General features: G+C 38.0%; 14 protein-coding genes and 3 long non-coding RNA genes across 32 annotated transcripts; 8 read left to right on the plus strand and 9 right to left on the minus strand.

Moving 5' to 3' along the window:
* Window positions 1-324: 324 nt before the first annotated feature.
* Window positions 325-5,414, plus strand: LOC126373595 (uncharacterized). Its single transcript, XM_050019781.1, has 3 exons — window positions 325-691; window positions 4,255-4,464; window positions 4,927-5,414. Exons 1-3 carry the CDS (start codon window positions 649-651, stop codon window positions 5,136-5,138), a joined length of 465 nt encoding a protein of 154 aa, XP_049875738.1. The 5' UTR covers window positions 325-648; the 3' UTR covers window positions 5,139-5,414.
* LOC126373564 (polypeptide N-acetylgalactosaminyltransferase 3-like) lies at window positions 5,411-13,856 on the minus strand. The gene is made up of 7 exons (XM_050019726.1): window positions 13,680-13,856; window positions 12,876-13,021; window positions 12,532-12,629; window positions 11,409-11,589; window positions 8,661-8,799; window positions 7,902-8,087; window positions 5,411-7,437 (listed from the first exon to the last, which is right to left on the minus strand). The coding sequence occupies exons 1-7, from the start codon at window positions 13,692-13,694 to the stop codon at window positions 6,400-6,402; spliced, it is 1,803 nt and encodes a 600-aa protein (XP_049875683.1). The 5' UTR covers window positions 13,695-13,856; the 3' UTR covers window positions 5,411-6,399.
* A 1,403-nt stretch (window positions 13,857-15,259) lies between these two features.
* LOC126373546 (ATP-dependent DNA/RNA helicase DHX36-like) lies at window positions 15,260-29,877 on the plus strand. Of its 3 annotated transcripts, none has more exons than XM_050019666.1 (13): window positions 15,260-15,414; window positions 15,546-15,716; window positions 16,077-16,802; window positions 17,172-17,341; window positions 18,416-18,578; window positions 19,529-19,811; window positions 20,417-20,885; window positions 21,894-22,124; window positions 22,840-23,018; window positions 23,828-24,152; window positions 25,505-25,761; window positions 26,228-26,417; window positions 28,507-29,877. In XM_050019666.1, exons 2-13 carry the CDS (start codon window positions 15,555-15,557, stop codon window positions 28,601-28,603), a joined length of 3,252 nt encoding a protein of 1,083 aa, XP_049875623.1. In that variant the 5' UTR covers window positions 15,260-15,414; window positions 15,546-15,554; the 3' UTR covers window positions 28,604-29,877. The 3 variants fall into 3 exon arrangements, with proteins under 3 accessions (XP_049875623.1, XP_049875624.1, XP_049875626.1); XM_050019667.1 differs by having other exon boundaries at window positions 15,268-15,475; XM_050019669.1 differs by having other exon boundaries at window positions 15,268-15,450.
* An 80-nt stretch (window positions 29,878-29,957) lies between these two features.
* Window positions 29,958-39,600, plus strand: LOC126373585 (enoyl-CoA hydratase domain-containing protein 3, mitochondrial). Of its 2 annotated transcripts, XM_050019767.1 has the most exons (7): window positions 29,958-30,065; window positions 30,205-30,317; window positions 30,784-30,919; window positions 31,583-31,681; window positions 38,418-38,509; window positions 39,016-39,104; window positions 39,191-39,600. In XM_050019767.1, the coding sequence occupies exons 1-7, from the start codon at window positions 30,048-30,050 to the stop codon at window positions 39,478-39,480; spliced, it is 837 nt and encodes a 278-aa protein (XP_049875724.1). In that variant the 5' UTR covers window positions 29,958-30,047; the 3' UTR covers window positions 39,481-39,600. The 2 variants fall into 2 exon arrangements, with proteins under 2 accessions (XP_049875724.1, XP_049875725.1); XM_050019768.1 differs by lacking the exon at window positions 31,583-31,681 and having other exon boundaries at window positions 29,972-30,065.
* A 3,490-nt stretch (window positions 39,601-43,090) lies between these two features.
* Window positions 43,091-45,766, minus strand: LOC126373592 (ADP-ribosylation factor 2). The gene is made up of 4 exons (XM_050019776.1): window positions 45,557-45,766; window positions 45,171-45,433; window positions 44,706-44,831; window positions 43,091-44,341 (listed from the first exon to the last, which is right to left on the minus strand). The coding sequence occupies exons 1-4, from the start codon at window positions 45,621-45,623 to the stop codon at window positions 44,255-44,257; spliced, it is 543 nt and encodes a 180-aa protein (XP_049875733.1). The 5' UTR covers window positions 45,624-45,766; the 3' UTR covers window positions 43,091-44,254.
* Window positions 45,767-46,802: 1,036 nt separating this feature from the next.
* On the plus strand, window positions 46,803-83,634 carry LOC126373547 (probable cyclin-dependent serine/threonine-protein kinase DDB_G0292550). 11 transcript variants are annotated; one of them, XM_050019676.1, is made up of 12 exons: window positions 46,851-46,938; window positions 68,058-68,114; window positions 70,022-70,351; window positions 71,024-71,050; window positions 71,767-71,796; window positions 72,185-72,327; window positions 74,725-74,924; window positions 77,084-77,208; window positions 77,773-77,914; window positions 80,121-81,707; window positions 81,838-82,070; window positions 82,280-83,634. In XM_050019676.1, the coding sequence occupies exons 1-12, from the start codon at window positions 46,923-46,925 to the stop codon at window positions 82,510-82,512; spliced, it is 3,123 nt and encodes a 1,040-aa protein (XP_049875633.1). In that variant the 5' UTR covers window positions 46,851-46,922; the 3' UTR covers window positions 82,513-83,634. The 11 variants fall into 11 exon arrangements, with proteins under 11 accessions (XP_049875635.1, XP_049875633.1, XP_049875637.1 ...); XM_050019680.1 differs by lacking the exons at window positions 46,851-46,938; window positions 68,058-68,114 and adding exons at window positions 60,433-61,110; window positions 78,100-79,986 and having other exon boundaries at window positions 81,342-81,707; XM_050019670.1 differs by lacking the exon at window positions 46,851-46,938 and adding an exon at window positions 62,348-62,703.
* Window positions 83,635-83,754: 120 nt separating this feature from the next.
* On the minus strand, window positions 83,755-85,536 carry LOC126373584 (transcription initiation factor TFIID subunit 11). The gene is made up of 5 exons (XM_050019766.1): window positions 85,381-85,536; window positions 85,202-85,306; window positions 84,664-85,117; window positions 84,282-84,466; window positions 83,755-84,080 (listed from the first exon to the last, which is right to left on the minus strand). The coding sequence occupies exons 1-5, from the start codon at window positions 85,430-85,432 to the stop codon at window positions 83,947-83,949; spliced, it is 930 nt and encodes a 309-aa protein (XP_049875723.1). The 5' UTR covers window positions 85,433-85,536; the 3' UTR covers window positions 83,755-83,946.
* Window positions 85,537-85,762: 226 nt separating this feature from the next.
* LOC126373560 (succinate dehydrogenase [ubiquinone] flavoprotein subunit, mitochondrial) lies at window positions 85,763-106,245 on the plus strand. The gene is made up of 13 exons (XM_050019722.1): window positions 85,763-85,920; window positions 86,395-86,656; window positions 87,450-87,523; window positions 91,431-91,606; window positions 97,223-97,375; window positions 98,032-98,189; window positions 98,550-98,714; window positions 99,935-100,134; window positions 100,896-101,093; window positions 101,463-101,607; window positions 103,883-104,118; window positions 104,631-104,797; window positions 105,590-106,245. Exons 1-12 carry the CDS (start codon window positions 85,873-85,875, stop codon window positions 104,784-104,786), a joined length of 1,971 nt encoding a protein of 656 aa, XP_049875679.1. The 5' UTR covers window positions 85,763-85,872; the 3' UTR covers window positions 104,787-104,797; window positions 105,590-106,245.
* Window positions 106,246-107,257: 1,012 nt separating this feature from the next.
* Window positions 107,258-109,815, plus strand: LOC126373594 (uncharacterized). Of its 2 annotated transcripts, none has more exons than XM_050019778.1 (4): window positions 107,258-107,592; window positions 108,262-108,405; window positions 108,946-109,075; window positions 109,584-109,815. In XM_050019778.1, the coding sequence occupies exons 1-4, from the start codon at window positions 107,463-107,465 to the stop codon at window positions 109,684-109,686; spliced, it is 507 nt and encodes a 168-aa protein (XP_049875735.1). In that variant the 5' UTR covers window positions 107,258-107,462; the 3' UTR covers window positions 109,687-109,815. The 2 variants fall into 2 exon arrangements, with proteins under 2 accessions (XP_049875735.1, XP_049875736.1); XM_050019779.1 differs by lacking the exon at window positions 107,258-107,592 and adding an exon at window positions 107,891-108,014.
* A 58-nt stretch (window positions 109,816-109,873) lies between these two features.
* Window positions 109,874-111,760, minus strand: LOC126373596 (uncharacterized). Its single transcript, XM_050019782.1, has 2 exons — window positions 111,389-111,760; window positions 109,874-111,041 (listed from the first exon to the last, which is right to left on the minus strand). Exons 1-2 carry the CDS (start codon window positions 111,658-111,660, stop codon window positions 110,864-110,866), a joined length of 450 nt encoding a protein of 149 aa, XP_049875739.1. The 5' UTR covers window positions 111,661-111,760; the 3' UTR covers window positions 109,874-110,863.
* Window positions 111,761-113,748: 1,988 nt separating this feature from the next.
* LOC126373717 (protein split ends-like) lies at window positions 113,749-189,111 on the plus strand. The gene is made up of 19 exons (XM_050019952.1): window positions 113,749-114,106; window positions 136,070-136,396; window positions 166,831-167,016; window positions 168,655-168,931; window positions 169,156-169,482; window positions 169,560-169,850; window positions 170,260-170,460; window positions 170,734-170,852; window positions 170,927-171,049; window positions 171,138-171,276; window positions 171,421-180,757; window positions 180,859-181,323; window positions 181,455-181,519; window positions 182,085-182,191; window positions 182,642-182,781; window positions 183,143-183,288; window positions 184,647-184,847; window positions 185,483-185,641; window positions 186,043-189,111. Exons 1-19 carry the CDS (start codon window positions 114,024-114,026, stop codon window positions 186,169-186,171), a joined length of 12,822 nt encoding a protein of 4,273 aa, XP_049875909.1. The 5' UTR covers window positions 113,749-114,023; the 3' UTR covers window positions 186,172-189,111.
* A 50-nt stretch (window positions 189,112-189,161) lies between these two features.
* On the minus strand, window positions 189,162-198,505 carry LOC126373601 (uncharacterized). The gene is made up of 2 exons (XR_007567330.1): window positions 198,317-198,505; window positions 189,162-189,686 (listed from the first exon to the last, which is right to left on the minus strand). It is a non-coding gene; the product is annotated as an uncharacterized LOC126373601 (long non-coding RNA).
* A 12,512-nt stretch (window positions 198,506-211,017) lies between these two features.
* LOC126373602 (uncharacterized) lies at window positions 211,018-213,723 on the plus strand. Of its 2 annotated transcripts, XR_007567332.1 has the most exons (5): window positions 211,018-211,232; window positions 211,349-211,547; window positions 211,917-212,056; window positions 212,165-212,252; window positions 212,554-213,723. It is a non-coding gene; the product is annotated as an uncharacterized LOC126373602 (long non-coding RNA). The 2 variants fall into 2 exon arrangements; XR_007567331.1 differs by having other exon boundaries at window positions 211,023-211,547.
* LOC126373603 (uncharacterized) lies at window positions 213,303-214,319 on the minus strand. The gene is made up of 3 exons (XR_007567333.1): window positions 214,133-214,319; window positions 213,634-213,699; window positions 213,303-213,554 (listed from the first exon to the last, which is right to left on the minus strand). It is a non-coding gene; the product is annotated as an uncharacterized LOC126373603 (long non-coding RNA).
* Window positions 214,320-236,537: 22,218 nt separating this feature from the next.
* LOC126373718 (uncharacterized) lies at window positions 236,538-238,754 on the minus strand. The gene is made up of 5 exons (XM_050019953.1): window positions 238,721-238,754; window positions 238,246-238,642; window positions 238,104-238,163; window positions 237,192-237,353; window positions 236,538-236,577 (listed from the first exon to the last, which is right to left on the minus strand). The coding sequence occupies exons 1-5, from the start codon at window positions 238,752-238,754 to the stop codon at window positions 236,538-236,540; spliced, it is 693 nt and encodes a 230-aa protein (XP_049875910.1).
* Window positions 238,755-239,527: 773 nt separating this feature from the next.
* LOC126373719 (uncharacterized) lies at window positions 239,528-241,997 on the minus strand. The gene is made up of 3 exons (XM_050019954.1): window positions 241,919-241,997; window positions 240,510-240,693; window positions 239,528-239,873 (listed from the first exon to the last, which is right to left on the minus strand). Exons 1-3 carry the CDS (start codon window positions 241,995-241,997, stop codon window positions 239,528-239,530), a joined length of 609 nt encoding a protein of 202 aa, XP_049875911.1.
* A 7,680-nt stretch (window positions 241,998-249,677) lies between these two features.
* LOC126373720 (3-oxoacyl-[acyl-carrier-protein] reductase FabG-like) lies at window positions 249,678-250,460 on the minus strand. The gene has a single exon (XM_050019956.1). It carries the CDS (start codon window positions 250,458-250,460, stop codon window positions 249,678-249,680), a length of 783 nt encoding a protein of 260 aa, XP_049875913.1.
* Between the last annotated feature and the right edge of the window lie 6,881 nt (window positions 250,461-257,341).

Raw genomic sequence — 257,341 nt, forward strand, 5'->3', positions numbered from 1 at the left:
CAAAATTTATCGAATCGATCGACAATTTTATCACGATGCGCACGTTAGCTCTGCTGGTGACCAGCTCCCCCCACCAGTGACATAAACGCTAGATCCACTCCTGCCCGGCAGCAATATAGACTTCGAGTTCTATACTATCATTCACAACAAATTAATTACACAGACCGACATATACATACTTTACAAATGCTTTACAAACAGAACGTACTAATGACACATGTCTCCACTACTACAAACACACGATCAATCAATATGTTTACTTTGTCGTGATTGTCCAATAAACCATTCAGCAATAGATAGCTAACCTGTGCCAAGAGTTAATGGATTACTGAAAACAGTTCGCTCGGATTCGAACCTCGGAATTAATGGCAGATACGAATTTATTTTAGTCTCTAGCACGCACGCTTCACTCACACGTCTAAGAAAATTTATAGTCGTACACCTTATTTTAGGGATCCGCTCCGTTGGCCTTTGTTTTTCACGTGAAACGACACAATAATTTACAGCTAGATGATAACGGAGCGTTTTCAAAAGATAAAAACCATTCCATTGTGGATTAGTACGATAAAAACCGTGCTTGAAGCAAAACGGCTACAGTGTTATAACTAAGTACGTTCCTTTTCTCAGTTCTGTTTTGATGAAAGAAAAATGCTAATTTTTCTCGCGAGTGTTACAAGTTTGCTGTCATTTGGTAAGCGTCGTTTTTTATGTTGTTTACTAACTTTTTAACGAAAATTGGCCAATGAACTATTCTCAACACAGTACCGTTCATCATGCTTTTCTCATTAGCAATTTCTAGAGATATTCATAATCATAATCATATCATTTATTGCGTTCCACATGGTAGGAGGTTGGTAATATAAGGTGAGTAACATATATGGACCCAGATTGGGCACAGCAATCTAAAGGAGAGTAACAGCATATTTTTAGGCTTAAACATAATAAATGAGAACAAGAGTTCACAATTTTCATTAATAAAATAATTTACAGATTTCACAAAAAACACGCTCGGCATTATAAATAAAACAAACAGTGAAGTGACTTGTATTTAATCTATAAATCATCGATAAACGTTATCTCTCATATTTGAATGCAAGCAGTTGAAAAACAAACTATTGCTTACGTCACAGGTATTTAATTCAAATCGGCTGCTACGCCGCGCCCGCGCACACTTAACAATAGTTGCCCGACTCATCTTGCCTGTAGATAAATATTTATTTATTCTGTTGACAATTGTATTTACATTGTTGATGTAGAAACATGTCGCCAGTCGCCGCGACTAAACGCGCGTGGGCGAGTGATTGTGTAGTCCATCACTCGTTACGTATTTGGGTCACTGTTGCCAGATAAGTGGCGATATTATCGCTTTACTTTAGATAGAACCGTTTGTTCGCTGTTTACACATTTGTTAACTTTGTTGAAGTTATGATAGGTAAGTTATTGCGGTTGCTGGGATCTATTAACAGCCAAAAAATGCAAATGATTTTCGGACTTTCAGGTAGTTATTCTATTCTATTCATTACGAAATGGTTAGGTAAGTTTTCCGCGTTCCCTTGACTGTATGTAGACAGCGATAGTGGTGTTTATACTATGGGTTTCTATTCTATTTAATTTTTTAAAAGCAGGACTAGAGTATAAATTAAGGAACAGAGTATAATCATTTACTAAGTATATCCAAGCAATACCACTTCGAATAGAGATAGTATAGTAGCTACCGAGAGCGAATATTTTTTCATTCTGAAAAAGCTTGGTACTTATAAAGACTTTTTCTACCATAAGTACCTAATTAAATCGCATTATTCACACTAAAACTATGTTTTCATATCTTAAAAGGCTACATACATACATAAACTCACGCCCGTAATCCCTAATTGGGTGGGCAGAGCCACAAGTAATCAAAGACAACTAAAAAAAAGGCTACACTGAAGCAATTCATCTAAAAAGCAATAAGTAGATAATTATTGCAATTTGACATTTGCGCATCGGAAAGAAATTGCGTAATGGCAACTAATTTTTAAACATAGCAATGTTTTGTTTTTTAGAAAACCCCCTGGTCGCCTCCTAATAAACCAATAGTGCAAATATCCGCATTGCAGGCTTGATTTGTTCCACTATCGCAAGAGGTAGTGTTACAATAGAGACGCGTACGCAGCGGCGGCGGCCGGCGTGAGCAATTATGTCAGGCGCCTATCAACCACTTTCTCGCGCCAGATCTTTACGCACCGATAGCCAAACAACTATTGCCTTACACGAGCCTGAATTTGCAACTCTGTGACACTTCTCTCGATCAGATGAACTAGAAGACGTCACGTACATAATCGTGCCGACATGAAAAGCAAGACGTGCTTATTTTAAAGAAGCAGCTGGAAAATCGCATATGCAAAACGGTTAAAAAGCATCTTAAAAGCAATATGACACAGTGCATTTTGTTAACGCACGCCAAAACTTTTGCCTTTAAAAACACATTTAAAAGTACCGATATTATCTTTCTCGTATTATGTCTCGATCCGCTACCGGCTACATTCTTTCACTTTCCAGAAAAGATAAGACTATTAACCGATAAAAACCGTTTAAGTATAGGTTCGACATATTTATAGGGAGAGCGCAACAAGTAATATGATAAACGCTATCTTCGTTTAAAAGCGAAAGAAAACCCGATCCAGTTAAGTGGCCGTTGGACGCGGCGCGGCATACCGACGCATCGAGAGCGGATTCTCTCGCTTTCAATAATTACGTGCGTACGCGCCGAGTGGATCGGCACGACGTCTGATGGCCGGCAAAATGGCGCGAAACGCGAGAAAATGACATATGATTGCAGCGGTTAAAACAAACGTAAACTGCGCTCCGAAGCAGTCATTACACGGCGGACAAGTCGATCGGTTGCAATGAGGGAGGAAGGAAATTCAGGACTTATCAGAGCGCGGCAATGGATACGGTGGAGGCGTCTCCGGAGATGAACTTTCCTTTCGAACTTGTAATTTTGTTGTCCGACGCTAGGGACTGAATATTCCAGCATAGCATCAGGACATGAAGGCCTGTGTAATCAGAGGCATTTCTGACACCTGGTGTTGATCAGATCCAATACTGATGCGAGCTCCTTCAAAAGCGGTGTAATAATAGAGTACTAACAAAAAACCAATGAAGTTGTTTCTGTGAAAGGCTTTCTTTCATTCTTTCTCCCGTAATACAGTTCTTAACTCCACGATCAAGCGGCCGCTAACAATTCGATTGGACATGCATTGGACGCGCAAAATGCCATAAGTCAAGAATAACATGACAGGTTGATACCGTGTGCCTGCAACCGTAGGTTTTGCGATGCAATTGATAACCTGCAAGTCAATATAACCGCGCATAACCCGCTGCAAATGTCGACAGACATACTTTACTTATATCTATTACGAACGTATCAATCACCGGTTCAGATTATAGATATCTATGTACTTAAATGCGAGATCGATGTAATGATTCTTATTTAGTAATTTATAAGCGTCACAATAACAGTAGGTACTTGGGTATTTCATAAAAATAACTTGTACTTTATAGAAATAGGAGAAACGCAATCATTTTCGGTAATACTTCATTCTATGTCTGCGACATGCACAAGCTCGGTGAAGTGTGGATACTTAATATGCTGCCTACCCCAGTCAGTGTCGGCCCTAGGGCAGTGCGAGGTGTGCCACCGCACCGGGCGCCGAAATAGGGGGGGGGGGGGGGGGCAAAATCAGCCAAGACTGGTCCACCCGGAAACTAAAACTTCATCGGGTTAAGTTGCGGCCACATAAAACTCATACCGGATAGCCGTAAACAACATTTTTAAAATATTTAAATACATAGGTAAATTTCTGCTTCTATGCTGTTCTGGGAGCATATAAAAAACATAGAACACGTTCAGCTGCTTCTCTTCCCGGGCATGTCGTAAAAACCGACAGAGGGATTGTGTCCTCTAACATGATGGACTAATGTTATGGGCGATAGGCTGATCCCTTATCACCATAAGGTTCATCATATCCATCTTTGGAATTCGTATCAACAGTGGCTGCAAGTTGTCTTTGATTACTTGTGGCTCTGCCCACCCCATTAGGGATTACGGGCGTGAGTTTATGTATGTAAATTTCGGTGGCCGTAAACTAATCGAAAAATTAGTTAAAGGAAAGATTAGTTATTTCTAAATGGGTTCCATAATCATAACCTATACATATACGTACCTAAACCACATATCATTATAATCTAAACGTGTCAAATCGCGATTTCCAGTGGCATCAGAAAGCTGCCTCTACCAGAGATGTCTCGGCTGCCACCCAGAGGAGATCATCTGGACAGGTACAGTGAAGGATTGTCAACCGTCAAACTGGGTGACTCCGGAATGGGTGCACAACCTCGGGCACCCCCCACCACACACAGACTCCAGGATACCTATAGAATACCGGTGCTTGAAGATGGTCGCTACGCCAGATGACAAATCTTGTAAGTATTCCATCATCATATCTATCTTGGAGCAGTTGGAACGAATGTCAGGAATGGTTGCGGATTGCAAGAGCAGGACAGAAGTGGCGTGCGGCAGTTTCAATTTGAGTAAACGTTACAACCGCGTTTGTGGTCATACTTATTCCATACAATATTCTTCCATTCTACACATTCATTCATTCATACATTCTATTTTTTTATATATACAGGTATATGATTTCATGTCACTAGGCAAAAATACGATGTCACTAACACCCTGTTTTATATGATGATTCATTCACATTTCCCCTTCCTGAACCACGGTTTAATTGGTCAAAGTGATCATGACTAGATATAGTCAAGAATTGACTTCATGAACCATGTCTTACTGTCTTATCAAGTATGCTTCCCATTTCCACTAGCTTTAACAAACTACAGACGCAATTCTATCAAAAAAAACTAAAACGTCACTTATTTTTTCAGTTGGCAACACAGTGGACGTGATACGCGGCTGCGTGCCCAGAGCGCAGGTGGACTCAGTCTGTCTCGGTCTGGTAGCGGTGGAGCGAGCGAGAGGTCACAGCGACGCGCGGTGCTCCATCTGCAACCGCAACAACTGCAACTCTTCAGCGCGGGCGCATGTGCAAATCTTAGTGCTTTTATTTAGCGTTATACCATACTTTGTGCTTAGATGAGTGTGAAATTGTGTGGATGTTTTATACGTTTTTTTCTAGACTTGTTAAGGGTACAAATGTGTTTGATAATATATAGTTTGTAATGTCAGGCAGTTACTATACTAAGACTACTTTTAAAACGTTATGTGTGACATAACTCAGTAGATTATTTTGTGGGTAGAAGTTATGTATGATAAAAGATAACAATAATCAAATACTAGTTGTATGTACCTACTTTAAAGAGGATATTATGTACCTGTTATAGTAAGAAAATACAAACATTTTAATAGAAGCATATATGTTTATTCTCTTAAAATTTGAACTTCAGTGCTTTGTTACTACATATGGGAGATACACAACCTTTATGAATAAATTAGGCAAACATTTAATGCAAAACCAGAATAAAAAATAATCTGTTATAAAAAAGTGACCGACTAGTCTTTTTAGCAGAATAATTGTTAAAAAAACATAAAAAAGAAGTTACAATACAAAAATCCAATTAATATTAAAGAGTATTTTAATAAAATTTATTTAAAAAAGCTAAATTATTAGGCGCTTAAATATACTCTATAAAAATTGCATAATTTGAAATTATACTTTGAACCTAAAAATAATAATCACAAATAATAGTCTTTCCTATACATAAATCTAAATTATCTTATTTACTAAGTTACAATCACAGGTACTTCGTGTTATAAATGCGAATATGTACTAGATTTTGTACAGAACATTCCAGATCTTATTACATTCGAGGCGATTTTAACATTCTATATTTACTAAGACAAGTCAACAGAGATGTTTCTAATACTATCACATGTGATTGGAATATTATATTAAAAAATGTTGGTAAGAGGTTAATAGAAAATTAATTAAAATTCATGCTCTGCTGACCTCTTCATGTAATAAATTTACACATAATCAAAGTACAAACATCTTAATTACAAATATAAAAGTTATCTCACGGTAAGTTTATTAGGCAAGGTTATTATAAAATGTTATTTTAGGCCATCTTTCCAAATATTGATAAAAAAGTACAAAGTGATGCATCATTATGCTGTATATATTTAAAATTAAAATTTTGACTATAACAAAACAATCGAAATTCAAAAAATCAAATCAAATTCAATTCAATATCAAATTTGAATTCGCGATTCTAATTTTAAATTTTGTTTTCAAATAAACATACTTTGACGGCATTTTGCCGTAAATCTCCGATAACTTGCCTGTGTTAACAAGCCACTAATTTAACAATACTTGCAACTAAAATAACATTTATATCACATCAACGCCAAGGCACGCGTTCAAAATGCCAAATCTGTCCTGTATCCTTCTCCCTACACCTTTTAGCTGTCAAAGGATCCCCGACCCCGTGTTTATCATTGGCTACAACTAGTGTCAAACACTGACCACTAGAAGTCTTCAACCTTGGTCCTTTTTGCTGCCAAATTTGTTTCTTTTTATCACTACAACTTTTCCACACCGCTCGACCATTTCCTTGCTCCAAACATAAGCCTTCGTCCGCCATGATTCGGCCTTCTGGAGTGTACACCACTAACCTTTCAAGGTCGAGGTCACTGGCGCAGTGGACCCCTGCCGCCGGACCCCCCAACCCTGGGGTCCCAGCAGTTACACCTATGCAAGCTCCTTTATCGTTCTTAATCCGCCCGAACCACCTATCGTCAGTTGGAAAGAAGTGCTGAGGCCATACATTCTCTAAATACCATTTGAAGCTTTTGCATTTCAAGTTTTTCCTGAGCTGATCCCTATCTGCTACGGTTTGTAAATCTCTGATAGCTGCTATAGCCGGATTGAACTTGAAGAAGAAGTCCGCCCATTCGTCCATCCAAACGGATGCTGCCCGAGCTAAGTTCGCGTTCAATACTTTGGCGACTCCACCTGGGTACTTATAAGGACTGTGCCTTCTAAATATGTGCCCGACTCTCGAACACGATGTGATTTCGACCCTAGCGCCGCATTGCCACGCTCTCCAAGACAATTCTAAGTTTTCCGCCCCCCATATGAGCATACCTTCATCATAGCCACCCAATCGCCAGAACAAGCTTTTCCTTACGGCAAATAGTCCACCAGCCATCGCAGGAGTAGGATACGGCTTCGAAGGGTCTTCTGACTTCTTCAATAGCACTTCAGTACTGGGCATTAACCATCGGAAGTGTAACCGCCAACTGAATGCGCCCCAATGCGCGTCTATGCTTTTCGTGTAAGCTAAAGTGTCCTCTGATAGTAAGTCTATATGGGGACAGATGAACACATCGTCGCTCCCTGCCCGGTCCAATAGAGGCTCAATCCATCCCGGTGTCACCTGAAACGAGATATCATACTTTACGAGATAACCGAAACATTCTTTGCTAACTTGCCGATGCAAAAGAACGAGATTCGACACAATATGCTTATTTGGCTTTACATCTTTTTCTTCAAACGAGTTATACATACATACATACATACTTATAATCACGCCCGTATCTCTATAGAGGTGGTCAGAGCCAAAAATAATCAGAAGACAACTTTCGACCACTTTTAATACTTTTGAACCTTTCCTTCGGATACATAATGTATTAATACATACATAAACTCACACCTGAATTCCTTATTGTCATATCGATCTATACCGACAAGACCTTTCCTCAACATACATACACATACATAAACTCACGCTTATTTCCCATCGGGGTAAGCAGAGACTATAGAATTCCATTTGCTTCGAAACCCAAAACACCTTTCCTCAAAACATGCTTAATTTCATAATAATCATAAAATCATGTGTACCTCACAATGAGCGTCTAGAAACAGCAGCACATCCCCCAATGCAGTCCTCGCGCCCATAAGCCTAGCACCGACCAGCCCCTTGCGTTCCTTATTACGTAGCAATCGAACTTTGTCCAACTTAGCCACTGCATCTTCCAACTCTTTCCCTAGATACTTTCTTTCACTAGCGTCATCTACTAGAATAATCTGGAATAATGGTGATAAAAATATTAAATTTTAAAGTACCTATAAGTTAGTGACATAGTAACGAAAACTTTGAGGGATGATTGGGACTATGAATCTTAGTTCATATCAAATGGAATTTTCCGTCGCAAAATAAATTTAAAAAACCACTAAAATCCACTTTTCTTACAGGAAATTCCTTCATATGATATCAATTGAGAATCATGGTCTGAATCATCCCCCTCAGTATTCAATACGGTCTCACTTATACCCTAGTACTTATATGGCTACATGTACGTACTTGTACGGGGTGTAAGTTACATCGTAACGAATACTGAGAGGAATGATTCAGACCATGATTCTGAGTTATATTCACTTTTATAATATTCGAATATTCCGCTATAAATTGCAAAATTTGTAGAGGAAACAAAGAATTACTAATTTAGATCAAATACATCATGTTGGAATAGAATCGCCATTACAACATGGCCGGGAGCTCAAGGAGTAATAATACAACTAAGCATTTATTTTTACTTTCAGCAAAGTTTTTTTTTACTTGGCCGGAAAAGTCCAAAAGAGAAGTTTATAATTACTTACCTCTTTTAATAATGACTCCGGTGACCGCAGTAGAACAGACATGACTGTTCTCATGAGGGTTGACCAAGCTTCATTGTGAAACACAATGATGACGCTTGCTGTAGGCAGACTATCTATATTGTACTGTACTTGCTTACAACTGGAAACAGAGAGGAAAACCAGGTATTAGTATGTACCCACGTACAGTATTGAAGGCAGTACTTTTATACTGTTGGCATAACAACATAACATAGCATAACGGCAGCCGTTGTCATAATGATGATAATGACAATTTATTTGATAACATTCGTTGCAGGTCATATTAGTTCACAACCTATCATATGTATGTATGTGTGTTTATTACAATTATTCCATTATATTACTTATTCCAACAAAAATAAATTGTATAAGTAATTACATTAATAAATCTGTCTAAAATTACAAATTGTGTAATTCGGTTTTAAATACTAGTTCATTAAAATGAAGTCGATAGAGGCAAGTCTAGGAGTTCGGTAAAACAATAAAAGTTATGGTTTAGTAGCCAGGTTCTCATTTTGTATTTAAAACATTGCAATGATGGTGCATTTCGTATAGATAGGGGTAGGCGGTTGTATATTGATGGGCCTAGTACGTACACTGACTGCTCCGACCTAGCCAGCTTGTGGGCAGGAGCCACCAGCCGGTCGCGGTGGGCGTTGCTGCGAAGGTTGTGAGTGTCTATAGCACCCTTACGTTTAAACGCATCAGTATTAGTATAAGGGAACATGGCGACTTGTAGGGTCAAGATACTTGGCAAGGTCATAATACGTAATTCTTTAAAATGATTACGGGCTGACTCGTCGCTTGGGATACGAGCGATGCTACGCACCGCGCGTTTCTGCATTCTGAATGCGCGCTCCCAGTCCGCCCCTCGACCCCATACCTCAGTATCATAATGCTAGTATAGAATGCACCGTGGCAAAATAGCACGTTCTGACTATGTTCTTGGTCGCGGTGAAGGCTAGACAATGCAGTGCGTAGCAAGCCCGGCCGAGACGCGTACAAACGGACGCTCAGCATTTTTGGGGTCCGGCCATTTAAGTTAAACCGCATGTAACATGTTTTTTTCTTTATTTAGTGCATTATTTCCACGGAACGTTCAGTTTCTGCAGTGACCACTTCGGTTACGTCATCCGCATATATGAACACCTCTGCACCTTTTAAGGTATGGTAAATAAGATATTCGATAAACAGGAGCCTTGCGGGACTCCCATTATATTATTGAGTTCGGTTGACTTTATTCGCCCTCGATCACCTACCACGAGTTGTGTTCTATCTCTCATAAAGGACACCAACACACTGTAACGGAACCAACCCCAATAACCAACATAATATTCGGAGTAAGAATCGGAGAAGCAAAGGGTGGCTGGTACGATGAGTGAAGGGAGAGCCTACCCTGATAGGGAAAGAGGGCGTGAACATATTATTATGTTTGTTTTATTAAGTGTGTTACTTTTTTATACGCATTCCGAAGAACTTTACACCATGGGAATCCCATACTCTAGGGTAGGTACTTGAAAAGGTTTTTATAACCATTTCATAAGAAATACTAAAGCCAAAAACAAAACGTCAAATAAATTAAAATATTAGAAGTAACTTTTGTCTAAGTGGCTAGCAAAATGGGCATTCCAACCAAATACAAAGGACTCGATTGTTGGCAATAAAGTATAGGAATGATTGCACTTAACATATGCAATGCAGATGTAGAAAGCTTAATGGTTTTTGGGAAAAAAACAACTTGAGAACGGGTGGGAAAAATGTTAGAGAGAACGGAAGGATCGAGGACTTGCCCATCGGACGTCGTGGGAGCAGGTCGTGACCGACGAGAGTGTTGTGAGTGTAGTGAGTGGGAAAACTGTAGGGGTTGGAAAGACTGTAAGGGTTGACGCTGTAGTTGAGAAAGGCGAGCCGGGTAGCTAGAGGGTGGAGTCGTACGGTGTTGCTGAGAGGAACAAAGCGATCTGAAACATCGGTTTCACGTCTCAAGTAAGAATAGGTGTAAGATTAGGATTGGTTACGATCATTGGGGGAGTAACAAAAGAAGTATATTGGGTGTATATTGTGTTAAGTATAATGGTATAGGTTGGATAAGACAGTAGATTAACTCTAAAAATTATATTGCTTCTATTGTGATTGAGTTATAACTTTGACACTACAGCAAGGGTTAAACGTACATATTCAATATCTACTTATATTATTTATTCACAAAATTTCTCTTCAACAACCGTTCCAAAATTGACATATAGGTACAAATGAATCTGGATATTACTAGATGAATATTATAATATTTATGATTATTATTTTATTAAGTATATCAATTATGTTTTATATTATGACTATGTTGAAGATAACAATTTATATTATCTAAAAAATGATATGTGATGCAGTGTTTTATTTTGCCTGTGAATAATATGACCTATATAACAGAAGTCAAGAACTAAAGAAGATTAACATTCTAACAGACAGATTTATTAAATATTAGATTTAAAGCATGTTCCTTTAATTATAAATTATTTAATATTTGCATGCTATATGGTTGAATGATGGACTTTTTTGTTACAATGTATTATTTAAGCCCCCTCCGGTTGATTGAGGGGAGGCCTGTGCCCAGCATTGGGACGTATATAGGCTGTTGATGATGTATTATTTAAATAAAAATAAAATAAAATAAAATTATTTATTTAAGATCTTTTATACCACTCTAGAGCTAATAAATTTCAATTCAGTTACCTTTCACTCCTCATGTCAGGAAGACTGCGATTAATGGATATCTTATCACTAACGAGTATATTGTACGAGTGGAGGGCATACAGCTCTCTTGCCCTGATGAGCTCGCGTGGAGACAGCTGGACTGGTCTTCCACCCTCCCCCGCCCCGGGCACTGGCGAATAGTTGTTGGCGTTTATTTCTTCTGGAAAATTGAAAAGGACTGAATGAATTAAAAAAAGGACAATAACAGTTAATATACAACGAAAAACTTAAGTTAAAGTGAGCTAAAGCGGGCTTAAAGAATGTTTCTACCAACTACAGCACTCGCGGCATAGCAATCGCACCGCGCGCGCGTGAATTATATCGAGGGCTTTATAGCTGTACTGGGTTTTCTCTATTGGCAATAACCGTCGATAAAAATCGCGGCGCGCGCGTCGCCGTTGCCGTGCATAATATTATTATACTGACGTAGATTCAAAAATTTATCAGTTTTAAAAAGTTTATCTATAACAGTTACATTGATTAAATGATTCTGATTCTATATCAGATTCTACAGTATCAGGGACTTAATACTACTGCGGGTAAATTAGCAACTTAAAACACCTTACCCCCTATTTAAAGTAGCATGATCAAAATGACAGCAAAACAGACACAACAAAATAGAATATCGCCTAGTTGAAAAGATACGAGAGATGTCTTTTTCACACTAAAAACATACAGCTAAGTATGAAAGAGACGAAAGATATGTCACTCACGCTACGACAAATAGGGTAAATTTCCTAATATTTGTCATCATGTTAAAGAAGTTAAATGATGTACATACTGTATGATATCAAATCACCTTTCTCCTTCATTACATTAAATTGATACCATAACATAACAAATACTTTATTGCACAAAAAGGAAGATACAAAATAAAAGAAAAATAGAAAGAGTTTAATAGGCGGCCTTACTGCTAAGTATCAATATCTCTTCCAGGCAACCTTTAAGTATAGAAGATATTGCATTACCCATATACCTTAGTTAACTTCCACTCATTTCCATTGCCAGGGCAGGTTAAAATTATAAGAAACATTCGAATTCCTTCCCTTCCGTACTTTATGTCCTTAGCTATTTAAAATTAATTGGAATAAATTGGTACTACCTTCTGAGAGATTTCCTCCAGCGCTGCCACCAACATAGTGTCCAACTATGACCCTCATTCCGCTCTTATCTACATAAGAGTTTTCATCAAAGTGTAAACTGGAATATGATAAAAGAAGTTTGATCAATTGTACCTTTTACTCAATAATCCATTTCTAGATCTAAGATTAATCATCATTTTCCTATATTTCATGGGGGTCCGCTTACCTAACCAGTAGGATTTAACAGGTCTGGTTATTGAGTATTTTTTTTTTAAATCAAAGTTCAATTTTAATTTCAGCCTTTGTTGACAAAGGCCTCAGCTTAAACCCTTTTTATAATTTCCAGTTTTCCAATCATAGTTACCTTTTGAACCAAGGTTCTTTATTTTTCGTTTTCAATTTGTATAGTTCTAGACTCACATAAAACATGGCATTTATTAAAAATATTAACATTGCTATTAGAGTGACAATCTTTTTCTTCCTCCCTCTGCATAGTGACAGGCAAAAATCCTGAAAATAAATGTTATTTGAAATTGATTTATTTATTTAGGTACACATACAGCAATACATAATGAAACTTTTACAGACAACATTATAAATAGAAAGACTTGGTATATAATGCTTCCCAATTACAAATAAAAAAAATAATAAATATAGCAAAGGGTCATTAGACCTTACATGATCTAGGCTATAGTCCACAGCTGGGCAAAGGCTGTCCTACAGACAGCCTAAGACCATGATCCCTAGGTCAGTCATATAAGGATGGACCCCATTTGAAATTCTCAGATGGATTGGGGCTAGACTAGAAACCTCAATCCCAACACTCTTTTATGATCCCGGGATTTCTGAAGTATATTTCATTACCAACATTATAAAGTTTATAGAGTTGGTAGATGATTTATTAAGTCTATATCACTACTTATTTAAAATTTAATACCAAAAGAGAATAAGTAGGCCAAGAATCTTCAAAGTACATAGTTTGTCCAAAATGTTGTAATTATATCGACAACGATTAAAGCTTTACTCCAAATATTTACATGGACTAAAATTATTTAAAATACTGCCTTTTACATTATTTAAAACATAAGTATTTAGTTAGTTATAGCAATTATTTGAGTTACAGTAGCCACCTGTACAATCAAAAGTAAAGTTGTGAAATAAAACATACCTTTCTTAAAATCATTTCAAATTTAAACAGGATATGTAGATTATATTCTTTAATTTAGTTATAAAACTTTTATAAACCTTTTCCTTCACATTATTTTGCAAGTAAATAAAAAACGAATCACCGCAAATCACCTGCCTTTCTCCGTGTTGTACTCTCATACCTTTCATCCATCTGCCAAAACGCCAAAAGTGACATAAGTCAATGTCATCCTGCTGATAGAATACGTTTTGGAAACCCTAACCTCACTAACGTTAAATAACGTTAGTCGTTAAGCTGTTAAGTAAAGTTGGCGAGGGGCGGTGGACGTCTGGCTCAGTACCGAGTTATTTTTATAGATACTATGATAAAAACGGGGACGTACGACGCCCGCGGTGTGAGCCCTAGCATTGTCGTGCATGAATATGAAGCCGTTGCCAATAAAATGTGCAAAGGGCATCACATGAGGCTCGAGACACTCTTCGACGTACCGATGACAGTTTAGTGCAGGCAGACGTGGCCCAGACACGAAAGCAAGCTCTGTCTTACCGTCGGCGCTGATTCCTCCCCAAACCGTCCACGAACCGCCACCATAGCTGACCTTTTCTTCAATGCAGCATTGTGCATAGCGTTCTCCGTCTCTTCTGTAGACCTTGTTCCTTCCGTCGTTACCATACAGCATAATTTTACACTCATCAGAAAAGAGAACTTTGCTCCACTGTAGGTATGACCAATTTAGGTGCTCACGTGCAAAGTTAAGGCGCGCTCTTCGATGGTCTGCAGTTAATTTCGGCCCATTTGCTGGCTTATGCGGTACCAGTCCACGATCCTTCAAACTTCTTCTAATTGTAGAGTCACTTACAGCCACCCTTCGTACAACACGAAGCCGCTGCTGCAGTTGAAAAGCGTTAAGGCGTCGATTTCTTAAAGAAGTTGTTACAATAAATCGATCATCTTGCTCAGAAGTGACCCGATTCCTGCCAGATCCTGAACGGCGCGTGAACAAACCAGTCTCCCGATAACGTTTATAGACTCTATGAACAGATGACAGGCTTAGATGCAGTCTTGCAGCCACAACACGCTGACTAAGGCCAGAATCCAGCAATGCTACAACTTGGGCGGCTTCTGTGGGCGAAGTATCCATACGTTTTAGAAAAAAAACCTTTTTTCAGACGTCCCAAAGTCACAGTATTGAAATAAAAAACAAAAAGTTTAAGGATAGGCGCCAATTTTTAGTTTTTAAACGCTAAATGTACTCCAACCCTAAACACACATTTGTCTCAAAACAGTGATTCATTTCGTTTATAAGATAAACAAATGAAATTCTAATTTTGAATTTAGAATTTTCGCTTATTACTGTAATGGCCAAACTGCCAGCTATACATTTATGTATTTTTTTTTCATCGTATGAATTCTTTTTTGTGTTAAATTCGGACAGAAACAATGAAAACGGAAGTGTTTCGATTTTTTTGATGAGAAGTGTATTATCACAGATAAAATCAAATAAAGTTTGCTTATGAATCCTGCCGCCTTCCAGAGCGGTTCACTCACAGATATGGGCATAACGTTAACTATATACAAATGCACCACTAAAACATATTCACATACGTAGTATCTCTTACTCTTGTTTATGTTTATGTTTTGTTGATATTATAGGTTATAATTATGTCCGACACACGTCTGTCGGTATATAAATCAAAAATCAATAAATAAATTGCACCTGCGCTTTATTGATGCACCTTCGATAAGCCATAAAAAGGTACTCGAACAAATCTGCGTACAATGTCCGGTCCATGTACGCATACTATTGTAGATAATCAGTAAGTTAAGCCTGTAAATTTCTTTTGAATGTATAATTATTAATAAATCTTAGTAATCGTGGTTTTATAGGAACGCACAATGAATAGACGTAGGGGTAAGGATAACAGGCGCCCGCTAAATGCTTGGGACTCCCGCCTGCACAGAGGCCGCGGCAGCGGGGCTCCACCAGGGCTAAGAGGCAAAGCACTTGGCTTATACTACAGAGACAGACAGAAGAACTTAAACCTAGCGAGTTACAAGGTATATTGTTCAATAATATCTATTTAATACCTGTGTTTACCCTATTGGATAGTCAGCCTAGGATTTGTGTGCTCCCACTAATCCCATTTCACTTACATATCAAATAGATTAATATTGATTAGTAATAATAATAATCCTCACTTCATAGATCAGTGGGGTAGGTATGGAGAAAACTCCTCCTTGCTGTGTTGTTGCCTGCTGATGGAGAAACACCCTGACCAAAATAAATTTAAACCAGTATAATCTTAAAATTTATCGAACAACTTACCGGACCTGGGACATCTGCTTTGGGTGGTATTCGTGTCTAGTCATTACGCTGAATAATTATATTTTTAAATAAACTTATTTCTGTGTTTGTAGGTAAATTTTGGATTACCACCAGCAGTCGAAAATAGAGTGACCGTTAATTTGCAAAAAATAATCAAACTCGCCGCCAGATTAAATATACCGCTAGCACAAAGCACATTCCTAGATTTCCAAAATGAAGAATTGAATAAATCAAAAACTGGGACCAATGCTGTTGATGATGATGAGTTTGCTATGGATGTGGCAATAGAACCTAAACTTAGCTCAGCTGTAAAATCTAGTTCATTAAAAGATGAAAAGACTAGCTTAAATATGTCAGTAGAGAGTATTCATGAAACGGAAGTTTTCAAAGCACCAAATACTACTTCAAACACAACAGTAGAAAATCCTGGACCGAGTACCTCATCTACACCAGATTTCATCCCAATATCCAGTACTGAAGAGGATTACGGTTCTGGTGAACCTATACTCTCTTTGAGAGGTGGTGGGGACTATAAATATGGATATCAAGACATTATAACTGGATCTTTTGATGAAAAACTAGATGAATGCCTAGCCAAAGGTGTTAGTATTAACCTACAAACAGATGAAATTAAACAAATCAACGAAGAACTTCTTAATGAATATGATGAGATGATACAAAAGGACAAGTTTCGGAATTTGTTGAAGTTTCGGAAAACTCTACCCACATACAAAAAGTCAGAGGAACTCCTTGAAGTGGTAAAGAAAAACCAAGTTGTTGTAATCAGTGGGGAGACGGGCTGCGGGAAATCTACACAGGTATGGTAAGGTCCACAGATGGCATGTCTAACATCTGGGTAACGTCTCTGACTGTGGATACCTTAGCTGATGTAACTATAACATTTGGCATCATTTGCAAGCAAGCGATCCTTTCATTTTCCATTATCCCAACATTTAATATCATTTGCTGTGCGAAACATGTAACATCCACATTAACAGATTTCATTTTCATACTACTATACTATGAGCATAAGCGTTCATAATGAGCTAATATTTGTATGATGTTGCGTAGCGAATTTTCGTATTTATAATTCACAATTCGAATGCTCGCAATCGAATGTTGATTACGCGCGAATGCACTCAATGAGTACGTGTTATCAAATAATATCCAGCTATTCATTCTAACAGGTGCCGCAACTGATTTTAGACGAGGCTATATGCGACAGTAGAGGTGCCAATATCCATATAATAGTGACCCAACCGCGACGCATTGCAGCTTCGTCCTTAGCAACTAGAGTGGCTGAAGAGAGAGGAGAGCGACTTGGTAATTCGACAGGATATGCTGTTAGACTGGAAAAGTAAGTCCTAAAGTCCCACTTACTGCTTTTTCTACTAAAATTGTTTGAGGATTTGTAGGCGCAATCGAAAATTTAATAATGAATACAACATAATAGTAGCACTATAAACGTTCATCTTCATTTTTCGGACTATTTACACTTTCGTGGCGTGTACCTACTAGAACCTTGATAGTAATCTTCTTCTCTCGTGTGGGTTCAGAGGTGGATTACAAACCTCATCAACCCTGGTGTCAGGGTTGGTATTGAGCCGCCAAAGGCCCCTGACATGACTCACGTAACGACTACTTACTAACATCAGTAAGTAGTAACCGCGACCAACGGCTTTACGTGCCTTCCGAAGCACGGATCATCTTTTTTTCGGACGATCAGGTGATCAGCTTGATAGTAATGCTATCAATGTTCAATCAAAAGACTGCCAAATCTCAACTCAACAATATACCTGTCTGAGTTGTGTCTCTTTATTTAAAACAAGTATGTAGGGATACGCTCGCACTGTGTATGTTCAAAGCAAGCTTCAATTTATAAATTCGCAAAAATCGAGCTCCCTCTATATTTTTCCTCTCAGACGACGCCCTGAGCCGTGTTTCGCGCTCAACTGGGCACCCTCAGGCCTGTTGTCTTAACACGTTCGACGCCACGCGGCCCACAGGCAAAATCATGATTTCCGTATTTTTTTTACAATGTTCTAATAAAATCGTAATCGTTGAGACATATTTGCACTAATAATTAAAAACTACTTATGGTTAATTCGCGAGAAAATAAAATGCTAACGCGGCATGCGGGTTTCCTCCGTGGCTTAAATGAAACAACCAACATTTTTGCGTGGCGTTGAACGAGTTAAACGTTGTACCGGGTGAGAGCCTTCAGCACTCCCCATTTGTCCGGCCATGTATTTAATGCCATCTGCGGCAAATCTACAATAAGTCACGTCGAAAAAAAAGCAACGAAAATTCATGCACTAACAGACGTTATATGACCTATTTTTTCAAGCTAAACACAGGTTCGCCTGTATATCTCGTAAAGTTTTTTACGGTATGTATAGTATATCAATGATAAATATCATGTACATTTCAGGGTAGACGCCCGACCCCGCGGCAGTATCATGTACGTCACAACTGGGGTTCTCCTGACAGACCTGGAGATAAACCAAGGCTTGGTCAACTTCAGCCACGTGATTCTAGACGAGGTGCACGAACGGGACTGCCACATTGACTTTACTATGTGTATGTTGAAGAAGGTAAAATCAGTCTTCTTCTTAGTTCACCATGACAGTAGCCTTTGACGAATCTATAATAAGAAGAAATTACAGCCCACTGCTGGTCACAGGCGTAAAAGCATAGATAGAAAGGGATAGGTAGTATTTCGAATCGAACCGGCGGAGATATATCCAGACCAGAGACAAAAAATAAGTTAATTTCTCATGTCATTCACAAATAATTTAAAAGGAAAAAAGAAAATGTTTTTCGTTAGTTTTAGATCTGTCTTTATTTAGTAACAGAATTTCATAATTTATCTTGAACCTAGTACATACACGACCTAGCTCTTACCGTGTGCTGCCTTAACGCTTAAGTGCAAGTGAGACAGACAGTCCGCGCGCGCTCCCTTTCTCCGAAAGTGACACCCAGCGGAGGTGAGGTAAATGTAATTGGTGCGGGGCCAAGTGTTTTTTTATAGATAGTATTAGCTTAACCGAAAATCAGCCTCACACGTCAATCGTGTAATTTTGCTATGAGGATCTTTCCACGCGTTACGATCCTCAAAAACAATATAGATGACGCTGTAAAGATATTCCTTCGGTTAACCTTATTTTATGGATAACAGACATCTTTTATCTTTGTTTTTTGGTATAAATGATGACCGTTGTTATTACACCCAGGCACAATTACATCTTCCACTCATTATCATTCTGATCAAAATAAAGAGAAGCAATATAGGCAATATAATTCTATGCATAATGTGATCCAAATACCAAGCAACATTTATTTTTATATATGCTTCTGCCATTACATTGTATTTTTGAAAAATGATGTACCTGAGTAATGAGAAAATAGGTAATTATCCCGTTAAATCTCTACAACGCCATCTATATTGTTGTTGGGGAACAAGGCTTGGAAAGTCCCTCATTACAAGAGCTTTTCCAACAATTTTTACTTTTATTTTGCTCATCGAAAACTAATTTCTCTCCAGGTGCTCAAGAAGCGTAAAGACCTAAAATTAATCCTGATGAGCGCAACGCTTGACGCTGAGAAACTGTCAGAATACTTCGATGGTTGTCCCATGTTACATATTGAAGGCCTTGCATACCCAGTTGAGGATATATACTTGGAAGACATCCTGCTCGAAACGAATTACCAGCTGCCGCCCGTAGAAGACTCACGAAAGCGGTCCCAACCACACAGAGGTGGAAAGAGAGGTTTCGGAAATTCTTCAGCCAATATGGAGAAAGAAATACAATTCCACGCTCAAACAAGTAAGAGTTAAATTATAATACCAATACCGTGGACGGCGCATGCCTCTTCTCATCAACTCATCGTCATCTCCCTAGCATTATCCCGTTTTTCACAGGGTCCGCTTACCTAACCTGAAGATTTTGACAAGTTCGGTTTTTACAGAAGCGACTGCCTGTCAAATCCAGCCCAGTACAGGTTAGATCACATACCTCATAGAAAATGCATTTCTCGGGAATGATGAGTTTCCTCACGATATTTTCCTTTGCCGCTGAGCACGTAATCGTCGTCGTGGTGGTGATTTATGATCCAAACATGAATTCGACAACAAATTCGACAATCATTGGTTTAGGCCTATGCTGGATTCGAACATGAGACCTCAAAATGATAGGCAAGCATTCTACCAACTGGGCTACTACAGTTAATCAACTATGTAAGAAATTATAACACGGCAAGTTAGTGTAAACAATTTCAGACTAGGCGACATCCCATTTATCAGAGACTTTGGACAGATATTTCATTACTTGGGGTTTCATTAACTATGCACAGAGGAAAAACAGCGAATATTTCTTATTATTTTCATACAAACAATATTAGACTCGCTATTACATGGTTTTTTTTTTTCTAGACGAGCTGCTAAATCCTGTGCTGAAAAGCAGACCAGAATTGAATAAAATACGAAAAACACTAATAGACCCAAGAATTGAAGAATTAAACCCCGAATTAATCGTGGCCCTCCTCCAGCACATTTGCAAAGGTGCCCCGGGGGCCATCTTAGTGTTTCTACCAGGAATAGGCGATATTACAAAACTGATTTATATGATGCGGGATAGCCAAAGTTTCCCGTCTTCTCTGTATGAAATATACCCGTTGCATTCGAAGCTACCGTCCTTGGAACAGCACAAGATCTTCGAGAGGCCTCCAGAGCCCGTGAGGAAGATTATAATAGCCACAAATATTGCTGAGACTTCAATAACCATAGATGACATCGTGTATGTCATCGATTGCGCCAAGATTAAGGTCAGAGGGCTGAATGTGGAGGAGAATCTGTCCACCCTAAAGAATGAGTGGGTCGCGCAGGCTAATTTGCGTCAAAGGTAATTAATGTATTCTATATGATTTTTTTTGTGATCTGTGACGATCTGGAGGTCCGGGTTCGATTCCCGTAGGGACATTGTCGAAATCACTTTGTGAGACTGTCCTTTGTTTGCTAAGGACTTTTCAGGCTTGAATCACCTGATTGTCTGAAAAAAGTAAGATGATTAAATGCTTCGGAGCTATTAGCCGTAAAAGCACCTCCACCAACCCGCAGTGGAGCAGCGTGGTCGAGTATGCTCGGTACCCCATCCGTTTGATTGAGGGGAGGCCTGTGCCCAGCTGTGGGACGTATATAGGCTGTTTATGTGTGTGTTATGTGATAAGTATAAACGCCTTAAGGCTTCGTTAGCTCCTGTCTTTTTAACCAAGTAACACGGATATCCTAGGAGGTAAATCGGCAATAAAAAACTATTACTTTGTGGAAGAGGCTTCTACTAATAATTTGAACTGTTTGTCATAAATATAACATACATCGACCGAAAGGGGTATGGATATGGAGAATACTCCACACTGCTCCACTGCAGGTTGGGGGTGTGTATAATATATTTGTTTTCATGTTCTGTTTTATGTACTATAAATATTCAACATATCTATTTTGGCCACGTAACACAGACGTCTCAGGCAAATATGCAGAAACTTGCACTTCAAAGTCCAAATTTATAACATGACGCAATAACATAAGCTCACGACTATAACCCAATTGAGGTAGTCAGAGGTACATCCATTGCAAGATAAACTAAGCACCCACACCTCACCGAGCTGTCACACAAAACAAAAATAAACAATATATCGACTTTTAAAGCACATCTGCTCATCTGATCACATCTGCTCTTCTGATCTCTCTGATATTTTGTGTCCATTGTGCTCAATAAAGTATTTTATCTATCTATCTGCTGTATCTGTTTCGGTGCGCTGCAGTCGCGCTTCTGTCGCGCCGCAGCTGCACTATAAAAAAACAGGCGCTCGACAAAAACCCCTGTATGTGACAGCGGTCTTACAATTCCCAGACGAGGTCGCGCCGGTCGCTGCCAGGCCGGCATTTGCTACCACCTGGTGACGTCATACCGCGCCGCCACTTTCGCTGAGCGTCTCACGCCAGAAATACAAAGAAGTGACCTTCTAGAAGAAGTGCTGATGATTAAGAGGTTGAGGCTAGGCAAAGCTTTAGAGGCTATGACGACATTGGCTGAACCACCCGCTACTTCCACTGTTGAATGGGCCGTTAAACATTTGCAGCAGTAAGTATTTAAAATACTTGTTTTTTTTTGTAGTCTTCTAATTTAAGGGTTCCGAATTCCGATACTGGGCAAAGGCCTCGTAATCACTTTTTTCTTCGTCAACATGTTAGTTAATACATTCTCAATGTTCTCTGTACTTTCATAAAATATTATACACCAATGCTTGCACAGAAAGACAAGAAAACGTTATTAAATTCGTTAGCAGAAAAGTACATTTTCTAAATTATCTTTTTCCACTCTTTTTCGCTCTAGTTTTCTATATATAGTGGCCCCGATTCCTGCAAACACCTCCTAATTTTATTTTAAGTTATACCCGTCACTTTCTTATCCGCCGAAAAAGGTACGGATGATTGACAATTTTAAAATGAATGAATAACTGCATCTCGCTAGTATGCAACCCGTTTGACGTGTACTGTCAACTCAATTCTGTCGGGTTATTGGCAAATATAAAAATTTGGGAGGGTATTTAAAATTCGTGCCTAAAATTGACGTTTGTTCCATAAATTTTATGCCTGTCGATTACCCGTCCCTTTCTATTTCGGCGGATAAGAAAATGACAAAATAACTTAAAGTACAATTAGGATGGTGTCTACAGGAATCAGCACCATACCTGTATTTTTTTTAAATGAAATATATGTATCATTATTCTTTTTTATTCCTATAACAGAAGATCGTACAAAACATTCTTTTTTGACCGTTCTCAATAACTTCTCAGAGTGGGTGCTCTAGACGACAAAGAGACGCTGACCCCTCTTGGATGGCATCTGGCTCGTCTGCCTGTGCACCCTTCAGCGGGGAAACTGCTGTTATTAGGATCCCTGTTTGGATGCCTCGACCGAGCCGCGAGTGTCGCAGCCGTTTGGGGATTTAAAGACCCCTTCCAGCTTGTTATTGGTAAGTAACTTCCGCGGTCCAGTGGAGGAATATTGGGCTAGGTCACTAGTTCGAATCAAATATACTTTATTGCACAGAACTAAATTACAACAATCAGAGAGACGTGTGTTCTATAACAATCAGACATAACACATGAGTACAGTACAATTTACTTCATGATCCCAACTTTGACATTACAAGCTGATCAGCCGATTGTCCGAAAATAAGATGGTCCTTCGGAAGGCACTTTAAGCCGTTGGTCCCGATTACTACTTATAGACGTAAATACGGGACTAATATCCCTGCCAGGGTTATTATTGAGCCGCCATACCAGGGTTGCTGAGGTTGGTCATCCACTTCACAACATGATAGAAGACGATTGGTAAGTTCCTAGAAACCAGCGCTTCGCAACCCGTGTAAGCATATGCGCAATTTTAAGCTGTGGGTAGAAACCAGAAGACCTAGAAGGACGTATATTGACCAAATTTGTCCTTAGAAAAGGTTTAGTACGTTATACTCTGAACTGGCAAGTAAAAAAACTGAGAAGTAGCATGGAGAATGCTACACCGACAAGGGCGTGACTCTTAATTTAATGCAGTCTTTGAACTGGAAGCCAGACAGGATCGAAACAAATGGAATTTCATAGTCTCTGCTTACCCCGCTGGGAACTTATTTCCCAGTGATTTAATGTATGTATGTGGTAAGAAATTTGTATTTCCCGCAACACTGCAATTTCATAACAGTCTTCTTTCTAGGAAGGTTTTTTAAGAGTTTTATTTCGGTGCAATAAAGTATATTCGATTCTTTGTAAATGTAAAATTCTCTTCCAGGCAAAGAAAAGCAAGCGGAATACGCAAAACGCGCGCTAGCGGAAGGCGAGCCCAGCGACCATGTGGCCATATCCGAAGCCATACTCCAGTGGGAATCATGCCCAAGGGAAGACCGCCGGTCATTCGCCTACGACTACTTTCTATCCAGGAATACCATAGAATTACTGTCAGATATGAAGAGGCAATTCGGGGATAATCTCAAGCAAATGGGATTCTTACCCTCAGGCAACATTAAATCGTCGTGGGAGAACAGGAATAGTAATAACTTAAGTCTGTTTAAAGCGGTCATCGCAGCGTCGCTGTACCCTAAAGTGGCTTTTGTCAGGTGAGGAAATGGTTGTGATCTCTAACAGGTTTATTTTTATAGAGGTCCGTAATCAAATAGGCACCCCGAGCCAGCCCCATGAGGAATATGACGCGATGCAATTCGTGCGATATCCAAACAAATTATTCGAGTACAGGTTAGATGTACTTCTATGAAAGTTTTACGAAATGTTGAGTAAAAAAAAGCCAAACGTTTATTCCTGGTGTACCAACCCTAACATCGTGAGGAAACCCGCTGTATTTAACCTGTATTTCCCTTCATGAGTTGGAAGATCAGACAGGCAGTCGCTTGTGTAAAAAACCGGACCTGTCAAATCTTCAGGTTAGGTAAGCGGACCCTGTGAAAACGGGAAAAAGCTAAGGAGATGATGATACCCTAAAGTCTCACATCCATGCGATATCCGATCTCGTCATGAGGAAGCTACTTTACATTTTCGACATGTCGTTCACCACAGCCGTTTTTACTTGCTCAATAATGTATCAAAAATGAAAATATAAAAAAAACTTTTGTTTGTGATGAAATAAAATCATCAGAAATGTGTACTTGTATACTTTTCCGGTGATATACATAAACTGCCTATATACGTCCCACTGCTGGGCACAGGCCTCCCCTCAATCAACCGTAGGGGGTATGGAGCATACTCCACCACGCTGCTCCACTGCGGGTTGGTGGAGGTGTTTTTACGGCTAATAGCCGGGACCAACGGCTTAACGTGCCTTCCGAAGCACGGATGCCTTCCGAAGCACGGAATACTTTTCCGGTGATACTCATTTATTTTTCTACTAAAACCTATAGATACGGCTCACCTATCACGTTGGTCTAACAGAAAGCTCGATGCGGTGGTACTTAGTTCATCTAGCGTTGGATGTGCCCCTGACTACTACAATTGGGATATAGTCCTGAGCTTATGTGACGTTATGTAAAACCTATAAGAGTTTTTGTTTTGTATCCCAATATCTGGAGGTGTTTTTAGGGCTAATAGCCGGGACCAACGTCTTAACGTGCCCTCCGAAGCACGGAATCATCTTACTTTTCCGGACAATCGGTGATTCAAGCCTGAAAGTCCTTACCAAACAAAGGACAGTCTCACAAAGTGATTTCGCCAATGTCCCCATCGGGAATCGAACCCGGACCTCCAGATCGTGAGCCTAACGCTCTAACCACTAGACCACGGAGGCTGCACCTCCACCAATTGGAGCGGCGTGGTGGAGTATGCTCCATACCCCCTCCGGTTGATTGAGGGGAGGCCTGTGCCCAGGGACGTATGTACGCTGTTTATGTTATGTATCCCAATATCTGAACTATAGAAGGTCAGCAAAGAACGCTCCATGAAACACATTCTTCATTCACAGATGGACCAACTCCCGCAACCCTCGAAAACAAAAACGGGTTAGGGTCCAACTTCCTATAGAAAAACAAAAGATATCTGTGCACCCGAGTAGCGTGGTGGCTACGAATGGACCGCCGAGAGCTGAGCCAATATGTAACAACCCTGGCGGGAACTGGATGGTCTACTGGCTGAAGCAACGGTCTACCAGCCTGTTCCTGCTTGAAGTTACCATTGTCTTCACTCTCCCGATATTGTTCTTTGGAGAATTGATGATTAAAGGTAAGATTTACATACACAAGGTAGGCCTCCCATCAATCAACCGAATAGGATATGAAGTATATTCCACCACGCTGCACCACTGGGGGTTGGTGGAGGTGTTTGGGTAGCAGAAATGAAACTCGTAATATTTACACAAAATATCATGATTTGTCTTTTACTCTAAGAGACTTTCCATCATAAATAGTCGTTACATGAGTCATGTCAGGGGCCTTTGGTGGCTTAATATTAACCCTGACACCAGGGTTGGAGAGGTTGGTATTCCACCACTTGACCCACGCGATAAAAAGATGAAACAAAATTAAAACACATCATAACGGGTTCATAATAACCGCGTAAACTTAAAACAATGTATAAGATGAAACAAGTTTCTATAATGTTATCTCGCTTTGAGTGTAAAAGAGAGAACAAGATCATGTCTATTCCTTTCTTTGTCTACTACGTAATGTAATAAGAACTTATTTTACAGCTCGCGAAGTACCTGGGCAACAAGATATGTGCGTATTGACTGTATGCTCCGTCGATATTTTTTGCAAGAAGAAAACTGCCAATTTGATTTTCCAACTTAGGGCTCTGTTGGACCAGGTCCTAGAGTCCAAAGTTATGGTATCCGACGACCGTGGGACCAACCACAGTCAGTTTGAAGAAACCGTTTTGAAGTAAGCATATTATAATAATTATTACCTAATTCTTCTAAAAAGTACCGGTTTGAAGTCGTAGGACCGAATGCCCTTTTAAAATCCAAACCCCATTGTTTAACTATTGTGTCTGGAAATCTCGGCTGCAAAAGGATATATAACGAATAAGAGGCTGGTAAAACTTGATACCGGTGCTGATTCTACTTTATTTCATTTTATTTGGGTAGCTTGCAGTCTTTTTACAAAATAGATACTTGTAAATACAAACAAATGCCAATAAAAAGCTACCACAAGTGAACATAAAACATTTTAAATGTCCATACAGACTCGGATACAGCCAGAAATTAAATTACATTCCTTGGTCAGCAAGGTTTCTGCATTTCGAACGCCACTGAAAAATAGGTCCCGACAGTATTAAGTTGACAGCACACGTGAAACAAAAGTTGCATATCAGAGATGTTGAATAAATACCCGAAAAAAAAACGTAACGGCTAAAAATAAACAAGTATTGCTATTTACCACTGCCGTTTTTCCCTAAAATGTAGCATGGAGAATGCTACACCGACAACTCGAACAAGAGCGTGGCTCTTAAATTAGTGGCGGTGAATATTATAATCATGAAACGTAAACATTATTTTGTCACATTGTTCGAGCTGAAATCGTTATCAGTACAATTAACGGTTGCTTGTTAGCTGAGTGTTTGCAATAACAATTTCATGTTTTATTGGTAGTTAATCACCTGTAACGCTCGTTGCTACCTACTTAATTACATTTCTTGAATCATCATCTCCCTAGCATTGTCTCGTTTTTCACAGGGTCCGCTTACCTAACCTGAAGATTTGACGGGTCTAGTTTTTTACAGAAGCGACTGCCTGTCTAACCTTCCAACCAGGTTAGGGCCTGTGAAAAACGAGATAACGCTAGGGAGATGATGATGGATATACCTACAACCAAATTATAACGTAAGCTCATGACTATTTTTCCAATTAAGGAATTGATAAAACAATTCAAATTCTAAAATATCTTTATTCAGTAGGTAACATACTTACACTTTGAATCGTCAATTTTTACATAACGAACGTCTCATCCGCCTAAAACTACTGCAGCTTCTCACAACCTGTACGTATAGCCGGGGAAAAGAAGCTGCAAGAAAAACCTCGGCACAGGGCCCTAGACGTTCTTTAAAAAAATAAAAATAAACATAAAATATTGATATACAATTGAGTAATTTAGCTGCCTAATATCAGTTCTCAGACAGTTAATCCCATGCATTCATATCTTCTAAATAATCACTAACTTTATAATAACCTTTTTTGTAAAGTTTTTGTTTAACTACTGTCTTAAAGCAGTTGAAAGGCAAATTCTGAATGTCAATGGGAATCTTATTGTAAAAACGTATACATTCCCCCTTAAAAGATTTAGTAATCTTATGTAATCGAGTGACTTGTAAAGCAAGTTTATTTTTATTCCGGGTATTAACAATGTGCCGATCGCTATTTTTTGCAAATAATCCTATATGTTTTTTTACATATATTAAGTTTTCAATGAAACAAATCACCATTCTTCGCATTAACCTCGTAATGCCCAGATTTCCAGACACAATAGTTAAACGTGTTGTATACCAACGGGATGCCTATTTGATTCGCCCGGGTTATAGCTTCATTCGCTTAATCATTCTGAAATTAAAAGCTGTGAAGCATCCGTCCCTCTCCTTTTTGCCCGATGAGAAAAAACAGGTGTAACTTAAAATAAAATTAGGAAGTGTCTGCTGGAATCAACAAGAAGTATTTGTTATCCTTTGATATGGGATTCCATAAAAAAGGCAATTAATTGGTGGGTGTTTCTTTATATCAAAAGTTTAGGAACCTAAACTAGCTTAACTTAGCTGGTTAAACTAGGGATAATACTAATCATAACATAACAAAAACAAGCTCACGACTATATCACGATGGGGGTAGTCAGAGGTACATTAATCGCAGGATGAACTAGACTTCTTGTTAGACCAACGTAGTGAGCCGTGCCGTCTATAATGATCGAGCTAACTGTCTTAATGAATTAATAACTCATTGGTGCAAATCCGGTACCGGTACTAATCTTTCTTTTTTTCCAGCGCTGTGGTAGAGTTGATCACGGCAGAAGACGAACGCGTAGATTACTACGATGATGAAGACGATTCAGATCGGGACTCTTATTCACAAAGTTATTAAATGCACTTCTAGCTTGTAAACAAATAAGAGTGTAAATTAAAATTACTTTTAGGTAAATATTCAAGAACTGAATTAAAGCAGAAAATGTTTTCTTTTTTTAATTTCGGATCTTTAAAATGTTCTTAAGAGTTGTGAAATTCAAGTTTTAATGGTATAGAACCAAATAGAACCATAAATGTTACTACGATAGGGATTCTAACCGTATCTCCGTTGCCAAGGTAGGTAATTTATTTATTTTCTCGTGAAATTAATGTTATATCTACTTCTTTAGAATAGATCCGGGACGTTACCTAGAAGGTCCTTCCTTGTCCCGGATGGGTAAAATCATTAAAATACGTACGCATCACCAAAGAAATCCCGCGGATCCCGCGTCAATGACAACTCATAATGATTCTATGCAGATACCGCGCGGGAATTGGGTAGTTTCCTAGGTCGAAAATAAATTATAAAATTCTGATTACTAAATAAAGACAGATCTAAAGGTGACACAAACGTTTTCTTTGTATTATTTATCTTATTTATAAATTTTAATAAAGAAAAATGTAATAATATGTGCGACATTTTGTCACGTTTTTCTATCACGTCTCAGGTTGCTTTTCCATAAAAATTCCATAGTAATTTAGTAAAAAGTAACTGATTTGACTAGTTGGAAACTACCCTGTTCTATAGGATTAGATAAGTCTTATTGATCAGGGAAAAGTGTGACCCCAAGCAACTTTTAGTTGCCTGTATGTATTAAATATGTATGCTTACTTTATGAGCTAAGTATTTGATTATAGTAAAGGTTGTAGCTGGGTCAATTATACTAATGGAATAATGACCTTATGCATGTGTTCTATACCTACCATAATGTCTAAGAAATAATTATTCTTGGAAATATCTATGTATAAAATACAAATTTCAAAGATATATAAAATTAAGGAACATATTTATATTAAAATAACTTATAATCCATGGTTAACATTTTGATGTTGTATTTAGGTATAAGTTAAGCCGTTGGTCCCGGCTATTAGCCGTAAAAACACCTCCACCAACCCGCAGTGGAGCAGCGTGGTGGAGTATGCTCCATACCCCCTCCGGTTGATTGAGGGGAGGCCTGTGCCCGGCAGTGGGACGATAGTCTGTTTATGTTATGTATGTTAATTATAAGTTAACATAGTCCCTTCGGGTAAGTAAGCCAGAGAATGCGTGATTCGGTCACCTGTTCTGTGGGGTAGAAAGGGCGAAAAGAATTCTGAATAATCTCCACTGAAAAACGTAACAAAAAAAATATACATTAATACAAATAAATGTGATTTTCATAATTATTGTGTCTAATAACAGTAGTTTTTATTTTTCCCACATGGCATCCCCATAATGACAGTTCAATGATAATGATAACAGAGTTTCTTAAAAACTGTTTAGTTTTTTGATATTTTTAGGTAGTATCTCGCAATACTGAAATATGCTTACAGCAATTCAAGTAAGTATTCATCTTCTATAACAATTGTAGTGATAAATAGGACATGGAATGTTTCCATTTATGTAGAAAAGAAAGATCGGCGCTTGCGCCGGTTCATCGACTTATTTTCAATAGAAAATGTTTATGAATTTCATTTCAGAGAACTTTAAGAAGACCAGTTCTGGTATTCAGTCGCGGTGCGCACACGCAATATGTTCAAGTTGACGAAAACAATGGCGCTCGCGAAATCACATTGTCTCATGAAAAAACTAAGTACCTAACATACCCTTTCTAACATTGATTTACCACTACCACTATATAGCGCTTGATACAAAAATGCGGCAAAAACTTGGCGCTTGCTTTCTAAGTTCAAATTTTTAATACTGTTTAAAATATTGATAAACAAGTTCTGCAAATACTAAATAACAATACCCATTTTATAGAGATTGTCATAGTATTTTTTTTATTGATCAAGAAAGTAAGGGAGGGGGTATGGAGGTAGTAAGTGCTCTATACCCCTTCCAGTTAATTGAGGGGAGGCCTATGCCCAGTAGTGGGATGTGTATGCCTATACACGGTTATGTTATGGTTATGTTCTCAAAAAAGTAGTAGTAGGTACATAGAAAGTACCTAATCTCCTTCAATAGTATATCTACTGTGTTGATGGCCATAGATTCTATCTGCTACCTAATATTAATTAAACAACATAAACTGACTTGCATCATACCACTTTTACTAGGAACTCTCTATCATTAGAGATGATGGAACACCTCACAGAAGCAATCAATAAAAATAAGGATGATACATCATTAAGAGCAATAATTCTTTCTGCAAAAGGGAATGTGTTCTCTGCTGGACATAACCTGAAGGAATTAGTAAGTATATTGGTGCAGACTCCGGTAGACAAAACTTTATTTTATTTAAGTCTGACAGCTCTAAAATGTGGCCTTTCACTTACGACGAGTGCAAGAGAAAGATAAAGGTGCTGATTTCAGTATGCATCATCTAATTTGATTTTGTTATAGGTACCTGTCCTTTTCTTATCCTCCGACAGGTAATCTAGAGGCATAAAATTTATGAAACTCATCAATTTTAGGCAGATATCTAAATGACTCTTTATATTTAGTAGACAGCATAATGTATCAATTGGGTTGCTTATCAGCGATTTTATTTATTTTGTTATTCATTCATACACTCAATCATCCTCTTTCCTTTTCGGTGAATAAGAAAATGACAGGTATAAATTAAATTAAAATTAGTTGGTGTCTGCAGAACCATTATACAGGGTGTTAGTGACATCGTAACGAAAACTTTAGAGGTACTACTACTACTACTTGATATTAACCCAGAATCATGGTCTGAATCATCCCCCTGAGTATTCGTTACGATGTCACTAACACCCTGTATGAAAATGCTTATGGTTCAAAGTAATATAGTACTTTTCTCACTCAGTCAGTTAAAGACTTTAACAACTGTTAATATGAAAAAGTTCATAAATTTAACCTATCTGCAAATATTATTCTACATTTTAATTGCAGCAAGCAAGCACTGGAATAGATCACCACAAGTTAATTTTTAATAAAGCATCTGTACTAATGAAATCTATAGTTCAAAGCCCTGTACCAGTTATAGCTAAGGTAAGAATTTAAGTAAAGGAGAATGGGCGAATCTGGTCCAAGAACCTCCACTGATGAGACTTATATGTAATGAAAGCTTATGCTTTCTCTATGAATCTGGCAAAGTTCTATCAGATTCTGTCCCGGGGTTCTTTTTTTACGGCCATGTTTGTCCTGGCTAAAAATGTGATAAAATACAGTGGGAGCTAAAATCGACTCAAGATTTGTTGCTGGATAACTAAGTCTACATAAATAATTATGTATCATATTGTATATCATTTTAAAGAGGATCTTTTCCAGAATCCGAAACATAAAAAAAAACAAAAAAAAACTTTTTGTAAGCGAATTATAGTCAATTTATATCTGCAGCGCCATTGTTTCTCGGTAGCTAAGTTCAAGTTTCATGCCTTTTACCCCTTCCAAAAGTATCTTACCGATTTTTTTTATATTGCTTCCGGAATTTGATCTGAGTGATAATAACAAGAAAAATAAATAAACACCTCTCCGATAGAGACCGGCTAAGCTATTGCCTATTGCAAGAAATCGTCATCATTAGCAAGTCATTACGGTATTGCATATTATAAGCTTATCAGCAACTTGGAACTTGGTCCAAGAACCTCCACTGGTGAGACTTGCATGTAATGATAGCTTATACTTGTCCTATGATTCTGGCAAAGTTCTATCAAACTCTGTCCTAGGGTTTTTTACGGCCATGTTTGTCCTGAGTAGTGTTGGGTTCTTACCCGGAAAATTCCCGCGTTTTGGGAATTTTCCCAATTCTGAGGGAAAAAACCCGAAAAATTCCCATTTCAAGGGAAAATATTTTTTATCGCATATATTTGTATTAAAAGTAAGGATTTCCAACAAAGACCATTTAAATATAATGTATGCCTACTTATGCCCAATTTATTTTCTGTCGTAGTGTCGTATGAACTCTTAAAAAACTTATCTAAAGGAGATCATCGGATTTCGGCCCAGAAGTCAAAGTGCCGGCCAAAAAATAATTTTGCTATATTCCGTTAGATCTTATCCGTATGAGCATTTATTACTATGGCACCAAAGCTGTAGGGTCAATATCTTCGGTTTTATTCGATTTTAAAAAACTGTATTTTTCATACATTTTTGGTGAAAATGTAAAGTGCCGGCCAAGTAACAATAACGGTATTATTCTTAGAACTTATCTGTCTGAGCATTTATTACTATGGCACCAAAGCTGTAGGGTCAATATTTTCGGTTTTATTCGAATTAAAAAAAAACTGAATTTTCATACATTTTTGGTGAAAATGTGAAGTGCCGGCCATGAAACAATATTTGTATATCCCGTTAGAACTTATCCATTTGACCATTTATTATTAGGGCACCAAACGTCTATGACCATTATTTTGACTTTTGTTGGACTTTACGTTATAGTTTCTATGTGAAAAGTGCCGGTCAGCAAAAAACACATGTCAAAGCTATCGAGACATTATTAACTATGACAAAAACGTGTATGACCATTAATTAGTTTGGCTTTTGTGGGATTTAAAAAAAACTTGATTTTTGATTCATTTTGTATAAAAATAAAATACAACAGGCGCGTTATTTAAAGGATCGTCAGAATGTTTATTACTATGGCATTAAACGACTATGACCAATATTTTGAACTTAATTCGATTTTTCAAAAATCAAAAAAAAGTTTTATCTAGTGATAATGGAACTATCTTGCTAAAGGCGTAATATGGTGGTCGTCTTTTGAAAAATAGGTTTACGTTTGACCACTACCTTACCTGATGGTGATACACGCTTAAGAAGCTACTTTTTTAAAGAAAAGTGTATACAAGGAATAAACAGCGGGGTGATAGAGGTAAGTACTATGTTATCGGCCGAGTAGCACCAGGACATTGTGATAGGCATACTTGCAAAGTAGAATAGAATAGAAAAAGTTTATTATAAGTACAACTACCCGACTCCTGTTTTCCCTAACAGATACTTCAGGCGTCATGCCAAAATACGAGTTTCGTCACTAGATGGCAAGCTTATCTTTGGAGGGTGGTAACCATTTACGGTCAAGGTGAATCAATACCATAATTCAACCTAAACTTAGGCCGTAACGTTGAGTCGAATGCAAAAACTACAGTCAACGTCATATCTAAAATCAGATAGTATTAATATAGAAGTTCACCTAACAACACACAAAACAAAAACACAAAGTATTTATCTGACTAATAACTAGTCATTGGGAAAGCTCTGCTTGTTGTCATTGTTAAAATGTATAAAACAAGTTTTTTTTAAAGTCAAATAAAAGCCAAAGTCGACATTTGGTAGTATCGTAAAAATACGTTTCAAGTCGTTTACCAAAAGATTTGACTTATTTGTTTCGCTGGCTGACATTTTCCCATTTGAACCAAAACGGAAAGAGAGATGAATAAAAAGTCAACATAACGGTCAAAAATGTTTTGCGCCGGATTATTAAATGTTCTAAAGGTCCTTTGTAATCCGCCGTACCGCATTTTTTACCCAAAGCACTTTATTTTCATACAAAATAAATAAGAAATCAAGATTTTTAAAATACACTAAAAGCCAAACTAATGGTCATACAAGTTTGGCGCTATAGAAAAAAAATATAACAGGCATCTACTCGATACTCTCAACATGATATTTTTGCTGGTCAGCATTTTTCACATTCGAACTAAAACGTAAATTCCAATAAAAGTCAAAATAATGGTCATAGATGTTTGGTGTTATTAAAAAATATTGAGAAGCAACTATTAGACAGATTCGACATATTTTTTTCGATGGCCGGTATTTTAACATATTAACCAAAACTGAAAGTCCAATAATGGTCATAGAAGTTTGGCGCCATACTAATAAATGTTCTAACGGTCCTTTGTAATACGCTTGTATACCTCTTTTTCCCAACGGACATAATATTATTTTTTACAAAATGTATGAAAAATCGAGATTTTTAAAATCCAATTAAAGCCAAATTAATGGTCATACACCTCTGGTGTCATAGTAAAAAATGTTCAGATAATAACGATAACACATAATCTAAAGTGGGACGAACACATTATTGGAATCACTAATAAGGATAACTCCCTCTTATACATAATTAGAAAAGCTTTTTATCATTATAGATACGGAATTGTTTCTTAGGCTCTACAAAACTTACTTACGTCAGACCGCTGTTAGAACATGGGTTTCAAATATGGAGACTTTACTATCGGAAGGACTCTACTAGAGAGAGATCTCTCTTTACTCGAGAGAGTCCAAAGAAGAGCAACAAAGATGGTGACAGTACTGGCTGGCCGGAGTGGACCTTAGCGGGGGCCGCAGGACTCTCACCTCTGGCTTGCCTTCATTGGTCAGCCAGAGTGGGGCGTTAGAGCTATACGCTCGCAGGGTGGAAGTGAAAGATGCATAAGTCGCGAGTTGGTAAGGCGGGTAAACCGCCTCGCAGAAAGCGGTGTACACCTCTTGACATCCTGAGATGCTCACAACCATGTTGTTGCCTTGCCGTCCAGTCGCGTCGGCTAGATAGGTGACCCAACCAGTTAGTGACGAGTCACCGCCTGCCCAATGTGTCTCTGTTATTAAAATTGGTCGAGCAGGCGCCATAGTCCCCCATAGCCCCAGTATCCCGGTTCACTAACCCCCAACCCAATAGCCCCGTTCCTTTTGTTCCCATAATCTGCAATAGTCCTACACGAAGCAGGGATTGTCTTTGGGTGCACTCCCATAGTGCATACAGGGATAATCGCCGGTTGATGTCACAACACATTTAGAGTAAATTGTCTTAAGGGGACTCCACGTGTTGGCTTCGGCCCCACGCACGCCTTCCAAAAGTCCGGGACTCCATGACAGACCCGACCCGAGACATGGAAACGACATACAAATAATAATAAGATTAAAAATAATTAAATAAAAAATATTTTCCCATGATTCGGGAATTTTTCGGGTGTTTATTTTATTTTCCCATATTTTCCCGATATTTTTTCTTTCCCACCCAATTTTTTCTTTCCCTGCCCATCACTAGTCCTGAGTGTACAATAGTGGACTGCAAAATCACCTCAGGATTTGTTGTCGAAAAACTATTTAACTAAGTCTATATACATAATTATATATCATAATGTATATCAATTTTAAAGGGGAAGGTTATCAGAATCAGAAACACAAATAAAAAAATGCATTATGTAAACGACTTTTAGCCAACTCACGTCCGTAGCACCATTTTTCTCAGCAGCTACGTACGAGTTTCGCGCCTTCCAACCTTTCCAAAGGAGCCCAATCATTTTTTTCCTTCTTCTGATATTGCATTCTTAACCTGACAAGTGACAACAAAGAAAAAAAATAAAATAGATACCATTCCGATAGAGGCCGCGTAAGCTATGGACCTATTGCAAGATAACGTACTCAAAGGCTAGTCATTATAATCCAACAGACGTAACATGATTAGAATGCGGCGGGACGGAAATGTAGTACATCGCCTTATGCGAAAGAGACGAAATATGTGTCTCTTTAACACTAACAGTATACAGCTTAGTACGAGAGAAACAAGAAATAAGTCATTCTAATCAAGATGTAATACAATGACTCTATTGTATACAAAAGAAACACATTTATTAAACAAGTTCAGGCAATAACTGGTGCAAAAGGCGGCTTTATTGCCAAGGTAGCAATTACTACCAGGCAACCTTACGTTTACGATACGTTTGTTGTACCATTCGGCATTGTTTATAAGACAAGATATAAGCCTGGATTAATAAAACAAGATTGTGGTGAAAGAAAACATACTACATTTGCGTCCTCCCGCATTCTAATCATGTTACGTCTGTTGCATTATAATGACTAGCCTTTGAGTACGTTATCTTGCAATAGGTCCATAGCTTACGCGGCCTCTATCGGAATGGTATCTATTTTATTTCTTGTTGTTGTCACTTAGTCTTGTCAGGTTAAGAATGCAATATCAGAAGAAGGAAAAAATGATTGGGCTTCTTTGGAAAGGTTGGAAGGCGCGAAACTCGTACGTAGCTGCTGAGAAAAATGGTGCTACGGACGTGAGTTGGCTAAAAGTCGTTTACATACTTAATGCATTTTTTTATTTGTGTTTCAGATTCTGATAACCTTCCCCTTTAAAATTGATATACATTATGATATATAATTATGTATATAGACTTAGTTAAATAGTTTATCGACAACAAATCCTGAGGTGATTTTGCAGTCGACTACTGTACACTCAGGACAAACATGGCCGTAAAAAACCCTAGGACAGAGTTTGATAGAACTTTGCCAGAATCATAGGACAAGTATAAGCTATCATTACATGCAAGTCTCACCAGTGGAGGTTCTTGGACCAAGTTCCAAGTTGCTGATAAGCTTATAATATGCAATACCGTAATGACTTGCTAATGATGACGATTTCTTGCAATAGGCAATAGCTTAGCCGGTCTCTATCGGAGAGGTGTTTATTTATTTTTCTTGTTATTATCACTCAGATCAAATTCCGGAAGCAATATAAAAAAAAATCGGTAAGATACTTTTGGAAGGGGTAAAAGGCATGAAACTTGAACTTAGCTACCGAGAAACAATGGCGCTGCAGATATAAATTGACTATAATTCGCTTACAAAAAGTTTTTTTTTGTTTTTTTTTTATGTTTCGGATTCTGGAAAAGATCCTCTTTAAAATGATATACAATATGATACATAATTATTTATGTAGACTTAGTTATCCAGCAACAAATCTTGAGTCGATTTTAGCTCCCACTGTATTTTATCACATTTTTAGCCAGGACAAACATGGCCGTAAAAAAAGAACCCCGGGACAGAATCTGATAGGACTTTGCCAGAATCATAGGGAAAGCATAAGCTTTCATTACATATAAGTCTCATCAGTGGAGGTTCTTGGACCAAGTTTCATACAAAAGTGCCCATTGTCATTTGAATTAAAATACTAAATTAGTATTTCCATTAAATGGACTTAATGTATCTGAAATAGATACAAATCTTGTTTGTAACAATAAACAATTTAACAGAGAATGCTCATACAGCTGGTAAAGAAAATTATTGCTTAGCAGATTTACATACCTAATCCCTGAAAAAGTGTACACACCCAATGCCCGCCAGCTATATCTAGTCTAGTCCTGTAATAGGGGATGAATCTATCGCCATTAACCAGGCACAAATCCTGGAAATCACGCGATATCAATGACACTACACGTTCTCCGAACTGTACTATCACGGATTTTTTATAGCAGAATGAAATATTCGAAAACGACCACATTATTTTGAAATCTGATAATTCTCGAAGTAATATTCCGTGACGTTTTTAGTTAATACGCCGATAACAACTTTACTTTATCGACAGTATTTGTGTATTTGTTTTTTTTTTATTTTCATAATATAGGCTCGCGTTTGACCACAATCTCATGATGGTAAGTAACGATGTGGAATAGAGCAGGGGCAGCTTACAAAGGTGTAGAACTATTTTTTCACCACCCAACGACAGAAATTTAAACTCAGCTGGGTATAGCGTAGTGGAAACTGCGTCAGGTCACACAATGTGAACAATCTCACCCATACGTACTTGTACGGGGTCTATGCGACATCGTAACGAATACTAAAAGCGATTCCGCTCGTGATTCTGAGTTAATGTCAAGTGGAATTTGCCATCGTAAAAGTATGGAATTTAAAATAATTCTAAAAATATCAATGAGCTGAATCATTCGGTGCGGTGTCACTAACACCTGTATAGAATGTTATAAAAAATACGTTGTTTCAGGTAAATGGTTTCGCCACCGCCGCCGGTTGTCAACTAGTCGCTACATGCGACATAATTGTATGCTCTGAAACTAGCAAGTTCTCAACACCTGGGTAAATAGTAAAAAAATACATATTTCTCCTCCTTAAACCGAAAAATTGAGTTTGCTTAAGAAATAACTCGTAATTTACTATACTACGCGTTATTAATAACGGATTTTCTTAGAAGTAAACTAGGGTATAAGTAGCTATTTATATGCAATGGGCTGGTCTTCTATCGTGTGGGTTGTGAGGTGGATCAGGTGGATGACCAACCTCAACAATCCTGGTGTCAGTCGTACGTAGTCGTTACGTGCGTACATCAATAAGTAGTAATCGGAACCACCGGCTTATCGTGCCTTCCGAAGCAACGATCCTTACTACTTAATAATGAGCTGATAACGTGTTGTCACTATAATTATTTGGACATCCAACACCAACGTTGCTTACCTGGATATACTTAAAAACGAGAGCAAGACAGAGATATAGTTTATTGACTAGTTCGAAAGAGGCGAGACATACGTAATGCTACGTTATATAAGGTATACGAGTAAAAGAAATAACTAATGAAACATTTCCAGAGCTAACTTTGGAGTATTCTGCTCGACGCCCGGTATTGCTGTGGGAAGATCAATCCCAAAATCGAGAGCTATGTACATGCTTCTTACAGGTAAGAGTAACATCTGAATACGAACAATTAAAAGAATTGATTGTAAAAAAATGCGTTATTGACATGGTATACCGTTTTCCACACAGGAGAGCCTTTGAGCGCTCAAGAAGCGTACGAAAGCGGCCTCGTAACAAAAGTAGTACGCGCGGACCAATTGGACGAAGAAGTAAACCAAATTATCGACAAAATTAGACACAAAAGTCGCAGCGTTATCGCTTTAGGAAAACAGTTCTATTACAAGCAAATAGACTTGAGTTTGCTTGAAGCTTACAAATTAGGCGAGGAGATAATGGTCCAGAATATCAATGCTAACGACGGACAGGAAGGGATACGCAGCTTTGTCGAGAAACGGAAAGCCAAATGGAGCCATACATAGTTGAGTATCAAAAGTAAATATAATCTTCAAAAGCTTGTAATATATATACAAATGTAATATAATATGTAAATAATATATATTACTTCATCTAAAAGATCTTTTATACAGGTGTACCAAATGGGTTTATTTTATTTTATTTTATTTTATTTTATTCGGGTAGCTTACAGCCTCTTTTACAAAGTAGATATTTATATGTGTAAACAAACGCCAATTACAAAGCTACCACAGGTGAATCTAAAACATTTTACATGTCAAACGGGCTCAGTCACCTAACCTGAAATTAAATAAGGTTCCTTGTTCAGCAAGGTTTTTAAACTTTGAGTACTACTGCAGAACAGGTCAAAGCGAGAGTCAGTATTGAGCTTGTTAACTAATCTTAATGTTCTAGGAAAGAAGCTATTGTTTCTATAATTAGTGTGACTGAGAGGGGCGTGAAGCAAATTATTATGTCGCAAAATTCTATTAGGAACTCTAAGATGGATCATACTGAGGAGATCAGGACAGTCAGACTTACTTTGGGCTATTTTCAGCAGAAATGATAAATCAGCAATCGACCGACGCAGACTTAGTGGTAAGAGATGAAGTTTATGGCACAGATGATCATAGTCCAAGTCAGTGTTGATATGGAACTTATAGCACAAGAAACGTATAAACTTTTTTTGTATTTCTTCAATACTGTTTCGATATTTATCGTATCCCGGATTCCATACTTGGGAGGCGTATTCGAGGTGGCTCCGCACATATGCACAATAAATAATTTTGATTGTTTTCATTTTTTTGAACGATTTTGAGACACGTTTTATGAACCCAAGCGCTCTATAGGCTTTATCCACACACAAGTTTATATGTTGGTCATAATGTAATTTGGAGTCTAACAAAACACCTAGATCACGAGCAGTGTCTGAGCGCTTGATACATTTATCGTTTAGTTGGTAATTATTTATAAAAGTACATCTTTTTCTGGTAAAACTTATAGAAAAACATTTAGATATGTTTAGGTCTAATTTATTGTTATTGCAATATGTGTGTAGCCTATCGAGGTCGTCTTGTAAAAGTTGTGCATCGGATAGATTGTTAACTGTTCTATAAATTTTCATATCGTCAGCAAAAAGTAAAAAATAAGAATTTTGGAAACAAGATACGACGTCGTTTATAAAAATGGCAAACAGCAATGGACCTAACAAAGAACCTTGGGGAACTCCCGAGGGCACTGACACCCATGATGATGAATAGCCATTTAGTACAACTGACTGCGTTCTATTCCGTACGTAAGAGCTAAACCACCTGAACAAGTCACCCCTTATACCGAGACCAAGAAGTTTGGAGAGCAGTAAGTCGTGGTCGATGCGATCAAATGCTTTGCTATAGTCAGTGTATACAGCGTCTACTTGATTACCAGCGACCATATTTGAAGTGACAAACTCATCGAGAGTGACTAGGTTAGAGATTGTCGACCTACCCCTTAGAAACCCGTGTTGCTGCGATATGAATACATGCTTGATGCAGCTATAAAGTTGGTTAAAGACAATTCGCTCAAAGACCTTAGCTATCAGACACAGTTTAGAGATAGGTCGATAGTTTTCAACCATATTTTTAAGACCTTTCTTATGGATTGGACTAATAAACGCACTTTTCCATATCGATGGCATAGTGCCCTCCCGAATTGATCGCTGGAAAAGCACACTAACTGGTATAGAAATAGCTTCAGCACAGTTGACCAGGAACAAGGCTGGTAAAGTGTCAGGGCCGGCGGATTTACTCGTATCCAGTGACTTGAGGTATTTTATTACCTGTCGTTGGTCAATTTCGATGGTGGAAATGTCACAGGGAGTACAATGAATCAAAGTTTCTTCAGGCAAGTTAAAAGTGTTAGTGCTTTGGTTTAAAAAAGTAGACCTGAAATAAACAGAGAAAAAGTCACTAATCTCTTGACCAGAGTTGCTAGCTACGGATGAGTAAAACATTGTAGCTGGGTAAGAACTACTTCCACGTTTGCCTTTAATAAATGACCAAAATTGTTTGGGATTATTCGAAATAGCGTCCTCTATATTGTTCATATACTCCCTGTAGCACTTATCCTCCACTGATTTAATCCTATCACGCAGTAATTTAAATGTGATCTCGTCCGATTTGTTGCTATATATTTTATATTTAGATAAGAATTTAAATTTTTCCCTAATCATTTTAATGAGCGACGATTTGTACCACGGAGGATATGAACGCCTCCTAGTTGTACGTGTTGGTACAAACTGGTCCCGTATCTTATAGATAATTTCATAAAAAGTAGTAACTGCGTCATCAACCGAACCTTGACGAAGTATAGTCAACCAATCAGTACTTGTTAAGTTACAACATATTTGCTCATAATCAGCCCTGCGATATAGGTAATAGGTACGCTTTGGTACTTCCAGTGGGTTAAGATCGACAAAAGATGGCTGGATAACCAGGGACTTGTGATGAGGGTCTTCTTTAACCAGAGGGTCGAGGCAGTGGGTAACAGACACAGTGTTAGTGCAAAGAACTAAGTCTAGAATAACATTATTCTGATTAGTGTGGTAATTAAACTGTTTTAAACTACATTCATATATGGTCTCAATAAATAAAGTCACTATGTCATCCGTTAATATATTTGTCGGTATCAGGCCGATATCACTTGAACACCACGTAATTGAGGGTAAGTTGAAATCACCTATTATCAGTAATTCACCGGAGTTCAATGCGCTTATCTCCTTTAATTTATTTAAAAAGTTAGTCAATTGAATATTGAAGGAATTACCCATGTTTTGTTTAATCAGATATAGTACGCAAATATGAAGATTGACAGTAGACCTTGTTCGAGGATTTCGTAGTGAAACTGTTAACCACATATCCTCCGCACTTGAATTCCACTCCGAGTTAAATGAAGTAGCCAGATCACGGCGTACCGCTATGGCTACACCACCGCCCATTTTTTGCCGCGTAAGCGCATAATCACGGTCACGCCGATAAACAATGTACCTATCATCAAAAAGTTCCGCGTCCGATATGCCATCGAGAAGCCAGGTTTCAGTCAGAACTATAATATCATAACTGCTGGTATGCAAACTACGTAAAAAGGTGTCAGTTTTTGTCCTTAATCCCCTACAGTTTTGATAATAAACAAGAAGCTTAGAATACATTTTGAAGAAAGTCAACAGCCGTGTAAATAACATAATATACTTCACTTCCCTCCGCCATTACAGTGTAATAATACATTAAGGTTTGAACAAAGAAAACAGTAAACATGGATAAATAACATTCACAGTATTTAAATAATACAAAAAAATAATGTAGTTTATGTAGGTAGGTATAACATTCAAGCAAGCGCTCAACGCTGCGGTTCAAATAGTAGGCATTTGTGTGAGTGCAGTTGCTACGCACAGTAAGGCGCATAGAATACCACGCGGTGATTCTCAAACTGTTCGGGCAAAAAATACATAAATGATAATTCAAAACGTACATTGTTAATAAATTTTGTTTAATGAAATATTTCGAATGTAAGTAGTAGAATAGAATAGTTACGTAATGAAACTCATTATACCTATAGAACTAATACCATGTAAAGGAACAGAATGTTTATAAATAAAATCCCTTTTATTTACACCTAACTTTATTTGCCACTATTCATTAATAACCTTCAACGCATCTTCAAAGCATGAAATACAAGTTAGAAGCAATGACATCACATCATACAACATAGTTAAGACATTTTTGGCCAATACATTTTACATTATGTACATTATTAGATCAATGACACTTACGGGTACATATTACGCTGGTTTTAATTATCTGTTAAGTTACGGAATTGTGCTTATATTTTCATACCTTGGATTTCACAAGTAAAAATGCGTATTAATAAAACTTATACTTAATAATTTTTAAACATTTAAAGATAAATACATCTAGCTAGCGTTATAGCAATGGAATTATTTATCATAGACATATTTGGGGATCATTGAACTATCAATTTATTGTCACTATTGCATTGATCTAAAAAAGCATGCTATTTTGACAAGTTTACAGAAAATGTGTCTAAAAGTACAAAAGGAGAGAATGGTCGCAATTCCTCTCTATATAGGCACGTGAATGATTATTTATACTTTATTATAATTTAATAGTCTATAATTAATGAAAACACAGGACTGAAGTTATCCCTACTATTACCAGAAATCAACAGGACATAAATAATATTGATTAGATTAATAATATAAAATGTGCTAATAAAACAAATTACAACTGTGTGAATACAGAAATTAACGTTATGGAAAAAAAATCTTATTATAATTTAAAAGTTCACTGACCACTTCATTCAATGACTTTAATTACCCATAACTGCAAGACGTTATCGGAGGCCTTTGTCACAATCACTGAATATGTACTAGTCATCTAGAAAAACATTGAATTTGGGGCGAAGCTATTGTGAAAAAGGCCTGGTGTAATAAATATATTAAACACCGTAAGTAAGTTTGCTTCAAAACTGACAGCAAATTAGGTATAATCACAAACAGATAACTCAATTATCTTTATCAAATATTATTTTAATTCTTGGAAGAAAGATTTAATTTCATGCATGTTAATATTGAAAATTACAATTTTGAAGCAAGCTTACATTATTGACAATATAAAAAACAAATGTTTTATAGTCTTTTTGGATTCAATATAGATTGAATAACATTCACATTACGGAAGATTCAGTCATGTTGGGAATGTACCTAATTTGTTTTTGTTCCCTGTGACTGTAGTATTATGTTGTGTCTCACTTCTTAGCCAGTTCGTTTGAAAGCCAGTCTAAGCCTTCGTAGAGTCCCTGACCTTGCGTCGCACAGGTTGCTTGGATGTACCACTGTTGATGAAAGATTATGTGAGTCATGTTCTTGCAAAACCACAAATCAGTGAAGAGGATTTTAATTTATTTTCTATACTATACCTGTATACTATACCTGTATACTATATATGTATTTTTAAACTATACCATACAATATATAATTAGGTAACAATTATAATTAAAAAAAACAAAGACTGCCTAGTCTTTTGGTGGATGCCTATCAACCACAGACTGTCAAAAACAACACAATGGTGACTTTTTTGTTTAACTTTTTGTAATAAAATAAATGTGCAACTGGGCACACATCTCTTATAAATAAACAAAAACATATATAAATTAGTCAGGAAAGGCCTAGTTAAAGAATAAATTGAGCATTACTTACACGGCGGTTCCTCAGGTTATTCAAGTTGAGTGCATTTGTTAGCTCAGCTGCAGTCATAGCATTTGGCATGTCCTGTTTGTTTGCAAACACTAAGATCACCGCATCTCTCAGTTCATCTTCCTTTAACTGTAAACAAAGAAACAATGAGGTTGCTGAGAACTGATGCAACTTGTATGCAACATCTTTTGACCTTATTATGACTCATTTCTGGAAACGTTTTCCTGTCCAAGTTTAAGGGATAACATGATGCAAAACGGGGTTAAAATTATTCCACAAATTGGCAACAGTTTTAGGCTAGTACTAATTGCAATTAGAGTGTTTTCTTTTTGTTTTGTTAGTGGTGAACAATGAAAACAATATCTTTAAAATAAAAAAATATAACAAGTTGTTAAACATGCCAGTAAGATGCAATTAGTGGTTTACACGCTAGATCGTAAAAATACATTAATTATTTCGTTATCATACCATATTTGCGAGTTCATTTTCAGCCTCCGCTATTCTCTTTGTATCGCTAGAGTCCACAACGAAAATCAGTCCTTGGGTGTTCTGGTAGTAGTGGCGCCACAGCGGCCTGATCTTGTCCTGACCGCCGACGTCCCACACCGTGAAACTAATGTTTTTGTACTCTACGGTCTCCACGTTGAAACCAATCGTAGGAATTGTGGTCACTATCTCGCCCAACTTCAGCTTATAAAGTATGGTAGTTTTCCCGGCGGCGTCGAGCCCAACTGTAATAAAAAGACAATGCTATTGTAATAACAACACAGTAATACATAATACAAGCCAATGTACCGTAAAAGAAACAAATTCTACGCAATCTTCAAACGATGAGCTGTCACTATGTCACTCACCCATGAGAATACGCATTTGTTTCTTGCCGAAAAGCCTAGTAAATACACTGGATATCGTCAGCCCCATGTTTTACGCAATTGCACAAACTCAAAATTTAACAACAGGCACGGATACTTGAAGAAAATTAGCCAAAAACACAAAAATGTAATAAAATAAACTTCGATACAACCATACGTCGACGTTTCCGTTTTTTTTTAATAATGTTGGCTTTTAGTGTTGCACTGCAACTTATATACATACTAAACAGTGCATAATACCGGTTTTTTGAGACACGTAGTCAAATCCATGTAGTTCTTTAAGTATTTAAAACATTTGTAATTAATTTTATTTTTAGAAGTTTGAAGATATCATTTTAATTATATATTTAATAAAAACTGTCAAAAAATTGCTATAATTTTTTATTAAAAAAATATTTAATTAATAAACCGGTATTAGCACCGTTATCAAAGCAAGCTGCAAAGTTTTTCGAGTCATCATTAAGCTATAACCATAGACTAGATATTTTTTTTAAATCTACATTCCATAGAGAAATTATAAAGCAGTCTACATATGAGCGACTAGAATATCAGTATTTATTACATTTTATTTTCTGTGCTTTGATTTATCAGATAAACTAGATTTTAACGCTTTTGTGTATAAAATGAAATAAAAAAGTTATTTCATAAAATGAAACGATAAGTAATAATTGTATTATTTTCTAAAAAATATCAAAAAAGAATTATTGTACTTACTCTGTTGTACTTAGATTCCTCAAAGAAAATATAGATGGCGCTGTACAGATCTTTCTTCGTTTAAACTTCTAATTTCATGGATAACAGACATTATACATCTTTAATCTTTGTTTTTATGTATAAGAAGACCCATTTTTTATTACACCCAGGAACAATTACATTTTCCACACATAATTTTGCTCAAAATAAAGAGAAGCAACATAGGTAGCAACATAATTCTGTACATAATGTGATCCAAATATCAATCTACAATTATTTTTATATATGCTTCTGCCATTACATTTTTATTTGTAATAATTATGTACCCGAGTAATGAAAAAATAGGTAATTATCACGTTAAAGCAACGTTAAAGCTGTACAACGCCATCTGTATTGTTTTTGGTAGAAAGTAGAGTGGAAAGTCCCTCATTAGTTTATAAAAGTAAAATTAATGTGTCGGTGCCATGTCGGTGCTAACACTTTTCCAAAAGTTAAAAATAGCTCATGTAAAGGTAGCTTTATATCAACAAATTGACATGCGGGTCGAGAGCTTTTTGACAAACAGCCAATAAGAATCCGATTAGAGTTTGCTGTCATGCGTCGTCATAGAAACGATTTATTTTAGAAACTTTTCATTTTTTTGGCCGGAATCGACATGGAGATATACGAAGGTAAGTTTTTGTCAATATTATTATATTACTATGTAATTTTAGGTTACAGTAACACGATCGATAATACCGCCAATCTTTGAAAATCATCAAAGTTTATAACAGGTTTAGTTTGAAGGTCCTTTTTGGAGATCCTGTCATCGACTCTAGGAAACCCAAGACTAATAAACACTAATTAAAAATATAATTACTATTAATTCTTGGCGTGGGTATTAATTTTCTGTTGCAGGGTAATGTTTTGAACAACACATAGGTACCTATTTAATAATTCATAAAAAAATAAAAAATACCTTTAAAAATAGCTAGGTAACCTGAGTAGATAATTATCATGTAATAAAAATGCTTTCAATAACAATTTTATATTATTATTATTTAATTTGATACTACCATGTGTTTACATCTTTGTGAATGTATAAAATTGGTAAGTGTGTGATAAATTATGTAAATAATTATTATTTTAGGTTTAAACACTGATAATGAAAGAAAATACATACCTATAAATTTACATCATTATACATTTGCTAAATCAAGCTAAATACTAGACATAACTCTAAAAGTGCCTACCTACTTATGGACAAAACAGTGGGCAATAAAGTTTAGCACAATACCTACAACTATTAACATAGATACTACAGTACCCTCTGGAACTTGATTGTAGACATACATAGGTAGAACAACATGGCATACCAAGCAACATTGTTCAGTCAGTTGCCTTCCACAGAAGGTGACCCATTATGGGAGGCTGGTCTTATCGCCGTTTCTATGGGCAGTAAATATGCAACGCGCAATAGGCTAGGAGGTAACATTACGTCATGGTTCAGACCAGTCCGTGTACAAACAACAGAGTAATGAACTTACGACGTTCTGTACTTTCAGGTAAACATCTGTACTAAGCATAATTAAGAACTTCGGACCTTTTAAACTTGGTACCAAACTCGTTTGAAGTTAGAACGGTGCATACGACTTTATAGAACGAAGCTAGTTGTGAAAACAATGCTAGTGTTATAGCTCTAATTCGCACTCCGACTATTAAAGGATTCGTAAAGTGCGAATGCTTAAATGAGTCACACGGAATAATGAGATGTTCACAGGATTTTGACCACACCTGATGTTGAGGATCCACATCCTGTATCTACACTCCGTATGGATCGTATGTAGAATCTCGCCAACTCTTTACTGACCGAAGTTTTGACGACAATATCCCAAAATAAGGTCCATGTAGTATCGTACAAAATTTACCTAATACTTGGTGGAAATTTTGTTAGATTATTTTTATGTCATCGTAAATACCTATCGCCTAAATGAAGGACCGATTAGTCAATTAAATGTTTCCATAAACCTTCTCCGTGAGTACAGATTGAAACTGAAACATCATTATCTCCCTAGCGTTATCCGGTTTTCACGGGGTCCGCTTACCTAACCAGAACAGTTGAAAGGTCAGGTTTTTCACAGAAGCGGCTGCCTGTTTGACCTTTCAACCTGTAGGGAAAACCCACCCAATACAGGTTAGGTTCTCCCTAATTATAGACTACGAATCTGATGTATACTCAGAACCCTAATTGTCATCACAGACTATCTTATCACAAGTGATGTTAAAACTTTGCTCACATTTGTCATATTGGCGAGTAAAATCGAGACAACATTAATTAAATAAGTATGTTTTCCTATCATGACTCTAGTAGGTATTTTCTAAAGGATGTAATGTTGTCACTATCAACAGAAAACGATAATTACATACTGGTTTTACTACTTGATGAAATTCTACCTCATTTCTAATAAACGAAACTACCTATTCTCCCGCGAAATATCCTCACGAGCCTGCAAATATCCTGCGATATTGAAAGGCACCTTTGCCATTTGGCCCCAGTCCCAAAGGGCATCGCCCTTTCCATTGCCAATTTGCTACAAAAGTTTATTGAAACGACACACCTCGGGATTAGCAATAGTGTTATGCTAGTAATTGTTTGACCAAGTAACTTGGACGTGTCATAATGCTAGACAAGGCTAATTTTATTGACCATTCTGCTTTACAGTGATCACTGCGTAAAATTTTCTCAGAACGCAGACTTAGAATCGTTTTCTACAATGAAATAGCCCTGAGTATTTTACTGTTTTAGAATTACCAAAAGCACTAAACAAAAAGTTTACTTATCGACTTTCGTTACAGGGAATAAACCTTACGTGCCATTGCATATCATTGGATAAACTTACCTGCTATCAACTGAGCTTTATCTATTTTCATATCAAAGCAGTTTAGATTCAAATCCCGTGTATTTCTCCTTATCGCATCCCAAGGTTAGGTCTTACAAGTTCCATGGAGACTACAAATGAGCCATAGTAGGTCACAAGTAATTTACATTAAAGCCGAATATTACGTGATCTTAATATAGATAAACTTATTTTTTAAAAGCTGTTAATATATATAAGCATAGTTTCTCATAATCACGTGTTATAAATATCCCATCATCGTTTCCTCACCATCATCATTTTAGTTCATCTTTCGACGGAGGCACCTCTAACTACCCCAATTAGGATATAATCGTGAGCTTAGGTTATGTTGTATTGTTAGCAAAATGATAAGCAGCAAAGTAAATTTTAAGAAATTAAAAAAAAAACACATAGTTTCATAACAATTACAACTATTTATTTAAAAAAAAGTAAGGCTCGATTCAATTGTTACTAAAGAGACGTTATCGCTTCATCTGCTAAAATACCCAACAGCAAGGTGTTACGTAGTTTACGTAAACGAACTGTTAATAGATTATAATAGCCTTATCTCGGAAGCAAATATTCTCCCAATCGAACTTTACGCCGTTGCGAAACTGCAGCAGTTTTAAAAGTAACCTAACAATGAAACTTTCCAATTATTGTTTTTGGAATTCCGTAATCATTTGATTTGGGACATTTGCGGCGCTATTTTTTTACTTATATCTGATCTGATCATTTTCTTCCAAGCTCTTAGGGTGTTTTGGCGATACTTCGAACCGAGTCCGTCAGAAGACGGACAGTAGAAAATTACTATGAGTTATCGGATGGGTGCCGGATGCGTGTAGTGCGGAAGCTAAGCTACCGTACAAATAGTACTACGGCCACTTCAGATCCGTCATCCGTCCGTTATTCGTCCGGATCGGATAAGAATCGGAGTAGTGTGAAAACGCCCTTAACGACGTGACGTCTAAAATTTACTCAAGTACCCATTACTTCTTAGATCAACCTCATGAAGACTTAAGTATATGAAACAGTAACAATTTATAAAGTTAGTCAATTCGTACAACATAACTTTATAACTCCCATCTTTTTCAGATTTAGCATCAGAGTAGGCAATATTTTCTTACAGTTACCAATCTTCTTCACGGTTCAATCAATGCGGTCATCTTGTGATGGTTGTATTGAATTTAATTACAATATTTTAATCAATGTAGAATAGCATAAAATTATTAAATCCTGCTGCATAAAATCGGTTATAATCAAGTTTTTGCGCTCTAAATCATAAAGGAACTGTAATGACTTATGCAATAGTATCAGAGCCGCTAAGTTTTCTATCAGTGAATCTTTAAAGCTAATTATAAACACCTTATCTTCCATCGCCAAGTGTCTCTATTTATCAAAATTAGCTCCGTTTCTTCGCTTTGTATTCAGTGGGTATGAAAGCATGTTTTGTGATTCCGGTTCATTGTGGCGTGAAGCTTTTCGAACACGAATTGTAGGCACTAATGAGCTATGACGATGTCTAAGTGGTAAAAAGTTTCGTCCAGTCATCATTCGTATTTAAGTATTAATCTGTCAGTACATCTCATCAGTTAATATTGAGATATCTGTTGCATTGCCTTATAGCAGGACTTTCTGAATACATCATTGGCCTATTTATTCTTTATTTAGAATAGAAACTGCTATTAGCTGCTCAGTGTAAAGTATGCTAAGAATCCGTCTTATCATCACTTTACCATAATGTTCCATGGCTAATCTCAAACAGAATCAACCGTAATCTCCTCGCATCGCTAAACAATATAATTACTTTTGATTGTACACAACAATATTATGTCGGTGTCAATATTAGTCGCTATCTACGATCTTCAACAGTTTATTCTTCTAAATCTTGTCTAATACCATTTCTGCTTGTCATTGTATCGAATCAACTTTCAATTTGCTTTCCTATTTCGGATTGTTCCATAATGCCCCTCGTTCAGTTCATGTTGAATTTATGCTCACAATAGGTGTTAGAGATATCGTGTTGATCTTAAGTTCGTTGCACTCTGCAGTCTAGAATTTTGCCGTGATGTGGTTGGATATAGGTAGAGCCAGCGTAGCGGAAACATTCAATGCGCCGATACTTTTTGTAAAGGGTGTTGGCTTTCATTAAACTACCAACAAAAAAGTCGGGCAACGTCTACTTATAACACTACATCGACCGTCTGTATCATCTCTAATGTTGAAACAGTTAAAGATGAAATTTTTATCAATCATAAGGGAAAGTTTATCACGATAATCTTATTGTGTATCAGTTACACGATCAATTTTATTAATATCGTGATCGAAGTTTATTAAAATCCATTTAGCGTGCACGCATTTGAAATATTTTGTATGTGGGTTTGATCCGCCCACGTGGGGCCTTAGACCCCAAGTGTTGAGAACGGTCATCATCGTAAACATACCTACCGAAGGTCGGCAGCGCATCTTTTGTCATAACCATGTTCATGAATTGTGTTAAAACCAGCAATTCCAAGACATGTCAATTATAGCTTTCATTCCAACAAAGTACTTAACTTACCCATAATTAAAACATTACATTTGTAATTTGTTGAGTACTTTACCTACTTACTGCTAAAGAGGCACTTACTGCAGTATTTTCTGTGAAAGTGAACTTAAGAAAAATCTTGTAAGTAAAAGGTTCTCTCGAGCCTGAACTTTGAAAGTTCAAGTGGCCCAATGATTTGAACGACTTGTTTTCGCAGCTGCAGATTATCAATCATGTATTTGCTGAACGAATTATTATTGAGTCCTAATTTTATTGCGGTTTGCAATTACTATCGCGCTGTTCGCGTCTCTTCGCATATTAATGACATCTCGTTCGTCCTCGTTTTCTAATAGACAGTGCGTTGACTCTTACTCAATGGCTTTTGCGAATTACAATAGCGCCTATGTTTGACGTAGTCAATGAAGGGAACAATATATCAGACATGCCTGTTCTATCTTTTGAATTTGCCTGTATGCCAGTTGTGTTTATTAGATTGTGACTTGAAGCAGATACTAAAGAGTCAACCAAAATAAATCTTTCGAAATTGCACAATCAGTTGCTATTAAATCGACTTTTTATAAGAACCCAAATTGCATATAGGTAACTTGCGCAATTTTTGCCAACCACAGGCTCGATCTACTTAAGAAAATGAGTCTGCATGAAAGCATTAAATCGATCAATAGGAAATTGATCCCATCCATCAAATCGCTTCTTCTGACCTATATTTGCATACAAGTGAGCTTGCATTTTGTTGTGGCTATATTTATTTAGTATACTGCAGCAATGTTTCGCTTCGTGTTTTATCTGCATATTGATGAGGCAATGCGTGGGTAGTGTTATGGCCAACAAAACGTCATTATAAGCATAAGCTGTGTCATTTTAAACCTCTACTACTTGTTTCCATTCATAATAATGCCATTACCTGCCTACGTGCTTTAAATTCTTTTAATGTAGTATTAGGTATCTCAATGCCTTTTAATTTCAAAATTATTTGATGTGAAAGTTTCACTTACTATGAACTTTCAATTCGATGTTCAATTTCTATTTAAATAATAAATGCCTTCATTTAGACTGCATTATGAATTAACTAAGACGTTGACACAAATATCTAATGCTACTAATAAAAATACGTAAATAATACATCAGTTTTAATAGAACCTTTCACGTTCCCATAGTGATTCATGTTTGTTTGTCACTAATGCCTGTGCAAATTGAAGTCACGCTTGCCACCATTATCTAACTCTGCAAAGTCATCTTCTTTAGTAGTCGAATGATTATGCACTATTGCTGTATCTATATTTCCATCAGTAGCTTCATTCTCGACTTTGATACATACCCGTTCATTAGTTTGAATGCTGTCAAATACTTTCTTAACAAATAATACATCTCGACTGTCACGTACCTTACTCTTATTGCTGGACACTTTATGGGAATGTGATGCATATCTGTTGTTTCATGAAAGACGTTTTTTTACTAAGTAAACTTGTTCTAACTCGCGTAACTGAACAGCAGTGTCGTAAAAGTTGACCATTAGGAGACTTAATTTCGGTGGCGAGTTAGTAACCGATACTGACACTATAGTATACATCATGTCTTATCATCTTATTATTTCATCACATTTATAGCATAAAATTTGTTGAACATTCTGCCTATTTGTTTCTCTACTTCGCCAATAGGAATCGTAGAGTCTAATAGACAGTGATATATAAAATATATTGTGTCCAATAGTGGACTACAACTGATTAATGATGATGTAAATATTGACACTGCTTTGCAAGACTCAATGCAATGCAAGCCTTTTCGAGCTTTACAAAGCAATATCGATTCCACGCATTAATCTCCACGTCATATCATTACAATCGCGATGGGACATCGAATACAAATTAGAGTTTCTGATTGCAAATTCGCATATTTATCTTATCATGGCCTATCGTAGAAAGTACCGGTTAATCAGGACTAGCTTTTTATACATTCTCGGTTTGGAGTTTCCGATATTGTCACGTAGTTTAGGTTACATTCTCGACATGGTAATCCTTCGGAATGTCACCTACGCACGATCAGTCTGATTTCGGACACCTGTTGCCTTGCCTATCGTCACAACACTACGTCATCTGTGTAAACTTTGTCGTGATTCTAATAAACGTCTTCTCTTTTTGCAAACATATCGATCATTTTTTTTCTAATACGGTGTTGGTTCGCCTTTGTGGAAAATCTCATCAAATCGGGTGAGTGATGATGTGGCTTGAGATGAATCACGCTTGCCACGCAAATACGATCTCTCTATCGCTTTTTAGTATAAAAAAACGCTGCACGGTTCTTATTACTAAAATGTGTTCGTTCTCTCCTTCTTTTATTTAAATATTTACAAAATATAACAAATATTTGTAATGATAGTATCGTTTCATGCCTCCTAAATGAAAGTAATAGCCATGTCTCAAATGTTTTTTTGCAGAACTTAATATGCAACCAAGTGTGCACGTCCTTAAATAAATAAGAAAATAACACCTACTACTGCAATTTTTCTTTGATTTTTTTTTTTAATTTTTCTTTGCAAATGTGTACCAATGTACACATTTGCATCATTATTACTCATTTTAAATACAAATATAAAGCTCAAAGAGAGTCCAAACCAACAATTCAAGACAAGATTTTTTAACTACCAAAAAGCTTACGATTTCTATAAAAAGAGGACCAGCATTAATTAAGTAGGTTTTCTCAACCCGACCCGCGGTCCCTCGCTTTATTTTAGCGACAGTTGCGCAACAGTGATATGTAAACTTGATCTGCCTGCGACAGGCATTGTGAAACCGGAATGTATTGTCTGCTTGTCTGGACTTGGTTGTGTGACTCGGTTACGTCATACGTCAGTTCCTCGTTTCGGGTCCTCAATGTAAATAACGGGTCATGAATTGGATTTTGTTGAACTGTCGCCTATGACAATAATCGTGGTTCTGTCGAGGTTGATTGCTTGATTTGGAATTTGGATGGTCTCCAAACGATGCTTTTATATTGAAACTAGTTTTATGTGGAAGAAATAGAACATCGATTTTTTATTTTTATGGTATAATTTCTACAATGATTGCGATTGTGATGATGTCAAACTAGTCATATCTATTGGGTCATTTGTATTATAATATTTTGTAAAATTATCTATCTTTACATAATATTCTCTAGCATCCATTCGCTAGTATTTCTAAACTTTAAGGCTTGGGTCATTTGTATGAAGACATTACTTGGAATATTTATGTATTTTAGCTCCTAAAGATGTATAGGTAGTCAATTATCCTGTGCTCGGTAGGACACGTCATTTGTACATGCAACCATTGCTGATGCAATAGCTTGTATTGTATGCTTGTGTCTTGTAGTGTGGTTAGTAATCTTGAATATTCATCGGTCAGTTCTAAGTACTGCTAGTATAGTAAGTATAATCTCATAGATCGAATCTCTTATTGAAAAGCACTTGCTTCATAACATCACTGCAATTTTGTGAAAATTTTCGTAATGGTGTAGTTACAGCATCACACGCGTGATATGATATTCATGATACGTCGATGTGCCCTAAATAGGGAGTTACGATAACTTTTCTTCACCGTGTGGTCAAATATCTCCATCTTTGTCATTTCGTGTAACAAATCTACTCGCCTATTTCGGGCCTTAGAGTCGATGTAATTAAATCTGTTCTATCCTTGACTTATACCACTAACACTTATTAAAATAAATAAATAATAACAAAAATCTGGACTGAGCCTTTTGATTTTACGGTTATAAAGTGGCATATATATCTAAATAATTGTTAGCCGATAATTCAATATTTAAATATGTTTAGAATAATTCGATAGCCGAACCATAAACCGTCGAGAGACAACTTCCTCGGTGAAAGATAAATTATGAAATTCTGATTTCTAAATAAAGACAGATCTAAAGGTAACAAAAAACCTTTTCGTTTGTCTATTTAACCTATTTATGAATTTTAATAAAGAAAAATTTAATAATAAGTGCGACATTTTGTCACGTTCTTCTATGACGTCACAGGTTGCTTTTCATACAAATTCCATAGTCATTTCGTGTTTTGACGTTTAGTAAAAAGTAACTGATTTGGCTAGTCTTCTTATCGTGTGCGTTGTGTGTAAGGTGGAATACCAACCTCATCAACCCTGGTGTCAGGGCTATGATTGAGCCGCCAAAGGCCCCTGAAATGGCTCATATAACGATTACTCACTTACATCAGTAAATAGTAACCGGGACCAACGGCTTAACGTGCCTTCCGAAGCACGGATCATCTTACTTTCGGACAATCTGGTGATCAGCCTGTAATGTCCTAACCAAACTAGGGATCACAAAGTGATTTTTGCGATATGTTCCCACCGGGATTCTAACCCGGGGCCTCCGGATCGTGAGTCAAACGCTCAACCACTGGACCACAGAGGCCGTTTGACTAGTTGGAAACTATCATATTGGAAGTATTCATAGGCACTAACGCACTAAACACGAGTTCGTGTTTTGAACAATGGTCTAGCCAGCTTTTCAGGTGATAAAGAAAAAAAATATATAGGTAATATTTGAGTAAAACAAAACGTATTGTGTGTAAAAACAAATAAAACAAAAAGATACAGCTGCATTTGTAGTTTACGACCAAAGATATAACTTTGTCTAGGTTTACGAGATGTCCACTAATAGCCCCACCCACTGATCCCAGAGGAAATAAAGTTTTTACAATCAGTGGATTAATTCCACATTTATTTTTGTGGTCAAATATGCAATCTTTTATTTAACTTTCTTGTCTTTTATAGTCTTAATTAAAAACGTCATTTGGGTTTTCTACTTTATTGCACACACAGGAAATACTAAAATACGGCATTATTTCTAGATAGCAATCTCTTCCACGCAACCTTTGAGTATATGAGACATTTAATATTATATGATATAGCGGGATAATAGTTACATCAATTTAAGTCTACATTGGCGCGAATTCTGACAGACTTAATGTTAACGTGATATTTATAAAATAATCCCACCGGGATTAATCCCACCGGGGGGAGGGGGTATGGAGCATGTTCCAACACGTTGCTCCACTGCGGGTTGGTGGAGGTGTTTGAGCTAGCAGCCCTGGAGGCTTAATGTGCCTTCTGAAGTCCGGAATCTTTAGGACTTTTTAGGACAATCAGGGTAATTCAAAGTGATTTTGACAATGTCCCATCGGGAATCGAACCTGGACCTTCAGATTGTGTACCCAACGCTCTAACCACTAGACCATGGAAGCTGTTAAATATTGCATAGACACTGATAAATTCTAACAGCACACAATATTAAAAACTTCCTTCGTGTTTTGAAGCACGTCAATTTCCTACCGCCAGTCGCCATCTCCGCCTTGGTCAGTGTCTGTCTATAAACTAATCGGCTGACCCAATTAATTCAGCTCTCTCGTCTGCCTGTCGGTTCGCCACACGTCGGGATGCGCATGTGCAACAGGGATGCAGCTAGGGCGGGGCGGGTGTCACCCGCTCGGGGTGATACAGCGGGTTTTTCCCAGGGGAAAAAGTACAAATTTACACACACCCATAAATGGGTTATAGCGATAAATCACTACTGTTTGAGGTCATTTTAACACCTTCAAGGACAGAACGTATACGGACGTTCCGATTCTAAGGTGTCATACTACCTATTATGAACCATCAATGACCCATGGTCTCTGTCCGTGAAAGGGTTAAGTTAATCAAGTAATGATTTTGTAATGCGTATGATATCCCAATCAAATTATCAAAGATCAAATTGTATCGGTTATAGCATTCGTTGTTGGGGTGACACCATGATACCGTTATAACGCATTGGGTGTCACCCATCCTAGCTACGCAACTGATGCGCAATGTGCAACCGAGTGTGCGCAGGCGCACCGCCAGCGGTCCGTCGCGCGCCATTGCCTGCCCACATTACGATACGAAATCTGAGATCACTTGAATTGTAACCAACTCTCTCCTATCCACCCTTCTTGCGTTTCTAGACGGTTTAATTGTATGCCTGGTGGTTATGAAATGAAGATCATTTGCATGAGTAAGTTGTCTTTAGGAGGAGAAACAATCGGTAAATATGATACCGAAATGATTACACAAAACATGTACAGCACAAGTCACTAGTTTGGTTAGGACTTTACAGGCTGATCACCTGATTGTCCGAAAGCAACATGATCCGTGTTAGGGGCCTTTGGCGGTTCATTAATATCCCTGACACCAGGGTTGATAAGCTTGGTATTGCAACTTACAACCCATACGATAAGAATAAGATGACACACCCTAATAAAGTAATCGCCAAAGTAATTAGAAGACTTCCTATGGGATATAGATATATTTTATATTTTTGTTCTAATGTTCCTTTAATTAATTTTATTAAGTATACGCAACAGGTTAATGAAATAAATATCTTATAAGTAATACGTTTAAGGTTCATCAATAAAGGTAGGTAAGGTAAGGTTATTCATTAACCCTTTCACGGACAGAAAGCATGGGTCACTGATGGTTCATAATATCACCTTGGAATGAACATAACGACACCTTGGAATCGGAACGTCGTTAGACGTCCTGTCCTTGAAAGTGTTAATGGTAATGGTTCCTGCTATATCTCCCAAGCAACCTAGGTAATGTAGAGACCTAGATTTTACTGAGTGTTAACGGTGCTTTTGTATCTCCTATCACAAAGAGACAGACGCACAAAGCAATCAAACTTGAAATAAACATTTTACTGCGACGTTGCTTAAGACGGGAGTGTTATTAAACTTCTTCTCAAAACTTTGCTCTGTCTATTATACATGTTTTCTTTTTGTTTATGTTTTATTATTATACAATAATATGCATTCACCAATCAATGTTGGTGCTCTATGTGGCTTTCGGGCATGCAGTACTTAACAAGTTGCCAACATTGGAAACACAAACTTTTACTATTCGACATCGATCATTATTCCCCACTTCTTGCTATTCCCGATACAGACCCCGCCGGAGTGGTCGACGATTTCCCTCATTCAGCGCTTATCGCTATCGACCCACTAGGGTCGATAAATTCTTTCAAATATTGTTCCTCTCAGACGACGCCCTGAGCCGAGGTTCACGCCCAACTGCACCCTCAGGCCTGTTGTCATTTGTCCGGCCAAGTAGTTAATGCCATGTGCGGCAAATCTATAATAAATCAAAAAAACACTTTTTGCTATTTATTAGACACGTACGGTGCATATAAATTAATAATATTATCAACAACCTTGAAGTATAATTTAATATCAATATCACACTTGGAACTTGTCGTATGTCATAAGTAGCTGACGAATGTTTGCTAATACATTTCGAAACCGCCACCGCTCCCCAGAAAGCGTATGAAGCAAAATAAACATTGGACACAGCCCGTGACAAAACTGCTTGTATCATTTGTTCACAATTTAGCATGTCTCACACGCGACAAGTTGAAAGCTTTGTTGTTTTTGCGACATTCCAGTCCGTAGTAATTTGCAAATGCCACTGAAATAAGTTGGTAAATAACATACCTACGAAAGAAATTTCTACGCTTCTTGTAAAACGTTGAACTTTACAAAAGAACATAGAATCTGTTTTATATTTAATTTGAATCATGTCAAAACCATTGACACATCTAGTCAAGAACATTGTATTAAAACTTTAGTGGAATTTAGGTATTACGCATGGTTAGTTTATTTAATAATCTCTGCTGAGGTCGACACTAGACAACAAACAAACAAATTCGAAATTCAAAATGTCAGAAGAACTCGTTTTATAAAGATCGGTTCTTGCAAATTGATAGCCTGTCGACTAAGCACTTAAAGATTTATACAAACACAGTTAGCTATTAATACTTCACTCTTGACGCTTCGATAGTCGTGTTAAACCCTTTTCGAGGAACGAGGCATGAGGAAGTAATTTTCACCAGGACCAAATCTGTAGAGCTAAAGGATGTATAATTCCTGTTAACGACGTCGCGACTAAATTGGACGTAGGACATTATGGAGGTGGTCCCACAAAACTGTCTTCTCTGGTCACGTAGTTATTTAACTATACTTAGTTGTAATAAAGTTGATTGCGTGTGGTTTGCACGTCTTTTCCCACATTTAGTTATAGGGTTTTGTAAGGGAATAGGATACTGTATTATGAGAATTAGTAAACGTTAGATTTCAATCGATTATGTTTTTTTAAGATAATTTTTTTTTCTGTACTTACTCATAGACAAAAAAGAAAGACATTTTTAGGTAAATGTTTACTACCCAGTTCCATTCAACTACATTACTCATGCATTCAATTCACAACTCGCATGTGATTGCCGCAACTTTTTTCATGTGCCTCTCGAAATTCTTTTGAATTTTTTGCTCTTTTTTGTCTCGTTCGCCCTTCGGCCAAGTGTGTATTCTTATTTCTCTCACACCCTTGTGATTTATGCCCGGGGAGCCATTCTACCCATCGAGTCGGGTCTCTTCCCGAAAGTGCCATTCGTTAAATTCCATTTTTAAAAGAGCCAGCGGATACGTTGTCTCCGGTGTTGTCACCACTGCGCCATTGGAACGGTTCAAACGGGCAACTTAATGGTTCCAATTCCATTTCATTTCATTTCACCGCTTGATTGGGTTCGGACGGAAACGGGATTTTGTTAACGGAAGAGGACTCGTGGCTTTATAGTAATTTTTGTGTCAGCCCGGTACGCACCGGTCAGTTGTCTATTATGCTCGCGTGCTGCGCGTGCGCCACTGCGTGTTAGTTGCGTTCGTAGCACCACCAAGAATAGCCGCCGCAGCGGTTCCCGCCTGAAACATTTCAAATCGTTTCATTCAAATTATTCCTCATATATAAAAGGTCAATAGTGTGGAGTCGCGTCTTCGTTACGATTGGTTACGCCTATCGCGACGACACTTATCTATTTTATGTATCGAATTTTAAGGTCATTCAGTATTCTACTCGAACGTTTTCCGTAAACTCGTGCGCGTGTTGTGTTAAAATTATATTTTTTGGCACTTCTTTATCACTTGAAGTTTGTTTACTGCGATAATTGATAAGTGGAGGTAACAAGATAACGATGTAAATGGGTAACAAGGGCGGCGATGGTGTGTGTACTCGCCGGTGTTGTCTAACGTGCGGACGTAATTTTCTTTCATCTTTTTGTTCGTCCTTTTAGAACTCATTAAGTGTGGGGTGTTTAGGAACAGCGTACGTATGAGTGATGCGTCTGCGCCGATGCAAGTGTAACGTTGGACCTATTTTCGTGCACGGAAATAAGAGCGGCAAAAGGAGCAAAAAGCCGACAGCCTGAAAAACTTGAGGACGCAGTGCCGAGTGTATTTCTGTCTGAACTAATGTCTACAACAGTTGTGTGTGAATCTGGCGTGTCAGCGTGAGAACCACTTGCCAAAATGAAGAAGCGGACGTTATCCAAACTCAAGTCTTTATTCGGATCTAAGAAAGGTGAATATTTGTTTTCCATAATCCATCTGGTTATGTTTACAAAATGTGTCATCAGTCAATGCGATTTATTTTCCAAGCATTGGTTTGTTGAAGGATTTTGTCACGTGCCCTCTATTTGTCGATTGATTTATTCTTTTTAGATTCAAGTTAGGCCTTGTATGTAGGACCTACATGATTTAAATTTATAAACACCGTACTCCAGTTTAAATTTCATGACTCTTTTACTTGGATCTAACCCATAATTGGTATCGCTGGGGTATTGAAATTTCTCATGACTAAGTTTTGAGTATCCAGTGGAAGAAGTGCATGAAATGTGAGATTATGCCGCAATCTCCTGTAAGAAAATAAGATAAAACAAATCACGTCATGCCTTCATAATTTTACATAGTCAAAAATCTTATCTATCATACAATGATCTGCTAATTAACCGTACAATTATCTCATAATTAGCAGTAGCAAAAGACAAATTCTTTCCACGATCAGTATTAGTAGAAAATTGATTAGTCTTTAATTTTTACTACACCAGTAAAGTAGCAAATTGTCGCGTTGTGTGTCACTTGGCATTGCTGGGATATTTTATCGTTCACACAAGGAATGTTGTCCACAGTTGCGTTTCTTCACGCAAGCAGCTGGGCCGATTTTTTCCCCTGCATTTGTAGCCCTGATTGTTACAAACAGCTGCTCAGCTGCTCTTCCATAGTTAATAATAAATGCCGACGCGATAGAATAAAATTTAAAAAGGGCCATCAATTTTAAGGTGTGAGATGCACGTTATATATCATCGGCCCGTTCGTTTGTTCCTTCTATATTTATTAAGATTGCCTCGATGACGGAAGCCCATAACCACGGACTCTTTAATTATATAAATGACCAAACACCATAAAGAAAGATTAGACGTAATTCGTACCATAGAAACGAGTATACATAAATAAGAACCAAATTATACGGCCAGACATACCTAAAGTCGAATAGGTGGAACGTGAAAATTACAATAATATGGAATTAGTATCACACACAAATACACAATACCTACACTACAAATGTCAAATGAATACAAAATTACCTTGTAAAACCAGTTGAGTTATAAAATTCGTATTCATGAATATTGTTTACTCTAACTCAGCTCATTCATAATGACACTTGTTAGAACACCGTTTGATGGAAAATAAATATACAAAACTATTAACTACTCAATCATTTTATTTCTTGAAGTATTCTTGAGAACACGTTCTTAGCATTATCACTATAACTTCGTGCGTAGTGTAAATCGAACAAGAGAATTCAATTGTACATTTTGATCATTATTCTTCAGTTTAAATTGTTACCTATAGCGACTTATAAGAACAGTGTTATGCTAACAGAGTAAATAAATAGTTACTAGGTATAGATAGCTAGGTTACCGTAGGTTAGCGTAATGCCTGACTGATAAGCACGTGGTGTTAGCCAGCTATTGGATGCCTAGTGCTTACGCCATTGTTTTGTGTTCAGTTTACAAGATAACGCCAACAGCGTCACATGCAGTACAGTGGAATTGTGTGCATTTAAATTCTGAATCCAAAATGCCTTGCGGTATTCCCTTTTATCGCAGGAAAGGTGAGAAACCTCTTAATGTATTCTACTTTGTTAAAATACCTAAGGATATTGTATGTTTCAAAGTTGGCGTATTTATTTTACGTCTTCATTAGAGTATTTTGTTCTTGGTGTTTGTAATTTTACTGTGGATGTTTATTTCAATCAAATTGTCCCTGGGTTACTTCATCAGTAAAGTTAAATCGAATCATCAACGCTTATTATTTGATTGCTAACTTCATACACTAGTAAATTAAGACGTTATTACCGACGGTGGGTTAATAGAGTTTTTGTTTTTCTGAGTCTCAGTTGGCAGATCATTAATCATTTCCACCGGTCATATGACTCCACCTACCATTCATATCTCATTTTGCACAATCTCACCATTACAATGACATGTCATGACATTACATTCTATACACTTCTTCCACGGGGTACTGCAAACTTAGTCGTGAGAAATTACAAATTCGTGCTGTTGCGAATATGTTAAACGGAATGTTTTATATTTCTTATTTTTCTAAACTACTAGGTACGGAATACGGTTCTCAGTCAACAACATTTTTATTACTACCATGATAAGATTTTTTTGCTGATAAAGTTAAAGAGAAATCTTAGATCTAATAATCTGTTATTACTACTTGTAAACCCTGACATTGTCGTTTGTGGTAATAACATATTAAATTATTATCTGGTGGACGTGTATGTATGCGGGTTAAATGTCGTCTGTCTACGTCATTCCATTGTTTTATTATCGTCCTCACAAGAAAATATAAATGATCTTTTTTGTTCCATACTTCAAGAAATCGTTCATCATTATCACGCACGGTTTAAATAAATTGATGATCGTTGAAAGTAGTTCAATTTACATACTTTGTCTCCTCTGCCCATATACAAAACACTTGCGCAAAGATAACTCATTCGAAGAATTGAATTGCTAAAAATTATGATATTGTATCCATTGAACATGCGCATAAATTTGCCCCGCAAGTAATGAATCTGCTCGAAGAATCGAAACGGTCCTCGTAAAGGCGATTGTGAAATCGACAAACCAAATACACTTATCTCGATAACAAACCCGCCGTATTCGGATACTTCCGAGACATTTGAGATGCAATGCAATATTAGTTTTCATAGACGGGTTATGATACGAAATCGAGCGGTCGATGCCGAGGAACGTGAATATAGTGATTTCTATTTATTTATCAATGCAAGAAATATGATATTTTGCTTTCACTTAGTATTTATTTATTTTAGTAACAAAATTTTTAACCAGGTAACTGCTTATCTTAAATCTTAGAGCTGCTAATGTTGTAATCGTACTTGTATTTCTACTCTAAAGAATTTGTTAGTTTCCGAAAAACGGGTTTGTGGAATGTTTGCGCAACCTTTTTGCCATTTTAACTTGAATAGGAAATAATTTTAGCTGTAAACGTGGTGATAGTACAAAAAGCGTACATGTAACTTAAAACTTACTCGTTTGACCTTTATTTACGCAAGAGGCGTGAACCAACAATGCAAACTGGGAATAGAACTTGTTTGCATGCGTTAGTTCTCACGGACACATTTCGAGTGAGACTGAAGTCTGAACATTTCTTTGGAAAAATCCAGCATTGTCTAATGAAGATGCCTGTTGTTTTAAGAAAGATAATTCTTTGGGGTACTTTCTTTGAAACTATTTCTCAATTTCTCAGCTCGTTCTCACGTCAGTCGTGAGTGAAGAGTGGGATTGATCGACAAGGCGTGTCGGGCGACTGTCGAACTGGAGTTTTGGTGTTGTCACTAGTTCGTAATCAAGATTGGCAGGCACTTTGTTTTCACTACCTCTCACTAGTTTGTCACACGACTTGTGACCCGGATCTATGAATATAGCTTAAATTAATTAAATAACCTATCTATCTATCGTTAACGATGACGCCTGTGTGACGCAAGGATCCAGGCTAGCAATTTTTACGTTAAAATTAGTTTGCGTAAGATGCTTTATCAGCTGTGATTTAAAATTGATCATTTAAGTATAACAAATATGTCCTCTAATACATATAATGAGGGCAAGCCTCTGATAAGAACGATCATCTCTCTCTCAGTTATCGCTGTTACATCGTGTAACTAAGTTTTACCTAGATATATTTCTTATATGTTGTAGTTGATCAAAAGTTTTGTGACATTCTCTTTTCTTTTGACTTTTACGTTACTTTCATATTGTTCTAATACGAGCCCTTTCTAGACTGTTCTATTGACGGTTCAATTATTTTTATGTCACGTATTGAACCAAACGCCAGATATTTAGAGTTTTAGTCGACGTTTTTGCTTCCCTTATATTAATATTTACATAATTTACTATGTTTTATGCTGAATCTGAAGTTCATGGTTACAAAAAGCGGTCACTCCGAGTAATCTTCATCGAATGTTTACTCAGATAGGAAGTAATTTTGTGCTTTATTGCGTTCACGCGAATTGTAGGTCATAATTAAGTTCGTAATTCAGATACGCTTTCTTATTTGATCTAACACGTAAATATTTCTTCTTACACAAAACTATTATTATGACTTAAATTAGTAGTTAACTTTTCCAAATGTGCCATTTGGTAATTTTTCCACCGCTTTGACACAAAAATGGAAGCATGTTATTTCTGTCTAAATTTTTATATCACCTGTGATGGCTATACCAGTTGGGATAACTCTTTTTTTACCTTGGTTGCTATCCGGCTTTATAGGCCGCCAGAATATTAATAGAATAACCTTTTCCGCTAACATGTCGACCGTTTGATGTTATTAACTTTTTACTTAGCATAAAATGAAAAAAAAAGCGGCGTAGTAAACAACTGTACCTCGACCCGTATTTAAGTGTTCAATAAACGTATCGGTCGCCACATTATTATGCCATTTTAGTACATTGCCTTATCGGGTTGCATTCTTTATTAGGTTTATCTGGTGCATGCCTTATCCATCTCCATTAGCGCCGATGCAAGATTTTCCTTCTACAGTTCAATGTCAAGAATAGAATATACCAGTAAATGATTAAGATCGTATTATACAACGTGGCAGCCAACATCAGAGTAATGATGCTATTCATGCATACCATCTTCGCGATATTTTCCTTGTTTACTCACGTTTACTACTCGAGTTTGTTCAAGTTTTTGAAGTTGTGGTTCCAAGACGATTCTCCTCACAGAAACACCTCTAGAATGTTCCGTATTGTTCCGGTGCCAGGCACTAACGTATACGATGTCACCCCTCGACACATTTCGTTTGGCCTGTCCTCTTCACCCTCCTAACGCACCTGCAGTCTGTAAACTTTCCTAATTGATGCCTTAATTCCAATGTCTATCTATAACGTATCATATTTCTTCCTCATTTAGAGTTTCTTTCATTCTTTTGGATTTCGTTCTTTCTTTTGTCTTAGATTTCGATTTATATTGCGACAAAGTCGATGTTAGAATGTTTGAGTTTCAGCGACCTAAATATTCCCACCATTATCAGAAACTATTAATCTTGTTTCCTTTTCAGTATTTATCAATCTGATAACTGCGTTATTGACTCGCGTCATGTTATCTGTTTTTAATATTAATAGATGACTCAAACAATCGCTACTTATATCTGCCATCTTAATAATACCCTATCAATCTCCGCGACAGAGATGACACGATATCATAGGAGTTTAACTACTATATAGTTTTAAATCAGTCTCAATATTATTATTAATCCGGCTGGTTTCTTTTGAGATACGATCACAGGAAGAATTTTGTGTTACCCGCCAATTAAAACTTGTCTTCCGTGCAAGTCACAATGGACTAGCGTGACAAATCACTCACATTTTATGTAACTTTGAAACGAAACTCATAACAGTTATAACAATTACGCTAAACTTTGTGAACGTAAAAGCTATTCTTGCATCCATATTCAGAGTGCAGGGCATAGGTCGAGACCCCCTCTGCGCATAATTATGTTGGAAGTTAGCCTCCATCTTGCACCGCATATTTCCATATCTGTTATTAAGATCTGCGTTCCTTTGTTTATACTCATTCGAAAACGTTACGTGAAATCGTATTTGGAAAGTTCGAATTGCTTTGAACAACTGAATTTACTGGTAATGAGTCAGTGTTTTGCACTTCTCTCGTGTCTTAAACCGTATCCTTCGACGCCAGACTGTCGGCGTGGCCCAGACAGCGGTTCGCTTGTTAGGCTCCAACGTTAAATAAAACCTGTACCGATTCATGTTGTTGAACACGTGGGCAATGCACCGTGAATATCTAATTCCAACTCCTTTGCATTCAGGACGAGATCTTCGTGGAAAGGTTCAGGGAAGTCTTTATTGGGTATTTTTGTATCTGTGCTACGAAAATTGACTTAACACGGAGGTCTATTATTTGCTACTTCCCCGCATTAAACAATTTGGTGCTTGTCTACTGCACTGTTTAAAGTCATTACTGTTTAGTTCACATCCTGTTAGTTTAATGATTGGATGACTGGCTGGACTTAATCGTGCTCTGACATTTAACCATTACTGCCAATATACTCTGACATTTTCTTGATAACATTCAAGAGATGTTTTAACTGCTATTATAATGCGCTTTCTTTGACCGTTGCTCCAAAAACCTTTCTTAAGAAATCCGAGGAGATAACGCTGTCCAGTTTTAGAACAGAACAGTACCGGTTGGAGTAAAGTCAATTAGTAGTCGGGACGTGTGCGCCACTCGAACGCCCTCGATTGGGATGCGCCTGCGCCGGATCCGAGTTCAGCCACCTGGCTCACTTTATCGACACATTTATGAGGGGGTTTTAAACGTTATGGAAAAACCACGATCACCGACATTTAATTTAGGAACAATACCTACGCAGTAATGTTCACTGAATCCTGTTTATCTTCATCAATATTTTTTATGAATCCGTCTTCAAAGTAAAAACATCAATCTCTTGAAGCAAAGTTCACGACCTTCCAAAGGTAAAAACCAAATTAGTTTCGTTATTAGTATTTGATTTTTATCATTATAAACTTCGCACCAAAATAATATAGCTTAATTATAAATTCTTAATCGATAGGTAACTAAAACGTTTATATAAATTCTGTGCATAATTTTGTTCGTTTACACAGCAGAGTCAAGGTCACTATTCTGGTTTCGCATATCAATAATTATACGCGTAGATTATTACATAAACTATCTGTGTCAATACCGGACCGGAATATGCGATTGACTGACTGAGAAGGAAACAGCCACTCAGCGTTCAGTTAGAATTAATTATCACTAACCGACAAACTAACCTCCACTATACTCTCTTTATTTTACCAAACTGAGTATTTCATTATGAGCACCCATCTAATGAAGGCCTTTTAGAACTTAAAGGTCACTTCTTTAAAAAATGTGTTTGGTTCATATCTTTCAGGAGGCGAAAAGGGGACATCGCGGTCGATTTCATGGGATTGGGACCGTTTCAGGACAGGTTGAGTAACCCCAGTTTGAACTAACCACACGAGACTCTTCAAATATTTGCAAACTGCACACGGGTTGTTTGGGTTATTTTCTTCCCTTGTCAAAAATTTACTCTGCTTTATCTAGTTCATCATCTTTATATCTCAGGGTGAATCTTCGAATACTAGTGGCAAATATAATTATATTTTAACGGTAATTACCGTTAATGCATCTTCAGGTTAGGTAAACGTACCTTGTGAAAAACGGGAAGATGTTAATGCAAAAATATCCTACAATCTAAAGATTCTTTGTCCTACATATCCTACAATCTAAAAGTCTCTTTGCAAATATCCAGTTACAACTTACATAAGTGAGCTGCATAAGTTTTAGCTGAATATAAAAATACAAAGGATTCTAGAATATTTTTACGTTTATGGTAATGATATTGACGTTCGGTTTCGAAAGAACCACCCTTTAACGCAATCTTTTCATCATCATCTATTACATGTACACTCTTTATTATTTTGTCGTTTCCGTCAAGAAGTAATATGAACTGATCGTTTCATCCTGTTATTGTTGTTTTAGGACTGTCCCCTAAGTTGCGTTGACGCCCACACACGAGTTGCTCGTAAATCGGTAACCAAGTACTTAATTACCTGTTGCATCACTCAGTTTGGCTTAATTACATGGTGCAATAGCCAAGTTGTTTTTTAGTAGTTTCTGCAGTGTGTATTTAACGTTCTTGGAACTGACAGATTAGCATTTATCGCATCAGTTGATAGATTCTGAAAGTGGCTGATCTTATTAGGCTCTCACTTTTAAGCAGCGTAAAGGGGATTGGATTCAAATCCGGATTGCCTTGTGGGTCATCGTCCGCTAATCATGTCGAAGTTCAGCTTCAGATCTTTGCGCAAGGATTCTGTCCTGTGCTGGCTCTAAATAATTTTCTAAGTCCAAAGTTTTTTTTAATTTGTTTGGCCTTGACTTGGCCAACGTAATCTGTTTCAAATTACGACTTCGTTCATACAAATGAAAAATAACGCAAATGGAATTCCATAATCTGCTTACCCCGGTGGTAAATAGGCGTGAGTTTATGTATGTACGTATTTCGTTCATTAATACAAATGGAACTATTATCCATTTCCATCTCTACGCATACGACAACAACTTAAAACTTGTAAGTTTAGCAAACTAACCCTTTCCAGTTCTATCTTTTATAGCGATTTTGTGGAAACGACTTTGCTTTTATTATTGCGATTTTCACGAAAAAAGTCCTTGGGGTAGATCGCGTGACCTAGTCCGTAATGTAGGTACATAATCAATATGGAGGTTGTAACTACTTACGTCATATTTACCGCCACTTGCCCTTGCGTGAGCTCAACGCCCGTTACCACTTATTCTTTTATTTCTAGTTAGATTTTAAAATAGGCCATTTTATTAAAAAAAAACGATCTTTTACTTTATCGCGATAACTTATCTTGCCTTTCTATATATATTGCATTGTATATTTTACATAATTATTTGCTATTCTTGAAGGCACGAGCTTAGGTAATTGGATGGACTTTATTTATCGCGTGTTTACCCTCGCGCCGTCTGAAAATGGATGATAATTCTTAGTCTTCTGTATATTACTTTCTATAGAACAACTTTCTACTTTTCCCCTGTATTTTGCTATTCATTCGGCACAAATCCTTCCTGGAAAAAGCTGGGTTCTTTACACATGCACTGCACTGACTATTAAGTAGATACTCAAAAGTTGATGAAAGTGTATTGTAGACATTTAACGATTCTGGCAATTAAAACAATGACTCTTAAATTCGGAGATTTCCATTAGGAGATGATAACAACTGAATCCAACGTTCTCCGAAGAAGTTCTTAGAAGAGAGTACCTATCTAAGTTTTGGGCTCAAATTTTAAAAACTCCCCTCGTTATTTCAGGGAAGCGGCACCACCAAGAATCAGCGAAGTCTTCCCGCTCTGCGTCGCCGAGCCCCGGGCGCGAGGCGGCGCCGGCGCATGCGGACTCGTTCCGGCCCATCCTCCGCACGCCACCGCCGTCCCGCGCCGGCCCGCCGCCCAGCCCGCCTGTCCCCACACACCCTGTGGCCCCAGTGTCTCCTGAACCCTCGGCCCCACTCCCACTAATGCCATGCCCGGTCTGCAGCCGCACCTTCGTCCCCCAGTCGCTGGCCAAACACGTCAAAATATGCGAAAAGATGACCGTCAAAAAGAGGAAGACGTTCGACTCGTCCAGGCAACGGCGTGAAGGTAATTATAGACATTTTGGAGCTTTTACAAATACTTAAATGGCAAAGTTCAATAAGTGTCTAGAGAAGTGTCCATATTGCCTAGAGTTATAAAAGCCAACTTAATTACTGATCCATAACTGTGATAGTGCAAAGCATCCTTAGCAATAAGTGGACTTAGGGACTTCTTGAACTTGGCCATTCGCTTGGCAAGTTAATAGAGAGTGTCCAATATAGAGTGAAGAATAAGGAAACTAATAGGAATATTAATTCGTTCTAACGTATCATTTTATTCTCTATTGACTACCACAGACATAATTATGTGTAAAGTATTTTTTATATTTGTACTTTCGGTGGTGGGTATTTGTGGTGGTGGGTGACTAATACCTTTACGTTTTGGGTAAATGGTGTTCTTATTTATGTACAACTATTGGTTTCATTTTTTTAGACGGCATGGATCAATTATTATTTAGAAGTTGCAATCGTGTACATGCTTCAAAGTAGCATATTTTCAGAATATTTTTTATTAAGTATGTTTAATCAAACGAGTTTGAAAAAAATTGGCATGTCGTATTTATGTATAATTTTGGTACCTTTTATTTTTGTTCCAAGTGATTATTTTATTATTGTACACTATTAAGCATGTTTTAAATATGTTTTGTAAAAAGGAAAATTTTGTTTTGTGGGTAATAAGGGCTGGCCACTCCGAATGGTGAAACTGGTGAGTTGGTGGATCGTTTACATTTTCATTACCATCTCGATCTAACTGTGACATCTGATGTGAACGTTTTACTAACACTAGCCGGGTCATGGGCAAATACATGTGACAATCATGACATGTTGTCTTATGCTTCCATTGTGTATTGTCTATTTCACGTACATAATACACCTACTAAACGATGCTTTATAAATTGTCGCACTTACATATTGTACCTAGCACCTACGTGATTTCTGAAAACTATAAAAATAAAATACTATGTCGTTATAAGATTATAAATAAATACAACAGCTCTGAATATTAGTTTTAGTAAAAAAGATCTCAAATATTTATCAAGTAAATATTACCAGATAAAATGTATACGTGAATTGTGACTATTGCGTCTACAAACATCTATGTCTTAAGAATTTTAACGACATCATATTTACATATGTATCATATGTTTCCTACCTTTGGTTTCTACGTATATCGAGCATTTGGCAACATACACCCACTCTAACACATAGCAGCATGGTTCATTGTGCTTAATTAATTCAATAAATGCACGCTTGTCTTGTTACTTGCTTGCATCATATTTGTTAAGTTTGAATACTTGTATATTTGTTAATCGCAAGAACATGTTAAGTCACTTCCTTGCAGATTGGTTCTGTGAATAAGTTATGTTTACTAAGCAATGAAAAAATAAGTTTACCTATTCTTTTTTTTGTTATTGAAAATAGGTTCGCGTTTGACCGCAATCTCTTCTAATGGTAAGTGACGACTATGCGGCCTAAAGTGTGACAAACTTGTCTAGTATTTGCTTGAATAATACTAAATTTTAAAAATACTAGACGAAGAATAGGCAGATAGACAGCAGTAGAACGATCAAATATTAATATTACAATTTATTACCCTATTTCAGTATAGCTTATACACGCCACTAAATACTACGGAAGACTTTAATAACGTTGCCTAAAAACTTATTCAGAAAAGTAGTTAAGCATTTTCAAAAATACAATTCGCTTACCCCGTTTCGATCCCTAAGCAGAAATCATGTTACTACTTGACTAAAAAACATCACAGAGCTTTAAACTTATATCCCATTATCACCCATTTTACACGTAAAAACCATTCTAAACAACCATCCCCATGTTTCAGGAACAGACTTGGAACAGTACTTGCCAAAGAACTTCGGTCTGCCGGAGAACAGCCCCTTCCTAGAAAAGAGCCCCCCGAACACCGCTAAAGTGGCCCCCAAGCCTAAAGCCTCGTCGGTTAAGAACGTCATTAAAGGATCTAAGGTATGTTGAATAACATTAACTAGACTCGGCGGGAGCACTACCGTGCCCCCCGATTTCATAATTAACAATAGAGTTTTAATATTTTTTGCAAGATGCGTTCAGTAGCTCATCACAAACATGAATAAAAGAAGTAGGTAGTATAGCAGCCGAAGATGCCGTGGTTGGAAGAATATTTGGTGAGGTCGCAGATTCAAATCCAGCTCGGGCCCAAACCAATGATTTTCTAAATTGTTGTCGAATTCGTATTTGGATCGTATCGTAAATTATGAAGCAAAATATCGCGAGGAAACCGACATTCCCGAGAAATGCGTTTCGGAGGTGTATGACTTAACCTGTATTGGGCTGGTTTTCCCTTCGCGAGTTGGGACTATTGAAGAGAAAACATTGTTTGCATGTGCTCCTGATTCATCGATCAATGTGCAGATGCGGATAACGGATATAAATATGATATCCCAGACATGCATGTGTTTTACTGCGTTTTATTTGGTAGATAAGGGTTCATAATATAAAAATATTGTATTTCATATTATGTGGTTGTGAGGTGGATGACCAACCTTATCAACCTTGGTTTTATTGAGCCGCCAAAGGCCCCTGACGTGACTGATGTAACGACTAACCAACGTAACCGGGACCAACGGCTTAACTTGTCTACCGAAGCACGGATCGTCTTACTTTTGAACAATCAGGTGAACAGCCTGTGATGTCCTAACCAAATTAGGGATCACATAGTGATTTTTGTAATTTGTCCCCACCGGAATTCGAACCTGGGACCTCCTGACATCCACTGGACCACGAAGGCGGTTACAGAATACTTACTTAGGTACACATCTCGTCATGTTATTCTCCAAAGGATGAATATCTTATTCTAAAGAGCCTGCAAGTATACAAACTGTCATGTAAATCCTTAGTTATGTTAATTAGAAGCTAATTCGTTCGTATTGAAATCTCTAGTCGGAGTAAACTTCCTCGAATGTTATGCAAGTGTGACCTTTCTTAACAAAACCTCAGAATAGATAATCTACTTTCAATCCAGGAAAAAAAATGCCGTCTCAGTTTTCACCCGCATTATAATTAATGAGTCCTTCCCAGCTGCGTTCACCAAAAACAATATAGATGGCGTTTTACAGCTTTACCGCGATAATTACCTACTCTCATCACTCGGGTACATCATTATCATCTTCCTAGCGTTATTCCGTTTTACACGGAGTCCCTTTTTTTGGTAACGAAGGGGAAATCCTCATGGATACCTCGCCACCCGGGGGAGCGATGAGGTTATGTCGGACTCCTACCGACTAAAACCCCTCCGATGGCCCTCTGCTGTGCATGTCGGGGAGCTCCGGGATCTCTGTCGAACGCACCGGTGCTCCCCTCGCACTTGCTTTCACTAAAGCGCGTCCCGGGGTAGATCCCCACCCCTACGCCATCCCAGTTTTAAGGCGATGCGAGGCCATATCGCATTGCCGTCCATCCCGGAGATCGTGTGTTGAGTGGTTCGGGCCCCCGCCCTTATCACTCACGATCCCCAGTGTCCCCTTTCAGTCGCCTCTTACGACAAGCAGGGTACTAAACAGGGTACAAGGTACCGTAGCCCTATTCTTGCGCCCGGAACTACAGGGCGGACACGGAGTCCCCTAACCTAACCTGAAGATTTGTCAGAAGCATTGTTGCTTGATATTTGGACCATTATTATTTATAGAATTATTTTGCTACCTATATTACTCCTCTTTATTTTAGTGGAAGATGTGTTGTGCCTGGGTATAATAACAAGGGTCAACATTGATACCCAAAAACAAAGATAAAAGATGCATATTATGTCCGTTATTCATAAAACTGTACAGCACCATACGAAAAGGCACTTACGTGGTTTCTACAATAAGGCGATATTCACAGGGAAAATAACAAATTCCAAAAAATACCCAAATGGCGTGGAATATCGCATGATTTCCAATGACGTTCACAGTCGAGAATTTTAAGGTTGTTTCCAAGAAAAATGATCCAAGATCAAGATCTTGGATCATTTTTCTCGTTGTTAAAGATCGTTGTTCTTTCTAATTGTTTCTAATAGCAAACGATAAACGATAACAAATTTGTAAATATAAAATCAGGTGCTTAACAGTCTTCGTTTAAGAAAACATAATAGCTAAGTGGTACCTAGTTTGGTTAGGACATTACAGACTGATCACCCGATTGTCCGAAAGTAAGATGACCCGTGCTTTGGCAGGCACGTTAAGCTGTTTGTCCTGGTTACTACTTACTGATGTAAGTACGTAGTCGTTACATGAGCCATGCCAGGTGCCTTTGATGGCTCATAACCCTGACACCAGGGTTGCTGAGGTTAGTCTCAGGAAGAAAAAATATGAAGATAAATGATTCAGACTAGCACTTCCTTCCTTACAGCCAATGGCGGATCTTCAAAGATGTCCGCACTGCAATCGCGCGTTCGGCGTGCGCGCATTCGAACGCCACGTGGAGTGGTGCGCGGACAAGGCCAAGATATTACCAGCGGCACCCGCGCAGCCGCCGCCGCACATCGCCGACGCCAAACAACGATTGAATGCGCGCACGCAATACAAGGCGCCGCCTGTGCGGAATAGACGGTTAGTATACTTGATTGAAAGAGTTGTATCATAGTATTCATAACTTCCTAAATGGATCTCTTCCCAAAAGTTATAGTTATTTTGCGAGATTGAAAAGCCTATGATAATTCCCTTTGAATTAAACGCACGGGCGTTATGGTGCCAACTATCAGGTTTGTTTATGAAAGGTCCGCCTATGCTAGTCTCACCCTGAGGGTCCGCCTGATCAAATAAAGATGTGTATCCTCTATTTCCAAAAACTTAGTAGATAAGTTATAAGGCGCATTAAAAGACAAAGTCCTCTCATCAAAAAACATCAATTGCTTGTGAATATTACGTCTTCTTATCGCCCTTGCTAGATTATACCAACTGTAATCCACCAAGGAGTATTATTTTGATGGTTAAATAAAATAATTTCGTAAAAATAAATAACAGCTCAGCTCAGCTTAAATTATATCAGCACAGCACAGCTAAGCTTAGCATCGGCACAGCACACCACAGCTATACAGCCATCAGCGATCTCTGCACGGCAAAAGTAACACAGTGCTAATAAATCCTTGAAATAGGCTAGTTTCCAACTAGTCAAATCAGTTACTTTTTATTTTACTAAACGTCTAAACACGAAATTACTATGGAATTTGTATGAAAAAGCAACCTGTGACGTCATAAAAAAACGTGCTAAAATGTCGCACTTATTATTATTTTTTTCTTTATTAAAATTCATAAATAAGTTAAATGGAAAGGAAAAATGTTTTTGTCACCTTTAGATCTGACTTTAATTAGTAATCAGAATTTCATAATTTATCTTGGACCTAGGACAATACTCAATTGTAATAAACGTATGAGATTGACTCTGATCACATCGAATTTAGTGCGAACACTTTAAGAATCGCTACAAATATTCTTCTTCCAACTTATGGCTCTGTCATTAGGATAACATGGTCTTCGGCAATTATAATGATTTAGTATTACCTTCAACGTAATGTAATGCGCATGATTAGTGAATTAATGTCGTTGAGTTGACCTCGGCAATGACAAGTGTTATGTTCGCCTAACCTTAACGTATGCATACTCGTTTAGACTACGACTGCTTACATCATTATGTGCTACACTGCTGTAGCTGTGAAGTGTACACATCGCGAGCATGCGTCTATGCGTTGTTAGACCGAGACGGACCAGATTACTACAATTTTTTTTTTACAAATTTCTAAGATGAACTGTGTTGAGTCGTTGACATATTTCCCTTAAGGCCGGACCTCATCATGTCATAAAATATACTCAAGCGAACATGACAATTACGTCATCATGCAGATGACCAAATATTGGCCTTTTTATACTATTGAGATAGTTACTTCTTTACAGCTTCTTAGCTGAGAAGGGGCGGCTGGTATTTCACGGCTTAGGGTAAATCCGTCTCTGGGTTGGAACAGAAAAATTCATTTGGCAGCAGTTTTGCAAGAGGAATTGCAGGCTTCACTTTTGTGAATCAATATACTACTACTTGTAGATATCACTCACTGCCGATCGACTTCACGAAATTTCAGAAAATACAAGTGCTAGGAATCTCTAATTTGGTAGGGGTTTCTTTTAAGATGTAGGTGCTCACTAAGACGGAATTTTGTGAAATTCAACCGTATGAAACTTCTATAGATTTAATAGTAGGGTTTCACGCGGACGAAGTCGCGGGTAACAGCTAGTGGCATATAATTGGATAGTGCCTAGGTTTATGACGAAATTTTGATTGTTAAATAGACAGAACTGAAGGTGACAAAAAGGTTTTCTTTTTTCTATTTAACTTATGAATTTGAATATTTATTTTTTTATAAAAAGTGCGATATTTCGTCACGTTTTTCTATGACGTCACAAGTTGCTTTTTTACACAAATTCTATAGTAATTTCGTATTATGACGTTTAGTAAAAGACTGATAACTAACTAACTGATTTGACTAGCTGGAAACTAGCCTATTTTCTCAATTTATTAGATTATTATTATTGCGTATGACAGATAAAAATAAAATATCCTGCGTGGATCATATATCCAGCTGAAGCTTCCCTAACCAAGTCTCTGCCGCATCCATCACACAATGCAGCTCGGCTATAGGTACCACCTGGGAACCAGTGCAGAGGGCACTCGTTCACTACTAATTTATTAAATAAAACGTCATAATCAACACTTCCAGTTCGTCCCAGTCGCGCGAGAAGTCGTCGAACAGTCGGTCGGCGTCTGTGGACTCCTCGCGCGGAGTGTCGCCGCCGCCGCCGCGCGAGTACGAGGACTACAAACATGGACGCTCTCGGGCTTCAGGTACATTCATTTTTATTAATAAAAACATACAAAAGCTCACGTCTATATCCCAATTGGGGTAGTCAGAGGTCATCCACCTTGCAACCATTGCAAGATAAACTAAGTACCCACACCTCACTGAACTTTCTAACATAACATTATTTTAATAATAACATAACATAAACTACCATAATGTCCCACAGAGCAAAGGCGTCTAATCGATCAACTGTCGCTTGCAATCAGTACAGCTCTCAATTTTTAAGAAATGCATACTTGAAGTTATGTTTTGTGTCTAACCGACAAGAATCGAGACACCTCGAATGGTGGTATCAGTATGAAACGTTTCAACAGCGAGTTGTCGAGTTGTTAGGTACACGGGCTCACGATTCCCAATCACTAAATAACCAGCGTAAAAACATGTCTTAAATTGCAAAATACAGCAACATGAAAGTGTATTGCAAGAAGTGATACAGAAAAATATTTATAAAATTGTATATACGTTATACTTACCTACTACTTACTACCTTTCAAAAATGATAGTAGAAACTATACCGAAGATTCTCTACCAAAATTATTGTTTCACAGAATCTGTATCGAGCAATGACCACGAAGAAGCGTCACCTCACGTGCCTGTAATCAGAACTTCCCGCAATTCAAACAACTCGTGCGGCGACGCCAACGTCAAAGCTCGACAGGCCAGGTTGGCTAGGGATCTTAGCAGCTCCAGGTATGTACCCCATCGGTAACCTATATGATATGGTACTCACTTCCTTAGCAAATAAGGGGAAAGGAAGTATTCTAACGTTTATACATAAAAATAAATTTAGTTTCTTTCCGCGTATTCAGTCATTTCTCCTTGTTTGTTACCAAAGCCTTATCAAAACTAAACTTCCCTTCCTTTCCCCTTCCTAGAAAACCCCAAGACCCAACCTCTGTCCAACAAAGTACCACTGACCCAAATATAAAGAAAATTGCAAATAAACCAAAAAATAAGTTGAGTCTGAGAAAACAAGAGCAATTGAAAAAGTTGGAGGATATTGCAAGTAAATATAATGAAAGGCAGCAGAAACGACGAGAAGATAAAGCTAAACGGGAAGATGAAAGAGCGAGACGCGAGGAAGCGGAGAAACGGAAGCTAGAAGAAATTATTACAAACAATGCTAAGAAACAAAATATTGATAAAAACGTTGATAAAAGTCAAATACCAGTACGAAGGAAGATGCTAATAAACAAAAACAAACGTGAATATCAAGAAGCAATGGACAGCGCCAGAGTAGAAGTAAAGGAAATGGATTCACCAAAACCTAGCACAAGTAAGGGTAGGCATGTTGTAACGAAAACTCACATCTCTGCGATTAATAAGGAAAAGAAAACCGAAGACAAGAAACCTAGAGCGAAAGTCACTGTTAAAAAAGAAAGCACAATCAGCTTAGACAGCCTTGAGTGTACATCCAACTCAGCTCGAGATGGAAACCACCAATCTATAGGAATAAATACGGAACTACTTTGCCCGTGTGTTCCTTGCGTTATACATGAAAATGCAGATCAAAAAATAACCGGCAGAAAAAAGAGCGCACGTGACAAATTTGATAAAATCAACATTCAGATTTGCGAGGACAACTTACCTGAACCTAAAGTAGAACTCTTATTCAAAAATCTTTCAATGGTTAGTTCTTGCGATATACAAGCAAGGAACTATGATACTGGACCCGAATCGAAAGAGAATGTGTCTGTATTGACACAACAAACCTCAGCTGAAAGTCTATCAGGTTCCGATAAGTATATAAATGTTAAATCACAATCTGGCGAATCTCGAAGCGACACGTGCAAAATTAAGATTAACGATTGTGAAATTAAAGAAAACTCAAAGACCAGCGAAGGTAATTTTAGTTGCAAAACAAAGGAAGACGCAATAGAACGTACGCGAGAATTATCCAACGAAGAATTTGATGAGGACTATGAGCATGATATGAGTGGAGAACTAGATGATTCTATTGAAAACAAATATGATACTGCTAATGATGAAAACGATGCATTGCCTCGACATGGAAGCGGCGATACTTATACAAAATTCACTGAAAATCCCGACGACTTAGAAGAATTTATTAACTTAACCGACAAAATGATGAGTACTCATAATTTTAACGAAGTTATTTTTGATATAGATAAGGACGTAGAAGTTTTGCATACGCCAAAGACTAATTCCATTGAAGCAATAAATAAGACTATCTCGGATGATAATTTAGAATCTGAAACAAAGGTAAACTTTTCTGCTACGCTAGAAGAATTAAAGAGTGACTTGCAAGAATTGCTTACCGGTGCTGGAAACGATGCAGTAAATGAAAAATTAGGAATAGCTGAACAAAATTCCGAAGACGTCTCTGGAGAAGATAATAGAAATATTTCTGATATGGAGCATATTACTGTTTATGAACTTAAGTTTTACGAAAGACAGTTGCAAGTAAAGGAGGCAATAATAGAAGAGAATATTTCAGAGAACACATTTGTAAAGGATAAGAGTTCGGAGCCTGTTATAGAAGAAAATAATTATTTAGATGATATGTCTTTAGAATTTAAATTGCCATCAATAGCAGAAAACAATAAACCGACACGAAAAAGCGCGTGCTCTAAGAAGAAAGTGCAAAATATATTCAAGTCGAATCGGAAATTTAAGATGCTTGGAGAACAAAATAGAAATGACAAAGAAAATCAGACGTTCGTCAAGGATCAAGATAGTGATTCTCAGTCTATATCGGGTGAAGCACCGCCTCTCAAACTGCCACGTATTGACAACAAAAGGTTAGAGTACTTTGTTCCCTATACCTTCTTTCATATCTACTTATTGAACCTCAAATTTGAAGTGTACCATTTAGTAAATTAATTATTTCGTTATAATTGGTATATAGTTCTATTCCCCTGCTAATATGTTTCAGGATTGACGACAGCTACGACCCATTCGCATCAGCCGCTAGGCAAATGAAAGAACTCATGTCTTCAGACACAAATATTCCCAAATCGATACAAAATTCCTGTAAAAATCCCAATAGTACCCTCCCTATCTTACGTCCTGCGAAAGAAAAACCTTCTCTGTCCTACCTTAGTACAACCAACCCTAAAACGATGAAAGATTCTCTCAACAAAACCTATCAAAAAACTCCAACATTACAGAGAATGAAATCGTTTGGCAGCACAAACAATGAAAATACGACCAACACTTTTGGTGGAAGGTGTAGTTCATTCAGAATAAACAGAAATGATAAACAAAAGTCTAGTCAGAAACTCAACACAACATTTACAAAGTCTAGTAAAGAAAACATAAGTACAACAGAGAAAAACTATTTCAATCGCAGTAACACACTGAATAGGTCTTTCTCCACCTACACATCCGCATACAGCACACCCAAACCAAAAGAAAAGATTCCAAAGATAGCTACGTCCATGTATCACAGTTTTCAAAGAAGTACTATCAAACAGCCAGTTAAACTGGACAAGATAAAGAGAGATGATGAAAAGAAGGAATTCGTCAATCTTGATTCTATTCTTGCTGATGATAACTCCTCCATGACAGACAGCAACTATATTGATCCCAGACTTATAAATGAAAACGATAACTTGCCCATAAATGTGAACACCATTTTGAATAATCCCGACATTATCAGTAGTATGGAGTCGCTGCTTACTACTGAGAATTTGCCGGCTAAGTTTGAATCATTCAGTAGTAATTTAAAAAATAACAACATTCAATCTAACGGTGTCAAAGATTCACTAACGAAACTTGATAAAATCGAATCTAATAATAATATCCACAATAAAATTACTGCCCCAACAATAGTCGATGACCTAAGCGCACATTATGACAAAATAATGTCATCTCTAGAGCAGAGCATAGCTTCCAAAACCTCAATCAGGGACGACGATTCTCTGTGCGAAGACTTTGATCTTGAAGAGTTTATGACTTCGTTTGACGAAGAAATACATAAACACAAAGAAACCAAACGCACTTGTAGTTCCACTACTCGTGTAGTGAAACAGTCTGAACTTGTTGACAGCAACAGAACTTCAGAATTCAATAGCGTTAGCTCTTCCCCCAAAATAGTACATAGTAGTAGCAACGGTCTTTTACCGGTTAACAAATCAAATTCTCTCACTTTTAGCAGTAACAATATCGTGAGCGAGAGCCTTTTCCCATCCTCTGTGAAGCGTTCTTCCTCCCTCCTTGATTCCATTCAAAAGAAGACCGTTCAGAAAGCAGACAGTATGAAGAGTCGTCATAAAGCCGATCAACTAGAGCAAGACATAATGCAGTCTCTGAAAGAATTCGACAACTTGTACGAGCCCGAAAAGAAAGATAGTAACCAGTCGAACAAAGAGACGAGGTATAGCTCATCACACAACGGCACGACCAAACGAGAATCTCGCGTCAAGTCTGAGAAGAAGAACAAGAAGAGTGAACACGTTTCCAATGGCAACTACACGCCTAATGGAAAGAGCGCCGACTCGGCTTATAGCAGGTTAGTGAGGTAACTATTTATACAGCACATGATTGCTAGTGCAAATCAATCACTGAATTTGCGTTCAATATTAGCATTATTCATTAATTGAACTCATATTGATGCGTGTTTAAATTCTAAATAACCTTTTTCCTTGCAGTCTAAATAGAATATCGCCATCTAAACTATCAGTGTGCAATTCAAAAGAATCAAATGGTGTATCACCATTGGACCAAATTGCGGGATCAGATTCAAGCGGATGTCAGAAGGATGACATCAGATCTGTGTCCAGTGAAGAGTTTCTGGCGATGGAGCGCTCTGCCGAGTTGGACGAACCTCTACAAGACAATGTATTTACACCGAGCAAAGAAATTGAAAATCCTTTAATTAATGGTAAGTTGTATTTACGACTTCTAAAGTATCATCATATATTGTGTACTAGTTATTGCTATTATTAATTGTAGAGACTGAATGTAAAGAAAGATCCTGGTGTGCAATTTTTACTGGAGATTCGACTCGCGTGTAACTTGCTCGATAGTTGCCTAGGTCTTCAGTTAGAAGTATAATACTCTGTAATGATTCAAATACCTATTTGCGTACAGAAAAACGTATGAGTTCACGTCCATCGTCGCGACGCAGCTCAACGTGGCGACCGCGACAGGAGCTGAGCTCGAGCGAGTCGGAGGCGTCGCTGGCGCGGCGCGAGGGCCGCGAGAGTCGCGAGCCGGTGCCGCCGCCGCGTCTGTCGCGCTTCTGCCATGAATGCGGAAGCAAATTCCCAGTTGACACCGCCAAGTTCTGCATCGAGTGCGGCGTCAAACGACTCGTAGTATAGGACCCCGTGAGATCTCTAGTCTAGATTGTGCGACGTAAGCTTCGGTTAATTAGGTTTACGAGTGATTTGTGCACCACACGCGTTTCACGGCTGCCGCGACTTCTTTTAAAGATGATGCAACCTGTGTTGTGAGGTAGTATTCCTGCTCGCTTCATTTGAAACATTTGTAAGAGACGAAATATCGAACGATATTGAAAAGTTAGCTGCAAAATAAATGAAAGAGCTGACATGATTTTTAATATTTTATTGGTCTAAACATTATACTGCGAGATTTGAATAGAAGGAAATATTTTTGCATGAAATATGACCAACGAATAATACTTTTGTTTTGTCTATTTGGAAATGTTTGCATTTGATAAATATACTACAAATATCATAATCTGTAATAATCTATAACGTTGAATATAATAATGTAATTTAATGATGAAATACCTCGGATTTAAGTAGAAGTATCTACACAAATATTTGCACAAATTGACAATGTTGGACCATTGCTAAGTATGTTAGGGAAATTGATGAGCTTTCCTTTAAAGGAACAAAGATTACGTTTGTTTAGAACTACGAATATAGTAATGTATTGAATGATGCATCTTATTTTACAAAATGTTACCAAATTGCTATTTAAAACTAATTTGTGCCTTCCCATGTAGCTAGAGTTAATGTATGTATTCACTTGCTAAGCTACTGTTTTGTTTGCAAAGTTTTTATTTCTGTTACAACACAGCCAACACATTCGAGCCGCAACCTTGGAAATTGAATATCTGTGATATGAGGAAACAATTGGCGAATCAAAAATATAATTGAGTTTCGAAACGAAGTTTTAATATGGGATCTAAAATAATGTTAAGTGCCAATTCTTTATTCTGGGTTTTTAGGAGAATTTTGTGTACGTTTTTATTTTTGTTTAGCGATTGTTAGCGAAAACAATTTTATTTTTTATAATTATTAATCGCCCTTCCAAGGATTTTCACAATGTCTCTTGTCTGCAACATAGTTGGCCATTTTAACAAGACTGATTTTATTTTCAAAGTTTTTGAACTATGAATAATCCTTAGTTACTGTTGTATATTGTTTTTAATAAAATAACAATTTATCATGTAATAAATTAACATTTCGATAATATTTTTTGGGAGTTTTTATTAATTAATATACATTCTAAAATAACTGTCTTAAAAAACCATTACATATAAATTAACCTCCTTTTATGAAGTTGGTTAATAAATAATAATCACCAACATCAAATAATCTTCAACTTTGTATATTATGATAAGAAATACAACAATGATTAAAACATCACTTCCTACGACTAAAGACTTAAGAGTAGGTTTTTCTTACATTATTTTCTGTACATTATAAACACACTAGAACAAGAATACTAGGTAAATAGCTATAGATAAGGCAATAGTACGACGTAGGGCACTGTGGACACAACCGCTATAGTCTAAACATGCTCCTATGAGCTTTTCTTGTGGGGATGGTGCCACGCATTCTAAGTCGCCTCAAGGCCTCTCTCAGGTGTTTGGGCTGCAACGGACCTGCTTCACCAGACTTGTCCAGAACATCAAGAGCTGAAAAAAAAAATAAAGAAAAAATCAATTCAAAAGTAAAAGGGTACAAACCTTTTTGCCATTGCACTAGCTGCTAGTGCAATCAAACAGTGCTACTCACTGCATCTCAAGCCAATAAGAAATAAATAAAGAAATAGGTTTTAAAAATAACTGTAGTGTGTAAGGAACATGTATCATATTATTATATTATAATATACTTGCCTTCTTCAACAACCTCACCAACAAAAACTTTAGCAATACCAGACATGGCAATGACTACATTCTGTCCGACAGAGCACCCAGTGATTGTCTGCATTAGTCGTTTAACTGCTGCCTTAGGAAATGCAGCGCGACGATACATCTCATATCTGTTTAGCTGTTCCTCTGTAAAGTTTGATACTAGGACCCTGTGAACAAAACATTTAAATAAATACCTATAGGATATTTTCAAAGTCACTCAATATATGGTTTAGTTTTCAAATAAACATAACATAATTTCAAATAAACTATAAAAAAAGTTAGTCTATGTATACAAAGAACAAAAACAAAGAAAAGTTATCAGTACTCAAAGCTACACAAAAATTATACTAAAAAAAATTCTTACTGCATCTTTTCCCGTTCCTCTTCCTCTAGTTCCTTTTTACTCTTCTTTTCCCTTTCTCTCTCACTCATTAGCATTTCCTCTGTCATTTGAGATTCATAATTATTACCAGAGTCCATCTCACTTTGTTGAAACTCATTGACATCAGGCACAACAACAGAATCTGCATTTGTTTCTGAATTTACTTTGATACCATTAGTACTTGGTTCTGTTTGATCTAATTGTGTTGTGTCAAATGCATATTCATTCATATAAGGTTCATACTGGTCAGTGACATCAGTGAGGGTATCTGGTTGTGAGCTCAAAAAGTTGTCTGAACTTTCAGTATAAATGTTACCAAGTTCATCAGCTTTATGTACCATTTCTACATTCAATGAACTGTCCGAATATGTTTCAATTACCTCACTTTCTATGTTAGTTGTCTGCTCACTCTCACCATAGTTTGTCAATGTTGTATCTAAAAAATAGGCAGATATTATTAGAATTCATTTAAGGTTTATGTGCACAATAATGGCGATATTGTTGTCGAAAAGAGACTTACATTCAGGTTCATCTTTCAGCAATTTCTCTTCTATTTCAAGAGATATTTCTTGAGAGTCCTCTTCATTAGAGTCACTATGATCTAATTCTCGCGCCAATTCTTCTTCTGAAATTAAGAAACGAGTAATAAATACGGGAAATAGAAATGAAATATGGGGTTCTAGGTTTTGCGATATTTACCTCTCAATCTTTCTGCCTCGGAAAGGCCGTCGCTGCTCGGGTTATCAGCCATGGCAATATTATTATAAAATCCAAAAATCAAGCGGATTTTATGAAAAAATTAGAAAGATACGCCACCAAAAACATGCGAAATATACCATAATTCCATTCCATTTGGGTTTATTTATTTATAGAATGACAAATATGACAACAGGATAGCCTAATGCAATATCCTGAGAAAAGACAAAGACAAATATATATTCGTCGGCGTATTAAATGGAACGCGCTTGGTCCAGTTTTTTATTATCTATGAACAGGCAACTGTTCGTTTCATGGAAAACAAATTCGTTAAGTAGTTTTCGTTCATAAGTTAGTAGATTATTACTTGAAACGAATGTGACCATAAATGCCATTTCATTTGACAGCACAACAGCGAGTGGTGTGAATTCATGTGATTTTCTGGAACATTTTCAAAAAATATTTGTGCTCCAGGTGCGGACAGAGAGTTCCATCATGAGTGCATTAATGAAGGCCGCGGTTTCCCGAAGCCCTGCTTCTTTGGTAAGTCAAAATTTAAATTGTCCAAAATTAAAGAAAGTTATGTAATCGATAAACGACGAATGTTTTGGTCGGGCCTCCGTCCAAGGTATCTAAAAATTTCATGACTTTCCTGTACTAAAATACGGCTTTAATATACTTATAATGTAATTCATATTCAAGATATTTTTTAATTTGCCCAAGCCTTGTTTTTTTCTCAACCTACATCTACGTACTTTCACCCTATAACGTAGCACATGGAAATAATTGTAAAATATTAAATTAAGCAATTAGACTATATTTAATTGTCAAAAAATATTTACGACAAAGTTTTTGTACTATTTATCTCATATTATTTATGAAATAATAAAGCTTTTTGATACAATATTTCAATAAATATAATAAATTATTCTATTTGTATTTCAAAACTTTCATAAAGAGAAGGTAATCTAAGTTGTTATTCCAATAATTAAATCAACTTGGTTATCCTTGTTCCAGGCTTCATACCTCTATAGAAACCTCCATTTATCTGTTGGAGGTGCAACACCAGTTAAAGATGGGTCATCCAACACTAACATGACCAAGGCATATACAGTCATTGACCACAAACATGATGCCTTGGTCATTGGTGCTGGCGGAGCTGGACTTCGGGCAGCCTTCGGCCTTGTCCAGGAAGGCTTTAAAACCGCTGTTGTAACGAAACTATTTCCGACGAGATCTCACACTGTCGCCGCACAAGGTGGCATCAATGCAGCTCTAGGTAGTTATTGACAATTTTACCTGTTTATTTTTTCCTTTTATTTACTTCTAATGGTCAGTCATTACATGGATTGCCACTCTATTTAAAGTCATCAGTTAACTAAACTTCTACAACTGTAAGATTTAGGTACAAAAGTAGTAAAATAATGAAGGAGCTTCCATCAAATGTCTTTATTCCTTATAAAGCACATTTCAAGTTCTAAGTGTAATCATCAAAAGAACCTGTTTATTATAGACATTTCATTGCACAACCAAGTGAAACATAGATAAAATTACTGGCATTACTTGGTAATTGCTACCTCAATTTTGATTAGAAGTTTCCTAAATCACTAAACAAAACCAAAACAAGGCAAATATAAGTATTAAAGTTAATTTGATTTTGAAATCACTTTTATTGCCAGGATATTCCTATCAAAAAGTGTCCAAAAGATTGCAGTTTATCTAAAGTTATTGACTCACTTATCTCTTGGCATTATGTTGCATTTTAGATTATAGATTTTTTGACCAATTTTTATTATTGATTGATAAAGTGATATCACCATGTTTATTCTTTATTGTATACACAAATACATGAACACATACAATGACTATAGTTAGATAGGGTCTATTTAAAGATATTTTTAATCAACCTTGTTTGGTGTAAAAAAGATATACAGAGCTTGCTTATCTGATAGAAGTACTTCAATCTCTATCTGCCAGATAAGCTCTGAATAGGCTGTTTGGTAATCAGCAAGACAGTGGCGAAACAAGTAAGAAAGAGCTTATAAAGTTATTCAATGTTTTTGTTATTTTAGGTAATATGGAAGAAGATAGCTGGCTCTGGCACATGTATGACACAGTCAAAGGTTCAGACTGGCTTGGAGATCAGGTGAGTACTGCCGACCTTAGAATATTTGTCTTATATAAATACTTTTTATCACCAGTATAAAAGTAAATATTGTGATATTGTTGTTGATGTTGTTACATGGGAGTTTTGCCAGCTATGTCTACAGCTGGCGAAACTTCGCAGAAAGGCTAACTCGCTATTCTCAACTTATATATTATAAAATATTATTATTTTAATGAAATCATGCGAATAAATACATGAATGTTTGCCATAAACGTATAATAGTCGGCGTGTTGAACTTATATTTGCATATATTACGTAAACTTGTAATGCTAATTCATGCAATAAGGACAAGACGAGAGTAAAGATAGCATTATTACAAATTGAAAGACTAAATTATTCCATTCGTTTTCCGACAAGTAGACTATGAGCAAAAAACTACTTATATACATATAGGTATGTTGTATAATGTGTAATATACTTATATTATTACGATTTAATGGACTGTTTTGCTATGAGAAATGTTATCAATTTTCATTATAGACATAACATCTTTAGGAACAAGATGGAAAGATAAATATTGACACTGAACAAGATGTTCTTTAATAACTGTAGATGTAGATATTTTATACAAATATGAATATTATAAAAACTATAATAACGAAAAATAGTGTGCGCATTGACATTCTATGTACATATAGACACACATTTGCTAAGGAGTTTTTCTAAAAAAACCGACCGAGCCGTTGTGTAAATACTTATACATTGAGTAATGTAGATAGTATAAGTTCGTTCCCTAAAATGAAGATTTTATGACTCTTCCAAATAAAGTGCAATATCGGTTGTACAGTGTCGTTACACGCCGGCGCTTGTGATAGGATACGCCGCGGACACTTTTTTACAGAGATTGTTTGTCAATTTGTTACGAGGTATATAAGTTGGGACTCTATTTTATGTTTATAAACGAATGCCTATTATACCTAGTAGTGTTATGATAACTATAGACACAACATGTAATCACTTACGTACCTATAAGGAGGCCATCTAGTCTAACAATCAAATCAATAAAGTATTGCATTCACCAAATTTTACTTGGTATAGATATATTTTGCATGCTAGAGATTTTACACTAAACAGGTTATAAGCGACTCTAGTAATAACATAACATCTGTAAAACCCTATTTAATGCGAATAAAAAAAAATGAATTTGGTACTCGTTTGTCGGAACGTGAAAAATAAACGACGTGCATAATTTTGACCGAAATAAATTACGGTTGTCTTATAGAAGCTGGCGTGCCTACTATTATAGAAACGCGCGAAAACAATGTCTTGTTAAAGCGGTCAACAAATGTTATTCGTAATGCTTGTTTTAACCTTTTTCTGCGGTAATGTTGTCGCAAATGACCATACTCGCTTGTGTTTTTTAAACATACTCACTATCATCACATGTACTTGAAGATCACACGTTACCGTTGCTAACAAAGTACTTGGTGGTATACAATACAAGCTATGACCATGACTGACATACTATAAAGAAATAGACTCACAATCTCTAAGGTTTTTATCTTAAAAAGCGCCCGAACCCATATACATTATATATATAGTATATACATTAAGTTATGTAGGCAGTATAAGTTCGTTCCGTGAAATTAAGATGTTATGATTGTTAAAATAAAGAATAATATCGGTTGTACAGTATCGTCACTACGCCCATTGCGACTAAATTCGATCTTGACTTCGTCGCTTAGTGACAAGATGCGCCGCGACCACTTTTTTACAGAGACTGGTACTCTATTTGTTCATACATATACGTGGTCAATGACTATGACGGAACAAACTGCGGTTAAATGCTATATAATTGGTATCACCCAAGGGCAGAGGCGTAAAGGCGGATAGGTAATAAAGGTGCACTTCAGGTACAAGCATAACACATAGCATAGCATCACTGGTGTAACAAAGATGGGGTAGGCAGAGTGTATAGAATACACACCCACTCCTCGCCAGCTATGTCTCAGACGACCAGAATCAGATGTGTGACCTTAGGTACAGTCATGAGCAATATAATGTACCCACTTTAGGACTTTGTTGCACTAGCATATTTGACATTTAGTGAGACTGTTCAATTTGTCAAAAAAGTCAATGTGACATGGTACCAAAGTGTATACATATTAATGCTCGTAACCGTACATACCTAACTAAATCTAAACGAAATACGTTCGTTATAATTTAAAAAAAAAAGCATAATATAATAACCTGCCTTTTTTGTTGTACAGTCTCGGGTCAGATGGATACCTACTTGTATTAGCTAAGCGCCTATTTCAAAATATGAAATAATATTTTAAATTTGAAGTGACCTTTCTGTATTAAGCGAACTATGTATCGAAAAACATAATAGATCAACAACATTGGGAATGGTTTTAAATGTTCCCCGTGATGACGCATGTGACAAGAGCGCTGAGGTGAAAAAGTTGACGGTAGATTGGTATACGATAAAACCATATTATTGTAAGAAACCGCAAAACATAATTTATCATAATATAGTCGATTACAATTAACAACGAACAGAAGGGCTAACATGCGTAACGTGATAAAATGTTGTCACTGACATTTTATCGATTCTGACGATACAATTATGTCGTTTTGTCGATTGGTGCTAATATGCGAACCCAAATAAGTCATGTCGTTCTGTCAAAATACGAACAAAATCACGCGGCACGCATGTTAGGGAAGAAAAACAAACTTATCGATTTCGACAATTTTAATTTATTTTAATTGGTCGGTAATTTTATCACGTTGTACAGCCTCTATGGTCTAGTGGTTAGAGCGTTAGGCTCACGATCTGGAGGTCCGGGTTCGATTCCCGATGGGGACATTGTCGAAATCACTTTGTGAGACTGTCCTTTGTTTGGTAAGGACTATTCAGGCTTGAATCACCTGATTGTCCGAAAAAGTAAGATGATTCCGTGCTTCGGTGGGCACGTGAAGCCGTTGGTTCCGGCTATTAGCCGTAAAAACACCTCCACCAACCCGCATTGGAGCAGCGTGGTGGAGTATGCTCCATACCCCCTCCGGTTGATTGAGGGGAGGCCTGTGCCCAGCAGTGGGACGTATATAGGCTGTTTATGTTTATGTTATGTGCTGACATGCGCAGGTACGATGCGACGTAATTCGTTTAGTATCGCAACGCATTTTTACTCATGAGATTTTTGTACGCAGTATCCGGACTGTTACCTACGGGTTTATGTTTCATTAGCAGGCCATGGGTAGGTTACCACCTTATTACGGACCACGGGAAGAAGATTTTTGTTTACTAAACCTATATACACACAGTCACCGGGACTGTGAACCTGGAACCTGACAGGGGGCAGTAATTGTTAGTACTATTCAAAGGCGGAGGACTGGACCGCGACCGACGGCTTAACGTGCCTTCCGAAGCACGGATCATCTTACTCTCGAACAATCAGGTGATCAGCCTGTAATGTCCTAACCAAACTAGGGACCACAATGATTTTTGTGATATGTCCCCACCGGGATTCGAACCCGGGGCCTCCGGATTGTGAGCCCAACGCTGAAACACTGGACCACAGAGGCCGTTAGAGAGGCAATTAAAGATTATGTACCATCTCTGTTAAAGATTTTTTTTTTTTGTTTTAATGTATGTTTAAATCTCCAAGATTATAAGGTTTTAAAAACACAGGCTGGATGAGAAAAAGGAGCTAAAGCAGACGTTTATGTGATTTCATAAATCTGACTTCATATCTGAGGGATCAAAAAGGCCACATCGAAGCAATTCATCTAAGAAATCAATATTGAAATTTGACATTTGCGCATATAAAAGTAAGTGCGCAATGCAAACAAATGTCAAATAGCAATATTGCTTTCTTAGATGAATTCCTTCGATGTGGCCATTTTAACCCCTGATTTCATAAATCTGAATTATCTCCCCCAGGATGCGATCCACTACATGACCCGCGAGGCGCCTCATGCAGTAATCGAGCTGGACAACTACGGGATGCCGTTCTCTCGCACGCCGGAGGGCCGCATCTACCAGCGCGCGTTCGGAGGACAGTCCCTCAAGTTCGGCAAGGGGGGGCAGGCGCATCGCTGCTGCGCTGTTGCTGACAGGTATGTTATATATCAACGTCTAACCAGCTGAAATGAAACACATCTGCCCATTTAACTGATAGCGTATCTCTCTCTCTTTATTTAAGAGCTGCGCTCTTGTCGGTGGAGTAATCGCCATTCCTCTCTTCTTCCCGCCAAAACCTTCACGATACGACACGACCTGCACCTATTTTACCTATTTTATTTTATTTATTTATTTATTATTATTAAGGCCTTAAATAACATTTGTATAAATGCAATGTCCTGCAAAATTGCATAAGCAATTTGACTGCAGGATCAGAGTCTCACTATGACATGGTTAAATTTCAAAATCTAAGAAATAGGTACCTGCTAAATGACATGAGGAGCTCGGTGGCGCAGCGGTAAACGCGCTCGGTCTGCGATTGTTGAAGTTAAGCAACTTTCGCAAAGGCCGGTCATAGGATGGGTGACCACAAAAAAAATGTTTTCATCTCGAGCTCCTCCGTGCTTCGGAAGGCACGTTAAGCCGTTGGTCCCGGCTGCATTAGCAGTCGTTAATAACCACCAATCCTCATTGGGCCCGCGTGGTGGTTTAAGGCCCGATCTCCCTATCCATCCATAGGGCCCGTGCCCCAGCAGTGGGGACGTTAATGGGCTGGTGATAATGAAATGACATGTAATAAATATTTTTTAAACTTATACAGGTTAGGTCACTTACCTCCGAAACGGATTAGGTTCGCGGGAATGTGGGTTTCCTCGCGATGAGCACGTAATATTCATTTACGATCTAAATTTGAATTCGAAAACCGTTGGTTTAGGCCCCTCTGTTGGGATTCAAACCTACAACCACGCAGTGGCAGTAAAGTTTTCTTCCAACTGGGCAATTATACGCAATTTACACTCGCATTATTGTTAGAATTTTTGACTGATTTAGTCCCTTTAAGCCCGATTTGAGCAGTAATATTTGCCCAGTACAACCTAATCGTTAAAGCTAACTGCATACGTTCTAGACATGCCGTCTTGCAGCCAGCACAAAACCAGACGTATAAGATGATCGTTTCTAAACACTTTCCTACTGCAATCATAAACAACACAGAGCCATAGTTATCATGATAATGACACCCTATTAGTCTATAGAGTCTAGACACTCGACCTGCTATTACGATAATACATAAATGAATGGATAGTTGAACTAGATAGTACTTGTGTAAGTAACATCCGCGTATATGTAAAGTATTGGTTACATAACGATAAGAGTTTACAGTTGGTTTACAGGCGATAAAAGACGTAAGGTCATTGTGAAACACATTACCGGCACATTAACATACATATGCACTTTGCAGAGAGACGTATTTATCTCATTTTCGCTTTCATCGAATATGAAATATAGAAAGAATATACCAATCGTCGAATGACTACGAATACTAATGTATCGTAAATGATTCCTTTAAATTGTAACTTGTTATAACGATTCTTAATATTTTTTGTAAATATTTTTGTTTTCAGTATTTATAAAATTGATTTCGGGAGGCGAATCAACCCCTTCTAAGCCTTCTTCCGTCTTTTCAATCATTTACGGAATGATGATAGCTAAACGTGCTCCATCTTAGGCCCACAATACAATACAAATACACTATATTGCACCAAAATAAAAAGAAATAATTACAAAAAGACTCTCACACACTTGTGGTCTTCTTCTTCTTTTCGAGTCGATGACATACCCTTGCAGTATTTGGCTATGGAAATGGCCTGCATAAAGTCATCCCAGGGCAAGAAGGACAATATATATGAGGTGTCTCAACAGGTGAGATTGTGGTCAATTTTCAACCTGTTTTCAAGTGGAAACGACAGTGCGGTCCTGTCATGACTAATTTAAGAGCCACGTTCTTGTCGGTGTAGCATTCTCCATTCTTGTCTATCAAATGCCAATTTCTTCTTGATGTGGACTGTAGGTTTGTGGCACAGGTTATCCTGTTTTTCACCAGGTTAGGTTTCTAACCTGACCTGAAGATTCGACAGGTACGTATTTTTACAGAAGCGACTGACTGTCTGACCATCTAGCCCTCGAAAGGAAAACCAGCCCACTACAGGTTAAATCACGTACCTCCGAAACACACAGTGGCACAAAATACGTGGAATATAAAGACTTTGCTTTAAATCACTGTTTATTTATTATAAATATTAATTATTTTAAAATATGCACATTTACCTATCCATTCGTAGGATGATTAGAGAATTTTTTTTATAAAAATTATGGCCTGGAATCAAGTTCTTTGAGCCAAGTCTTCTTTTTGATAGAGAAGAAGGGGGCAACCTAATGTTGCCATATATTGAAATATTTTATCTTGGTGTTCCCAACAACGACAAACGCGTACGATACAAGCTGCAAGATCATATTCCTTCCTTCCGTTATCTCAATGAGGTTGATGGTCTTATGCAATAGCAATTGGCTATCTGGTTACAAGAGCAATGCTCTCGGCCCTACCGGCTCGTATGTCCAGTCAATTAACGGCGGTAGAATAGTTCATTGAATCGTAATCAGAGATGTGCTGTTCCGGGAAATGTTCCCAAAGTGGGAAAATTCGCGTTGTAAAAACTCTTTAACAGTAAGGACATTGACTGCCGTTCTTTTTTAAATTGTTATTTATTGTAATCTGGTTTTATCTCTCTAAAGGTTAGGTAATAAAGCTCTGGTTACTTAAGTTTTGCGCCCTTTTACTGTCGAGAATGTTCCCACTTTGGGGACGACACTATTATGGTTGCAGTTGACGATTTGATTCAAGTTAATAAGAGAATCTGATAATGGAAATTGGATGAAGCAACATTTTTTCTCACAAAACAAAAATATAGTTTCTTACTAATATTTTGAGTCTTTTCTGGGATTCAAATAATAAGTATTTAGCTCTTTACTTATTTAAATTAAAAAAATATAAAACCGAGAAAGTTTTCATACTAAGCAATGACTTTTCGTATTCAGAATAGAACTCCAAACTATTATCAGTTTCATATTGTCATGTACCATTCAAACAGTTGCATTTTTTTCTTCTATCGTATGAATTGTGACGTGGATTAACCAACCCCATCAACCCTGGTGTCAGGGTTAGTATTGAGCCGCCAAAGGCCCCTGACATGGCTCATGTAGCGACTACCAACTTGCATCAGTAAGTAGTAACCGGGAACAACGGCTTAACGTGCCTTCCGAAGCACGGATCATCTTACTTTCAGACAATCTGATGATCAGCCTGTAATATCCTAACTAAACTAGGGATCACAAAGTGATTTTCGTGATATGGCCCCACCGGGATTTGAACCCGGGACCTCCGGATCGTGAGCCGAACGCTCAAACCACTGGACCACGGAGGCAGTCGCACTTTAAAAACAGTCCTATTCAGAAACTAAAGTGCAACATAGATGTTTAGTCTATTAGGTACGCCATTGAGTCACATCACGCGATATGTCAACTAGACAAACGGTCACGAGCGACTCAAGTGTGGTTAATATTGTACCACCCATGTCCTTGGACATGGCAATGACAATGTAATCTATGTAATGGATGATTCTATATCGGTTTATGATTTTTTTTTCTTTGATTTATATCTGCAATCAGTAAGCGTCCGTTTGTGTTACTATGAGCAGATGAGCTGAAGGGGAACTTGACTTTATGAGAGACATATCCACTGACATATCCTCAGCAATTAGCAGGGGACCTGCTTCAATAATGAGGTGATTCAGAAACTTTAATCCATTTCCGTCTCCATGATAGGCCGTCTTTTAAGACGACGGATTTGGTTTATTTGCAGGAGCTCCTGAGCGAGGTGGTTGGGATGATGCTCAAGGCGAGTTCTGTAGATTTTGCTCAAGCTTATCAATCCCTTGTTTGACGGTGAGAACATTTAAATAGTGATGAATTTCATTATTGGTCACCAACCAAATGAACTTATTTGTAAACCGTAATTAAACAGAAACTTTGTAAAAAAGTTATCTACTATGTTAGTGAAGACTTAGAAGACATGAAGTCACATGGTCTCGAGCGACTCAATAAAATTATCGTTAATATTGTCCTCCACTCGCGTCCTTGAACATGGTAATGACAATGTAATATATCTAATGGATGATTCTATATCGATCGGTTTATGAAAATGAACTTATTTGTAAACCGTAATTAACATACATACATAAACTCACGCCTATTTCCCACCAGGGTAAGCAGAGCTATGGAATTCCATTTGCTTCGATCCTGACACTTCTCTTGTTTCCTCCACATTCATCAATCGTTTCATACACACACGCCGGTTCGGAGTAGATCGTATTCAACCTTTTCTAAAGACATCCAATTTGGTCAATGGTAAACCGTAATTAAACAGAAAGTAAAAAAAGGTTTCTACAATGAGTACTTAGAAGGCATGAATGCCTGGGAATAACTTTCTAAGAACTAATATTAGGAAGCAAAATTATTAAAATTGTTACTTTACTAATATATATACCTATATATGAATGACTACAATTTTCAGGTTCATGAAGAACGGACGTATGACTTATCAGTTTATCACTTAATATCGCGCAAACGCCACTATTAATAAGTCTTTAAAGATATCTTTGTTTGGCATGGTCGTGGCTTATCAATATTACTTGGAGGTATATTGATGTCAACATATCTTCTGCTGAACTAAAAGTAAATAAAAACATAGAATGTACACAGCTACTCGTAAAGGACTTCTAAGGGACTGTGCCCTTTGCTACGTGATGATTTAAAAGATGTGTTGCTATTGCAGTTTCTTGCCATTTCTTCTCCTCGGCCATAACACGTTGCGAAATGACGTAGATTCAAAAATGTTAAATTGACCTTCAACAATTTTATCTATGATAATTACGTTGAATAAATGATTCTGAATCACCGTTCGGTTCATCGTATCTATTTTAGAACACGAATACCAAGTAGAGCTAAAATTTATGTTACAATGGATTATGGGACCATGAATGAGCTTTGCCTGAAAATCATGTGATAATACGTAACGTGATTTTTTATGTTATCTACTTTGGATGAAAAACATTTATTCAACGTAATTATCATGGATAAAAATGTTGAAGGTCAATTCAACACTTTGGAATCTACGTCGTTTTGCAAGGTGTTATGGCTGAGGAGAAGAAATGATCCTTTAAATTTGCTTAATAACGGTCTCCGTGATCCGGTGATTGAGCGTTGGGCTCACGATCCGGAGGTCCCGGGTTCGAATTCCGGTGGGGACATATCACAAAAATCACATGTTTGGTTAGGACCCCTAGTTTGGTTAGGACATTACAGGCTGATCACCTGATTGTCCTGAAGTATGATGATCCATGCTTCAGAAGGCACGTTAAGCCGTTGGTCCCGGTTAATACTTACTGATATAAGTAAGAAGTCGTTACATGAGCCATGTCAGGGGCCTTTGGCGGCTCAATAATAACCCTGACACCAGGGTTGATGAGGTTGGTAATCCACCAAATAGAATTTGAAGTCAACCGTCAAGTTTGTTTCAGAACGGGTCACTCGCTGCTGCTGAAATTTGATATGCACTCCCACACACACAAAGATCTCTCTCTTATATAACACGCCACGCGGACGAAATATGGCACATAAAATATAGAATTTGAAGTCAACCGTCAAGTTTGTTTCAGAACGGGTCACTCGCTGCTCCACACCCTCTACGGACAATCTCTGCGCTACGACTGTGAATACTTCATCGAATACTTCGCCCTGGACCTGTTGATGGAAGACGGCGTCTGCAAGGGATGCATCGCGCTCAACCTTGAAGATGGTACACTGCACAGGTACAGTGAAACCCCTTTATTCTTCGTTGGGAGTAAACTGGCCAAGTCTCTTGTAATCATTCAGGCGAGTGGACTACAAACAATTATAAAAAGTGGAAACCGGCTGCAGGTCAGATATTAAGTGGACGAAAACAACAATATGACACTTGCCACTGCCAATGGCTGTCTTTGTTTAATTTCACTATTCTAAAGGAGGTAATTTACAGTCTGTCCCAATTACACGTAGAGGTAAACTGAGGTACCAATACGTAATAAACAGGTTTCTATGTCCCACTAGCAGAGGTAATTCGGTGCAAAAGTTTTTGGACCCTCATCATGAGTCCCAGCTACAGAAGTTACTTTCTTATCTAGGTTCCACTTATCAAGGTCTCAATTGTCAAGGTGTCACTTAACCAGGTCCCACTGATCCAGAGCCCACTGATCCAGAGCCCACTGATCCATAGCCTACTGATCCATAGCCCACTGATCCAGAGCCCACTGATCCAGAGCCCACTGATCCAGAGCCCACTCATCCATGTCCCACTCATCCATGTCCCACTTATCCAATTCCCACTTAACCAGGTCTTACTGATGCAGGTCCCACTCGTCCAGGTCCCACTTACCCAAAGTTCCACTTATCCAGGTTTCACAATATTACTCTTTATTCTATGCCGCAGGTTCCAAGCGGCGAACACGATCCTGGCGACGGGCGGCACGGGTCGCTCGTACTTCAGCTGCACGTCTGCACACACGTGCACGGGCGACGGCACGGCCATGGCGGCGCGCGCCGGCCTGCAGAACGAGGACATGGAGTTCGTGCAGTTCCACCCCACTGGTAAGTATTGGCTCTTTTATCTTTTTGGCTTTGTTATTTTTTACAAGGTTACCTCAGTCGTAGTAATAACGAAATTTTTTTATGCATTGTTTTAATAAGTAATCCATGGTAACATTTAATTAGTGTATTATTATCTTTTTATAAACCTTTTAGGAAAGAACATAAATGAAAAATAACAAAGAAATATTCAATAAACGCTTAATAGATGCAATAAAGAGTTTTTGTATTGTATTGTAGATGCATTGTTTTAGTTTTTCGAAACGTTACTAAATAGAACCAAATAAATGTAAAACCTTGGTAAGCTAATACCATAAATAGAATGGTACGTAAGTCAGCCCTTGAACTTCAATTCGGTTGCAGGTATCTACGGCGCTGGGTGCCTGATGACGGAGGGGTGTCGCGGGGAGGGCGGGTTCCTGGTGAACGCGAAGGGCGAGCGCTTCATGGAGAGATATGCGCCCGTCGCCAAGGACTTGGCCAGCCGTGACGTCGTCAGCCGCGCCATGACCGTCGAGATTATGGAGGGTGAGAAAGAACATAACATTGTGAACAATTCACATGAAGTACCACACGCAGTAGTATCATCGTCCCCTAGAATTATCCCCTTTTTCACAGGGTCCGCTTACTTAACCTGAAGATTGGATAGGTCCGGTTAATTACAGAAGCGACTGCCTGTCTGACCTTCCAACCCGCGAAGGGAAAACCAGCCCAATACAGGTTAGGTCATATACCTCCAAAAATACATTTCTCGGAAATGTGGGTTTCCTCACGATATTTTCCTTCACCGCACACACACGTATGTTATGACCTATACCTAGCACAATAAATATTATCAGTTGATTGACTGCACGCGCCAAAACATTAAAAAGTTCTAAAATGTTGAACTCGCAGCTCTTGTCAACTTGTGTTAACTCTTACCATAGAATAAGGAATATTACGTTTAAAACGGTCCCTATCCGCCTCTCACCGATTCGATTCGCTCACTCCCGCTGGGTCTCATTTTTGTTTAAATTGCTGTAAACTGTTAAAGAGTAAAGGAGTGCGCACGCGGACAGTCCGTCTCGCTTGCTCTTACGCGGTAAGGCGAGACACGGTAACAATGAGATATTTATATAGAGAGTTCCGGTACCGGTTCCTCATAATGTCGAAGCAAATTTTTGTTCGTCCCGGTTTAGCAAGTCCGTCAGAATTTTTCTTTTTCATCTTTCTGATTTTTCCCTAAACACTGTACATACGCATCATCACTAATTTAAGAACCACGTTCTTGTCGGTGTAGCATTCTCCATGTTACTTTTCTAGGGAAAAATAGACCAGTGGTTTCCCTCTTGCCTTCCGCCCCGCAGTACTCTGTCTGATGCGAGTGGAATGGCACCCAGAGTAGTCTATTTCAAAGTCGTACTAGGACTCCTGTCCTCCACCTACGCATAAATAACATACATACAACACAAGCATAAATATACATACTGATAAATGGTACGAAATAAATAAACACCATTCTTCTCTTCTATCAAGAGGGTTGTGAAGTGGATGACCGTCCTCATGAACCCTTAAAAAAACAGTAACCAAATATATTCTCCCGCACAGAATTCGACTGAATTCATTTTTAGATCATAGATAATTTATAGGCTCGCCCCAAATTACACGGGACTTAACATAGCTGGCGAGAAGTGGGGGGTATACTGTACATCTCATCTCTTTCCGGGATGAAAGTGTTGCTATGTTATGTTAAATATAATTCCCCTCAGGTCGCGGGTGCGGGCCTGAAAAGGACCACGTGCACCTGCAGCTGCACCACCTGCCCCCCGAGCAGCTGGGCGCGCGCCTGCCCGGCATCTCGGAGACCGCCATGATCTTCGCCGGCGTCGACGTCACCAAGGAGCCCATACCAGTGCTGCCCACCGTGCACTACAACATGGGCGGCACACCCACTAACTTCCGTGGAGAGGTGAGCGATCCAGGGTAGACAGCAATCTCGTGAAAATAGTCACATCATGGATCTTGAACCATGGGAGCTTAGTTGTGCAGAAGTCTTTTAACCAAAAAGATAATTAGTACCTACGTTATAAATAAAGTGGATTTAACTTATGTTTAAATAGGAAAAACAACACGATAAGATTGTTTCCTCGTAACTCTGGTAAAATTTAACAAGGCGTTTGTACTACTAGAAAAACGAAATTGCAATATAGATATCTTTTTAGAATTGAGTAGTTTCCTTCCTAGGTCAAAGATAAATTATGGCATTCTGATTACTAAATAATGACAAAAAACGTTTAACTCGTAAAGGTGTCAAAAACGTTATCTTTTTTCTATTTAACTTATTTATGAAAAATTTAAGTGCGACATTTTGTACGTTTTTCTATGACGCCACAGTGCTTTTTCATACAAATCCCATAGTAATTTCGTGTTTGACGTTTAGTAAAAAGTAACTGATTTGACTAGTTGGAAACGAGCCTATTGTAAGAGTACGAATATTGTTATTAAAAAATACTGTTTATATTCTCGCCAACGCTCTCTTATATATAACATAATCATAATGTTAAACAAAACGACAAATACAATTTTCTCGCAAGACACCCAAGGGAAATAAGAGGGTAGAGTAGAGGTGTGGTTAGCGTGTGGGGACTGTTGCGGTATATGGTTTCGGTGGGGGGAGGTGAGTGTCCTTTCTATATGTACTACATTATATTCTATGGTATTATTTCGCAGGTGATATCCCACCACAACGGCAAGGACGCGATAGTGCCGGGCCTGTACGCGGCGGGCGAGGCGTCGTGCGCGTCGGTGCACGGAGCCAACAGGCTGGGAGCCAACTCGCTGCTCGACATCGTGGTGTTCGGCCGCGCCTGCGCCATCACCATCGCCGAGAACAGCAAGCCCGGCGACGCGCAGGCGCCGCTTAAAGACGTGAGTTTGTAGCACTATATGGTCGCACTTTGGACGCGTTGGAATACGTCTCGTGCGTATACGTACGAAGACGCAGGAACAATCCCGACTTACTAAGCGCACTGGGCGTGAGTTGATCACCGGTGACAAGTATTCGTACGTTTACGTACTATACAAATTCATACGAAAGACAATGGTGTTGAAACCATACATTTAATTATTCTGTCTGATTACTACTCTATTTTATTTCTACTCTATCTATTTTAGATACTCCTCCTTCGATATAATAATCTCTATTCTGCTGTCATTCTAATTATACTACGTTATACATATAGAATACATAATATTGATAATATGTACATTCCCTATTATTTTATTACGCTCAAACAGTCGACCGGCGAGGCGAGTGTGGCGAACTTGGACCAAATACGGTACGCGAACGGCGCTATCCCCACCGCAGACCTGCGTCTGCGCATGCAGAAATGCATGCAGAAGAACGCTGCCGTCTTCCGGCAGAAGAACACTTTGGAAGAAGGTACTTGCATTCATATTTTATAATTATTTATTCGTTATAATTATTTCATTAATAAATCTTCTCTCGTGTGTGTTGTGAACTTGTGACCTCATCAACCCAGTACGGCTAACATGCGCAACGTGATACAATTATGTCGTTTTGTCGATTGGTGCTAATATGTGAACCCAAATAAGTCATGTTCTGTCAAAATACGAACAAAATCACGTGACACGCATGTTAGGAGAAGAAAAAGCTTATCGATTTCGACAAAATTTATTGAATCGATCGATAATTTTATTAAGTTTTGCATGTTACCCTGCTGGTGTCTACCATTGAGCTGACAGGCCCCTGACTACAGGCTTACTTAAGTCTAAGCCAACTACTTAACGTACCCTCCGATCCAAACGGAAGAATAAAGTCATTATCCAAGTGGACTAAAAGTGGGTTTCCATCAAAGCGGATAACTTCTGGAATCGACGAACTATAGCGAGCAGGAGAGAAGACGCTCTATCGCTCTCTCGTGCTGATTGGTTGTATCCTGGTTTCCGCTCACCACTTCTTCTCCCCGCGTTGTGGAAATCCACCGTATTCCCCTTTTAACGTAGCATGATTAGAGTGATATATCTCTCGTCTCTTTCGCGCTAGGCGATATACTATATCTCTGTCCTGCTGTCATTCTAATCATGCTATAACAGATGAGCGGAGTTTCGAATAGATTTCTTTGTGTTTTATTTGACTAAGAACCAATCGGTACTTTCAAATGATGCGATCGAAGGATTTGTAATTACAAATAATAATCGAATATACTTTATTGCACGCAAACAAAACATACGAACATTGTAACAACAAACAAATGTGGCAGGTGCCTTATTTGGCTCCATCCAATTTTTCTGGCGAGTTTCAATCTCTAACATAACATAAACAGTCTATACACGTCCCATTGCTGGGCACAGGCGTCCCCTCAATCAACCGCCGGGGGTGTGGAGCATACTCCACCACGCGGCTCCACTTCGAATTAGTGGATGTGTTTTTACGGCTAATACCCAGGACCAACGGCGTAACGTACCCTTCGAAACAGGGAATCATCTTACTTTTTCGGACAATCAGGTTACTCAAGCCAAAGGACAGTCTCATAAAGTGATTTCGACAATGTCCCCATCGGGAATCGAACCCGGACCTCCAGATCGTGAGCCGATATACGTACTTACTTGCATACATATTCCTACAACTATATATCTACTAGATCGTTCATTCTAATTATAACAAGTTATGTTTTTCCGCAAAATCTTTGGACTGCTTCCAAATCGAAACTCTCCACTCTTTATTAGTAAACACACAGTGGAATAACTTACCGCCGTCTGTTTTCTAAACACTATTAATTTGAAGTCTTCAAGGCTACAACATTATTTCTTCATCTCGTTAGTGAAGGATGGCATTTTTTTAGACCCGTCTGATTAAATAATAAAAAGCTTGTTCCGCCAGAATTTACTAGCTATTTCCTTCGGCACGGGTATTTGAATGAAATAACAATCATCATCATCATCATCAGCCGTACGACGCCCACTGTTGGGCATAGGCCTCCCCCAAGGATCTCCACGACGATCGGTCTTGCGCTGCCCGCATCCAGCGGCTTCCCGCGACCTTCACCAGATCGTCGGTCCACCTTGTAGCGGGCCTACCCACTGAGCGTCGTCCAACACGTGGTCGCCATTCTAGAACCTTTCCGCCCCATCGGCCATCGGTTCTCCTCGCTATGTGTCCTGCCCACTGCCACTTCTCCGGGTGAGAGCCTTCAGCGCTCCCCATTTGTCCGGCCAAGTAGTTAATGCCATCTGCGGCAAATCTACAATAAGTCACGTCAAAAAAAAAAAAAAAAAACTGCCACTTCAGCTTTGCAATTCTCCGAGCTATGTCGGTGACTTTAGTTCTTCTGCGGATCTCCTCATTTCTGATTCGATCGAGCAGGGAAATACCGAGCATAGCTCTCTCCATTGCCATCTGAGCGACACCGAGCTTCCTCACGAGACCCATAGCAAGCGGCCACGTCTCACTGCCGTAGGTCATCACTGGCAACACGCACTGGTCAAAGACTTTCGTCTTGAGACACTGAGGTATTTTGAAGGAAATAACAATATAATGAAGTAATAAGAAACTATGTGTATCGGCGTATTTCCATATGTCGATGAAAAAAGTATCTCGTGTGACTAGGTTGTCGTCTACTCTATCCACTAGTACATAGTATCGTTTACTATAGACGTTTTTCTTTTCGCGCTAAATCTATTGTATTTACTTACAGGTCAGCGCCAAATCCACGAGATCTACGGTCAGCTGAAGGACGTGAAAGTATCGGATCACTCGATGATTTGGAACTCGGACTTAGTTGAAACATTGGAGCTCCAGAACCTGATGATCAACTCGGTGCAGATCGTGGAGGGCGCATTAGCCAGGGAGGAGTCGCGCGGGGCGCATGCGCGCGAGGACTTCAAGACACGTCGTGATGAACTTGATTACTCCAAGCCTTTGGAAGGGCAGGTACGTGCCTGATTTCTATGTGTCAACTTCCACCTGCTGCTGTTAATGTTCAGTGCCGGATTTTCCTTTTACCAAAATACGTAATTTTTTTTCTTATTATTAATCAATAGAAAACTTAACAGTGAAAGCTCCACTTTTTTTCAAATATATTTTACAACTCGTACTCGCACGTAGTAGCGAGATGTTTGAGTCAAAAAGGCGCCACGTCGAAGCAATGTACACAACAAGCCGGCAACGTTGCTCTTCAACACAATTTGGACATTTATTTCATTGCCTTTTTAACGCCCTTGAGCATTTTTATATCTAGTTTACATGTGAAATTTCAAATAAAATGAATTATAATGGTGTCGATTCGAAATCGCATGACTAACTTATTTGATAGGACTAAACTTATTTGAGATTACGACCTTCCTACTAACCTAAAATAAGTTTAGCCCTGTCAAATAAGTTATATCTTACGTGTTCTAATTGACATCAATTTCACTGTTTCCATTATATCTCTTGTCTCTCAGACGAAGCTGCCATTTGAGAAGCACTGGAGGAAGCACACACTAGCGGAGACAGACCCGGCGACCGGCAAAACCAAGCTCACATACAGACCAGTTATCGACAACACACTAGACCAGCAGGAGTGCAAGACTGTGCCGCCCGTCATCAGAACGTATTAGACTGGACCTAGGTGAGTCTACTTATAGGAATAGAACATTCTAGAAGCACTGAGACAAGCTCACGCACCGACCCGACATCACAGATTATACAGTGTATAAATTATAAGGATTATACAGTGGTTGAGCGTTGGGCTCACAATCCAGAGGTCCCGGGTTCGAATCCCGGTGGAGACATAAAAATCACTGTGATCCTTAGATTGGTTAGGACAATACAGGCCGATCCGTGCTTCGGATGGCACGTCAATCCGATGGTTCCGGTTACTACTTTCTGATGTAAGTACGTAGTTGTTACATAAGCTATGCTAGGGGCCTTTGGCGGCTCAATTTTAAGCCTGACACCAGGGTTGATGTGGTTGGTCAGTCACCTCTGGAAAACGAAATAGTGATATCATAGTCTCCCATAATTTCGGTCTTCTCTCATCTTGGTTGTGAGATAGATGACCAACCTGGGGGTTAAAAAGGCCTCATGACGCAATTCACCTAAAAAACAATTTTGCTTTGTGACATTTTATATGCGCAAATGTATTTTTTTTTGTCAATGTCCAAGCTACTTTCACCAAAAACAATATAGATGGCGTTGTTCAGTTTAAATGTGTTAATTACCTGCTTTTTCATTACTCGGGTACATAATTATTCGTTTTTTTATTATTTATAATTATTATTTATTTTGAAAAAGTAAATAACAGTGAAGTATACTGCTTTTATTGATGACGTCGCACCACAGTATTTCCATACACATTCCCATTGATGTATAATAAATGTTTGTTGAAACCTACGAGCGAATATATTTTGCAACGTTTTAGGTAATCTCTCATCAAGGGTGCTGGCTGAGTAACACAGAGTCTGCACGCGACGCGCTGCCGCAGTCGCCCGAGCACCAAGCCACTCATCGAGCGCCATTATTTATTTCATTATTTATTATATAGCCTAGCCCGTTAAGCGTAACATACACATCGAGAATACTCTTACACTAACCACTAACGAGTCTATTCCTCGCCACAAATACGTATGTACAAATCACATTGTGCCACGATAGTTCCCGTTTTATTATTTTGTTGTCAATTTTGTTGTAATTGTAGTGTACGTGTGAAGCATTTATTATTGATTTTAAATGTGTTATAATGGCCTCAGCAGCACCGAGCGTACTTAAGCGTAACGATAAAATAAGAGGATTATACGCTTTGGAATCCCAAAAAAGCATAATTTTACTCTGAAATGATGTTAGTACTATAATATAGGTCTACCTCATAGTTTGTGTAAAAATGTAATATCCTATTGTAAAATTTTAATTATTTTTCAACATCGATAATTTCATACGCATTATTTAAATCATGTTTATGTAAATTTTGACTTTGTGTTCAGTATTATGCCGATGAAGTTAATTTGAATTATGGAGGTACAACCCTTTTATAGAACATAAATAAGGAAATAATATTTAATAAAATTATGTAAAGTTAAACATGTGTTGCGATTCATTTTTCTTTCGTTCCCTGACAATTTCATAACATATTTTCAAACTTGCTAAGCGTTGTTAACTCCTATCAAAACTCAGAATGTAAATTATTAGTCTTTCAATGTTTTCTTGTCTGACGCAACGCGCGGCAATTTCACAGGATCATCAGAGTTCAAATTACCAAGGCTGGATGTAGGACAATGTTGACGCGTGTTTTGTGCGGAAATTTTATGCTACCATTGACGTCAAGAAGCCTCCGATTACCAGTAACATTGACTAGAAATGTAGAAAGTCATAATCTATTGGAAATATTTTGAATGCGCATTTATTTGCTTCACTTATAAGATCTAATTGTCGTATCAAAATTAAACTTTATGCATTTTAATGATAAATCTTTAGCGAAAATGTACAAAGTCTGCACAGTACAGATGTAAGTAATATCATTTCTATTTGTGGAAGTAAATTAGGAGCTTAAAGGCCAAGTGTGTGACCGACCTCGAGATAGCCAGCCTACTTACTAGCCATAGGTAGGTGTCTGTCGACCTCAAACGAGTTCATCTAACCAGATGATTTAATTGTGTATCGTCTGCGACAAAAATAATAACTTGTCGGCTACCAATATGTGCTAATAATTATAACCCAATACCATGCATCATCCCTAACGTTTCAATTCACCTTAATTTATCTCGTCTATAAATATAGATTAAGTATTCATCGGAAAGTTTTGCTATGATTATTCTACAAGGAAAATACACGTTGTCTTTATGTCTATTCCTATATTATATAGTAGTGACGTATTTGCAGAATAAACATTTAAGTATAATCTTATTCAGCTAAGTGGTAAAGTATGATAAACAAGTGAAAGTCCATTCATCACTGAATGTTGTGCACTAAACTTTTTTTTTCTTCTATAAACAAATATCTACCTTCGAAGATGAGTTCTAAACAAAACTAAGTGAAGTAAATTGTTTGTACAAAATCAGTGTACAAAAGTTTGAGGAACGTTTGAAACGAGACACTATTCGGCGTGCATATTTTAAAGTGTTCGTTATCTTTAGGGACGTATAATGACATTACGTCGTCTTGCCGCTTGCGATAACTCCAGGAGGGGTCACGGGGTGTCGGCAGCCATTTCAACTAGTGACTACTTCGTCGCGGCTCCTCACACTCGTGTCTCTGGGTCCTCCCGGTTCTTCTCTCTGCTCTCTCCCCCGTGAGATTTCATGGTGCTACTTGGCACATACTACTTGGACAGCGCTTTCGGCCTCCTTCGGGGCGCGGCCAGAAGAGGCCTCCAGCTCGAAGCGCTCAACAACTTGACGCTACAGAACATATTCGTCAATCTGTGTAAAGGTAAACCTCGCCATTTTATTGTCAATTAACAAAACCCTTAATGGAAATTTCCTCGAAACTTCTACGAGCAATTTTAACGACTTTGTAGTAGGTATGTGCTGATAATTGTTCGTTAAATGTAAACATCTAAACATGTGTTGCATTTACTTTGTTAAAGAGGATAATGTGATAAAACTATTAAATATACTTAGTAAAGTAACATTTGTAGACACAAATAAGGGATCACGCATATTACGGCTGTATACTTAATAAGTCTAGCTACAGGTGACGGGCAGGTAACACGGCGGTACTTAAGCAGTTTATTATACTATAATCATGCTGCAAAATGTCTTCCGATGACTTGTAGTACTGCTCTCACCTATAAGTATTACTGGCGTGCGTTCATTTATGTTTCCTGTAGCTAATTAAGACCGTTCGACCAGGTATATATCTATACAATATAACCGAATATCGGAGTATAGTAATGAAGATAAATTTAGAATTCGAAAACGAGGTAGACCCTGAAAAAGATGGTGTGATGATAGACTGGTGACAATTCGCTGAAGACCGTAAAATGTGGAGAAATGAAGGGAAGGCTTAGCTTAGCTGGCCCAGTAGTGGGACAATAGTATTGGCTAGTAAGATAAGAACGCCTTGAGTTAATGAAATATTGATTGATTGTCTTCACAGCTTGTCAAGTACGGACGATGTCGTGCATCCCTCCGTCGGCGTTCTCCGCGGGCCGCATCCGGCAGACTCAGCGCGACAGCGACATGAAGCTCTCCAACACCAGCAAGGGGCCTGGCAGCGAGCCCAAGTACTTCAACACTGCCTGTAAGACGCTCAAATTCTAACATAGAGAGAATGTTCTGTATGATGGATGTTCTCTAATTCTAAAACTAACAAATTATGCTGTAATGCTATTCCGGGAGTGAACAAAAAACATAGTACCATAAAAACTGGCTGACAAACCTTCTAGACGAATGGTGTACTTCTAACATGATGGACTGTTATTTAGGAGATGAGCAGATCATATCAAAAGTGGCTACAACTTGTCTTCTGATCCACCCCATTAGGCATTATGAGCGTGAGTTTAATTCACGTACACATAGCAAAAGTAAGTAGTTCATAACTCGGTTTGGGTTGACCCGGCAACAACATTGATAATATTAAGTGACCTCTGTCCTGAAAAGTTTCTACAATCAAAAAGAACATTCAAACTAATTACGTAGATGTAAATATTTAAAATCTAGGAAAGGCTTAACAATTTGATGAATGAAGGAATCTATTCACTGCATCACATCACACAAGTTATAAAAATAGGTAACTACTGGGTACCTATTTAAACATTAACATTATTTTTATCTGTTTCAGTCACTGAACTAACACCGTTGAAATACAATAGCAAGTTGATGAACAGCATCTGGGGATTCTACAACCGGTACTCGCCACATAACGTGAAGAAAGTCAACGATGCTTTCTCTTTCAATGTGGAGTGCCAGCAGTAAGTATATTTTTAATATAGCAAGGAGAAATTTTAACAGGGTGTTACGATTGCTCGTAAAATTTTAGCAGGCGCCACGTAACACAGTAAAAAAACAAAGAATCTAACAATGTGTGCCGCACATGTCGGTTAGTTGCATAAACAACATGATATATCGCAATTGCAATGGAAGTACCAGATAAACATAATTCAGTGAAATATTAGAAATCAATATTCAGTGGAATCGCCCCATATAAAGGCCACGCATAAAATGAAATGACGTAGGCGTATGAGTTCACTGATAGCCAAGCATGACCCCGCCACCTCCTGAGGCATGTTGGATATCTACGGCCTAGAATATAATATAATCCAAAAAATATCGTGAAATTGTTAAGCCTATTTTTCCCTAAAGAATTAAGTTCTTTCGATAATTGTTTGTCAAGGCCCATACGCAATGTTTAAGCGACACTAGTTCAATATGTAAACATATTTTTATTCTTATTGATTCACAATTTATGTTTACTTCCAGATCTGCTGGTAACTCCACTAACAAGAGTGACTCTGTCATCACTCTGCCCTCTCCCAAACTAGAGAATGTCTGGGGAGCTATGAACGTCCCACAATCTCACTAACATTGTATACAATAGCAAGTAATAATAAGGGAGTACTCAATATATCTCTTAAAAAATATATAAAATGTAGAAAAAAATGGTTTACTTGACTTTATAATCTGGTTTGATTAAATGACATTTAGTTACTTAGATCAATGTTTTATTTTAAAGTTCCTAGAAAGCAAATAGAAAATGAAAAACTACATAATAAAAATCTTTTTGAATTTAACTTAATTTATTTTATATAAATAGTTCTATCACAGCAGTTACATTAACTATATTCAGCTACTTTTTACAATCTTATACAAGACAAAAATTGCAATCTCAACTAGACACTACAGTAATCAATATTTTTTTAACTTATGTCTCTTGGCATAATAAATGGGAAACCCACTAATTTCAAAAAAAGGTATACATTCAAGGCTACAAAGTTATCAAGACTTTTTATGTATGCATGTAAATTAAATACAGTCAGAAAAATACAAGAACTTTGAGAAGAAGGCTGCTGTAACTTAACGTGGCTCATGTAATCTTCACAATGCAATGACTTATTTTTCACTGGAGCTCCTTCAACACAGGAGAAATATAAAACAGTAGAAATATTTTTGTGTAGCAGCAGTTACCAAACCACCATTAGGATTCTATTACATGGTGAAAATTCAGTGTATTTGTCGTGGCCCGATCTTAGAATTGATCATTTCATGTGTTCAACAATTTCATGAAATAGTCAACTTAAGTCGACCATATTGTTGAAATATCAACGTTTAATGATATTTCAATCAATGTTTGGCCATACCATTAATGTGGGCGGTGTCCATGCTGTGGTGTACTTAATAAAAATGTGAATAATCAATGAATTTCTTAGGTTGAACATTATTTACCTAATCAATACTATCAATATTGAAAATAAATATAATCGACACCAGCGCCACTACTGTTGGATAAATTCACTAATTTTACAATATGATTGCCAATGTCCAGCAACATCATGAAGTAATCATGCATTGCTCAAGTCATTTTGTGTTCATTGATCTGGCCAAACTACATCATGATATCACCATTGGCCATATTGGCTAAGATCTGGACACAACATACACATTACTTTACTTTAAAAGGCTATTATACGTTAGTGGTTATCATTATCTCCATAAATGTTAGCATTCAGACATGGATTTAACAAGTTCTTTCTAACTACTAACTAATCCAGTTTGATTGAGAAGCTGGCTCCACATGAACACCCAACATCAGCATTAGGATTCTTAACAACTCGGAATGCGGATCTAATTAGTTCTGTGTGGTAGTCTATAGTTGATCCCTTGATAAGTTCCAATGAGGTCTCATCTGTAACCACTTTCACTCCATCTCTTTCGAAAACTCTGGAATAATAACAAGACATACTATGATACAATTTCTTGATCAATATTTTCTTAATGTAATTAATTTTCAAAGATAAACTTGTCGAAAATAAATGTTATAATATTAAATAACGTAAAATTCAATTTTTACAAGTTTATCAGTGGTAATTATGTTACAAATTGAATTTTATTTTGATCTTTGACAGGTCTCAGTTGTCCACCAAGTTAAACAAGACTCACTGACCCATTGACTATTTGTATGGACCTAATACTTTTATACATACAAAATAATATGTGTGACATTAAAATTCTGTGTAGTAAGGTTGACCTAAAACGTTACTAAATCCCAAAAATTCAGAAATACTAACCTATCATCTTCTGCCAACTTGTCGTCCAAATCAAACTTGTATTGGAAACCTGAACAGCCTCCACTCTCCACGCACAGTCTTAAAAAGGTTTTATTATCATCACACAACTCTTTCAACCTTTTCACACAGGTATCACTTAGAACAATTCCTTCAGAAGACGACGAAGTAGCAGGTTTTTCAGTCGAATACAAAAAAATCTGCCTCGCATATAACTTTGTAGTATTCCTTAACAATTGTCTTGACTTCTGAAACATTTCTAACGATTTGTACATTCTATTATGTTTAAATAAAATAATTCCACAAAGCGATGATAGTGTCACCAAGAATTTCGTTGCATGAATGAATTATGAAACTATTTATTTATATTTTTTGCAGCTAATTTCATGGTATGACTGTCAGTACTGTCACTGTCATCTTTTTTCTTTTGGCCCATTTATGGGACAGGCTAATATCGTAAGACCATGCTGCCTTATCATCAGTACTTCAAAGAGGATATAAATTCAAGTCTTCAGTAGAGGTGAGGAGAAATGTATACAGGGGGTCCCGTAATTGCAATATTACTTTTTGGCAATCAGAATATGACCCCTTTAGATGTTTGCATTTAGATTGTGATCACAGTCCGAATATGATCGTCAGAAAATATAGGTAAGGTAAGGTATTGGAAATAGTTTAAGTTTTTGGTATCGTTTTAAGGCAATTTTAAGGTAAAAAAGTAAGATGAAACTTCATGTATCCGACCGGAAGAATGTAACCTTTAGTTACATGCATGCTATTTAGATTCTTATTTAGTAGGTATATTGCGCAACATTAGCTAAAGTAGCAAACTTGGCTCCTTGCAGAAGCTCAAAAGCCTCCTGAGGCTCCACAACAGGCTTCGTGGGGAGTCCTTGTTTGCTTAAACATTTGTGGCCCTGGCTTCCGGCTTCCGAGCTAGATTCAAAGACCAGTGTTCAATGAATAAGTGCATTCTCTCATTATAAGTCAGATTTATTTATTCTGGTGATACAAGACCTCTTTCCGAAAAAATATGTGCCAATCGGTTACGTTCAGCCAGATTAGGTATATTCGGCAAGGTGAGATTTTGGCTTTTCGGTTACGAGACATACTGAATAACCGGTCTACTGAATAACAGCTATCCATTTCATTTGTATAAAAAACAGCACCTTTGTAATGAGGGAGTTTCCAGGCTACGGTCCTCTAAAATACCTCATAGTTGACACTGTGTTAATTACCTATTTTCTCATTGCTCGGGTCATTAAGTATCGAGTTGGCATCTATATTTTTTCGAGGAACGTAGCCTAGAAGTCCCTCATTAGGTACTTATATAACATTAACAATCTAGATAAAGCGCTTACTACACTGTCCAGTCCATCGGGCCCCATCCACCAAGGTTTGGATATCGAGATAGGGCAATGTAAAAGGTGGGCGCGGCCACGATTTCGCCATACATTTTATACCCGATGCCCGAAGGTCCTTAACACGTTGGGTACAATGGATTGGGTAGTGTAAAAATTTTACATCGGCCAATAACCCGACAGACTCAAGTAGACAGCACGTCAAAAGAATTGCATACCAGCGAGATGCCTATTTAAAATTAACTTGTTGACAATCATCCGTCTCTTTCCTTTTCGGCGGATAAGAAAATGACGGATATAACTGAAAATAAAATTAGGAGGTGTCTGCAGGAATGGGGGCCGTCTGGCCCCGAAAAAAAAAGAAAAAAGAAAAAAAAAGACAGATATAACTTAAAATAAAATTAGATGGTATTTACAGGAATTAGCGCCACCTTATCATAATATTATTCTTAACCTGAAACATGTAAGTTCTCTATAATGAGCAAAATTTTTTAGATAGCCACACTGCAATCGCATCAGCATAAGTTGGAGTGAGAGCGCAATACAACAAACAGAAAGAGACACGTGCTGTGCGGGGTAAGCTGGCCAGCGGAGCCGAATATCGACACTTCTTCATGGTTTTTTATTATGTTTTTCTTAACTTTTATGGTACAATTTACAGTTTATCATAATATTTTAAACTGTATGCTTTGTGTAAGTGCATTACGAAATGGTATAATGCCTCTTAAAAAAATTGTGTGATGCCTTGACATACCAATTTAAAAGAAATAGCATGTGCTATTTTGCATCTTATCATGTACAACACAATTTATAAAAAATATGTTATATTTTAAATTCATTAGCTGAATATTAAATATTTTAACATAAGAAATGGATTGTTCGATGTTATACTGTTATGAAATAGAGTGGGTAAATTCTGTTTATTGAAGCGGGTCACCCTACTCCACTTTGCGCGGCAGCGGTCAGAAGGCGGAGCTTATCGGCAAACTCGCGTCGAAGCTGGCCTCACTGTCAATTCGAGAGCTGCGAAGAGTACGCTCGCGTCTATTACGTGGTGTGTTTATAGTGAAGAGTGGATTTTGTGATGAGATTATCGAATATTGTGAAGTGAAAGATAGTGTTGTTTTGTTGAGGAGTGAAACTCATGTGGTCTAAACATTATCTAACGTGTATTAGAAGTGATTAATAAAAATGTCTAAAGCACCGTTGAGTGCAAAATTGTTTTTTGCCACGTAGTGACGCGAACGGGTAATGATTCCTAATGTGGAGTTCGAAGCAAGATGGTTAGAGAGACTCGGCATCTGTGGGTTGGCAATTTACCCGATAACATTCGCGAGGATCGAATAAGGGAGCACTTCAAACGGTAAACCCCCTTTATTTTGTTTTATTCCTCTACATTGCAGGTGCATATCAACGGAAACATGATGAATAAACTCTCCAATCAATTTCAGTCAGGACTGTATTCAGGGAGTCTTGTGGTATGTAAAAGTAGATTAGGCTCGGGATTGTTTACGTTATGGTTGTGTAGGTAGGTATATTCTGAGTAGGTAGGTAAAATAGCACATGTGTCTATACACAAGAAGCGTTGAATAGATCGTATACATAATGAGTTGTCTTGTCGAGTCGCTACTCAAATATGTAGGTACGTACCGACGTCGCCGGGCGAACCGGCACGTCAATGACGGCATGTTGCAATGCAACGTCGCAAGATTGAGCGCGCCGATCGAGCTGCTTTCCACTGGCTGTGCCTGTGTTGTGTTGTTCGTAGGTGGATACACAATTTGGCTGGGAATTATTTATACTCCTATAAGCTGCCCTGCAGTCGTCAATGAAATGCTGCTACTTTAGTAGGTGTACCTACTTCAATTTAACTCAATTTCATAATAGGTATGTAAACATGTTCTTTTTTAGCAAACTGGTTTCTACTTAATTACCTACTGTCCAAATAATTATAATTAGGACCCAAATGTACCTATTTCTCGTCCGTTTTGGTTTCCGGGGTTGATATTTATACTATAGGTTCTGGTTATGAGTAAATTGTCTAATGATTGAATGTTTCTTTTATCAGCATAGAAGGTATTTGTCATGGTTTGGCCGGCTAGTCAAAAATTAGTAGGTTTTTGTTTGGTTATAGGTAGGTATCTTTAAAGTTTAACAAAGACTAGGTGATGAGCCGTTCCCGGAAATGTTCCCAAAGTAAGAATGTTCCCGTTTATAAAAACTCTTTAATAGTAACCACATTGGCTAGTTTTCTTTAATTGTTCTTTCTTATAATGTGGTAATGAAACCCTTTATAAAAGTTTTACGCCTTTTTACTACTAGGAACGTTCATAAAGTGGGAACATTACAGGGAACGGCACATCACTGACGATAAGCAAATGCCTACCTACCTACCTACTAGGCGGTCAATCACTGTTTCGAAATAAACAACAATAATCTGTTCTATTTATCCAATGCTAGCTTTCCGCCCTCGCGACTGGACTCCGCCCGCGTGGACCGGTTATCTATTATGCAATTTTTTTCACTCTCTTTTCAACGCCTTAGGGGGATAAAACTATCTTGTCCTTCCCTCGGTCTTAAACTATCTCCATACTAAATTTAATTTTAAATTGATTCCAGAGATTGCCTATTTCCCATCTAAAAGTTACAAACTTACCTCTTTACCTATGAATATCTATTAGTGCTGCTCATTGGTTACGATTTATTTATTTAAAGATACTTTTTACTAAGTTTTCTCATCTAGGTATAATATTGAAATTATCAATATTTATCGTATTTTTGATTAGAGCACATACTTATTAAAATATGTCTACTTAAGTGAAGTAACATTATAACAATTGAAAAATTTGGTTTTAAACCAAATGTCAATGCTAAACAACAGTAGGTACAATATATTTAGCGAGCGACCTTATTCACACATGACGTGAGGCGATATAGGTACCTACAACTGCACCGATTAGATTGCCGATATCGATCGCATATCACAAATGTTTTCTGATAAATAGGTAAATCTGCTCGATATTGAGTTGCTTGTACCTACGTCCTGCTATTTACGACGCGACGCGAGACACAATTGAATTGACTACCTACCGATATCGCATAAGTAACATGCGGCCTAAGAAAAGGTATGGTCAATCGCAAGTTTACTTACAAAATCGAACGGTTTGACGATATCGCTGATCTGCTCGTTATCAAATTGTATTAGGTACTTATTACGGTATTACTTAAACTATCATTTTAATCTTAAAACATCATCCAGCCACTGGCTGTTTGAATTTAAAAGTAAAAAATATTTTTTCTACTCCTCTACTTTAATCTGGCATTTAAATAACCAAAAAGTCTAATATAAGTACATACATAATTAAACTCTTTGAAAAAGTGTACGCTCTATGGCCTATAAAAGCATTGTTTACAAAGTGTAACTGTACTATAATGTCGCCAAAAAAGCATTGTTGTTGTTTTTTTTTTTGACCTGGAAACTGGCACCTTTACTTTGTTTGGTGCCATATGGGTGCCATAGATATTTTTTTTGTTTTGGTTTTCCCCGAAGGGTAAGGCAAAGGGAACTATGCCCATACAGCCATTTCTGACGTATTTTTTTTCTTGATGATTAATGAAATGATGAAAGGTGATGATGATGAAACCTAAGCCCCCACCCTCGGAGTAGACTCCTACTCCGAACCCCAAACGAATTAACTCAAAAGTCCGCATAAACTTTTGAGTTATGAAGCGGCTTCCCGGCACGAAGCGAAAATAGGCAGATACACTTTGTTCCTTGAATACTCCAATATAATAACACTCGCGAATGTCTTCCGACTAACTTAATGCGATCATTAACCACAAAACACCACTTCGTATTAATTATTTAGATTACTCAATGAAGAAAGCAACTGTCCCGTTCCCGTTTCCCGCCGAAAAGCCGTGCCATAGATATACTATAAAAAAAAGTATACATTTGCCGCCATTTTCCCGCGCGTTGGAAAATAATTTTTATAAATAAAATTTTTCTTTGTATAATTTTTGTTTCATTTAAAATTACGTCGTCGTAGAAAAAGTATTGTATGCAACGTTGTATAACTAGGTCAAAAAATGCTCGTGGCGTCTCTTATTGCGATGTTCGCCAAGGCTCACATCGCAACTCACGCCACTCGCATTTTTTGACCCTTCTTATACAACTGTTGCATAAAATACTATATTAACCAAATAAAGTAAAATTAACTCGGAAAACATTCGCGACAGTGTTATTATATCGGAGTATTCGGTGGACAAAGTGTATCTACCTATTTTCGCTTCGTGCCAACAAGCCGCTTCATAACTCAAAAGTTTATGCGGACTTTTGAGTTAATTTGTTTGGGGTTCGGAGTAGGAGTCTGCTCCGAGGGCTTAGGTTTCATCATCATCACCCTTCATCATTTCATTAATTATCAACAAAAAAAATACGTAAGACATAGCTGTATGGGCATAGTTCCCTTTGTCTTACCCTTCGGGGAAAACCAAAACAAAAAAAAAGTAAAATTAACACAAGTTATTAGCGGGCCCTGCACGAGAGTTTCCCCTTTATCTCAGTAGCCGTATGGTATAACAATTTTTGCGTAAAGATTAAAAATACGAAGTCCGGTGGAGACTCAGGTATGTATATTGAATTAAAAGATAATAGGAACATAATGATACACAATCTTAGTTTGTTCAGTAATGTTAAATTCTGTTCTGTTACTCTGACTTAAAGAGACTTCTACAAACAAATTTTGAGACGTGTTTTCGATCTCATGTTGTCAAGATTTACGACTCTTATTTAATTTTTGGACCTGGTCCCTGTTCGTATGACTAGACTTGAAGTTTTAGGCTAATTAGCTCTGTATAATTGAGTCTAGTTTATAGACGTCCTCCGAATTTTATTTTAAATTATAGGTATGTAGGTGCCATTTTCTTATTAAAAAAGGAACGCTTAATAAACTGAATAAAAAATTACGGAACACACATCAATTTTAAGCAGTAATCTTAAACAACTCATTGAAAATTTTACGTTTAGGAATGTTGGCGTGTGACCCCACAGAATTGTCTGTGTTCACGTACTTACATAAAATACCATTTTTAGGGTTCCGAACTTGAAAAGGAAAAACTGAACCCTTATAGGATCACTTTGTTAGATGTCTGTAATCCAAAGATGTTTTTACCATTTTTATTAGCTTTTGTGATTAAAATCAACACGACTCTACGCCTGTGAGGAAATTCCTTAATGGTACGTACGTACTATTAGAAAAGGGAAACAATGTTATATTTACTGGGAAAGGTTTTTTAGTCTTTAATAACTCAAACCATTTTTTTTCTTAGATCAAAAATGATTCATTTACTTAAAGGTACCTACTACGTTATTTCTTCGATATTTTACGGTTTCAATTCTCCAACCTTTTGTTGAATTCGAATAAATTTTAGTTTCTTTTTTATTACCGTCTAAATCATAATTGCCATCTAGAAAACACTAATCCAACTTAAATACCTACTTGACGATATAGCAATCAAAATAAACATGATTAACAAATAAAATTTAAAAACAAAATGATTTAATAATGTGTAATAAATAGGCTAGTTTTCAACTAGTCAAATCAGTTACTTTTTTTTACTAAATGTCAAAACACGAAATTACTCTGGAATTTATTTATATACGTCATAGAAAAATGTGATAAGACGTAGGACTTGTTATTACGTTTTTCTTGATTAAAATTCTTAAATAAGTAAAATAAAAAATTAGAAAATGTTTTTCGTCAGTTTTAGAACTGTTCTTATTTAGTAATCAGAATTTCATATTTAGTAATCATTAAAATAAAAAAAAAGGTGAGTTAAGCGTGAAAACAATCATAGAACATACAAATCAATGTACGCGTAGGTACTTAGAGAATCAAGAGTTGTGTTGTGTGTCGGTGTCTAGCGGCCGTAGCAGCTAGCATCTTGAGCGACCGCCCCACCACGGTTTTGCAATGTCGCGCTCCAAAAGCAGCACGGTGCGCGGGCGGGGACCGTTGGGTCGACGAACTCGCCACGAGCGTAAATATACCGACAACTATCTCTTAATTTTGAATTGTCTATTTTATTACTCTTGAATTTTTAGAATTTTTAGTCTGATGGTCACGGTCTTTAGTTTTAGGTTTTTACGGATATGACCGAAATTTTATTATTTCAGTTGGTTTATTGGTGTTGTTAGTAATAGTATTTGGCCCTTTAACAATCGTGGTCTGAGGGCACAACCAGAATTATGAGTTTCTAGCGACCGTCAATGGCTTCTATTGGAACGTTTTCATATTGTTCACTTTTTATTGTTCTATCCTGATACAACTTTACCCTGTTTTTATAATATGCTTGCCTTATTTATTCTCGGGACAGAGCGACTACCTACTTGTGGAATCCCCCAGTGAAATTCATTTTGTGTGTGATACGTTTACAAAGACAAGACGAACAAAACGAAAGATCCCTCGATATTTTTTTGTCGAAATTTTTTGAATAAACTTCTCTGGTTTTGTTAGATTTCATTATCGAGCTAAGTTATTTGTCTTGGATATACTTACCTATTCATAGTTTAGTGGAAAGGTGGTGGTGGGGATCCGATCCTCAAAAGGAAAACCGGAAACCTTATAGAATCAGATCGTTCGTCATGAATCAGTCCGTTCATGTGATAGAACAACAAATGAACGATTTTCGGTATTTTTCTTTTTTGCCTTTCTCACATAGATTTAGATTCTCTTCTATCTTTGAGTTGCATTGATTTAGAAGCTTGTTTTTTTAGCTTCAAGGGCCCGCAGACGTAAGTATTAGATGTTAATTTAATTTCAACTTGATATCTCAACGCATTCCCAGGAAAAAGGGTCTTGTCAGACGGGCAACAAAGTGATCCTGTAAGGGTTCCGATTTGCTTTTGAGATTCGGAACCCTAAAAATGTATGTTTTTGCGATTACAAATATATTTATACTTATGACCTATTTCGATGTATGGAGACATAAATTTTTCAACAGCATGACAAAGCCAGAGTTCCGGAAAAATCGCTGCGCGAGTCCGACGCGCGCTTTACCGGCTTGGGATAACATATGTTTCGTGCGTAGAGTATTTTGATTGATAGATAAAGTGCAAAACAGGCAAAAAATATATTACCAGAAAACCAGAATAAATAGTTCTTGATATGACGCGTTTTAAATACCTGGCAAGTAAATTATATTAATTAAATACGCCTAATCAAATATGTGCTTGTTAAACTATAACACATCTGGCAAGTACGTATATGATCCAGGAAATTAAATATAAATTAAAATGTAAAACCTTGTGTGGAAAGTGTCAACCTAGCAAAATGTTTTCGATGAAACATACATAATACGTATTCCACGCGTAGACTAGTAAAATGTTTGTATTTTCGAAATTATCCGAACTCGATAATATATGATTTTATGGAATGTTAGAAAGCCTGAACGCGAAGAACGGTTACCAAAGGAGAATGGGCGAAACTGGTCCAAGAACCACCACTGATGAGACTTATATGTAATGAAAGCTTATACTTTCCCTATGATTCTGGCCCGGGATTCTTTTTCTACGGCCGTGTTTGTCCTGGCTATGTAGATTTAGTTACTGAGCAACAAATCTTGAGTCGATTTTAGTCCCCCACTGTATTTTATCACATTTTTAGCCATTTTTAAACATGGTCGTAAAAATAGAACCCCGGGACAGAATCTGATAGAACTTTGCCAGAATCATAGGGAAAGTATAAGCTTTCATTACATATAAGTCTCATCAGTGGAGGTTCTTGGACCAAGTTTCATACAAATGTGCCCATTGTCATTTGTACAGAATTTTATGCTCTACCACTCCCATCTCCAGTCAGTTGCATAAAAAAAATAGATATCGTCTATAAACTGTTTTAGGCGGAATTTATCCAATATGGTGGGCGGCAAGATGACGAGTGAACACGTCAAAATCTATAAAACCAGCAATTTTTAAAACTACCGGAAAGCTTCGCAGGTAAAACCAAATGACTGTACTGTTGTGTATCTCAACAGATCAGATGTTAAGGTTGTTTAAAACACCTACAAACTGATACCTATATCGAAATTCAATTCAATTCCACAAATCTCCTGTGTCGCAAAATCGAAATTTAACTTTCAAAACTACAGAACTGAGAGTCAGAATTCCATGCGTATATTAATATTGACACATTTATATTTTTTTGCCTAATAAAATCGGCTGTAAGCGACTCTCTCAGACTTGTTCAATTTCGGTGCGGTTTACTAAAAGTATCTTTGTAAAGATAGGCTGAATATTCGGCTGGTTTTCGGTATTCAGCAATAAAACCGAATATCTAATATTAAATTTTGTATACGATTACAATTAATTATAACAAAGACAACGTATTTCAGGGAATTAATATAATCTTGGAATATTCAAAACTAAAAAGTGAATAGAGATTTACTAGGAAAGCATGTACCAACTACATACATTAGGCCACATCGTTACCTACTATCAGGTGAATTTGTGGTCAACACAAACCTATTTTTGACTATAATAAATTCCGTGATCTATGAATAGATAGAGCTGGTTATTATGGTTACTTCCAGATGGTTTCAGCAAAAGTACGCGCTCTTTAAAGATTTACCATTGACGTAGCGCGAAGCCGAATGGTTTAGCCAAATATTCGGTTCGGACCGAATATCGAAATATCGAATAAAATATTCGGTTAAAACACTATTCGGCTCATCTCTACATTTTTGTTAGGCTTTAGAAGTCAAAAATTCTCCGGATTTCTTTTCATTTAGAATATAACATGTATTTGCAGTAAATTCTTGTCACTTGTGTAAAAGAAAATTTATTAATCAGATTAGTTAACGACGAACGTTCTTTCCACCAATATGGTTAAAGTAGGAAATAGGCTAGTCTTTCCAGTTCTCTGGGTCTTTCGAGGTCGATGGGCGGTTTTAACGTTGCGTAATTTGACGTATGGCTTCTTTATATCTAACGCCACAGCACTACTTTACAACACTGCCTACTAAGCTATTGAAATACAGTAAAGAAGCATAATGAGATTCAAATATTTAGGTAACATTTCTATGGTTTGCTATTCGTAAATGTTTACATTTACGTTTTTAAGTTTATTTATATGATTACTGCTACTAATTTTAGAAATGGCATTCACAATTTAAGAGTTTTGCCAAGTCCAAACATCAGAAACATTAATATCATGGATTTTACACATATGCTGAGCTCGCTTATAATCTATTAGGTATTGTGTATAATATGTATACATTTTGGATGCCATTAATTAATTATACCGTGTTTAATGTTGGAAACATTAGAACCCTTAACGAGTTTTGTTTGTGTGCAAAGGACGGCAGCTCCATTTGAAAAAAGACAACAGAGCTAGATATCTACATTGATTAGTCCGCAAATGGCTATAAATTGTTTAATGTGTAACTGTAATGTTGTCAATGATATCTATCATGTTTGTTAAACAAAACACCAGAATTTGTCAACTCAAATTTCGGTGTTTCGAATTTAGACGTGAAGTCGATCTCATACAATTAGTTTTATACCTACCTACCTATCATATGCAACTAGACTAATACCATTATCCATTACTACTCGAACTACGTTTGAAGTCTACGTTTGTAGTTATGTTCCCTGTTTATTTTTTACTTCTTGCCTCACTAACAAGGGTAATCCGTCTATAGATATTTCTCTGCCCATTCACTATGTTATTGTTTTAATATTTAATAAAACGAATCTCATAAACTCGCTGTATTGCTCACAATAAAGACTGAAATATTTAATACCAAGCCTGACAATTTTGTTAGTCCAGCTTCGAAATATGGTCTCAACAAGTCAAACTGGTTGAATCGGTCCGCTCACGTTCAACTGCCAGCCAACCGATGATCCACACGCCCCGCGCCATTCCGCTCTGTTCGCCTTGGTAAATGTAGTGGCGCCCGGCGAGAGAGCTGGCAACGTCGCTTGTTCATGTTTTGTACGTGTCGGACGGCCCGAACGGAGTGATTCGTACGCACCTACCTAGATAATAATTATGATCTATAGCTTGGTTGGTAGTTATATGACGCAGAATGTTCATTCCGTGGCGGCGACACTTCCATTAATTCGATAGATTCTAGATGTATTGAATGAATTTGAATGTGTACGACTTATGAACATTATGTAGGTACCTACATGAGTCATCTGAGTACTTTTAAAGTTGGAATATCTAAAATGCGTACCACTGGGTTGTTGTTATTTTGGCTGACTTCATGTTTCATGAAAGCACAGGTCGTATAAAGCGTAGAAATTGGAAGTGAAGGAGTTTAAAGTAAATTGGGATATTTACTATGCATATAGGTATAGGTACCTACCAACATTGTTTAGGTTGTTTTCAAACCATACGGGTTGTTTTCAACGTCATTACATTGTTGCCGTTATTTAAACCCAAATAATTTAGCACGTCAGTCTCATACATGAACATGAGTCATTGCTGCGACTGTAGTTCTCAATACCTAAACCCGCCAGGTGGAAACGTATTAGTAAACGCATAACAACTTGTAGAATACCTACCATGACTATATTTATTTAGTATTTTGTGTCATAGTTTAATTTTATGAAATGATATTGGACGTTTTGATTATGCATTGCGTTTATGTACCTACATTTATGATATTACCAGAACAGTCCTGGTCCTGCCTTACTATAATAGCTAGCATACTACGATGACACATGTCGTGTGCGTTTTACGGGATATAAATCGTATTAATGTATAAAACAAGAGCCTATAAGTGCGCTCGGTGGCGGGACGCAACTGTTACTGCGATCGATGTCGGGCGACCGTGCCAGCGCCGCGAGGGGTGAGAGGTGATGCGCACATCGGCACTGCGCCGAACCTCAGGCCACAGTTCTCGCACGATTCTGCCTGTTATAGGTATCAGTAGCTAGCGAATAACTGAGCACGAGAAATATTGCTCTCATGTGAAAATTATTTTGCTTAATAGTTTGCAATAAAAGTAATCTTTTCAAATTCAATATAAATCAGATAAATCCGTGCTCTAAACGAAACGTAAAAGGGTAACCAAACTGATTCATGGCGAAAACTCACGTGAACCGGTCCCCTCATCAGGTTTTTATGAGATGGTAAATGTGTGCGTCGTTTTATGTTTGGTGTCTAAACGCCACAGTGTTGTTGTAACTAACTACATTTGGTTGGATGTGAGCTACAGGCATCATTTGTGCAACAGATTCGTTTTATTTGGCATAAATTATGTCTGTTACATCACCAAAGCTAGTTCTTCGTATGTTTTATTATTATGTACCTATTTAATTATCTACGTGTCTGCTTTGATTGTACCAATAAATCTTGTTTACTCTACTTTCTGTGTATCTATAATTATTTTCTAAACATTGATGTTATATAACATTATTGATGCACGTGTATACCTACATAACATGACATAAACAGCCTATACACGTCCCACTGCTGGGCACAGGCTTCCCCTCAATCAACGGGATGGGGTATGGAGCACATCCCCACATCGACGAATACCTATAAACTTTAAATTTTATGTATCATTCAAACTTATTGAGACGTCACGCGCGTTCATGTATTACAGTGGAAGAATTGGGTCGTGTACTAGGTTCAAGATAAATTTTGAAATTCTGATTGCTAAAGATAGATATAGAACTAACGAAGAACATTGTATTTTTTCTATTTAACATTTATGAATTTTAATCAAGAAAAACGTAATAATGAGGCCGATATTTTATCACGTTTTTCTATGACGTCATTGTGCTTTTTCATACAAATTTCATAATAATTTTGTGTTTTGACGTTTAGTAAAAAGTAACTGATAAAACTGACTGACCGACTAAAAGAAAGAAAAACGTCAAATGGTTAATCAATTTATTTGTCTATAAATCTACTTATCTAGTCAGCTTACCTCATCCTACTGGTGGTCTGGGTCATATACCCAGGCCTATGCCTCCTCCATTTTGCGCCATAATTTCAGCCCTACACTCTTCCACAACTTTCCCGCCGATGCAACAATGTCATTTAACCACCGGGCCTCAACATTAACTTTTGTCTTACGACGAATTTTGAACGAAGGAGATGCCCAAAATAGAACGCTCCATGGTTCTTTGTGCATCATTTTTGTGTCATAAATTATTTGAATATGTTGGTCCTGCCTGAGGCATTGAGACTTTGAATATTGCCTTCTAGGGTGGTGACAACTGAATCCGTCTAACTATCTTTCCCTGAAACTTCTGACCAGAGGGGTGTATAATATACTCCTATGTATGAGGATACATGGGTGATGCTTATGTTATGATGTGTTTTTCCTATACGTTCTTTTTGCAACCAATATGTTTATCGCTGGTGTTAGCAACTCATATTCGTTTTTCGTTGCACTAAACGTTGCTCTCTGCATTATGTTATTCATATACAATGCAAGGAGAAACTTTTAGTGACTCCACGACCTGTTTCTCAACTTCTAACCCCTTACTCTGTAAAAATCAAATATCCTTAAGATATTTTTTTTTCGAAAATTTACATATTTACTTAAAACATAAACTAAACACAAACCATAAACTATCGCATTTGTCAACAATGAGAAATCCTGTTCTTGTTTGCATTTCAGAACGTTTGTTCCCAAAATACGAAAAGATGCTGTCGAATTTGCACATGCTAAATGCTCTCATTCAGCATCAGAGTGTGATCTGTTTGTGAGTGAACGTACATACTTTAATTTAATTAACTGTAATTTTAGGAATTGAAAATATTCAATCATACTTAACTCTTTTTAAATTCCAATAGCAAGGATATTATCTGCTTATATTTTGTGTGACATTAAGAAGGGAGAGGTCTGACATTTCGTTCACTTAAGTAAGGAGAGGCTTGACATTTTGTTCTATTGAACTTTGAATGTCGAGTCTGATAAAGTGTACGGTTCTTCGAGAAAAGGGAGTTGGCGCACGATTTGAACTCTACTCCTGTCTGTCTGTAATCTGTTTTTTATTTATTTCACGATAGTAGTAGCTGATTTTCCAGTAATAGCTGTTTTAATATCATTATAAAATATCTAAATTTTCGTTTGCATTGCATGGTACTTACTAATCGAATCATCGCCTACTAATACTAAAACACGGTTAACGATTCTCAATTTAAATAAATCGTTATAGGACATCTAAAAGTTTATTCACTTACAGTTACAATTATTAGAAAAAAAAAAATACTCATGATTTCTACTTAAAATTGCTCTTCAAGAATATTATTACCTGACTACCAAAATCTAAATAATGTCCCTCAAAGTTCTTCAAGTTATCAACAAACCCGCAGACGAGCGTAACATTTTACAAAGTTCTAGTCATTCCCACCCCAAGACACCTTCCTCAATAGCTCCCAAAAACTGCGCTGTAATCGCGGTCCCCAGATTCCTCCCAAAAAGAGACAGATAGATAAACGTCGTACTATCTGAATAACATTATGTTAGAACGAATACAACTTAAATCCCATACAAATTATAGTATTTTCAATACCTAAACATATTTTTTGAAGTTGTTTATTTTTTGTACGATTACACAATCATTAAATTCAATCAACTTACCTACGTACATTCTAGAAAGTCCCTTCGATTTTACTGTGTATCTAAATATATGTGCGTATACATACACGTATAGCGTTGTGCCGCAGCAAGCAGGAGAGGTGGGTTCGGGGTGTGAGGTGGTGGCGTGGACACTAGGTGTTGTAACATTATTATGCAACGCGAAAGTTGCCGGCTGGTGACGGGTCCTCGGGGTGAGAGCGAGGGCACCACCCCGTGCAATACAGCTCGGCCCCACCCACGCCGCGCGCTCTATCGACCTGCGCGGGCACCCGGGCCGCCGCCGCGGGCTGCCGACCGACTCGACCGAATTGAACCTATCCCCTCACCCCTACCACTCGTTGGCCCGTTTCATCCAATTCGACTCCTAGGCACCGCATTACCCCCTAGCTCGATACGGAAATAAAATTTTGCTCTACACAATTTGTTATTTCTTCTTCACTGGTAGTAAATCAAAAAATATCGTAGTATGTTGTTTTATAACATGAGTTGAATGAAGCTATTATTATTTAAATATTATTTAGGAATATGAATTAATTATAACTAACTTAAGTAAAAATAAATTTGAAACGTAGCCATCGCCAGCCCAAAGCGTTTTAGTTTAAAACGGGATATTTAGAAAGTCAAGTACTATGAACAATACGCTTTTCTTTAACAGTAGTTAAATTTGTATGGGCTGTAAACGTTATTTTAAAACAATGACTATTAAGACTTTTTCTTATAGGTTGAGAAAACAATAAATCAGCCATAACGCGGGACTGATCATGTGTAAGCGTGACTTCCAAAAAGTTGACTAATATTAAATTATTGAAATAATAAACTTGCATTCGTAGATGGAATGGCATTACGTTACAGCGTCGCTTGGCATCTGGGCGCAGAGGCGCGGACAGTTACGACGACCTCGCTTGCTGGAAACATGAACCGTGTCGCACATTATTTGTGCGAGAGTGGCTGTTTGTGACTCGAACACAACGCCGTGCCGATGGCAATGCGTATTGTTCGTTTCTCGAGAAACGACACGCTATGTGAACTGAAAGTATTGTCGGTTCTCTATTGTTAACTCCTCGTCTTAACGGGCTGACTTTAAAGCTAACAACAATACTGCCATTATACGGATGAGCGATGACTCGTGGAAATCTTAGTCAGAATCTCGTTGCTAACGTCGTAACTGAACTAGATTGACGGTTATAATAGGATATTCAATTTAATATCGATTTATTGTTACTATCTTTGTCAGTTGTTTCATGGTCATCTAGTCAACGGATAAATCAGACCTGATATTTGAATTTAAAAGAACCGGTTTCCGAAATAAAATGAATAATGTAACACATGTTGCGGATGTACGTACGTAGTAAATACCGCATGTATGTTAGAAGTTCTATTATTAGGCGTAAACAAGGGTTACTCTTTCTATTATAATCAACATTATAGATGTAAATTAATTATTATTAGTTCATCGGTCTATAAGGAACAATTGGGTATGTAAGGTATTTTTGAAGGTCTTTTTTATATTTTAAAATGAAACGTTAAGCTATTACAAAAAACGTATTTGAATATTTTTGCTTTTCATGCAGTTGTTTATTTTAATAAAAAAAATAATATCTCCTAAAGTAGGCTGAATGACGTTTATACCTTTGCCTTTGCTTAGTTTGTATAAAAATTTAAATATTGGCATTTAGTTAGTTTTAGATGTGCCCAAACTGTGGGCGGCCCCTAAGAGTACTCAGGCCCAACAAGTTTGTATAGTTCATGCTTATAATAAACATGATGGGGGTTAATGATCCTCATTATTATTGAAGTTATTTCATTAAGTTTGTTCACGTAACAGGGCACACTCGTGGAACACCTTACCCTATTGATGACCACAGATTATATTAAAAATTATTTATTATTAACGGCATTTGGCAACGACAACTTTGGTAAACAGACTACCTTTAAAGGTCACATGAAGGTCAAATAAATACACGATTATTCCTAAAATAAACACCATACGACTGATTTGAGAGCTCAAAGTAGAGAAATTAAGCTAATTAAGACGAAATCTCGAAATTGGTTTTAGAATTAGCGTAACTCTTTTTCCGTTACATACCGAATTGTCAATACAGTAAACTAAACGTAAGCGCTAGGTACATATTGAAAGGTGTTTACTTTAACATTCTGTTACGCCAGCTGCTGTAACCTTAATGTAAAAATAGCTTGATCGGAAATTTCCCTTTAAAATAGTAATTATTCGTGAATCTGACCTGGTACTACTGAGTACTGATGACAACATTTTCCTCAGTTACCTGAAAATAAATCATACGTAATTAATTATCGTTGGTGTTTGGTTCACTTCTTAGAAATAATGATAGCAGGCCCAGCGTCTACCACTTTGCTTTTGCATGAACGTGTAAATAAAACACATATCATCGTTCTTTTAATTTCATGACCTTATTTTTCCATTTAATTTGAAAATTACATAGTTGGCGACGAGTCGTTGTACAATACTACCTACTATACTATACTACTTTAAACTATGCTGTATATACTATACTACTATACTATACTACTTCGGGGATACAGGAGTGATGCTATTTTATTTTTCAAATATTTCAGAACTTGAAGTTTTCTGTGTAGGTGTTCATTTAGCTTGTGTTTGAAGTGTCTTGGATAAATAGGTTGGCTTAGATAACACAACGTTGGGTGTCCTTAATCAGCATGATGAGATCGCCCAGAAATAGCTCTGTGTATTTATTTAGTTGTAAATAGTAAATATCTATGTACACAAATTTAATGAATTTTCATTATAAATATCTCGCTAAATGAAGTTTAGAATTAGTGGATTAGTTGATGAGGTCAGTCATTGATCTCACAACCCACAAGAGAGAAGAAATAGAATACAGTTGTAGAAGGTTAAATAAAATGTTCCTATCCTATTAATTATCGTTGGTGTTTGGTTCACTTCTTAGAAATAATATATCTAGGTATTTATTTTAGTTTGCATATTTTTTAAGTCTTACTCATAAAAATTGCTTGTGTAATGACACGTACTAATTAGCATAGGTTCCTACCTACCTAATTGCTTGTTGAGGCGGACATAACTGACGCGACCCATTGCTGAATTTACGAAACAATTATGGCAAGACACTGCCCGGTGAAAGTTGAAATACTTGATACCTTTTTGGAACAGTAGGTAAGACCGACGTTCGACGGTGTTCGCGTTGACTACTGCTGTTGAGTTCATTGAACTTTCCCTTCATGTATCTGTTTTGCCGTACCACTGGCGGTACATTGTGTTTTTTAGCTTCCAACAAATACGTAGCTAACGCGTTTCGATGACGCTCGTGCACCACGTTCAGTGTTCAGAACCAACATTTCTGATCTGTTATTTCATTTGTGATATTTTATGTTGGTCCGATTTATTGAATAGTGAGTGTATTTTTGCAATTTTTTTGCGTTTATACATTTTCGTTTTAAATTCAGTATATTATAAATCATAACGAACATCAGCTTCTTGCAATATAAGAGCCATTTCTGATTCGTTTTCCCAGAATGGAGTGTTCCGTGGTACTTGTTCCTATTTTGCCACAAAAACATTGCCTCGGGAATTTTACAATAGTCGTAACAAAAAATTTCAATAAAAATAGCAAACTGGCAAAGATAAAATTAAATGTAGGTACCTACACGGTGTAACGGTTGGCCCGCTTAATGCAGCTGCAGACTCCACAGCCAACGGTACACTCGATGGTTTCAAACTAGAAACATCACTAACAATGATGTTTTCTACAGAGCTTTAGTTTAGGAAATGAAAATCTTCGTATTTTATTTAACCTTCTACAACTGTAATCTACTTCTTCTCTCTTGTGGGTAGTGAGATCAATGACTGACCTCATCAACTAATCCACTAATTCTAAACTTCATTTAGCGAGATATTTATAATGAAAATTCATTAAATTTGTGTACATAGACGGTTCAAAATATTTTTTTACAACCGAATCGAATTTATCTACCTCTGTATACATATTCAATACATGGGCCTTTCAGAAATGTTTAAATTGTTACAGATAACTGTGAAATTAAAAACTATTAAACAAACTCTCTGTAGCTTAACTAGGTATACATACCTACCTGTATTGCTTGCGGAATGCAATATTTACGAGAAATAATATAATGACTGTTTAAGTAGCTATTCAGAAAGTCGACTGACGTCACTGACTGAGCCGGTATCTCCCTCCCCCCACCCCTTCTTCGCATCCTGTGTTCGCCGCACCTCACCCTCCGCAACCCGCACCGCGCGCCGCGCCGCTGCTTGCCACCAGCCACCTCAAACACACAGACGCAGTTGTGAGTCGAGTTTCACACGGAAACGGGTACGGGCGGCGGCGAGCGCGGCCATGTTGTAAGAGTAAACGTGGCAACGTCGCACCAGACATCGACCAATTTAATCACTTGGTTTCTGATGATTAAATCTATTTCACTAAACCCTCAGAAGCTTAGCATATAATTTTAATCTTTTCCAAAACAGCTTTACCATATTACGTTGATAGGCATTGTAAATATTATAATCTATGTATATGGCTTATTTTACCACTTGCTGATGGATTGTCTTATAGCCTCTCTGCTGGAGTTAAGGATTATTCCATTACTTGCAGTACCCAATCCATCGGGCCCGATGCTTCGGAATCTGACAGTGTAATAGCTCATTATTTCGTCATACATTTTATACCTACACCCGATACATCGGGCCCGGTGGATTTGGTAGTGTAGTAAGCCTTTTAAGTGATAGGTATCAGTTAGATGACAGGTTCTGAACTGAATATTTCGTCAAACACTCATATAAGTAAACGGTAAAATCGGTCGATGAATGTACCTAGCTTTGACTAGCTCAATTGGCATTATAGTCGTGAGTTGATTAAGTTATGTTAAAATCAGTCCAAAGTCTCACAAGCACAGCATTGCTCTTGTTTTCATATGACTTCCCAAACAAACACTTGCAAGTATAATAAGCATAAGTAAAATCCATTTTTTTATAATTACCTAAACGTTGGATATAAAGAAAACCTGTGATGGAGAACACTACACTGGCTGGCACAGGCGTATGATGAACAATTTTGAGGGATCATAACGAAAAAGAGTTAACAATAACATGAACATCTTGTTATTGAACTCCACGTTTTGTTTTACCTATACATATACACACTTGAATAGTAGGTAGGTATGAAACGAAATTCTATTTGCGTCTTGTGATTTCTTTGGAACTACAGAATTATTGTATATTAAATTCAAGATGGTAACTATCTCCAAATGCTACTTTATCAATTATGATATGACGGTGTGTGAAGATAATAAATAATGCAACACAAAAAAGTCCGAATGTAGTAAACTGGTAAGGCGAGTCGGAGCGGCAACAGCGCAACTTTGTCCGATACCCCGATCAAAGCGGCAACTACGTTCTTTTTTTTGCAGCCTCGTTCGAGTCGTCATGCCGACGCGCGTCGTCCGCCCAGTTAGACGTGCTTGTGGTTGTGGTTTAAATAACACGTCTTTGTTCGTGGTGTTATAATGTTGTAGGCATGAGAACAATAAAAAAGTAAACAACAACAAAACTGTCTATTTATAATAACTTTCTCTTTGACAAACACCAAGGTTGGCTTACGAATAGCATGTACTGGCTTTCTCCATGACTCAATATCTCTTTAATATGAGCTTCTGCTTCTATTGCAACTAGTTCACCATTGTTGTATTGTAGCCGCTCGATATTGGTAGGCGTGTGTGTTAGTCTGATTTTAAGTTCTCTTTATTTTTTTATCGATGTATAAATTAATTATGTTAAATTAGAATGCAGAAGTCATACATTGCTGTAGAGTTCACATGCTACGAAACACGAGGGGATCGCCCTATTGAAATTGAAAAGTACCTATCTGAAAAAAATAAAGGTAAACAAAGGGCATGCATAAGATTTTAAAGACATTATTTATGGGGGTTCTGTGCTATTGTGTATTAGGTATACATATTATACGTTTAAAATTTTGAAAAAAAAGAAGAAAAAGAAATTAGCAAAACTTTTTGATAAACACGTTATGACCTCGCCATCAGTAAATGCAATGATCATTTGACCAAGGGATCAGGAAATTCAATTACCTGTAAAGGTGCTAAAAAGTTGTGTTACCAGAAAAATACTTCGGTTTTTAAATACTTAGATTAAATATTGCAAAATATTTATTCTGGGAATATGTATTCTACAATGATATCTTGTTTCTTTTTGAAATTTTTGACTTAGTAGATATTTCATGAAAACACTAATCTTGATTTTCATTTGGTCAGTCTATAACATAATGAGAATTGAGAATGTCATGTTCGAATACTTACCGGAGAATTCACACAATGCCATTGACAATTTGGCATATTATGTAACTAAAGCGTTCGATTGCGTGGAACACGACGCTCTTGCTGTTGATATTAAGGTAATATATTAAATGATGGAGTTTTTAGTCTGATAAATGTATATCTGGATGTTAGATACAAAACGTTGAAATAAATAATATAACTTATTATATTATTGGTCTTCTTCAAATGGGTGTTCTACAAGGAGCAATTTAGGGCCTTATGGTATAGAAGATTGTAGACATTAGGCTGTTCGCAGAACATCATTAATTTCAAAATTGATAAAACAATTAACAAAACAGCAGACTGAACTGTTTTACAATAAAACAATAATAAATTCGGTTTTGAATGCTTAAAAAGGTGTTTTATAGGTTTCTTGGGCAAAAAGGAAGATAATATTGACATAAACGACGAAAATAGAAAAGCATTCATTCCGAGAAAGTGAGAAAGACATACAGTGTTAAAAATAAAATTGACCGTTTTGACCACTTGCTGATTCATAGCCTATGTGCTAGATAAGTTATCAGACCTAGTAAACTTAATTCATCGTTGGAGATTACTAACGCTTCTGTAATAGGTTACAATAAAATTCCAGACGCTGTTTTGAGTTTGACAGTAAATAATAATCACGTAAAAGATACTCTCCCGTAAGAAGACATACCTACAAATAATATGTTATTATGGTTATAGTCGGTTCGTAATCCTTAACAGGGGCAGAGCCTACAAGTCTTCAAAGAACATTTATAACCAGCATCCACTTCTGAATTAATTCCAACATGGATATGATGAACCGCATGGTGACTGGTTAATAGGTACATATCATAGCTCAAATAGTAAGCATATTACATAATTAATGATTTTATTTGAACGATGAAAATGTTAGAATCCGTGTTAGCTCTGTTCGGAGAACGCATGACTTATATCGTAGTGTGGCGTGTTTGAATCCCAGCTCGGACTCTAAACCACTAAATTCGACTTTATGAGTTATTCATGTGTGAATCATAGATAATATCATGTGGTTTCCAGGATTTGTGCCCGGTTAATGACAATAGGTGGCGAAGAGGGGTTGCATATGCTGTACACCTCTGCCTACATCTTCAGGGATACAGGCGTGATGTTATGAAAATGTCTGCTATTATAAATAACATTTCTTCAGCTATCAATTGGCCTGTTATATTGTATAATATCACACAGTGCCTCAAATGTTATAGAGACTGAACAGCATTTTTAAGACTGGGTTTGAATTAAAGATTTAAATCCCGGGATCCATTTCGGGATTGAGAGTAGTATTAAAAAAACTGCAAATGGGAAACAAAAACATTTTTTATTCATATATTATAACATCAATTTACCTCTATCATAAACCGGAGCTGTAAATACCTACTGTTGCCGAAGTTCATGTGACGTCACGAATCGGGGATCGAAATCTTGGCTGCTTACGCAGTACGACAGAATCAAATCGATGTTCGATTTGCTCCAACCTCAATCAGCTTCCTCTTAGCCGGTAGGGCCCCTGGGCAGGTAAGCAGACCCCGTCAGATCAGGAAAATATATTATGCCCGTTTAACAAAGTCTAGATTTGAGCTTTGAGCGATTGTGAAACTATTATTATAATCTTAAAAAAGATTAACTATTTATAGATAGACCACTGGCTCTTGAAGGTATTCGATTTGATCACAAATCGAATCATTAAGTGAATAGAAATTAGTTTATAATATTGCTTCAAAATATGCATACAATTTTTAAAAATTCGTAATGTTGGATAATCCTGAAAATCTGAACTGAAAAAGGTCGGGATTCTGGGATATCTCTTATGTGAATCCTATTGAGATAGCAAAATCCACCGACTGCGGGTTAGTATGGGCTTCTACGGCACATACTGGGCTATATTGTATTTGTATGATCACATAGCGGACTTCTTAAATTATCACTAAGCTAAACAAGCAAAAACTGACAGATGTTAAATTATAATAATTCGCTATGTAAGGTATTTTTTAAATATTTTTAAATGTAAGATTATGCTATTAAAATAACTAATTTTAATAGTTTTACTGCATGAAAACATGCAGTATTTTTTTCTTTAAAAAAAAAAAGCTAAAATAGGCTGAATAATGTTTCTGCCTTTGCCTTTGTTTAGTTTGTATATTAAAATTTTAATACTGACGTTTTGTTAGGGTAATGTGCCCAAACTGTGGGTGCTTCCTAAGCGCACGCAGGTCCAAACAAGATAGATATAAATACGATTGTGTCATTTCTTAAATTAAGTTTCAATAGTTTATGCTTCTAATAAATATGACGAGGGTTAGTGATGATCATTATTATCGGAGTTATTTCATTTAACTTTGTTAACCACACACTCTTAGAACACTTTACCTTAGTGATAAACACAGATTATATTAAATTTTATTTATTATAAACGGCATTTGGCAATGACAATTTGGGTAAACAGACTACCTTTAGAGGTCACATAAAGGTCAACTATATTATACACGATTTTTGCTAAAATAAACACTATCCGACTGATTTAAAAGCTAAATCTAGAGAAATAATACTAAGTTTCAAAATTAAGAAGAAATCTCGAAATGGCTTTAGAATTAGTGTAAATTATATTTTTCTTACATACCGAAATGTGGTTTGCAATCGTCTTTGCATTTTGATAATTATTTAGGTATGCCTGAAGTCTGTCGTAGTCTTTGTGACAAATAGACAAACACTTTCAAATGTTATATGTAATTCCCGTACAATATTTTTTGGGGATTTAATATTTGTCTTTGAAGTCATATAACGAAATTGCGCTGCCACCGCTCATGCCCGCGCTGAAACTACCACCGTGCCGTGTTTATTTTGCAACTGCTTTTGGTGTGCTGAAGCCTTCAGAGTGGAATTCTCTGCCGTCTTCTGTATTTCCGAATGCATATAAGCCGGGTGCTTTCAAAGCCAGAGTGAACAGGCACCTTCTGAGCGAGCTCGCTCCATCTTAGGCTTCGTCAACGCCTTCGGGCAAGTCTGGGGCCAAGAGCAAACCCATCAAAGGTAAAAAAAAGACTGCAGTTTGGGAAACTTTCGTTTCCGCCACTACTTACCCTCCTCTGCTGTGTCTAAATATAACGTCGTCTGAGAAAGGAAGCTGTCAGATATACCGCTACGGTCTGTTTGCTTGTCTTAGTGCGCGTTTAATATATTTTCATCGGTGTGTATCATGCACGTATCACGATTATATTATTACGTAAAATACGCATTCAGCTAATACGATTTCCGTTAAATGATTGTAATTTGTATTGCATTAACCCTTAATATCGATAAAAAAAAATATTGTAGGTTCTTTACGTTAACACTAACAACACTTGTGTTTTTGCAGCTATGGCCGAGTCCAGAATGTCAAGTTGTTGGGTCGCACAGAGAACGCGACCACGGGACCTAACGGGGTCGCTGTTAGTGGTGTGTGTGCCACAGTTGCCTTCATGGATATCAAGTCGGCGTCGAAGGCACATAACGCGGAGCACGTGCTGGACGAACGTACTCTCACCACCGAGTACTACGAGCCGGCCGCGATACCGTCGGCGGCAGGAGCGCCGTCGGCCGGCTCGTCACCAGCAGGTTCTGGCTATTCGGGATCTTCGTCCTCCGTGAACTCTGCCACCGTGCCCGCGCCCAACCCTGCCACCGTTTCGCGCTACCACCTCTCGTAAGTCAACTTTTTATTACCGAAATTTCAGTGAAATAATTTGCTGTTTGTTTGCAACATTAAAAGCGCATTTGGCAATCGTAATATATGTTAATTACAATATGATAATTTATTACTACTTTACCTTGGCCGCGTATTTATGATATCATCAAACAACAGATATTCACTGATTGGACAACTACTTATACTGAATGTGACATGAGGGATGGTATTCACTCGTTCTTTATAATATTGACATGTGTTTATAAACCAGTACGGAACTTATAGTTAGATTGTAATTGCTATCCGGTCTCCTCGTGTTACATTCTTTCCATTCGCTTTCCAAAATCGCTTATAGTGACTTACCTATTGACGGTATAAGTCGCTACAGCGGGTGTGGTTGGCCACACCTGACGGTAGCAGCGTCAAGACAGCGGCTGCGAGATATTAGTGACTCCACTCTATGACTGTGTACACAAATCGCTTGTAACGCAATGTTGTGGTAATATTATTTGTGGAGCTGTAGCATGACCACCCTAGCACACCAGCACCACCACAAGTGTCGGTGCCGCCGCCGCCGTGACAGTGAACCGCGAACATCCTAATGGATTGCAGTGATTTACTCGGATTGCAGTGCGGAATGCGCCTAGACAAGTGACACAAAGTGCAGTGATTAATAGTGACAGTGCGTGTGTAACACGTTCTTTACCATGGAGTGCAGTGAACCTGGATTGAAGCTGAAATTGAATTTTTGTGGGAATTCTGCGATCGTTGAGTATTATCACTGGCTGGCGGCGGCCCCAATTTCGTTTTGTGATGCACCTTGTTATTAACGCTATGTGTGTCTTTGTGGAAGGTTTTGCGATTTAGACAATAATAAGATCATAGTATTACTAGACTTACCTACTCGCTGAATTATTTTCTACCTGAGTTAAAATAATATTATGTAATAGACGGTCTATTGATGATGTTAATTTGAAAAATCACATGTCGATTTTTTTATCACTAATATTATTTGTAGGACTTTCGTTTTTTTTCTACGTTTTGAATAATATGTTAGTTTCTTGTGAATTATATTACTTCAGGCGAATAAGATACAAATCCTATGATTATTGTTTTAAATTTTGTAAAAAATATCTGTAAGCTATAGATGCTGGCATATCCGTGAGCATGTGTATGTGGTTTATAGAGCGCCCGAATGAACATTTAGATACATGGATTCAAAGTTCAGACTGATATCGATGATAACCTAATAACTTGTGCTGAATGTCGCTTGTGACAGAATTAAAAATGTACTGAAATAGCTAGTTTTAAACTCACGGCGGAGGAATATATCTGTAAGAAACAAATATCATAAAATAACTCCAAGCTAGGGGTCCGAAATATATTGTTTTATTGAAAATTATTTACAAACACCAATACTTGTTTCTGATAATATACTGGTTACTTACGTTTATAAAGTAATGTTCTACATTACATCATTTACATTAGGTAAAATATAAACATAATATAGTAATTATAACGCATATAAATTTAGTTTTTGATGTGTCAAAGAGTGCGTCTTTTTATTTAAATAAGCCTGGGTACATCGAACGATACGCCGGGCCAGGCAAATCGCCAAATACTCAGACAGAAGGTCAAGGAAAGGTCCCTCAATGTGAGATAATTATGTTCACTAGTAAAATATTATGTTCCGTCTTATGATATATGCGAGTATCATAACAAGTTTATGGTTTTAACAATCGATTAAACCAGACGAAATAACCACAAACAATATGTCCTTCTCCATGGCCATATCTATTACGTCATTTTGTAGACATTTGACAAACATTTAAACAATACATATATTGGAGCCTTGTTAACATACCAATTCATTACTCAAACTGATTACGATTGTACTGTACATAGAATGATACAATTTTGTAATACAATTGGATTCGAATTGCGTGAAATATCGGGATTCATTGGAATAGGTAGTTTTTTTATGTAATACTAATAAATAATATTACGATATAAACTAAACACGCTTTAAACCAGAATCGTTGCTTTAATTGATCTTAGAAAGTGAATCTATGCTATATTCTTTGTTATATTGTTTAATATAATATTCCGAAATTGTCGCAATTTATAATCTTAATAAATATTTCTGTATAATATAAAAAGTACATCAGTAAAAACCACAATGCCGTGGTTTTCTTTATTCTATTACGATTCGCATTAATAATTTTAATGTGCTAATAATGGCAAGGTAAAAGAGTCAATCGTATTTGTTCCATTATTGCTTGTTATGGGTTTATCGCTGAAACTTAGTCATCCGGCGAAATGTGTTTAGTGATTTAGATAATAAAACTCAAGGGCATGATTTAAAACCACTTTATTGACAATTCACTTGAATTTACTATAGAGTACTTAACATAGTAATATAAGCAATATTTTACCCGTAAATGCCAATATTCTCGGGAACCTACATATTTTGCCATATGCGTACTTCAGGAGTTTTATTATTATCGTCACGTATTCTCTTCTCGTATTAATACAATAAAAAGTACCAAGTAAGTAGATTTATCTAGCTGAACGTTTTTTCTGTGTAATACCTATATTTTTTGAACTTTGTACCGTGTCATACTGGTTTTGCTACAATCGATTCAAATTAGAATAGAGAAGTTTTACAAGTTTAATATTATAACGATGTACTGCAGTTCAAGACCTTGAGTAATTTTGACAATAATAATCTTGCTATTATACTTTCGAAATTCTTAGTATGCCATCGCTTTTACAGCTGTGGACTGGATTGTTTTCGTTTATCATTGACATAACCATAGAAGTGTTCGATAAACATAATCGCCAAATGTAATTGATAAATCTTATATATAAACGAGTACCTTATGTAAACAGTTTTTGGTTATGTGAAGTACTCGTATTTAACTCTCCTGAATTCTCAAATTGCATAAAGGATACTAGAATGATAGCTCATCGTTCAAGAATTCAAGATATTATATTTTAAATAAAGAAAATATATTTAAAAAACTTACATAACTTTGTGTGGTTATAAGAAAACTTAATTGTTGTTTTTGAACACAAACAGGGTTTTAGAATCTTCTAGGGAGTAGGAAACTATAAATCAGCCTCTGTATATTCCTTGATTAGCTTTTATATAATGAAGTCGCCCTTAATTGTGAATCCATTTAATTTTACCTTGGACCGCAATAAGATTCTACTTTAATAAATTATTCGAATTAATATAAAGCTGTAACAGAAAAAACATGATGATTACGTAACATAAAGTAAGTAATACCTAATGATTTGATCGAGTCTCATTCAAACTAAGTCGTTGGTGTACATGTGGGCGGCTCGCTTACGCAACTTTTACGGAACAATAATTGGTCTTGGCGCCACAATATTACAAGTTTATCAATTTTGTACGAAATAAGCCAAGATTGATATGTGTTGTTCCTACCTGAAATTTAATGAGATAATCTTAGTTGTAATAATAACTCCCTACTCTATTATGTTGTAATAGTAATATTTTTGGTTTTCTCTCAATCAAGTTCGGGGAAGACGTTTCTCTTACAATAATGTATGAGAAACTATTGTATTAGAGTAGGGAGTTATTATTACAACTAAGATTATCTCATTAAATTTCAGGTAGGAACAACACATATCAATCTTTTTGTTTTTTGGAAAAACAATTTGTTTTTTGGAAAAATAAGCGTGAATTGGCTATGATTCATTTTTAACGCATTGTAGGTGCAGGTATGTATTTTCAACTGTTATCTAAGTTCGGTGCTATAGACATGTAATCGCATCAACTATTGAAATCAAACAAACATAGATAACATAATATTACTTATTCAGACATAAAACGAACATGATCATTTAAAAAGATTTTATAAAGAATATGAGAATACATGGAGCAAAACAGGTTTCTAAACGAAGTAAAACATAATTTACTAAATTAGCGGTATGTTATGATGGGCGCTAGACGTGTAGTTAAAATCGATAATTTATCAAACGTATAATTTTAGGACACAAACATAATTTATTCCGTTCAGACCCAATATTCAGGGCATTCAAAAGTATAGACTTTGTTTTTTTTATTTGATAATAACTTCACATTTCTCATCATTACAGTATTGTGTCAAAACGGCAATCATAGGGTGCTGCTAGTTTAGTCACATTTAGTAGTTTAAATATTAGTCACCTGAAACTGGCATAAGCGCCATGCGCCAATAGTGTTCAGCTACTTATATTGACGAATAAACCGATATCCAATTATACATATCTCACCGAAACCATTACTATTAAAAATGCGGCCCAGTTCCCGATAGCTTTAGTGAAAAAGTATTGAAATCGAATCGAATAACATACATAAACTCACGACAATGTCCCAACGGGGTAGTCAGGTATATCCATCGCAAGATGAACTATCTCACAATCGACTCTAATGCCATGTTTAAAGGCACTTTACAATACACCAAGTTTTTAATAGGCATGGTTAATGTTGTGAATAAAATAATGTTAAACGTCCGTTTCCAAAATTATAATATCTACATTTAAATTTAAACTTGTTTGTTTAAGATAGGAAGATAATCATTTATTTTAAATAATACTACTCCATACCTCTCCGGTTGATTGCCCAACAGTGTATTCTATATTTTATATCATCATCATCATCAGCCGTATGACGCCCACTGCTGGGCATAGGCCTCCCCCAAGGATCTCCACGACGATATTTTATATACCTACTATAAAATATATTTCAAACACACTAAGGGTTCCGAGGCTTTGCCTTTGTCGTTGGAAAACTATTGTCTCCATACATCGAATAGGTCGCGACTGGGTTACCAGCTGCAAATAATAATAGTAACTGTAAATAATAGCAAAAACATCGTTATTTTCTGATAGAAAAATAAATTTATGCTTTTCGGATTTTTTCCTTTACTTATGGTGAGACCTTCCATCTTGCCAAATTTCATGATTCTAGTTCTATCAAGACATATTTCTCCTGAACTCGTGAACTTATGAAGTTGAAATTAACATCCAATACTTATGTCTGCGATCCGTTGAAGCTGTAAAAAAACAAGCGTCTATGGCCATTTGAACCCTATTTTGTAACATTTTGCAGAGGAATCAAAACTAAAGTAAATATTGCACAACGACGTGTGTGCGATTGATATTGCAGGAACTTGGCCTGCGCACTGCTGTGCGCTTAGATTCTCAAATGTTTTACGTGGGTGTGACTATTAAAAACAAGTTTATACATAACAGATACAATTGTGCAGCGTCTAGTCTGCCGTTGAATGCCACTGCCGCGTCAGATTCGTGGTAATACATGAAATAAACAGGAAACAATGTTTTATCGGTTTGAATTTCTGTTTCACGGGTATCTTTTGTAGATAGAAAAGAAGGTCGTTGACTGTCTGTGATGGTCGTCGGTTCAAACCTTGCACTGAGCGTGGTTCGCAGGTGGTGATAAATTTAGAACAAACGTTGCGCTATTATTATTTGTGTTCATAAAATGTCTGAAACTCTGTTAGTTTAGTATCGATATAAATTATTATTTTTATAAAAAAATATTAATTCGTTTGTTGCGTTAGTTAAACACCTCCTGTCCTCTAACATGATGGACTAATGTTATGGGCGATAGGCTGATCCCTTATCACCATAAGGTTCATCATATCCATCTTTGGACTTCGTATCAACAGTGGCTGCAAGTTGTCTTTGATTACTTGTGGCTCTGCCCACCCCATTAGGGATTACGGGCGTGAGTTTATGTATGTATGTATGTTGCGTTAGTTAAATGAGTTATTGAAGTATCTTAACTAGGTAGCTAGTTAATTAGGTAATTAAAATCTGAAAACACTAACACTACAACTAACTCTTACAATACTACCATACCAAAACATAGGTTAAACACACAGGATACATGTTTTCCCAAGCGAACAAAAAACAATCAATCAATCAATAATTCTTTATTGCACAAAGTCAAAAGTAAAGGATGTGTATAAACGAATAAAATAAGCACATTAGGCAGCCTGGAGAAAAAAATTAACGAATGATGATGATGGAATGTAAGAAATGAATTACCTAAGCAATTTTAATTACTGAAATTACAATATTATATCATACTTCACTTATAATGGTACGATTGAATGAAAAAATAAATCGAAGTTATAGTAAAGTTATAGTAGTATAAATGTATCAAAATAATACCTAACTTGTTTTTTCTGCTTAACCTGAAAACCAAGTTTTTGTCAGATAAAATGTACATAATATATTGTTTTAGTAGGTTAGCATTTTCAAGTATTCAGTGTTCATGTAAGGTCTCTTAAAAAGTTTAAAGTAGATGGAATCCACTTTTAGTTTAGTTTTTTGTATGTTTATTTTTTTTAAATTACATGAAGTAATAAGTTTCTATGACGTTTTCGTCCTCTTAGTTGCTATTATTCCTTTGTCAGAGGTTTTTAAAGGCCTTTCATATTTTTCTTTTTGTGCCGTAGGGTTTCCTCCCTTTTTGTGTAGCATTTTTAGTCGCGGTGTTCATTTTTCTTTGCGTTGTCGTTTATAATGTGCGCAAATACTGAGAACCATTCCTATTGAATTTACGTTTTTAATTTGATGTAAAGACGAAAATGCTAACTCATTAACTTCTGATTTACATAATATACATACATAAGATCACGCCTATTTCCTTTTGGGAGAGGCAGAGACCAAGGAAATCTACTTACTATGATTTTGAATTTCTGACAGACCACATTCGCTTCTTCCACTCTCAACAATGCCATACACATACAATACACTTCTACAGCACACACACACACATACTACACTTCTTCTTTTATATGTTTTTTTATTTTATTAAGAATATTACAAAAACATCGTACAGTGCATTTGCTAGCACGCAAGCCACAGATACAATTGTGCAGCGCCTAGTCTGCCATTGAATGCCACTGCCGCGTCAGGTTTGTGGTAACACATGAAATAGACAGGAAACAATAGGCAAAAATAAACTATAATAACACTCTCTCTTTATTTAAGATCTGCGCTCTTGTCGGTGGAGTAATCGCCATAGTAACACTAATACTATAAAAAAATCAATATTTACATGTCGCTACTGGTCACAAACTCCTCTCAGCAACTTGTGGAGATAGCGTATTCCACCACGCTTTTCCACTGAGAATAATAATTAGTGCTTATTTTCGACACGATTATGAAGTTTTATCAGTGTCATACATGGTCGATTTTTCCTTCAGGCCTTGTACCGAATGCCTTTCATTTGTATTTGTTATTGAAACTTACCAATTACATCTAATAACATAGTGAATTATACATTATAGTAAGTATCTACCTAATCAGAACGTAGATCCTTGTTGGAGACTTCTGGCCAAAGGGGCGTGACGTATCGTCATAATGCTAATAATGGGTACGACCGAAGCAGGAAGCATTTAATAAAATAAATAATGAGGGACTTTCCAGGCTACGTTCACCAGAAACAATATAGATGGCGTTGTACAGCTTTAACGTGATAATTACCTATTTTCCATTACTCAGGTACATAATTTTTCTAAAATACAATGTAATGGCAGAAGCATAATATAAATAATTGTTGCTTGATATTAGGATCACATCATGTATAGACTTATGTTGCTATCGCCTATATTGCTTCTCTTTATATTGACAAGAATAATAATGGGCGGAAGATGTAATTGTGCCTGTGTAATAAAAAGGATCATTATTTATACCCAAAACAAAGATAAAAGTTGCATATTATGTCTGTTATCCATGTAATTAGAAGGTTAATCGAAGGTAAATCTGTACAGCGCCATCTATAATGTTTTTGACATACGTACCGGAAAGTCCCACATTATTATTTTTTTAGAACAAGCTGTTATTGGAGCTGTGTACTTAACTTCCCTAGAACAACGTGAATTTAAACGATTTTTGCATTTTTTTCGGGGTACAGATTGCAGCCTACAACAGTTAGGAGTGTTATTATGTTTATTAACGTAGGTACAATATTCAGTTACATCCTGTTTAACGTTTAGTAATAATTATAAGAGTATTTTTGAGTCTCTAATCGTCTTTAATTGTGAGATATACTTAGATAATAATTAAGTTGGCTTTGTTTGAATCTCCTAGGAGTTGGACACCATAACTTAATTAAAAAAAAAACTGTTCATATTGGGTGGCGTGCCAGGATAGAATACATTTCAAATCTGTCAGTTAAGGATTAGCACATCAGTTTCTTGTATTACAATATGAGCTGACTCGCACTTAAGCTGCGCTGCTTCTGACTTGCTATTGGTGTCCTCAAAAGCCTTCTTGATGTTTGATATAATTATATATTTCAACTGTAAACATATTTATTGATTGATAGGGGAGTTCAGAGAGTCGTAACTTGGAATCACGGCATAACCAGAGCGTAAAAGTAATAGATCTGTTGAATGTGTTAAAAAATATACTATAATTTATAAAATATTATGTATAATATTTTATACCTATATCTGCTCTTTTGAGAAAGAAACATCTATCTACCGGTGTAAATAAATACCGCATTACTAAAAAGCTCCACCTACTGTACAATATATTCGCACGATCGTTATGACGTAAAATTTTAAATTGAAAATTGTTAATTTTAAGAAACATTATTTTTATTTACAGGCTTCCCTACTGGTTATGGTGCGACTTTATTTAGAATCCGTGACATCCTAGTCGAGTTGAGAGTGCGACTTACAAATGTCATAAGTTACGAACAGGTTCGAAACTCAGGTCGGGCTCTAAACTTGAAATTAATGGTTGGATCAAGGCCCAACATCAATTTACTTTCTTATATTTATCTTCTTTTTAAATGGTAGAACGAGACAGATATATGCTTGTCTGAAAACAGAAACTTGGACGTGACGTAAAACGCGAGCCTGTTTAATGTAACTTTGGTTATAGTTACCTCTATTTATTTCCTTCTTTTGAGGATTGGATCATAAATCATCGAGGGGATACTCACATGCCCGAGAAATGTGTATTCGGAGGTATGTGGGTACTGTAATAGGACTGGTTTTTCTTTCAGGTTAGAATTAGAAGGTCAAATTGATAATCGCTTTTGAAAAACCGGACCTGTCAACGGTCCTTCGTGAAAACGGGATATTTATTTAATGAGGTACACTAACATTTATTTTAAAGAATTCTACCGCCTTAAATCGACTGAACTTTGCTTGGCTATCAAATACTCACACAAACTTTCATCGTTTGTTTATTTTCATTGGTAAGGTTATACTCTCCGATCAAAGTTAAAAGAATACTTTTCTGCAATTAAGCCGCGGCATTACCAATTAAATGTTTCATGCATCACGTCCAGCCCCTATTTATTCGTAATATTAAAATCGGAACTTTAATTCCACGTACATCCAATGTACACAAATTCATCCACTCGCATACACTTTATCAATGTATCTGTTAGAAATAGGTATTAATTGTGTTTTTTGTATATGTATATAATATTAGGTTCATATAGCGTAACTAATTAAACGTAGGAACAAATGTCCTTAGACTTAGGGCCCCAGTTTAGTTTTTTGTTAAATTGTTTTTGATGAAAAATTGGCTGCAGCTGAATATCAGCGCCATGACCTAGCTACAGTTAGGCTATGGCATTTGGTAAGCTGCAGTCGTTTAAGCTTTATTTATAACTCAATTGTTAATCACTGCCACGGGGGTGGGCGCCTCTTCAGTAGGCCGGAGTGAGGTGGTGGCTGAGTTCGGATAGGGACCCAGACTTACTGGGTATAACGTAGAACTCTTGCCCATCGACGAGCGTGGTTCTTAAATCAGTGATGATATGTATTTTAGTGATAACAGACTTCGATTATGGTTGTAGACGTGGTTAGGAAGTATCGTGGTGCTATATTTTTCTATCCTGTTGAATATTATCTACTATAGTATTCTTCCTTCTACTACGAGTATATTACCTATTTATTACTGCTATTAGTTTTTCTTGTGACTTTCTATGTCTACTAAACAAACACAATACAGATTCAGTTCTTGTATTGTGTGGGTTTTGAGGTGCATTTCCAACCTCATCAAACGTGGTGTCAAGGTTATTATTGAGCCGCCAAAAGCCCCTGACATGGCTCATGTAACGACTACATACATCAGTAAGTAGTAACCGGGACTAACGGCTTAACGTACCTTCTGAAGCACGAATCATCTTACTTCCGAACATGTGACCGCATGTGAGCAAGAGAGAGAATCCGCGCGCCATGCTTTACTTCTTAACGGTTTACTGCTTAAAAACTAGCGGCCCGCTATGATGGCCGTTTTGATATAATAAAGTATGTACATCAATTCACTTCGTCAATATAGTTATAAATTAATGCGAAACTTAGTGAACACGACAAAGTACGTACAGATATTTGCTTCTTTAACGTTGTTATTCTTGATGAGCGGGACGAACGTCATAACGGACATATCTGCCGCTAGTTTAAATAGATTTAAAGGCAAACACACATCAAAAAATGTCGCAGATACAATGCTTGATGTTGTAAAAAATCAAGCTTCTAAATCAATGCAATCCAAAGATACAGCCATCTTTACACGCTTACTTCACATAGACCTAGAATAAAGAAATTCGGCAAGAAGGAAGGTTTACACCGAAGTAAAATAAAAAAAACCTAAAACCGGAAATTTGTTGTTCCTTCATGAAAAAAACATGTTTTCACAATTTCAAATTTATTTGACTTTCCGTTGGTAAAACATGCGCGATGTATGGAGACAACATTTTTTCAAGGGAAAAAAAATGTTTTACTTGATATTTCTCGCTATATTTTAGCAATTTTACGTAATATTTTTTTAACTTATTGCCTATGTGTTACTCCGACGTATTTATTATTAGCAGTAATCGGGATAAGTAGTGCCATTTGCGACATTTTTCTTAACATGGATGTCCCTCTCAAATTTTGAATCTCGAAACACAATATTCGATTTTGTATTAAACATTTGTTTTTATTTTGCTATTGATTATTTTAGTAATTTGTATGTTACGTATTTGTATTGCTTTTTTTATTAATTATTATGTATTTATTTATGTATTTTTGTTTTAACTGTTTGTGTGGATCAAAAAACTTTCACATTTATAATGTTAGTAGGACTGTACTTATTATATCTCAAACAGTTTACTTTTACTTAATACAAGAAGACAATATTGTAAGCGACGCACCACTACAATTTAGATATATTTTAATTATAAGTAGGTACTTTGTAGTGTGAATGAAAATTTAATAGAAGTGTAAGAAAACGTCTCTGCCTGCCCTGATGGGAAATAGGCGTCATCTTGTGTATTTTGTCACCTTTATAGCTTCACATCATTATTTTCTTATAATAAAGTCTATGAGCACACACGGAAAGCAATTACACACATTAGGTTTTTTTGTATGAGTACCTATCTTGGGCCCTCGCGCCGCACGGCGGCGGCGCGGTAGTAGTAGCTGCATACACGCGCGTGCGCTCGGTTGCTTGTCGGATGTGCTCACATATCGCAAACATCTCATACTTTCATTTCCATCCCTTACAATAGCCTTTTTGATCCTTCGACCCAAATCTGAATCAGTGCGATGTTTAAAACACCACCTCGCGATAAACTATTACCACTTAACGAACGTTCTAAACTCAGTGAGAGGTTATTGTGCGCGTCCGAACATGTGCTCGCGAAAAGTACCGAAGACGTGGAATCTCCAACTAGACGTGCCATGAGTAATATTACTATTCGCAATGATCTTGAAAATAAGACAAATCCGTCACAAAAGTCGGTCAAAAACGAATCTGTAATGTCTTCGAGAAGAACTACGTCATCGGCGGCGGCAGCCAAACGCATGCAGTTAGAGTACGAAGCTGCTCAAGCGAAAGCGAGGATTGATAAGGAGCTTATAGATAAAAAGCTTCAATTGGACTTGGCTATTTGTCAAAGCGACGATGGCAAGTCTGAACGCCGTACAAAAGCTAGCAGGTCAACTTGTAGCGATGGTCGGCCACATGTAGAAGACTGGTTGGAGCGAAGTAATGTGCAGCCCTCAATAGTCCCGGAACTAGAACCGGTGGCAGCGACGGCGGCAGCGAATGCGACAGCGGCGGCGACATCCACGGTACCCCCATGCGCGCCTGTCGACAGCATACTCCAACTGGCTCACACTCTAAAGGATTTAATGGCCTCATCATCTTCTAAGCAAGAAGAACGTTTATTAAGTCGACTAGCTACACCTCGTGAGCTTCCGATATACCATGGCGATTGTATCGAATGGCTACATTTCCAGAGTGCATATAATGAGTCAAATATTATTTGCCAATTCAGTGACAGTGAAAATCTATGGAGGCTTCGCCGCGCATTAAAAGGTGAAGCTAAGGAGGCGGTAGCCGACTTGCTGATCGGCAACACGCCACCCGACGTCATCATGCAAGCTCTGGAACTCAGGTTCGGCCGTTCTGATATTATTATACACCATGTCACATCGCAGTTGAAAAGGCTTTCACCTTTACCTACAAACTATCAACAAGATATAGTTAATTTTTCTATTAAAGTCAACAACTGTGTGGCCACAATGCAGGCACTGAAGGAATATGATTATATTAGAAGTCCAGAACTTTCTGCTGCAGTTGTCTCTAAATTACCCTGCATACTAATTAGTAAATGGACCGATTACGCTTACAATAAGATGTTGACAGATAATGAGCCTAGACTGCAAATGCTGGCTACGTTTCTAACACGCGAAGCACAAATGATGTCAATCGTCGGCGTAACTCAACTAAAAGAAAAAAAACCTGATCCTGTTGTACCCTTTAAAAGGTCCGATGATAAACCTCGCTACACTAATAATCGACCTGTATTTACAACGTTATCAACTGAAGACATCAATACAAACGTTTGCAAGTTTTGTAAAAAGTTTGTGCATTTACTACAAGATTGTCGAATATTTAAGCGGGCAATGCGTAAAGATCGATGGGCATTTCTTAAAGCAAACGGCCTATGTTATAACTGTTTATCTCGTCACGAGAAGAATGCATGCCCTGCGTCTGTGTGCGATATCGATAATTGCGGAATGACACATCACCGTTTACTACATTATAAAAAACCTATAATGCACACACAAACATTAGAGGAACGGCAACGCGATCGACGGGCGACGGAGAGAGAGGGCGAGTCATCGTCAGCTGACGGCGGCGCGACTGTAGCGTGCGTCACGGCGGCGGCAGCGCCGAGCCCCTGCGAGCTGCGAGGTAGCGGGCGCGGCGCGACAGCCGGCCGGCCTGCTGGCGGCGCCGGGCCTGTACCGACTGGTGATGTGGTGCTTAAAGTGGTAAAAGTGAATCTGTACGGCCCTAATGGTACCGTAAGTACATATGCCTTATTAGACGATGGTGCATCAATATCGATGATAGACGCAGAATTGGTGAAAGAACTTGGACTGCAAAGTGTTCATTCTAGTTCTATAAAGTTTATTGACGCATTTGGTCTTGAAGTATTTCAACCAGATACACCAAAAATATTTGCAAAATTATCAGGTTACGATAACTTAAATTATGATGTGTGTTTACGTCAAGTTAATAAATTAAAATTGCCAATGCAAAATTTGTCTGTTATAAATAGAATTGAATGTGAACATTTACTACATGTAAAAGATTTTGTATGTAAAGATTGTGTGGTGCCTCGCTTACTAATCGGAGAAGATAACTATTTTCTTTTAGCTCCCTTAGAAATTTTACATGGGGACACATCCCAGCCTTATGCAACCAGGTGCCGCCTGGGGTGGACCATTCATGGGTGCTACAGACCTACTGCCTCCCCCGTAAGTAGCGGGCACGCATTCCACATCATTCACGCGGACAGCGAAGCACAACAGGTGAGTCACACTGATATTTCGCATTTAAACAATTTAATTAAAGAGTCGTTCGAGTTAGATTCCATTGGAGTTTCAACCTTACGCCGTGAACATACGGCACACCTGAGAGCTGTATCAATATTAGATGAGACAGCACGTCCAGTGGGGGATCAATGGGAGGTTGGCTTGCCCTTCGTTAAGGACGAGTTCACTATGCCCGACAGCTTTGACTATGCACGGTCACGGTTACATGGTTTAATGAAAAAAATTCAAACTGATGACAAGTACGCGGATAGGTATCGGAAGGAGATGCAAAAACTTTTCGACAACAAGTACGCTCGAGAACTAGATGATAATGAACTCTCAGCTGGACACATATGGTACTTGTCGCACTTTGGAGTACAGAACGTAAACAAACCAGGTAAACTTAGATTAGTATTTGACGGTGCAGGCAGGGTAGAAGGTGTATGCCTCAATGACTTCTTACTCACGGGGCCCGATTTATATAATTCATTACTTGGAATTATGTTACGATTCCGTGAACATAAATATGTTTTGATAGGAGACATAAAAGATATGTTTCTCCGCATTAAGATCCGACGTGAAGATCAACATGTTTTGAGATTCTTATGGCAAAGCAGTCGCGATGAACCAATAAAAGTTTGTGCCATGACTAGCTTGATATTCGGCGCGACCTGCTCACCCTTCATTGCGCAGTACATAAAAAATAAAAATGCTTTAAAGTATCAAGATTTGTATCCGGAGGCCGTTGACGTAATTATAAATGATCACTATATGGATGATTGTTTACATTCATGCGACAGCGAAGAAAAGGCCATACAATTAGCGCAACAAATAACATATGTACATAAAAAAGGCGGGTTTGAGATAACGCGCTGGTCGAGAAACAGTAAACAAGTGCTCCGATCCTTCCCGTCCGATCAGCTAGCGCAGACTGCATTGGAATTTAGACATGGAGCAAATAATACAACTGAGCGCACTCTCGGATTGATATGGCATCCGAGCGATGATTCATTTGGTTTTAAAATATCGATTAATGGTATACCGGAAAGTGTTTTAAATGGAATTGAGCCACCTACAAAAGCGCAAATGTTGAGTATAATAATGTCGGTATACGATTTACATGGCTTCTTGTCTCCTTTTATAATAAAAGGAAAAATATGTTTTCAAAATGTACATCGAAGCGGAGTTGAATGGAATTGCCGCATCCAAACAGATGAGTATGCTCAATGGAAAACATGGCTAAGCGATTTAAAACAGCTGAGTTCCCTACGTATACCACGCTGTTACCTTGACACTGGTGAGTGGACACAATGCTATGTTGAGGTAGCGGGGTGGGCAGATGAACACAGTTCACGCCTGTATTCCCTATCGGAGCAGCCAGCAACTACTGAGTTACCCATTATCGAGCGGCAAATGCATATTTTTTGCGATGCGTCTGTTAAGGCGTACTCAGCCGTAATCTATTGGCGTTTTACGCGGTCGGACGGCCGTGTACTCATTGCTTTTGTTGTCAGTAAAAGTCGAGTAACTCCGCTACGACCTGTCTCCATTCCTCGGTTAGAACTACAGGCGGCTGTATTAGCAACGCGTCTGGCAAAGACTATTCAGGACGATCACAAAAATGTAACATTGAGCAAACGATATTTTTGGTCAGATTCCAGTACAGTGTTGCAATGGATACGAAGTGACCCTCGCAATTATAAACCGTATGTCGCACATCGTCTGGGTGAAATAGATCAGCTCAGCAAATCGTGTGAGTGGCGATATATTCCCACTAAATTGAACGCGGCGGATACAGCCACACGAGAAGACGCTCCAGCACTTACCTACTCTGACATTTGGTTTCAAGGTCCAGCATTTTTACGTCGCCCGGAGAATGAGTGGCCAAAAGATCGCAAATTTTCAAAGTCAGAGGAGGTAAAGTGTGAAGAGAGGTCAGTTCACATGGTGACCACTAACAGCTCAATATTATCTTTACCGGCTGAAGATAATATATCGAACTGGATCACCCTCGTGCGCGCTACAGCTAGGATGTTACTTTTCATTAGAAGATGTCAGCGTAAACCTTCGCAGCTTGACGTTCTTCTAATGAAGGAAGCGGAAGAGCTGCTGATCAGGAAATGCCAAGAGGATTCATTTGCTGCCGATTTGTCTAGTTTAAAACAAAACAAGCGTGTTCCGACCAACAGTCGCTTGCTTACACTGACTCCCTTTGTTGACAAGTCGGGTATAATGCGTGTTGGCGGTCGCATTAACAAGGTCATAGGTGTGGATATATCTATGGTCAGGCCCGCTATTCTAGATGGTAAACACCGTATCGCGCGCTTGTTGGTAGAACACTATCATAGGCAAGCATTTCACGGAGCTAATGAGCTCGTTGTTAATGAGCTACGTCAAAAATATTGGGTATTAAAACTCAGGCCCACTGTTCGCACAGTGGCATCCAAGTGTTTGTTGTGTCGTTTCAGACGGGCGGTGCCACAACCCCAACGCATGGCTGACTTACCAGAGGCGCGACTACAACATAGTCGACGGCCTTTTAGCTATGCGGGTGTCGATTTCTTTGGACCACTAGAGGTCACTGTTGGCCGTAGAAGGCAGAAGCGTTATGGAATGATTTTCACCTGCCTTACTATCAGAGCCATTCATATTGAATTAACTGAAGACTTGAGTACTGACTCGACTATTATGGCTTTGAGAAGAATGTCTGCCCGCCGTGGTCTTCCTACAGTAATCTACTCAGACAACGGTACAAATTTGAGAGGAGCAGATACCGATTTAAAGCGAAGTCTAGCGGAATTAAATACTACTTTGTTACAGGAAGACGGGACAGTTCGAGGTTTGGAATGGCGATTTATTCCACCCGGAGCACCCGAGATGGGAGGTGCATGGGAAAGGATGATCCGCACAGTCAAAACCGCTCTCAAAATAATTTTGAAGGAGCGCGCACCTCATCAGGATACTCTGATAACCTTGCTAGCTGAAGTGGAGGCATTAGTTAATAGCCGCCCCATCACACATGTTTCTACGGACCCGAACTATCCAGAAGCTTTAACTCCAAATCATTTTTTAATAGGTACGTCTTCTACCAGTCATGAATTTGGTAAGTACACAAATTCAGATCTCTGCTTGAGGAAACGCTGGCGAGTAGCACAACGACTTACAGATATGTTTTGGGCTCGCTGGACTAAAGAATATTTGCCGACCCTATTACCGCGGCAAAAGTGGACGCAGGAGTCGCGATCATTTCAGGTGGGTGATTACGTTATATTGGTCGAACCTAACTTGGAACGTAACCGATGGCGTCACGGCGTGGTGAGTGCGACACATGCGGGCAGCGACGGGCGCGTGCGCGTGGTGGACGTGCGCACCCGCACGGGCACGCTTCGGCGTCCTGCAACACGCATCGCTCTATTGTCTCCACGAGAGGATAGCGCTAACTAGTTAGCACTAAGGGGGCAGATATTGTAAGCGACGCACCACTACAATTTAGATATATTTTAATTATAAGTAGGTACTTTGTAGTGTGAATGAAAATTTAATAGAAGTGTAAGAAAACGTCTCTGCCTGCCCTGATGGGAAATAGGCGTCATCTTGTGTATTTTGTCACCTTTATAGCTTCACATCATTATTTTCTTATAATAAAGTCTATGAGCACACACGGAAAGCAATTACACACATTAGGTTTTTTTGTATGAGTACCTATCTTGGGCCCTCGCGCCGCACGGCGGCGGCGCGGTAGTAGTAGCTGCATACACGCGCGTGCGCTCGGTTGCTTGTCGGATGTGCTCACATATCGCAAACATCTCATACTTTCATTTCCATCCCTTACAAATATTATAACGTAATGTAACGCAATCGCAAAAATCTCGTGGTCATATCCACAATAATTATAACATTCAGGGTTACTGACCTTAAATGGCACTATCTATCCCGATCACTGATTATAAGTATATTATTGTATAGTAAACAAAGCGTCTTCAACTCTTGGTACGCGTGCGAAACTTATATTTCTGATTGCAGCTAATGGCTAGGATTATTATTAAAAATTTGTATGCTTTTATTGCGTAGGTATTCTCGCTTTTATATGGGGGTACTATTACTTAATCTGTGGTACGGCCTTCAGGAGCGATCGGCGTAGTGACGGATGACGACTGGAGTAGACTTTGCTTATACGTACCCCTTGATTATTGTAATTTATCCTCGTAAAGCCGAGGTTTCCAGACACAATAGTAAAACAATGGAGTTTGTATTTTAAAAGGACTGTCGGCGTTACGTCCTTATAATAAATACACGCATGTTGCTCGTCGGGGTAGGTAGAGACCACGGAATTCCACTTACTGCGATCTTGACACACCGCATCTTTTATTTACTCTCGTCAAAACCACCGACGATTTTCCGACGTGTTTCACATTTATTGTCATATGAAAACCAATTTATACAAAACAATAATGAATTAAGTACACTAAAAGCATCCTCCACTATCCATTAGTGAAAACCGTATGAAAATCCGTTCGGTAATTTATGTATTATAAGTTAGCCGCGAACAGACAGCCAGACGCGGCGGGGAACTTTGTTTTATAATATTACTGAAATCCTTTTAATTACGAAAAAAGGGTTGAATGAAAATATTTCCATCTTTTTCAATGTTTTTCAATTGTTATAATGTGAAACTTGGGACTTAGGCAGTTTTCTTTTTGAGCCGGTGCAAGGCGTGGCTCGCGTTTTGTATTGCACACGGATATCGTAGGTATAATGTATGATAAGTAGTTTATTAAAGGCCTAAGACCATTAAACACTTTATTAGGCCTAGTCCTATAGAATAGGCTATAGTGGGCCTCAGGTTGAGTAAGGCTGGTTTAGTTCATATGCCCAGAAATAAACGTACTTGTGCGTTCAGATATCCGATAATAATATTATTGTCGATTTGTAGGTATCTAGAAGTATATAGATATAGATTTTTACCAAATATTAAAATGGAGATCCGCCGAATACCGAATATTATTCGGTTTGACTTACCGAATCGAATATTCGGCAGAATTATCCGGTTTCGCGCCATATCTATGGTAAATCCGAGTCTAGTTTTACTGAAAGCATCTGAGAAAATAACCAAAACCATTTCTTGAACTATCAATCGCTCGGACTATTTATATTAACAATGATGAGGGTGAAGTTACAAGAAGTTTAACGGTTTATCTTATTTCAAAAGAATATTTTTCTGGTTAGTTAATAACTTCCAATTACTTAAAAGCTTTATTTGAATTCTATTCTTACATGAAAAAAATATACCGAGTATCGAAACGTTACGGTACTCCGTATATTTTTTGACCGAATACGAATATTCAGTTTTGGGGCCTAATATATCGAATACCAAACGAATATTCGGCGTATCTCTAAAACTAATCTGTCCCGGGGTTGTAAAAAAGAGTGAAGATTTTAAGAAAATCTACGGTGTTTTTTATGTGAAACCTTGGGATAAAATCGATTAAGACCAGTTTAGGCAACATTTTCCCTCTTTCAGCTCTTATAACGGATTGGTTAGCTCAGACAACCTTATAGACGCCGCCCTGAATGACACTAGTAATTTAATTGGTTTAGACGCCATACGTTTAACGATTACAAACATTCAGTCTTGTATGACATGCGCCCAGGCCACAATCAAAGTTACCTCTTCAAATTACGAAATATTTTATTGTATTGATTGAGAGTAGTGATGTAACGAATGTCGACTTTTTGACATAGGGAACGCTAATACGAAGCCGCCAATTTTACATGTCGTTAATTTATTGCTCCATTTTGAAGCAAATACGCCACTACACCACACATTTAAAACACAAGTTCGATTTAGGGTGGCATAAAATACACTGCACCTGATAAGTTTTTTCAGTGTTGTGATGATTGATAGATATTTGATACTAGAGATATAGGATGTTCGGTAACTATCCGACATCCGGCTTGTCCGAGCGAAATTATCCGGCCGAAATAAAGTCGGACAGCGGATTTAGAACAGTATTTTTAACCTTTTCAGGTACTTTATAGTATGATAAGTATGGCATTGGACTATTTAGATTCCTAGGTGATCTATCATACGTGAATTTTAAAACATTATTAGCTATACTAGCAAACTTAGCTTCCGAGGCGTTCACAAGCTTCGCGGAGAGTCCTCGTTTGCTTGGGTATTTGTGCCCGTTGTGCTGAAACTTCCATGCACTCCAGGATTACGTAGAAGGCAATTTCTTCTGCCTCCATATAGCGTTTACGTACTGGGCCCCATTATGTGAGCAATCGTCGCTTTAGCGTCTTGGATGTTGAACGAATCCTTGACGTATTCATTTCGCCTTTTTTAAATTGCGTTTGTGTGTTTTCTTGATGGTCCAGCAGTCAGCTCGGTACGTCACGGCTGGTCGTATTGCCGTTTTTGTTCGGATAGGCATTTTGATCGTATACAAGGCCAGCTTCCGAAAAAAGTCCCTAGTGGCAATTGGCCAGAAATCCGGCTGCCGGTCATCAGAGTATACGGTAACAAGCCTGACCGGATATACGCTAACCTTTTCATTTTTTAATTGATACCAATAGTGAAAAATCATCCGTGCTTTGAAAAGCCTACGCTAATTGTGTAGTGATCGAATATTTGTAAGGTTTTGGCTTCTAACTTTAAAAAGTGCATTAATACGGAAAATAATATTATGTGTGTATACTCTTAAACTAAAGCGAAATTAGTACCAGTTGCCTAGGTATTTATTATCAATAAGTAATAAGCCTATGATAATTATTATCAATAAGTATCTTTGTACCCGTTCACAGTACAGGTTTAGTCCTGCCCTAATCAAAATCTGTCAACGCGAGTTAATTAAAAAACTGTTGCATTATTCTAATAAAACAGTGACTTTTTGACGTACCTTCTTGAATTTATAAGTCAAAATCAGAAAGATGTCGAAAATATCACGCATTTAGCACTTGTCTTTCGAAGCTGCTATACTAACTTTAACCTAAAAATCTATATAAGATTTTAATCTACGATATTTTCAATGACTACCTACTTTATTTACTACGATATTTTCTTACCTTAAAAACGAAAGGTTTATGCGCTAAAACCTTGTTTGGCTAAACCGTGTACATACCTATTTTTTATTGTGTTCATATTCACAAAATATTCGTTGATTTATGCAATACGATTATCTTAGGATTGAATGCGAATACAAATATTCGTTACATCACTTGATAGCGTAGGTCAATATAGTACAGGATCGATTATTGACGTACCTTCTTGAATTTATAAGTCAAAATCAGAAAGATGTCGAAAATATCACGCTTTTAGCACTTGTCTTTCGAAGCTGCTATACTAACTTTAACCTAAAAATCTGTATAAGTTTTTAATCTACGATATTTTCAATGACTACCTACTTTATTTACTACGATATTTTCTTACCTTAAAAACGAAAGGTTTATGCGCTAAAACCTTGTTTGGCTAAACCGTGTTCGTACCTATTTTTTATTGTGTTCATATTCACAAAATATTCTGTTTGTTTCCTTTTCACGCTCAAACCTTAGACTGTTTATGACCTTCCAAAAGAGGGGAGGAAAAAACGTCTTAAGGAAAAGAGTAACGATAAATAGAAATATGATAAGAGCAACCTCAAAGGTATTTTATGCAGTCTCATGATATGACATAAGTACAATCGTCTTTAAAAATATTTGTTACAGGACTTACGTTCTTTGTTCTTTAATAAACGTTCTCAAAAACTCACGCTATTGTAAATGAGAAAGTTGGTTTATTATACTACAATTACTATGATGATGCAATTGTACTGCTCAGTTATAAATAACTTTAGCTCTACAGGTAAAGACGCTTTTCAGACGCTCAAATCAGACATAAATGGAAAAAGAAAAAGCCTTTGTTCAGTAACAGTGGGGCAAACTAAAGGTAGGCTAAGATTATAAAACTGTAGGTATCACCTTTGTGTTAAAACTTGCAATGCAACGTTATCTTTGTGAAAATTCTTAAGTATTAGTGCCACGCGTCATATCGACAACATGTAGGGTACAATGCTCAGGTACTTTCAATTTTAAAAAAAATGAGATACAGTATTATAGACAAGACCGCAGAATAGGACGGTCCCGGCTACTATCTACTTAAGTAAGTATGTAGTTGTTACATGAGCCATAGAACCCTATATTATTATATAACCCGGACACCAGGGTTGATGAGGTTGGTCATTGATCTTACAACCCACACGAATGATGAATACATAATACGAGTAGTAACTAGTACAAGACGTCGAGTCGTCAATAATAAAAAGTATTGCGCGCGACAATTACAATGTTATCAGTTGTTTACTTCTCGATAAGTAGGTGATTACAACTAGAGTTGCCACGAACAGTGATTTGGCCGAATACCAAATATTTGGCAATGCTGTCGGCGGAAACGTCGAATGTTCGGCACAAAATATATCCTTGTTGAGCGCGTAAACAAGAATAAGACAAGTTGCAATCTGTCTTCTTCGTTGCGTTTGTTTCAATGAGGGATCTTCCAGGCTACGTTCCTAAAATAATATAATGGTACAACATACGGTCATTGTCCGTTGAATTTTATTCATGTAATTTTTATGTAGGAGTATGTGAGGAGCTCGGTGGCGCAGCGGTAAACGCGCTCGGTATGCGATTGTTGAAGTTAAGCAACTTTCGCAAAGGCCAGTCCTAGGATGGGTGACCACAAAAAAAAAGTTTTCATCTCGAGCTCCTCCGTGCTTCGGAAGGCACGTTAAGCCGTTGGTCCCGGCTGCATTAGCAGTCGTTAATAACCATCAATCCGCACTGGGCCCGCGTGATGGTTTAAGGCCCGATCTCCCTATCCATCCATAGGGAAGGCCCGTGCTCCAGCAGTGGGGACGTTAATGGGCTGATGATGATGAATTTTTATGTAATACCGATGGTGTATCTTAAATAAATAAATAATATAGATGTCGCTATACAGAGTTGCCTTCTTTTTTAACCTTCTAATTTCATGGGTAACAGATTACACCCAAGCACAACACATCTTCCACCCACTGTTATTCTGATCAAACGTAGTCTGAAAAGTCCCTCATTGCGAGTAAATCACGTCACAGCACGCTTAATCGGATTACTATAAATAATAATAATTAAAATATGACTTTATTACAGAGTTCGTTATTTTTAAAAATATACAAGATAAATATAATGTTTGTCAAAAGATTTATAAAATGACATCATAAAAAAAAACGCCCATATGGGTATTTTATGAGAAACTAATAAACTGGAAATCAATTATTCGCCTATATCGGGATGATCCTTATAAGGTAGTCAGCAAACGAAAATTAGTACCTCTACCACTCGTCTAAAGTTTATCTATCATGGGAGTAGCGTGTCTGTTTAATACACATGAGAGGATTTTATTTTATTTTTATTTTTTAGGATTTGAGGATATTTTCTGAAGCTGGTATAATTCATGACGAAAAGCGTAATAGTATGCTACCAACAAATGCTAAAAAGCTTGTTTATTATCCATTACAACTTTCAAATATTATAATTTGGTAATAAAAAACAATAATTTGGTCAAAAAGAATGTACAATATATTACCTCGATTTACATGACGTGCCTTTTTTTCATATATTCAAAAAACAATTTCATGTCTTCCGAATAGGCCGAAGACCGAATAGTATCATCATAATACCGTTATGTACCGAATGGCATCTCTAATTACAATGCATGAATAACATGTAATAATTCCTGGAGTGAATGATGTAGAATTCATTTCAGAAAAAGACAAAATAGCTTCTCATAGCAAACATTGTTATTTGTTGACAAAATCAATAAATATGCTCTTAGATTAATTGGAAGGAAACAGATATTATATTTTATTTTTTAGAAAATTTTTGCTTTATAATTGAATACATTTTCGCAACAAGTTCGGTATTGGGGTAGGCACAGACACGAGCTGTCGGAAGATAATTTATTCATAAGTTAAGGTCCCCTATAGCCGCTAATGACCTTGAGCATTCTGTGAAAATCGGAGAATTTCCAAAAAAATTGGTTTCCAACGCGAGCGACGATAGAGAATAGAGACATCACGGAGTCGCTTTACTATTTATTTCTTATAGAAAATATTATAATAACTTTATTGACAATTCGCAAAAAAATCAATCAAAATGGTATGTTAACTAATACTAACTACTAAAACCATGGTATAACTAAATTCGTAAGTACCTACGGATAAACCAAAACTAAGTAAAAATACCTGCTTCAAGACAACAATTAATATTTGAATAATCCGACTTAGCAAAATCATCAGCATTTATTTTCTTGGATTTATTAAAAAAACTAGCCCAAATATTTCATGACTATATTAGTTTTTAAAAAGATACACTAAATTATAGTTTTTTTTAAGTACATTTTTTGTGACAACAAAAACAATTTCAAATGTCCCTCACCGTTGCGGCGATAAGAGTTTTGGTGGCAGTTCTTCACTACGATGAATTGTTACAAGTGACGAGTAGGGAAATGAAAGTTGAAAACAGCATCATTTTTAATTTTTTAATATTTCTTTTTAATATGCCCCAAACTTTTCAAACGTTCCGATTGTAGGGAAGATATGAAAGGGTAACATATATACCTATGTTTTGTGGAATTATGGCTGGATAATTTAGGAAGAGTAGAGACTAAATATTTTACATGTGAGAAACTATGGAGCTGATTCCAATACACACCATCGAATTTTAAGTTAGTATACCTGTCAATTTCTTATCCGCCGAAATGGAAAGGGACTGATAATCGATAGGCATAAAATTTATGGAACACACGTCACTTTTAGGCAGAAATTTATTTGTATTTATGAAACCCCCCCGAAATTGTATATTATATGTACCAATAAACTGACAGAATTGAGTTAATTAACAGCACACGTCAAATGGGTTGCATATCAGCGAGATGCCTATTTTATTCGCCCGGGATAAAATTATCAGTTGTCAATCACCCGCCTCTTCGGCGGATAAGGAAATGTCAGGTATAACTTAAAGTAAAATTAGGTGTCTGCAGGAATCAGGGCCAGCATTATTATAATGCTTGAACAAAAGTTATCGAACCTTTTAAATTCCTAGTCGGTTTCCTAATTTACTACGAACCTTCTAAAAGTGGAAAAAACTGTTTCACCTAATGCTGGAACACAAGTTTTCCAGCCTTTTAAATTCCTAGTCGGTTTCCTAATTTACAATGAACCTTCTAAAAGTAGAAAAAACTGTTTCACCAGCAGCTGAAAACGCTATCGCCCCTAACAATTAATTGCTTAACTACTGAAAATATCTTTGACTGTTCTTCATCACTAAATACATTTTTCTGTGACATCCACCACTCTACTAATGGTGTCACATTTTTTACTATTCTGCGAAAATAAAACTGATAATTAACGCTTGTTACACCGCGCGCCCAATTTACAAAGTTATAGTAAACTAAAACGGCAAAATAAAAAATGGTGATTAATTAGGACTTCTTCAAAAAATCTTGCTTTGTTCGATTTCAAAATAACATGTTTTTTCAACCCTGATTAGTAGCGATATCGTTGTTATTTAAATACCAGAGACGTGCCGATTACGGGTGTAGCCGACTGGTTAAATAATCGCATTACCCACCTATCCAGCAAGAGCTGCGTAGAGAGCTGTTTCTGATGTTGGAAATACACATAAAAAACATAGTATGCAACCTGAGCAATTATTATTCTCATTGATTATTTGTGTAAGATTTGATTGGGGCATTTCATGTACCGAGGCCTTTATAAATCAATAAAATATTAGTCATCGGACGTAGTTATCAACCGTCAATCTCTGCATTTTTATTTATGGTAATGTAATACATTATGTATGTATTCATGAATGCGTTTCTCACCTGTACTCAGCGCAGAGCAGCGGTATATTCGTTTGTGGCAGTTTATTCATTCGCTTTACGTGTAGGTATAACATATACGAAGGTGTCACTAACACCCGTACGTTCTTGTATGGCTACCTGTACGTTCTTGTATGGGGTGTGACATCGTAACGAATACTGAGGGGGATGATTCAGCTGATTATTCTGAGTTTATATCAAGTTAAAATTTCCATCGCAACAGTATAGAATTGTAAAACACAAATCAATGTTTTTTTTTGTCTGAATCATCCCCTTCAGAATTCGGTAAAATGTTACCTACGCCCTGTATATAGCCGCGTTTACGTCAATAAGTAATAGATACGTGTGGCTCGCTACGTTTGCAGTACGCTGCAGATTTTTGTGAATATGAATGTTTATAACGTAGGTTTTGTACTGAGCTAACAGATTGTTGCGTTATCTGTTCTTTCGCACGACAGACGTCAAAGGAACTTTCGTGGGGTAAATTTTCAGTACATACTTTACGACTTACTTGCTTATACGAGCCTACTTATTTGTCTGGCCAAGTACTACTACAATAATTCGCGTCAAAAAAAACCACATTGAGTAAAAAGTGATGAATGTTGTACGTTGGCTAAAAAATCTCACAAATGACGTGTCCGCAGGTCCAACATTGCAAGGTTAAAGGACCGAAAACTGTATTTTGTTTTCAAAATATCTAATTTCTTTTAAATCAAGCTGACTCCAAGCTTGTATTGGTGCAGGGCTGGGCGGAAATTGTCCTTTTTACGTAGTATTATTATTTATTCGATGGCAGAGGTGCGGTTGAGGCGTAGACGTTCCACCTCCTCTAGATATTGCTTGTCTGCAAAGAGCTGGTAAGGGAAAGTCTAACTTGATCAACTTAAAAATAATTATCGATAGAATGGTTAATTCGGGAGCCGTGGTAGCCCTGTTGGTTGGTAGAACGCTTGCCTCCCATTTTGAGGTCGCAGGGAGCACGGGCCTAAACCAATGATTGTCGAATTTGTTTTCGAATTCATGATTGGATTATAAACGATTATTACGTGGTCAGCGGTGAAGGAAACCATGGCGAGGAAACCCACATTCCCGAGAAATGAATTTTCGGAGGTATGTGACCTAACCTGTATTGGGTTGGTATTCCCTTCGCGGGTTGAAAGGTCAGACAGGCAGTCGCTTCTGTAAAAATCGGACCTGGCAAATCTTCAGGTTAGGTAAGCGGACCCTGTGAGAAACGGGAAAATGCTAGGGGGATGATGAGAGGTTAATTCGTTAGACTGGACTCGTAGATGCTAGCGGTCAATGGCGCGCGGGGCCCTGATCAATCGTCATGCATGAGCTAGGACCCGTGTGTACACTGTTAATATTGCCGAGAAAATTAGGGTCAGCAAATTTTGTTATTCTGTTTTTGTTACTCACAAAAATGTTTCGCCTGTCACTAATAAACCCACATCAACAGAGCGATTATATCTCATCTAGACTGCGGTGTCCCAATGATGGCTCCTTCTCTCCCATCCTTTCATGACACTGTTCTGTGTGCTTCTACCGCGCAGCCGTGCAGGAAGATGTCGATCTCAAGACGTCGAATACGTTACGTACCTACTACAGAACGTTACCCTTCCAAAAGTCTCTAGGAATAGTGTTCATGTTTAGATAAAGTAAAACGAATGTTCCGTCATTTCAGCACAGATTGTCTCACTACAAAATACGAGGTAAACTGATAAAAATGAGACAAATATAAAAAAATAATAATAAGAAACATACATAAATCGGTCTAGTATATTTTAGATTACGCGTTTTCAGTATATTTTATAAATGTAACAATAACGTAGTTTTTTTGTAAATATATAAAGAAAGGTCAGTTGCCTTGTTTAATCCACTTTTCTTTTACCCTGAAACACAATCGAGCTGAATAATATCGTTCATTAACATCTATGAGGTCAGAGAGCCGTTCTACCGCGAGCCAGTTATTTAGTCACATCCGTTTTACGTTTATTTTCGTATGCCTTTTACTTCTTAGTCATACAAGTACAAGGATTATTAGGTTAGCTAGACTAGACTGATTAGCTCTAAGGCTTGCTTTGTACATGATAAGAGTACAATGGTTATTTGTAATAAAGTATGTAGCAGCGACTGTCGTCACCACGGAATGATTGACGGTGCAACGCGGCCGAAACTTCGGGAAAAACAAATTAATATGATAATTATTTTTCACATCACAACATTTAATCACGTATCGACTCGTTAAAAGTAGGTTACTATATAAAGTAAAAAAAAAATACCAGGAATTGAAATAGTAAATTTCTATAGATAACATACAATAACCGCCTATTAAGCCCCGAGTTTACCACCCACTGTAGGTCAGGGCTGTGTGGTTGGGTATATTCCATTGCCATCTCCCGTGGATATATTCCGGGTATAAAATTTTAGTGAATAAAATTCGCTTTTCCTCACGAGGAAAAACACCCTTTTTGTGCTAGAGCTGTGAAAATGATTATTATGTGCGTGCTCTCATTTTGAAAGGCTTACTAATCTAACCCGGGTGAGAGCCTTCAGCGCTCCCCATTTGTCCGGCCAAGTAGTTAATGCCATCTGCGGCAAATCTACAATAAGTCACGTCAAAAAAAAAAAAAACTAATCTACCTTACGTTATAATTTCAAGTCATAAATCCGTTAAAGAGTCAATGTTTTTATTAAAATAGGTAGGAGTAAGCCCGAGCCGTATGTCTGAGTGCTATGTATAACCACACAAGAAATTCTAAGACATCTGAATTGAAAGACCTGATTTTATCGTTTATACCGATCGATTTTATACCGATAAGAAATTGTAGACCTCTGTAATTCTGTATAGGTTGTTTGGAGGCTTTGGGCATTGATGTATAATAATATGATACCATGCGGGGTGGGGGGGCGGGGGTCTATTCTATTAATAGATAGTATAAGAGGAAGTCTGACTGTCCTATGTACACCTATGTTAGGATTAATCTTAGACATCTGAAGGAATTCCCAAGCATTACTGTTTTGATTTGCATTTATCTAAATAATAAGATATGCACCCAGGTGAAACCGGGTCCAGTCGTTAAGAGGATCATTAAATAGTTTACGTGTTTGGTTACTCAGTGAGAGTTAGTCATGAGACCTGGTAAATACAGAACACTGCCTATTTCACATCATAAAATAATACCTACCATCATAGAATCTGCTAATGCAAAATGGGTATTTATTGTGTTGTTTGGGTATTTCTTTTTCTTATCGTTACCTACTTTCATTTCGTAACCTTTGAAAGCAAAATAAATATTTTGAACTACTAACACGTTAACCTTAGTAATAGGTTAAATGAAGTGGAATCAACTGTTTGTGAACGTTAGTAAGAAAGGGAGTGGAAAGGGCAGAGGACAGGTGTGTGGTCAGCTGCCGTGCGCGTGCGCCCGTTACTGTTACTGCGCGCTTTGTATCCGTTATCTTCAATTATGGGGGGGTCGTGCTGTCTAACTACAATTTTAATGTTATTCCTTTTTTTTGTCTTGTCTTACGATACTTTTACAAAGTGTATAATTTACAATATGCGTAATATTCGAAGCCAAAAGCCTGGTATGCTTCGGCACACCAAAAGCCTGTCAGAAGCAGCGTAATTTCAGTGCGGTTCCGCAATTTGGCACACCAAAAGTAACCCACACGTGTTACTTTTGGTGTGCCAAAGCCTTTACTTTTTATTTGGATTCTATAGAACGGTTTTCTGTAGGATACGTTGAAATACAATAATACATCGTGTTATCTATCATGATAAATACTTTATTACACCTACTATAATAACTATAAAAAATATATGTTTATACAACGTTATGCGGGGCATGATGTTATGATACTTAGAATTCGATATTTAAGGGAAAAAGTTAACGCTTATTAAAACCATTTCGAGATTTCGTCTTAATTAGCTTTATTTCTCTATTTTGAGCTCTCACATCAGCCTGATGGTGTTTATTTTAGCGATAATCATGTATTTATTTGGCGTTCATGTCACCTGTAAAGGAAGTCTGTTTACCCAAATTGCCGTTTATAATAAATAAAATTTAATATAATCTGTGGTCATCACTAGGGTAAGGTGTCCTACGAGTGTGCGGTTAACAAACACAATGAAACAATTTTCATAATAATGAGGATCACTAACCCCCATCTTGTTTATTAGAAGCATAAACTATACAAACCTATTTAAAGAAATGAAAAAAATAACAATTGTTATTTGTATCTATCTTATTGGACCTGAGGAATCCTTGGGACCGCCCACAGTTTGGACACATTATCTTAACAAAATGTCAAGGTATAAACGTCATTCGCGTACTTTAGGACACTTTTTTTAATTTAAAAATGAACAACTGCATGTAAAGCAAAAATATTCAAATTAGTTTTTTATAATAGCAAAACGTTACATTTAATAATATAAAAAAATACCTTCAAAAATACCTTACATACCCAATTACTTAGGTTACATACGATAAGATATAGAATTTGTGACAGAGACTTGGTAAAGAACGATATGTTTTGTTTAATGGTACGCCAGAAAATACTTAGTTTAAGATTGGAAAGCGATTTGAATAGGAGGTTTCAATAATTTCAATGTTATTCATGAATGAATATGTATTGCGCGCATGGGTGTTGAGTGTCGTTGTTAACGTTTCCAGAGGCGGGGAGGAGGGTGCGGGTACGTGCGCGCTGGCGGCGACGGCGGCTGCGCCCGCCAACTGGCGCGGCACCAACGACAGCGCCTCCGAGTACTGCCGCCGCGGGAACACGCCCGCCGCCTATGGCCGCTACCAGCGGAACAACTCCAACGCGCCCTACTCCACGCCGCCTTCTAATGTGGAAAGGTAAATAACTTCTATACTTTATTAAATTAAGCACGATATGGCGTTCCCAATACTAACCTAATACACCTCCACCAACCCGCACTGGGGCAGCGTGGTGGAGTATGCTCCTTTTGGTTGATTGAGAGTCGTCTGTGCTTAGCGGTGGAATATAATATATATTTAAGGCCCATTTATGTTACAAAATTTTAACGTAATCGATCAAGTTATTTTTATAGAATAAGGAATAATACTATATGATATAGAACGCTAACTCCCAGCGTCTGAGCTAGGTTTACCCCCCTCGAACATAGTTTAGCTTTGAATCGTATGGTGTCAGACGTCACACACAAATGCGCGTGTACGGTAATGTAAATGTGTAGTGTCTGTGTAAAACGAGGTGGTTTGTATGAAGTGTTGTTATTTCTATATTGTGCCACACAGTTGGATTCCTTGCCACACGCATTGATTCCCGTTTATTGCCTCCACATTGTCATCGACATCGGGCTATTTTAGTCATTACTTCGTTATCAGTTTCTTCCGCTCTCCATCGTCCATCTTATCAAATAATGTTGCGATTATCATCGTTTTCTTCATAAATGTCTAATATCATAAGTGATGATCAAGTTGGTCAATTATGATCCCAAATTGACATGAATGCTAATGAGCAAAAAAAGCCCACGATAATTATTATTTTCGGTTTTACGTCTCGGGTCACGTTTGATAATTTCCGTACCTTTCTCACTTTAAGTTACATTTCGCCTGTGTATTATGCATTTTCTACTGCATATATCAGAACGAATACAAAAACATGAATACTTGAGACATCCTCACCCCATGCAATATTCACATCATAATATTCAGATTCAGTGAGCGAAGCATAGGCGCCAGGCGATGACGCAGCGATTCATAGCAGCCAGTATTTATACAATGTTAATGATTCAAGCCGATAATAATATTTTTATCGTTAACGTGGAATGAGTAAACCTTAACGCCGCCGATACTCTACAGAGTAGGATCGACCGATCGATATGGCTAAAGGTGCGATTCCGCAGCACGCGACGACACGACCGATGTAGTCTGACTTCATTGGCCGTCGTATAGATTCAGAAGCCGGCAGCCACGGCAGTTACGTCGCAACTTTACAGACTAGCGAGAAGTAAAAGTGATGCGTCTGTGTCAGGATCGTAGCAAATGAAATTCCATGGGTATTTGCGTATTCCATGGTAGGTACATTATATTTCTGTAGGATATGGGTAATGAAAATATGAATACAAATGCAAAGCTAAAGAAAATATTTATACATTTATCTTTAACTTTGCAAATAGGCATGTCGCTGGTTAGCAACCCGTTTAACGTTTGTTTTTAACTTGACTTTGTCGAGTTATACGCCAAGTTTCTAAACGTAAAATATAGAAAGGGTTGTTTAAGATTTCTGTCTTAAATTGACATGTGTTCCAATTTATAGCCTATCGATTATCCGTTTACTTTTTGGCGGATAAGGAAATTACATGTATAACTTAAAATAAAATTAGGTGTGTGCTAGAACCAGCACAATTGATAATTTGATAAGGTCGATAGGATCGATTGGGTGTGTTTTCCATGAAGCAGCGACTGCGATGCTCCGAGGGTCATAATAAATATAATATGTGCGTTCAGCAGGACGACGCCTCACCACCGCTGGTACGGCAGCGGCGAGCGCAGCGAGCGGGCGGAGCGCGGCGCGGGCGGGTGCTCGACGCCGAGCACGCCGGGCGGCGGCACGGAGGCGGGCGCGGCGCCGCGGCGGCGCAGGCGCTCCGGCTCGGGCTCGTCGCGCTCCGACTCCAGCTCGGCCGAGCCCAGCGACGCCAGCCGCGCCAGCACGCCCGCCGCCGCGCCGCCGCACCCGCCGCCCCTGCCGCACGCCGCGCGCACGCCGCCCACCAACCACCATCAGGTACGCATCCAACGAACCACTGACGCACAATATGGGCATTTAAGGTCTGAAATAAATATATTTTATTTCTTTATTTTAATATTGATTAGACCCCGGTCTTACTTACGACGTTATTGTAATACTTTAGCTTAAACCATGGTTTTAGAATGGACCTTGGGAAAATCCCTTAGACTAAAATGTGGAATTAATTTGATTTATGCTCAACGTGTACTTGTCCATTGCAGTGGTCGTCGACGACGAGCGGCAGGCCGTTGGCCATCTGCGTTCGGAACCTTCCGACTCGATCCACTGATAGCTCCCTCAAAGATGGCCTCTATCACGAGTACAAGAAGCACGGGAAGGTGGTGTGGGTCAAGGTAGTCGGGCAGAACGCCGACCGGTACGCGGTGGTCCGTTTCAAGAAGCCGTCCGACGTAGAAAAGGCACTTGAAGTGTCGCAAGATAAACTTTTTTTTGGATGCAAGATCTCAGTGGCACCTCACCAAAGTTGTGATGAAGATGCGGAATCAGCCAAACCTTACGAGACTGATATCGATGAGTACCATCCAAAGGTCAGTTCCTAATTTTATGAATTTTCCATTCCGTAATTTGTGCATCGCGGTGTACTCATTTATCGATTTTTTTATAGGCTACTAGAACGTTATTCATCGGCAACCTAGAGAAAGATGTGACGCAACAACAGCTAAGGGAGAAGTTCAAGCATTTCGGAAGAATAATCGAGATAGACATCAAGAAGGGGAGCGGTGGAGGTTCAGGATACGCGTTTTGCCAGTACGCTTCGATATCGAGCGTGGTGGAAGCCATCCGGGCGATGGACGGCGAGTACGTCGGCGGGTCGCGCGTCAAGCTCGGCTTCGGGAAGCCTGTAGCCACCACCTGCGTCTGGGTCGACGGCCTCACCGAACACACCGAGAAACAGGTACCTTTTACATAAATTTTACATGTACAATACATACCATAATACACATAATAAAAACGTTTTGAGACTTTAGTCACATTTGTTTCGATTGAATCGTGTTAACCGTTTTGTCTCGTTAAAGAGGATCATTATAAATGAAGTGCCGTTCAATCAAAAAACTGGGCAGTCCAATTCAGACACCTGTGATAATCATAAATCTTACACGTTTATTTGTATTTTTTGGGTTTAAAGTAGAAACTAGATTTTCAAATTGGACAGCCTTAACCGTTCGACAACACTTGAAGCCGAGTATGTATACATATAGTAACCGCGGAAGGGCGCGGTTCGGGGTTAGGTTCCGGCCGGGGGATGTGTATGGGGGCGGGGCACGTCGTGAGTCGGTATGGTGACGTGGTATGTGTGGCGGCAGGTGCTGAGCTGCATCTCGCGGTGCGGCGCGGCGACGTCGGTGTGCGTGGACCGCGCGGCGGGCGCGGCGCTGATCCACTTCGAGCAGGCGGGCGCGGCCGGCGCCGCCGTGCGCGAGCTGCGCCGCGTGGCCGCGCACGCCTCCGCCAACGACCCCGAGCGCCCGCGCCTCGCCGTCGACTACGCCAGCCGCGAGTGCCAGGTACACATCCCCCACCCCACGTACACTACCTACAAACTGTTCATTTCAAATACTTTAGACATGCATGTAATCATAGATACGTATTTTGGTTTAATGTCGCGCTTTGAAGATCTGTGCTGATTGTTGTGTCGGTATCGATCCCGGTGATGTATTCCTTAGGAAATGTGCCGGACCTTAGCTTATAAATGGTCATTGATTATTGTGGCATGGTTATAATTATAAAGTTCAATTTATTCTTTAGACACGTGTTGAATTTCTCGGTGTATTTTACAGGATGCCTTCTATGAACAACTAGAGAAACACGGAGGCTCGGCGGCATTGAGCGGCTCGGAGAGGTTGACTGGAGAAATTACCCCACGTTACATCCCGTCTACTAGGCACGATACGATTAGGTTTGTCCTAAATACAATTAACCTTATTTACTTAATTTATTTTTATTATTTATTAATTATGATTCCCTTAACAGGTTTGACAGTTGTAGTTCACGGTCGAGAGCTTCCAGTTACGGTCGAGGTTCGTCACGAACACCCAGATATTCTTCACTTGAACATTTCGATCCAGCGGATTATGCGGCGGAGCGACGATACAGGTACTAAAAAAAATTTTCATTGTATACCTGTGTTGTATACCTATCTGCGATGTACGTGAGATATTGAACATGTGATATTATGTCGTAGGGTATATGAAGAATTGGGTTCCAGTCCGCAAACCGAAGAAACACCTTACGAAGATAGGCTCCAATCTGTTGTGGTATCACCGCATCGCGCTCGACGACATCGCCGCGATTCGAGTCCCGAGGATAGGAAGCATTCAAAGGTAAATACAATCAATAGTTACGCCCTTATTACGTTATGGTCGGGTCTGTGTGGTGTGCTTCTTTTGCCAGTGTCACAGTCCATTGCGTCGGAGCTAGCACAAATTGTTCACTAACTAGTCGTTAACTAGTTTCTTTTCCCTCAGGAACGCCACAGAGGCACGGCCGCGGCTCTGTTGCGAAGGTCCCGCTCGGGGTCGCGCGGCGCGACGGTGACGACGGGCGTGGAGCGGCACGGCTCGCGGCGGAGGCACCGGCGGCGGCGCGACGGGTCGGGCTCGCGTGGCTCCCGCGCCGGCACGCCGCTGCGGGACGAGCCCGACGCGCCTCCCAGCGAGCCCCGCCGCGCGCCGCCGCCGCGCCCGCCGTTGCCCATGAGCCTGCCGTTGCCCAAGTTCGCCGCGCAACTGCTGCGAGCGGCACCCGCCGCGCCCCGCCCTGCCCCTGCGCCCGCGCCCGACTCGCCGCCGCGCCCGCCCTCCGCCTCTTCCTCCAGCGCCGGCTCCGCGCCGCACTCACCCTCGCTCGAAGAGCGCATTCGGAGCCTCGACGAGAAGTACGAGAAGTGGAGCGGCTCTCGTGTCGCACCCGAGGCGCCGGACCGCACGCGCCTCCGGCACCGCCTGCTCGAGGTCGACATCAACGAGGTGAAGCCGTCGGAGGTGGTGCGCTCCCTGCTCGCCAAGCGCTCCGTGTTCGACGAGGACTCGGAGCGGCTGGAGGGCGCGACGCGCGCGCCGAGCCCCGGAGGCAGCCCGCGGGCCCGTGCACCGGCCTGCGTGCCGCGTGCGCTGCGCTACCCCTTCCCGGCACACCCCTCCCCTGGCGCGCCGCACACGCCGCCCACGCCGCCGACGCCGCACACGCCGTCGTCGTCGCAGCCGCCTCCACCGCCGGAACCGGATTCGGACGCGTCCGACCGTCCTTCGGATCCTCGCCTTAACCGTCCGGAGAAGCCGTTCCAGCTCGAGAGGCTCGGCAAATTCCACGAGAGTGACTACAGGCTGGAATCGAGAATTCGCCTTCGAACTCCCTCGACTGACAAACCGCAGATGGATGTGAACGATCGAAGACAGTCTCCGAAGACGGAACGCGAGAAATCTGAATTCGACCGTGATCCCAGAAGAGAGAACGAGAGGAGGAGAAGGGATTCTTTTTACAGCGGGCGGGAGGGTGAGCGTAGACTGTCGTTGGACACAAGCGAAAAAGATATCAAAGAAGCCATAGAAAAAATTGACCCGGACTTTCAAAAGAGAGAAAGAAGAAGCTCACTAGCTCAAGAGAAGATCCATTGTGGAGATAGTTCTCCTCAGTTTGGCAATTCTAATGAAAAGTCATTCTCTTCGATTAACATCAGTAGCAGCAAGTCTGAATTGAGCGACATCAAGAAAGAAACAACGGAAAGCTCTCTTGGTAGTGGAAGTGATGAAAATGACAGTCGCAGTGAAGATATGCTATCACTTCAAAGTGACAAAAAACCGGAGCCTGTGAAAGAGCAATCTATTGAAAAAGAACCCAGTTCCAGTGACGAAAGTTCTGTAAAAAGCGACATCTCAAAACCGGATCTACCGAAAGCTAATGATTTATCTCATTTTCACATAGACAATAAATTAGATCACACATCTTTTCATAATAAGAGTGATAGTGACAATTGCAAAGAAATTTTAATTCAAAATCACATCAACAAGGAACTGCATGATTTTGAAGTTCAACACATTCACTTGAACGCTATTAATTCAATAAAGACCTGCAAAGAAGTTTCCGAACTAGGGCAAGAATTGTTGAAAAGTCATGATAAAAATGGAAAAGAAAGGTTTAACCAAAGTATTATCTTGGAAGCTTTTCATAACACCAAATTAGAAAAAGAAAACATTGAATTCGATAAGGCTTGTGATAAAGAAAGATATGGCAATAATGCAATGTTTTTAACAGAAAAGAAGCCCGAAATTGACAAAACTGCAGAAGATCGTTCTAAACATGACCGTGAAAAACTAAAACACGGTAAAGATCGCTCAGAAAGACATGACCATGATAGAGATAAATCAAAAAGCAACAAGACTGAGCGGTTATTAGAGAAACTCGAAAAAGAGAAAAGACCGAGAGATGAAATCTGCGATAAAATCAAAATTGAGAAGGATTCTGACAAAAGTCATAAAGAAAAAAGTGACAGGGAGGCAGACAAAATTAAGCATACTGATGAAAAATCGTCTCGTCATGAACATCACAGGAAAGACAAAAATGAAAAGGACAAAAGGAAAGATAACGATGACAAGGACTCTTCAAAGGCAAAGAAAGAGGATAAACATAAACATGATAAATCAAAGAAAGACGGAGAGTCTAAACGGGAAGGAAAAAACGATTCCACCAAAATTCGGAAGTCGTCTAGAGATGAATCGACCAAAGATTTGTGTCGGAAAGATTCTACAGACTCTACTACATCAAGAGCATCACACGATTCAGTGAAACTCAAAGATTTTGATCAAGTCGAAATAAAAGAAGAAAAATCTAAGGTTAATAAATACTACAATGACTTATTTATCAAACAAGAAACGGAAAAAGATATATCGACAAAAGACCATGTCAAACCAGAAGGCACTATTAAAATGACTGAAGGTGCTTTAAAAATCAAAACAGAAATCAAAGAAGAAAAAGATCTTTCGGATCAAGTTACGAAGAGTAAAACTATAACTTCTTTGGACCACACACCGAAGTGCAAACCGGAAGTCTTAGAAAAACAAAGGCATTATTCCGTTGATTCGCCAAACCTTGAATGCAAAAGAAAAGAGCGCCTAAACTCATCATCCAGTTTGCCTTCTAATATTGGGCACAAAAGGAGAATGTCGTCGCAAGATAGTCTCGATTCTTTCAATGAAGATCTTAAGAAATGTAGAAATGAACCAAAGATTCCAGAACGTAGAGATTCTAAAGACTCTCGCAACACAGACAGACACAAAACCACAAAGTTCAATAAGGGTCATTTTGCAAAAATAATTGAAAGTAAAACAAAAGACGATAAGAAGAACCAGGTGAAACCACCTGATGATTTCCCAGTGTTGAAAGACGTAGATTCGAAAGATCAAAGAAAGTCGAAAAAGGGTGTTCATGGGGATACTGAGGAGCGTGGTAATTCCAGTAACGAACATCACCCAGAAGGTTTGCAAAACGATTTGGATTTCCTTGCCACGTTGGAGCTTCGTTCAAGTGAAGAAGATGAAAGACAGAAAGCTCTTAGAAAAGAAATGAAAGAAAAGAAACGCATTCAACAATTGCAACAAATACAAGAATTACAGATGCAACAAGATGCTTTACAGCATGCAGAGCTTATGGGAAAATTAAAGGATGACAAGAAAAACAAAATGGATGATAAAAAGAAGGAAGCGGTTCGTGAAAAACGCATGTCAACAGACCGTAAGAGCAGAGACGAAAAAAGTGACAACAGCAGACGTAAGAGTCGGAAACAGCTTCAGAGTACAGATACTTCAGACTCGGATGAGCCTAAGAAACACTCCATTTTTGATATAGTAGACGATGAACCGACTTATATATCTATGTATGATAAAGTCAAGGCAAGGTCATGTAAAAATATGCAGAAGCAAGAAGAAGAAAAACGCCAAGAAAAGATTAAAGCAAAATTCAGTCAATTGAAGCAAAGTCGCGCTAAACGAGAAGAAAAGAAAAGATCCAGCTGGGACGAGGACAGCGACTCTGATCCGGATAGGAGCAAGCCACAGAAAATATCTATGGATAGTTCTTCTGATGATGAGCAGATCGTGATTCACAATAAGAAACGAGAAAAGTCGCATGGTTCGAGCCTTGACTATGACATGAAATCTAATGACTATTACAACATAACAAGCAACGAAGAAGATTCACGCAATAAATTGTCACGAAAAAATTCTAGGACTCGTATTATATCTGATACTTCTGATGATGACGGTTCCAAGAGAAGCATAAGCAAGAGCCCTAACTTTATCAACGAAATTAGAAAGGAATTTATGTCTAATTTCGACTCTTTGCAAAAGGGTAAAGATGACGACGTTGCTTCTAAACTCGATTCATCAGATAAGGTCAAGAAAAATTCATTATTAAATCTGTTTGGCAAAAGTGACAGTGAAGACAGTAAAACGAAAGCGAGTTCCGAAAATAATGACACTAAGCCAGGTTTCATGAAAACTATATCTAACGATTTTTCTTCGGAAAGTGAGTCGACAATGCCGAATCGAATTCCCGGAGAAATTCGTAAAAAACACAAAAAGAAGCAAAAGAAACATAAACTGTCAATATCTGATGACGAATCAAAAGTCGAGAGTAGCGATGCTGTGCCTCCAGAAGGCGATTCAAAACATAAAAATTCTGAAAAGTTTCGTCGTCATAGTAATAAAAAAGATAAACGAAAGGACAAAATTCGAGACAGCATCGATTTGGAGGACAGTCGTGACGATAAAATTAGAATGAAAAAGGATAAAAAGTTCGGAAGTAATAGTTTTGATTCGCTTGTAGAACAGAGTAACAACAACAAAAAAGAAGGAAAAATGGAGGACATTTTTGGCCCGTTGTCGGATGAATCCGACAGAGAGTTAGAACATCGGAATAACAAGTCAGAGTTTGCGGCTCATGACTACGATTCCACATTTAGCGATCAGATGCGTACAAATAACGAGGACAGTAAAATAAAAGAAAAGGATGAGAACAGACGCAGGAGGGATAAAAAACGAAAAGAGAGACGGCCATTAATCAAGGATGATGATAATAGTCTAGATGTTGATGCTGTCAGCAAGGCTATAGAAGCACGACTTTTTGCTGATAGCATGAACGATGATGACAGTCGGTCAAAGATAGAGACTCCTTCAGAATCACTTTCAAAACCCCAGCTCTATACCGATAGCGACTTAAACATTGATTCTGCAAAAGATAAGCTCGCCGAGAAAGTTAGAAGAGACAACAAAGAAAAAAAGAAGAAAAAGAAAAAGAATAGAGAAGAACGACAAAACCGCAAAGACCATCACCAATCCAGTCATAGTGACAGATTTGATTATCTTTCATGTGGGAGGAATTCTGAAGAAATGTCTCCTAAAACTATGCTTTTAGATATTCCACTACCGACTGAAGCGCCGGCTATAAACTTGTCTGAAAAGTCCGACGACAGCAAGTCACTCTCGGAATCTCCTAGCTTGCCTCGTTTGACTGATAGTCCTCCTGTACAGGGAAGCCATAACCTCGATGATAAGCGAAAAGATTCGGATGCTTCAGATCGTCACGGGAGTGATCACGATATGGATGTTGAATACGTTACTGAAAGTACAATAGAAGTAACTGACATACCAATGCCACCACCAATTGTTGATAACATTATTCAAGACCTCAGCGAAGTGCCACTGCCTTCAGATCCAGTACCTATTAAATCTGAAAATATAAAATCAGAAAAATTCTTGACGTCATTTGGTAGAGATATCGATGTTAGCGAAGACGCTGTTCGAAGCATTTCTAATTCGGAGAAAGAGATAAAAATTGAACCCGTTGATAAAATTGATGCTCAACCTGGAAAGGATAAGAAAGTAGAAGAAAAACCTCGAGCTATCATTTCACAAGAAGAAACAGAGGATGCTGTGGCTGCTCTTTTAGGAGAAAGTTTTGGAGGAAAGGAAAGCACCTTTCCTAATTGTTACGAGGAAGTTGAAACTAGCACTACACATGAAATCGAAACTGAAAGTTCTACCATAGAACCTGAAGTTATTCCTGAAGAGGATGCCGAAGAAATGAGACAAGCTGTTCAAAATTTAAATGCAAGTGAAATGGAGATGAAACCTGATACGCCTTTGTCAGATAATGACCTTCTGTTGATTGATACGGATTCCGAAGCAGAAACATCACAAGATGCTATTGAAAGGTTGCCTGTCAATGTTATAGCAACTAATCAATCACGCAATGGCAACGCTGAGCAAAGTAAACCCGAAGCACCGTCTAATATTATTACAAAACCTGTCACATCCCAGGCTCCGACGATTACAGAAACAACAGAACCCATTGTGAAGACAATTGAACCGGAAATAAAATCACCTCCACCAAAACGGGACATTCTTCAGCAAGTAACATCAACTGCAACTCCTGTTATAACATCCTGGACACTTTCAAACAACAAGATATTAGAGCCTCATGTAGTAAATGTGCAATCTAATCAACTTCAGAACAGAGAGACGAATGATAACAAACCTACGCACATAACGGCTAATATTGTACAGATAAAGGCACCTCAAAATCAAACAATTGCCACACCTTTAAGACCGATTATTGCACCAAACAGAGTGAGCGCTCCCTATCAAGTAATAAATCATATGATACGCCCTCAAGCTTCCAACATGCAACCGCCTACAATTAAAATACCAGAACCGCACATTATATACCAAAAACCGCCAAGTATAGTCATATCGCCGAGAATGGCCAGTGACCCACGCCAGCAAAGCCCGAAAACTAGTCCTCAAGGAGAAGGTATGACGTCACCCAGATTAACAAATATGATTTTGAGTACTTCACCACAAAATATGAACTCTGTTGGAATAGTGTCACCAAATGCGATACAACAAAGATCTCCTGGACAAGTGACCGTCGTGCGCATGCAACAACCACCCTTAAGCCCGATCCAGTCTATGCACATTCCTCCAGGCACAAGGACTATGGTATCACCAAGTAGACCCAATTCTGTGCTAGTGCAAACGCAAGGAGGTCCAATACATTTCAATCGATTACCTGTTACTCCAGTACTGGCACCCATTTCTAAACAAATCGGTGTTAACAACATAGTTCAACAAAATAAAACTATTGCAGTTAGTGCCTCTCCAATAATACACCAGCAAAAAGTTATAACAGGGGACTCTAGGAAACCTGATCAGAGAAATATACCCGACAACTTAAATGAAAATTCAAAAATTATCTTGTCTCCTACTAGTCTGCAACACAGCACGAATCCCACAGTATTGGCACAAAACCGTCTCATATCAATGCAAAACGTGCTACACAGCGGGAATGCAAATTCTCCGTTACATTTGACCAATAAAGTGTTGATCAACAACATGTCTCACTTGGGCGAGAAAAGAGAAAATTTGATTCCTAAATCCGAGCAACACAATCATTTACCATTTAACACGGCTCCGATTATACATGTAGCAAATGTGAATCATTCCACTCCTTCTATAATGCAGACAACTTCAAAACCTGTGGTGTGTACACTGCAAGAAGCAAGTACCATCAGCAGAGGACAAAACACGAATGTGATACATTCCTTGAACTCACAGAGGCTACTTACAACAGCTCCCATATCCAGCGTCATTCAGTTAGATGCAAGCAAGAGTTCACCGTCTGTGCTGTCAATGGCGGCAATAAGATCACCGACGGTGCTTACCAAATTAGAATCGTCGACCTCGGTCGCAGTTACTACAACTAGCCTAACGAATGTAGTAATGACGCCATTGTTATTAAAAACCAGCAACACTCCTGGTACTATCAGGTTAAGTACTAAAAGTGAAACTGAAAAGATCGATGCGACAGCTAAACTACAGAATAGTATCCCGCCACACGATAACAAGTTTGATGCCATAGTTAATTCTGCAAAAACGCCAGTCAGTTTAATATCCGACAAACAAAAAGACATTTTAATGACTTCGTCAGACAGCGTAGCAAAATGTGAAACTGATTTTGAAGAATTGTTAAAAGACAATACCAATGAAATAAAAGTAACTAATGATCCCGAAAAGAAACTCGAAGTGAATGTAGGAAAAACAGTCACACTAATTTCTGCTGCAACTCAAAGAAAAAAGAGCGTCGAAATTTTCAAAGAAGAATTGCCATCTGTTATAAATCAAATTCCGAAAGAAACAGTCAAAGAAAACAAAGAACTCGTTTCTAATAATAAAGTAGATCATGAAACAAAAGCAATAAAAGACGAAAGCATTAATGTAAAACCAGAACCAGAAGTTGCAAAGAAGGAAGACAACTCTGCAACTAATAAAGAAGTGACACCTGATACTGTGTTTAATAAAGTTGCAGCCGAGGAACAAAAACCGGCAGAATTTAAAGACACTGAAAACGTAAACACCTTCTTCAAACTTACACCAAAACAGGGTGATTCAAATGATAGCCAATTAAAAGGCCTTGATGAAAATGATTCTTGGAGTGCTAAAGATGTTAATATAGAATCAGTAATTAAAAAAGTTGATTCACTTTGCAACGATAGTTTGGAAACCGACAAGAAAGAGGACGACAATTTAGTGTCATCAAAAGCTAATGAATCAGTACCAACTTCAGAACCTATGGATATTTCACATGAAGCAAGCAAATCTTCGGAAGTTCAATCGGAAAGTGATAATTTTATGGATGATAGCCATAGCGAAGAGTCATCTTTAGAGAAAACAACACCTACGAGCAAACGCGGTGGTCGAGGCATGAGAGGCAAAAAAATTGAAAAGAATCAAGACCGAGTACAAACGCGACAAATCTCTAAGCCAGCCAGAGGAGCTACTTCAGCAAGACGAGGTAGAGGAAGAGCTAAAGTTGACAAAAAGATAAAAAGTTTAGTCAATCACACTGCTAATAATATGCCCGGGGATGTTTACGATTTCCATGAAGATTCTGGTGATGAAACATCTACTTCACCCAACAAGAACGAAACTCGTCCGAGATTGATTTTGACTATAAAAAGTCCTTTGTCCGGGCAGTCGAACGCTGTAGCAACGTCTACACTTAGTATTACGCCCAAGGAACAACAGCTGAAAAACGCCGAAAAGGTGAATAAAGAAGAGAAAGTTGAGGACTTTATATCTCCATCGGCTAATACTCGCAAATCCAGAAGACTACAAGAAAAAGACGTGCAGCGTAGTACTGTCGACGATGTTATAGAGGACGTAGTGAAAGGAAACGCCGTTCAAACTAAAGTCGGTAATAAAGAGCTAAATAAGAAAAGACAGACTAGACAAACTGGCGCAAACAAAGTAAATCCTGACAAAACTGCCGGTAACGATACACGGAAATCGCCCCGAGGCGTTAAGCGGACAAGGGATAGAAGCTTGTCAGATGCATCGGTGGACAGCAGCGACGAGAAAGTTGTGAAGCGAGACGAGGCACCTAAAGAAAGCAAAGTGCCGAAGATAGTGGAACCACCGCCCGTGTCTAAGCCCGAGCTGGAGTCTCCCCAGCCCGCGAAGAACACCGCGCCGGTCGTTTCCGTCGCAGCTCCGAGTATTCCAACTCCAAGCATTCCAACTCCCACACCTACCCCGATTATGAAACCACCGAAGAAAATGATATCGGAGATCAGCGCCAAGCTCGCGAGTGCGTTCGAAGCGGCCGCGGCCGCGCCTCCCGTGCGTCCACAGCCGCCCGTCGAGCGCTTGCCGCTCGAAGCCGAGAAGAGACCCAATCCGATTCGAGAACCGGTGACCGTCACACCCGTCGTCTCCGATCATCCGGCCGCCGCCACCGGGGACGTCCGAGGTAAGAGATCACATCATCTTCATTCATTCTTTAATCTCAAAATTTCAATTCAAAGTAAAAATCAAACGTGTTTTTAATTGTGTATATTATATCGCGTGCAGGGAGCGTGCCGGCAGGTCGCATCGCCGAGTCGGCAGTCGGCGGTGGCGAGGCGGCCGGAGTGCGGCGGCCGGAGGCGGCGGCTGGCGGCGTGGCGAGCGGCGCGGGCGACGCGCGCGGGCACTCGCCCGCGCTGCCGCACCGCCTGCCCGAGCGCGCCGCGCCGCTGCTGCTGCGCGCCGCCGCCGACGAGTACGGCGCGCGGCCGCGGGACCTGGCGTCGCTGCCGCCCGCGGCGGGCGCGGCGGGTGCGGTCGGTGCGGTGGGCGCGGTGGGCGCGGCGGGCGCGGCGCATGCGGCGCGCGGCTACGCGGGCGCCGCCAGCCTGCCGCGCGGCGCGCACCAGCCCCCCGCGCACGCGCACTCGTTGCCGCCGCCCGCCGCGCCGCACGCGCTGCACCCGCAACACCCACAACACCCGCACGCCAAGCAGGTCGCAGTCGTCGGCCCGCACCATCACCACCAAGGTACGACGCCGTGTCCTTTGTTCGGAATACGATATTGAACAGATTTTACCTTAGGCATCCAAAGATAGAAATAAGAAGTTTGGTCGTTATTAAAATGTTGTATGAGATCATTATCTGTTCTTTCTTTGCAGTTCCCGGTTCTCGAGTTACCATCACGAGTGTACCCACGATCAGTCCTCAGGGTCAGATGACTTTGGTGAGTTGCTTTTTGAAATATTTTCGAATGTATAACTAGAATGATATTTCAAACAAAATACTATCTAATACGTTCTGATGACACTGATATAAACATTAGACCCCCGGTTAAGAAGATATCTATTAGGTTTGTAAATGTGATACTTTTACTTTCGAGTAGGCTCATTATTGTAATTTTGTTCATGCTACCCGGATAGTCGGCCGATTTAGTTAGAAGTCCACCGCCTGCACATCAACAGACTTCTCCTGTGTCCTCGGTATACCACAATGTAATTACATAATTTTATTTATAATCACGTTTTCATACTTGTTAATATTGATGCTGATTCTGCCAAATATAAAACTAGTTTTACTTTGTTTTGACAGTGGTAATACAGAGAATCGGCATCATTTTGTGTATTATCTTGTTTTCTTATTGTATATATTTTTTTTCTTCAATGAAGTATTTGACATTATTAGGTACTTTTCTTTTATTGTAGATGTAGTTTTATTAGTTTTTTTTTTGTATTATATGCTATGGGTTATATCGAAAGGCCGTTGTAATACATGGCGTGTATCTGTTTCAGGGCGACGGAATGTATCCACACTTTTCTCATCAACATTACCAGATGTACCAGCAACACTTTCGAGCAACTCAGCACGAGAGTCGCGCTACACCATCTCCTTATACTCGGTAAGATAAGATAATATACTATATTGAGCACAAAGGTCACAAGACACAGAATTAAGGTCAAACAAATACAGAAAGCCACAACGGGCGGCCTTATTGCTTATGCAGCAATTAAGTAAATTTTAGTTTTGTTCAATGTTTTTATTCAGGTTTGATATGGTTTTGGTTTTCTAGAGTTTACTTGTCATGTAGGTATTTCAAATTATTGAATATAGTGACTTTGAAGCACCTGATTGTATTTATGACTGTTTACATAATTTTCAAATGATTCAAATCAGGTTATCGATCGAAATTTAAGGACATTGTTATCCCAAAGATCTAACTTTAAGCACTGTCATGTTCCGGGATAGAACGTTGACTGGCAATCAATGGGGCGAGATGTTCCGATTCCAAAAGTAGGAAAGGTCAACGACCGTTGTGTGTATCGGGGTGCTAAGGCAGTGTCCGTTGCAGGTCGCTGGAGGCGGAGGGCTGCGAGGCGCCCACGCCGCCGCTGGAGCTGCGGCGGCCGCCCTCGGCGCGCGTGCCGCGGCCCGCGCACTCGCCCGCGCCGGCGCCCGCGCCCGCGCCCGGCCCCGCCGACAGGCTCATCAGTCAGTATAACACTTATGGCTTGTTCACACAGAAAGCGGCCACGCTTTGGGGCGTTTCGGGGTCTTTGTGGTATTACGTTACATTAACAGCTGTCTGGAGAGTGTCTATGTAACGTAGTTGTACAACATGGGAACGTAGAATACGGAAGGATCGAACGCGTGATCGGTCTCTGTCTGATAGCACTCTTATACTATCGTAATAAGTGTGAGATTTTATTGATATTAGTAATTATGATTTAAAGTTGTTAATATGTAATTGGTAGCTGTTGTTCATCCGATCATTAAATAAATAAATAAAGTGATAAAAACTAAGCAGATTTGGCAGAAGAAAAATTTAACTGAGTGGCCCCTCTCCCGGCAGTGTATGCAGCGGGCTGCGGGCGCTCGCCGCCGCCGGCGCACGGCACGTCGCGACTGCCGTCGGCGCTGCCGCCCACGGCCGCGCCCGGCCCGCCGCACGCCAGCCAGGTGCCGCGCGAGGCCGACTCGCTGCAGATGCTGCTACGGGTAAATACAGACTTTATATTCTGCTTTCTACACTTTATTTTACAACTATAACTATACAATGAATTCTTACAAATTCAATTAAAACAAAGCCATTTAAAGGTATTCGCAAATGAATCGCTTTTGCATTAATTACTCTTTTTGCAGGCCAGATAGAAAAGCCTCAGACGTGCTTTTTTTTTTGACATAAATTATTGTAGATTTGCCGCAAATAGCGGACATATGGAAAGCACTGAGAGCTCTCACCCGGTAAAACATTTAAGACAACTGGCCTGAGGGGGGGGGTTGTTTAGGGCGTATTCTGAGAGGATAATATTTGAAAGAACGAATCGACCCTAATGGGTTGATAGCAATAAGCGCTGAATGAGAATCGTTGACCACGTCGGCATCGGGGTTCTGAAGTGTTTATTGTCGCGAGCTGATTGGCCGCCTCTATGGCTAGAGTAATCGAGTCGGGATCGTATATTATGTACTTCGGGCGCCGGTACTTTTCAGTACCTCCCTAAGCGGGTTGTTTTCGGAAGCCGCAACTACCAGGGGATTTGGGTGGTGTGGAGCAGAATCTAAAAAAACGTTTTGACGCTAATTTAGGCAATTGGACAATGGTTGGGAGACTTAGGTCAATGTGCAGATTGTCGTTACGAAGGAACTACGGGGCACCCGTGGCTTTTAGCATGAACCGATTGCGTATATCACCTGTAAGCGATGGATTTGAGAGGGACTCGTCTAAGCAAAAACGAACCCTGCATAGGTCATGGTCGGTCGGATGCAGGTCGTGTAGATTTTCACCTTATTCCTAAGGGATAATTTACTATACTTGTTAAGGAGACAGTGAAGACGGTCAATTACAAACACGGCGCGAATCCGCACACGTTTGATATGGACCTTGAACGTTAGACGTCAATCTAAGACTACAGAGATATTTGACTTGCTCCTCACAATGGATCGGCTTACCAAACATCTTAATGACTTTGAGTTGACGACGTGACCGTGGTGTGTTTCTCCAGGTTTACCTCAATTATGCATTAGCGAAACCACTTGCTTGGCTGCGCGTTGGAGAATTCCGGTCATCATAGCTCCACTGCGGCACGAACAGTAAATGGTTGTGTCATCCGCGAATAAAGCTAGTTCGGTATTTGGGGATTTGGAAATGTCACTGGTGTACAACGAAAACAGTAAAGGGCAGAGGACGGAGCCTTGTGGGACTCCGGCATGTCGGGTGCGGTGATGAGAGCGTCCCTTCCACGCGGTAGCAAAAGGTTCGATTTGAGGAATTGTCGGTGTATTTTCCCCGAAGCCCTCCGGTATTTTGTCGTGAGATTTCTTACAGTAAGTGATTTGTATACATTTGTTTACAACAGCGGTACCCGGTGATGTGGCAAGGGCTGCTGGCTCTCAAGAACGACAGCGCGGCGGTGCAGATGCACTTCGTAGGCGGCAACCCGGGCGTGGCGGGCGACACGTTGCCGCGCCTCACGGACGGCTCCACGCCGCCGCTGCGCATCGCACAGCGCATGCGCCTCGAGCCGCAGCAGCTCGACCAGGTGCACCGCAAGATGAAAGTAAGCACGCAGCACTCTACTCTAGCTCTAGCTTGAGCTCTAGTCTGGTTATGCATACGAAAACTCACTCCCGTAACCTCTAATCTTCTTCTATCGTGTGGGTTATGATGTCAATAACGACACGTTTACTATTATACTGCCAAAGGCATCTTGATGTGGCTCATGTAACAACTCATACTTACTCAAGTAAATAGTAGCGGGACTGACTGCTTAACGTGCCTTCGAAGCGTGGATCATCTTGCTTTTGGACAATCAGGTGATCAGCCTGCGATATCCTAACCAAATTAGGGGTCACAAAGTTAATTTTATCATATGCTCCCACCGGGATTCCAACCTGAGACCCCCGGATCGTGAGTCCAATGCTCAACCACTGCACCACGGAGTGTTATCTCTAATATGGTGGTCTGATCCACAAAATAACGTACGACTGGCCACCACTTTTGATACGAAGCCGATGGATATTATGGTTGAATTTCGCAAAACCCCGTCTTAGAGAGCACCTAAGTCCTAAGAGAAACCTCCATGTAAAATTTGGAAGTCCTAGCACTTGTTGTTCCTGAGATTTCGTGATGAGTGAGTCAATGACCTTTCGCTCTTATATATATATAGATTTGACTGACTTGATTGTGTTGTAGCTGGAGAACGAGCATTGCATGCTGCTGGCGCTGCCCTGCGGGCGCGACCACATGGACGTGCTGCAGCAGTCCACCAACCTCACTGCAGGCTTCATCACCTATCTACAGCGCAAGCAGGCCGCCGGCATCGTCAACGTGGCGCCGCCGGGACACCATCAGGTAACATACCATATCCAACTATATCATCTAAACACCGTTAGCTAAAACGCCAGTGGTGCGGCCCCTACTGCCGCACTCGCATCGGACTCTACATCCATTTTAAAAGCTGCTACAATAACGTTGTATAAATCATCAAATATAGATGGAAAGGCCTGAGATGATAAATATAGCTACAAATACAGATAGCGGGGTAACAGTGGTGGCCATAAGTTGATTTACAAACTGTTAAAAATGTTTTTTCTTTTCCTGGCGAGAATATCAACATAAAATCACAAGATTTGGCACCCTCGGGCATTATTTTCACTAATCTGTCACCGGGCAAGGTATGTGCCCATTTGACGGGCCATTTTGAAAGCTATTGATATATGGATTATTATTTGACGTGTGGTATTTGTTCACAGGCCATGTACACGGTGCATATCTTCCCGTCGTGCGACTTCGCCAACGAGAACCTGAACCGCATCGCGCCCGACCTCATGCACCGCGTGGCCGACATCGCGCACCTGCTCATCGTCATCGCCACCGTGTGAGCCGCGGCTGCCGCCGCACTGGACTTTACACTCCTCACCCGGACACGACGCATACACACCCTACTGTGACAACTCTATACCCTAAAGTGAAACTATATCGCCGGTACGGACTCTTAGGTGATTATAATAACGCATTGTAAATACGGCCAGGTTGTGAAATTACCTTATTTTTTTAATTTCTACCTTAGCTATCAGTCGACCTGGTAGAATCACTTTTATTCACGGCAGACGATAAATCGTTTGTAGGAATTGAGACGGATTACCTCTGCGAAACTGAACTGTCGTTGTAATGACGTAACGTTAGTGTATTAATGTAGACGCGGCGCGGCGGCGCTCGCTGGGCTCGGCCGCGCCGCGCCGCGCGCTTGTAAACTCGTATAAGTAGATAAGGCCGCCGGTCACTTATTTAAGTGCTAGATGTAAGTTATAGCTTATTTGTAAAATACTTTTGTTATTGTCGACTGGGTTCGACGTTATTCGGAGTTTAAATTTATAAAAAAGTATGATAATAAATGGCAAAGTCAGTTGATAAAAATATATTTAATTTTGGGTTCCGATTAGATGTGTGGCAATCTATCGAGCATTTTTTATTGTTAGTGTAAATTGTTATTTTGTTTTAAGCGTCTAGGTCTAAAGTAATTTAAATTCTGTAAATACGATTCTATCCGTACTAAAATTCGCATAGGACATTACGGTAGGTAATGGAAAACTCATGACTACTGGGTCGAACGGTCGTTTAATTGTAAAGAAATAGTCGACGATTATGTAAAATAGTAAGAGATAAATACACATGGAAAATAATCTGTGATTCTGACTTTTAAATATAGACTATAGGTAGTCTTATACGGATCATAAACAGTGTGTGAGCGGGCTGTGGCACGCGGAGTCGCGCGGCCCGCGGGGAGTGTCCGAGTGTCGCCAGCATGAGTATGAGTGAGTGAGCCCGGGCGGGGCGCTTGAAGCAATAAATCATTATCATGCATGTGCTTGTTACACCTAGGTAAACCACCGTTACATTCGATTACTTCCCTTTATCTTTACTATTATTTGATTATGAGTAATATTTTGACTTCTTAGACTTTACACACTAACCCAGCGACCAGCATTTTGCTTTTTGTGTTTTCATGTATTTCGAAGCTTGTAATAGTACAATAATATCATCTCTAATTTGAAGAAAATTATTTAGAGGGGATAATTGTAACTGTTAGAAGTTTTGAAATTCAACATAGGCGTAGCGTGACGACTGACTACTTGTAATGTTTACAAGACACGGTCGTCGGCGCTGCCGCCTCGTAGATAAATCTTGTATTTGAATCCGGAGTGAACCACTGGTTTGGTCACGCCAATGCATGCTTGGAAGCGGCCCACTCATACTCATGACCCTCATTGTCGCTGTTGCGCCTATTCAGTTCACCCACCACATCATCACTTCTAAGTTCACTCGAAAGAGTTGCCTACACCGTTGAGTTAGACCGCTTTGTAAGTTTTTATTTCCACTAAATTGTAACAAGTAACAATATTGTACTTCTCATAACGTGTAACTGTCTGCAGCCCTTAATGCAATGTGTTGCACCTGTTTGGTTCGCTACTTCACCGGCATTTCGCATAAATAACATGTTAGTTAAGTAAAGGTGCGACTGTGTTGTCGTACGTAAAAACAAAGTACAAAATATTTTATGTATTGTAATTTTATATGTACGATAAACTAGAAAATAATAGCACAGGTAATATTATGTATATTCTTTTTAAGGTTTAAAGATGTAGAATGTGTAAATTGTTTGTCATGTTTCCGTCGCAAACAGTTCTCGACTTAGCTAGGAGGAACACTAACGAACTCGTCACTTCGTCCATTAATTTTAAAATATAATTTTATTAGCGAACAGATGCCCAATGATGTATGTACACACTATATTTATTCTTATTTGGATTCCTTATAAAGGAAATGTAAATAAAACTTCATAAAAATAGCGGTACAGTACAGTATTTAGACTCGATATTGAAAAATTTATGAGATAGGTAACAAATGAGAATTAAAAAGTATTTATTGTGGTAATACCCGTATTTACTCATTTCCTGCTCAGTTTGTAACTGGGATGCAGTTATTTGCTCTGGTGTAGTGTCATCCAAGTATATCAACTCGTACCGTGTCAGGCTCAGCTTCCTACAATAAATAGCTGCGTCCTTGAAATATATTGCTATTGAAATGTCAATTACTAATATGTAATATATTTTTTTCAACATTTATTTCAAAATCATTTTTAATGTTTTGTTTCCTCAAGGGTGTTAAGTCGTCACGCAGACTTCAGATTTCTAACTTATTTTAAATTAATGTGAGAAGTATAATATAGTTTTTACTTATAAGTTGATTTCGACCCAAATATTGTTAAGAGGCGCATGGCAGAGCCCACGTGGTGCCCGTTCCGACCGGCTCGGGGCGGGCGCGACGTCGGCTTGCGAGCGTGCGACTCGTGCCACGCGGCACGTGGCACGTGGAACGCGGCACGCGGCACGCTGTGGCCGCTCGTGACGCGGACGGCGACAGTGACGCGGGCGGCGGGTGGGGCGGCTCGGGCGCCTCCGGGGGCTGCTGTTGCTGGTGTGCGAGATGATAGAGTTTAAATATATGTAAAATTAACATTTGATCTCAAGTGTGCAGCAAAAGTGATGAGGGTTAACTGTTGTATAGCAACAGCTGCGTCCTGACGCGACTCGTAGCCAGCCAGCACCCGATGTTGGTTTCGATTAGAGAAAAGCGTAAGGATATAAAGATATTGTGATCATAATTATATTATAGTTTAACGTGCTAGGACATAGATGTAATTGTATATTTTGTAAATATTGAAAATAGTATTGTATCTTCCCTTTATCCAACCCAGACTCCTGCGTGTTATGTAAGTACCTCCTACCTACCAATACTATTAAAAAAAATATTACATTATATTTTGAGGCTTTTTATTTTAACCTGTTCCCGGACATAAATAAAAACACTGTTTAGTTCATAACTTATTTATTAAAATTTATTGAATAAAGTTATACCTATAGAAAAAGTAACAAGTTTTTAAAGATGAGAGGAAATTTAATATTTTCAACACTAATTGAATAGTATAGGTACTTACTAATAAAACCGAAACAACCTAATCACAATTCTATAATGATGTTAACCTACAAACGACAGCTACAGGAATGTACGACTTCACATTCCGCCAAGACATGATAAACCATTATTAACCTAAGTAATTGAATTATTGCTATTATAATTATTCAACTTGAATACTCTGAACATAATTGTTGTCTATGGCAATGGCGTTTAGCATCCTTGCTTCATCATGAGGTCTGCGAGTTTGAAGATCCGCAGCCAGCTGAAGGGCTCGGGCTGCGGCGCGGGGGCGGCGGCCTGGGACTCTGCCCTTGAGGGCGCGCGCTCCACCGCCGCCGCGCTACCCGCCGAGTGCGTCGGCGACTTCTTGTCTGTCTTCTGGTTATCCGGCGACTTGGTAATAGCTGGCGACGTCATTCTGTTGGCAAACATTATTTCAGAATTAAAATTTCGCTCTATTACAAGATCAGTAAGTATAGGGTGTCTGGCCTGATAGCACGGACTTTATGTACTTATTGATTATGTTGGCAAACAATTGTATTTGTATTAATATAGCTGAAGTGAATTACAGACATGCATAAGCAATCGGATCGCGTTCAGAGGGATCTCTTTGTATTTCCTCCGTGATCGATCATAGATGATATAGTTTAGTGAATAGTTAATTTCGAATTAAGTTTGAACTTTAGTAGAACTGTACTAGGTAGGTATTCCAGTCACGGACAATGAACCGTAATCATGAATTGAGAGCAATTTTTGATTTTCAGATGACCAACAATAGCTTTGGAATTAAATGGTTCATTCAGTCGATGCAATGGTAAGTTCGCCGTGGTCTGATGACCATCAATCACGAGATTGTCTGCCATTGTTAAAGGTACCTGTATAAAAAGGATTAAAAAATGAACAGCATTTTAACAGTACCTACGTTAGGTTGCATTATAAGATTACCTGCATTAAATGGTTTCCTATGCAGACATAGTCTATAGGTACCGTTATCCTAAATGGAGTGAGCACGGCCACAATCAATCACAGATAACCTGCAGCCACTGTTGATGCGAAGTCGTCAGAACTAAACGATCTAATATTTAATTGAATGTGAAGTATAATACTAAAATTTCGGGATTAAATATTTGAGAGAATAGATCAGACAAATTATGGCTATCAGTACCGGATAGCGGTTTAAAACGAATTTTAATAACTTACGTATAACATTGCATGCACGCAGGTAAGTAATATAAAGAACCAGTCAGCGATTTAGAAGTAGGAAGGCCACGAAACAAAGCGAAGGATCGGGTTGCAACGAGAACGTTTCCGCGGCACGTGAGCGAAACAATAGTCGGCGCGGGTTGACGAACCAGGACCGCAGTAACGGAGGTAAACAATATCATTATATCACACAACCTACCTACTGCACTAGGATATATTTACCGCTGAAATACTTTATTTGTTAGCTCGCTATGTACTTACATGAATAAAAGACCCTCGTTTTTTAGTTTAAAATTTCCACGGCAGAAGCATAGGTTTTGCTTTTGTAATGAAAACTAGCTTTCCGCGTGGACTTTGGATATATCTCAGTAGGTAAGCAGTCTAAGTCCATTTCTGGATCGTTTGTTGTACGAATCTACTCTAACCAAATCATAAATAAAATATAATTTTAGTACCTACTAACATTTACAATATCGTGTATTATTCTTATAAGTACTTACGTCGGTTTCTTTTCTGGACACAGAACTAAGTACTTGATCGTAAGAAACTATGAGACATAAGATAAATAATCCTAACACCTGAAAACCATAAAATTACATCACTCACAAACTTGAAGTCCCGATTTCAAGATAAGTGACAAGTGGTAATGAAATATGTTTTTGAACTGACTTTTTTATAGTCAATAGTAAAGAGAGGTTTTATCATTTATACTTTATATGGAAATGTAAAGCGCAGGAGTTGTCTATATAATCGCATTTAGGTTTTCCTTAAAAGACAATTTAAACAGTTTTCACTATACGCCGAGACATACCTAAAAGAGCCCCTGTATACTATGGAAGTAAACGACTGAGAGGTGTGAAAATGCTGAAAACTGAGCTGGAAAATAGCTTTGAAGTGTCTCTAACATGCAGTGAAATATTTTTCCCTCCCCACGCATCTATTGGTGGTAGGTATTATACGCTTGTTAAGCGACAGGCAGAGGCTATTTTTACGCAACTCTACATGTCCAAATCAACCGTCCTGGTGCGTTTATCACAATCAACGCGATAAAAGAGCAGATTATTACAACACGCACCATCCTGTAATCTAAGTAGATATACATAGTGTCCCTGTTGCGGTTGACCCGAATTAAAATGGAACACGACGCGTAACGGCTGGAAACCGTAAAATTTTGTAAAACTCTAATAAACTTCAGAGATGTTTTCATTAGTTTGAATTTGAAGCTCTGCTGTCCGCTTGTGAAGATTGGTAAGTTGAAAATATACAAAATATCATTAACTTTCATTAAAGCGTTTGTTTTGTCAAGAAACATCTCTCTTACTTTTCGAGACGACGTTGTTTCAAAATTAATATAAAACAAACGATATTTAAACAAAGGTGACTCGCACGTGGGTGGTTATGACCCAGTTTCAGAAGCATTTTTGTTTGTACTCAGAAGTGGGCGAGTGTATTTCATAAGGTTTCTTATAAACTTGACTTTCACTGAAATCTCTTGAAATAATCATTGTTATATTGGAACTAGAAAGAGGCTAGAGAGTTTTTATATACGTCCCTTTATGCCTAGTGTATATTCAGTACCAAGTAAGTATTAAGTATCATATCCGATTACTCAAAAGCAAACTCAAGTTTGCCAATAGCAAAAATAAGACTAGTTCATCATATTTTAGTAACGAGTGTGAGAATAGGTGCCATGAAGGATAAAAGCACTAGAACTTCACTTAATTATATTATATTAGTAATGTGTGTTATATTAGTATTTTGCGTGTGTGTGTGTTGTCAGGCGGATCACCTGATGGTCCAAAAAGTAAGATGATCCGTGCTTCGGAAGGCACGTTAAGCCGTTGGTCCCGGTTACTACTTACTGGTGTAAGTAGTCGTTACATGAGCCATGTCAGGGGCCTTTGGCGGCTCAATAGTAACCTTGATTCCATGTTTGATGAGGTTGGTAATGCATTCACACGATAGAAGAAGAGAAGATTATATTAGTATGCAGGAGAGCATGAAGGTTTTATGTCAGGGGGAGTCACCAGGTTGCAGACAACCAAAATTGCAGTGGCGACTCACGACCCATCCTGTCACACGGGGGGGGAGGGGGTCCATATCCCCCCCCCCCCCAAAGGACTGCGCATGTTCGTATGCCCTTTCTTCTCTTCGAATACAAAAGTAGGTATCTCCAGTTATTTTATATAAATCCCCAGATGTATTACTAATATCTACTTGGCAACAGATTGTGGTCATACTCGACCTGATGCATCCTATTAGCCCACTTACGTCTGCTGTTCGTATGACCTTCAATGATATTCGACTTGAGGCAGTCGTATCTAGGTCTGACTAGATGTTGATAACAGACGTACGTCGTTTGAAGTGATTTGTTGTAATGTGTTAGAAAAAAACGAATGTACCTACTGATACCTATGTAGACCTGCTGGTGTTACCTTGTAAGCAGTCTCCAATCTTTTTTTAAAAAACAAAGCTTCTATTTACAATCATACATGGTATTAAGCAAGTAATTTCATTTTGATTTTTATGCTATTTTTAGGGTTCCGAAGCTCAAAACGAAAAAGGAACCCTTATAGGATTGTTCCGGTTGGTAAGTAGAGACGTGACGCTTTTTGCTGTAGAGATGTACTTGAACTGAAGAATAACACTGGGTAATCTTCCACAAACTATTAATTAACACTTGGCAAGAACCTCAGCGGTTCCTAGCAGATTTTCCAATGAATATGCATAACGCAATTTCGATGTGTGTGAATAACTAGTGATGAAAATTGCATCGAACGGTGCTTATGGAGACGGCAGATGTGGCTGGCCAGTTGCCAACCAAATGTATTGAATGGCGCATGCGACGACGGCGGCATAAGGCGCAAGCGCACCGGCCGGCCGTGACACGGATCCCGTGTTTAGTCAATCTAACTGTTTTGGACATTTTGTTAGAGTGTATTAGCTTATGTTATATAACAAAGGACGGTTGGAAGAAATAACAACTTTTTATAACCATTTGAAATTATACTTAGATGTTCAAGGGTGAAGATGAAGTGACTTACGTGACAAATTTTATCTTAAACAGCCTATATACGTCTCACTGTTGGGCACAGGCCTCCCCTCAATCACCCGGAGGTATGGAGCATACTTCACCACGCAAATAATAATAAACATAAAATATATTTATACAGAGGACGAGCGGACCATCAATAAGCAAAAATATATATCTTATATAAATATAATATTTTTTAAATTATTTTTGTTCTCTTGAAGTCTGACGATTCTAGGACCTATTATTACTGGTCTCATAAATGGTGATCCTTTTAGCAAATGTTGACGTACGTGTGCGTCATACATCAAAACCAATGCCCTAAAGTATTAAGTTAAGAGAAACAATGCTGTTTTTTTATGCTAAACAGTAACTATGTCTATTAGTATCCATTGTCACCTTGATACGACTATTTTACCAAGTTCTAACGACTTTGTTTATGTTTATGTAATTTCCTACATGCAAACTAGCGCTAATACAACGTGTAAGCACTTATATAATGAACATAATTTTCAATATTTACGATATCGCGATATGTATGTGATGATAATGTGTTTATTTTGGTATCGGTACTTTTAGTTAAGTTTATATTTGGTTTCTGTTTCTTCTTCTCCTCTTTTGTTCTCATAATAATTATATCTAGCTCCAATTAGTTACTCTGTTGTAGTTTTTAGAATGTAATTCCTCTTTAAGTACCTATGTATGCGTACCTACATTGCTTCAATCATACAAAATGTAAACCGTGGATAGTTGTAATTGGCTTGCAACATGCTTTTTACAATTTGTAAATCTCATATTGAATAAGCTGTTACTATCCATTTTAAATAAATAAATAAACAGTTGTTATTCTTGCCTAATGTCAGGGAAAACGGTCAAGAATAATATAATAGTTATCTACAAGCTTCTATAACCGAGGATTTTTGTTTTGGTCCGGTCAATCGGTGACGCAATGTATCTAGTAGCAACTAAGAAGAGTCAAGGCTGTCGCCTATACCGTAAGTTTATATCTTTGGAAATCATTATAGCAATAACAACATAACATGACGCCTATATCCCCGTGGAGGTAGGCAGAGGTGTATAGTATTACACCCACTACTCAAAGTCCCATGTAATATGTGTCAAGCTTATTGCCATTAACTGGGCACTAACCCTGGAAACCACGTGGTAGCAATGATCTATAATCCAAACATGAATCCTTATAAAATCGAATTCAATGGTTTAGAGCCTCGAGTCGGGACTAGAACCCGGGCTACTATAAAAGCAATCTAACTTTGTATCTCAAATTCCAATAAGTATTGTTAGGTGGAGAGTGATAACTATTTTGACATAGCTGTTTGTTTGTGTCCTCTAACATGATGGACTAATCTTCTCTTCTATCGTGTGGATTGTGAGGTGAATTACCAACCCCATCAACCCTGGTGGACTAATGTTACGGGCGATAGGCTGATCCCTTATAACCATAAGGATCATATCCGGCTTACGTGTCAACAGTGGCTGCAAGTTGCCTTTTATTACTTGTGGCTCTGCCCACCCGTTAGGGATTACGGGCGTGAGTTTGTGTATGTATGTTTGTTTGTTTTGTTGACATTATAAATACAGTAATAAGTACTTATTTATGTAAAAGATAATTTATGTAGAAGTATTCCCATGCTGCACTATCCCGCTATATTACTTAATATTCAATATCTCCTATACTTAAAGGTTGCCTGGAAGAGATTGCTACTTAGCAATAAGGCCGCCTATTGTACTAATTCTATTTCTCTTTTGTTTTGTATTTTGTTTTTTCCTGTTTGTGCAATAAAGTATTTGTTATGTTATGTTAAGAAAATTGATAATATAAGATAGGTAAATAAACAGTAGCGCACGCATTGACACAAACTAAACCTCCTTGAGCTGTGGGTTTAAAGATCACTACTCAATATCCCGCAGTGGGTTGGTACTGTACAACTAGGCATGTACTTAACAGTTGTCTGACATTTTCCATGTTCGGCTCAAGTGATGAAGTCACCAAAAGCTTGTTATGTGGAACGCACGGATGTGGAATACCAATTCGCTTCTATGGAGATTCGCTTCGCCTTTGCAGCCATTGTGAACAGTTAGATCTGACGCCACCGTTGCTTATGCATGCGCTGTCGACCTTCAAATAACTGCCATTTGTTGTAGATATTAGGATAACAATATTGTTATGATACAAATGGGTAAGTACGTCTAGAAACTTATTAGTAAGTATTCGTATATAACACATAAGCTTACGACTATGTCCCAATTGGGGTAGTCAGAGGTACATCCATCCACCATTAAGTACCCACGCCTCACCGAGCTTTCTGTTAGTATGTGATAGGTGAGCCGTATCGCCGTGTATGATGGTCGAGCCAACTGTGTTAGTGAAAATTGCACTTACGATGAATTAGCTCATTGGTGCAAGTATTGGTGGTATTCATATATAATAATAAGACACTTTATTGGACACAATTTTACGAGACATTTACAGGATAATCTTATTCTAAGGTGGGCAAAGGCGGCTTTATCGCTAAGAGCGATCTATTTCAGACGTCCTTTGGCAGAGGATATAGTACACTTGTACTGCTGTAGTGTAACGCGCAAAAAAGTAAAATAAAAAAAAATTATGTATGTGTATAATTGCCAATTTAAAAGCTCTTATGTGTCACCCGCACCAAATTTATTTTTTGTCAGGATCGAATAGTATTTTGCTCCTAAAACATTCAGTACAAACTCTTATGTACGTATATATCATTTTTCTTTTATTATTTTCAACACGCAGTCATAAAAAAATAAATCAGGCGGAAGTTTTTTTTTCTGTAAACTTGACCCGATTGCACAGAATAGATTTTTAATTGGCAACGACGATATTGTATATTGAGTTTGAGGTATTGACAACAGTGAGTTGTAGATTGGCCGCAGATGGCATTAACTACTTGGCTGGACACATCGGGGACACTGAGGACTCTTACCCGGCTCTTTCCACCACCAAACTCTACAATCAGGATGTAGGGTTACAAAGTTATATGCAGTTTTTCCTTTCTAAAAATCTAAAAGACGTTTTTGGCTTTAAATACATAGCCTGACACATGGGGAGCGTTGAGGGCTCCATTCCAAAAGGGCAAAGACTTAAGTATTCAGACAAACTTGTACGGAGATGGTATACATTCTCATCTAAGTACTTAATATAGTTCCGGGAGATAGCATCGGTCTGTTTTATGACAATGTTTCGTTAGATTGAGTTAGATTGTAATCTGCGTCTATTCAAGATGTAGCGGGCAGGGACAGCTGTGGGAGTGAGGTAATACTTCCTTATATTTGTCCAGTTTTTTTATTAAGTAAGTAAATAAATTGTTTTTTGTGGCTGTTTAAAAATATCTTCATGATTGACGTACAAAATAGGCTTTATCACTGATTGGAGCGTTTGGTCTTTTTTGCGGTGCACTCGAAATTAGACTCACCGGATACGTTTTATATATTGATTGCAAGTAATAATCATCTGGAATCACTTTCAGAAGTTTTAGTATAGGTAACCTGTGTCAAAAATATACAAACCTAACAGTACTTTTTTATTTTTTAAATACTGGCCCCAATTCTTGCAGACACCTCTTAATTTTATTTTAAGATATGCCCGTCATTTTCTTATCCGCCGAAAAGGAAATGGACGGATGATTGACAACTGTTAATTTTAAAACGAATAAGATAATGAATGAATTACCCGAGCTTCGTCTTCTCGATCGAAGAAGAAGAATAACCCGAGCGAATCAAATAGGTATACCCATTTGACGTGTGCTGTCAACTTAATTATGTAGGGTTATTGGCTGATGTAAAATTTTTAGAGGGTTGTTTTAGTATTTTGTCTAAAATTGAGTGTGTTCTATAAGTTTTATACCTGTCGATTACCCGTTCCTTTATTTTTCAGCGGATAAGAAAATGACAGGTATAACTTAAAATAAAATTAGATGGTGTATGAAGAAACTGCGAAATAAACTTAAGTACTTATATTAATATTACTACTACTAATATTACTATTAATATTACTATTACTATTATTACTATTAATATTACTATTATTACTATTATTATTATTAATATTACTTATTGCTGCTTAGCAATAAGGCCGCCAGATTGTACTGTATCTATCTTCATCTGTGTGAATCTGTTTTGTATGTTGTGTGCAATAAAGTATATTTGATTTGATTTGATTTAATATTATGTAAAAAAATAAAAACATTATAAAGATATTAAAATAGGCTACTTGCATATTTTCTTCGATTTGTGACTGTGCCTACACTACACTATGAGATTAAAAGCGTGCAAGTACGAGTATCTATAGTTATAGTAGTTGTACATAATGTCCCCAAGTGCGCAATGCGTCGAATTGTCTTCCAACCATGTAACGGAGTTAGGTATACTATACCTATTGCTGCGTTTATGTAAACATAGATTTTGGTAAGTAGGTCAATGACCCGCCGCGCGGACGAAATCTCTGACCCATTTAATCTTTCCACACATATTATCGTTTTCATAAAAGTTATTTTATAAAATGAACTTCTTTGTTTTACAGTATTTATTATAAAATAAGAAATACATGCATAATTATCATTCGAAACATTACTAAAGTTGTTTTTCGTAATGCCGTTAACTTTTCAAGGTAAGTTCATGAATAATATTATATTTAGAAATCGCTTGATTTTGTTTTGAGATATTAATGTAGGTAAGTACCAAAGTAACTTTTACTTACACAAAGGGATAATGTACTAAAACTATAATAAAAAGTTGTCGTAAAATAAAATAAATTACTTTTTACTTACATCACTAGTTACCTATTACAGTACTGCAATAAATATATTGGAACAAAACACACTAATGCTTAATATTCACAATTCACAGTGTTTTTGTGAAATACAAATACAATATTTTTTATCACTCGCGAAACTATATCGGTTTGCGTGTGCGCAGTGTGCGTACGCGCAGCTCTGCAGTTCAATTTCGTTTGAGACTTCAGCCGGGGAACTGTGAGTGACGCCATCCTAGTAGAGTCATTACTGTATGAAAAGTATCTACAGTTATAGAAGAATTAATATAGAATAATATTTTTGGTGTAGATTTCGCATTTATATTTATTGTACTGTTGTCCGGAAGAAATAGCTACTTTAGCAATTAGGCCGCTTAAATTTACCTATTAATCATTTTGTCTAAGTATATGGTGTCAGATCCACTATTTAACAACATAGACACTGCTGATTATTATTGGTAAAAGTACGAATAGGTCATCTAAGTAACTTAGTAGTGTAGTTTAAGTCAATTCAAATTCAAATTCAAAAATATCTTTATTCAGTAGGTAACATAGTTACACTTTGAATCGTCATTTTTTACATAACGAACGTCTGGCCTGCAAGAAAAACCTCGGCACAGGGCCCTAGACGTTCTTTAAAAAAGTAGTTCATCTAAGTAGTAGTTAGTAGTGATGTTGTACCGTCCCGCACCAAATTGTGATAAATGTTTTCTTGGTTGCCTGGTTGCCTGGAAGAAATTGCTGCTTAGCAATAAGGCCGCCATATTGTACTGTATCTTTCGTCTATGTTTGCAAAACTTGTTTTGTATGTTGTGTGCAATAAAATATATTATATTTGTATTTGAAGTTGTAGTAATGCGTAGGCATGTACGTAGCTACATGTAGGCTTCATATTATAGCTTATATCAATATTTTTGTTAAATTATGATATCATTCGGCGATTTATTTGACCGTCTGAGGCGATAATAGTCTTCTGTTTGAAAACTATAGCATTGTAAGTAATGTAAATATGTAGCCTTAATAGTAGTGCCATTGTCCAAAGCAAATTATAAACTGACTTATGTTTAAAAGTAAAATTACTCTGGAGATTTTAGTTCTAACTGAGTTTGGTTAAAATATGAGGAATTGAGGAACCTTCTGTCATGTTAGAGTGGTCCACGTTGATCTATTAAATACCACTATTGCGAATTTGTGGTATTTTTTCGACCGACTCATCGTAGATTTGCGACATGGCATTAACTACTTGGCAACAGGCCTGAGGGTGTCCGTGGGATGTTCAATTGGGCAGAATTTGGGGAAGTAGAGCATAGATAATATATCTTTTTAAATATAAACTTCACAGTTTTTTAATATTTCCAGACATAATTTTGTAAGTTATTGCCTATTGTCCGTTATGTCAGGATTGCTAGACACGTTGTATAAATCATATTTAAAGCGCGTCATAAAATGACAATGGGCCTTCGTTTGAAAGTAATTGCACCAGAGCGTCTCTCAGATTATGCAGCAACCCGCCCCGGGCGACCTGGATTCTGTGTACCCGAAGGACTCTGTTGAGTGCTTTTTCCTAAATTTATACAACACTAGCTTTTGCCCGCAACTTCGTCCGCGTGACGACTTATAAAAGAGAGATATTTGTGTGTGTGGGAGTGCATGTCAAATTTCAAGCATCTAACTTATGCAGTTTAGATTTTTTCATACAAATTTTTTTCCTGCTAACTCCCTTTTCAAAATAAAGCCATAACTAAACTTTATATATTAGGTATGCATGCATGCTAGATTGAACATATCTACTCGTATCTTATGCGATTTAGGTTTTTTCATACAAATGTTTTTTCCCGCTAACTCCCGTTCCCGTGGGAATTTCGGGAATTCCTTTCTTAGTGCACCTCTAAGGTACCTAAGCTACGTCCCTTCCAAATTTCAAGTGCCTACGTTTAGCCGTTTAGGCTGTGTGTTGATATGTCAGTCAGTGAGTCAGTCAGTTTCTCCTTTTATATATTTAGGTTAAACACGCGCTCGCGATTCCTAGTGGGCGAGACACAATCACAAGTAACTAGAAGATAACTTGCACATTTTTTATACGAAGTTCTAAGATGAAGAAATGACACAAGTAATGGTGTTGATTCATATAGACACCATCTAATTTTATTTTAAGTTATATCTGTCATTTTCTTATCCGCCGAAAAGGAACAAGACGGGTAATGGACTTGACAAGCATAAAATTTATGTAACACACGTCAATTTTAAGCACAAATCTAAAACAGCCCTATAAAAAAATTACATTGGCTAATAACCCGACAGAATTCAGTTGAGGGCATACGTCAAACGGCTTGCATGCTAGCGAGATACCTTTTGATTCGCCCGAGTTATTTATTAACATACTCATTCTTTCTAAAATAAAGAGCTGTCAATTATCCGTCCCTTTCCTTTTCGTCGGATAAAAAATTATACCTTAAAGTAAAATTAGGAGTGTCTGCAGGAATCGGGGCCAATGTCTCCCTAGTCGAGAGAGAAGAGCTGGTTCAGATTTTCCCCGTCCAATCAGATTTTTTCGATTTAATTTTCTCTGTGGCAGTATTACCTTAAGTACATTTATAAATAGAAAAAAAAAGTGTCACATGTCACCTAGTATAGGTTGCGAAGTGAGAGAACAGTTACTGTTACCCACAGCATGATACAAACATCGTCGTGGGAACGTCACTGTAAGTACAGAAGCATTGTTACATCACTCATGAATAATTAATACTGTGGCGGTGAGACTCGAGTCAATTTCTTAATACATAATTTAGATCCCTGTGCTCACGTGTCTGTTATTAAAGGTTTAGCGCGAGTGAGGTATTCCAAGTTTGTAACGCACATGTTAAGATACGGTCATGACTAAAAAGCAAGTGTACTTATCATCATCCCCCTAGCATTTTCCCGTTTTTCACAGGGTCTGCTTACCTAGCCTGAAGATTTGACAGGTCAGTTTTGCCTGCATGACCCTCTAACCCGCAAAGGGAAAACCAGCCAAATACAGGTTAGGTCACATACCTCCGAAAATGCATTTCTCGGGAATGTGGGTTTCCTATGTTTTCCTTCACCACTGAGCACGTGATAATCATTTATGATCCAAATGTGAGTTCGAAAACAAATTCGACAATCATTGGTTTAGGCCTGTGCTGGATTCGAATCTGCAACCTCAAAGTGAGAGGCAAGCGTTTTACCAATTGGGCTACCACGGCTCAGCTTTTGTACTTACTCATAATTAATTTAATTTAGAATCCTGTCAGTTTAACATATTTGACATTTAGTAAGACTTGGTTTTAATTTGTCAAATAAATTAATACGATATAGTTCTAAAGTATATTATTAACATATAAAATTAGTATTAGACAAAGCTGGCAAGGAATGAGTGTATGTTACATTACATCTCTGCCTACCCCACCATCACGCTAGGCATCACGCTATGCAGTATTAGTATGTCCCTTCTCTATAGAAGGGGCTGAGGGTCTATCACGTTGGACTATGGAATTAATTGCTTCTACACCATCATGAGGAAACGTTGCGCCTCCTTGCTGCGCCGAGTGCGCGCCAGCTCGAGCAGTATCCTGAGTGTGTTAGCAGACCGGTGGGACTCCCCGCTGCTGAAGCGCTGGATGCAGCTGCACGCTACTGTGCCAAGGGTCGCGCGTGTGTATTAGCTTAAGTTGTATAAGTTGTTACTAACATTAGAATATAAGTTGTTTGTTACTAACATATATGGATACAGTCCGAATTAAATAATTTGAATTTGAATTTTGAATTTGAATTTATAGAGTCAAACACATCCTACGCATATTGGCAAATCCTTTAACAACAATGGCAGATTCAAATTGAAAATGAACAAGAAGACTAAATGTGAAAATTATAAGTTTAGACCAAGTTAGACTGAGATTTGTACATAGCCGGATTGGTTGTTATTATAGATCATAATCACACTGTATAGAGCAACACGGACCTCCGCGATGTCACACTGTTACCGATATAAAAAATTATTTGCTTTACATATTAAGTTTAGACTAGTGAAATATGAGAATAGGCGCTTTTCCTACAGGCATAACTTGGAAGTGGTTTTCTTATTCTCCTTATATGTATTATGTTGTATAGGCTATTTGTATATATGTTTATGTATGTGTGTATGTTTATTTATATGTATGTAAATATGTGGTCCAATGCATAATCTTCTTTCACCCTAAGGTTGCCTGACAGAAATTGCTGTTTAGCAATGAGGTCGCCTATTGTGGTTATGTTTTATTCGTATGTTTATGTCCTTTGTATATGTTGTTGTGCAATAAAGTATTATTGATTGATTGATTGAGAATATTAAGATTATGAAGTAAGTGTGTAAGTGTGTGTGTTGTTAGTGTGTGTCTGTCGAATCATCTACCTGCTCTTATCCCACTCTAAGTGGGGTCAGCATAAAATTTCTACTTCCATTTCCTTCCTCGTCATCTCGGTACTTCATACTCTTCATATACGAATAAAATGAAAAATATAAAGTTAGATTTTTTTATAACTCTATTGACATGCCTACATACATGACTTGACCAATCTACAAGGCTATTTTTAACGGTGAAGGTTCCTACGTATGTTTAATGAAACCATCAAAAAGGTCACGAGGTAATTTTGTTAAAATCCCACGTAATATTCGAGTGTCGGGTAAATATACAAGGGACGTGAAATTTGGGCGCGCATCGCATCGACCAAACTGGGGGTCATTGACCTCTATCCTTCATCCCGCGAAGCCTTCGCTCTCGATTACACAACAAATCCTTTGTGATTTTATTTCGTAGACACTTGACAGTTTGTGTTGGAAATATTGATTCCATCGGAGCTTATAGGTAAATAATATATGTGGGCATTTAACGCGTTGTGCATCGACATTATCTATACCTAAACGAACGAAAACGAACAATAAATAGATAATATTTAAAGAAGTTAGTGCACAAATTGTGTTAAATATTTCAATATAATAATTTATAGACATACAGAAATTTTGTCAATGAAAGAAACAAATAAAAAATTCAATATTCGTAACTGTAACTCACTATTGAAGTAAAGCTTATTAAAGCGCATTTTATAACCTTCGCATCTTCACTTCACTCCAGACCAAAAACTCAACACAACGATAAAATAGTTATCTAAATATCTACATACCTGTAGTGTTGAAGAGGTTGAAGAGGGGTGTACGAAGAGGGATGCGTCAAAACAAACTGGCAGAGAGAGGGACGCGACTGGCTTGGGCGGGCGGGGAAGCGGGTGTGCCCGCCGCGCTGCCCTACTGCGCACCTACTACCGATCACATTCAACACATCTCACCTATTCGTCATATCTGCACCGCAATCACTACATTGACAATCAACAACCTGAATTAAGTGAAAGTACACAAGCTGTTTATAAACATTTCGAATTTTGAACTTAGAGTTTGAAATAATCGCGATCTATATTGAATTTAAATTGTCCGGTATTTTATGAATCTACTAACGCATCCATAATAATATCCTATACTCAGATTAAGTCTTAGATATTAAGGATACAACTTTTGGCTTGAATAAAATGGGATAGTTTTTTTAATCTAACCAGATAAGTACTTAATTAAATATCTATCACAAAAATTTTATCTGCTTAAAGTTCAACAGTGTACGGTCACGCGAACTAATATGAAAAAAGTTAATGTGCATACTTTGAAACTATGTCACATTAACTTTTTTGACAAATTAAACCGTAAGTCTCATTAAATGTCAATGCGACAGGGTTCTAAAGTGGTTACATAATATTGCTCATGACTGTACGCTTCAAAATGATTATGTTAGTTATACATGGCATACAACGGTATATTTTTCTCTACATCTTAGTAATGCTCAATGGTCAAATGAGCGAAGAACAATAGAAATTGCAGCAAGCCAGCAAGGCTAGGGAAGTAATTACTAATTATGTATAAAAGATTATATACGCTATACTATAAGACATGGATTTGTACAATAAACTGAAGGAAGTATGCTATGGAGCATTAACTATAATTTATCAGCTATGCAACACCCGCCGTTGGTCCCGGCTATTAGCCGTAAAAACACCTCCACCAACCCGCAATGGAGCAGTGTGGTGGAGTATGCTCCATACCCCCTCCCGTTGATTGAGGGGAGGCTTGTGCCCAGCAGTGGGACGTATTAGGCTGTTTATGTTACGTTATGCAACACAAGGGTGAAAATTCTTTGTATTTACTTCTAGTAATCCGATTTACAATGATATTTAACTACATACCATATTAATATAAAATTATTCTGTATTATACTCATCCATATTCTATAAAGTTTAGATTTTCGATTTTAACTTTTGTTTGTTAGTACATCAGCTTTGACACGATTCTGTCAAGTCAACCTAGTCGACATCTCCATAACAATGGAAGCTCGGAACTAGAGCATCTTTTACGTAATGAATGTCCATAGTAATAATCGATATTACATCTCATGTTATATAATTGTCCCAATTCGACTTTACAGACTCCCTTAGACGGGAGTAAAACTGTACCACGCATGCGCTGACGACGCTACTGTTGTATAATGTTATACCTATCTAAATGTTGAGGTGTACGTTGCTAATCTGCTGGGAGAGTAGTATTTTTGAGGAGAAATCCAAACAAGATAAAACATCAATGTTTGCGCTTCTTCTCAAGGACCTGATTCCTGTCATGCGTAGAATGTAAACACGTTTTTTGTACAAGCGTGTATTGTCACGCGTGCTTAAACTGGACAGTAAACACGTGTGTCTGGAGTGGGTCCACAGTGGACACAAAATAAACATACATACATACATACATAAACTCACGCCCGTAATCCCTAATGGGGTGGGCAGAGCCACAAGTAATCAAAGACAACTTGCAGCCACTGTTGATACGATGTCGTAAGCTGGATATGATGAACCTTATGGTGATAAACACGTATGAAAATATGTATTTGCGTGTGACAAACCGAATTCGAAAGGAGTTCGTGTCAGACAGAGTACTGCGGGGCGGAAGGCCAGAGGGAAACCACTGTCCTATTTTTCCCTAAAAAGTAGTGATAAATCGGAATTAAGTGTCCAACCATCTTGCGTCTGTCCTCTTTAACTCTCAGTATTTGTCTTCTTTCTCTTAATAGCACTTCTACCATTATTACACTACTTTGGTAGACAAGAATGGAGAATGCTACATAGATAAGAGCGTCGCACTCAAATTAATGATGAAGGTCTGTGCCCACTACACCGTATTATACTAGGACCTTGTCAGGCAGGGACCGGCGCGTACCGGACGCTACTATGTCCACTGCAACGGAGCAACCCCGTTCTATCACCGTATGTACATTTTTTTTGACGTGACTTATTCTAGATTTGTAGCACATGGCATTAACTACGTGGCCGGACAAATTTAATGGGGAGCGCTGAAGGCAACGGTATAACGTTTAAGACAACAGGCCTGAGGGTGCCCAGTTGGGCGCGAACCTTGGCTCATGGCGTCGTCTGAGAGGAAGAATATTTGAAAGGATTAATCAACCTTAGAGGGTCGATAGCGATAAGCGCTGAATGAGGGAAATCGTCGACCACGCCGGCGGGGTCGGTATCGGGGTTCTAAAGTGTTTGGTGTCGCGAGCTGATTGGCCGCCTCTATGCCTAGAGTAATCGGGTCGTCGGGATCGTATATTACGTCCTTCGGACGCCGATACTTTTCAGTAGGTACCGTCCCTAAGCGGGATGTATTCGGAAGCCGCAACTACCGTATGTACCGAGGTGCATGGTACGATATGTTCAGATTTGACGGAACGCTCTAGTAGGCGTTGCACCATAGAAATTCATACAAAGAATATTTTTGTGCCTGTGCCGGGACGGATACGGTCCTGGTATGACACGGTGTAGTGGGCACGGACCTTTATACGAGATTAAATTCGCGTGGTAACTGAAAGTTTGTTTTGAATATGACATTTAAAAGGGTTGGTATTCTCCACCTTCAACTTGTGTATCAGAAGGATGAAAAGTTGAGTAATTCGTCTGTAAGGTTTTAATTTCTTTGCGTTGTTCTTTATAATCATCATCAGCCGTACGACGCCCACTGCTGGGAATAGGCCTCCCCCAAGGATCTCCACGACGATCGGTCCTGCGCTGCCCGCATCCAGATAAGCTATTATTAAGCTGATAGATGTCAGTATGGGCGCGTGGGTGCTGGGTGTACGTTTCAGGCGCCATTAACCTTGGCTGACCTCTTTACCCAGTTTATCTATAGGTACAGGTGCTTACCTTAATGGATCTTGAACATTACGACTCATGTATAAAGTGTTTTTTTTTATAATATAGGGGGCAAACGCGCAGACGGATCGCCTGATGATAAGCAATTACAACACACGGGCTTTCAATTTTTTTTACATTTTTCCTCACCTTATGGTTGTCTGGAAGAAATCGCTTTAAGCGATAAGGCCGCCATTTGCTTTGTACTTAGTTAAGAGACTTTTTGTAATTATTTCTTTTTATTTTGGTGCAGTAAAGTGTATTTGTATTGTATTGTATTGTGGGGGGGGGGACATTGTTGACGGATTATAATTAGTCTAAAAGAATTCTTCTTATCTTCTCTATTGAGAAATCAAACACAAACTGTTTAGTACATACAAATTATGATATTCGAAAGTAAACGAATATTACAAAAACAACCGTGTCTAATATAACACAGGGGTGGATCATACGCGTCTAGTCACCTCGTCAGCGCATATCCGTAAACCACGGGAGGTATATCAATTCAAATTCAATGGTTTAGTGCCCAAACCGGGATTCGAACATTACAATGTAAGTCACGTGTTCTTTGAATAGGGCTGCCTAAGAAGATCGTCTTAAATAAGTAGACCCATTCTTCTAATTGGGTAGTTACATAGGTCAAAGATAAATTATTAAATTCTGATAACTAGATAAAGACAGCTCTATAGGTAACAAAAAAGTTTTCTATTTAACTTATTTATGAATTTTAATAAAGAAAAATTAAATAAGGCGAAATTTTGTCACGTTTTTCTATAACGAAGGTTGCTTTTAATATAAATTCTATAGTCATTTTGTGTTTTGACGTTTAGTAAAAAGTAACTAATCTGACTAGTTGGAAACTATCTTATTATATGTTTTTTGAAGTGCCTTAGTTGGGTGATTATTCGTCATTATATAAAAATATTATAATTATTTTTAAATTAATAGAAGTGCTTAAATAGAACCATATAAAAGGCTGAAGTGTGCATTGATCTAAACGCGCATCTAATTCAATTTTCCTATTACAAATAATGCTAGTCATTAGATATAATTGTAAGCTCAATTGAATCAAGTGTGTTCTGTTTAGATGATTGGGCTAAATAGCTGTTTAACTGTTGTTTATGTCCAACAATGTATGCAAGCAATAGAAAGCTGCGATTGAGAAATATTGACGTCATTTGTTGTTCTATTGTTTCGAATGCCTAGTTAAAAGGATTTAGGGCTGGTTTACATTGAGCAGGAGACTTGAAAATATGAATAAAAAGGTTAGGTTCGTTAGAAAATGATCCCCGAACGAGTGTGAGAGTGTATCCGTGGTTCAGGCATCATCAGAAAAGGTCACAGCGGTGTCTTAGTCGATGCGAGTCCGACATATGCCCTCGCTGCCCTCGCGTCGCTGCGAGAAACCAGATAGCCAGTTTTTAAGTAATTTATATAACATAAACAGCCTATATACGTCCCACTGCTGGGTACAGGCCTCCACTCCACTACGGTTTATAGAGGTATTTGGGCTAGCAGCCCGGGACCGACGACTTAATGTGCCTTCCTAAGCACGGAATCACCTTTCTTTATCGGACAACCAGGTGATTTAGCCTGCAATGACCCAGCCAAACGAAGGACAGTCTCACAAAGTGATTTGCGAGTTTTGCGACAGTGTTCCCATCGAGAATCGGAATCGGGAAACCTCCAGATCGTGAGCCCAATGCTCTAAGTACTAGACCACGGAGGCTGTCAATAAAGTTAAGTAGGTCAATAAAGGTTAGATTAGATAAAAAAGTGTTGGGTTAGGATACGTCAAAAACGCGGAAGAATGCGAAAGCGTATCCTCAGGTTTGATATTACGGTGGTGATACGAACACCGGGGGGGTTTTAGCCGGGTTGAGCCCGACATAACCCTCACGCTGCCCCCGCGGCGGAAGGGTATGCCGTATGCGGTACGGATTTCCCCTCGAAAAAAAGGTTAGGTCAAAAAAGGTAAGGTTAGATCCAATTAATATTAGATTAGATCTAAATATTAAAAAAATATAAAAATATAAAATAAAAGAAGGATAAAATATAATAAAATAAAAGAAATATAAAATATAAGATAAAAGGGATTGTAAATAAAAATAAAAATACTAGAGGAGTTTTCACTAAAATGATTAAGTCGCTTAACCTCATTAATCAGAATATAGGCGTGTGGTGTGGCGGAGTGTCCGTCCCTTTCAGGGCCACAAATAGCCCGGGGACGGACGAGTGACTTGACGAACAACATCATTAGGAAGACACCAGCTCGCTATATTTAGTACGTATACGTATACTTCCTGATTTTTCCTTGTTTTTCAAGCTGAGGTGCGGTCGTCGATGTTTGTTTAGCTATTTTTATATTACGTTACTGCTCAAACAGAAATTTCCTTTTCTTTGTGATCACTAAGACTACTGAGACAGATCCAGGTCCCAGAGCCCTCAAAATTTCCCCCTTTTTCCGGTCAAGTAAAAATCCAGTATTTGGAAACTTTACTGTAAAGGCGTGTTTTGACCACATAAATAGTAGTACTTATCGTTTTTGTAAGTAGGTTACGAGCGCAATGATTACATACGTAGGTACGTATATAGATATGTAACTAGCTTTCGTTTTTGAAGACTCATTTATAAGTAAACTATTTTACATTTCAAACAGTTTGGTTCAGTCAAAATGTTTTTGACAATAATATACCGGCACAATTTTCAATTAGGACGTAACATATCTATACCTACATGCTAAAATATATCATTTCTTGTTCGACATTACACTGTTTTGTTTTGACTTGTAAGTAATGAGAATTTGTGCGAATGTTACAATACGGGAACATTCTATCGAGCGTTCTTGCTCATGAAAACGTTCATAGCAATGTTTGGCTCTATGCTTGACTCGGCTCGTTGTTCAGTTCGACAAATATAAAACGGCGAATGCTCGATGTTCTGTTACAAGTGAATGCTCAAGTCTATTAGCACCTTATGGGAGTATTTGAATTCAGAGAGAGGGCAACTTGATAGTCAGCGCCCTCTTACGCAAGGAGCTCTTACCGCGTTCATTCGCATGCCTCGGCACCAGTCACCACCGACACGGCTCTCGTCTCTTCGTGTGCTCGTAGAGCTTAACGAGTCTGTGTGGAACGCTACGTAGTTCCAGTCAGTCACACTAGATGGCAAAATATTGTTGAAAATAGTTTGCTTCAAGAAAAAGTGCTCGAACTCGTCCATTATTTCTCTGTAACGATTAGGAGACTCAAATGTTTCTGTAATAACCTTTTAGTGTTAGATTGAATTAGGTACTCTTATTATTAAGAAATTAAACCGAGTTACAAAATAGTATACCATTCGATATGTTGCTTAGTAAAACAATAATGGCAGTTGAACGATCGAAAAGTTTTAAGTTTGGAAGTTGAAAGGGAAGTCGGAGCGAATAGGGTGTCTTAATGTCTGAAGCACCCTGAAGTCTAAAAGTACAAGTACAAAACTTTAAATAGGTTTTCAACACAAGTACTTGCGTAATTCTGAAAGGTATTAAAATATCCCTGCGAAACATATTAAAATATTATTCATAAACTTTCTCACACTTTACTTGCCTGAGATGAAAGTTATGAGGGCGTTGAAAGACGTAAGCTGCTATAATACCTACAAAGGTAGTGAATAAGCAAGGTATTACCCAATAGTCGTATTGTACGAAGAATATGTAAAATCAAGTACTTAGTGAATAAAATAAAATAACTAGACCTAACCCAACATAAATATAATCTCACACCCGCTATAGTAATTGGTCTATAGTGTATTCTCAAGATCGTAAATAAGGACATTGTAAATTTTGTTTTATCGTCTTTGATCGATAGTACACAAAGAAATTGTTTACAAATTGTACTTTTATGCGGTAAGTACAATAATTAAGTTCTGTGTCTATTTTTGAAATACAAATACCTTAAGTACTTCTAATTTAAATAAAGCATGTAATACATATGAATGTTCGAAGTTGTAATTTAAATTTTAAAGTGTGCGGCGAACCGATCTAGGAGAGCTTACGGCGACTTTACACTTGATTTATAGGCGCAGGTAACGGCTGAAAAATTCAAATTCCCCGCCACTAGGTAGTTCCTATTAACTTGTGGGCGGGAAACTGAACACTGCCACAGTGTATATATGTGGTTATGTAGCTTATGATTTTATAATAGGTTAGCTTTTCATCATGTTGTCACCGGGTTGGTCTAAGATGACATCCTAGATAGATATAGACGGAGCCAAAAGTAGATGCAGTTCTTTTTTATTTATATTAGCATACAGTTCAAACCAGCAGTGCAATTCTGTAAGGTAATTTTTGAAACTCGCATCTGAATCCGCGGTGAGTTTTTGTTTTGGCATTCTGTAAGACATGTACTTAAGTTGAATGCACACTAGCGACACAGTTGCGAGTACGGCACCGAGTCGAACTAAAGTTGATGCGAGATTTTGACGTTTTTAGTATGAGATGACAGATGTATCCGCATTCTGTAAGGGTGATTCCCCGTTCACTTCGCTATTCACTTCACTTACGAACTCGATTTGATCTGTCAAATAAAAAGTTGATGTTCGTCGAGTGAAATCTATACGTTTCTTAGTTATTTGCTGGTGATATCGTATCTAATAAGACTCAATAAGTTTCAATTAAGGTAATTTAACAGATTAATGTTTAAAAAACTTTAGTGTAGTATTTTATCTGGTGCTAGTGTACATGTTTCTTCTGATGAAAATCGCTCAAATGTTTTTATTAAAGTGTTTATTAGAGGAAGCTCATACTTTGGACAATTTTGAGTTGCGTCGACAAGCCTATGAAATTCGTAGTTTGTCTCTATTGACCCGAGATGATAACTATGTCAGCGTATAAAGTCTTTCGAAGCAATTAATCGACCAACTCGAGCTTGAGTTGCTCCCTATAATAAAAAAGTACGAAACGTCGAAGAAAAGGACTTACAACTCGTATTAAGGTGAGAAAATTACCTATCTTCTAATACCTACTACCTATCAAATAAATTATCGTTATTTTGTTAAAATAGATTGATAGCATACTATTCCACACATATTGTGTACCTTCTCATTTTTGGCTAGTGGCAGCTACTAATAAAAGAAAATGTTCGGACCTATTTGTCCCAAACATCTGCATCCTGCTGCATAAACAAAGTGGTTAAGGTACTCAACAATCCGAACATGTTGAAAAAGTATATAAGGTTTCCCCAAAATATACAAGAAAGACAAATATTAAAGAGGAGATTTATATTTGAAGATTTTTGTGATAAAACATGCGATGAAACCCTAATACGAGTACCCACTATCTACTTTCTTGTATTGAATTACAGGTTTCATGAAAAATTCATCATTGGCAGCATTGATGGCACTATCATAACTTAAAAAGACTGGCTGAGCATGAAGAGCGCTTCTTCTGTCGTAAGAATTATCATGCTAGGATGTGCAATTGAAAAAATATCATGTGCAATTGGTAAGTGAATTAGAATCTCTTGTCCCGCTTGATCAAACATCTTAGAGGTACTCAAATTATTATTTGATGATCATCTCCCTAATCTTAGATTAAGTACCTATTTTTTAGATTACAGATGACAGTTTTATTTTTAATGAAGATGTAAGAGATCACTTAGAGCCTTTGACAAATGCTGGTGAAGAAATTGTTTTCTTTGGTAAGTTTTTCTTTAGTGAAGATATAATATATTTATAAAAGTGATAAAAATAATTATAAGTTGGCCCTTAACAAATCTATTAAAAAAGTTTTTAGATTTATTTAATAGGATACAGAGTATCTAACTGAAATTCTTTTCTAGACCATTCATCAACTATCTAAATGCAACATTTCTCGTGGTCTATTGTATAATTCTGTAAAAGCAGCAACAAACTTACGTTTCAGTTTTATTTGTAAGAAATTCCTTACTAACAATTGGTTTAAATATTTAGTAATAAAGTTGTATTCTTCATATATTTCAGGTGGTTCTGGATATGCTGAGCGGGCTAACCTTATGACACCTATAAATAATGCCCCAGACAATACACCTGAAACATATTATAACATGCTTGCGCAACTCCGTAGAACGCCAAATGGTTTGTTGAAAAGACGCTTCAGGTGTTTGTTAGTACACAGGGTCCTAGACTATCATCCTGATAAAGTTGCAATGCATGTTGTATTCTGCATAACGTGTTCAACCGGGCTGGAATGGAGGTAGTTAATTTGACTGAAGATGAAAACCTAAAGGAAGCTCAGGTGGCAGCCGAGACACAGAGAAGGCAACGTGCCAAATCATGATGATTTAAATGTTGGACGGTCGCAAAGGCCTCAAAGGACATAGAAAAAAAAAGTCAAAGATCTTGTGAATAGATTGTGGTGATCGCGTCGACCTTAACTCCACCTCAGTGTGAGAAGAGTAACAGAAGCTTAGGACTAAATATTTTAATTATCTATGTAGATCTAGTTATAGTACATACTAAGGAATAACAGGTAATTTAGAGGTATAGGTATTATAGTGAGTGTGTTGTTATCATATAGAATTACCTACTTTGTGTAATGTTATACAATAAAATTGTATATAATAGGCTATTATTACTTTAGGGTCTGCTATTAACTTCAAAATTGTATTTTATGAATAAATAACGGTTTTATATTATTATTTATATTTAGTACATAAGAACATTGAAAAAAAAGATTGTAATATAAGCAAAACCAGAAAAGAAACAACGAATAATAATAATATGTATAACGTATAATAAAATCTACTTTAAAACTTGAAAATATAAAATTACAATTTAAATACTTATTTATTTGACCCCAGTTCAACCTAATAGATTCTGCTAGCGCATTTAATTCTTCCTCCACTGCCGCCACAGCGTTAGCGGCAATTCCGTCTCTCTCAATGCTGTGCTTCATCATGCTCGCCTTGACCGGTGCATTGGGCCGCCGAATTTCTAACTGCTGCTCTTCAACTCACTGAAATCTGTAAGAGTAATAGTAGTTTATTTCAGCACATAAATGTAGTCAAAATAACATTAGATCAAATAAACTGAAATACGTACTTCTGAATGTCCACTGCTTTGTATTAAAGAGGGAGGCTGGGGAACCAATTGTATTGGGTCTGATTGCTGAAAATAAAATCATGTACTTTATTATTATTATTTTAGTATAATAACGACGAACACACCTAATTTAATAAAACTCTGACTAAAAATAGCTGGATTCCCAGTGGGCATCTCCAGTACCAAACCCTGAACCCCTATACCCATAGCCACTATCCGTTCCTCCAATGCAAGTTCAGCTACATCCTCCACCCCACCACCAGTCCTACGTCTAGCTGCAGCCTGTGCTGCTACTTTTTTAACGGCACGTTTTTACTCAGACCGAAGTATATAAGTTTAAGTGTTTAGAATGCGTTAGTAGGTACATTGTTAATGAATAAATTGCAGAGAGATTGACAAACTCAATAAACAAGCTAGGTTGAAATTCAATTTTTTTTTACATTTGAAATGCTTCAAGAACAGTATTTCGGACAAGAAATATTAATATTAACATACTCACTTTGGTCCACTGCTTGTATGTTTTAATCGTCCCACCCATATTATTGAGCCGCTATGACAAAACTTCCTAGTGCTCCACTCTCTGGCATATTGAGTTTTTGAAAAACCCTTTGCCAGATCTGGGTTCCTCTCCAGGAAGTCAATCATTGCTTCTATTAGGGCAAAGGACAGATGGGATGAGCGCTTGCTTACACTGAAAAGATTTTTGTTTTTGTTACAAAACAAAATAATTCCAGTCAGTAAGAGATTAATTTTAAGTAAAGGAATAAACTTACTTCATTATCCCGTTTCAAATATGTCCACACGCAGCCAAAACACCACAATCTATGCACCAAACCACTTAAAACATATAAATGCACTTGAAATTCCTCAACTTTGTTTTCAAACATTCTTACAAAACTTTTTTTTAGCTTTGAGTTATAAAAATGTAAGCATAGACTCAATGCTCATTCATCCAAAAGAATTAAGTTTATGATTAAAAATATTATAATTTAACTTATTAAGGCTTGAGTAATTTAAATTCGAGTACAGAAACGTGAATAAAATCATCCAAATTATAGTTCTTTGGCAGAATTTCATTATTTTAGCTAAAAACAATAAATCGGTAATTACCGATTGGTATCTTCTCATTAAGCGCCAATCACTAGTAACTCGAAAGATATATCGAAGCTCACTTCACTTCGCAAGTGAGCTAGTGATGTTTACAGAATACCAAATCAAGGTCAGGTGAGATCGAATGCGAAGTGTAAGTGAGCGTCGAAGTGATAAGCGAGTTATTGTTCGAGATCTACAGAATCGACATACAGTTGAAGTGGCATTTAATTATCCAGATTTAAAGCACTAATTCGAACTTCACTCCATTAAACGGACTAACGAATCGAAAAAAAGCTAAACTGCTCGAGTACACCAACAATTTTTTTTAATGTTGTATGTTGTTGTTTATGATATCGACTTGGGATTGAATCGTATAATGATACCATTTATTGTATAATGTAAATGTGAATAAATAAATTTAATAAATAAATTAATTGACCGGGGTAATAATTGTTACAAATTTTATTTACACCCAATATTTTGCACATTAAAATATACAAATATGTTGCTTAAGGCAGTATATAAACAGAAATCATTCAATCAAATAAAAAAAAGAAAATACAATTACACTACCATTCTATTACTACTATTATACTATTTTATTTTTTAGAGGTAGATGAATAAATAAATTTCGCCATGACAGCCTACCAACTCTTTGCTGGCACACTGTTTGTATATATTTATTGTGGCGCTGCACCACACCGCACTAACGGTCGGAGGTGCATAAAAACTCTGGTAATTACGACTTCAGCGACGGTGAATGGAAACTGTAGCCATCTTATACTGAGCTCCAGGTGGTGAGCAGGTTTAAAACGCAGACCAAAGCTAATTTCAGCTCGGTCTTAATTTCCGGACACCACCCCTTGTTAAGTTTTTCACAATTTAAAAAGTTTAAAGCGCTTCATAGTTTTGTGAAAATGTATTTTGTTTCTTTACTAAAGGAGTCTACTTTATCTATTTTGTGTGTGTGTAGTAAATATAACTACTTGAAAACTCAAATAAGTATTCAATTTAGAAAATGATTTTTTAGATTTTCAAACGTACTTATAGATTTAAATAAACGCGTTGAAAACTTACCAAGAAAAAACCTAAAGATCAAGAAATACAATTACTTAATAAAAAAAACGATGAAGCTTGACGAAGCTTTTGTGTGAATTTCATTGAAAATTACATTTTTGACGAAGGCTGTGGTGGAGAGCCAAGTGTTTTCTTTCTTTTTTAAATTCAGTGTGTTTTTACGCAGAATAAATAATAATTACAGCAAATAATTTAAGTAAGTAAGTAAGTATATATACTTCGTGTACAGTGTTTCTATTTTCAAATTATCGCATTTCCACGAAATTATACGATTTTTCGTGAAAAAAAAAACTACAATAAAAATTCATAAAAATGGCTGCACTTCTGACCCAATGCGTACTTATTTCTTTTTAGAGTCATTTTTCTTATGGTCCTGCGGAAGACAGAAGCGATGATAGAATATAGAGGCCGTGACCTAGTTATAAACTCCATTTATTTCTATTGTTGGGCTATTGATCAAAGGCGACAGCTTTTAGTTATCGATTGAATAATTACTTATTAGAAATTCATTTCTCACTGTATAACGTTAATGACCGAAAGGAAGCGTGACTCATATTATTAATATTCTAACTTCATCATCATATCCCTAGCATTATCCAGTTTTCCACGGGGTCCGCTTACCTAACCTGAAGATTTCACAGGTCTAGTTTTTTACAGAAGCGACTGCCAATCTGACCTTCCAACCCGCGAAGGGAAAACCAGCCCAAAACCTGTATTGGGCTGGTTTTCCCTTCGCGGAAAGCACGTCACATCCGAAAATGCATTTCTCAGGAATGTGGGTTTTCTCACGATCCCTCACCGCTATTGATATTCAAACGTGTATAACGTGTATTAGGGGTAAACATACGATCAGCTCCTAAAGCGTGCTCTTAATAATGAGCAGGACGGAACATTTTGGTTGTCACGCGTTGCCGCCACAAATGTAACACTGGCAGACTGATGTGGCGGAAGTGTGCGATATTAACCGGTGTTGACAAGCCGCTTCATTTTAATAAATAAAGAGTTTCAACAAAATGTAACAAAAATCGTGTCAACTGCTTGATTCTGCTATTTTCTTGCCTTAGGCGATTATCACACGATACCACGCACCGACGTGGTTGGCGGCGAAGCGGTTCTAATGTCGCTGTCGTCGCATTGACTTGTTTATAATCCGCTGATGATTATAATTAATATCATCCGCGCAGCGACGCGGCTTTCGTGATAATCGCTTTATACTAAGAAGAAAAAAAAGATAACGAAAAACTTAATATCAATGCATGCAGAGGCGCTACTGGGAGCGTCATGATACCATCTTATATTAGAGGTATATCACTATAGTATATTTGTGATTAGGTAGTATAAGTAATATGAGTGGGCCCAGATTGCAGTGTGCAGTAATTTATGTGTGGCAGCTCACACGGGCTGTCTGCATGCTGAGGCTGTATCGCCAACTTTGTTGCCGACAAGCCTGAGACGATGTCTTAGAGGCCCTAGATGTGGCTTCCTAGTACAGTTCAAGCACTAACTTAAGTAGACAGACTTTAGGACAAGTGGATGCTTAGGTGGCACTAGCTATTCCTTGCTGGTTTATTAAGCTTTGAATCCGAATATGGCGTACTTCGCAGTCGAACTTTATTAACTCCAGAAGTTAACTGACACTTGAACATTTTGTTCATTATTCACCGCTTCATAGTTCACACATCGCCAGCATTATACGGTTTAACATGTCATGGAAAGTAGATCTACTCAGATCTTCGTATGCAAAAATCAAACAATTTATCATCCCCGCGTCAATTCTGATGTAAGATACTAATATAAGTATTCCGAAAATGTCCTTAAATGTCGTCGTCGATCTAATTGAAACCTTAAAACAAATCTTAATAAAATTTAAATTATTTTTAATTAATTACTCTATTTGTAACTGGATAATTTAAACCTAAGTAACAATGGAAACGGGCCGCGTGGATAAAAATGAAACGAGGTGCATCGTTGATGTTTCTTTTTTCCATTTATCCAAAGTGACAATTTAAGCGGCAACAACGACCTCCGTGGTCCAGTAGTTGAGCGTTGAGCTTACGATCTGGAGGTCCCGGGTTCGATTCCCAGTGGGGACATATCAAAAAAATTACTTTGTGGTCCCTAGTTTGGTTAGGAAATTACAGGCTGATCACCTGATTGTCCGAAAGTAACATGATTCATGCTTCGGAAAGCACATTAAGCTGCTGGTCCCGGTTACTACTTACTGATGTAAGTAAGTAGTCGTTACATAAGCCATGTTAGGGGCCTTTAGCGGCTCAATAGTAACCCTGACACCAGGGTTGATGAGGGTGGTACTCCTTACAACTCACACGATAGAAGAAGAAGCGGCAACAGTGCATCTAATAAATATGATCGTAGATTACCAGATGTTAAAATCAATCTGATTCTCAATCGTGACAAGTGTTGGTTGCATTTCTCCTTGCCACTTCCATTGCATCCAGTTATATCTTTGTATTTCTTAGCTTACTGTTATGCAGCGGGCTACTTATTAACTTATACATTCATATTACGTAACCAACAGGTGCCTCGTGTCACAGAACAACTTCCACTTCCTACAGGATAACTTGTATGGGGATGTCGGCTTTTCATTAGTTTGAACCCATAATGTTGTTTTCTAGAGCAATACAACAGAATAGATACCTATTGGCTATATAATTTATTCTCGGTTCCCTTTAATCAAACCTCGTTAGACAATCCTGATCGAAGAATGGTGCATTTATTATTTTATGCATTTCGTTATACGGACAAACAGTTGTTTTTTTTTTGACGTGACTTATTGTAGATTTGCCGCAGATGGCATTAACTACTTGGCCGAAACAAACAGATGCAGCACGGAATGATTAATATGGGTTACACCATTATTGACATAGGCCCGAGATATGACAAAGACATACAAATAATAATAAACAGCCTATACATACGACACACTGCTGGGCACCGGCCTCCCCTCAATCAACTCACGCTTCTCCAATGCGGGTTGGTGGAGGTGTTTTTACGGCTAATAGCCGGGACCAACGGTTTAACGTGCACTCCGAAACACGGAATCATCTTACTTTTTCGGACAATCAGGTGATTCAAGCATGAAAAGTACTTACCAAACAAAGGACAGTCTCACGAAGTGATTTCGACAATGTCCCCATCGGGAATCGAGCTCGGACCACTGGACCACGGAGGCTGTATTTTCTTACTGTATTGACATAAATATAAGATATAAAATGATTTAATACGACAAACAGATACCTGCTCTAGAATGATGTATAAAAATAAACTATTCTCTCTGTTCAAAAACGGGCGGTGTAAAAACTAGTAAAAAATCCGAATAGCATCGCTTCTCTCGACACAAAGCTGGCTAGATTTTCACTTCCGATACTCTCAGGTTTAAGTTTAAAACTGCACACAAAGAGAAGCTTTCGTTCCTGATTACTTAGGTAGAACCTTATTTGTCTTTTAGATTCGTTTAGCGAGGTAGTCACAAGTAATTGTGATTTTATATTCAGATTCATGTGCTGTCCAGGATTTGTGCCCGGTTAGTAGCAGTAGGCTCGCCCTTTACATGTGGGTTAGTGTACTAAGGTCATAGTGAAAAAAGGTCACACGTAAAATGAGTGTATTTTGGTCACAACCGAATAATTAATTAATTTTTGAACCAAATTAAATAGTGAAATTTGGTCATAAGCCTATTTGGTTATTATTTTAAAGTGCAAATTGGTCACAAGTCGTAATATGTAAGAAAAAAGATCTGTGATTATTATTCCCTTATTATATTTTTGTTATCATCATCATCAGCCGTACATTTTTGTTATATGTTGTAAAAATATCTATAAATAAAATAAATGAATGACATAAACCTGTGATTGACTTAAACATAGTTTACGAGAAGTGGGTGTAGTAGGTATATATCTCTGCCTACTTCTTTGTGGATATAGGCATGATGGTATGTTATATTATATCTGGTTGGGTAAAAAACTCTGTTATTTGTTTAAGTTAGAATAGTAGAGAGTAGAAAGGCGTCTAGAGAATTGACACGTTTTATTGCAATACATTGGAGGAAAAACACGTTTCATAGTGAGATATAGGATGAGCCAGCGGATCCTGTAATAGTATAACATGGAAGCGTGCCCCCGGGAGACCGGACGAACATGACTTGTCCTTTACGTGAGACGTATCCTGGATATGGATTATGACGTCACATGTATTTTCTACGATACGTTTTTAAACTTAAACTGACATCAAATAGTTTTATTATCATAAAGTAACAGTAGAGCATATGGTTAAATAAACAGCAAGTCTCAAGTTTAGATCAAGAGACTACATCTCTTGTTACAATCAGAAACTGTCGATCGTGTAAACCTATGTTAATGGAACATAAAAACCTTAATGAAGACAGTGCAGTATAGTTACTTAGATTGCTGATTCAAGTCCAGATACCCACATGAAGTCTAAACTGAGTGTCTAGTAGCTTCAGACTACAGCTAATTAAGATTGTCACCTACCGTCGGTTTAATGTAAGGGGAGCTAATCCTGGAGTCTCAAGAGACAGTCGCACTCGATTTTCTCCAAAGCAAACTAGCCCGGGAATACGAAGCGACAGATAAAACGTAGAATCGGAAAAACTGCTTATTTTATTACCAGGGTGAGCTGCGGATAGGTTGCCCGGGGCGGATGGCCCAACCTCAATTAGGGGCCGACTATATCTAGGAACTCATTGGAACAATGGGACACTTTGTTTTGTTCCCACGGTACACTTTCTTCTACGCCTTTTCCACGCATTTTCTATGCTAGTTACGTTGGTACGTAGTTAGGACTAGTAATATAGTAGATCTCGGGAACGCTGAGAACCAAAATCGGTCGCATGCATAATATACTTACACGTTAACACTATTTGCAAGTTTATCTCTAGGTAACTTACCTACAATACCGAAAGAATACCCTACTCAGTTTATAGGTTTTTTCTCAAGTAATCAAGCTTCAGTAACCTTTCATGGATTGCGTCGACATCTCGGGAGGCAGTAGACTAAGCCGACTGTTGGATTCTAGTTCGTAATCACTGCTAATTATATTATCTTTCTGCTGTTACTAATAGTTGGGTCGTCTGTAGTTGATAAGTAGGTATTCTCGTAAAGGTAAAAAAAGTTATAGCTTACTTACCTACTTATCCTCAAGCGGAGAATTTGGCGAAAACTGCCAACATTTGTCTCCGACTGACTAAATACTACATTTACTTAAACAAAAGATGATGACGATTTCTTGTTTCCTGGCTTATTATATACTGAGAAGATGTCTGAATTTTCATATTCTCACATAAAATACGGGAGAAAAGAAAATGATTTTTATATTTTTGTATTTGAATAGTATTTTCCAGGTAATTGAGGTCGTTTGTACCCTTTCGCGGGCTGTGGGCGCCTCGGGAGGCGGCGCTTGATTATCAGATTGTGGCTCGTTACGACCACAACACTTGCTTTTGTTTTTCTTATCTCCTTCGTTACTGCCAATGCCCAAAGCGGATTTGCTGCTGAAGTTTTGTTGACGCTGTAGTTAGGCGTTATCTTATTGGGTGTTCTAGCGAAGTTTGCGAGAGAAGAATCGGCGGCAAGCACAGCAGTGGGACCTCACAGAATAGGTAAGATAAATCTATGCTTAATGCTGTTTGTTTCATTAACACAGTTGGCTCGACCACTCTGACGGCGATACGTCTCACCATTTAACACGTTGATCTAACAGAAAGCTCGGTGAGGTGTGGGTACTTAGTTCATTTTGCGATGAATGTACCTCTAACTTCCCCAATTGGGACGTAGTCGTGAGAATTTAACATTCCCTGCAGACATTCATTGCAGAAAACATAAATGTCTAAATACCTAAGGATAAGACTACATATAATACGGTGCTTTCTAATAGGTTTACAAAATGCAAGTACGATAAGGTGCAAAAGTCCAATCAGTTCCATGCAAAGTAATAAATTAACTGGTTGCACTTGAGACCGCCTGGTTACATGTCGTTTCTGTAATATACCAAAAACCCCTATAAAAACATACATTTTATAATTATCACAACTAATAGTTTATAATTTCACCACTGTTTACAAATAATTCGGTGGGCCCAGTGACTGCACTTGTACTCTTTGATTGTACCTAATTATGCTGACAAAGTGATTATGCTAATGTTCATTTTTATTTTTACATTTAAGTATATTAAACTTTTCTCTTGGTAAGTTTTTTTTAACTGTAATAAAACCAATTTAATAAGTATTTTAAAAAACGGCCTCCGTGGTCCAGTGGTTGAGCGTTGGGCTCACGATCCGGAGGTCCTGGGTTAGAATCCCGGTAGGGACATACCACAAAAATCACTTTGTGATCCCTAGTTTGGTTAGGACATTACAGGCTGATCACCTGATTGTCCGAAAGTAAGACGATGTGTGCTTCGGAAGGCACGTTGAGCCGTTGGTCCCGGTTACTACTTACTAATTATGTACGTAGTCGTTACATGAGTCATGTCAGGCCTTTGGCGGCTCAATAGTAACCCTGACACCAGGGTTGATGAGGTTGGTAATTCACCTCACAACCCACATGATAGAAGAAGAAGAAGTATTTAGAATAGGTATAAATAAAAAATGTATGAGTAGGTATCCTGTACACGATTGGAGCAATATTGCGCGTGGGTATGATAAGTGGGGATATTTCACGGTGTGGGAGGCCGGCAAATAGGATGTCCAATGCAGGCGGATGGAGAGCTCGTCACGGTAACAGCACCGGCTTTACATTTGCCGGCACGATATCGTTATCGGACGAGAGCATTATTATAGTAAGCAAATAAATAAATACATACGAAAATTAAGTGTAAACAATATAAAAACATATTTAATTTTCACACATTCATCATCTCACAGAACCTCAGACACTCGCGACACACATACGTCCACTCAGTTACAAACAAATCACACTCTGGCGTTGTATTATCCCGTTGATCACAGGGTCCGCTTACCTAACCTAAAGATTTGTCAGGTAAGGTATTTTACAGAAGCGAATGCCTGTCTGACCAGCCTAGTACAGGTTAGGTCACATACCTCAAAAAAATAATTTCTCGGGAATGTGAATGGAATAGGAATTCGAAAACAAATTCGACAATCATTGGTTTAGGCCTGTGCTGGATTCCGACCTGCGACCTAAGAGAGAGGATACCAAAGAGAGATAACAAAGCGAGAGGCAAGCGTTGTACCAACTGTGCTACCACAAATCTATGGGACCTTGAATATTATATATAGTTATCGGACGATATGAGCGAGAATCTTCTTCTAGTGCGTCCTATTTGTCTAGTCACACATTGAATTCCGATTTCCGGCGAAGTAGTTAATGCCATCGGCGGCAAATCTACATAGGTAATAAATCGCGTCAAAAATAAATGAATGCCTGTTTGGTGCAAATCTATATTGGAAATGGATATCGAATTGCGATGTGTGATTAAAAATCACCTAATAAGTACTGCGTGTTCATCTAGACACGCGGGAGTGTGTCAAGCCAAGTTCAAGTGACAAATACCTTGTTTACTTATTACGTATTGCAAAACATTGTACTTGCTCCGTCATATTATGGGAGCGTCATAATATCGGTCCGATATCGTATCCGGAAACGTGAAAGCGCTCTAAGATGGTGAGACGTGTCGGGGATTTATTGTACAATCGTCTTTTTCTGCTCTATGGTCTCTACAATGATTATTAAATCTGCTGGTTGTTTCGTTTTATTGATAACTTGCCATAAGTCAACCACCACCATGATAATTTAGGTACGAGGGTTTTCTTTTTGGATTCCGAAGTGTCAATTGGTTAATATAATTTTATTGCATATTCACTTTTGAACCATCACAGTTAGAATCTTTTTTTGCGAATTCAAATTTTAAACTTGTCTACCTAAAATATTTTATGAAATTAAATTATTATTCTAGGCAGCCAAACACGCAACGACTAAAATACAATGAATTAATTTCATAACGTAAACCTAATTTCTTAATTAGGCTGTCTGAATAAATAAGGGACACACACAATTCGTTTTACCTTTATAATGAAGAGGTTAAATTTAATTTTCTATTGAAATTACATCTCAACATAAGCGTTTTACTGAAATAATACACCTTTACCTTTACACGATTGTGTAATCGTGATATCATATCGCTCTATTTTATTTACTCGGTCACTTAGTGACTAGTAATATAATAATCGAGTGCAATAGGAAAGTTATAATTATGATAAGCACACACTAAAAGTCGATTAAATCTAATCTCGCTAAAATGGCCTAAGTCACTAAAATACAAAATATGAAGACAGGAATCAAATGTTGTTGCAAATCTACGTAATTTATTAACTGATTTTCAGCGCTATGGAAACGATTCTGTGGTACAGTCATGAGCAAAATCATGTACCCACTTTAGAACCCTGTCGCACTATTATATTTGACATTTAATGAGACTTACGGTTTAATTTGTAAAAAAAGTTAATGTGACATGGTTTCAGAGTGTATACATATTAGTACTCGTGACCGTACGATGTGGCGTTAGATCTGAGTTTAGTACTTATTTATTTTATCTAAAGGACTTGAATTAAGTAATCAGGTACTTTAGTACCCGGGGATTTCGGTACTCGTGACACTCTGTGGGCGTCGAGTGGAGGGTCGCCACTTGAAACTTAGTTCGCATAGACATGCAAATCACATCGCATTAACCTATATAAGGTTCTCGTATATACGAGTCCAAACTTAATGTTAAGTGTCTTCACGGAATTGTGGAGTTGGTTATAGACTCGTCAATGTGTCCTAACATAATCCTTACTTATTTGGAGAAAACTTGCTTTTTTGACGTTACTTATTGCAGATTTGTGACTTACTGTAAGATTAAAATTTGATTCCAGAAATGCAAATTTCAGTTAGATAGTTAATAAAACTCCCAAAAGCGAACGAACTGAACAGTTGATTCTCTATTACAATTGGAAAGTATTTCTGAATAAGACGTAAAGTTATCTTCTCACTGTACAAAAAAATGCCATCCAGTATTAAGTAAACTTTTACAACTCCCGCAATAATTTCTGAATATCTTCCTTGGTGCTCTAACTCCTTTAATGATGCAAAATTCGTCACGTCGTCGCCGAGTCTCTTAAGGAAATTGTCTAACTTCGCTGCTACCTGGAGTTGCTAACTTGGAGATTTGGGGAGATTTCTTTACGTTTGTTATTGTTGTGAATAATTTGCGAGGCTATGATGCCGAGGTGTAGATTGGCCGGGGTAAACACGCCTGAGGGAAATTTCCCCGGGCGGGCCTCGCCGCTGAGCTAGCGACTTCAGCCCATTCTCATCGCCATATTCGCCTACTTTACTTTGCCAGCTTTCTTTTCGAGTTCCCCACTTTTTGTATTTCAAATGAACTCGTCGGAGGAAACTTTCAGGCGTAGGTAATAATAGCTGTCTGTGGGACTGTAGCTACGTAAGACAAGTGTACCTTGTATTTGAACGTTACATTCTTGTGGAATACTAAATTAGATATTTCCTCTTTGTTTAACGTTTGACGAACATGACTTGAATTTATAGATCAAATATAAGAATATGTTGAGCAGGATACGCGCCATATAATGCGCGCAACATAGTATTTCTAATGTCGGTTTCAAACGTCGTAGTTGACAGGACGTGAGAATTCAGAACAAGACAAAACGTACTCCAGAACATGGTTCATCTTGTAGCAAACTACGCCCAAAAAAGCATGCTGCGGTGGATGTTCGAGGACTCGGTCTACCAACGATGCGTGTACGATGACCTGGTGGTCCCCGTCCTGACAAATATAATATAATATATATATATATATATATATATATATAATCACTAATTTAAGAGCCACGCTCTTGTCGGTGTAGCATTCCTCTCCATGCTATTTTTTAGGGAAAATTACTTCAGTGGTTTCCCTCTTGCCTTCTATCCGCAGTACTCTTTCTGACGCGAGTGGGATGGCGCCCAGAAAAAATATACTACAAAAAATAAAAATAAACTTAAAAATAGAATAAAACAAACTATCAAAATACATGTTATTAATATTCGTTCTCCGTTAAATCTAATTTATTGTCAATTTTCGCAAAAACCATTTACAGGAGCTTATATGAAATTGTACCCACATTTTCTGGTATCAAGTGTTGTAAATCAATTTCGATTCATAAAAATATCAGGAGGCGATTTAGTAGATATCTTGGCGGGCCCTTGCCGTGGGAAATATGAAAATTGGAAATGCGCTGGGTTGCCAATAAATTCCATTCCTATTTGCGAACCTCAATATCCGATGTACTGGCTCTGCCGACGTGTTTGATTGAAACAACAAAGGATTGAGGAAACAATTTTGTTTCACTTTCTGTCTCGTCAATAAAACCCGCCGGCTTAAAAACTTTTGTCTGCTACAGATAGGTTTTTATTGCAACTGTCAAAACTCTTACTATTCTTGAAAATACACATTTTTGCAAATAAATTACACCTCTTACATAAAAGTAAAATAATTCATTAAATTGCTTCGAAAATCAATTAAATACCTAATTTATTTTAAGCGGGTTAAATTAAGGTGTCCCTAATTCGTGGAAAAACCTTGTTATTTTGATTGTGGAACGGGATTAAAATAAAACAGAAGACCTTGAGTAAGAGCTCTCTGTGGCGAGGGTAAACTGGGTAAATGGTAAGGGGTTAGGGTCGAGTGGGGTCAACCAGTCCAATGTTTTGCCGCGCCTAGTTTAATGTGTTCTGACCCGGGTTGCCATCGAAATTCAACAAATTACGATCTTAAACCTATTTACTCTTTGTACTTAATTCGCAAATCATTGTTAGTTATATTTATAGGGGTTAGTAGGGCGGTGTTTAAATTTAATACTCTTAACTTTAAGAATATGTAATAAAACATATAAGTAACTAATTAAATACGTGAATAAATTCAGAAAGTTTACAGCTAAGCTAAAGTTTGCAGCTATAATTTTACCAACGAATATGTGAACTATAATACGTACTTCACTGTCCCAGTTTGAAATAGAGGTCTCTGAGAAAAAAGCAGTGTCTATTTGGTATTCCACAGCCATCCGCCGCTTGGTCGCGGAATGACAGCTGTCTGCAATGGCCACACTTTTATTTACACCACATATATACATGTGGATATAACAGAGAGATTTTATAGTTCGAGGTCTACTTCTTCATCATGTCGATGGAATATTATCAAGATCTGTAGAGTTGCATGTGCCATTGCCTTGCCTTGGGCATAGGTACTTAGTGTGCCGCTTGTAATAGATATGTATTTTCTCAGAACAGAATATAAAGTGTATTTTAGTCATTCCATTTCGTAATCCATATCAAAAGTGCTTGTATAAGTACTTAAGTTGCTTAGAAGTGAAGTATGCACATAGACACACACACATACACAAACATCTACACCTTCCCCCCCCCCCACACACACACACATACACAAAGACACGCGCGCGCGCACACACACACACACACACACAAACGTATATAAACGTAGGTACCTACTTTAGGTGAAAGTGAAGTGTTTTGTTTTTGGGTGTTAAAAGCAAACATGACCTAGGAATTACTTATAAAGAAATAAAAAAATATGAATATTATAATTATTATCTTTTTCAGGATGGGACTTGTCAAATCTTCCGATTATGTAAGTGAACCCTGCGAAACTAAGATAACGCTAGAGAGATGATTAGGGAAGGATATTTTGCTTTCAAAATATTATCAGAGTAGCTAGCATGGCAATAACTAAGTACAGCAGTGCCGTTAATTATAGTATAAACGGAAATTCCTGTTCCGAAAAAACAGGTGACCTCGAAACCAGGAAACCTCGTTGATACGCAACTCCCTGTTTTTCACCGGGTAAGAAGTCACGTCAAAAAAAAAGCAACTCCCTGTCAATAGATGTTAATACGCACGGGTTATTTAACAGCGCCGATACGCTGAGAGGTGGGACTGCTTTTAAAAAGCACTGGGCTCATCAGCGTCTAAGCATGTATTATCATTACGTTGTATTGTGCCTTTTAAGTATTTTTCTTTTTTTTCCTAGCTGATGTGTACGTAAAATTGTCAGAAATAAAGTATTTTTCATTTTTTTATTTTTATATTTTTATAGGTACTACTTCTTTATCATAATTCGTAGCGTGGCGTAAAACTCCAATTTGTCATCATTGGATGAATAGCAGTCTTAATTAGAAGAAAAAACTGTACATGTTAATTGGGAGAGCGCTCTAATATTCAGAACTTCTGAAACAAGTGTCGGGTTCCAAAAAATAAAAAAAATAGTAATTTAATTTAAAAATTTCGCACGCCTGAACTTTTACGTGAGGAAACTTTTTTATTTTGTCATGTAGATGAGTACGTGTAAAAACTTGTTTCTGTTTATGGTTCAACATAGTTTTTCATAAACGTTTTAAATAAATAATATAGTATGAGATTTCTGTATGAAGTGTCCGGTGTGAGACGGTAGTCTAAAATTCGAACTCTTGAAATAAAACGCAACTTTTGCTACACATTGACCTAAATAGAATAGAACAGACTTTATTCCCAAAACAGTGAAGGTTACAAAAGTACTTACATAAATTAAGATTAATAATTTATGAGTAGTAGCTTACGTTGCCCAGGGGAATGGGATTGACTCAGCATATTGTTGCTAAGAGTATGGTAGGTACAAGTACCAACTTTTAGCAACATTGATATTGTGTCAGTACCCAAGCTACGCTTATTAATTGGTAATAAGTGTAGAATTAAATGTGCCAACAAAAACTGTGTCGTGACTTGTTTAAAAAAGAAAAAAAAAGTTTACAAAGTATAATATGAGCCGTGGTAGCCCAGTTGGTAGAACCCTTGCCTCTCACTTTGAGGTCGCAGGTTCGAATCCAATTATTGTCGAATTTGTTTTCGAATTCATGTTTGGATCATAAATGATTATCACGTGCTCAGCGGTGAAGGAAAACATCGTGACAAAACTCACATTCCCGAGAAATGCATTTCGGAGGTATGTGACCTTACCTGTATTGGGCTGGTTTTCCCTTCGCGGGTTGGAAGGTCAGACAGGCAGTCGCTTCTGTAAAAAACCGGACCTGTCAAATCTTTAGGTTAGGTAAGGGGACCCTGTGAAAATGGGATAATGCTGGTGATGATGATGAACAAAGTATAATGTGAAAATCGGTAGTATGCCAAGGGTATCATAACTGATACGATAAATAGAAATAGAGTCAATCGTCTGGGGAGGCATCGCTATAAGTGAGTACTTCCCTACAGTTTGAGGGGATCACAAGTAAGAACAGTTCTGAAGTAAATTGACTGTAGGTCGCTGCCTGAATGACAACACGCCACTTGTTCGACACGGCAAGGTAAATCAAATCATTGTCACTGATGCAACTTTTACGGAATTTGCCTTGCTAAGTTGCTAGAATGATTGAATCGAAATTCAAGGCACGTGTGCTTACACGCCTATATTTGGGTGTACGTCTTTTTTTACTATATTTTATAGAAGCGACTGCCTTCTGACTTTCCAACCCGAAAGGAAAACCACACCAATTACACGTTACTTTAGGTCACATACCTCCGAAAACAATTTTCTCTGTGATTTCCTTTATCGCTCCAAACATTAAATAAAAAACAAATATTTTCGAAAATCTTTAGTTTTGAACTTGAAACCTCACAATGAGAATCAAAAGTTCTACCAATTAGGTTACGGTTTTAGTATATTTTACGGACTGATTTTTTTATATTTGTCACGTTAATTGGAATACTGAATGGCACTGCTAAAAACATTTACGTGCCATAATTTACTGTCCGATTCGACTTATACATGTAAGTAATTCAATATATTTTTAAAATTTGTTTTTCTTCGTTACTTTAGGGATTATCGACTACTCTAAGTGATTTGGCGGTCTATTATTTCAATATAAACGGTTCTGTTATTTGGATGTAAACGTTACATGCAGTCAACATTATTTATTTCACGTAAGTAGCTCTAATTACAAGGACTAAAGTGAGTCCATAAATTAAACGCGTGGCAAAGCGGCGGCGTAGCTCAGGTGCGGGCCGGTTGCCACCAATTTTCATTGCACCGCCAGTTCTGGACGGAAAATTAACATTAGACCTTACACACATAATATATTATGGCGTCTGGCATCCGTAATACTATTGGAATAAGTTGCAAATCGTTCCAAGACGATCTGCAACTACGGCCAGCTCAGTGCTTTACAAAGAGAATAAAAATCATTTCTTACTTTTTAATCAATTCAATTAATCGATTTTACTATAATCCTTAGATTTCGATCGTTAATTTAAAAATTTAAATTTGGAATCTAAGCTATCCTGCCAGAATCCTTTCGAATAATATGCTAAATAAGGTCGTCAAGTTAATAAAACCTTTTTCTTATAATATTATTAAAATAAGGAAAAAATCCCCCCTCCGGTTGATTGAGGGGAGGCCTGTGCCCAGCAGTGGGACGTATATAGGTAGGCTATTTATGTTTATGGAAAAAATATCATTTTTTTAAAAGAGTTAATTAATTTTTTTTGTCCTTTCAGTCTATCGTAAACAAAAAGTAGTTAAAAGATATTTTATACTTAGGGTGATTACAGTGCAAACTCAGAAGTAAAACTACTAATAAAAATCGCTAAGTATGGGTTGGGTTCCAGCTAGCGATACCCAAATGGACAGAAATTGCTTACAAAAAGGCTTTTTTCGTTTCGGGACCTTTAGCTTAAACCCGACTCATACTTGACCAGTAATCCTAAAGTCAAATATAAAAAATATTAATCCTAAAGTTTCGTCATATCACTTTCAATCATACCAGACACGTAATACTTATGTTACCGTTTTTTCGATTATTTATGATATCAACCTGTTGAAATAAGTTTTTCTTTTTGACTAATAAGCAGTAATATTTACTTACAGTCAATATTGTATGATGATAATAAATTCAGCTCAGTTATTAGGAAGTGGTTCCATAATCCAAATATCCAACATGTTTTGCTAACGTAAATTAATTTACGATCTCAGCAGTACTTATTTCCAGTCATTAAATCGAATTGCTAAATACGCAAAAGCAACGGGCGGCGCAGTAATGCAGGCGGATTAACGTCTCAGCAAGAAATGTGAGCTACTATGAGCGGCAGGTCTGTACTCTGCAGTGCTTTGCAGGTTCTCGCCTTGCACGACTCGCAACGATCCGCAATGATCCGCAGCGGTCCGCAACGACCCGCAGCGGTCCACAGCGGCCGCCGCCTACCCGTTGCACGTCCCGCGATATGAAATGGGAATTAAATTGTCTGTGAAGAATACAACAGGATTACCATCTATTCACAATTTCCGCCAACCCGTTCTTTCAACTTTGCGTCTCGTACATCGAATGTTTTGTTACTAGTTACAAATTCTCGTTCTCACTGAACCGGCGATGGAGGGAGTGAACTTTGTGAAGGTCGCTCGCACTGCAGATATCTGCCAACGTAATCCTCAGTGGATATTCAGCGCAGGCACTGCAGCCGCCGGAGTTGGCACGCCAGCCTGTTTGCCCTAAACACTTGCCGGATTACTTCCATATGCAAAATGAATTTATACGATGAAAAGGAAATAACAAAAATGTACACATTTTTTTAATACTTATATAATTTACTTATTTTTTATGGATTTACTTATCAAAGAAGTCAAAGTGCTGAAGTTCGTGATGGAAATACGATGGTGCGACCTTGAGGTGGGTGGGTTTGATTTGTACTCGTATTGGAACAGGAATGCCCTTGTGATGTGAATGGCGGTTGGTATTATCAACGTAATACCTGGGTTTGAAGTTATTCTTGTTGTTGGGATGATTTTGGTATTTTAAATTGACTTGTTGCGGTAACAATTGTTGCGTTAGCAATTGTTCAGGCAACATAGAATTTTTCTGATTTTCAATCAAACTAGCAATTTTGGGCGCCAGCCATGGTACTCTAGGCAAACGGTTCCGAGAATTAGCAGCTTCACTCTTCAATTTGGCATCGACCATTTTTTGCAGATTTGCTATATTCGCCATATTGAAATTCCTATTATTATGATAATATGTCATGTTCCTTCTCTGTATGGCATTTATTTGATTTTGGTTAATATTTCTGTAGTCGACGGTAGGTGCATTTCTGAAATTGTGCATTAGAACTCCGCGCAATTGATTCTGAGTATTTTTCAGGTTTGGTGCAATAAAATTGTTAATATTGTTGCTATTATAAACGGCAGTTTCGTATCGGTTGATAGCATGTGTGTTATTTTTTACTACGTCACCCGTTGTCCCTGTAAGAAATTCAAATAGTTTCTGTTGTACCTTTGGATTGTAGTTTCGAGGCAACAAGTTTATATTTAAGTTATCATCTTCATATCCTTTAGTTGTTGTAGATGATATATGGTTTATAATTGGTTGACTTTGAAGTCGAGCTTTAGATTTGTCTATAAGGAAAACAACGTTTTCTAGTTCGTTTAAACTTAAAGGTTTAACCGTGCTCGCAATAGTCTCGATTTTAGACTCAAGATTAAATAAATTTTCTTCGTAGTTTCTCTGACCATAATATTCATCGGCACTTGGACTAAAACGTTTTAAAAGAGACCTTACAGATCTTTCCCAATACGAACGTGGCGCGTGACTGTTTTCACTGAAGACAGGTTGAGGCTGTGGTTGTGGTGATCCTTCTGGATTATCTCGATGATCTCCTCCGTCTATTCTACGTATGAGAGTAGCAATCTGGTGACCTAATTTTGAGTAGTACGTTTCATCAGGTGCTTCCAAAAATCGACGGTTGTTGAAATTCCTCCGAGTCGGCTCTTCTGCCACTGGCATTGTAAATAATTGGTTCACGAGGTTAGCTTGTTTTCTATGAGACTTGTTTGCTTCCGAAGTTACGGTCTTTTTATGTCCTTTATTGTCCATTTTGTGTATGAGCTGAGCTAAATATTTAAAATCGACATCTTCTGCTGGGGGCTCTCTGACGACGGGTGTCGGTTGAACTTGCGGCAATGGGAATGCTGAGTCCAATAAGGGACTCTCATAATCCGTGTCTATGTCAGGTAAATTATCTCTTGGTTTCATCCGTATTTTCTTCGAGATAGATTTTTTTGGAAATTTCATGTGTTCTTGTATTTGTCGAAGCTGTAATATTAAAAAAAGTAATTAGTTCTTGCAACTAGGCACCATTATTATAACGTAACATAACATAACATCACGCCTGTATCCCCGAAGGGGTAGGCAAAGGTGTATAGTATATAATATATACTCCCTCCTCTGTAAAAGTAGGCGAGCTTACTGCCATAAACCAGACATGCTGGGAATCACGCGATATCAATTGTCTATCATCCGAACATGAATTCAAATACATAAAGTGGAATTCAGTGGTTTAGAGCCCGAGTCGGGATTCGAACCCGTGACACTACGATGAAAGTCACGCGTCCGGAATTGAGGCCTCAGAAAGCGAAAAGAGGTTCGTAAACTTACAATTTTTTTTTGCTGTCCATGCTTGCCTGATCTGAGAAACGACCTGAAAACGAAATAATAGTTTATTATTTGTTATGGAAGAGTGGAAAGGTATATTTTAAATTTCGAAATAGCGAAGTAATGTAGAATTAGTACAACATACAACTTCTTTTCAACCAGCGAGAAAAGTTTTATAGATTCGATTATTAACTAAATGCAGCATTACAAGCCAGTCATATTTGACTTTTGATTCAGGCCTTTTTTTGTACGTGTATTTTTAGATATTTTACGTGTAACGTTTTTGTGTACAGCAAACATGATATTATAGTTGATTATGTGACAATTTTAATAAAGGAACAATAAATAGAATAATTTATAAAATTACATTTAAACAGATATCATGCAAAATATAAAATTGCGCGAGTTTCAGACACCGAAGATCACTCTGTATAATATTCCCTTCAATTCAACGGAAAAATCTGAGTGAAGTATAAAATTAAGAAACTGCTTTATCTCCGTAGTGGATAAAACGCAATTTTCCATACTGATTTTACGTGGAAAAAGCACCCGAACTGGAGATGTGAAAACATACACAATTACGCAAGTATTTTTAGAAGTTCCTTTTGGACGGAGAACATAGAATTTGTACAATTATTTTTCACTCGGGAGATGCGGTAAAAGTGATATCAAGTGCGACTGAAAATTGTTTTTGACTTATTGCTTTGCCTACCCTTATCATGATAATCCGAAAGGTGTGCTGTTATTTGTTCAAACATTTTCATAACTGTTGCAATTATGTAATAATGTCTAAGATATGGGTCATCTCATTCGCATAATATTTGCATGTGCTAGCAATGTTTGCAAAATGGATCACAAATATAATAATATGTATTATTAGCTCTAAGCGGAGCATCACTTGCCACCTATTTCCCGATGTGGATCAGTTTTATACATCGTAATTTCGTTTTTTATCGTCTAATAATTGTCTTTAACCTTAAAAGCATAGTGTTGTTTGCTGGCACGTTGTTGTCCACTTGCGTGCTGTTGTCCGGGGGTAAGTTGTTGTCCGGTGGTGGGTTGTTGCCACCAGTGTCATTCTGCGCAGTCTCATTATGCGCCTCTGTTGCATTTTTAGCTGTATCACCATTTGGTTTTTGGGTAGTATTCTCATTAGGCTTATCCGAGCAATTTTTAGGCACTGTAAAACAACAAATTAACAAAAAAATAAAGAAATTACTTACTAGTATCCATGACATTAAGATTTGAATTATTTTTTTACTTACATGGAAGAGGAAATATTGGTGGAATTGGCATTGGTGGAACTGGCACCATTGGATACATTGGTACGGGTGGAGGAGGAAGTCCTATCGGAGGAAAGAAAGGTGTGTGGAACGCATGTGGCATGAAAATAAAAGATGGTAGAGGTGGCTTCGGCTTCTTGTTAAACATTAAAATTTTCCTATGACCGTGTTCCTTATCGTCCTTTTCCTTGTCTTTTGTGTCATCTTTCTCGTGTGAAGCGGAGGTGCCACTGCTGCTATCATCTGAAGAACTGCCAGAGTAGCTTGATCCTCCTGAGCTTCCACTGCTTGAGTCGTCGAACAAGCTGTCATCTTCGGTGATACGCAATAACTTTCGCCTGAGATCGCCTTTCTTTTTATTTTTTTTATTTTCAATATTTTTACCTTTCTTTTTCTTCCTTTTGGGTTTCTTCGACGGGAACTTGGGGCCGCCAAAGCCGCTTCTGCGCGTCGGTGGTTTGGTGCTAGCTGCAGTATCATCCGTGTTGTTAATGACTTGGCTTTCGATAGTCTTGAAGAACTGGTTATATAGCCAGTCACCGAGGTCGTCTGATTCTTTTGCTATTTTATCAACGTGAGCGTCGATCGGGTTAACAGTGGTGACATTTCTATACAAGAAATTTGATGGATCATGTTGGCCGAACAAGTCTGGCACCCGGGTGGGTTCCACGCCGGAAAAAAGACGTCTGTATTCATGGACGAGTTTAGCGCTAGAAAGTTAAATAAAAATTATGTTAGAAATCATTTCATGTTTGATTCATGCCTGCTACAGGTGAAGGTAGAAAGAATAACGATAGTCATTTGTTCTTACTATTATCAAGTTATGGGTACTAATCTAATAATAATATTTATGATGTTTATAAATATGTATATACTTGGGTTCGCATATTTTAGATTCGGTATCGAAGTAGTATCCGGGGTGGCAGTGGCAGCCGACGATGCAGCCGGGGATGCCATCTATGCAGTATTCGAACCTTCCGTGTTCTCCGCACTCTGCAACCAAATTTTCTCTAACATTACCATTAGTTTTAGAGCCGATGCAACATTAGGGGTTACAGATGGATGTTTACCGTAGTGAGGCTGTCCTATCCCATACACGCACGCCGGCAGGAACAAAATTTTTAATATCCAGAACATTGGAGAGCTCTTGATTTCAATCACGTTACATCACGATCATAGCACTATGTTTAATGTTTACTTGTCAGGTCACTTTGTAAACGTTGCGCCCACCGGTTATGTCACATAGTGTTACCATTTATTTAATATTAATAATTATATTTTTCTTTTAATAATAACAATATTATTTTATAATCAATATTTTCCACTACACCTTCAAATTCACTGTGAGTACTGGGAAGGAAAACTTTTGTTAGAACAAGATCGCAGTTTTCTTTTTGTGTTACGTTCAATACAATGGGTGCATTCAAATGATAAAAGCGCTATTAGTGCCTCCAATTCGATTGTTCGCTGCGAAAGCGTTTAGATGTGTGTGATTCTGTTAGCTCTCAAGCCTTTTATTTTCAGAGATGGTTTTCAATGGGGACTCATATAAGTACAAAACGAGTGTGTCAAACACCCAAACATCGGATTACGTAATCTGTTACCTGCGGGTGGTGTTTGAATTAGATTGAACTTGTCTTAACTATGTTATGTTAGATTTAATAATTATGTATTAAATATAGTTTATATTTTAAAGCTATATAATTATACTATAATTACAATCTTTATTTTGGTACTTAAGTATAGTTATAAATGTCTTAATCCATTTTTCAATCTATTCTCTCTATATTATAATATTAAGATAATTCTCTTATACTAAACAGTTCAATTTTTACTTTCTACATAGTTCATCGTAAATTATTGTCGTATTGTTTACTATGACTATGATTTTAAAGTTTATCTTGCTGGATATGATTGTATCCATCTTATTTATGACTTGTTTATATCATCTTCTATGATTCGTCGCCCAGATCTGGTATTCCTTTGAGGCCTCTGCAAAAAAAAAAAACTCTGTAAAGAAAGCAAAATAAAGACAGATCTAAAACTAACGAAAACTATTTTCCTTTGTCTATTTAAGTTATTCATGAATTTTAATCAAGATAAACGTAATAATAAGTGTTGCGAACTCTTCGTAGGTTTTGTAATCTTTTTATATTATTATGTTTTTTATATTTATTCTTTTTTGACGTTTTGTATGTTGATTTTGTTTTACTTCTTGTCGTTTGCTTTTTTGGTGACTGGTGAAAATATATTAAATAATTCTCAAAGCTAAGTATCTGTTATTCCTTCATTTCATTTAGTTATACAGTCCACTTCATATTCATCAGCTACCACCGTAGCTCACAATAAGTCTGACATTTTATGTGTGCTTTATCATAAAAAATCCATAAGTAGTAATTTCGTGTTTTGACGTTTAGTAAAAAGTTACTGATTTGACTAGTTGGAAACTAGCTTATTACGATAGTCTCTTGTTCTTACTATTATTAAGTTATGCTACTACTCTTTATTATACTACTCTTTGTATACTTGTGTTCGCATATTTTTGATTTGGAGTTTAAACGCAAAGCTACTTATTTTATATACCCATCTAATATAAATATTCTTACTTGGTGCAGTCGTCGGGTAGCACGCACTTGTGCGTCCTGTCGTCCCGGACATAAGGCGAGACGCACACGCAGCCGGACTCGCAGAAGGGGTAGCAGGGGCGCAACCTGTCGCGCGGGTTGTCGCACGACACAGACGCGCACCCCGCGAAGCACGCCTCGTACCTTCGACAGAATACTCCGACATTGTTATTGTCTATTATTATTAATTTATTATCTACAAACAGACCACAGACAAACGAAGATAGGCGAATCATGGTCTGAATCATCCCCCTCAGTATTTGTTACGATATCACTAACGCCCTGTATAATAATACGGCCTCCGTGGTTCAGTGACTGAGCGTAGGGCTCACGTTCCGGAGGTTCAGGGTTCGAATCCCGGTGGGGACATATCATAAAAATCACTTAGTGATGCCTAGTTTGGTTAGGACTAATGTCCAACACATATATGTCATCTGTAATCAGGCTGATCACCTGAATGACCGAAAGTAAGATGATCCGTCGGTAGGCACGTTAACCCGTTGGTCCCGGTTACTACTTACTGATGTAAGCATGTAATCGTTACATGAACCATGTCAGGGGCCTTTGGCGGTAATAACCCTTACACCAGGGTTGATGAGGACGGTCATTGATCTCATAACCCACATCATAGAGTAAGGTACAATTGCAGCTACATTGATATTGAAGTGAACCATATAGTGACAGGATCCCGTAGTCGGTATTCACGACGACATGCCCGGGATTATTAGTAGCTCGACGCATTTCTTGTGACCTACTCCTTTATGCCTAGTTCAGCAGAGAAAAACACAGACACAGAGAGTGAGATATATATACTTAGAGATTATATTTTGAATCGCATTGCTAGGTATCAATATAGCGAAAGAAGATAACGATATTATAATAATTATAGGTTACCTTTCATGTGGTCTGTCGCAGTTCATGACTAGCGCTGGTTTCTTGTCGAGTTCTTTGTCTCTGTAAATCACACGCACATTTTGATAATTTACAGTAATTATAATAAATAATAATGATATAAGAGTGGTCATAAAGTTATTACACGTAAGGGGAGTGTCCCATTCCCATTCCGATTTCATTGCTCTTGGTTCCGGAGAGCGCCGCGTTGAGTTTGTCGATGTCCTCGTACCGGCGGCGGTACATGTCAGGCTCGCGCGGCTCGCGGGGCTCACGAGGCTCACGGGCCTCGCGCGCCCGCTCCGGCTCGAAGTTCTTGCTGTCCAGCTCGTCGAAGTACCTCGCTTTCTCGTAGTCGTGCCGCCTCCTTTCCTCCCACTCTTTGTGCTCCAGCCTCTCCTCAGGCTTCATCATAGCCTTCCTCCTCCACCCTCTCTCTTGCTGTCTCTTGTCATCCAACATCTGGTGTCGTTTCCCCATGTCTATGCCCATATCGTCGTAATCATAATTGCTCGGTCTCGTCGCTAAAGCAACGATGTCATCTGTAATATAATTGCGGCCTGTGCTGTCAGTTTTTTCTTGCAAATCAATTTTAAACTCTATATAAGCTAAACACTTACATAGGAGGAGTGCCAACAACAACAACTTGCGCATTTTGCTATGGTCGACTCAGTCCATTGTTTCCAAAATGGCAACCAAAACCATTCCGTTTCACGTTCCACCGCAGACCACACTATAAGAGTACGTAAAAACTTTGTTTGTTAAAAAAATTCACCGTTAACGGATGTGATTGCTTATAAAGCTTATCAAAGCTAATTAAAAAGCAAGAACCTAGTTGTTCAACAACAAATGTTTTACAGTTCGTTTTATGGAGCACGCGAGTTGAATTTAGAATTAACCTTCTTTATTCTTCTTTGTAACTCTTTTTATTTGAACTCCTCAAAAAGCTTGTGCGCTCCTGTGCAATATGCGTCAGATGATACTTTTGTAGATATGAACCAAAATGTTATCTGATGTCATCTACCAGCCGCAGATTCTGAATAAGACTCAGGAACAGATAGATTAGATGAATGTCTTGGATGCTTTTGAAAGTGAGCGGATGGAAATCACACAGGACAGAAAGGATTGAAAAAGCGACAGGATGCTTGTGTCCAGCAGTGGGATAGCACAGGCAGATTAATTAATTAATATTTTAAGATTTTAGATTAGTTTAATATTTAAATAGGAGAAATTTTATCTTACTCCATATATTCGTATATGTATATCTGTTGTACAATTTTTGTACTATTATAAAAGGCTTTTCTATTTTCATTTACAAAACCTTTGGAATCGTCAATATTATTCGACAATACTTGTAACAGTTTGTTAGGAAATTAAACAAAACACGTTCAATAAAACAAAATATACTCATTTGAAACTTTATTTATTTACGATAATCTTTTTGGTGAGTTTCTAAATATGTCGTTAGTTAAGAGTTTCCTAGGTTGCAGAGCCTTGATTGGTGGTGGTGCGATAACTATGTTGAAGTAGTTGCCCATTCGAGATATTTCTGAAGCTCGCTTGAAGTCGTTGCCAGACTGGGGCAGGTCGTTGTCACTCATGTTTTCTGGAGGGGAGAGCATCTCTGACCGCTTGTTGTGATTACGAGGTGGTCTGCTGTCGTACTTGAGGAGCGGCGCCGGCGCAGGCGGGGGAGCCGCGGCCGATGACAGCCCACTTGCCAGAGACGCCTTGCTCCCTCTCCTACTCGGCACCGGGATCCCCATTTGCGTACTGAAACTCAAAAAGAATATTATAGTTTACTTGCGAGTAAAAACTTTATGGGAACATATTAGTCGATTGTGTATGCAATAATAATAATCAAGTTACTTTGAGTGTATCTGTCGCATTATCAATTCCTATTCTGAAGTAGCTTAAAATGATTGCTATTCGGCTGATCAGATGTACATCCAATATTTATTATATAAAATGTATATTGGATGTACACGCCTTATTATTACCTTCCAGTGTGTTTCTTCTTTATAAGTAATTAGCACGATTGTTTCGTTCTCTGTAATGATCTGATATCAAAAATATATGTTTTGTATATATATTTATCCAAAAGTATCCAAAAGCATATGTTATTCACACCGTACCGAATACTTTGATTCAGACCATGATTCCGAGTTGATATCAAGTGTTTTTAGTATTTCTTTTTTAATTATTTTCAGTTTCATACTTTCGTCACGGAAAAATCCACTTGAGACTCATGTTTTAGTAAATAAATTATCATTCTTTCTTTTTTTGATATCGACTCAGAATCGTAATCTGTATCGTCCCTCAAAATTTTTGTTACGGTGTCATTAACACCCTGTATGTTTTATGTTTGATATGTTTATTTTTAATTTAAAAATATTTATTGATACATACGGTGAGCAGTCTTGAGGCAACACACACTGGTGTGTGCGGTCGTCGCGGACGTAAGGGTCCTCGCACACACACCCCGGTTCGCAGTAAGGGTAGCACGGGCGCAGGTGGTTGCGAGGGTTGTCGCACGAAACCTCCGCGCAACCACCGAAACAGGGCTCGTATAGCTCGTTCGGCCAGTAACATGCTAGAAAGGAGAAACAAAAGATTTAGGTAATCATATTCAAGGACGAGTCTCTTTAGTCCTCGCGGGATGCAGAAGTCAAATATTACGACTTCATGTCGGCGGTATGTGTAATCACAAGTGTGATTTCGACTAGCTACTAAGTAGGTTCTTAGTAGTAGCCTGACGACCTCGGTAGTCCAGTGGTTGACCTTTGGGCTCACGAACCGGACGTCCTGGGTTCGATTCCCGATATGGAGACATATCACAAAAAATATTGTGGTCTCTAGTTTGGTTAGGACATTACAGGCTGATCACCTGATTGTCCAAAAGTAAGAGGAGCCGTGCTTCGGAAGGCACGTTAAGCTGTTGGTCCCGGTTAATACTTACTGATGTAAGTAAATAGTCGTTACTTGAGCTATGTCAGGGGCCTTTGGCGGCTTAATAGTAACCCTGACACCAGGGTTGATGAGGTTGGTACTCCACCTCACAACCCACAGGATAGAAGAAGTAGTAACTTTATTAGTCTCCTTCGTTCTAGTTCTATATTGATGATATTCATCATATTTTCACACATATATACATGCTCACGCCTATTTCCCACCGGGGTAAGCAGAGGCTATGGAATTCCATTTGCTTCGATCTTCACATATTTCCCTTGCTTCCCCACATTCATCAATCGTTTCATATATGCGCGCTGAATCATAATTTTTACTTAATCTATCTTTAAAATACCACTTTAAATTCTCACTACAAAAGATTCATGGAAAGTTACAAAGTTTATATGAAGTCATAACTCTCGACTGTCGTCGGGACCGACGTTTAAAAATCCCAAGAAAATAAAGCGGGTGTTCTTACCACCTCTTAAATTTGGTGTAAACTTAGCTCTAGCTGGACATTATTGGGTGTCAGGGCACTAAATCTAGTTGCGGCCAGTTTTATCCTCTTTTTTCCTTAGCCCCTAGACCTTTAGAGCTCCCAAAGGGGTTCTAGCCTAGACTTACAGTTCCAGAGGCGCCTGCATTTCCAACTTAGGTTTAAAGACTAAAATCTATTGTTCTAGGGTTTCGTGTACGTTATCAATGGCAGTCTCGGGGGGTTTTAGACTTTTATTGTAACATAGAATACTGTTTGTAGAGATTTTATTTTAAAAATGTTACTTTTGGAAGTAATAGTAACGCTTAAGTTCCCATTACTTTGATAAAAAGGAGTTGATACTTTACTTATTTTATGTGATAATGTAAGTTACCTTTCATAATTTTCTCCTCATCTCGACACAGAGCGTTGTTCAGCCAGCTCACCACTACTAGAGCAACTACAGTCCTCATTTCTAAATATAACCCTATCAACACAAGTCTGTATTCTACCTTAATAGTCCACTTAGCACTCAGTAGCTTTTAAAATCAGTCGTGTAATAAAACGGCACAAGAAGACGTCTTAATGCGGGCAGGATGATGTCGCTATTGCGCTCTGTAGTGTTTGGTAAACATCAAAAGCTGGGTTAAGCCTCCTCTGATTGAATTATTACCGCGGTAATTTCGAAGGTGCCATCGGGTCACGTTCCGAAGGTATTAACTATATTATGATACATTTCTCTAGCGAATTTTGGACCGGAATTATGGGATATGTGGTACAAGTAAAGCCCATGTAATGAGAGATAAAATGTTAATTAAAATCGTAAGCGCGATAAATTTCTAAGTCTATAATTAAAATTACAAATATTAATGTTCTAAAACATATTTCTGTTCAAAAGTACTCGAGGTTAAAAAGGCCACATCAAAGCAATTCGTGAACAGTAATATTGGTATATGACATTTGTTTCCATTGCGCACTTACTTTTATACGTATATATGAGCAAATGTCAAATTGCAATATTGCTTTTTAGATGAATTGCTTTGATACGTAGCCTTTTTAACCCCCCTGAAAGAGTCAATAAAATGCGTAATTACCATGCAAATTGATGAATCCTTCTACTAGAAACGTAGTCTTAGAAGTATGTTATAATGTCATCAAGAGGAAGAACATAGCTAAGCTCGTTGTGAGTTTTCAGTACACTTAAATCTTTGTATATAACATTGTTCTGATGTTTGAAAATTCCTAAATGGCTTCAAAAAAAGGAACGTAAATTTATAGGTAAATTTTTAGTTAGTCATCTTATCGAATAGGGTTAGTTTACAAGTAACTATTCGGCGTATCACGAAGTCGTGGGGTATGCGACACGTGTGGAGGATCACCTCAATAAATTCGAACCCGGCCCGGGATCAAACCGGAAAATAAAACAACAACGCACTACGCACTCACTTACCTACTTACCTTACCTGGCCTGTAATTCTCATAACTGTTTAGAGTACGACGTCTTGTAGTTATAAATGAACAATGCTGCAAAGTGAGAGTATGCATAAAATAAATGAAAAATATAATCGCAGTAAGGAAGATCTTATAATAAGATAGGCATAATTTTATATATATTATAGTACTAGTTTTTTACACCTGGAATTAGCATCGTCGTAATTATTGACAGTCAATAAAACAATTATAAAGTAGATACCTAGGTATCTATATAAGAATACAAAAGAGGTCAGCTGGCAGAAATATATTCCTGAGAGATAAGCTTACTAGGGGGGTTAAAAAGCCACATCGAAGCAATTCATCTAATAAAGCAATTTGACATTTGGTCATACAAAAGTAAGTGCGCAATGCAGACAAATGACAAATAGCAATATTGCTTTTTTAGGTGAATTGCTTGATTGTTGATTGAATGTGGCTTTTTTAACCACCAAAAATAAAATAAATAAAAAAAAATCTCTTTTTAACCCCCTGAACTCTCTGTATTCTTTGTCTGTTCTATTGTATACAAACAGAAATGAAATGAATAGTATACATTAAATAAGAATATATAGAGTGTACAAATGTATATATTGGTGAAGAGCCCATTATTCTTTTTCCGTAGTCAGGTAAAAACAAAACACAACAGGCAGTGTAAAGCCGTCAATGTATACATCAGTCACGTGACACACCTCGCTTCCCGTAGCAGCATAAGTTCCGACAGTTGCTTCTGTCGGCAATTTATGTGCCGATGCCGCCCGTGCTGATACGCCCGTGTATTGTGCTGCGTTTGTTGTGTTATTCACCAACAAATAAACCGAGCTCTGGTTTTGTGAGGAAAACTGACTCAGAGTCAATATTAGAGGCAAAAAAATCGGCTTCGGTATAGTGTAGGCAACGAAGCAATTTTTTGTATGAATACCCCAACATTAAATCCTCCGTCGCTGAAATTTTGCTAAGTTCATTCTATAGTATATAGCATTAGGTGTAAACTTGTATAAAAAAAAAACAAAAAACATATATGCGGAAATTAGGTATTTATATCTAAAAAATACAAATACCGCGGAATAATTTCTCAGTCCACAATTATTTTACCAAAAGGGTTCTTAAATCTCTTTGTGATCCCTAGTTTGGTAAGGATATTGCAGGATTATCACCTGTTTGTCCAGAAGTAAGATGATCCGTGCTTCGGAAGGCACGTTAAGTCGTTGGTCCCGGTTACTACTTACTAATGTAAGTACGCAGTCGTTACTTGAGTCACGTCAGGGGCCTTTGGCGGCTAAATAATAATCCTGACACACCATGGTTGATGAGGTTGGTATTCCACTTGTCAACCAACACGACAAGAAGAAGAAGAAGATCTATTCGTTACAGTTAACAATGATATTCTTGTAGCTACTCAGTAACGCAATTCTAGGTATATTGGAGAACTCGCAAACAGAATAATACGCTCATCTTTTTATCCAAGACCAACTTTGTCCCGAGTTCCGATTGACAGATATTGATGCCGTAATAAACAAATCGGCAAAGTTTAGTTCGCTGAAACGAGAGTTTTCAGTAAAATGTTACAGTTTCCAGGGAAACATGGCAACTCGATATGTATAAATGATGGAAACCCGAGGATAGGCATTTTTGGCTGTTCTAAAAACCTATACAGGGTGCTAGTGACATCGTAACGAGTACTGAGGGGAATGATTCAGCACATGATTCTGAGTTAATATCAAGTGAAATTTTCCGTCGCAAAATTCATGAATAATTTTGTGGTTTTTTAAATTATTTTCAATTCTATAGTTTTGCGAGGGAAAATTCCACTTGATATTAACTCAGAATAGTGAGCTAAACCATTCCTCTCAGTATTCGTTACGACGTCATTTACACTTAGCCATAGGAGTACGTATGGGTGTTAGTGACACCATAACGCATAATGAGGAGGATGATTCAGACCATGATTATGAGTTGATATCAAGTGGAATTTTTTGTTGGAAAATACAAAAAAACAGTGTTTTTTAGCTATTATTTCCAGTTCCATATTTTTGCGTCGGAAAATTACACTTGATATTAACTCAGAATCACCCTTAAAGTTTTCGTTACGATAGCACTAACACCCTGTATCAGGCTACCTTTGAGATCTGAAATTTAGATTCCATTTTGAATTACGAGAGGCCTTTACTCAGCGGAGAATTATTATTTGTAGGCTTTCCTATTTCTATTAGTTTTTTGATACTAAAGGGAGGAATGAGACCTGAAAAATGTTTTTTAATATCACAATTCCTGCTTTATGAAATATTGGTTTGTGAAACTGAAAGAATTTTGGCGCGAAATGGTCACTGCAATTGAACAAAATGCTAACGATGCCTTTCTATAGTTACCTCTCATTTAAAAAATATATACCTATGGAATATTAATGAAATACTCATGGGATGACGTAGGCGATTCGGAATCCACCCGCGTACTTCACAAATTACAAGTAAAACGATCTGTTGCCCTTAAATAGACGTCATTCGATGGTCCAGCCCTTTCCTATCAAAACCTTTCCAGCCGTCGCTTACCTTGCACCCTTTGCTATGACAATAGAGTTGCGATTCAGTCACTATCATACAAGTGCTATCAAGAGGCCGTTCGGTCTCTTGGGCCCAGGGTCCAATATGTTTGGAGACCTGTCGTGAGATTGGCCGTAGCGTCAGCAAATAAGACACATACGTGCTCTGAAAAGTAGATGCAGAATCTTCAGTGCTTTGTTGACCTTACGACGTAGTGTCCTATGTGGGTTAGCTAATAATAATGTTCCCTTTGAGGCTTCTCTGTTTCTACTGAGTCTTTGTGTCGGAGGCAAGTTGCCTTGTATTGTTTTGTTAGAACTGGATCCAATATAATAGGACCAGGAATATAACAAGGATAAGCCGAAGTTGGAAACTGAGGTAGTTAGGTTGTTTGCTTAGCTCACTCCACTTTAATGAGTATTTTGATTGCTCTCCAAATTATATTTGATTGGATCATAATATTATTTATCCCTACTAATATTATAAATGGGAAAGTGTATGTGTGTGTCTGTTTTTTATCCATCTTTCACGGCAAAACGGAGCGATGAATTGACGTGATTTTTTAAGTGGAGATAGTTAAAGGGATGGAGAGTGATATAGTCTAGTTTTTGTCTCTTTATAATCCCCCAATTCCCTAAAATAGGGGGTGAAAGTTTGTATAGAGCATTCTGCAATTTTCAAGGTAGAAATATAAAACTTGGTATGCGGACTATTTTGTAACTAACAAAAAAATTGTGTATATTTTATTTGGAAATCTGCGTAAAAAGTCTCCCTAGCATTATCTCGATTTTCTCACTGGGTCCGCTTACCTAACCTGAAGACTTGACAGGTCCGGTTTTTTACAGAAGCGACTGCCTGTCTAACATTCCAACCCGCGAAAACCAGCCCAATACAGGTTAGGTCACATACCTCCGAAAATTCATTTCTCGGGAATGTGGGTTTCCTCACGATGTTTTCCATCACCGTTGAGCACATGATAATCATTTATGAACCAAACATGAATTCGAAAACAAATGCGACAATCATTGGTTTAGGCCTGTGCTGGATTCGAACCTGCAACTTTATCGTGAGAGGCAAGCGTTCTACCATCTAAACTACGACGGCTTTACGTATACACGTATGATCTATTAAAATAAGTTTGAATTTCGAAGACAATGTAAGTTCCGAATAAACACTTGTACTAAGATTATTCTCACGTAGAATCGTTAATTAAGTCGAAGTGTGAATACAACAGCAGTAACAATGCAATAATCGTGAACCAGCGAGCATGGCAGTGCACGTAACGACAACAACGTGCACTCAGTGCACGCGCTACGTGCAACTTTGCACATTCGTGTAATTGGTCTAATCGCATCCTATTTATTCGCTGCGGTTGTACATTTATTGGAGTTTCGAACTGAGGACTGAACAGTTTCGGGTACCGCAGGATTTGAATGTACCTATAGCTATACCTATATAAAGGTTAAAGGGGTAAAATATAAACTACTGTTTTACTGGTAAAATTAATTAAAAACGTTTAAAAAATATATCAAATCAACATCAAATCATATATACTTTATTGCACAGAACTAAATTTCAACAATCAGACATAACATATGAGTACAGTACAATTTGGGCGGCCTTATTGCTCTAGAGCAATTTCTTCCAGGCAACCACCAAAAGGAAACAAACATTTACATAAAAACTTGGATGCGGGATGGTGCAACAAAAAATAAATACCTAAAAGTAAAACTAAAGTCTAAAGTTAAAAAATATATCTGTCTATGCCTGTCGGTTTTTTATTGCAGCATACACTTCGGTGAGTGTATGCAGGAACTTCGCAAGTTAATTCCACCCACTCCATTGCATCTACGGACAACAAGACGTCGACAGGAATTTCATTCTTATGTTGTGGATATACCACCAATCCGCACTAAACGTGTTGCCTCTTCCTTTTTTGATGCGAACAGCAAAGGACTAGAACTGTCAGCCGTCGTCTGTTTCTAACTCGTCATAATCTGAGAGCATTCAAGGCTAGAGTGGATAGGTATTTGCTAGATAAGCGTGGTCCACGTTAGACCACATCGTTAATTACCATCAGGTGAGACCGTGAGATTGTGGTCAGCCTATATTATATATAAAAAATAAATAAGTATATCTCTAAATGGTAAATGTATGTAACTTTCTTGAAAAGCTCGGTGGCGCAGCATTGGTCTGCGATTGTTGAAGTTAAGCAACTTTCGCAAAGGCCGGTCATAGGATAGGTGACCACAAAAAAAAGTTTTCATCTCGAGCTCCTCCGTGCTTCGGAATGCACGTTAAGCCGTTGGTCCCGGCTGCATTAGCAGTCGTTAATAACCATCAATCCGCACTGGGACCGCGTGATGGTTTAAGGCCCGATCTCCCTCTCCCTATCCATCCATAGGGAAGGCCCGTGCCCCAGCAGTGGGGACGTTAATGGGCTGATGATGATGTAACTTTCACACTTGTATGTTCACTTTTATGTTTTGTTTTTAATAATATGTGTGTTGTTATAATTGTAGTTGGATAGAATGTACTTGTTTATGTATTTATTATTTAATAAATAATATTTACTCTCACTTAAAAATATGCTTAAAATAAAAATATATGTCTATTTTTCTCACATAAACACGATAATTGGTAATTAACAATAAAACAAGATTAAGATACAGTTGTTGGTGACAGAGACTGGGGTCTGTGAGAAGCGTTAGCCTGTAGTACAGAAGACTTCTAACTGCGAGGATGCCCTGTTCACCACCATGTGTAGCGTGCGTGTCCTGAAAATACTTAAATATCTCTAAATGGTAATGGCATTCTTTTAATTTTTGAAACGATATGGAAATTGCACACCTGCTACAACATCCGTTATTATTATTTAGATGTACATCAATACTGAGCGTGTTAATCTTACTTTACAGAGACATCTAAACAAACACGAAAACGAAGGTAAGTACAAAAACAAATAGACGCTCTTTATCAACACGCCAAAGGAAAGATAATTACAGCACACTTCACCAATGAAAATAGGGTAGGTAATGTGAGTTGGAGTAATACCTGGTTGCTGGTTCGTATGTGTAATTGAAAGCCGCGATGCGAGTCCCAATAACAATGCGCGTGAACACGCCGCGTATAAATTAGGGAATTATATTAATCGCGGATAACAGCGATGGTAACGGGCGACTCGTGTTCCCGCCGCCCGGGAAATTGCTTCTTACCCCGGCTTAAACACCAGAATCTGATCTCTCCCTCAAACATTCAAATTAAAACTGATTTGTTTAGATAATGAGAGCCACCGGAGTGATAATAAGCTATTCTTATGGTTATTGTTTCATTTTATATCACACGAAACCACCTAAAGCATATACGCCGCTAGAATATAAATAGATCGAAAAAAATAGAATGCGGTCAACGCGGGTTTATGTGACCGCGTGGGCGAATAAAAAGGGAAGCAAATTTTTTTCACGACCATTAACGCGGGGAAAATATTTTTTAATTCAATTTCCAGTGATGCTGCGCCGGAGCCAGAACAATCAATTTGCGGGCCGACTATACGAGGGAAATTAACGCAAGATAACACGGAATTAGCGCCCCACCTGGGGAAGGATTAAGCGCCCCAGATAAGTGAATATATTACCGCAATTACGGGTAAAAAGAATTTAAATTTACACGAAAACACCCGACGGAAATTGCCTGCACAATCTCAAGCAGCAACGATCCCCGAGGATACATCTCGCAGGCTTTATCTGGGTAACGTTCTGAAGGCTTTTGTTCGTCACCGACTCGATACAATGCTTAACATATTTTAATCTCATCGTCTTTGTTCGTCGGATGTCAGCGACAAATTAGCTGTGACTTTAACAAAGTTATCCGAGTTAGGAATATAATACGTTAGTAAGAAGTTAAGAGGATTTGAGGAGGTGTGATTAAACAGATATGAATTAAAAATACTGACACAGAATTTGGCACACTATCTTTATAGAAGCAATTCTACATATAAGTCATGAAAGACTAAAGTGTACCTACGCAATTGTGTCTTTATAATAATAATGAAAAAATAAGTATTTAGCGTTGTTACGTACTGAACAGTCTTTCATTGATTATTTTAAGCAAAGTACAAAAATAATTATAAAACGTTACATGATTTTAATGTCTATCAATGTTTCCTCCATCACCAAGCAACAACCCACAGTCGATGACGTAACAGCTTCCCGTAACACAGTGCGCTCTCTCACTCGCCAGGAAGCAAACCAGTTCAGCCACATCTTGTCCCAGAGCCACCTTCTTCAGTGGAGCAGCTGCTTTCAGACCTTCAAACAACTTCTCATTCTCCTCCTCATTCATTCCAGCCCTTCTAAATATTTCAGTTTTCACAGGACCAGGATTCACCGAATTTACTCGAACGCCTTTCGTTGCAAATTCTAACGCGACACATTTTGTGAACATGTCCAAAGCGGCTTTGCTCATACAATATGGAGTCATGAAAGTTATCGCTTTAGTCGATAGTATACTAGATATATTAACGATGTTTCCTTTCGTTTCTATCAAGTACGGTAGCACCATTTTAGTAAGTAGGTAAGTGCCGCGAACGTTCGTAGACATTATTGAATCATAAGCCGACATGTCGCCGTGAATACCAGTTAGTTTGGAAATTCCAGCGTTGTTCACTAAAACATCGATCCTTTCATAATGTTTTATTGTTTCACTTACAATTCTTTGTAGATCTTCCTCAATAGTAACATCAGCAATAACGCTTAGAGGCGGGAAACCGTGGATGAGTTGACATTTTTCAGCGATTTTCTTTAAATTATTTTGGTTTCTTCCCACGAGGGATAGTTTTGCTGATAATTTCGCGAAGTGCAATGCACATGCAGCACCAACACCCGAACTCGCTCCAGTAATTATTACGACTTTGTTGGAGAACTCCATACTGTACCAGTAGAAATCCAACACTGAGTCAGTCTGAGGTAACGTAACTAGGTACCTAACCACGAATAATGAAAACGTGTAGAAATAGAATGTTGGCGTGGAATAAATATTTTTTAAGATTTTTATCAATATTATCTACTAATTTTACCTACTCAATCATTACTAAAATATTTAAAGGACTTTGTTTATGATGCGTATAAATATAATTTATTTGTAAAATATATAATTATAATAAGTAATTTTATGTAACTTCATAAACAAAGCTCTTATTTGATCTTTTACGAAATGTATTAATATTAATTTAATATTCGTGTATTGTAAAGATAAAAAGTACATTTCTATATCATTGTATTATCTTCTTTAACGTTCGTGAAGTGATCAGTGACTGTAGCATAATGTAATAGAATCGGTTTGTAATCCAATATTGCATGCGGTTACACTCACTGGGTTTTGCCATATTCTGAGACTGGTGATGCCCCGTTTTCACGTAAACTGTATGTAATCCTTGCAATAATTAAATTAATATCTACATGAAATCCACAGTGTTATTTAAAAAAGATGAGTGTTTTGAGTTGTGATTACACAAAATGGCAATAATTTTATCTGTACTGCAACATACAAATAATAACGCGTTTTTTCGATTATATGTTCTATTTCAATTTACACAGATTTTTACTTGACGTGATATATTTAACATCTCGATGACTTAAAAATTGAATAAGTATACTTACTTACTAAATAATGTATGTGTGTAATATAATTATGTAGTTTTGTTGTGTAAGTGGTATTTATTTTTATTAGAGCATTTCATATTATTACGTCTGCATGTTATACACTATGTGAAGAAAAACAGCGTGAAGAAACCCCCCATACACTCCCGTAGATTGCCCCTAGAATACGTCGTATGTAAACTGAGAATCAGACCCGGAATTAGCAAATATGCACTCGCTTTACTAACATAGTTAAACGGTTGTCAAGTCCAGTCGGTCCACCTAATGGCTTGTCTCTGTCCACATTGCGTCTTGTCAATCAACCTCTATTGTGTCTAGTAGTGTATACAGACTATGATATAGTATGTCATATATTCTTTTGAATCTATACTTTTCTATACTAATATTATAAAGCTGAAGAGTTTGTTTGTTTGTTTGTTTGTTTGAACGCGCTAATCTCCGAAACTACTGGTGCGATTTGAATAATTCTTTTTTTGTTGGATAGTCCATTTATCGAGGAAGGCTATAGGCTAAATAACATTACGCTATGACCAATAGGAGCAAAGACAGAGCGGTAAATGTGTAAAAAACGGGGAAAATTATTCATTTTTGAAGGCTTTCTTTGCGTGCGCTGCGAAAACGGTTCAAGATACACAAAAAATATGTATGAAAGAATTATTCCTCTATACATGATCTAAAAAAAAGTCCGCGACGGCATATGTCTATCTTTTAAGGTTTAGTCACAATGACCGTTTTTATGGTACCAAATTTGGTCGAAATAATTTGTTTAAGTTGTATCAACATAATAATATTAATCTTTATTCAAATATAAATATAAATATGTTGTTGGTTAAGAGTACTTCATCTATACTTATAATAAATCTGTAGAGAGGTCAATTCTGTACATTAAATATTTTTTCAAAATAACTATCAGGGGGTGATAAGTGGTCGATACTGATGCCAAAAATGCAATCAGTAAAATTTTTGTCTGTCTGTCTGTCTGTCTGTCTGTCTGTCTGTCTGTCTGTCTGTATGTTCCTTATAGAAACAAAAACTACTGGGCGGATTTTAATGAAACTTGGTACAATTATTCTTCACACTCCTGGACAGGTTATAGTATACTTTTCATCACGCTACAATCAATAGGAGCAGAGTAGTGAAGGGAAATCATTTTGTATGAAAAATCTAAACCGCTCAAGTTAGACGTTTGAAATTTGGCATGCAGGTACCTTAGATACCGTAGAGGTGCACTAAGAAAGGAATTCCCGAAATTCCTACGGTAACGGGAATTAGCGGGAAAATCCTTTTGTATGAAAAATCTAAACCACTCAAGTTAGACGTTTGAAATTTGGCATGCAGGTACCTTAGATACCGTAGAGGTGTACTAAGAAAGGAATTCCCGAAATTCCTACGGGAACGGCAATTAGCGGGAAAATCCTTTTGTATGAAAAATCTAAACCACTCAAGTTAGACGTTTGAAATTTGGCATGCAGGTACCATAGGTACCGTAGAGGTGCACTAAGAAAGGAATTCCCAAAATTCTCACGGGAACGGGAATTAACGGGAAAATCCTTTTGTATGAAAAATCTAAACCATTCAAGTTAGATGTTTGAAATTTGGCTCGCAGGTACCTTAGATACCGTAGAGGTGCACTAAGAAAGGAATTCCCGAAATTCCCACGGGAACGGGAATTAGCGGGAAAATCCTTTTGTATGAAAAATCTAAACCATTCAAGTTAGACGTTTGAAATTTGTCATGCAGGTACCTTAAATACCGTAGAGGTACACTAAGAAAGGAATTCCCGAAATTCCCACGGGAACGGGAATTAGCGGGAAAATCCTTTTGTATGAAAAATCTAAACCACTCAAGTTAGACGTTTGAAATTTGGCATACAGGTACCATAGGTACCGTAGAGGTGCACTAAGAAAGGAATTCCCGAAATTCCCACGGGAACGGGAATTAGCGGGAAAATCCTTTTGTATGAAAAATCTAAACCACTCAAGTTAGACGTTTGAAATTTGTCATGCAGGTACCTTAGATGCCGTAGAGGTGTACTAAGAAAGGAATTCCCGAAATTCCCACGGAAACGGGAATTAGCGGGAAAATCCTTTTGTATGAAAAATCTAAACCACTCAAGTTAGACGTTTGAAATTTGGCATGCAGGTACTTTAGTAAACTTAAAGCTTAGTTGCAACAGGATATTACAAAATTCCCACGGGAACGGTAGTTAGCGGGAAAAACATTTGTATGAAAAAATCAAATCTAAATAAAAGGAGAAACTGACTGACTCAGTGACTGACATATCAACGCATAGCCTGAACGGCTAAACGTAGGCATTTGAAATTTGGAAGGGACATAGCTTAGGTACCGTAGAGGTGCACTAAGAAAGGAATTCCCGGAATTCCCACGGGAACGGAAATTTGCGGGAAAATCCTTTTGTATGAAAAATCTAAACCGCTTAAGTTAGACGCTTGAAATTTGGCATGCAGGTACCTTAGTTAACTTAAAGCTTAGTTGCAACAGGATATTGCAAAATTCCCACGGAAACGGGAGTAAGCGGGAAAAAAACATTTGTATGAAAAAATCGAAACCGCGTAAGATAGATGTTTTCAATTCAATTCAATTAAATTATTTATTGCATTCCATGTAGTACAATGGGGTGTTACATAGGCATAGGAACTAAAACATGGACCCTGTAGGGCACAGCAACGTTGAAGGGAAGAGAGGAAGTGTGTATTAAAATTAAAACTCAATGAACAATCAATTAAAAAAAAAATCAATTCAATCAATTGATTCAATCTAGCATGCATGCATACCTTAGTAAATATAAAGTTTATTTTTGGCTGTATTTTGAAAAATGGGAGTTATTGGGAAAAAAAAAATTATGAAAAAATCTAAACTGCATAAGTATGCACTCCCACACACACAAAGATCTCTCTCTTATATAACACGCCACGCGGACGAAGTCGCGGGCAAAAGCTAGTGGTTCATTAGACGGCCTCTGTAGTCCAGTGGTTGAACGATGTGCTCACGATCCAGAGATCCCAGGTTCGATTCCCGGTGGGGACAAATCACAAACAATATTTTGTGGTCCCTAGTTTGGTTAGGACATTACAGGCTGATCACCTGATTGTCCAAAACGTAAGATGATTCGTGCTTCGGAAGGCACGCTAAGCCATTGGTCCCGGTTACTACTTACTGATGTAAGTACGTAGTCGTTACAAGAGTCATGTCAGGGGCCTATGGCGGCACAATAATAACCCTGCCACCAGGGTTGACGGGGTTGGTAATCCACCTCACAACCCACACGACAGAAGAAGATTAGACGTACTTAACATAAACAGGCTGTGTACGTCCCTCTGCTGGGCACAGGCCTTCCCGCAATCAACCGGAGGGGGTACGGAGCATACGCCACTACTGCGGGTTATGTTAGGGTGATGTTTTAGGGCTAGTAGTTGGGATTGTTGGGTTACCATAACTTCCGAAGCACATCAATTACAGTTTCTATAATGTTCTTTCCAATAATATCGCAATAAACTGTTTAAAAGAATAAATATATTTATGAATGGGTTCTTTTGTATATTGTGAATTAAGGCGTGTAGGTACTAGGTTCAAGATAAATTATGAAATTCTGATTACTTACTAAATAAAGAAAACAAAATTTGGGTTTTTTTAATTATTTTCAGTACCACACTTTTGCGACGGAAAATTTCACTTGATATGAACTCAGAATCATGGCCTGAGACATCCCTTAAAAGTTTTCGTTACGATATCACTGACACCCTGTATAACATAAGCTCCCGACTATATCCCAGTTGGGGTAAACATAGGTACATCCATCGCATGATGAAGTACCCACAGTCCCACACCTCACCGAGCTATCTGTTAAACCAACGTAATAGGCGGCCTTTCTTGATGTTAGTTTCAGTTATAGATGTAAAACAACCGATTTAAAACGATTTAAACCAAATATTGCCGTTTTAAACCCCAAATAAATCGTTTTAAACCGTTGAAAACTCGCCTACAACAATACTGTGTGTTTTAAATTTCATTATGGGCAATTTTTGGTCACTTGACGTCATGTTTCGTATTATTAGTTTATAGAATATCAATAAAAAGTATCTATAGAACTAAACACGCTAAGTATATTATTATCAATAACAGCATACTTATTATACATTCAAAATTCTTTACACAGTTTATAGGTACTCCGTTATATCCCTACCTCGGTAAAAACAAGAAAATGTAGTTATAATTAAGAAAAACATAGTCATCAACAGCAGCCATTTTAAACCGAAATAAATGGTTGATTTCAAAAAGGTTTTTTTCGTTTTAAACGGATTGTTTTAAATAGTTTTAAAGCGACCTTAAATCTATAGTTTTAGTACTTACTCCACGAGTGCATGCTAGAGTCGCTGTGTAGATATTTGCTCTAATGTGTAAGATAAGCATAAGACCTAATTCGCCATGTACACAATATATGTATATTAAGGTTGGTATACAGTGTACGCATACATTGTTATGACATTTAGGCAAACATTGTTTCGACCGTAATCTACAGGTTGCGTGTATACCTCAAAGGTAATTATCATTAGGACAATCAGATATCTGGATTGGGGGATTTTTTTTTTACGACAGCTAATATGGGTGGTATGGGAATGTACGTAGCTATTAATCAATATTCAAGTCGGAATTGATATTTTAAACGGACTTCAAAAAAGAAGGAGGTTTTAAACTTTACCCGTATCTGTGTAATATTGTTGGAATTGCATAATATTCGTATATGTTAGTCTAAGGCTTCTTAACCCGCGTGCCAAATTTCATAGGTGTATGTGTGTACAGTCATGAGGAATATAATGTACCCACTTTAAGACTCTGTCGCACTAACATATTTGACATTTAGTGACACTTACAGTTCAATTTGTCAAAAAAGTTAATGTGACATGGTACCAAAGTGTATAATGCTCGTGACCGTGTGTATCAGAATTTAGGTTTTTATTGTATTTAACAAAATATTATATCTTACATTTTATTTGTCAGATTTTAAATTCGGTTATTTTTAAAAAAAAAAACTTACTTTTTTCTTATTTTCTAGTCAACGTGACGAAAATTTTATATATAGAAGTGTTTGCTATCCATCACACCACCAGGGCTACGGCCAGCTGTCCGAGTATGGTCGGTCCACTATGTAAAAAATAAAAAAAAATACACAATTTGAGCCTGTTCAGTGTGTTGTGTTTCTCATTGGAATTCACATACTGTGAATTGACATTACAGGCTGATCACCTGATTGTCCGAAAGTAAGATGAGTGCTACGGAAGGCACGTTAAACCGTTGGTCCCGGTTATTACTTACTGATGTAATGTAGTCGTTACATGGCTTTTGGCGGCTCAATAGTAACCCTGACATCAGGGTTGGTGAGGTTGGTACTCCACCTCACAACCCACACGATAGAAGAACAGGCTGTGACTTGCTTACTGATTACTAGAGCCACTGCTTATAAATACAATGTAAATCATGAATAGCCGGCAAACGGTAAGAATGAGCTTTTTGTATGGTGTGCCCGGGGTGTGACATCATCATGGAATAGAAGAAAGAGGTTGGAAGTGCATTTTTTTTTGACGTGACTTATTGTTTGCCGCAGATGGCATTAACTACTTGGCCGGACAAATAGGGGCGCTGAAGGCTCTCACCCGGTACAACGTTTAAGACAAAAGGCCTGAGGGTGCCCAGTTGGGCGCGAACCTCGGCTCAGGGCGTCGTCTGGTTGGAAGTGCTCTAATGCGCATTTTGTATGAGAATCGCCGTCGCCGCCGGTGCAACCCTGCTCTCTTGCAAACAGATAACTACGACAACTCTACTGCTTCTCAAATTCCATAACTACTGATACTGATATGAAGTCTGCATAACATAACATAACACTAACACTGTTATCATAACTTTTCGTAAGATATTGCATACTAAGGTTTTTAGCTTTCCTGTGAAGTTTGACTTATTGTTTGCAGGTTATAATACACAAGACGTCCTTCTAATATACTATCGCAGAGCTTCGTGAGTCGTAAAGTTTGCGTACGAGTGGAGTGCAAAGTTGAAGTATGTTTGCTCATACTTGTATGCCGCGCGTTTCGCCTCTCTTCTCCTCTTTCTTCCATTCCATGGATACAATACAGG

Source organism: Pectinophora gossypiella, chromosome 16 (genome assembly GCF_024362695.1).
Source record: "Pectinophora gossypiella chromosome 16, ilPecGoss1.1, whole genome shotgun sequence".
NCBI lineage: Eukaryota > Metazoa > Arthropoda > Insecta > Lepidoptera > Gelechiidae > Pectinophora > Pectinophora gossypiella.

Excerpts from the sequence above, each read along its gene's own strand:
- LOC126373595 (XM_050019781.1), top strand. The coding sequence starts at position 649 with ATGCTAATTTTTCTCGCGAGTGTTACAAGTTTGCTGTCATTTG. Across the intron at positions 692-4,254 it reads TACAAGTTTGCTGTCATTTG|TGGCATCAGAAAGCTGCCTC; the intron begins GTAAGCGTCGTT and ends CGCGATTTCCAG. Across the intron at positions 4,465-4,926 it reads TACGCCAGATGACAAATCTT|TTGGCAACACAGTGGACGTG; the intron begins GTAAGTATTCCA and ends TTATTTTTTCAG.
- LOC126373592 (XM_050019776.1), bottom strand. The coding sequence starts at position 45,623 with ATGGGGCTGACGATATCCAGTGTATTTACTAGGCTTTTCGGCAAGAAA. Across the intron at positions 44,832-45,170 it reads AAAATGAACTCGCAAATATG|TTAAAGGAAGATGAACTGAG; the intron begins GTATGATAACGA and ends CTTTGTTTACAG. Across the intron at positions 44,342-44,705 it reads ATAACCTGAGGAACCGCCGT|TGGTACATCCAAGCAACCTG; the intron begins GTAAGTAATGCT and ends TTTCATCAACAG.
- LOC126373719 (XM_050019954.1), bottom strand. The coding sequence starts at position 241,997 with ATGAGGACTGTAGTTGCTCTAGTAGTGGTGAGCTGGCTGAACAACGCT. Across the intron at positions 240,694-241,918 it reads TGAGGAGAAAATTATGAAAG|CATGTTACTGGCCGAACGAG; the intron begins GTAACTTACATT and ends TCTCCTTTCTAG. Across the intron at positions 239,874-240,509 it reads TTGCCTCAAGACTGCTCACC|TACGCAAATGGGGATCCCGG; the intron begins GTATGTATCAAT and ends TTTGAGTTTCAG.
- LOC126373720 (XM_050019956.1), bottom strand. The coding sequence starts at position 250,460 with ATGGAGTTCTCCAACAAAGTCGTAATAATTACTGGAGCGAGTTCGGGT.
- LOC126373546 (XM_050019666.1), top strand. The coding sequence starts at position 15,555 with ATGAATAGACGTAGGGGTAAGGATAACAGGCGCCCGCTAAATGCTTGG. Across the intron at positions 17,342-18,415 it reads TATGCTGTTAGACTGGAAAA|GGTAGACGCCCGACCCCGCG; the intron begins GTAAGTCCTAAA and ends TGTACATTTCAG. Across the intron at positions 26,418-28,506 it reads TTTGAAGAAACCGTTTTGAA|CGCTGTGGTAGAGTTGATCA; the intron begins GTAAGCATATTA and ends CTTTTTTTCCAG.
- LOC126373717 (XM_050019952.1), top strand. The coding sequence starts at position 114,024 with ATGGTTAGAGAGACTCGGCATCTGTGGGTTGGCAATTTACCCGATAAC. Across the intron at positions 171,050-171,137 it reads GCGGCGGAGCGACGATACAG|GGTATATGAAGAATTGGGTT; the intron begins GTACTAAAAAAA and ends ATTATGTCGTAG. Across the intron at positions 183,289-184,646 it reads CGCTGCAGATGCTGCTACGG|CGGTACCCGGTGATGTGGCA; the intron begins GTAAATACAGAC and ends TGTTTACAACAG.
- LOC126373560 (XM_050019722.1), top strand. The coding sequence starts at position 85,873 with ATGAGTGCATTAATGAAGGCCGCGGTTTCCCGAAGCCCTGCTTCTTTG. Across the intron at positions 85,921-86,394 it reads CCCGAAGCCCTGCTTCTTTG|GCTTCATACCTCTATAGAAA; the intron begins GTAAGTCAAAAT and ends TCCTTGTTCCAG. Across the intron at positions 104,119-104,630 it reads CCAAGCCTTTGGAAGGGCAG|ACGAAGCTGCCATTTGAGAA; the intron begins GTACGTGCCTGA and ends CTTGTCTCTCAG.
- LOC126373718 (XM_050019953.1), bottom strand. The coding sequence starts at position 238,754 with ATGCGCAAGTTGTTGTTGTTGGCACTCCTCCTAT. Across the intron at positions 238,643-238,720 it reads GTTGTTGGCACTCCTCCTAT|ATGACATCGTTGCTTTAGCG; the intron begins GTAAGTGTTTAG and ends ATTATATTACAG. Across the intron at positions 236,578-237,191 it reads CTACCCGACGACTGCACCAA|AGGCCTCAAAGGAATACCAG; the intron begins GTAAGAATATTT and ends TTTTTTTTGCAG.
- LOC126373584 (XM_050019766.1), bottom strand. The coding sequence starts at position 85,432 with ATGGCTGATAACCCGAGCAGCGACGGCCTTTCCGAGGCAGAAAGATTG. Across the intron at positions 85,307-85,380 it reads CGAGGCAGAAAGATTGAGAG|AAGAAGAATTGGCGCGAGAA; the intron begins GTAAATATCGCA and ends TCTTAATTTCAG. Across the intron at positions 84,467-84,663 it reads GAGGAACGGGAAAAGATGCA|GGTCCTAGTATCAAACTTTA; the intron begins GTAAGAATTTTT and ends TTTTGTTCACAG.
- LOC126373547 (XM_050019680.1), top strand. The coding sequence starts at position 61,059 with ATGAAGAAGCGGACGTTATCCAAACTCAAGTCTTTATTCGGATCTAAG. Across the intron at positions 61,111-70,021 it reads TTTATTCGGATCTAAGAAAG|GGAAGCGGCACCACCAAGAA; the intron begins GTGAATATTTGT and ends TCGTTATTTCAG. Across the intron at positions 72,328-74,724 it reads ACGTCATTAAAGGATCTAAG|CCAATGGCGGATCTTCAAAG; the intron begins GTATGTTGAATA and ends CCTTCCTTACAG.
- LOC126373585 (XM_050019767.1), top strand. Across the intron at positions 38,510-39,015 it reads AGCAAGTTCTCAACACCTGG|AGCTAACTTTGGAGTATTCT; the intron begins GTAAATAGTAAA and ends AAACATTTCCAG. Across the intron at positions 39,105-39,190 it reads TATGTACATGCTTCTTACAG|GAGAGCCTTTGAGCGCTCAA; the intron begins GTAAGAGTAACA and ends TTTTCCACACAG.
- LOC126373596 (XM_050019782.1), bottom strand. The coding sequence starts at position 111,660 with ATGTACAAATCGTTAGAAATGTTTCAGAAGTCAAGACAATTGTTAAGG. Across the intron at positions 111,042-111,388 it reads AAGTTGGCAGAAGATGATAG|AGTTTTCGAAAGAGATGGAG; the intron begins GTTAGTATTTCT and ends TTATTATTCCAG.
- LOC126373564 (XM_050019726.1), bottom strand. Across the intron at positions 12,630-12,875 it reads AAAGAACCTTGGTTCAAAAG|TTTACACTTTGATGAAAACT; the intron begins GTAACTATGATT and ends ATCATATTCCAG. Across the intron at positions 8,088-8,660 it reads CGGAGTCATTATTAAAAGAG|ATTATTCTAGTAGATGACGC; the intron begins GTAAGTAATTAT and ends CCATTATTCCAG.
- LOC126373594 (XM_050019778.1), top strand. The coding sequence starts at position 107,463 with ATGGTGCTACTTGGCACATACTACTTGGACAGCGCTTTCGGCCTCCTT. Across the intron at positions 107,593-108,261 it reads ATTCGTCAATCTGTGTAAAG|CTTGTCAAGTACGGACGATG; the intron begins GTAAACCTCGCC and ends TTGTCTTCACAG. Across the intron at positions 109,076-109,583 it reads TTCAATGTGGAGTGCCAGCA|ATCTGCTGGTAACTCCACTA; the intron begins GTAAGTATATTT and ends GTTTACTTCCAG.